This window comes from Chiloscyllium plagiosum, unplaced genomic scaffold, assembly GCF_037043375.1.
Source record: "Chiloscyllium plagiosum isolate Xiang-an unplaced genomic scaffold, Cpla_swu_hap1 HiC_scaffold_17, whole genome shotgun sequence".
In the NCBI taxonomy this organism is placed as follows: domain Eukaryota; kingdom Metazoa; phylum Chordata; class Chondrichthyes; order Orectolobiformes; family Hemiscylliidae; genus Chiloscyllium; species Chiloscyllium plagiosum.
Window position 1 is genome coordinate 80,451,014 of NW_028270155.1, and position 258,179 is coordinate 80,709,192.

At 47.6% G+C, this 258,179-nt stretch overlaps 7 protein-coding genes across 14 annotated transcripts in view; 3 read left to right on the plus strand and 4 right to left on the minus strand.

The window, feature by feature from the left end:
* Window positions 1–12,642, plus strand: part of ccdc102a (coiled-coil domain containing 102A) — a 287,030-nt gene extending 274,388 nt beyond the window's left edge. For both annotated transcript variants that reach the window (XM_043707419.2, XM_087996111.1), the window contains exon 9: window positions 12,217–12,642. In XM_043707419.2, coding sequence (XP_043563354.1) covers window positions 12,217–12,343 — 127 coding nt within the window. In that variant the 3' untranslated portion in view covers window positions 12,344–12,642. The remainder of the gene's footprint in view (window positions 1–12,216) is intronic.
* Window positions 12,643–35,656: 23,014 nt separating this feature from the next.
* Window positions 35,657–136,671, plus strand: LOC122558625 (docking protein 4). Of its 4 annotated transcripts, XM_043707415.2 has the most exons (10): window positions 35,658–36,099; window positions 65,200–65,311; window positions 80,469–80,658; window positions 94,895–95,002; window positions 102,219–102,333; window positions 107,338–107,457; window positions 113,930–114,119; window positions 122,684–122,822; window positions 131,695–131,818; window positions 134,538–136,671. In XM_043707415.2, exons 3-10 carry the CDS (start codon window positions 80,593–80,595, stop codon window positions 134,645–134,647), a joined length of 972 nt encoding a protein of 323 aa, XP_043563350.1. In that variant the 5' UTR covers window positions 35,658–36,099; window positions 65,200–65,311; window positions 80,469–80,592; the 3' UTR covers window positions 134,648–136,671. The 4 variants fall into 4 exon arrangements, with proteins under 4 accessions (XP_043563352.1, XP_043563353.1, XP_043563350.1 ...); XM_043707417.2 differs by lacking the exon at window positions 65,200–65,311 and having other exon boundaries at window positions 35,657–36,099; window positions 134,541–136,671; XM_043707414.2 differs by lacking the exon at window positions 65,200–65,311.
* Window positions 136,672–137,509: 838 nt separating this feature from the next.
* Window positions 137,510–151,022, minus strand: polr2c (RNA polymerase II subunit C). Its single transcript, XM_043707413.2, has 9 exons — window positions 150,878–151,022; window positions 146,330–146,379; window positions 145,704–145,772; window positions 143,515–143,567; window positions 142,741–142,869; window positions 142,272–142,323; window positions 139,767–139,935; window positions 139,426–139,500; window positions 137,510–137,868 (listed from the first exon to the last, which is right to left on the minus strand). The coding sequence occupies exons 1-9, from the start codon at window positions 150,961–150,963 to the stop codon at window positions 137,724–137,726; spliced, it is 828 nt and encodes a 275-aa protein (XP_043563348.1). The 5' UTR covers window positions 150,964–151,022; the 3' UTR covers window positions 137,510–137,723.
* Window positions 151,023–154,798: 3,776 nt separating this feature from the next.
* coq9 (coenzyme Q9 homolog (S. cerevisiae)) lies at window positions 154,799–188,470 on the minus strand. Of its 4 annotated transcripts, none has more exons than XM_087996115.1 (9): window positions 188,358–188,470; window positions 186,642–186,780; window positions 185,535–185,673; window positions 184,450–184,592; window positions 183,334–183,418; window positions 177,297–177,401; window positions 176,433–176,588; window positions 155,548–155,601; window positions 154,799–155,021 (listed from the first exon to the last, which is right to left on the minus strand). In XM_087996115.1, the coding sequence occupies exons 1-9, from the start codon at window positions 188,401–188,403 to the stop codon at window positions 154,986–154,988; spliced, it is 903 nt and encodes a 300-aa protein (XP_087852241.1). In that variant the 5' UTR covers window positions 188,404–188,470; the 3' UTR covers window positions 154,799–154,985. The 4 variants fall into 4 exon arrangements, with proteins under 4 accessions (XP_087852241.1, XP_087852240.1, XP_087852239.1 ...); XM_087996114.1 differs by lacking the exon at window positions 188,358–188,470 and adding an exon at window positions 188,038–188,314 and having other exon boundaries at window positions 185,535–185,670; XM_087996113.1 differs by lacking the exon at window positions 188,358–188,470 and adding an exon at window positions 188,038–188,310.
* Window positions 188,471–215,063: 26,593 nt separating this feature from the next.
* ciapin1 (cytokine induced apoptosis inhibitor 1) lies at window positions 215,064–231,703 on the plus strand. Its single transcript, XM_087996112.1, has 8 exons — window positions 215,064–215,280; window positions 216,710–216,859; window positions 220,532–220,605; window positions 221,487–221,658; window positions 224,140–224,213; window positions 229,297–229,415; window positions 230,089–230,170; window positions 231,266–231,703. Exons 1-8 carry the CDS (start codon window positions 215,124–215,126, stop codon window positions 231,374–231,376), a joined length of 939 nt encoding a protein of 312 aa, XP_087852238.1. The 5' UTR covers window positions 215,064–215,123; the 3' UTR covers window positions 231,377–231,703.
* Window positions 231,704–232,155: 452 nt separating this feature from the next.
* Window positions 232,156–237,654, minus strand: LOC122558623 (C-C motif chemokine 18-like). The gene is made up of 3 exons (XM_043707412.2): window positions 237,519–237,654; window positions 233,666–233,747; window positions 232,156–232,536 (listed from the first exon to the last, which is right to left on the minus strand). Exons 1-3 carry the CDS (start codon window positions 237,586–237,588, stop codon window positions 232,437–232,439), a joined length of 252 nt encoding a protein of 83 aa, XP_043563347.1. The 5' UTR covers window positions 237,589–237,654; the 3' UTR covers window positions 232,156–232,436.
* A 1,607-nt stretch (window positions 237,655–239,261) lies between these two features.
* LOC122558621 (C-C motif chemokine 7-like) lies at window positions 239,262–244,618 on the minus strand. The gene is made up of 3 exons (XM_043707410.2): window positions 244,027–244,618; window positions 242,093–242,201; window positions 239,262–241,990 (listed from the first exon to the last, which is right to left on the minus strand). Exons 1-3 carry the CDS (start codon window positions 244,109–244,111, stop codon window positions 241,894–241,896), a joined length of 291 nt encoding a protein of 96 aa, XP_043563345.2. The 5' UTR covers window positions 244,112–244,618; the 3' UTR covers window positions 239,262–241,893.
* Window positions 244,619–258,179: the final 13,561 nt, after the last annotated feature.

Below are 258,179 nucleotides of genomic sequence, written 5' to 3' on the forward strand. Positions count from 1 at the left end.
TGTGAATGAGGGCTGTTTTTGATTTTTTTTTTGTATTATTCGCTCATGGGATGTGGCCGTTTCTGGCTAAGCCAACATTTATTGCCGAGAGGGCAGTTAAGAGTCAAGCACTTTGCTGTGGGTCCAGAGGCACATGTAGTCCAGACCAGGTAAGAATGACATATTTGCTTCGTAAAAGAACATTAGTGACCAAGATGGATTTTTCCCAATGATTGACAGTGGTTTCATGGTCATCATTTGACATTTAATTCAAAATTCGTTTTATTAAATTCAAATTCCGCCCTCCTCCATAGGTCCCCAGAACATTAGCTGTACTTCTGGATTAATAGTCTGGCGATAATACCACCAGCCCATTGTCTTCCCTTGACTTCAGCAAGGTTTTTGATAAAACTGAGAGCAAAATTAAGAGCCCATGAAATCAAAGGAAATTTGGCAAATTAGATCCTCAATAGAAATCAATCTGGCTAAGTGTGAGGCAAGACAAAGAAGGCAAGGCAATACATAATGAATGATAAGAGCCTGGGAAGTATTGAGGATCTGATAGACCTTGGTACACTGTACACTTGTCCCTGAAGGATAGTTGAATAAGGTGGTTAGGAACGCACACTTGGCTTTATTAGCTGAGGCATCAGGTTTAAAAGCCGGGAAGTTATGCTGAAATTGTGTGAAACATTAGTTTGTCCTCATCTACAGTACTGTGTACTCTTCTGGAATCCACATTATTAGGAGGATGTGATAGCAGTGGAGAGGGTACAGAGGAGATGTACCAGGATGTCACCTCGACTGGCGAGTTTCAGTTATTGGACAGACTGGGATTGTTTATCTTAGAGGGGACAAGATCGAGATGCATAAAAGTTTGAGGGGCATGGATAGTGAAGACAAGAAGAGGTTTTACCTCTTGACTGAGAGATCGATGACTGGGGCCATGGAATTAAGGTAAGGGGTAATAGGTTTAAAGGAGAGATGAGGAAACTCTTTTTCACTCAGAGTGTAGTGCGAATCTGGAACTTTGCCTTATACGGATGGTAGCAGCCAAAACTATCTTAACATTTAAGTATTTTGATATGCATTTGTGATGCAGCAAATAATCAAGAAAACTAATGATGCTGGCCTTTATATCCAGACAACTGGAGGACAGGTTTGTAGAAGTTAAGACAATAGTTGAACCCAGTTGCAATACTGAGAGTAGATCTGGGCACCACACATGAGAAAGGATATACTGGCCTTGGAAGAAGAACAACATAGTTTTACAGGAATGATACCTGGACTTCAAGGGTTAAGTTATGAGGAGAGATTTTACAAATTAGCTCAGTTTTCTCTTGAATTTAAAAGGGTACTCTAACAAAGTCTTAAAGAAAAGACAGGTTAGATAAAGATAAACTATTACCACTGGTTTGGAATCCCAGAACTAGGGAGGCATAGTTTGAGAATTAGGGTCAGACTATGGAGAAAAGATAAAAAGAGAAACAGAAATTGCTGGAAAATCTCAGCAGGACTGGCAGCATCTGTGAAGAGAAATCAGAGTTAATGTTTTGGGTCCGGTGACCTCCTTCAGAAAGGTCTGATTTTGTTTATTCATACAGGAGAGATGTTAGGAAGTACTTCCACACAGAGACGGTGGTCAATGTTTTGAATTCTCTGCTAGAAATTGTAGTAGGTGCTAGATGCTGCTCCCAGGAGTGAGAACATAGACCATAGAACAGTACAGGCCATTCAGCCCTCGATGTTGTGCCGACATTTTATCCTACTCTAACAACAAACTAACAGACATATCCTTCATTTTACTATCATCTTTGTGCCTATCCAAGAGTCGCTTAAATGTCCCTAATATATCTGACTCTACTACCACTGCTGGCAGTGTATTCTATGCACCCACCACTCTCTGTAAAGAACCTATCTCTGGCATCTCCCCTAAACCTTCCTCCAATCACCATAAAATTATGTCCCCTCATGACAGCTATTTCCGCTCTGGAAAGAAGTCTCCGGTTATCCACTCTATCTATGCCTCTCATCATCTTGTACACCTCTATCAAGTCATCTCTCATTCTTCTTCACTCCAATGAGAAAAGCCCTAGCTCCCTCAACCTTCCTTCATAAGACATGCCCTCCAGTCCAGGTAGCAGCCTGGTAAATCTCCTCTGCACCTTCTCTAAAGCTTCCACATCCTTCCTATAATGAGGTGACTAGAACTGAACACAATATTCCAAGTGTGGTCTAACCAGGGCTTTATAGAGTTGCACCAAATATGCCATCTTAACAACTTTATCAACTTGGGTGGCAGCTTTGAGGGATCTATGGATGTAGACCCCAAGATCCCTCTGTTTCTACACACTGCCAAGAACCCTGCCTTAAACCTTTAATCCGCAAATTCTACCTTCCAAAATGAATCACTTCACAATTTTCTAGATTGAACTCCATTTGCCACTTATCAGCCCAACTCTGCATCCTGTCAATGTCCCGTTGAAACCTTCAACAGCTCTCCACACTGTCCACAACACCACCAACCTTCGTGTCATCGGCGAACTTACTAACCCGCCCTTCCACTTCCTCATCTAAGTAATTTCTAAAGATCACAAAGAGCAGAGATCCCAGAACAGATCTGTGTGGAACACCTTGTCATATAGGCCGAATACTGTCCATCTATTACCACCTTCTGTAGACCAGCCAATTCTGTATTCAGACAGTCAGATTTTCTTGTATCCCATGCCTGCTAACCTTCTGAATGAGCTTTATCAAATGCCTTGCTAAAATCCACGTACACCACAACCACTGCTCTACCTTCATCAATGTGTTTTGTCACATCCTCAAAGAATTCAAGAAGGTTTGTGAAGCATGACAATGCTCAAAACAATACTAACTACCTCTAATCAAACTATGCTTTTCCAAATAACCATAAATCCTGACTCTCTGAATCCTCCAATAATTTGCCAACCACTGACTTAAGACTGACTGCTCTGTAATTCCCAGGGTTATTCCTATTCCCTTTTTTTGAACAAAGGGAATAGGAATTTGCCACCCTCCGATTACTCCCGTGGACAGTGAGGATGCAAAGATCATCGCCAAAGGCACAGCAATTTCTTCCCTCGCTTCCTGCAGTAATGAGATGCAGTAATGGGCATCACGGTGGCTCAGTGGTTAGCACTGCTGCCTCACAGCACCAGGGTCCCAAGTTCAATACCAGCCTCGGGCGACTGTCTGTGGAGTTTGTACATTCTCCCTGTGTCTGCGTGGGTTTCCTCCGGGTGCTCTGGTTTCCTCCCACAGTCCAAAGATGTGCGGGTCAGGTGAATTGGCCATGCTAAATTGCCTGTAGTGTTAGGTGCATTAGTCGGAGGGAAAATGAGTCTGGGTAGGTTACTCTTCGGGAGGTCAGTGTGGACTGGTTAGGCCGAAGGGCCTGTTTCCACACTGAAGGGAATCTAATCTAATCTAAAAACCTTGGGTATATCCCATCTGGCCCAGGAGACTTATCCATCCTTATGTTTTTCAAAATTTCCAGCACATCCTCCGCCTCAACATCAACCTGTTTGAGTGTATCAGCCTATTTCACGCTGCTCTCACAAAAAACAAAGCCCCTCTTACTAATGAACAGTGAAACAGAGTATTCATTAAGGACCTCCCCTACTTCCTCCAACTCCAGCAAACGTTCCTGCCACTATCCCTGATCAACCCTACCCTCACTCTTGCCATAGTCTTCTTCCTCACATAAGTATAGAATGCCTTAGGGTTTTCCTTAATCCTACCTGCCAAGGCTTTGTCATGCCCCATTCCAGCTCTCCTAAGTCCATTCTTCAGTTCCTTCCTGGCTACCTGGTAACCCTCTGGACGCCTGTATGATTCTTGCTTCCTCAACCTTAAGTAAGCTTCCCCCTTCCTCTTCACTAGATGTTTCACATCTCTTGTCAGCTCGAGGTTCCTTCACCATCCATCTCTTGCCTTAGTAGGACAAACCTATTCAGCACTAACAGTAAGTGCTTCCTAAACAACCTCCACATTTCTGTTGTGCATTTCCCTGAGGACATCTGTTCCCAATCTAGGTGTCCCAGTTCCTCCTAATAGCATTGTAATTTCCCCTCCCCCAATTAAATTATTTTTGTACTGTCTGCTCCTATCCCTCTCCATGACTGTAGTAAAGGTCAGGGAATTGCAATCGCTATCACCGAAATACTCTCCCACCGAGAGATCTGCTCCATTCAAACTATTTGCACGAAGGAATTTCCGATCAATATTAGGGAAGTTGAAGTCACCCATGACAACAACCCTGTTACTTCTGCACCTTTCCAAAATCTGCCTACCAATCTGCCCCCGCCCCCCGTGTCTCTGTTGCTATTGGGGGTGGGTGTATGGAAACTCCTAATAAAGAGACTACACCTTTCCTGTTTCTGACTTCCACACATACTGATTCAGTTGACAAATCCTCCTTGATGACCTCCCTTTCTGCAGCTATGATATTATGCTTGATTAGCAATAACGCTCCCCCGTCTCTTTTATCTGCCTCCCTATTCCTTTTGAAACATTTTAACCATAGAACACCCAACAATCATCCCTGCCCCTGTGATATCCAAATCTCTGTATTGGCTACAACATCACAGCTCCAAGTACTCATGCATGCTCTAAGTTCATCACCCTTGTACCTGACACGTCCAGCTTTGAAATACACAGATTTCAACCCATCACACTGACTGCAACTTTGCCCTATCAACTGTCTATCCTTCCTCACAGACTCTCTGCACACTGCATCTGCCTGTTCACCAGCTACCCCATCCTCTGATTCATAGCTCCGGTTCCCATTCCCCTGCCAAGCTAGTTTAAACTCTCTCACAGAGCTCTAGCAAACCTCCCATCCAGGATATTGGTACCCCTCCAGTTCAGGCGCAACCTTGTACAGGTCCCACCTTCCCCATAAGGTATCCTAATGATCCATATATCTGAAGTCCTCCATCCTACACCAGCACTGCAACCACATATTCAGCTGCACTCACTCTATTCCTAGCCTCACTAGCACATGGTGCTGGTAGCAATCCTGACATTACTACTCTGCTCATCCTGCCTTTTTAGCTTCCAACCTAACTCCCTATAATCACTTTTCACATCCTCCTCCCATTTCCTAGCTATGTCATTGATACAAATGTATACCACGACTTCTGGCTGCTCCCCTTCCCCCTTAAGAATCCTGTAGACCTGATCCAAGACATTCCTGACCCTCACACCTGGGATACAGTATACCATCTGGGAGTCTTGTTCACAACCACAGAATCTCCTGTCTGTTCCTGTAACCATTGAATTTCCTATCACTGTCACTCTCCTATTCTCCCCCTTCCCCTATGAAGCTCAGAACCAGGCTCACTACAGAGAACTGGCCATCTTGGGGTTCCCCTGGAAGGTCGTACCCCCCCCCCCCCCGCCCAGCGATATCCAAAGCAGTATACTTTTCGAGGGGAATGACCACAGGGGATCCCTGCACTGTCTACCTATTCCCTGAGATAGATGCATTGTGCGTTGTTCAGCAAAGGTACATAGACATATGGGCCAGAGGCGGGGTATGCGGAATTCGGCCACAGATCAACCATGATCTCAGTGAATGGCAAAATAGGCTCAAGGAGTGAATCGTGTACACCCGCTCCTGTGTTCCCATGCTTTAGGCCAAGTGCAGGAAGGTGTGTTAGAATTGTTAGGTTCAGAATGCATATGGATATACTTGCCTCTATTAGCTGAGACATAGCGTTTCAGAGCAAGGAGGTTATACTGGAATTATGTGAAACATTAGTTCTGCCACAGCTAAAGAATTGTATGCAATCCACATTATTAGCAGGGATGTGGTAGCACTGGAGAGAGTGCAGAGGAGATTTCCCATGAGTGGCACAGGCATAGTGGGCCGAAGGGCCTTTATCTGTGCTGTAGATTCTTAAAACTGCCATGCAATTCCCTGCGCTTTGTCTCCATATCTGCTGTTCTGTTTCCCTCAGACTGTGAGGGGGCCTATCATACATTCCAAGCAATTGGATGGCTCCTTTTTGGTTTTTAGGTTCTACCCATATGTTTTCTTTTGAGGAGTCTTCTATGATCTCATCCTTACAGCTGTAACAGATTCCTTGACTACCAGCTCTTTTACTTCTTCCACATTCCCCTTCATCTGCAGCACGTGTTATTACTTCAAAGAACTCCAAAGAAATTAGTTAAACATGATTTCCCAAACATGTTGGCTCCACCTAATTACCTTGAACTTATCTAGTTGTCCTGTTAGAGTATCTTTAATGCCTCCTAATATTTTCCCTATGATAGATGTTAAGCTGACCCTTGCTTTCTGCCTCCCTCCATTTTTGAATTTAAGGGTTAGTTTAGTTATTTTCCAGTCTAGAGGAGCCTCAGACTACCCCTCCCCACTTAGACTACTGCCCCCAGCTCAGACAGCCTCCCTGCTCTGACTCTCCTTCCCTTGAGAGTGCCTCCTTTGAGCCACGGCTCAGTGCACTCCTGTTTCCCTCAGTAATCATTTCTGCACCATGTAATTTAAATCACCAGATTCTGGTCTTAATCTCAATAGCAGAGACTAATGTTCCCCAATAAAGATAACACAGCGGTTCTAGTCCATAGCTGGTTGAGTCACCTCCCTATACTATCTATTAAGTGAATCTGAAAATGTCCTCCTCAACCACAGGAAACTAATTGGGAAGGGAAATATACTGCCTATAACATTCCAACAACTTAACTACAAACATTCATCCTGCTGTGGGATTCTGAATTTTGGCCTCACGCCCAGGGTTGGTCCAGCTCCAGCCTTCCTTCCCATTCCTGGGAGCAACACGCATGATTGCACTTGAGAGAAAATGAAGCAAGTCCCATCAACTGCAGGACGTGCTGTTCACTTTAAATCAGAACTTAATGGACACTAGCTGGGGAAAGCGGACATGCAGGCTAACTGGAAACTAAATGGCCTTCTGTTATTCCTGATTGAGGTGGAAAGGGGAAGGAAGTTCAGTGTTCTCTGTAGTGCAGGGAAGATTAGGAGAGAAGTTGAGGTTTTCAAAATGATGAATAGTTTTGGTGGAGAGGATCACAAACACCAGATCACAGTGTGTGAGAGATCCAGAGTACACTGCCTGAGAAGACACTGAAGCCAATAGAAATATTCAAAAGGGAATTCAATAAGATCCAGAAGGTGAATTATGAGTAAGGGTCCTGAGGAACAGGTAGTAATATGGAATTCTGACTAACTGTTCCAAAAATTCAGAACAATGGCCAACTTGTCTATTTAGCTACTGTTTCAGGCTTTGAGCAGGATCTTCAGTGTTGATTGCAGGAATGGCATACTAATCCTGGAACAGCAGTTAAATCCAGTTGACCCTGCAATGATCAATGGCCTGGTTAGCTTGACAAAACTATGAGACATGGAATTCAGTCTGGAGAAGTCAGAGGAGCATTTGGAGAGAACCAACAAGCTGTAGTGAATGGTAGTAGAGTGAGAACTGTAGAGGAACAAAGTTTTGAGGGTGTCTGCAGATCCCTGAAGGAGGCAGGATGGGTGGGTAAGGTGGTCAAGAAATCATATCGGATAGTTTCCTTTATTAACTGAGGTCAAGAGCAAAGAGCAGGAAGTGATGCTGGAACTGTAAAAATATGAGCTGGACTTCAGCTGGACCACTGTGTCTAGTTCTTTGCATCACAGTACAGGAGAGAGAGCAGAGGAGATTGACAAAGATGCTGGCACAATAGGAGAATTTTAGCAATGAGAAAGGATTGAATAGAGTCATAGAGATCTACAGCACGGAAACAGACCCTTCGATCCAACTCATCCATGCCAACCAGATATCCCAACCCAATCTAGTCCCATCTGCCAGCACCCGGCCCATATCCCTCCAAACCCTTCCTATTCATATACCCATCCAAATGTTGTAATTGTACCAGCCTCCACCACTTACTCTGGCAGCTCATTCCATACACGTACCACCCTCTGTGTGAAAAGGTTGCCCCTTAGGTCTCTCTTATATCTTTCCCCTCTCACCCTGAACCTATACCCTCTAGTTCTGGACTCCCCGACCCCAGGGAAAAGACTTTGCCTGTTATTAATCTGTACTCTGTTCTATAGAACAGCGCGAAATAGTTCTTGTTTTTTTTAACCACAGCTTAAAACATGTCCTGCAACTCCAAGGTCTCTTTGTCCAGCGCTGGACAAGTGTATAAGTCCTGCTAAGATTTGGTTTCCTAAAATGCAGCACCTCACATTTATCTAAATTAAACTCCAACTGTCACTTCTCAGCCCATTGGTTCAGCTGATCAAGATCCTGTTGTGATCTGAGGTAACCTTTTTCACTGTCCACTACACCTCCAATTCTGGTGTCATCTGCAAACTTACTAACTGTATCTCTTATGCTCACATCCGAATAATTTATATAAATGATGAAAAATAGAGGGCCCAGCACCGATCCTTATGGCAGTCCACTGGTCACAGGCCTCCAGTCTGAAAAACAACCCTCCACCACCACCCTCTGTCTTCTACCTTTGAGCCAGTTCTGTATCCAAATGGCTAGTTCTCCCTGTATTCCATGAGATCTAACCTTGCTAATCAGTCTCCCATGGGGAACCTTGTCGAACGCCTTACTAAGTCCATATAGATCACGTCAACCGCTCTGCTCTCTTCAATCCTCTTTGTTACTTCTTCAAAAAACTCAATTAAGTTTGTGAGACATGATGTCCCATGCATGTTGACTATCCCTAATCAGTCCTTGCCTTTCCAAATAAATGTACATCCTGTCCCTCAGGATTCCCTCCAACAACTTGCCCACCACCGACGCCAGGCTCACCAGTCTATAGTTTCCTGCCTTGCCCTTACCACCTTTCTTAAACAGTGGCACTACGTTAACCAATATCCAGTCTTCCGGCACCTCACCTGTGACTATCGATGTTACAGGTATCTCATTAAGAGGCTGAAGTTATTTTCTTTGGAGGAAGGAGCTGACAGGAGATTGAACTGAGGTGAATCATATCGAGGGGCCTGAATTAAATGAGTAGGAAGCAGCTATTTCTATTAGCAGAGAGGTCAGTAATTAGAGGGCTTTGTCTTGAAGTGATTGAACATAGAACATTACAGTGCAGTACAGGCCCTTCGGCCCTTGACATTGCACCAACCTGTGAAACCATTCTAAAGCCCTTCTAAACTACACTATTCCATTCTCGTCCATATGCCTATCCAATGGCCATTTAAATGTCCTTAATTTGTTCACTGCAGTTGTAGGCAGTCCATTCCTCGCCCTTATTACTCTCTGAGTAAAGAACCTACCTCTGACATCTGTCCTCTATCTATTACCCCTCAATTTAAAGCTATGTCCCCTCGTGCTAGCCATCACCATCTGAGGAAAAAGACTCTCACTGTCCACCTTATCTAATCCTCTGACAATCTTATATGTCTCAAGTAAGTCACCTCTCAACCTTCTCCTCTCAAATGAAAACAGCCTCAAGTCCCTCAGCCTTTCCTCATAAGACCTTCCCTCCATACCAGGCAACATCCGAGTAAATCTCCTCTGCACCCTCTCCAAAGCTTCCACATCCTTCCTATAATGTGGCAACCAGAACTGTACGCAATACTTCAAGTGTGGCCGCACCAGCGTTTCGTACACTGCAGCATGACCTCATGGCTCTGAAACTCAGTCTCTCTATCAATAAAACCCTAAACACCATGCGCCTTCAGAACAACCCCATCAAACTGATTGGCAACTTTAAAGGATCTATGCACATGAATACCGAAATCGCTTTGCTCATTCACACTACCAAGAATCTTACCATTAGCTCCGTAATCTTTATTCCTATTACTCCTTCCAAAGTGAATCATCTCGCAGTCTTCTGCATTAAACTCCATTTCACACCTCTCGACCCAGCTCGGCAGCCTATCTGTGTCCCACTGTAACCTGCAACATCCTTCTGCACTATCCAGAACTCCACTGACCTTGGTCTCACCCGCAAATTTACTAACCCATCCTTCTACACCCTCATTTATAAAATGCCAAACAGCAGTGGCCCCAAAACAGATCCTTGTGGTACCCCACTAGTAACTGAACCCTAGGATGAATATTTCCCATCAACCACCACCCTCTGTCGTCTTAGAGCTAGCCAATTTCTGATCCAAACCGCTAAAACACCCTCAATCCCATGCATCCATATTTTCTGCAATGGCCTACCGTGGGAGAATCTGATCAAACACTTTACTGAAATTCATATACACCACATCAACGGCTTTACCCTCTCCACCTGTTTGGTCACCTTCTCAAAGAACTCAATAAGGTTTGTGAGGCATGACCTACACTTCACAAAGCCATGATGACTACCCTCAATCAAATTATTCCTCTCTGGACACTTATAAATCCTATCTCTTAAAATCCTTGACAAAACTTTGCCCACAACAGAAGTAAGGCTCACTGGTCTATAAGTACCAGGTTGTCTCTACTCCTCTTCTTCAACAGGGGAACAACATTTGCTATCTTCCAGTCTACTGGCACTACTCCTGTAGACAATGGTTACATAAAGATCAAAGCCAAAGGCTCTGCAATCTCCTCCCTAGCTTCCCAGAGAATCCGAGGATAAATCCCATTTGACCCAAGGAAGTTTATCTATTTTCACACTTTGCAGAATTGCTAACATCTCCTCCTTATGAAACTCAATCCTGTCTTGTCTAATAGCTTGTATCTCCGTATTCTCCTCAATAACATTATCTTTCTCCCGCATGAATACTGATGAAAACTATTCATTTAGCACCTCTCCTATCTCTTTGGACTTCACACACAACCTCCCACTACTGTCCTTGACTGGCCCTAATCTTACCCTAGTCATTTTTTTGTCCCTGACATACCTATACAAAGCTTTATGGTTTTCCTTGATCCTACCTGCCAAAGACTTTTCATGTGCCCACCTGGTCGTCTTAGCTGTCTCTTTAGGTCCTTCCTGGTTAACTTGTAACCTAACTGAGCCTTCACATCTCATCCTAACATAAGTCGTCTCCTTCCTCTTCACAAGAGATTAAATTCCTTTAGTAAATCACAGCTCCCTCGCTCAACCACTTCCTCACTGACTGACACGTATATACTTATCAAGACCCGCAGTAGCTGTTCCTTGAATAAGCTCCACATTTAAATTGTGCCCACCCCCTGCAGTTTCCTTCCCTATCCTTTGCATCCTAAATCTTGCCTTTCCCCCCAGCTTTGCCCTGTAGTATATACCTATCCCTTTTCATCACTGTAATAAACCTAACCGAATTGTGGTCACTATGGCCAAAGTGCTCACCTACCTCCAAACCTAACACCTGGCCTGTTCATTATCCAGTACCAAATCCAGTGTGGCTTCACCTCTTGTTGGTCTATCTACGTACTGTGTCAGGAAACTCTCCTGCACACGTAGGACAAAAACTGACCTGTTTAAAGTACTCTAACTATAGCGTTTCTAGTCAATGTTTGGAAAGTTAAAGCCCTCTATAACAACTACCCTGTTACTCTCACTCCTATCCAGAATTACCTTTGCAATCCTTTCCTCTACATCTCTGGAACTATTCGGAGGCCTATAGAAAACTCCCAACAGGGTGACCTCTCCTTTCTTGTTTCTAACCTCAGCCCATACTACCTCAGTAGATGACTCCTCAAATGTCCTTTCTGCCACTACAATAAAACTCCTTGACTAACAATGCCGCACCACCCCGTCTTTCACCACCTTCCTTGATCGTACTGATTGGAGGAATTTGAGGGACATTGAAGAGAAATCTTTGTCCCTGCATGGTCTTGAGGTGTATTCCAATAGGGTGGGAGATACAGAACCCATATCACATTCAAATGAACATCAGCATGTACTGATATGATAACCTAGAGAAGAGTCAACCAAGGACTGGAAAGTGAGACTATGCTGACTAGCTCTTTGGACTGAATTAACTCCTTCTGTTCTTTAATTCCATGCAAATTGTGGTGAAATTGGTGTTAATCTCAATCAAGATATTTAATTTTGAAATGTATTTCTTGGCTTTAGAAAGTCAAAGCGATATGAAAGCTTTTATTAAAGCTGCGATGCAGGCAAAGTCTCCATTTCCTTGGAGCTGTGTACTGATCACTGGTATTACTCATGTACTCTCATTGTTTCTTATACAGTCTGTTACCTGTTTCTTGTTGAAGGCTAATTTATTATTTACTTGTGGAATCTGTGATCATCTCCTGACACCTAAGAAATATCTTCTGTGCCACACAGAGTGAGGAGACAGCAGAACCCTCTGCTGTTTGGGAAAAGGAGTACTCGGTATGGCCCAGATGACCCCAATGAGGTCGGAAGTGATTTCGATGATGATTGTGAGGAGTTACAGCTGCAGGTTCCATAACAGCAATTGGACTGAAGAACAGCGCGCAGAGAGAGAGGGACATCTTGCTGGAACAGTCTCGCCCTGGACCAGAGTGATGGCTGGGACATGGCGATGAGAACTGCTTACAGAGGGAAAGCTTTAAATAGCAATTGAAAATCCAAAGTCTTCAGTGACTCCCATCTATTAGTTTCTGTTATAACAGTGAACACTAACAGATGATATATGCCTTATAAAATATTTGTACATTTTAACAAATCATTGTAAACTATATATTTAGACGAATTTTCTATTATAAACCTGTGCATTTAGAAAGTAAATGTGTGTGTTTGTGGGATTTTTGCCATCCATCCAGTGGATTGTGTAGTACATGCTCCAGATTCCATAGCAAGCTGTGACAGGCTTGGGAATATGTTACAATCCAAGACCATTTCCCCCAGAATCCTTGCAGTATGGTCAGGGATCAGGAACTTTGTTGGTTAAAGTAAGTAAAATAAGCCACTGGATTTTAAACTAAGAAAAATAACACCACAACATTCCACAGTTTTTAAATAAGCAAAATGATTCTTGCTACGTTGAACAGTATAACACTGTACAGTATAGGCCCTTCGGCCCACAATGCTGTGCTGAACATTTATCTCAATCTAAGATCAACCTAACCTACACTCCCCTCAATTTACTGCCGTCCATGTGTTTGTCCAGCAGTTGCTTAAATGTCCCTAATGTGTCTGACTCTACTACCACCACTGGCAGTATGTTCCACACACCCACCACTCTCTGCAGGAAGAACCTACCTCTGACATCTGCCCTGTACTTTCTTCCAATCATCTAAAAATTACAACTCCATGTGACAGCCATTTCTGCACTGGGAAAAAGTCTCTGGCTACCTACTCCATCTATGTCTCTCATTACCTTGTACACCTCTATCAAGTCACCTCTCTTCCTCCTTTTCTCCAGTGTGAACAGCCTGAGCTCACTCAACCTTTCTTCATAAGACAAGCCCTCCAGTCCAGGCAGCATTCTGGTAAATCTCCTCTGCACCCTTGCTAAAGCATCTTCATCCTTCCGATAATGAGGTGACCAGAACTGGACACAATATTCCAAGTATGGTCTAACCAGGGTTTTATAGAGCTGCAGCAAAATCTTGTGGCTCTTAAACTCAATCACCCTGTCAATGAAAGCCAAAACACCATATGCCGCCTTAACAACCCTATCAACTTGGGTGGCAAATTTGAGGGATCTATGTAAGTGGAACCAAGATCCTGCTGTTCCTCCCCACTGCCAAGAATTCTATCTTTAACTCTGTATTCAGCATTCAAATTCGACCTTCCAAAATGAATCACTTCACATTCATCCAGGTTGAACTCCATCTGCCACTTCTCAGCCCAGCTTTGCATCTTGTCAATGCCTTGTCATAGCCTGCAACAGACCTCGACATTATCTACAACGCCACTGACCTTTGTGTTATCATCAAACTTACTAACCCACCCTTCTACTACTTCATCCAAGTCACTTACATAAGGACATAAGAACTGGGAGCAGGAGTAGGCTATCTGGCCCTTCAATCCTGCTCTGCTATTCAATAATGGTCATGGCTAGTTTTTTCATGGACTCAGCTCCACTTACTCGTGCTCTCACCATTCCTTTATAAATTCCATTTATAAAAACTACAAAGAGCAGAGGCCCAAGAACCGGTCTCTGTGGGACACCACTGTCACCAACCTCCAGGCGAAATTCTTTCCAACCACTACCACTCACTATCTTTCTTTTGGCAAGCCAATTCTGTATCCCATGCCTCCTAACTTTCTGAATGAGCCTACTGTGGGGACCTTATCAGATGCCTTGCTGAAATCCATATACACTATATCCACTACTTGACCTTCATCAATTTGTCTCCTCACATCATCAAAGACCTCAATAAGGCTTAGACATGACCTTTTCCTGCTCCTCTGATGCTGCCTGAACTACTGTGCTTTTTCAGCACCACTCTAATCCTGACCCTCACATCTGACCATCTTTAATCAAAATGTTTTTTTTCCAAAATAGTCATATCTCAGAATCCTTTCCAGTACCTTGCTAACCACAGACGTTAGACTGATTTGCCTGTAGTTCCAGGGATTTCCCAATTCCTTTTCTTGAACAGACGAACAGCATTCACCTCCCTGCGATCAGCCAGTACCATATCCCGTGGAGAGTGAGGATGCAAAAATCATTGCCTGCTAGTTTCCTGCAGTAACCTTGGATATATCTGGTTTGGTCTTGGGCACTCATCTATCTTGATGCTTCCCAGGATTTCCAGCACATCCGCTTTCTCAATATCAATCTGTTCAAGCCTGTTAACCTGGTCCATGGTGTTCTCACTTTCAACAAGGTTCCTCTCTCTCATGAATACTGAATCAGAAAACTGATTTCAGGCCTCCCCTATCTCTTCAGACTCCAGGCACATGTTCCCTCCACTATCCCTGATCAGCCCTACCCTCTCTCTGATCATTCTCTTATTTCTCACAAGTGTAGAATGCCTTTCGGTTTTCCTTAATCCTTCCAACCAAAGCTTTCTCGTGCCCCCTCTTAACTCTCCTCAGTTCATTTTTGAGTTCTTTCCTAGCTACCCTGTAATCCTATAAAGCTGTGCCAGATCCTTGCTTCCACAACCTCAAGTAAGCTTCCTTCTTCCTCTTGATGAGAAGCTCCTCTACTCTTGTCTTCCAGGGCTCCTTCAACTTCCTTTCCTGTCGCAGTGTGACCAAGTTATCCAACTCTCACAAGTGCTCTTTAAACAGCCTCCAAATTTTGTTCATTTCCCATAGAACAATTGTTCCCAATTTATACTCCACAGCTTCTGTCTAATAACAGTGTAATTTCTCCTTCCTCAGTTAAATACCTTCCCATACTGCCTGTGCCTATCCCTCTCCATGGTTGTGGTAAAGGTGAGGCAGTTGTGGTCACTGTCAGCGAAATGCTCTCCCACCGAGAGATCTGACACCTGGCCTGGCTTGTTGCCCAGTGAGAAATCCAATATGGCCTCCCTCCAGTCAGTCTATTGACATTTTGAGTTTGGAATCCTTCCTGGACACACTTGACAAAATCTGCTGTATCCAGACCATCTGCATTAACCATTCAATTTTGGGGAAGTTGAAGTCACCCATCACAACAACTCTATTACATCTGCTGCTTTCCAAGATCTGCTTTCCGATCTGTTCTTCCATCTCTCTGCTGCTATAGGGGGCCTATAGAAAACTCCCAGTAAAGTGACTGCTCCTTTCCTGTTACTGACTTCCAACCACACTGACTCAGTAGACAAACCCTCCTCAACATTCTCCTTTGCAGCTGTGATGAACTAATTAACAATGCTAATCCCCCTCCTTTTATCCCCTCCCTATACTTTTTAAAAGATCTAAACCCTGGAACATCTAGCAACCATTTCTGCCCCTGTGAAATTGGGTTAGTATTTCCCAGCTTATTTCCGCATGTCTCCCCATGTGATAGTAATAACTCTTTCAGGTCATTTCGATTTTCCTCTGGAAGTTAAGTCAATAATTTAACCTGAATTTTGACAACATCCTCATTGTCTAATTTTGAGGCATGTCCAATTCTGAATCCTCGGAACTTGGTCCTTCACTCTGTGCTGTAATCAATAACACAGTCTCCTTCGGAGTTCCTTTCCTGTCCAAATAGCTTTTGAGCATATTCACATGACACACACTGAGATTTCTTTCAGTCTGGAGTCCTCATCGAATAGTTCACCTCACTCAATTTCCTTTCAACTTGATAAGGACCTTGCTTTTAAAGGTTCAGCTGTCACTTGACGTAATACTAACATCTTATCTCCTAAAGCAAATTGTGAATTTTTGATTTCTTGTCAGCTTCCTGTTTCATTGTATGCTGTGATACTTTTAAATGCTGTCTAGCCAACTCCCCCTCGCTGATTTAACCATTCCCTAAAATTTGACATATGATCATTTTTGAATTATGACTTACCAATTTCACCTCAATCAATGTTAATGGTCCTCACACTTCATGCCCAAAAACTAATACAAATGGACTGAGTTTGGTGCATCTCTGATTGCAAAAAGTGCAAACAGAATTCCCTTAGCGCAATCATCTGGATAGTCCTGACCATAAGCCCTCAATGTGGTCTTTAATGTCTGATGCTACCTGTCTCACCCTCCCTGCTCTCTGGACAGTATGCAGTAGATTTGAATTGTTTTATTCCTGCACTGTCCATAACTTCCTTGAATAAATTTGATGTCAGGTTTGACCCTTGATCTAATCGTATCTCTGTGGGTAGTCCGTATCTAGTGAGAAAAATTGAGTAATTCCTCTATAATACTTTTAGCTGTGATACTGCATAATGGAATGGCCTCTGCAAATCTAATGGACACATCTGTTATTGTTAACAAATACTGATTCTCACTTTTTATTTTAGGTAGGGATGCTACACAACCAATTAACTGTTGTAAAAGGTTCTTCAAATGCATGAGTAAGTATTAAAGGTGCTGGTTTTATTACTGCCAGTAGTTTTCCAATTACCTGGCACGTATTTCAGATAGTCAACATGGTTTTGTCAAGGGCAGGTCTTGTCTCACAAACCTCAGAGTTTTTGAGAAGGTGACCAAGCATGTGAGTGAGGGTAGGGCAGTTGACGTGGTGTACATGGAATTCAGTAAAGCCTTTGATAAGGTTCCACATGATAGGCTGTTGGAGAAAATGCAGAAGCATGGAGTTGAGAGTGATTTATCAGTTTGGATTAGAAACTGGCTTTCTGAAAGAAGGCAGTGAGTGGTGGTTGATGGAAAATATTCAGCCTGGAGTCTGGTTACTAGTGGTGTACCACTGCTGTTTATCATTTTTATAAATGACTTAGATGCAGGCATAGGTGGATGGATCAGTAAGTTTGCAGATGACACTAAAGTCGGTGGAGTTGTGGACAGTGTGGAAGAATGTTGCAGGTTGCAGGGGGACTTGGATAAACTGCAGAATTGGGCTGAGAGGTGGAGTTCAATGCAGCTGAATGTGAGGTGATGCACTTTGGGAAGAATAACAGGATGGCAGAGTACTGGGTCAATGGAAAATTTTTTGGTAGTGTGGATGTGCAGAGGGAACTTGGAGTCCATGTACATAGATCCCTGAAAGTTGCCACCCAGGTGAATAGTGCTGTTAAGAATGCACATGGTCTGTTAGGTTTCATTCATAGAGGTTTAGAGTTCCGGAGCTGCAATATCATGCTGTAACTATACAAAACACTAGTGCAGCTGCACTTGGAATATTGTGTACAGTTCTGGTCGCTCCATTACAGAAAGGATGTGTAAGCATTGGAAAAGGTGCAGAGGAGATTTACCAGGATGTTGCCTGTCTGGAGGGAAGGTCTTATGAGGAAAGGCTGAGAGACTTCGGTCTGTTCTCATTGGAAAGGCGGCGGCTAAGAGGGGATTTGATAGAGACATATAAGGTGGTCAGAGGATTAGATAGGGTAGACAGTGAAAGACTTTCCTAGGATGATGACGTCAGCTTGTACGAGGTGTCATAACAACAAATTGAGGGGAGATAGATTTAAGACAGATGTCAGAGGCAGATTCTTTAAACAGAGAGTGGTAAGGGCGTGGAATGCCCTACCTGCCAATGCAGTCAACTCAGCCACATTAGGGAGATTTAAACAATCCTTGGATAAGCACATGGATGATGATGGGAGAGGGTAGGGTGATGAGCTGAGAATAGTTCAAAGGTCAGCGCAACATCGAGGGCCGAAGGGCGTGTTCTGTGCTGTATTGTTTTATGTTCTGTGTCCTATGTATGCTATGTCTGGCAAAAGGGCACAGTGGTTAGCACTGCTGCCTCACAGCGCCAGAGACCCGGGTTCAATCCCCGCCTCAGGCGACTGACTGTGTGGAGTTTGCACGTTCTCCCCGTGTCTGCGTGAGTTTCCGCAGGGTACTCCGGTTTCCTCCCACAGTCCAAAGATGTGCAGGTCAGGTGAATTGGCCATGGGAAATTGCCCGTAGTGTTAGGTAAGGGGTAAATGTAGGGGTATGGGTGAGTTGCGCTTCGGCGGGGCGGTGTGGACTTGTTGGGCCGAAGGGCCTGTTTCCACACTGTAAGTAATCTAATCTAATCTAATCTAAATCCATGTGCAGTCCAGACAGGTAAAAATGTTTTTGTATTTTAGGTTGGGTATTCTTACCCCTAAATGACCGCTACTGGTAGTTCATATGTCACTCACAACAATTCCATTCTATAACCGACTAGCAATCCAACTTGATGAACTTCTGCCCATTTCTCATCTTGAATATGTGATGGTCTCCATTTCCTCATTAAGACATCATTTTTGAGATAGTAGCATTCAGGGATATATTTGGATTATTTTCCCGTGTATGCCTTTTGATATAATTGCTTTACATTTTCATCTTTCTGCTGTAACTCAGTTAATTTATCTGTGCTAATGATGTCTGGTTTGTCATCTATCTGTTCCTTATTTGTATTAATCATTTAATCAAACAGGGTCTCTGCTAATTCCACTTCAACTTTCTTATCTATACTCTTTGGTTTCTCCTGTTTCAAATGGTGTTTTTGTGACTTCGTTACCACACAGTTCAGAAAAATTCCAGGATATGTGCCCTGCCTGAGTTTCCACTAGCTGTTCAACTACAGCTAGCAGCACTCCTACCAGTGAACCAGCTATATCATTAGCAAGGACAAATTGTATTCCTGGAGCTGAGAGTCTGTCCTATACTCCTCCATGACTTCACCACTCTTCATTGGACACTCTAACCTCACTTTACATAATTGAGCACTTCTTGTCTCACTGTGAATTCCCATTACTAGCACCTTTTCTGACAATAGTCCTTCAGAGGTATGTATCTCCTCACCTTTCAGCATCACAGATTAAGAGGATCCTGTATCTCTTAATATTGTAACCTGTTTACCTGCTGCTCCTGGCCTATGTGAGTACCTTCTACCTTCACAGGTATATGTTGAAGAAGATCTGACACTTCTTCCTTAACCAACCTCCAATCAGGTTGTACATTCTGGTGCAGCTTTCTCGTCTCCACTGTGCTTTCCATTACCATTCCAACAAAATTCACTGGCTTATCCTGTTTTACTACATCTGGCTTCCCAGTGCTCTTCAAAACTCACCAACATTGTGATCTCATGTAGCCTACTTTGATTTTGGAAGCGAAACTTTGATTTATGGATCAACTCATAATCATCAGCCATTCCAGCCGCTAATCTTGCCATTTTAACTCTGCTCTCACATGAGTTCGCACTACTTTAGGAAGTGAATCTTTGAACTCCTCCAAAATAATTGTCTCTCCAAGAGCATCAAAGGTTTGCTCTATTTTTAATGCCCTTATCCACTTATCAAAATTACTTTGTTTGATCCTTTCAAACTCAATGTAGGTTTGACTGAAACACTGTCTGTAGGCGTATGACACAAGCTCAAATGCACTTAAGATGATTTCCTTCACCACCTCTAACAGTGATGCAAGTACCTCACTAGCTCCTACCTACAAGTTTTGTTTGAATCAACCAAACCCATATAGTCATTGGCCATTGCATTTGTTTAGCCACTTTTTCAAATGAGATGAAAAAGGCTTCCACATCCTTCTCATCAAATGTAGGCAATGCTTGAATATATTTAAACAGTTTCTCACCAGGCTTTTGGCGACCATGGGTTTGCTCATCCTTACTCTCTTCCTCACTAAGCTTACCTCCAGCCTATATCTCTTATCATTTTAGGCTAACTTTCCTGTACTTTAATTTTCCCAACATTGACTGGGATACACTTAGTGTCAGAGGTCTGGATGGGGTAGAAATTGTAAGAAGTGTCCAGGAGAGTTTTCTAGAGCAGTTTGTCAATAGTTTGACGAGGGAAGGGGCCATATTGGACCTGGTACTGGGGGACGAGCCAAGACAGGTGGTAGAAGTTGCGGTGGGGGATTTCTTTGGGAACAGTGACCACAATTCTGTAAGTTTGAGAATACTCGTAGTCAAAGATGAGAGTGGTCCTGAGGGAAGAGTACTAAACTGGGCCAAGGCCAATTATAACAAAATTAGGCAGGAGCTGGGAAATGTGGATTGGACACAGCTATTTGAAGGGAAGTCCACATTTGATATGTGGGAGGTTTTCAAAGGTAGGTTAAAGATTGTGCAGGATATGCATGTCCCTTTGAAAGCAAGGGATAGGAAAGGCAAGATTCGTGAACCGTGGAAGACAGGAGAAATTGTGCGACTAGCTAAGAGGAAAAGGGTCACGTAGATAAGGTCAGGGGAGATAAGAACAGAATAGGCCTTGGAAGAATATCGGGAGAGTAGGACCAGTCTTAATTGAGGAATCAAGCAGGCTAAAAGGGGTCATGAAATAGCTTTAGTGAGCAGAATTAAGGAGAATCCCAAAGCCTTTTATTCTTATATAAGAAGCAAACAGATAACTAGAAAAAGGGTTGGTCCACTAAAGGATAAGGAAAGAAGGTTGTGTGTCAAACCTGAGAGAATGGGTGAGATTCTGAATGATTACTTTGCATCAGTGTTCACTGAGGAGAGGAACATGATGCATGTTGAGACTAGAGATAGAAGTTTGATTAGTCTGGATCACGTTGATATAAGCAGGGAAGATGTGTTGGGTAGGCTAGAGGTTATTAAGGTGGACAAATCCCCAGGACCGGATGAGATCTATCCCAAATTGCTGAGGGAGGCGAGAGAGGGGTCCTGACAGAGATCTTTGTAGCATCCTTAAACACAGGTGAGGTGCCGGAGGACTGGAGGGTTGCTTATGTTGTCCCCCTGTACAAGAAGGGTAGTAGGGATATTCTGGGTAACTACAGACCAGTGAGTCTGATGTCAGTGGTGGGAAGTTGCTGGAGAAGGTACTGAGGGATAAAATCTATTTATATTTAGAAAAGAATTAGCTTATCAGTGATAGGCAACATGGTTTTGTGCGGGGGAGATCGTGTCTTACCAACTTAATAGGAGGAAGTGACCAAGTTGATAGATGAAGGAAGGGCTGTAGATGTCATATATATGGACTTTAATAAGGCAGTAGATAAGGTTTCCCACGGTAAACTAATGGAGAAAGTGCAGTCCCATGGTGTGCAGGGTGTTCTAGCTCAGTGGATAAAGAACTGTTGAGCAACAGGAGACAGAAGAGTAGTTGAAGGGAATTTCTCGAAATGGAGAAAGGTTCCACAGGGATCAGTGCTGGGGCCACTATTGTTTGTGATATACATAAATGATCTAGAAGACGGCACTGTTTGTATGATCAGCAAGTTTGCAGATGACACAAAGATTTGTGGAGTAGCAGAAAGCATGGGGACTGTCAGAGAATACAGGAGGATATAGATAGACTGGACAGATGGACGGAGAAGTGGCAGATGGAGTTCAATCCAGACAAACGTGAGGTGATGTCTTTTGGGAAGTTTAATTCTCGAGCAAATTATACAGTAAACGGAAGAGCCTTCGGAAAAGTTGATGAGCAGAGAGATCTGGGAGTACAGGTCCATTGTACCCTAAAGGTTGCCGCACAGGTGGATAGAGTGGTCAAGAAGGCATATAGTATGCTTGCCTTCATTGGACGAGGTATTGAGTATAAGAGTTGGCAGGTCATGTTAAAATTGTACAAGCAATTGGTTTGGCCACATTTAGAATATTGTGTACAGTCTGGTCGCCACATTACCAAAAGGATGTGGACACTTTGTGAGGGTGCAGAGAAGGTTTACGAGGATGTTGCCTGGTATGGAAGGTGCCAGCTATGAAGAGAGGTTGAGTAGGTTAGGATTGTTTTCATTAGAAAAAAGGAGATTGGGGGGGTGGGGGGACCTGATTGAGGTCTACAAAATCATGAAGGGTATAGACAGTGTGGATAGAGATAACTTTTTCCCAGGGTGAGGGATTCAATAACGAGAGGTGAAAAGTTTAAAGGGGATACACGCAGCAAGTACTGCACACAGAGGGTGGTGGGTGTCTGGAACGCATTGCCAGCAGGGGTAGTAGAGGTAGGCACGGTAGATTCATTTAAAATGTGTCTGGTGGGGAGCAGAAGGATACAGATGCTTAGGAATTGGGTGACAGGTTTAGACAGTGGATTTGAATTGGCTCAGGCTTGGAGTGCCGAAGGGCCTGCTCCTGGGCTATAAATTTTCTTTGTTCTTTGTTTAAGTGCAAATTTCTGAAGTTCAAATTCCCTCTCTTTTTTTCCTCTCTTCTCTCTCTTTTCTCTGTTTTTAATCGTAATTCGAACGGTTTAATTTCTGTTGCCCTTTCCTTGTATTTTGCCTCTAACTCGAGCTGCTTCATTTTCAATTGAACTTTAGCCATCTCCGAAGATTCTGATGATATTTCCAGCAAATTTAAATGCTGAGCTATTGGCGTAATTATCTCTCCCTTTCTCACAGAAGGTCGTACCTCCAACTCCAGATTGTCTGCTCATTCCAGCAGTTTGTCCTAATTCACCTTTTCCAAGGCCCTCATAATCACTTCTTCCACCCCAGAAAACTCTTGGTGACTGAAAGAGACCCTGCTATCCCACGCACTGTTTAAACTGACCAAAATCAACACCCAAAACAAAAGATACTAACACCACTCCCTGCCTTCGAGTCCAGCAACCCTAATCCTAAATCCTGGATGAGCCCCCCAGTCTGTTACGGATCAGGCCAGAACCCTCAAAACATTTCAAGAAAGTAGCCTGGACCCCAACTTTGCGAGTTGTTTTAAGCAGGTGTGAATTGGATATTCCAGGAGGGATGCAACTGGTCAAACTACTTAGTTTTAAACAAAACAAAATTTAGTTGCAAGATTACTGAATGAAACACAAACAAAAGTGAACCAAATGTAGAATAATGTAATCTATGTGAAAACCTAACAGATTCTCCCAACTTAATGATGCTGTTCCAAATACTGGCAACAATCCCCATAAACACTCCTTGGCACCAAAGGAAAAATCAAACACACAGTCTTCCAGGAGAGATGTCAGAGAGAGGGACGATCAGCATGGACCTGCTTCTTTGGGTCCAGCAGCTTCACAACTGACTGCTTGCTAAAATCAAACCCAAGCCAGAGGCAAGCTGAGCTGGGAGAACTGGCCACTCCCCTTTCATTGTACAAATGTTTTCTTTTAAACTTAAAAGCTTCTTCATGTAGATTAACTTCAGACATTTTGGAGCCTGTGTCTATGACCTGAAAATAAAACCAAGAGCAACATAACCTTGTTAAAGGAGCAGCACAATCACATCAGTTCTAATGAAAGGTTCTGAACTGAAACGTCAACTCCCCTTCTGCTTTGTTGCTACTTGACTTGCTGTGCTTTTTCCAGCTCCAGTCTTTATCCTCTCTGACTTCCCAGCATCTCACTATCTCCCAGTCTATTAGAGACAGATAGCTGAACCAAATCAGCCTTTCTACCACTGTATTCACAATACAGTAAAATTAAACTGTTGAAGATGCCCAATAATTACTCCACTGGTTCCTAACCAGACATTTGAATAACCATTTCCAAAGTTTGTGAATGATTAGTTCCAGACATTGGTTTTGTATCTCAAATAAAAGACTTAACCATTCATTCAGTACACAGTAATTTTCACAGAGGAAAAATTAAACCACAACGCAAATTGATTAATGCCTATGCTTTAATTCAGGCCCAATTCAGTCTTCAGCCCCTTATTCACACAAAAGATAGTCAGACAGTTAAAGGATAAATTGGAGGAAGCAACCGAACTAGCCAGATTCCTTAAATGGCTCCCACAATGTGTAGTTTCACAGGCATAATTGTGGACTCCTTTGTTGCTTTTCTGAAATGTTGATCAGGATCACCTCAGTTTACCCAGGCAAAGACAGAAATACTTTGAACTCAGCTTTCTACTCTTTGGGCTCCGAGGAGCTGGTGGAGCAGCTTAGCAGCTTTCAAATCTTCAGGCCGTCTCAGCAGCATCCCTGAATCATCTCCCAGAAAACATAGCTGTAAAACAACCTCAATTTTGTTTCCGCCCTGACAGACAGATCAACTCCACTCGGGAACTCAATTAGCGTTCAACAATTATCACTGCTTGAACATAGAATTCCTTCCAGACTTGTGGAAACCAATTCCCAGGCACTGACTGTATTAATCATCAACTTCTGCTATCTACTTAAACATAATGCTCTTTTGCAGGTCACTGTATCTGTTCGAACTTTTTAATCAAAACTCAGCCTGCAAATTGACTCCAGGCCTGGCCTCACAAACAAACAAGGCTCGTTTACAGTGTTCTTTTCATTTTACCCCAACTTGACAAAGTCCTAAAGTCGACAAGGGGACGGTGATGACCTTGTGGGTATTACCACTGAATGATCAATCCAGAAACTCAGGGAATTTTCTCGGGATCCAGGCTTGAATCTTGCCATGGCAGTTGGTGTCATTTAGAACATAGAACAATATAGCACAGAACAGGCCCTTCGGCCCACGATGTTGTGCCGAACATTTGTCCTAGCTTAAGCACCTATCCATGTACCTATCCAATTGCCGCTTAAAGGTCACCAATGATTCTGACTCTGCCACTCCCACAGGCAGCGCATTCCATGCCCCCACCACTCTCTGGGTAAAGAACCTACCCCTGACATCTCCCCTATACCTTCCACCCTTCACCTTAAATTTATGTCCCCTTGTAACAGTCTGCTGTACCCGTGGAAAAAGTCTCTGTCTATATCTATTCCCCTGATCATCTTATAAACCTCTATCAAGTCACCCCTCATCCTTCTCCGTTCCAATGAGAAAAGGCCTAGCACTCTCAACCTATCCTCGTATGACCTATTCTCCATTCCAGGCAACATCCTGATAAATCTCCTCTGCACCCTCTCCAAAGCTTCCACATCTTTCCTAAAGTGAGGCGACCAGAACTGCACACAGTACTCCAAATGTGGCCTAACCAAAGTCCTGTACAGCTGTAACATCACTTCACGACTCTTGAATTCAATCCCTCTGCTAATGAACGCTAATACACCCTAGGCCTTCTTACAAGCTCTATCCACCTGAGTGGCAACTTTCAAAGATCTATGAACATAGACCCCAAGATCCCTCTGCTCCTCCACCTTACTAAGAACCCTACCGTTAACCCTGTATTCCGCATTCTTATTTGTCTTTCCAAAATGACAGGGTTGAACTCCATCTGCCACTCCTCAGCCCAGCTCTGCATCATATCTAAGTCCCTTTGCAGCCGACAACAGCCCTCCTCACTACCCACAACTCCACCAACCTTCGTATCGTTTGCAAATTTACTGACCCACCCTTCAACTCCCTCTTCCAAGTCATTAATAAAAATTCAAAAAGAAATATCTGCCAAAAAAGAAATTATTGTCAATTGTTGGAAAAACCCATCTGATTCACTAATGTCCTGCAGAGAAGAAAATCTGCCATCAACTGGTCTGGTCTAATGTGACTTCAAACCCACAGTAATGTGGTTGACCCTCAACTGCCCTCTGAAATGGCCTAGCAAACCGCTCAGTTGTATCAGTACCTACAAAGTCTCATGTTACGAAGTTAGAGGCATGTACTATACCATTAAGAGAGTGAATACTGTTTTGCACTGAGAGAATACACCTGTCATGGTGGCTCAGTGGTTAGCACTGCTGCCTCATAGCACCAGGGTCCCAGGCTCAATTCCAGCCTCGGGCAACTATCTGTGTGGGTTTCCTCTGGGTGCTCCGGTTTCCTCCCACAGTCCAAAGATGTGCAGGTCAGGTGATTTGACCATGCTAAATTGCCCATAGTGTTAGGTGCATTAGTCAGAGGGAAATGGGTCTGGGTGGGTTACTCTTCAGAGGGTCGGTGTGGACTTGTTTGTCCGAAGGGTCTGTTTCAACACTTAGGGAATCTAATCTAAACTAGCTGGCAGTTTTAGAGTATACTGGAAAATTGAAAATTTTGGCATGAAACAGATATGTTGAGTTCAGGTTGCTATTTTGACAACAATCCAAATTTAACCAATCAGTTTAAATTATGCCGCAGGATACTAAAACCCAACTTCTTTTGAATTTATTGTTTTTACCAACCTCGAGCCAATGAGACGATTCGGTGTTAGGGGAAAGAAGAAGTAGGTATTTTGAAAGTTAGAGTAATTGTCATCTTGAGAGAGACTTTTGAGAAGATTTGTAGCTCAGGTTGAGGTTCTGGATGTAAGTTTGCTCACTGAGCTGGAAGTTTTCAGACTTTTCGTCACCAGACGAGGTAACATCAGTGAGCCTCCAGTGAAGACCTTCACCAACAGAACATCTGAAAACAAACCTTCCAGCTCAGCGAGCAAACGTACATCTAGAGAGAGACTGCCATTCAAAGCATTCTGTATCAAATGTACCTTTTTCATATAAAGCATTGTTGCAGCAAAAGACAGCAGATGACGTCGGGAAATCTTCAGCCAGAGGAAGACAGACACCAAACAACAACAGCTGCTGTGTGGTTTTGAACTTAAGTTGATGTAATTTTAATACTGGTTCTTATGGCAACAGTATGTTGTTATAAAGCTGGAGGCAGATAACAAGCAGTTCAGAGAAAGGAGGCTTAGAATTGTAAATCGTTGTTGTTTTATGTTCACTTTTAGAGTTAAAGAATAAATTGATGTTATTTTCTTTAAATAGTGGAATTTGGGAGTTATCTGTCAATCTAACAGATTATGAGGTGAGGTGAACTTTTCTGGATGTTTGGTTTAATTAGCAGAAGGGTTCACCGCTGTGATTGGGTCAGGGGCAGTTTGGGGGTTCGAGTCTGCGATTTGGACAGGCTTAGACAAAACCAGTCTGAGATTTGAACAGATTTGTGAGTTGAAAGATCCCAGCAGATTTAAACACTTGCCAAATAGTGTCCTGGATCGCTAAATAAAATATAGGTGAAACAATTTGTTTAATTTCAGTGCTGAAAATGTGTTGCTGGAAAAGCGCAGCAGGTCAGGCAGCATCCAAGGAACAGGAGAATCGACGTTTCGGGCATAAGCCCTTCTTCAGGAAGGCTTATGCCTGAAATGTCGATTCTCCTGCTCCTTGGATGCTGCCTGACCTGCTGCGCTTTTCCAGCAACACATTTTCAGCTCTGATCTCCAGCATCTGCAGTCCTCACTTTCTCCTGTTTAATTTTGGTTACTTGTGGCTGGTTAAATTAAAAGTGAGAGAAATGGCTCTTATGATTGCTAAAGAGATTCTGGGGTTTGAAGATGATACCCAAATTTGCCAAAAAAGTTTAGAAAGACAGAAAAAGGCCATACTTTTAGAATGAGCAAGAGGTTAGAATTGGGTTTAACTAAGGACAAAAGTAAAGCTGAAATTGTAAGGGAGTAACTCAAACACTTGGGTGGGTCAGAGAAACAGACAAGTGCAGTAGAATTAGAAAAAACTTAAATTACAATTGAGAAAAATGGAGTTAGAAGTTAAAGACAGGGAAAAAGAAAGAGAGAGTGGAAACAGAAAGGGACAGAAGGTTCTTGGCTGAGCAAAGAGAGAGAGAGAAGAAAGAGAAAAGGAGACAGAATTTGAACTTCAGAAGTCGCAACTTAGTTAGGAAAGTCAAGTTAACAGGATGGAGATGAAAAGAGAAGTTAGTGATATATACAAATATGTTAAAACACTGCCATATTTTGATGAGGAAGATGTTGAAGCCTTCTTTATTTCATTTGAAAAATTGGCTAGGCAGATGAAGTGGTCAGAGAACTTGTGGGTAATGCTGGTTCAGACTAAGCTGGTAGGCAGAGCTAGTGAGATAATTGCCGTGCTGTCGATGAGAGGTCAAGAGATTATGAAGAGGTCAAACAGGCTATTTTAAGTGTTTATGAATTGGTATTAGGAGTGTATAGACAGCGGTTCAGAAACATAAAGAAGGAACCAGGTCAGACTTATGCTGAGTTCAAAAGAATTAAACATAGTCATTTTGATAGATGGGTCCAGGCCTTAAAGATAGATCAGACCTATGAGGGTGTAAGAGAGGTTATTCTGCTGGATGAGTTTAAAAACTTACTTCCAGAGATGGTAAGAATTCATGTGGATGAACAGAAAGTTCAGAAAGTGAGAAGGGTGGCAGGGATGGCTGGTGCATAAGGCAAAGTTTAGCTTACGGCAAGCATTTCATCCTGTGAGGGATAGAAATTGGAAGAAGGGGAGATCCTACTCTACAAAACAAAGAGCAGTCACTGGTAAGATTTTACCACAGGATAAAAAAGAAGCCCAAGAGGGTGGACAGGAGGTGAAAGGCCTCAGGTGTTTTCACTGTAATGGGGTGGGACACAGACAATGACAGTGCCGGTGGTTTCAGAAGGGCACTGGGAAAAGGTGTTTTCACTGCCAGAAGGTGGGACACGTGGAGTCCCAGTGCTGGTTGTTAAAGAAAAGCACTGTGGGAAAAGATGTGGGAAAAGAAGGTAAGTCGGTGGCATTAGTGAAAGTAGTAAAGGAAACCCCAAGAAAAGTCAAGGAGCAGCAGGAGAGTGCACAGCCTAAGTAAGGGCTGGGTATGGATTTAATACCAAATCTCTATAAAGAATTTGCTTCCGTGGGTAAAGTTTACTCAGGAAGAACAGATGGAGAAGGGAAATTCGAGAGATACAGGACCTAATCAGCCTCTCATAGTAACAGATGAACGTATTTACACTCTATCTCATCTGTTACCTGACAGTGTGGTAATTTGTGGGATAGATGGACAGAAATTTAGCATTCCCCTGTGTAAGATCAGGTTGGAGTGCCAACTCAAGACTGGGGAAGGTACAGTGGAAGTAATTGACAGAGTGTCAGTTCCAGGGATACTATTTGTTCTTGGGAATGATTTAGCAGGATCCAAGGTGGGAGTGACACCCCTTGTTGTGGAGAAGCCCCCAAGGAAGACCAGGAAACTGAGGAGTTTAAAGACAAATGCCCTGGTATTTTCCCAGATTGTGTAGCAACAAAATCCAACTATCATAAGTCACAGAACAAAGCAACAACTAAAGAGAAAGATGAAGGAGTTGAGGTTCAGTTAGTGAACACCTTGTTTGGTGTAATGCTGCAGGAAAAACCTGAACAGGCAGAGGGTCATACCTGAAAGGCTAGTGGGCTTACAACAGAAAGATGAGACAATAAAAGATCTATATGTTGATGCATACTCAGAAGAGAAGGCTTATTATCTGAAAGGTAGAAACCATGGAGACCATGACAGGTTAGGGCAGAGGAGAAATGGGCTGAAGTGCACCAGATTGTGTTGCCAGTAGCATACAGACAGGAGGTGTTATGGGTAGCACATGAACTACCTGTAGGAGCACAGAAGACTCAAGCTAAGGTACAAAAACATTTCTATTGGCCTGGAATGCACAAGGATGTGGTTAACTTTTGCCGTACATGTCATACATGCCAAATGGTATGGGCGGCATGGTGGCACAGTGGTTAGCACTGCTGCCTCACAGCACCGGAGACCCGGGTTCAAGTCCCGCCTCAGGCAACTGTCTGTGTGGAGTTTGCACATTCTCCCCGTGTCTGCGTGGGTTTCCTCTGGGTGCTCCGGTTTCCTCCCACAGTCCAAAGATGTGCAGGTTAGGTGAATTAGCCAGGCTAAATTGCCCGTAGTGTTAGGTGAAGGGGTAAATGTGCGGGTCTGGGTGGGTTGCTCTTCAGAGGGTCAGTGTGGACTTGTTGGGCTGAAGGGCCTGTTTCCACACGGTAAGTAATCTAATCTGATCTAAGCCACAGGCACGAATAAAACCAGCACCTTTGTTGCCAATTCCCGCATTTGAAGAATCTTTCACGTGGGTTATAATTGATTGTGTCGATCCCCTCCCAAGAACTAAAAGTGAGACCAGTACCTGCTAACCATAATAGATGTGTCTCCCAGATTTCCAAAGACAATTCCATTGCAAAGTATTATGGCAAAGAGGGTGGTAGAGGACTTTGTAGCTTTTTTCACCCAGTATGGGCAACCCAGAGAGATTCAATCACACTAAGGGTCTAATTTTAGTGCTAGGCTGTTTAAGGAAGTCATAGGTAGCTGAGGCATACAGCACTTGAAGTCAAGTGCACATCATCCTGAATCCCAGGGAGCTTCAGAAAGGTGGCATCAGACCCTGAAGGCCATGTTGACAGCTCACTGTCAGGATTACCCGAATGATTGAGGTAAAGGTATCCCATTCATATTGTTTGCCATTAGAGAGGCCACAAATTAATCTACTCAGTTTACTCCCTTTGAGTTAATATTCGGACATGAGGTGAGAGGGCCTTTGAAATTAATTAAAGAGAAATTGACAGGACCAAAGTCACACTTGGATTATGTATCAGAGGTGAGGGAGAGATTAAATCAAGTGGGTGAGTTAGCCAAACAGCACCTGAAGAGGGCACAGCATAGAATGAAGCAGGTGGCAGAAAAAAATCCTGAAATTCAGATGTCCTCCCATGGGGATGATGTATTAGTACTGTAACCAGTGATAGAAGATCCCTTCAAAGCCAGGTTTAATGGTCCCTGTCAAATTGAGAAAAAGTTGAGTCAGGTGAACTATCTGATAAAGATGCCAGATAGGAAAAAAACTGTATCGGGTATGTCAGGTGAATATGCTCAAACCTTTTTGCAATAGAGAGAAGAAATTGGAGAAACAGGTGTTAGTTACTGCTCTTCAGAGTGAGGATGTCATGGAGTTTGATGTGCCTCAAAATATGTTTAACAATGAGGAAGTCCTTGAGGAGTAGGACAGCTTAGTAAACTATCTGTCTCAGGAACAATAAAAGCAGTTGAAAAGTTTGTTACTGCAGCATGAGGACATATGCAGGAATAAGATGGGGACGACTAATGCTTTGTGCATGAGGGTGAAGTAGGGAATGCTATTCCAGTAAAACAACACCCCTATAGGCTTAATCCTTTCAAAGCCACACAGGTCCAGAAGGAAGTGATACAATGCTCACCAAAGACATCATCGAACCAAGTCAGAGTGATTGGAATTCGCTGATCGTGTTAGTTCCGAAACCTGATGGGACTCAATGATTTTGTGTGGACTTTCAGAAGGTCAACGCTGTAAAAAAATTGGACTCATACTCAATAGCGAGATTGGACGACTGGACAGAGAAAGTTGGACAAGCCAATTACATCACAAAGTTAGACTCACTGTGTGGTTATTGGCAGGTACCTTCGTCAGAGAAAGAGAGAAAGTTTCTGTGTTTGTAACCTCAAATGGGCTATATAAATTCAAAATGATGCCCTTTGGAATGAAGAACGCACCCGCCACATTACAAAGACTCATGGACAGAGGTGCAGCTGGGTTAAGATTAGATTAGATTAGATTACTTTACAGTGTGGAAACAGGCCCTTCGGCCCAACAAGTCCACACCGACCCGCCAAAGCGCAACCCACCCATACCCCTACACATCTACCCCTTACCTACCACTACGGGCAATTTAGCATGGCCAATTCACCTGACCTGCACATCTTTGGACTGTGGGAGGAAACCGGAGCACCCGGAGGAAACCCACGCAGACACGGGGAGAATGTGCAAACTCCACACAGTCAGTCGCCTGAGGCGGGAATTGAACCCGGGTCTCTGGCGCTGCGAGGCAGCAGTGCTAACCACTGTGCCACCGTGCCGCCCACTGCCACCGTGCCGCCCACTGCCACCGTGCCGCCCACACTACAGTTAATAAACTGTACACTATCTGGAGAATGTAGTGATCTTTAGTGAGTCATGGAAAGATCACATGGTACAGTTTGGCAGTGCTCTTTGACTGATTAAGAGAAGCAAAACTGGTAATAAACTTAAAGGAAACAGAATTCGCAAGATGATGTTCTTGGGACATCGGTCATAGAAGGTTGACCCCAAGGAATGCAAAGATGAAGGCCATCGATGAATTTCCATGACCAACCTCGAAGGTAGAGATGCTTCGGTTTTTGGGACTAAGCAGATTCTACTGGAAGTTTGTTCCAAACTTCAGCAGCGTGGTGGCAATGAAGAAGAACACACAATTTCAGTGGATAGAACAATAATGCCAGGAGGCATTTAACAATTTACCAGTGCACCAGTTTTAGCTACACCACATTTTTTGGAACCCTTCAAAGTTGCAATCGATGCTAGTGATATAGGAATTAGAGCTGTACTGCTACAGGAAGATGAGGATGGAATTGAATGGCCAATTGTTTACTTTTCAGAGAAACGCAACACCGACCAATGAAAATACTGTACTATTGAAAAGGAATTATTGATTTTGATACTGGCCTTACAACATTCAAATTTTTGGGGGATGAACAATGTCTGTGAGACAGTTGTGTACATATCACAATTCTCTGACATTCTTGAAATGATTTAAAGACAAGAATATGAGACTATTTCATTGGAGTCAAATGTTACAGACTTTTAATTTACAAATTGTACATGTCACAAGTTATAAGAATGTGATAGCAGATGTGTTATCGCTGATGTAAAGATTAGTATAGATAACATTGAACAGATACCAATGTTTTATATATATGTATATATGTGTGCATACAGAAGTTAATATGAACTTAGGTTAATATCCTATGTATTTCATTGTCATGGGGTTAACAATTAGGAAAAAACAAATGAAAGCCATCTTTTCATTATGATAGTTCATTTTTTCTTAAGGGGGGAGGTGTTATGAAGTTGAAGGCTTGTACTGTACCTTAAGAGAGAGTGAATGCCATTTTACACTGAGAGATTACAAGCACTTGTCATAGAACTAGCTAGCAGCAAATTGAAAAAATGTAACATTTGGCATGAAACAGATACCTTGAGTTCAGGTTGCTATTTTGACAACAATCCAAATTTAACCAATCAGTTTAAATTATGCCCCAGGATACTAAAATCCAATTTATTTTGAATTTATTGTTTTTGCCAACGTTGAATCAATGAGACAATCTGATGTTGGGAGGGGAATGAAGAAGCAGGTATTTTGAAAATTAGACACAGACCAACTGCCACCTAGAGAGAAATTGCCTTCAAAACACTTTCTATCAAACGTACCTTTTTCATATGAAGCATTGTTGCAGCAAAAGACAGAAGATGCCATTGGGAAATCTTCAGCCAGAGGAAGACAGACACCAACAACAACAGCCGCTGTGAGGTTTTGAACTTGTGTGGTAAAGAATAAATTGATTCCTTTTCCTTTAAGTAGTGGAATTTGGGAGTTCTCTGTCTCACACTTTAACAGATTATGATGTGAGGTGAGCTTTTCTATGCGTTTGGTTTAATTAGCGGGAGGGTTCACCGCTGTGATGTAACACTCAACAAACACTCCCACAGCACCAAAGATATGCAGGTCAGGTGAATTGGCCATGCTAAATTGCCTGTAGTGTTAGGTAAGGGGTAAATGTAGGGGTATGGGTGGGTTGCGCTTCGGCGGGGCGGTGTGGACTTGTTGGGCCGAAGGGCCTGTTTCCACACTAAGTAATCTAATCTAATCTAAGATGTCTCACAAACTAGTCAAGCAACAGCTCGACATAGTCATACTCATATGTCCTAGACATCACCATCACCATCCCTGGATATTTCCTGTCGCACCAGCAGAACAGACCCAGCAGAAAAGACAGTACAGTTGAGAAGGAATTGCCCTGAGAGTCCTCAATGTTGACTCCGGACTTCATGATTTCTCAAGGCTTCAGTTTAAATGGACAAGAGAACCTGCTGCTGATTACTATGCACTGCCCTACCTCTGCCAATGAAGATCCTCCATGTTGAACAACAGGACACAAATTGCACTTTGGATGGGGGATTTCAATGTCTACCACTAAGAATGGTTTTGCAGCAGCACTATTGATGAAGCCAGTAGGGTCCTAAAGGACATAGGTGCTTGACTGTGTCTGCAGCAGATAGTGAGGTAACCAACAAAAGGTAAAATAGTTGTTAATGAACTCAGATTTCTCCAGTTTCCTCATTTCCCCTCCCCCCACCTTGTCTCAGTTAAATCGCTCGAACTCAGCACCGCCTTCCTAACCTGCAATCTTCTTCCTGACCTCTCCACCCACACCCCACTCTGGCCTATCACCCTCACCTTAACCTCCTTCCACCTTTCGCATTTCCAACGTCCCTCCCCCAAGTTCCTCCTCCCTACCTTTTATCTTAGCCTGCTGGACACACTTTCCTCATTCCTGAAGAAGGGCTTATGCCCAAAACATCGATTCTCCTGTTTCTTGGATGCTGCCTGACCTGCTGCGCTTTTCAGCTCTGATCTCCAGCATCTGCAGTCCTCACTTTCTCCTAAAAGGTAAAAACATACTTGGCTTCATCGTTACCAATCTGCCAACTGTAAATCAACAGTATCAGGAAGGGTGACCACCACACAGTCTTTGTAGAGAAGATATCCCATTTTCTCCAAATGTGAGTGTGTGATGCTATTTCTCTGAGTATGAGCAAGCAGTGCTGTCTCTCCCCGAGTGTAACTCTGATACTCTCTCAGTGTTAGTAACAATCCCAATCATCCCAGTGCAACATGTACTCGGTTGCTTTGCTCTGATTGTTGAAGGCAAGAGTGTCTTTTCTCATTCGTGATTCTCTCTGAAGAGTGTTTGATGGATGAAATTTCCTTCATGGCTTTCTTTCCTTGTGGCTTTTTATTCCCTCACACCCATCTTTGTGCCCAGCTCTCTTCCTCCTAATGGGAGGTGACAAAACTGTTGAGTAACTGTTAGAGACATCGTTAATAAATAACAGGACACTCGAACCTCAGAGGAACAGAGGGATCTTGGGGCGTTTGTTGTCAAACCCTTGTCAGTGGCAGGACTGGTGCATAGAGTCACTAAGAATATATATGAGATGCTTGCCTTTATCAGTTGAGATGTAAATTGTAAGAGCAGGGAGCCACACAGGACTTTGATCCAACCATAGCTGGAGTATTGTATATGGTTCTGGCCACCACACTATTGCCTGGGATGGAGCCTTTCAGCCCTGAAGAAGGGCTGGTCTAGGCTAGGTTTCTTTGGAACAGAGAAGATTGAGGGAGGTTGTGACAGAGTATGTAAGATTATGCGAGGCATGGGGCCATGTTGAATGGAAGGCAGCTGTTCCTCTTAGTCCAAGGTTCAATGACAAGGGGCGTAAGTTTTAGGTGAAAGGAAGGAGGATTAGAAATGGATTTGAGGAAAATACTTTCACCCAGAGGGTACTGGAGGTTTGGAATGATCTGCCTGGGAGGGGAGTTGAGGTGGGGAACCTGACAACCTTTAAAATAATTTGGATGAGCCACTTGAAATGTCATAACGCTCAAGGTTGGGGCCTAGTGCGGATAAGTGGGACTGGTGAAGATTGAGGGGGAGGTAGGTCGGTGCAGACTCGATGGGCCGAAGGGCCTCTGCTGTACTGGATGGAGAGATCCCTTTAATGGTTAAAGGGGGAGCCTGAGCCTGCAGTGTCTCCTCCCCCTGTCAGAGGTTGATTTGTTTGTGTGCTGCCGTGCCCTGGTCGGATTTCTGATCCTGTCTCCTGTCGGCTGCAGCCACATCTTCACCTCGGGACGGTGTCTCGCTGCTGATTCCAGGAGAATGAAGCCTTTCCAGTAAACCTTGTAGAAGGGGCTGATGTGAGTGCGCTGCTGTCGACTGGGCAGGGCCGGGCCGGGCCGGGCCGGGCTCATTATCCCCGGAGACAGGGAGGAGACTGTGCTGGCAGGATGACAGTCCAGCCGGGGAGCCGTGACTGACTGACTGACTGACTGACTGACTGAGTGAGTGAGTGAGTGAGAGCTTGCCTGGTGTTCACTCCTTCGCTGTCTGCAGACCCTGTGGAACATGGAGCCACTCCGTCCCCGGCTGCCCTGAATGGGGCTAGCAACACGGTCCTGATCCACGGCCCCGGCAGAATCACAGAACCGCCTACAGCCTGCAGGTGAGTGCTTGAGGAGCAGCTTTGTTTGAGCTGGAGGGAGAGAGCTGACCGACTGAAGCTGCCCGTTTAACCAAAAGATACTGGACACTGCAATTAGACTCAGTGGTGGGATTATACCTGAGCTCCCTCGCATACCCCTACACCATAGACATAGACACAGTGAGACTTTGACCACCGACACAGACTGACTGCACATGCACATAGGGACTGTAACACACACACTGACTGCACCGACACACACAGGGACATGACACACACAAACTGACACACTGACTGCACAGACAGACACACACAGGGACATGACACAAACACACAGACTGACACACACTGACTGCACAGATACACACAGGGACATGACACATACACACAGACTGACACACACTGACTGCACAGATACACACAGGGGCACATTGACATATACACAGGCTGACACACTGCACCGACACACACACGGACACATTGATACATATACACAGACTGACACACACTGACTGCACAGACAACACAGGGACACATTGACACATACACACTGACATACACAGACTGACACACTGCACAGAAACACACAGGGACACATTGACATACACACAGACTGACACACACTGCACAGACACACACAGGAGCACTGACATATACATGTACAGACTGACACATGTTCACTGACTGCACAGGCACACACTAACTGCAGAGAGAGACAGTGATGCATTCACACACCGACCGAGTCCACATATACACACACTCTAACATGCACAAAGTCTGACACACTGACACAGACGGACACATTTACACTCTGATATGCACAAAGATTGACACACAGACATGCACTGACACAGTGAATGCACACACTGACAGACTGACACACAGACTGACACTGATACACCAACTCAAACTGACACATTCCCTCTAACATTCTCAGACTGACACTGACATACACTCTGACACACACAGGCACATATATGCATACTTACATAGATGCTTACACTCAGACACATACAGAGACAGTCATATGCAGAGACTGGCTGGCACATACATACAGATACTGACTGACACACATCCACACTGACAGATACAAATTGACACTCAAATACACTGACTAATGCTGCTGTGTACGCTGACACACATCCGCTCATTCATCTTCACATACATACATGGATGTGCATATGCACACACACTCTCACAAGCACATATACATACCTTTGTATATACACACACGCATCCACCATACATGCATGCTTAGATGCACACACAGAAAATCATATACACACTCTCAGACATATACACACATGCCCATGCACATTCATGCACTCTTGTACACATTCACACAGACACACACAAATGCGCACATAAACACAAACGCAATCGCATACGCTTACATGTGTGTTAACATAGATGCATATAAACACATAGGCACCCATGCATGAGTTCACACATATGTGCACATACACAAAAGCTGGCAAACTGTGCAAGGGAATAAAATGTTACAGGCACACATTCAATGGGAGAAGATTCATGCCATGGATGCTGGACTTTGAAATTAAAAACAGAAAAATGTTGGAGGAATTCAGCAGAACTGGCAGCATCTGTGGAGAGAGAAACAGAGCTAACACTTCAAGAGTTCAGAACAGGCAGATTCATAAGTGTTGGTCTGATTCTGTTTAGGCTGGCAAAATTCAAGTTCAAATCCTAAGCTCTTATCTATTGTATAGTTTAAATTCTCAGTAATGTCTTGGTAACAATCAGAAACGTGTGACAAAAAGCACAGCTGAATCCAGATAGAGGTGGGTACTGCAGATGCTGGAGATTAGAGTCAACATTAGAGTGATGCTGGCTGGAAAAACACAGCAGGCCAGGCAGCATCCGAGGAACAGGAAAATCAATATTTTGGGCAAAAGCCCATCATCAGGAATGAGGCCTCATCGATTTTCCTGCTCCTCGGATGCTGCCTGACCTGCTGCAATTTTCCAGCACCACTCTCTTCACAGCAGTAGGCCATTCAGCTCATAAAACATAATGCACCATTTCATAGAAAATCATAAAGTTCACAATCACAGTGTGGAAACAGGCCGTTTGGCCCATCGAGCCCATATCGATCCTCCAAACAGCATCCCACCTAGACTCATCCCCTAATCTATCCCTGTAACCTTGCATTCCCCGTGGCTAACCCACTTATCGACTGTGGGAAGAAACCAAAGCACCCGCAGGAAACCTGAGCAGACACAGGGAGAATGTGCAAACTCCACGTGGCCAGTCACCCAAGGCTGGAATCAAACCCAGGTCCTTGGTGCTGTGAGGCAGTCGTGCTAACCACTGAGCTACTGTGCCACCTCACGACGATGCTAAATTTTCTATCTCAGTGTTGTATTCCTGCACTCTCCCCATACCCCTTGATAACGTTCACTTTGAGAACTCTGTTTCTTTCTTGAATATATTCGATGACCTGGCCTCCAGTGCCTTCTGTGGGAGAGAACCCCACAGGCTGACCACCCTCTGAGGAAAGAAATGAGGAATTGAGTTCCGGAGCCCTGAGGTCATGTTGCAGTTGTATAAGACTCTGGTGTGGCCGCATCTGGAGTATTGTGTGCAGTTTTGGTCGCCATACTATAGGAAGGATGTGGAGGCACAGGAATGGGTGCAGAGGAGGTTTACCAGGATGTTGCCTGGTATGGTAGGAAGACCGTATGAGGAAAGGCTGAGGCACTTGGGGTTGTTTTCATTGGAGAAAAGAAGGTTTAGGGGTGACTTGATAGAGGCATACAAGATGATTAGGGGTTTAGATAGGGTTGACCATGAGAACCTTTTTCCACGTATGGAGTCAGCTATTACGAGGGGGCATAGCTTTAAATTAAGGGGTGGTAGGTACAGGACAGATGTTAGGGGTAGGTTCTTTACTCAGCGAGTCGTGAGTTCATGGAATGCCCTGCCAGTAGCAGTGGTGGACTCTCCCTCTTTATGGGCATTTAAGCGGGCATTGGATAGGCATATGGAGGATAATGGGCTAGTGTAGGTTAGGTGGGCTTGGATCGGCGCAACATCGAGGACCGAAGGGCCTGTACTGCGCTGTATTTTTCTATGTTCTATCTCAGTCCTAAATGACCTGTGTTGGACCCTGAGACTGTGTCCTCTGATTCTAGATTTTCTAATCAGGAAAAATGTCCCACATCTAGTCTGTCCAGTCCTGTTTGAATTTTATACGTTTCAATGAGATCTCCTCTCTATTTTCTAAACTCCAGTGAATACAGGCCCAGATGAACCAATTCTCCTAGAACACTTGTTATCCCCAGTACCAGCCGAGTGAATGTCGGCTGCACTCCCTCTATGGCAAGTATGGCACTTCCTTTGGTGTGGCAATGAAAACTGCACACAATATTCCTGGTATGGTCTCACCAAGACCCTGTAATTCTGCACAAAGACATTCCTGCTCCTGTACTCAAATTCTTTTGCTGCACCTTCGTGTTTGCTTTCAGTGACTGTTATACAAGGACACCCAGGTTCCTTTTATACATTACATTTTCAGATCTTTCACAATTTAAATAATAGTCTGCAATTCTGTTTTTCCTACTGAAATGGATGCTTCACATTTAGCATAAATCCATAATGACTTTATATAATCTTGTTTGGATTCTTGAAGTGCCCTATTATCCTTTAATTATAAACTTCAGCATTTTCCAACTGCTAATGTCCGACTAACCAGTCTATAATTCCCAGCTTTTCTCTCTGCCTCCTTTTTTAAATTGTGAGGTGACATTTGCCATCCTCCAATCTGATAGGACTGTTTCATAATCTACAGACTTTTGAAAGGTGACAACCAAAGCATGCACTATTGCTAGGGTCACCTCCTTTATACCCTGGGATGTGGATTATCAGGCCCTCAGAATCTATCAGCTTCTGTCCCATTATCAGTCCCATTAATTTCTCCAACACTTTTTCTATTCAATTTCTTTTTCCGCATTGGACCGTTGGTCACACCACATTTCTGGCAGGTTATTTGTGCCTTTTTCCATGAAGACAGAATTAAAGTAATTGTTTAAATGCTCCCCATTTTCTGCTCTCCATTCTCTTCTGTTTTGGACTGTAAAGAACACACATTTGCCTTCACTAATCTTTTTCTTTTTACAATCTTTTTCTTTTCACATAAACTTTTATAGATAGAACATAGAACTGTACAGCACAGAACAGGCCCTTCGGCCCACGATGTTGTGCCGAACATTTGTCCGAGCTTAAGTACCCAACCATGTACCTATCCAATTGCCGCTTAAAGGTCACCAAAGATTCTGACTCTACCACTCCCACAGGCAGTGCATTCCATGCCACCACCACTCTCTGGGTAAAGAACCCACCCCTGACATCTCCCCTATACCTTCCACCCTTCACCTTAAATTTATATCCCCTTGTAACACTCTGTTGTACCTGGGGGAAAAGTTTCTGACTGTCTACTCTATCTATTCCTCTGATCATCTTATAAACCTCTATCAAGTCACCCCTCATCCTTCTCCGTTCCAACGAGAAAAGGCCAAGCACGCTCAACCTATCCTCGTATGACCTATTCTCCATTCCAGGCAACATCCTGGTAAATCTTCTCTGCACCCTCTCCAAAGCTTCCACATCTTTCCTAAAGTGAGGCAACCAGAACTGCACACAGTACTCCAAATGTGGCCTAACCAAAGTCCTGTACAGTTGCAACATCACTTCACGACTCTTGAATTCAATCCCTCTGCTAATGAACGCTAATACACCCTAGGCCTTCTTACAAGCTCTATCCACCTGAGTGGCAACTTTCAAAGATCTATGAACATAGACCCCAAGATCCCTCTGTTCCTCCACCTTACTAAGAACCCTACCGTTAACCCTGTATTCCGCCTTCTTATTTGTCTTTCCAAAATGGACAACCTCACACTTGGCAGGGTTGAACTCCATCTGTCACTCCTCAGCCCAGCTCTGCATCATATCTAAGTCCCTTTGCAGCCGACAACAGCCCTCCTCACTATCCACAACTCCACCAATCTTCGTATCATCTGCAAATTTACTGACCCACCCTTCGACTCCCTCATCCAAGTTATTAATAAAAATTACGAACAGCAGAGGACCCAGAACTGATCCCTGCGGAACTCCACTTGTAACTGGGCTCCAGGCTGAATATTTACCATCTACCACCACTCTCTGACTTCGACCAGTTAGCCAGTTTTCTATCCAATTGGCCAAATTTCTCTCTATCCCATGCCTCCTGACTTTCCGCATAAGCCTACCATGGGGAACCTTATCAAATGCCTTACTAAAATCCATGTATACTACATCCACTGCTCTACCCTCATCCACATGCTTGGTCACCTCCTCAAAGAATTCAATAAGACTTGTAAGGCAAGACCTACCCTTCACAAATCCGTGCTGGCTGTCCCTAATCAAGCAGTGCCTTTCCAGATACTCATAAATCCTATCCCTCAGTACCCTTTCCATTACTTTACCTACCACCGAAGTAAGACTAACTGGCCTGTAATTACCGGGGTTATCTCTATTCCCATTTTTGAACAGGGGCACAACATTCGCCACTCTCCAGTCCCCTGGTACCACCCCCGTTGACAGTGAAGATGAAAAGATCATTGCCAACAGTACTGCAATTTCCTCTCTTGCTTCCCACATAATCCTCGGATATATCCCATCAGGCCCGGGGGACTTGTCTATCCTCAAGTTGTTCAAAATGTCCAACACATCTTCCTTCCTAACAAGTATATCCTCTAGCTTACCAGTCCGTTTCACACTCTCCTCTTCAACAATACGGTCCCACTCATTCGTAAATACTGAAGAAAAGTACTCATTCAAGACCTCTCCTATCTCTTCCGACTCAATACACAGTCTCCCACTACTGTCCTTGATTGGACCTAACCCCGTTCTCGTCATTCTCATGTTTCTCACATACGCATAAAATGCCTTTGGGTTATCCTTGATCCTATCCGCCAAAGATTTTTCATGCCCTCTCTTAGCTCTCCTAATCCCTTTCTTCAGGTCCCTTCTGGCTATCCTGTATCCCTCCACTGCTCTGTCGCTTTTATAGTTCGCTTTTATTTTCCTTGCAAATTTACTCTCATGCTATGTTTTCCTCCTTTAAGTCTCTGTACTCCTTTGTTGAATTCTAAATTGCTCCCAGTCTCCAGGTTTGCTTTTTTTTCTGCAACTTTACATGACTTCTCTCTGGAGGTATGATGGCATTGTTACTGAAAGATGAAATCAGTGGCATTGTGAGAAAGGATGCAATCCTTAAGTTATTTTGTCAGCCATGGTTGAACCACTTTCCTATTGTATTTTTTTTTCACGAGAAATGAATGTGTAATTGTTGGAATTATTGCATTCTTTAAATATTACTCAATGTCTGTCCATCATCAGTCTTTTAATCAGGTCACCCAATCTGTCATAACCTCTCATATTTTTGGAGTTTCCTTTGTTTAGATTTGGGACCCCAGTTTCAAATTTGCCAAACTTTCAAATCAGTTTGCCAGCCAACTGAGTTAACTAATCCCTGTAAATATATATTAAAGGCACCCTTGATCATTGCAGCATGCTTTTTACATGCATCCCTAATTTCCTGTCCTTTGCAGTACTACTGTATGGAGGTCAATAAACAACCCCACATAATGTTTTTGACCACTTATTCTTAGCTCCACCCAACTGTTTCTACTGCCAGATTTTCTGAGCTAGTATCCTTTCTCACAATGCCATGGATTTCATCTTTCAGTAACAATGCCATCACACCTCCTTTTCCTTTTTGCCTGTCCTTCCTAAGGATTGAAAACACTTGGATATTCAGGTCTCAGCCTTGGTCACCTTGTAGTCATGTCTGCATAATCACAATCATATTGTACCCATATGTGCTGTTCATATATCTGTTTTATTGCAAATGTCCCATGCATCCAGAAGTAGCACCCTTTACTTTTCTAGTTTTTTTTTTCATATTTTTACACATTTTAGACCATTATATATAAGGAGTGAATTAGGCCATTCGGCACATCAAATCTTCTCGCCATTCTATCATGGCTGATATATATCTCAACTCCATTTGTCTGCCTTCTCCCTATTATCCTTGATCCTCTCACTAATCCAGAACCTAACTATCTCTGTTTTAAAAACTCTCAACGACTTGGCCTCCATAGCCTTTAGTGACAATGAGTTCCACAGATTCCCTACCCCCTGACGGAAGAAATTGCTCCTCATCTCAGTTCTAAAGGGTCATCCCTTCATTCTGAGGCTGTGCCGTCAGGTCCTAGTTTCTCCTATTAGGGAAAACATCTTCTCCATATCCACTCTTTCTAGTCCTCTTGTGTTCTAAGTTTCAAAAGGATTCCCCCCCGCCCCCCACCAATCCTTCTAAACTTCATTGAGTACAGATCCAGGACCCTCAACCAGTCTTCGCATAACAAGCCCATCATTCATGAAAATGTCCTCTGGACCCCCTACAAACACATCCTTCTTTAGATACGGCATGCCAAACTGCTCACAATATTCCAAATGCGTTCTGGTCAGAACCTTGTACATCTCTTGAATTCTGGCCCGTTTAAAATGAATGCTAATTTGCCTTCCAAACTGCCAACTGAACCTGCTTGTTAACCTTAAAACCCTGAACTAATACTCCCAAGTACCTTTACGCTTCAGATTTCCAGATTTCTCATTTAGAAAATAGTTTACGTCTCTATTCATCCTACCAAAATGCATAACCTCACACTTGCCCACATTATGGGGCAGCACAGTGGCTCAGTGGTTAGCACTGCAGCCTCATAGCACCAGGGTCCCAGGTTCGATTCCAGCCTTGGGCAACTGTCTGTGTGGAGTTTGCACGTTCTCCCCGTGTCTGTGTAGGTTTCCTCTGGGTGCTCCGGTTTCCTCCCATGGTCCAAAGACGTGCAGGTCAGGTGAATTGGCCATAGTGTTAGGTGCATTAGTCAGAGGCAAATGAGTTTAGGTGGGTTACTCTTCGGAGGGTCGGTGTGGACTTGTTGGGCCGAAGGGCCTGTTTCCACACTGTAGGGAATCTAATCTAATCTATATTCCACCTGCCACTTCTTTGTCCACTCTCCTAACCTGTCCAAGTCCTTTTGCAGCCTCCATTATTCCTGGCCCTCCACCTATCTTGGTGCCATATTCAAACTTAACAACAATGCCTCAGTTCATTCTTCCAGATCATTAATGTATAATGTGAATAGTTATGGTCTCTGAGGAACTCCAATAGTCACCAATTGCCATTCTGAAAAAGACTCCCTTTATCCCCACTCTCTGCCTTCTGCCAGTCAGCCAATCCTCTATCTGTGCCAGTACCTTGTCCCTAACAGCATGTACTCTATTCTTATCCAGCAGCCTCCTGTACGGCACCTTGTCAAAACCCATTTGGAAATCCAAATAGATCACATCCACTGGTTCTCCTTTGTCTAAGCTGCTGGTCGCCTCCTCAAAGAATTCTAACAGATTTGTCAGGCATGATCTCCCCTTGACGAAGCCATGCTGACTCAGTCCTATTTTACTCATGCACTTCCAAGTACTCTGCAAACTCATCCTTATTAATGGACTCTAAAATCTTACCAATGACCGAGGTCAGGCTAACCAGGCTAAGGCTTCCTGTCTTCTGCCTCCTCACTTCTTAAACAGAGGTGTTAAATTCACCATTTTCTAGTTCTCTGGGATCCTCCCTAATTCCAGTGATCCTTGAAAGATCACCACAAATGCCTTTACAATCTCCTGAACTATCTCTTTCAGAACCTGGCATGTAGTTCATTCAGTCTTGGTGATGTATTCAACTTCACACCTTTCAGCTTCCCCATCACCTTCTCCTTAGTGATGGCCACTATACTCACCTCTGCCCTGACTCTCCTGAAGTTCGGGTATGCTGTTGCTGTCTTCCAGTCTGAAAACTGATGCAAAGTACCTATATAGTTCCTCCTGTGTTCCAGTTTGCTGCTTCCCCAGACTCATTTTCCAGGGGTCCAATGTCCACTCTTGTCTATCTCTTTGGTATCTAAAAATACATTTGCAATCTTCTTTTATATTACTAGCTAACGTATTCTCATATTTCATAATCTTCTCCCTTATTGCTTTTTGTGTTAACCATTGCTTTTTTTTAAGGCCTCATGCTTGTCACTATTCTTTACCACATTGGATGCCTTTTCTTTTGCTTTCATGCAGTCCCTGACTTCCTGTGTCATCCGTGGTTGCCCCATCCTCCCCTTGTTTGGCTCTTCCTCCTCAGGATGAATTTCTATTGCACTTCCCGAATCACCTTCAGAAACTCCTGCCGTTGTTGCTCCACTATCCTCCCTGATAGGCTCTCCCTCGAAGTCAACTCTGGCCAGCTCCTCCCTCATGTCTTTCTACTTGCATTACTCAATTGTAATACCGACTAGGAGAAAGTGAGGACTGAAGATGTTGGAGATCAGAATCGAAAGTTGTGACGCTGGAAAAGTATAGTAGATCAGACAGTATCTGAGGAGTAGGACAATCGACTTTTCATACATTCCTGATGAAGGACTTATGCCTCAAACATCGATTCTCCTGCTCCTCGGATACTGCCTGATGTGCTGTGCTTTTCCGGGGCCACACTTTTCAACTCAGTTGTAATACCGTTAATTCTGCTTTCGCCTTCTCCCTCTCAAACTGCACAGTGAATTCTATCACATTATGGTCACTGATCCCAAGGGCTTTCTTTACCCAAGCTCCCTAATCAGATCTGCCTCATTACACATCACCAAATGCAGAATTCCCCAGATATTCCATAAATTCCTTTTCTTGAGATCTACTAATAAACTTTATATTTCCAGTCCACCTGCATATTGACGTCCCCCATGATTTTGTAATAGTGTATTTCTTTTCTATCACCTGATTTATTTTCTCTCCCACATCCAAATTACTGCTAGGAGGCCTGTACACCACTCCCAACACAGTTGTTTTTCCTTCGCAGTTCCTTAATTCTACCCACACAGAATCTCTGCCTTCTGACTCTGCATAACTTGCTATCAATTTAATGTAATTTCTTACTAACAAGGCAACCCTGCACCCCGTCCATCTGCCTGTCATCTCGATTAGACATAATTCTTGGATATTTAGTTCCCACCCCTAATTCCCTGCAGACATGTCTCTGTGATACCTTCAACATCATACCTGCTAATTTAGTTCAGCATTACAAGTTCATTTACCTTGTTTCTTGTACTGCGGGTATTTAAGTATAGCACCTTCAGTCCTGCGTTGACTGCTCCCCTTCCCCTGGTTGTCCCATTATCTGCTGTCCATTCCATCAGTGCAGCTCTCTTTGTTTCCCCAGTACTGGTGCCAATGTCCCTTGAATTCAAACCCATTTCTCCCACACCAGTCTTTGAGCTATGCGTTTGCCTCTTCAATTTTGTTGACCCTGTGCCAATTTGCTCGTGGCTTGGGCAGTAATCAGGAGATTATTACCTTTTTGGTTCTCCTTTTTAATTTAGCCCCTAGCTGCTCAGATTCCCTCAGCAGAATGTCTTTCCTCTTTCTACCTGTATCATTGATGGACCAGTGCAAGTGGATCTTTCGCCTCCATGTCCAAGATCCTCTGCAGCCCAGACGAGATATTCTGAAGCCAGGCACCAGGCATAGCCTTCAGGACTCTTGGTCCTGGCGACAGAGGACAGTGTCTATTCCCCTCATTATGCTTTCCCTGATTACAACTACATTTCTCTTTTTTTTCTCTCCTCTTGAAAGTTTTCCTGCACCATGTTCACCCTCTCTCTCCACTGAGGGATGTACTATGACACTAGTTGTTGCTTCCCCTATTTCTCCTGATTTTCTACTTTTGCTTTTTACTCTTTCTACCTTTCATTATCCATCTTTGTTTCCCTCGTTCCTGTATCCCTGCTCAGACTCCCATTCCCCCACTAGACTAAATCTGAAGTGAATGTGAAGATAATGGTCCCTGTCTTACTGAGTTGTGATATGGCCATCTTATTCAAAATCCGTCCCAGTATTTGAGGGATTGAAATTCCTCCCTCCTCCACCACTCCTCAAGGCGAGCATTCGACTGACCTATCCCATTGCTGCTCTCACTAACATGTGGGACTGGAGTAATCCTGAGATTACTGCCTTTTGAGGTCGGGCTTTTTAAATATTTCCTATCTTGCAATATTGTGAATTAAAACAATTAAAGGATGTTCATCTGATGAACTAGCTTGTAATAGAGGTCTACTTGGGTGACAGTATCTTTTGTTTTATGTCTGCTTTGAACTATCAAATATTAACTTTTCTCAATGAGTCAGTTGTGTTGAGAAGGCTCCTGAACATCTGGCTTAATGCCCAAAACACATCATGGGCCGCAACAATATAGAGAATGCAGGCAATATTAGCAGTGAAGGAAGTATGCTACAGTGGGAAAACATTGCTTACAATCTATTACAAATCAATTTAATTGGGGGCGGATGGGACTAGGAAAGTGAACAAGGTGGAAGATCTGTGATAGGTGGAGGCAGGAGAAATTAAATGGCCAGAAATTTCATAGTGCAAGAAGGGCTTATGCCCGAAACGTCGATTCTCCTGCTCCTTGGATGCTGCCTGACCTGCTGCGCTTTTCCAGCAACACATTTCCAGCTCTGATCTCCAGCATCTGCAGACCTCACTTTCTCCTCAAACATCTCTCCTCAGCTCAGTCATAAATGGCCTACCCCATATCCTTAGATTGTGACCCCTGGTTCTGGATTCCTTGACCATTGGGAATATCCTTCCTGTGTTTACCTGTGTCATCCTGTTAGAATTTTATAGATCTCTCTGAGATTCTCCTCATTCCTCGAAATCTAAGTGAATATAATCCTAACCTTTTCAGTCCCTCCTCAAACATCAGTCCTGCCACCCCAGGAATCAATCCAGTAAACCTTTGTTGCATTTCCTCCAAAGCCAAAATATCTTCCCCGGATAAAGAGATACTCCAGGTACAATCTCACCAAGGCCCGCACAAATCCAGTAAGACATCCTTACTCCTGTACTTGAATCCTCCCAATCCAACTAGTTATCTTGCCCTGCCTTCACCATATAACCCTGCACATTCTTTCTTTTAAGATGCTCATCCAATTCCTTCTTGGAAATCTTGATTGAAACTCTCTCCCTTACGCTCTAAGGCCACATACACCAAACTCCAACCACTTGCTGTATTTAAAAAAGTTTCTCCTGGTGAGTTCCTTGCTTTTTTCACAAATGCCTTTAAGTTCAAGTCCTCTAGTTCTTGATCCTTTCATCCGTGGGGACAGTTTCTCTTGATCTATATTATCTACCATGTTAATTATGTTGTTAAGGCACATAGATCGAAGGCGTTATTAAATTAAGTACTTAGAGCAATTATCTAGAGAGAGAGACTCAACCACGGCCAGTGGGTGAGTTGGAACCAGGGTGCGTCATCATCCCACAAAGCTTCACCAGCTGACTTAGGGTAGCAGAGAATGACAACCTGAAGGTGTATATTGGATACTAAGACCCTTAACCCAAATGCAAAATGTCAGGATCTGATTTCTCACTAATGTTCTCTGATGTCCAATGATCGTTGAATAAATTAAGTGGATCTGTGGATAGGAGTTACGCCCCCCCCCCCCCCCCTCCCCAAGAAAAATCAAGTTATAGATTTGGTACTGTCCCTTCTGACAAAAAGCAGATGCAAAATATGGACACTGAGGAAAATTTGGAACTTCTGCCAAGCTTTATAGATGGAATTTACCAGAAAGATGATTTATTAGATCCATGCCAGACATGGTCAGATTTTGAAAGACATACCTTAGAGAAATATAGAACATAGAACATAGAACATAGAAGAATACAGCGCAGTACAGGCCCTTTGGCCCTCGATGTTGCGCCGATCCAAGCCCACCTAACCTATACTAACCCACTATCCTCCATATACCTATCCAATGCCCGCTTAAATGCCCATAAAGAGGGAGAGTCCACGACTGCTACTGGCAGGGCATTCCATGAACTCACGACTCGCTGAGTGAAGAACCGACCCCTAACTTCAGTCCTATATCTACCCCCCCTTAATTTAAAGCTATGCCCCCTTGTAATACCCGACTCCATACACGGGAAAAGGTTCACACTGTCAACCCTATCTAACCCCCTAATCATCTTGTACACCTCAATCAAGTCACCCCTAAACCTTCTTTTCTCTAATGAAAACAGCCCCAAGTGTCTCAGTCTTTCCTCATACGATCTTTCTACCATACCAGGCAACATCCTGGTAAACCTCCTCTGCACCCGTTCCAGTGCCTCCACATCCTTCCTATAGTATGGCGACCAAAACTGCACACAATATTCCAGATGCGGCCGCACCAGAGTCTTATACAACTGCATCATGACCTCAGGACTCCGGAACTCAATTCCTCTACCAATAAAAGCCAGTACGCCATATGCCTTCCTCACCGCACTATTTACCTGGGTGGCAACTTTCAGAGATCTGTGTACATGGACACCAAGATCCCTCTGCTCATCCACACTACCAAGTATCCGACCATTAGCCCAGTAACCCATCTTTTTGTTATTCTTCCCAAAGTGAATCACCTCACACTTAGCTACATTGAATTCCATTTGCCACCTTTCTGCCCAGCTCTGCAGCTTCTCTATATCCTGCTGTAACCTGCCACATCCTTCCTCACTGTCAACAACTCCTCCGACTTTCGTATCATCCGCAAACTTGCTCACCCAACCTTCTAACCCCTCTTCCAGGTCATTTATAAAAATGACAAACAGCAATGGTCCCAAAACAGATCCTTGCGGAACACCGCTAGTGACGGCACTCCATGAAGAAACTTTGCCATCAACTACTACCCTCTGTCTTCTTCCATCCAGCCAATTCCTAATCCAAACCTCCAGCTCACCCTCAATGCCATATCTCCGTATTTTCTGCAGTAGCCTACCATGGGGAACCTTATCAAACGCCTTACTAAAATCCATATATACCACATCTACTGCTTTCCCCTCATCAACCTCCTTCGTCACCTTTTCAAAGAATTCAATAAGGTTTGTGAGGCACGACCTGCCCTTCACAAATCCATGCTGACTATCCTTGATCACATTATTCCTATCCAGATGTGCATAAATCCTATCCCTTACAATTCTCTCTAAGACTTTGCCCACAACAGAAGTGAGACTCACCGGCCTATAGTTACTAGGGTTATCCCTACTCCCCTTTTTGAACAAGGGAACCACATTTGCTATCCTCCAGTCTTCTGGCACTACTCCTGTAGACAAAGAGGACATAAAAATCAAGGCCAATGGCTCTGCAATCTCCTCCCTTGCTTCCCAGAGAATCCTAGGATAAATGCCATCAGGCCCAGGGGACTTATCTATTTTCACCTTTTCCAGGATTTCCAAAACCTCTTCTCTACATACCTCAAAGCCATCCATTCTACTTATTTGTGTCTCAGTATTCACATCGACGACAATGCCCTGTTCCTGAGTAAATACTGAAGAAAAGTATTCATTCAGTGTCTCCCCAATCTCTTCCGCCTCCACACGCAACTTCCCACTACTATCCTTGACTGGACCTATTCCTACCCTAGTCATTCTTTTATTCCTAACATACCTATAGAAAGCCTTAGGGTTTTCCCTAATCCTACCGACTAAGGACCTTTCATGTCCCCTCCTTGCTGCTCTTAGCTCTCTCTTGGAAGTTAACATTAATTAAGGAAGATAAAGTGGTGAAGGAGACCGATGGGACACTTGCATAGAGTTGAAGAACAGGGAATTGTATAAACACTTGATTTGGCCACACTGTATGCAGTCCTAGAATCCACATGAGAGGAGGGATGGGAGAGCGCTGAACAGGGTGCAGAGGAGATTTACCAGAATGTTGCCTGGAGAGTTTCAGTTATGAAAGAATATTGGACAGACTGGAGTTGTTTTCTTTAATGCAGAAAAGATTGAAATGGGACATGATTGAGATGTATGAAATTATGAGGAAGCAGAAACCCTTTATAATATTTAAGAAGTATTTAGATGTATGTTTGCAATGTAAAGATGTACAAGGCGATGCTGCAAGTGGGATTAGAATAGTTAGGTGGTTGTTTTTGACTAACACAGACTCAATGAGCCAAAGGGCTTTTTTTCTGTGCTATTGACCTTTGACTCTTTAACTGTGTACAAAGTTGTAGAAATTCAAACTGAAGATTTGTGATGCAGTATTCCCTTTTTAAATTACTGGGTTGTGCTAAATTACAACACATTGACAGGCTCCTGGTTTCAATGGATTTGGCGTGTCAGAATTGGATTCTCTGGATCAGATGTTGGATGGTTAAAAAATAAAGTCCTCAGAAAGCCACTAGTTCAATTATTGCCACTGCACGAACACGACCTTTGTGGCTTTTCAGAGGCAAGAAAAGAATGAGACACAAAAGGAGAGAGACTGAAGGTAATTCTGGGCAGTTGATAAACAGTTAAATGAACCCCAGGAATTCCCATGGAATGGTCAACAGGCAGTCAGATGTGAATCTGAATATCATTCCATTGTAAAAAGCGAAGCAGCACAGCCTTCCACGGAGCTTCGTGACATAGAAAGCTCGGGAAGTGAAAATGATGATATTGACAGTACAGTCTTGAATATAAGAAGCTCCAAACTGATATTGAGTGTACTCGCCACAGAGTGGTTTAGTAGAGCCCTATTGGGCAGTGGTTGCATATCAACCAACAGTGATGGGATTGAGTTGATTGAAATGGTATTTTGATTCATTCAGTCGCAATTGCAATAATTTCAAAGTATATGAAAGTTCCACTTGACGATGATGACAAAATGAGGTTACTGAACAGATTGGTTATTCCATGCAGAATGGATGGAGTTGCTCACTATATTATCAGTGCTGGCTCATGAGACACTGCTGCTCTCCTGTGTCATCAGGGGTAGTCAATCAAGCAGAATCAACGACAGGCTAAAGGTGTCTTCAGATGACTGACGAGCCCAATTTTGGATTCACAGGTTTTCTGCATTGGGAATGTAACATTGTGTGGGGAGATGGAAATTGAGCACTAGATTAGCTTCTTTCCTCTTCCTCTGCCGCTACTGTTTCAGCTCACACTGAGTGCCTTGTTCCTCCTGGATCTGGAAGTATCATGATGAGTTCTCAGTGGTGTCAGTGACCCCATTTTTGCGAGCCACCTTGAGTGTATCCCCATATTCCTTTTCTGTTGGGAATTGGCCACTGGTGAGCTTGGAGAAGGGAGCCCACAATGGCAGATGGTGGATTTTAAGTTCAGTGGAAGTCTGGAGTTGAGTCAGATGATGATGATGAAACTGTTGCTGATTGTTGGAAAACTCCATCTGGTTCACTCATCTTATCCCTGGGGTGGGGGAGTCCAGAACTAGAGGGCATAGGTTTAAGGTGAGAGGGGAAAGATATAAAATAGATCTAAGGGCAACATTCTCATTCAGAGGGTGGTGCGTGTATGGAATGTGCTGCCAGAGGAAGTGGTGGAGGCTGGTACAAATGTTGTCATTTAAAAGGCACCTGGATGGGTATATAAATAGGAAAGGTTTAGAGGGATATAGGCCAAGTGCTGACAAATGGGACTAGATTAGGTTGGGATGTCTGGTCGGGATGGACATGTTGGACCGAAGGGTCTGTTTCCATGCTGTACATCTCTGTCTCTGTGACTCTATGTCCTTTAGAGAAGGAAATCTGCCATCCTTACCTGGACTGGCCCTACATGTGATTCCAGCTGAAAATGTGTTGCTGGAAAAGCACAGCAGGTCAAGCAGCATCCAAGGAGCAGGAGAATCGACGTTTCGGGCATGAGCCCTTCTTCAGGAATGAGCCTTATTCCTGAAGAAGGGCTCATGCCCGAAACGTCGATTCTCCTGCTCCTTGGATGCTGCCTGACCTGCTGCGCTTTTCCAGCAACACATTTTCAGCTCTGATCTCTAGCATCTGCAGTCCTCACTTTCTCCTACATGTGATTCCAGACTTACAACAATGTGGTTTACTCTTACTGCCCTCTGGGCAATTAGGAATGAGCAATAAATGCTGGCCTGGCCAGTAACACCCACATTCCAAAGCAAACAACAAATAAATACGCCAGGACTTTGACATTACAGAGATGCCAGTGGTCAAAGGCATATTGTTGCAATATTGATGTGCTGCTAGACCTCTTCATTGATGCTATTCCCTTAGGGGAAGAGGCTGCTGTAACAGGGTAGTGCTGCTTGTGCGTGAGGGATACTCAGTTGTCCCAGGGAGGTTGGTGGAGGACCTTTTGTCATGGTGATGTTTAAGAAGAAACCAGATATCGTACACATGGTTTTGAAAGGTTCATGCATCCATTGAGCATCCCGTGCACAGTGGTCGTCTGCAGACTGAGGGAGGTGGGAGACCCTGCGGGTCAGTTTGTCTTTGCCCAGACGTGTCCAACATTGAAGAGCTTTCTGTCCCAGTGATACTGGATGCTGATGCTGGGTGGTCAGTCGTCTTGGATTGGGGATTGTTGAAGAAGATAGGAATGATTCACACAATGTGGTCTTACCACAGTTTGGATGCAAACCTTGTCAGTTTGAGAGCCTGCACTCAGATTAGCAACGAGTCTCAAACTTACAGATCAAAATGTTGAAGTCGGTTACCCCCACACAGGAAAAGTGAAAAATGATTCCCCGACCTCTCTTTCAGCTCTGGATTTGTGTTTCACTTTGTTTACAGAATGAGGATATCACCAACCTTTACTGTCCATTCTCAGATGGTAAAGTTACTTGTAAGCTGCCTTCTTGAACTACTGCAGTTCATGGCTGCAGGTCGACCTGCAATATTATTGGGCAGGCATTCTAGGAGTTTGATCCAGTGACTGAAGGAACAATAATATATTTCCAGATCAGGGTGGTGAATGACTTGGAGGGGAACTTGCAGGTTGTGGTGTTCCCATTTATTTGCTGCCCCTGTCCTAGGAGAGTGAGCAAATGAGTGGCAGATGCGCCCTTCTCTTACTCAGTAGCCTCCTGTGCGACAACTCGTCAAAGACCTTCTTGAAGTCCAGATAGATAACATCCATTGGCTTTCCTTGTTATTTTCCAGTGGCCCAATGTCCACTTTTGCCCCTTATATATCTAAAGAAACTCTTACAGTCTTCCTTTATATTTCTGGCTAGCTTACCCTCATATTTAACCTTCTCCCTCCTTTTTATTTGTTGCCCTGTGTTGGTCTGTGTAAGCTTCCCAATCCTCTGATTTCCCACTGCCCTTCACCACATTATAAGCTTTCCCTTTTGTTTCTATGCTATCCCTGACTTCCGTGGTCAGCCAGGATTACCTCATCCTCCCAGCACCAGGCTTCTTTTCCCTTGGGATGAATCAATGCTGTTTCTCCTGAAATACTCCCAGAAACCCCTGCCATTGCTGTTCCACTCGCCTCCTCTCCCAGACAATTCTACCAGCTCCTCCCTCATGCCTCTGGAGTTTTCTTTATTCAGCTGTAATACCATTACTCAGATTCTATCCTCTCCCTCTCAAATTGCAGAGTAAATTCAATCATATTATGATCACTGTCTCCTCAAGGTTCCTTCACCTTAAGCTCCCTTATCAAATCTGTCTCATTGTACAACATTAAATCCATTATTGCCTGTTTCCTGGTGGGATTCACCACATGCTGCTCCAAAAAGCCATTTCCAAAACATTCCACAAATTTATTCTCTTGCAATCCACTACCAACCTGATTTTCCCAGTTCACCTGCAGATTGAAATCCTCCATGATCACTGTCACTTTGCCTTTCCTATACAGCTTTTCTGTCTCCTGGTATATCTTGTGCCCCAGATCCTAGTTACTGTTTGGAGGCCTGTACATAACTCCAACTATGGTTATTTACCTTTGCGGTTCCTCAATTCTACCCACACTGATTCTACATCATCTGACCCTACTTTGTTTCTTACCATTGATTAAATTTCATTTTTTACTAATAAGGCAACCCCACTCCTTCTGCCCACCTGCCTATCTTTTTGATAGGATGTATATCTTTCAACACTGAGTTCTCCAATTTCAAGTAATCTTCCCACCCAGCCCCCGACTGCCTTTGTAGCCCTGCCTCCTCCCTTCTATCCCTCCTCCCGAGCCTTCCTTCCAGCAACCAACTGGATTCAATAATCCCATTGATCAACCAGGTCATACCCACCACCTGCATTTGTCTATCATGACCTTACAAATTCCACCTCCCTCTTTATCTGCAGCTCCCCCTACCCTCAACCCCCCCATTCCGGAAGAAGGGTTATACCTGAAACATTGACCCCTCCACCTCCTGATGCTGCCTGTCTTGCTGTGTTCTTCTAGCCTTCTGCTGTCCACTTTGGATTCCAGCATCTGCAGGTTTTTTTGTCTCTTGGTGATGGACATTGAAATCCCCCTCTGAGTACATTCTGCATCCTAACATTGACTGATTTTTGAAGTATTTTTAAAATAAAGCAGGAAATGATAGTGTTAAGGTTAGCTAAGGCTGGATTAAAGAATGAGTGGAGGGTAAGGTATTTCTTGATTGGGTGTGTCTTGCTGAAAAAAGGCTGAAAGCAAATCCGGGAACATCCTTCTCGAATTCCAAAGAGAAAGTCTTATGCGTTTTTGTGATGCGAGGGGAGGTTCGATGGAATTTGAGCAATTTATTATCGAGAAGGTTTGCGGACCTTTAAATATTTAATCTTAGACATTAATCAGAATATATTGGGAGAAACTTAGTTCAATGAGCTTACTTCAAAAGTGTAACTTGTATCTGAATGAGCTGAGTTAGGTCCTCACAGAAAGATGATTTCACATCCAGGGAAGAAACAGACTCATTGGGAAGTTTGATCAGTCAGTTAAGCTGGGTGTGCACTCAGACGGGACTGAGGCCAGTGATGATGTATTGAAAATGGTGAAACTGGTAACAATTGAGTAACAAAAACAGGCAATACTGCAGAAACTCAGCAGATCTGACAGCAACTGCAGAGAGAGAACATGAATATTTTGAGTCAAATATGACTACCTCAGAACAATTGAGGAAGTTTTGAGAATGAATAGCATATTTGGGAAATTAAAAGGAGAGAAATCTCCACCCACAATTCCATGGATTGGCCAGATGGGCACGTCAATGATAGATGGAATTTAACCCTGGTAAATGTGAATTGATTCATTTTGGAAGATGTAATAAGACAAGGGAATACTCAATGAATGGCAGGACACTACAAAGCTCAGAGAAACAGAATGTTTATCCACAGATCCCTGAAGGTGGGAAGATAGTTTGATAGGATAGTTTAGAAGGCGTACATAAGACTTGCTTTTATCAGTTGAGACTTTGTATTTGGAAAGGCAAGGGTTGATTAGAGACAGTTAACATGGCTTTATGCATGGGAAATCATACAACATAAAGCATAGAACAGTACAGCACAGTAAAGGCCCTTCGCCCTCAGTGCTGTGCTGGCCATCCATCCAACTCTAAGGTCAGACCAACCTACATCCCCTTATTGTACTAACTTCCATCCAAGAGTCTTTCCAAGAGTCGCTTAATGTCTCTGACTCTACTCCCACCGCTGGCAGTGCATTCCACACACCCACCACTCTCTGTGTAAAGAACCTACCTCTGACATCTCCCCTATACCTTCCTCCAATCACCTTAAAATGGACATTTCAAACCTGGGAAAAAGTCTCTGGCTATTCTGGCTATTCACTCTATCTATGCCTCTCATCATCTTGTCACTGTTATCAAGTCACCTCTCATCCTTCTTTGCTCCAATGAGAAAGCCCCAGCTCCCTCAATCTTTCTTCATAAGAAATGCCCTCCAGTCCAGACAGGATCCTGGTAAATGTCCTCTGCACCCTCTCCAAACCTTACACATCATTGCTATAATGAGGCAACTAGAACTGAACACAATATTCCAAGTGTGATCTAACCAGGACTCTATAGAGCTGCAGCATAACCTTGCGGCTCTTAAACTCAATCCCCCTGTTAATGAAAGCCAACAGACCATATGTCATCTTAACAACCCTATCAATGTGGATAACAACTTTGAGGGATCTATGTACGTGGACCCCCACGTCCCTCTGTTCCTCCACACTGCCAAGAATCCTGTCCTTAACCCTGCATTCTGCATTGATATTTGATCTTCCAAAGTAAATTACTTCACACTTTTCCAGGTTGAACTCCATCTACCACTTCTCAGCCCAGCTCTGCATCCTGTCAATGTCTCATTGCAACCTACAACACCTGTCCACATTATCCACAACTCCACAAACCTTCATGTCATCGGCAAACTTACTAACCCACCCTTTCACTTCCTCATCTAAGAAATTTCTAAAAATCACAAAACACATATCAATCTGTTTCTTGCTGTCCTCAGAAACATCAAGGTCCCCCTCAGTAGTGAACACGACTAGCAATGTATTTATTAAGGACCTCTGCCCTGTTTCCTCTGACTCCAGGCACAAGTTCCCTCCACTGTCTCTGATCAGCCCTACCCTCATGCTGTCCATCCTCTTGTTTGTCACATAAGTGCAGAAAGCCTTCGGGTTTTCCTTAATCCTATCCGCTAATGCTTTCTCCTACCCCCTTCTAGCTCTCCTAAGTCCATTCTTCAGTTCCTTTCTGGTTACCTTGTAACCCTCTGGGGCCCTGCCTGATCCTTGCTTCCTTAGTCTTAAGTAAATTTCCTTCTCCCTGTTGACTAGACATTCCATATCCCTTGTCACACAAGGTTCCTTCACCCGACCATCCCTTCCATGGACAAACCTATCCAGCACACACAAATACTCCCTAAACAACTCCCACATTTCTGTCATGCATTTCCCTAAGAACATCTGTTCCTAATCTAGGTGCCCCAGTTCCTGTCTCATAGCATTGTAATTCACCCTGCCCCAATTAAATACTTGCCCATATCATTTGCTCCTATCCCTCTCCATGAGTACAGTAAAGATCAGGGAATTGTGATCATTATCACCAAAATGCTCTCCCACCGAGAGATCTGACACCTGGCCTGGTTCATTGCCAAGCACCAAATCCAATATGGCCTCACCTCTAGTTGGTGTATCTACATATTGCATCAGGAACCCTTCCTGGACACACTTGACCAAAATTACTCCATTTCAAACTATTTGAACTGACTAGGTTCTAATCAATATTAGGGAAGTTGCAGACACCCATGGCAAAACCCTATTACTTCTACACATTTCCAAAATCTGCCTCCCAATCTGCTCCTCTGTGTCTCTGTTGCTATTGGGAGGCCTGTAGAAAACTCCCAAAAAGGTGGCTGCTCCTTTCCTGTTTCTGATCCCCACCCACACTGACTCTGTAGACAAACCCTCCTTGCCACCCTCCCTTTCTGCAGCTATGATACTATCCCTGATTAGCAAGGCCACTCTCCCACATCCTTTATCTTCCCCCTCTTCCTTTTGAAAGATCCAAACTCTGGAACATCCAGCTACCATTCCTCTCCGTGATATCCATATGGCCCAAACATCATAGTTCCAAATACTGATCCAGGCTCTAAGTTCGTCACCATTATTCCTTAATATTTCTTGCATTAAAATAGACAGACTTCAACCCATCACACTGACTGCATCTTTTCCTTATAAAGTGCCTATCCCTCCTCACAAACTCTCTGCATGCAGTATCTGGCTGTTCACTACTTGCTCCATCATCTGGTGTGCAGCTCACATCCCCCACCCCCGCTGCCAATCTTGTTTAAACCCTCCTGAAGAGCTTGAGTAAACGACCTGCTCAGGATATTGATACCCCTCTAGTTCAGATGCAACCTGTCTTCCTTGTACAAGTCCCACCTTCCCCAGAAGGCACCCCAATGATCCATGCATCTGAAGCCCTCCCTCCTACACCAGCTCTACAGCTGTACTCACTCTCTATTCCTCACCTCACTAACACGTGGCAGTGGTAGCAATCTTGAGATTACTCCTCTGCTTGTCCTGCTTTCTAGATTCCAACCTAACTCCCTTTATTCTCTTTTCGTGTTCCCCTCCCATTTGCTACCTATGTCACTAGTACCGATGTGTACCATGACTTCTGGCTGCTCTCTCTCCCCCTTAAGGTTCCTGTAGATGCAATCAGAGACATCCCTGACCCTAGCAGTCAGGAGGCAACACACTATCCGGGACTCCTGCTCGCGACCATTAATATCTCCTGTCTGTTCTCTCATGATTGAATCGCCTATCACTGTTGCTCTCCTGTTCTCCTCCATTCCACAGAGGCAGGCTCAATGCGAGAGACCTGGTTATCCCCCTCTCAACAGTATCCAAAATGGTATACATGTTATTGAGGGGAACAGCCACTGTCTGCCTATTCCCTTTCCCTCTCCTGAGGTCACCCAGCTACCTTTGTCCTGTAACTCGGGTGTGACTACCTCCCTATGATCCCTCTCTATCACCCCTTCAGCCTCCTGAATGATCCGAAGTTCATCCAGTTCCAATTCCCGAACACGGTCTGTGAGGAGCTGGAGTTTGGTGCACTTCTCACAGGCAAAGTTAGCAGGGCCACCAGTAGTGACCCTTAACTCCTATATACCTTCAGGAGGAGCATGCAACTGCACTGGCCTCCATCCCCTTTGCTTTAAATCATGTCTCACAAACTTGAGTTTTTGAAGAAGTAACAAAGAGGGTTGTAGAGGGCAGAGCGGTGGGCATGATCTACATTGACTTCAGTAAGGCATTTGACAAGAATCCTCATGGTAGGTTGGTTAGCAAGGTTAAATCACACAAAATACAGGGAAAACCTAGCCATATAAATACAGAACTGGCTCAAAGGTAGAAGACAGAGGGTGATGGTGGAGGGATTGTTTTTCAGACTGGAGGCCTGTGACTAAAGAATGTGCCACAAGGATCGGCGCTGGGTCCACTGCTTTTCGTCATTTTGGTCACAAAACCAGGAAGGCAGATTATTGTCTAAATGGTGGCAGTTTAGGAAAAGGTGAAATGCAACGAGATGGGAAAGCAAATCCTAGCGGGGTTTATACACTTGATTCCTGAAGAAGGGCTTATGCCTGAAATGTCGATTCTCTTTCTCCTTTGATGCTGCCTGACCTGCTGCGCTTTTCCAGCAACACATTTTTAAGCTTTATACACTTAATGGTAAATTCCTAGGGAGTGTTGCTGAACAAAGAGACCTTGGAGTGCAGGTTCATAGCTCCTTGAAAGTGGAGTCACAGGTAGATAGGATAGTGAAGAAGGCGTTTGGTATGCTTTCCTTTATTAGTCAGCGTATTGAGTACAGGAGTTGGGAGGTCATGGTTACAGCTGTACAGGACATTGGTTAGGCCACTGTTGGAATATTGTGTGCAATTCTGGTCTCCTTCCTATCGGAAAGATGTTGTGAAACTTGAAAGGGTTCAGAAAAGATTTACAAGGATGTTGTGAGGATTTGAGCTACAGGGAGAGGCTGAACAGGCTGGGGCTGTTTTCCCTGGAGCGTCGGAGGCTGAGGGGTGATCTTATAGAGGTTTATAAAATCATGAGGGGGCACGGATAGGGTAAATAGACAAGGCCTTTTCCCTGAGGTCGGGGAGTCCAGAACTAAAGGGCAAAGGTTCAGGGTGAGAGGGGAAAGATATAAAAGAGACCTAAAGGGCAACCTTTTCACACACAGGGTGGTACGTGTATGGAATGAGCTGCCAGAGGATGTGGTGGAGGCTGATACAATTGCAACATTTAAGAGGCATCTGGATGGGTATATGGATAGGAAGGGTTTGGAGGGATATGGGCCGGGTGCTGGCAGGTGGGACTAGATTGGGTTGGGATATCTGGTCGTCATGGACGGGTTGGACCGAAGGGTCTGTTTCTGTGCTGTACATCTCTGTGACTCTGTGACCTGAGTGTCAGTCGCTGAAGGTTGGCATGCAGGTGCAGTGCGGAAAGTTAATGACATGCTTCCTTCATAACGAGAGGATTTGTGTATCAGAGTAGGGATGTCTTGCTGCAGTTCTGCAGGGCCTTGGTGAGGCCACACCTTGAGTGTTTTATGCAGTTTTGGTCTCCTAGTCTGAGGAAGGACATTCCTTCTATTGAGGGGGTCCAGCAAATTCCCAGAATGGTGTATGAGAAAGTACTTGGTTGACTGGGCTTGTACTCACTAGAATTTAGAAGAATGAGGGGAATCTCCGAGAAACATATAAAATCCTGATGGGACTGGACAGGCTAGATGTGGGAAGAATGCTCCTGGTGTTGGGGAAATTCAGAACCAAGGTTCACAGTCTGAGCATAAGGGGTAAGCCATTCAGGATTGACATGAGGAAGAATTTCTTCTCGCAGAGAGTAGTGAAGCTGTGGAATTCTCTCCCACGAGAAGTTGTTGGGATCCGTTCATTAGATAGATTCAAGAGGGAGCTGGATGTGGCTCTTGCGGCTAAAGGGATCGAGGGGTACGGGGAACGGGCAAAATGGGATACTGAGATTGCATGATCAGCCACGATCCATATTGAATGATGGCTTAAAGAGCTGCCTCTATTTTCTATGTTTCTGACTTCAACTTTAACTGTGATTCTTTTATTCGCCAACATTACACAAGTACTGTAATCCTGACTGAGTTTAGAACGGCACCTGAAATCAAATTAAGATTGAGAGATTGGTTTGTAGTGTGATTAACTTGCATGTGCTAGAAACTGCATATATGAATGAACAAGACACTGTTCTGTTTGCCAAAACGAATTTGCCCACACACTACAGGAGCAAATTACTGCAGATGATGGAACCTATACTGGAAACAAAAACTGCTGGAGATCACAACGGGTCAGGCAGCATGCATGGGGAGAAATCAAACTAATGTTTCAACTTTAGACGACTCTTTATCAAAGCTGAAGTGAAGTGTGGAGGAGGCAACAATAGGAGGGTGGAGTGCTGGAGGAGAAAGGATGTTGATTGTTAAGATTAAGTGATTGGAATGTGAGAATGGCACAAAAATGGTGTGTCTACCTGCCAGACTAGAAAGAACAGATAGTCCCACTGAAGTGTGGGGGGAGGGGAGAGAGCTCTTGGTGACAGAGAATGTCCTGGGCCATCTCCATCACCAAACCCTAACCACCCGACATCTGGAGGAAGTCTCATCTTCTGCCTTGGATCCCTCCAACCACATGAGATCAATGTCGATTTCACCAGTTTTCTCATCTCCGCTCCCCCACCTTATCCTCGGTCCAATCCTCCAATTCAGCACCGCCCTCTTGAACTGTCTTTCCTGTCATTCTTCCTTCCCACCTATCTATCCCGTCCCAATCACCTTCACCCCCACCTTCATCTGCCTATCGCATTCCCAGCTACCATGCCCCTCCCATTTATCTCTCAGCCCCCTTGCCCATCCCCCTTCTTGATGAAGAGCTAATGTTCAAACCGTCAACTCTCCTGTTCCTCGAATGCTGCCTCTCTGTCTGGGCTTTTCCAGCGCCACACCTTTTGGCAGAGAATGTAACCAGCAAAGCTAAAAGGAAGGGAAGAAATGGATTCACAATCTGAAGGTGTTGAACTTGATATTGAGCCCAAAAGGCTGTAAAGTGCCTAGTTTGAAAATGAGATGTTGCCCCTCTAGGTTTCACTGTGATTCCCTGGAGCATTGCAGCACGCCGAGTACAGGGAAGTGAACATACAAACAGGACACCGTATTAAATCATCTGGAAGGTTGGGGTGTTCTGCAAACGGTCACCCAGTCTGTGTTTAGTTTCTAGGAGAAAGTGAGGACTGCAGATGCTGGAGATCAGGGCTGAAAATGTGTTGCTGGAAAAGCGCAGCAGGTCAGGCAGCATCCAAGGAGCAGGAGAATCGACGTTTCGGGCCTGAGCCCTTCTTCAGGAATGAGGAATGTGTGCCCAGCAGGATAAGATAAAAGGTAGGGAGGAGGGACTTGGGGGAGGGGCGTTGGAAATGCGAAAGGTGGAAGGAGGTTAAGGTGAGGGTGATAGGCCGGAGTGGGGGTGGGGGCGGAGAGGTCAGGAAGAAGATTGCAGGTTAGGAAGGTGGTGCTGAGTTCGAAGGTTGGGACTGAGACAAGGTGGGGGGAGGGGAAATGAGGAAACTGGAGAAATCTGAGTTCATCCCTTGTGGTTGGAGGGTTCCTAGGCGGAAGATGAGGCGCTCTTCCTCCGCTACATCGATGACTGTATCGGCGCTGCCTTGTGCTCCCACAAGGAGATTGAACAGTTCATCCACTTTACTAACACCTTCCACCCCGACCTCAAATTTACCTGGACTGTCTCAGACTCCTCCCTCCCCTTCCTCAACCCCTCCATTTCTATCTCGGGCGACCGAATCAACACGGACATTTACTATAAACTGACCGACTCCCACAGCTACCTAGACTACACCTCCTCCAACCCTGCCCCCTGTAAAAACACCATCCCATATTCCCAATTCCTTCGTCTCCGCCGCATCTGCCCCCAGAAGGACCAGTTCCAATACCTAACAACCCAGATGGCCTCCTTCTTCAAAGACCGCAATCTCCCCTCAGATGTGGTTGACGATGCCCTCCACCGCATCTCCTCCACTTCCCACTCCTCCGCCCTTGAACCCCGCCCCTCCAACCGCCACCAGGACAGAACCCCACTGGTCCTCACCTACCACCCCACCAACCTCCATATACATCGTATCATCCGTCGTCATTTCCGCCACCTCCAAATGGACCCCACCACCAAGGATATATTTCCCTCCCCTCCCCGATCAGCGTTCCAAAAAGACCACTCCCTCCGTGTCTCCCTCGTCAGGTCCACACCCCCCACTAACCCAACCTCCACTCCAGGCACCTTCCCCTGCATCTGCAAGAAATGCAAAACTTGCGCCCACACCTCCCCCCTCACTTCCCTCCAAGGCCCCAAGGGATCCTTCCATATCCGCCACAAATCCGTCCGGGTTCAATTCCCGCCTCAGGCGACTGACTGTGTGGAGTTTGCACATTCTCCCAGTGTCTACTTGGGTTTCCTCCGGGTGCTCCGGTTTCCTCCCACAATCCAAAAAATGTGCAGGTTAGGCAAATTGGCCATGCTAAATTGCCCCTAGTGTTAGGTGTAGGGGTAATGGGTCTGGGTGGGTTACGCTTCGGCGAGTTGGTGTGGACTTGTTGGGCCGAAGGGCCTGTTTCCACACTGTAACTAATCTAAAAAAAAATTCACCTGCACCTCCACACACATCATTTACTGCATCCGCTGCACCCGATGTGGCCTCCTCTATGTTGGGGAGACAGGCCGCCTACTTGCAGAACGTTTCAGAGAACACCTCTGGGACACCCGGACCAACCAACCCAACCACCCTGTGGCTCAACACTTCAACTCCCCCTCCCACTCCACCAAGGACATGCAGGTCCTTGGCCTCCTCCATCGCCAGACCATAGCATCACGACGGTTGGAGGAAGAGCGCCTCATCTTCCGCCTAGGAACCCTCCAACCACAAGGGATGAACTCAGATTTCTTCAGTTTCCTCATTTCCCCTCCCCCACCTTGTCTCAGTCCCAACCCTCGAACTCACCTTCCTAACCTGCAATCTTCTTCCTGACCTCTCCGCCCCCACCCCACTCCGGCCTATCACCCTCGCCTTAACCTCCTTCCACCTTTCGCATTTCCAACGCCCCTCCCCCAAGTCCCTCCTCCCTACCTTTTATCTTATCCTGCTGGACACACTTTCCTCATTCCTGAAGAAGGGCTCATGCCCGAAACGTCGATTCTCCTGCTCCTTGGATGCTGCCTGACCTGCTGCGCTTTTCCAGCAACACATTTTCGGCTGTGTTTAGTTCCTCCAAAGTAGAGTTTACTATGCCCTTTTCATTGTGGAAAGGGTCATGAGGTCTGCTAATCATTGCTGCGTTTGCCACAGCAATCTCCTGACTGATTAGAGTTGACCTGCCTGGTTTATATCTCGTCAGTTAATTTAGGCAGTTTATAGGTTCTGCTGCAACCCCATGAAAACAACTCAAATAAATAAAGTTGGTTTTCTTGCAAGTCCAGCAAGACAAAAAACATCAACTTCATGTCTGCTTTTAGCAATAGTTACATACTGGCCCACCGAGCAATAATTCATCAATATACGACTTTCATTGCTGCCTTACTGATGCCTGAGTATATCCCGTTCCTCTGGTGGAGTTACTAGTAGAGTATGACACAAAACAATCCAAAACTCTGAGTCACATCAGAACTGAGTGCTGCCGTTTCCCTTTTCTCCCCCACAGATTATCTGTTCTATGTCTGTCGCAGCCTGGGGCTGAGGAATGTGAGCCTGATAATTACAGCTTTCAAATTGCTGGATTCCACTCAAAGAGCATCAAACCTCCCAGATTGCTGGTCTCTGGTCAAACCTGGAATGTTCCTCAACCCAGTTTATTGCTACACAATTTGCATGGTTGCTGACGATATGGGTGTTGGCGATTTGATGCTGTTACTGTGTTTCAATTAGTTGTCACAGGGAGCTGCGGACAATTCCTCCAGGCACTGAAGGAAGATGACACTGAGGCTAACTATGGAACTTGGGTGGTGGGGAGAGCTTGATATTAATTATTTAGACTGGCAAAGGAGGGGGATGGGGTGAATGATCAGACACTAATTGCAGAGCCCTTCTCTCAGTTTCTGTCAGAAAATCTTGTGGAGCCTGTCTTGATGTTCCATGTCTAAATACCAAAGCTCATTCCCAGCCTCACTCTCTCTCTTATCCTGGAGACTGTGGCTGCTGGTTCTGCAAGGTCCCAGTGCCCAAGACACACTGAAGGATTGCTGAGCTGCCGCACTTCCCTCTCTGCAGATTAATGGCTCCAGCTTTCTCTGGTTGACAGCATTTCCCGCGCAGCCCTCTGTGTCACCTCCACTTGAATTTGCCACTTTCTTTCCAGAAGCAATCCAAGAAACAAAGCTAAAAAGGTAGAAGGTGTTGGAGACGCTCCGGGGGGTTTGGCCGTGGGGAGGCTCCGGAGGGGGGAGAGGGGGGGGTGGGGGGTTTGTGGCTGTGGGGACACTGGCGGGGGGTCTGGCCTTGGGGACACTGGCGGGGGGTCTGGCCGTGGGGACACTCCGGGGGGGTCTGGCCGTGGGGACACTCCAGGGGGGTCTGGCCGTGGGGACACTCCGGGGGGGGTCTGGCCGTGGGGACACTCCGGGGAGGTCTGGCCGTGGGGACACTCCGGGGGGGTCTGGCCGTGGGGACACTCTCTGGGGGGGTCTGGCCGTGGGGACACTCTCTGGGGGGGTCTGGCCGTGGGGACACGCCGTGGGGACACTCCCGGGAGTTTGGCCGTGGGGACACTCCGAGGGGCCTGGCCGTGGGGACACTCCGGGGGGGGGGTCTGGCTGTGGGAACACGCCGTCGGGACATTACGGGGTGGGGGGTCTGGCCATGGGGACACGCCGTGGGGACACTCCGGGGGTGGGGGGTCTGGCCATGGGGACATGCCGTGGGGACACTCTGGGGGAGGGTCTGGCCATGGTGACACTCCGTGAGTCTGGCCGTGGTGACACGCCGTGAGTCTGGCCGTGGGGACACTACGGTGGGGGTCTGGCCGTGGGAACACACCTTCGGGACACTCAGGGGGGGTCAGACCGTGGGGACACTCTGGGGGGGGTCTGGCCGTGGTGACACGCCGTGAGTCTGGCCATGGGGACACTCTGGGGTGTCTGGCCGTGGGGACTCTCCGGGGGGGGTGGCGGGGGGGTCTAGCCGTGGGGACACTCCGGGGGAGGTGTCTGGCCGTGGGGACTCTCCGGGGGGGGGTGGTGGGGGGGTCTAGCTGTGGGGACACTCCGGGGGGGGGGGTCTGGCCATGGGGACACTCCAGGGGAGGTCTGGCCATGGGGATACTCCCGGGGAGGGGTCTGGCCGTGCGGACACTTGGTGGCGGGGGGGGGGGGGTCTTGCCATGGAGACACTGCAGGGTGGGGGGTCTGGCCTTGGGGACACGCCGTGGGGGGGTCTGGCCGTGGGGACACGCCGTGGGCCGGATAAGGTGCTTGAAGGATTTTGAGCAAAGTGAGATCAAAATTTTGAAGGCACTTGCCATAACGTTTCAGTTTTCTATAGACTTGGAATTGGTGCCTGAAAATTTAAATAGAAACACAGAAACTGGGGGCCGGCCATCCAGCCCTTCAATCCTCCTCCACCAAATAATACGATCATGACTGACCATCACACTCTGTTTTCATTCCTCTTTTCTCTCCATTCATTTTTGTCGAGCAAAGAAACTGCTCGTCAACTCTTAATAATAAACAATAATATTCATTTGTTTGACACAATACTATAACAACAAAATACAATACAAACTAATGATTTACCCTACAAATCTAACTTCACTCTGGAGGACCATGTACCACCATACCAGATCTTGGCCTTGATCCAGGTGGTGATGGTTGTCTGATCTTCTCCCCATGGTCTCTCAGGGGTGTCTTCCCTTCTCAGTGGTTGGTCTCAAGTTACTGTTGCTCAGCATGGTATTGTGGCAATTCTTACACCTGAAAGTGTTTGTGCCTTTTTGGGAGGGTCCTTACTGGATTGAGCAGGTTCGTTCACCCTGATCGATCAGACCCAGCCAGGTGTTGGCATGTCGATGGTAGGGTGGTCCTTTGGCATACATTCCTGGAGCTGTTGGGCAGCATGTAGCCCCCTCCTTTGTCTGGTACACACCCCGATGTTTCCGGTCAACCCTATTCAAACCCAAATTTGGGTGTGTACTGTGTATTGTGTGGTCTGCAGCTACCAGTCACTTACATACTGTGTGTAGCTGCAGCCTGTCAGAATTCTGCAGCATGTTTATTAGCACAGCCACTTTGGTCAAGGTTTGCCTCCATCTCCCAGCATGCCTCAGTTGTTGCCCATTCTTGTTAAATAGATCATAAATCCATCATTTTGAGCGGCCTATCTGGCCACACTTTGATCTCTTTAGCCCTAAGAATCATATCTAACTCCTTGAAAACATTCAATGTTTTGGCCTCTACCTTTTTCTGTAGCAGAGAATTTCACAGGCTCGTCACTGTCTGCGTGTAGAAATTTCTCTTCATCTTAGTCCAAAACAGTGTGCTGCTTATCCTTAAACCCCTGGTGCTGGACTCCCTGCTCATCAGGAACATGCTTCCCTGGATGTTTACCCTGTCCAGTCCTGTTAGAATTTTATAAGTTTCTGTGAGATCTCCCCTCATTCTTCTAAATTGCATTGAATACAGTCGTAATCAATCCAAGCTCTCTTTATACCTCAATCCTGCCATTCCAGAAATCAGTCTGGTAAGCTTCCATTGTGCTCCCTGTATTGCCAGAACAGTTGGTTTATCCTGTATGGGTGCTGGGACTTTTAGAAATAATAAACTTGGGACAATATGGCCAATCACCTGGGCACCTGCAGGCAAACCATGAGAGCCAGCATGAATTTCTTGAGGATAAATCATGGTTAACTAAATTGCTAAAGTTTTGTTTTGAAGAGGTAATAGAGGGTTGATCAGGGTTATGCTGTGGCTGTGATGTGCATAGACTTCCAATAGACATTTGACACAGTGTCACACAACAAGCTTGTTACTTGTTGTGTATAGTTCTGGTCGTCACACTACCAGAAGGATGTAGCTGCTTTGGAGACGGTACAGAAAAGGTTTACCAGGACGTTGCCTGGTTTGAGGATTTTAGCTATGAAGGAAGGTTGGTAGATTGGATTCATTTTCACTGGAACTCAGGGGGGTCGAGGGACTACTTGGTAGAAGTCTGTAAGATTGTGAATAACATTCAGGAGGCAGAGGGGGTCATAGATCGGAGCTTTAGGGAAGTAGTAACTCCAAAGATGGCAGATAGATGGGTGACAGTGAGGGGGACTGGGAGGAAGCAGCCAGTGCAGGGACCCCCTGCGACCGTTCCCCTCAAGAACAAGTATACCGTTTTGGATACTTGTGGGGGGGGGGGGACTTACCAGGGGTAAGTAACGGGGCTCAGGCCTCTGGCACGGAGCCTGTCCCCGTTACTCAGAAGGGAAGGGTGGAGAAGAGCAGAGCAATAGTAATTGGGGACTCGATAGTTCGGGGCACAGATAGGCGGTTTTGTGGGAACAAGAGAGACTCACGTTTGGTATGTTGCCTCCCAGGTGCAAGGGTACGTGATGTCTCTGATCGTGTTTTCCGGGTCCTTAAGGGGGAGGGGGAGCAGCCCGAAGTCGTGGTCCACATTGGCACCAATGACATAGGTAGGAGGAGCGCTGAGGATGTTAGGCAGGCTTTCAGGGAGCTAGGCTGGAAGCTCAGAGTTAGAACGAACAGAGTTGTTGTCTCTGGTTTGTTACCCGTGCCACGTGATAGAGAGTCGAGGAACAGGGAGAGAGAACAGTTAAATGCGTGGCTACAGGGATGGTGCAGGAGGGAGGGATTCCGGTATTTGGATAACTGGGGTTCTTTCTGGGGAAGGTGGGACCTCTATAAACAGGATGGTCTACACCTGAACCTGAGGGGCACCAGTATCCTTGGTGGGAGGTTTGCTAGTGCTCTTGGAGGGGGTTTAAACTAACTCTGCAGGGGCATGGGAACCCAGACTGTAGCTTTAGGGTGCAGGACCTGGAGTGTAGGGAGGTTAGGAACATGGCATCAATTTCAAAGGAGGGTGCCTGTAAACAGGAAAGTGGTTTGAAGTGTGTATACTTCAATGCAAGAAGTATACGGAATAAGGTAGGTGAACTTGCAGCGTGGGTTGGTACCTGGGACTTCGATGTTGTGGCTATTACGGAGACATGGGTAGAACAGGGACAGGATTGGCTGTTGCAGGTTCCAGGGTTTAAATGTTTTAGTAGGGTCAGAGGTGGGGGTAAAAGAGGGGGAGGTGTGGCATTGCTTGTCAAAGATAGTATTACAGCTATGGAAAGGACGATGGATGAAGACTCGCCATCTGAGGTAGTTTGGGCTGAGGTTAGGAATAGGAAAGGTGAGCTCACCCTGTTAGGAGTTTTTTACAGGCCTCCTAATAGTCCTAGAAACGTAGAAGAAAGGATTGCGAGAATGATTCAAGAGAAGAGTGAAAGTAATAGGGTGGTTATTATGGGGGACTTTAACTTTCCTGATATTGATTGGGAAAGCTATAGCTCAAGTTCGTTAGATGGGTCAGTGTTTGTCCAATGTGTGCAGGAGGGTTTCCTGACACAATATGTAGATAGGCCAACAAGAGGTGAGGCCATACTGGATTTGGTTCTGGGTAATGAACCAGGCCAGGTGTTAGAATTAGAGGTAGGTGAGCACTTTGGGGACAGTGACCACAATTCGGTGACTTTTACTCTAGTGATGGAGAGGGATAAGTGTGCACTACAGGGCAAGAGTTATAGCTGGGGGCAGGGAAATTATGATGCTGTGAGGCATGACTTAGGATGTGTGGCCTGGAAAAGTAAGCTTCAAGGCAAGAGTGTAATTGATATGTGGAGCTTGTTCAAGGAGCAACTATTGAGTGTCCTTGATAAGTATGTACCCGTCAGGCAGGGAGGAAAGGGTCATGTGAGGGAGCCGTGGTTTAATAAGGAATTGGAATCCCTTGTTAAATGGAAGAGGGCGGCCTATGTAAAGATGAGGCGTGAAGGTTCAATTGGGGCGATTGAGAGTTATAAGGTAGCCAGGAAGGACCTGAAGAGAGAGCTAAGAGCAGCAAGGAGGGGACATGAAAGGTCCTTAGTTGGTAGGATTAGGGAAAACCCTAAGGCTTTCTATAGGTATGTCAGGAATAAAAGAATGACTAGGGTAGGAATAGGTCCAGTCAAGGATAGTAGTGGGAAGTTGCGTGTGGAGGCGGAAGAGATTGGGGAGACACTGAATGAATACTTTTCGTCAGTATTCAATCAGGAACAGGACATTGTTGTCAATGTGAGTACTGAGTCACAATTAAGTAGAATGGATGACTTTGAGGTATGTAGAGAAGAGGTGTTGGAAATTCTGGAAAGGGTGAAAATAGATAAGTCCCCTGGGCCTGATGGCATTTATCCTAGGATTCTCTGGGAAGCAAGGGAGGAGATTGCAGAGCCATTGGCCTTGATTTTTATCCTCGTTGTCTACAGGAGTAGTGCCAGAAGATAGGAGGCTAGCAAATGTGGTTCCCTTGTTCAAGAAGGGGAGTAGGGATAACCCTAGTAACTATAGGCCGGTGAGTCTCACTTCTGTTGTGGGCAAAATCTTAGAGACAATTGTAAGGGATAGGATTTATGAACATCTGGATAGGAATAATGTGATCAAGGATAGTCAGCATGGTTTTGTGAAGGGCAGGTCGTGCCTCACAAACCTTATTGAATTCTTTGAGAAGGTGACTAAGGAGGTGGACGAGGGGAAAGCAGTAGATGTGGTGTATATGGATTTTAGTAAGGCGTTTGATAAGGTTCCCCATGGTAGACTACTGCAAAAAATCCGGAGGTATGGCATTGAGGGTGAGTTGGAGGTTTGGATTAGGAGTTGGCTGGCTGGAAGAAGACAGAGGGTAGTAGTTGATGGCAAAGGTTCATCTTGGAGTGCCGTCACTAGCGGTGTTCCGCAAGGATCTGTTTTGGGACCATTGCTGTTTGTCATTTTTATAAATGACCTGGAGGAGGGGTTAGAAGGTTGGGTGAGCAAGTTTGCGGATGATACGAAAGTCGGAGGAGTTGTAGACAGTGAGGAAGGATGTGGCAGGTTACAGCAGGATATAGATAGGCTGCAGAACTGGGCAGAAAGGTGGCAAATGGAGTTCAATGTAGCTAAGTGTGAGGTGATTCACTTTGGTAAGAGTAATAAAAAGATGGGGTACTGGGCTAACGGTCGGATACTTGGTAGTGTGGATGAGCAGAGGGATCTTGGTGTCCATGTACACAAATCTTTGAAAGTTGCCACCCAGGTAAATAGTGCGGTGAAGAAGGCATATGGCGTACTGGCTTTTATTGGTAGAGGAATTGAGTTCCGGAGTCCTGGGGTCATGTTGCAGTTGTATAAGACTCTGGTGCGGCAGCATCTGGAGTATTGTGTGCAGTTTTGGTCGCCATACTATAGGAAGGATGTGGAGGCACTGGAACGGGTGCAGAGGAGGTTTACCAGGATGTTGCCTGGTATGGTAGAAAGATCGTATGAGGAAAGGCTGAGGCACTTGGGGTTGTTTTCATTGGAGAAAAGAAGGTTTAGGGGTGACTTGATAGAGGTGTACAAGATGATTAGGGGTTTAGATAGGGTCGACAGTGAGAATCTTTTTCCACGTATGGAGTCAGCTATTACAAGGGGGCATAGCTTTAAATTAAGCGGGGGTAGGTATAGGACAGATGTTAGGGGTAGGTTCTTTACTCAGCGAGTCGTGAGTTCATGGAATGCCCTGCCAGTAGCAGTGGTGGACTCTCCCTCATTATGGGCATTTAAGCGGGCATTGGATAGGCATATAGAGGATAGTGGGCTAGTGTAGGTTAGGTGGGCTTGGATCGGCGCAACATCGAGGGCCGAAGGGCCTGTACTGCGCTGTATTCTTCTATGTTCTATGTTCTAACATGGATAAAGTGGAAAGTATGAGGCTTTTTCCCAGCGGGGAGAGGATCAATTCCTAGAGGACATAGGTTCAAGGTGCCAGGGTGGGGGAGAGAGTTGGTTTAAAGGGATCTGCTCGGCAAGTTTTTCACACACAGGATGAGGTGGAGGAGGTGGTGGATACAAACTCGGGTAACATTCAAGATGCACTTGGATGAATACATGAATAGAAAAGGAAGGAAGGTTCTCGCTTGCCAGTGTCAGATTTTGGGAACTCCCTACTCTCATCCTCTTATGTACCTGTCCTACAATTTTGGTTCCCAGGGGCGGAATTTAATGTGGACAAGTGTGAGGTGATACACTTTGGACGGAGTAATCGGAATGCAAAGTACTGGGCTAATGGTAAGATTCTTGGTAGTGTAGATGAGCAGAGAGATCTCTGTGTTCATGTACACAGATCCCTGAAAGTTGCCATCCAGATTGACAGGGTTGTTAAGAAGGCATGCAGTGTCTTGGCCTTTATTAATAGAGGGATTGAGTTAGAACATAGAAGAATACAGCGCAGTACAGGCCCTTTGGCCCTCGATGTTGCGCCGATCCAAGCCCACCTAACCTATACTAACCCACTATCCTCCATATACCTATCCAATGCCCGCTTAAATGCCCATAAAGAGGGAGAGTCCACCACTGCTACTGGCAGGGCATTCCATGAACTTACGACTCGCTGAGTGAAGAACCTACCCCTAACTTCAGTCCTATATCTACCCCCCCTTAATTTAAAGCTATGCCCCCTTGTAATACCCGACTCCATACGCGGGAAAAGGTTCACACTGTCAACCCTATCTAACCCCCTAATCATCTTGTACACCTCAATCAAGTCACCCCTAAACCTTCTTTTCTCTAATGAAAACAGCCCCAAGTGTCTCAGTCTTTCCTCATACGATCTTCCTTCCATACCAGGCAACATCCTGGTAAACCTCCTCTGCACCCGTTCCAGTGCCTCCACATCCTTCCTATAGTATGGCGACCAAAACTGCACACAATACTCCAGATGCGGCCGCACCAGAGTCTTATACAACTGCATCATGACCTCAGGACTCCGGAACTCAAGTCCTCTACCAATAAAAGCCAGTACGCCATATGCCTTCCTCACCGCACTATTTACCTGGGTGGCAACTTTCAGAGATCTGTGTACATGGACACCAAGATCCCTCTGCTCTTCCACACTACCAAGTATCCGACCATTAGCCCAGTACCCCATCTTTTTGTTATTCTTCCCAAAGTGAATCACCTCACACTTAGCTACATTGAATTCCATTTGCCACCTTTCTGCCCAGCTCTGCAGCTTCTCTATATCCTGCTGTAACCTGCCACATCCTTCCTCACTGTCAACAACTCCTCCGACTTTTGTATCATCCGCAAACTTGCTCACCCAACCTTCTAACCCCTCTTCCAGGTCATTTATAAAAATGACAAACAGCAATGGTCCCAAAACAGATCCTTGCGGAACACCGCTAGTGACGGCACTCCATGAAGAAACTTTGCCATCAACTACTACCCTCTGTCTTCTTCCATCCAGCCAATTCCTAATCCAAACCTCCAACTCACCCTCAATGCCATATCTCCGTATTTTCTGCAGTAGCCTACCATGGGGAACCTTATCAAACGCCTTACTAAAATCCATATATACCACATCTACCGCTTTCCCCTCATCAACCTCCTTCGTCACCTTTTCAAAGAATTCAATAAGGTTTGTGAGGCACGACCTGCCCTTCACAAAACCATGCTGACTATCCTTGATCACATTATTCCTATCCAGATGTGCATAAATCCTATCCCTTACAATTCTCTCTAAGACTTTGCCCACAACAGAAGTGAGACTCACCGGCTTATAGTTACTAGGGTTATCCCTACTCCCCTTTTTGAACAAGGGAACCACATTTGCTATCCTCCAGTCTTCTGGCACTACTCCTGTAGACAAAGAGGACATAAAAATCAAGGCCAATGGCTCTGCAATCTCCTCCCTTGCTTCCCAGAGAATCCTAGGATAAATGCCATCAGGCCCAGGGGACTTATCTATTTTCACCTTTTCCAGGATTTCCAACACCTCTTCTCTACATACCTCAAAGCCATCCATTCTACTTATTTGTGACTCAGTTTTCACATCGACGACAATGCCCTGTTCCTGAGTAAATACTGAAGAAAAGTATTCATTCAGTGTCTCCCCAATCTCTTCCGCCTCCTAGTTCCGGAACTAGGAGGTTATGCTGCAGTTGTACAAAGCTCTGGTATGGCCACACTTGGAGTACTGTTTACAGTTCTGGTCACTGCATTATAAGAAGGATGTGGAAGCTTTGGAAAGGGTGCAGAGGAGATTTACTAGGATGTTGCCTGGTATGGAAGGAATGTCTTACGAGGAAAGGTTGAGGGTGTTGAGGCTGTTCTCGTTAGAGAGAAGGAGGTTGAGAGGTGACTTAATAGAGACATACAAGATAATCAGAGGGTTAGACAGGGTGGACAGGGAGAGCCTTTTTCCAAGTAGGGGGACGGCAAACACGAGGGGACACAACTTTAAAGTGAGGGGAGATAGGTATGAGGCAGGTGTCAGAGGTAGTTTCTTTACTCAGAGAGTAGTAAAGGTATGGAATGCTTTGCCTGCATCAGTAGTAGATTCGCCAAGTTTAAGTGCATTTAAGTCGAAAATTGGACAGGCAAATGGACGTACATGGAATAGTGTAGGTGGGATGGGCTTCAGATTAGTACGACAGGGCGGCACAACATCGAGGGCCGAAGGGCCTGTACTGCACTGTAATGTTCTATGAGACCTGATCAAGTGTTACATTAAAAACCAGCTGGCAGCTCAGAGTAACGTTTCAGGTTAGTTTCAGACTGGATCAAAAGCTAGGTTCAACCCAAACAGGGAGTCATGCTAAAGGGTGATTTTACTGACTGGAGGATGTTTTCTAAGGACCACTAGAACATAGCAATAACTCCGCCAGTGGTACTAAACATGGAGGAGTGTCGATCAGTGAGGATGGTGTTAATAGATTGCCTCATGAAATTAATAGGCTAACAGAACGGATGGAGACATGTCAGATGGAATTTAATGGGATGTGTGTTGGTAGAAGGGATAAGGAGAGGCAAATATAGGTTTAAAGACCCAGATTGAAAGCGTGAGCAGTGACAATGAAAGCTGGGGGTTCATTGCTAACTTCAAAGTTCATTGCAGGACATAAGAGAGAATCTATAGAAAAGCAATGGGAACTTGATAAATAGAGATTCAGAACAGAAACAGGGAGGTTACATCAAATGTTTATAGAACTCTGGTCAGGCCACAATGAGAGTTCTATGTCCATTTGTGTTCCTCACACTTTAGATAAAATGTGAGAGTTCTGGAGAGGGTGCAGAGGAGATTCACCAGAATGGGTCGGGAGGTGAGGGAATTTATACATAGAACATAGAAAAGTACAACACAGAACAGACCCTTTGGCCCACAATATTGTGCCAAGCTTTAATTGTAATGTAAACTATAATAACTTAACTGATGCACCCTTCATGTGCATGTCCAGCAGTTGCTTAAATGTCCCTAATGACTCTGCTTCCACCACCACTGCTGGCAATGCATTCCATGCATTCACAGCTCTCTGCATAAAGAAACTTTCTCTGACGTCCTCTCTGTACCTTATTCCTAATATCTTAAAACTATGACCCTTCGTACCAATCAATCCTGCCCTGGGGAAAAGTCTCTGGCTATTGACTCTATCCATTCCTCTCATTATCTTGTATACCTTGATCAGGTCACCTCTCTTCCTCCTTCTCTCCAGAGAGAAACGTCCGAGTTTGATTGGAGAAGCTGGGGCTGTTAACATTGCCCCTGAATGAGTTTGAGGGGAGATTTGATGAATATGGACAGGATTGTGACACATTTGGACACAGTCATCATGGGAAAGCTGTTCCCATTAGTGGATTATACAAGGAATATGCAGTGGGGGGATATGTGAGAAAGAATCTATTGCCTCAATGATTGATAATGACCTGGAACCCACTGTCCATGCAGTGGGGCTGGGGAAAGAGAGAAGAAATAATTTCAAAAGGAAATTGGATGAAGACTCGAGGGAAACAACCTCACATTGGGGATAAGGAGAGAAGTCGGACTGACTGGATTAATCTGGTGACAAAGTTGATTGATGAGGGAAGGGATGTAGATGTCATATCCATGGACTTTAGTAAGGCATTTGATAAGGTTCCCCATGGTAGGCTGATGACGAAGGTGAAGTCGCATGAGGTCCAGGGTGTACTAGCGAGATGGATAGAGAACTGTTTGGGCAACAGGAGGCAGAGTAGTAGTGGAAACGAGTTTCTCAAAATGGAGACCCGTGACCAGTGGTATCTCTCAGGGATCCGTGCTGGGATCACTGTTGCTTGTGATGATTTGGAGGAAGTTGTAGGTTGCCTCCTTAGCAAGTTTGCAGATGACACTAAAATCAGTGGAGTAGCAGTTAGTGAAGGGGACTGTCTGAGAATACAGCACTGTATAGATAAATTGGAGAGTTGGGCAGAGAAATGGCAGTTGGAATTCAATCTGGACAAATGCGAGGTGATGCATTTTGGAAGATGCAATTCCAGAGCAAATTGTACGGTAAATGGATAAATCCAGGGGAAAATTAATGTCTAGAGAGATCTGGGTATTCAGGTCCATTGTTCCCTGAAGGTGGCTTCATAGGTCAGTAGAGTGGTCAAGAAGGCATACAGCATGCTGGGTATTGAGTACAGAGTTGGCAGGTCATGCCACAGTTGTATAAGACTTTGGTTTGGCCACATTTGGAATACTGCATACAGTTCAGTTCGCCACATTACCAAAAGGATGTGAATGCTTTGGAGAGGATGCAGAGGAGGTTCACCAGGATGTTGCCTGGTATGGAGGGTGCTAGCTCTGAGGAGAGGTTGAGTAGGTTAGGAGTATTTTCATTGGAAAGAAGGTGGTTGAGGGGGGAACCTGATTGAGCTCTACAAAATCGTGACAGTGTAGACAGGGTGGATAGCAAGAAAGTTTAATTTTCTCCAGAGTGGAGGACTCAGTTACTAGGGGTCATGAGTTTAAAGTGGGAGAGGAAATGTTTAAGGGAGAGATGATGGAAAGTTCTTTACTCAGAAGGTGGTGGGTGCCTGGAACGTGTTGCCAGCAGAGGTGATGGGTGGGCACGATCGTGTCATTTAAGCTGTATCTGGACAGATACATGAATGGGCAGGGAGCAGAGGGATACAGATCCTTAGAAAATAGGCAACAGGTTTAGATGCAGGATATGGAGGCTTGGAGGGCCGAAGGGCCTGTTCCTGCGCTGTGATTTTCTTTGCTCTTTGTTCTAATCTACACAGTGAGCCAGCACAGACTTGGTGGGCTGAATGACCTCTTCTGTGCTGTAAATTATAGCAGGCTGTCAACACAGACATTGATCAGTGGTCCATCCTGCAGAGATATGAAGTCAGCTTTTCGTTGCATGGGGATTACACAGCGAGTGAAATAAATGGATTTGGCACAAAACCAAAAACATTTGTATGAATGCGACTGCTGTGTTATGTAGTGTGCTGTCACCCATTCCACCAAACTGCCCTCAAAGGCTTTCCCTCCCACTACATCTTACAGTTGTCCCTGATTCTGTAGCTGGGGTGAAGGAAGCCTGCTCCACAGCGTGACCCCAGGGCCCTTGTGTCCAGGCAGCCCAGATGTACTGAGGGGCAAGTGGCCAGCAGACTAGGACATTTCTCCCTTGGCGAGGTGCAGAGCTGTGGCAGTGAAGTGCTCTCCAGCTTGTGCTCCCGAATGCTCCAAACCTAACCTTCTCACTGCCATGTCAGTACCTGAACTAGTGGGTATGCAGGAGGACACTTGCTGTTGCCTGCTCTGAGGTTCCATCACCCTCAGGGGTCAAGGAGTTGGCTTCTGCTGGAGCACACCATTTCCCAGCAGAGGGGCAGCATGGTGGTTTAGTGATTAGCACTGATGTCTCACAACATCAGGGACCTGGGTTCTGTATCTGTGAGTTTTCTCTCTCAGTCCAATGATGCACAGGTTAGGTAGATTAGCCATGGAAAATTGCCCATAGTGCCCAGGAATGTGCAGGTTAGGTGCACGAGCTGTGGGAAATGCAGAGTTACAGGGATAGGGTAAGGAAGTGGGTCTTGGATGGGATGCTCTTCAGAGGGCGGTGTGGACTCAATGTGCCGAATGGCCCGCCTCCACACTGTAGAGATGCTACGATCCTAGGTCATGGACATCCCACTGTCACCTGCAGGACATAAAGGAGAGAAGCTGACGGGGTCATGGTTACAATTTGTATGAAATGAATAACATTGTCATTGACACTGACAGTAACCTCTTGTCAGGTGACTGTGAGAGCAGCAGTGAATGAAGAATGCTACATACTCTGTTAGTGGGACACTGCTCGTTTCTGCATTCCCACCAGTGATCCCGGTCTGGGCCTACAAGATACAGGATTCTGCCTCCTAATGGGAGTTAAGAGTTTAATGTTGGACACCCCTCCATCTGGCCCCTTTCTGAATTATTGTGGACAGTCTTCTCCTGTAATGAGACAAAGGGAGGGATTATGTGAAAAGAACATGGTTGGCACAGCTGTTTGTGCCGGTGCTCCTATTCAGAGGGAGTGAGTCGGCAGCACTGAGGCCATGCGAGTTTAATTATGTGGGAGATGGTTGGAGGCTGACAGCAACTGAGGTTGCAGGTAATACTGAGAGCAGTAAAGAACAAGGCTTGGTGGGTGCAGTCACAGAGATTGAGAGAATGTGAGGTACCAGTGAGATGGGTGTGGCACTTACTGTATCAGACCAGAGAAGGTCATTGATCATTCCTGGCACTGACCCTTGGACCAGGCTGGCGTGGTCTGGTGCCGTAGAATTACTACAGTGTGGAAGCAGCCCAGTTGGCCCATTGAGTCCACGTCGATCCTCCGGAGAACATCCCGCTCAGTCCCAACCCTATCCCTGTAACCCTGCGGTTAACTCACCTGGCATGCACATCCTTCCATCACACATGGCCAATCCACCTAACCTGCACATCTTCGAACTGTGGGAGGAAACCGGAGCACCCGGAGGAAACCCACGCAGACACGGGGAGAACATGCAAACTCGACACTGACAGTTGCCTGAGGGTAGAGTTGAGTATGGGTCCCTGGCGCTGCGGGGCACTCAGGCATCATGCCACGTAGTGTCAGGACCTCTTGTGCAAGTCCTCTGGGAGGAGGGTGCCAATTCTCTGCATCGCCCCCTAAACCAGGACCTCCAGGTCCTTGTTAGACACCATTGGCACCATTCTGGTGAGTGCCAAATTATTCTGGGAATGGTGACTGGGACCAGAGTCAGGCATTTAGGGGCAGGGTAGGTCATTAATGAGGTGGGTTTGGTAAAATACTCTGAGAGGTGTTGTTCAGCCTGGCAGAGAGAAGCCCTCAAAAAAAAACTTAACACAACTGAAATTTAGCCAAGACAATGTAAGATTCATCTCATTTGTGAGAGGCAGAGAGGGCCAAGAATTTTTAATACACTCTGGATTCCCACCCATTCTGTGCTCCACATTGTCTGTTTCTCCTCCCTCGCCTTCTCACCTTCTCTCCATTTTTTTTGAGCTCACTGTCTGTCCCTTGGACTTTCTCTCTCCTCACCCCATCATTTCGTCCTCTTCTCTCTGTCACCACCACCTCCTCTCAATTTCTCTCTCTCTCTCCCCCTCCCCCTCTCACTGACCTAGTCTTTTTCACACCCCTTTCTCTCTCCTCCCTTTATGCTCTCTCTTCTTACCTTTCTCTTCCCTCTTTCTCCTCTCTCTCTCCCCCCCTCAACCATTCTACCTCTTCCCACTCACTCTTCTTCCCCTTTTTATCTCCCCTCCTTTCCCCTTCCTTCTCTCAAAACCCTTCTTTATCTCTCACCCCTTTTCCCAGCTCTCTCTCTTCCCCCACACCCCTTCTGCTGTCAGAGGTGGAGTTTGAGATTCTGATCTTTTTGCTGTGTTCTGTTTTCTGATCAGGAGAGCTCCGGTCTCAATGGAGAGGCGGTGGCAGGGTTGAGCGGAAGCTTTGTGGAAGGGGCGTTTGAGGGTCCAAGCAGCAGTACTGACGAGCTGGCAGTAGCCCCCATCCCCCCACAACAAGATGGCTTCAAATTTCAATGACATTGTGAAACAGGGATACGTGAGGATGAGGAGCCGGAAACTGGGGGTAAGTGGACACTGGCTGGCACTGGTTGGCGCATTGTTCCACACAGCGAAAAAAATCCTTCAGGCCATCGAGTCAAAAACCAAACACCTGACTGTTCTAATGCCATTTTCCAGCACTTGGGCCTTGGCATCGCAAGTGTAAATCCAAATATTTCTTAAATATTACAAAGATTTCTGCCCCTGCCAACCTTGCAGACAGTGAGTTCCAGATTTCCAACACCCTCTGGATGATAAAATTATTCCTCACATCTCCTCTAAACTTTCTGCCCTTTACCTTAAATGTGCAGGCAGTTCTCCTGTAAGATGTATTTGGGCAGGGCGATTTGGGTATAATGTTGCTGAAGAATTAGGGAAAGGTATTTTCCAGAACATTTACCTCCGTTTGCAATAGCATGATTCCAGCGGCGATCGTTTCACGTGTTTCGTTCTGCACATGCGTTGATGTCAGCGCTGTCTCTGAGCCATTTTGCGCATGTCTCAATGTCAGTTGTTCTCGGAGTATGTGAGAGGTACGGAGCAATACATTGAGCAACTTCACCTGGGACTTGGATTTCTGAGACATGGATAGGGCAGGGTCAGGAATGGATGTTGCAGGTTCCAGGGTTTAGATCTTTCATTAAGATCAGGGAAGATGGTAAAAAAGGGGGGGTTGCGACTTTGTTAGTCAAGGACAGTATATCGGTGGCTGAAAGAACTTTTGACGAAGACTTCTCTACTGAGGTAGAGTGGGCTGAGGTTAGAAACAGGAGAGGAGAGGTCACATTGCTTGGAGTTTTTTATAGGCCTCCACAAAGTTCCAGGGAGGTGAAGGGCAGAATTGGCAAATCAATTCTGGTCAGGAGTGAAAGGAACAGACTGGTCATTATGGAGGCTTTAACTTCCCCAGCATTAACTGGGAATGCTATAACTCTAGTACGTCGGATGGATCAGTTTTTGTCCAATGTGAACAGGAGGGTTTCCTGACACACTGTGTCGAAGGGCTGACAAGAGGGGAGGCCACACTGGATCTGGTGCTTGGTAATGAACCAGGCCAGGTTTTTGATTTAGTGGTCGGTGAGCACTTTGGAGAGAGTAACCATTATTCGGTTACATTTAGTTTAACGATGGGAAGGGATAGGTACATGCCACAGGGCAAGAGCTATCGATGGGGCAAGGGCAATTATAATGCGATTAGGCAAGACTTAGGATGCATAGAATGGGGTAGAAAAATGCAGGGGATGGGGACAATGGAAATGTGGAGCTGGTTTAAGGAACAGATATTGCGTGTCCTTGATAGGTATGTCCCTGTCAGGCAGGGAGGAAGTGATAAGGTTAGGAAACCGTGGTTTACTAAAGAAATCACATCTCTTGTTAAGCAGAAGAGGGAGGCTTATGTGACATTGAGGCGAGTTGGTATAGATGAGGCGATGGAGAGTTACAGATTAGCTCGGAAGGATTTAAAGAGAGAGCTAAGAAGAACAAGGAGGGACATGAGCAGTCTTTAGCGGGTAGAATAAAGGAGAACCCTAAAGCTTTCTATAGGTATGTGAGGAATAAAAGGATGACTAGGGTAGGAATAGGACCAGTCAAAGACCGAAGAGGGAAGTTGTGTGTGGACCCTGTGGAGATTGGAGAGATGCTAAATGAACATTTCTCATTGGTTTTCATTCAGGAAAAGGAGAATAATGTAGAGGAGAAGAATGTGATATGGGCTATTAGACTTGAAAGGATTGAGGTTAGTAAGGAGGAGGTGTTATCAATTCCAGAAGATGTGAAAGTAGACAAGTCCCCTGGGCCAGATGGGATTTTTCTGAGGATTCTCTGGGAAGCTAGGGAGGAGATGGCTGAACCTTTGGCCTTGATCTTTGAGTCGTCATTGTCTACAGGTTTAGTACCAGAGGACTGGAGGATTGCAAATGTTGTGCCCTTGTTCAAGAAGGGCAGCAGAGATGACCCAGGTAATTATAGATCAGTGAGCCTTATTTCTGTTGTAGTAAAGGTTTTGGAAAGGATTATAAGAAATAGGATTCTTAATCATCTGGCAAGCAACAATTTGATCGGAAATAGTCAACATGGACTCGTCAAGGGCAGATCACGTCTCACAAACCTCATTGAGTTTTTTGAGAAGGTGATCATGTAGATGAGGATAGAGTAGTTGACATGGTATACATGAACTTCAGTAAAGTCTTTGATAAGGTTCCACATGGTAGGCTGTTGGAGAAAATGTGGAGGCATGGGATTGAGGGTGATTTAGCAGTTTGGATTAGAAACTGACTTTCTGAAAGAAGGCACCAATGGTGATTGATGGAAAATATTCAGCCTGGAGTCTGGTTACTAAGTGGTGTGCCACAAGGATCTGTTTTGGGACCACTGCAGTTTGTCATTTTTAAAAACGACTTGGCCGCAGGCATAGGTGGATGGATTAGTAAATTTGCATACGACTCTAAAGTCAGTGGAGTGGTGGACAGTGAGAAAGAATGTTGCAGGATGCAGGGGGACTTGGTTAAACTGCAGAATTGGGCTGAGAGGTGGCAAATGGAGTTCAATGCAACTAAATGTGACATGGTTCACTTTGGGAAGAATAACAGGAAGGCAGAGTACTGGGTCAATGGAGATTCTTGGTAGTGTGGATGTGCAGAGGGATCTTGGAGTCCATGTACATAGATCTCTGAAAGTTGCCACCGGTGGATAGTGCTGTTAAGAGGGCATACGGTGTGTTAGGTTTCATTGGTCAAGGGATTGAGTTCCAGAACCATGATGTCATATTCCTGTTAGGATGAAAGGAAAGGCTGGTAGGTGTAGGGAATGCTGGATGACTAAAAAAATTGAGGGCTTGGTTAAGAAAAAGAAGGAAGCATATGTCAGGTATAGACAGGATAGATCGAGTGAATCCTTAGAAGAGTATAAAGGCAGTAGGAATATACTTAAGAAGGAAATCAGGAGGGCAAAAAGAGGACATGAAATAGCTTTGGCAAATAGAGTGAAGAAGAATCCAAAGGGTTTTTACAAATATATTAAGGACAAAAGAGTAACTAGGGAGAGAATAGGGCCCCTCAAAGATCAGCAAGGCAGCCATTGTGTGGCGCCGCTGAAAATGGGGAGATAACAAACGAGTATTTTGCATCAGTATTTACTGTGGGAAAGGATATGGAAGATATAGAAAGTAGCGAAATAGATAGTGACACCTCGCAAAATGTTCATATTACAGAGGAGAAAGTGTTGGATGTCTTGAAATGCATAAAGATGGATAAATCCCAAGGACCTGATCAGGTGTACCCGAGAACTCTGTGGGAAGCTAGAGTAGTGATTGATGGGCCTCTTGCTGAGATATTTGTATCATTGATAGTCACAGGTGAGGTGCCAGAAGACTGGAGGTTGGCTAACGTGGTGCCACTGTTTAAGAAGGGTGGTATGGACAAGCCAGGGAACTATAGACTGGTGAGCCTGACCTCAGTGGTGGGCAAGTTGTTGGAGGGAATCTGAAGGACAGGATGTACATGTATTTGGAAAGGCAAGGACTGATTAGGGATAGTCAACATGGCTTTGTGCGTGGGAAATCATGTCTCACAAACTTGATTGGGTTTTTTGAAGAAGTAATAAAGAGGATTGATGAGGACAGAGTGGTAGATGTGATCTATGTGGACTTCTGTAAGGCGTTCAATAAAGTTCCCCATGGGAGACTGGTTAGCAAGGTTAGATCTCATGGAATACAGGGAGAACTAGCCACTTGGATACAGAACTGGCTCAAAGGTAGAAGACAGAGGGTTGTGGTGGAGGGTTGTTTTTCAGACTGGAGGCCTGTGATCAGTGGAGTGCCACAAGGATCGGCGCTGGGTCCTCTATTTTTCGTCATTTACATAAATGATTTGGATGCGAGCACAAGAGGTACAGTTAATAAGTTTGCAGATTACACCAAAAGGTGTAGTGGACAGCGAAGAAAGTTACCTCAGATTACAACAGGATCTGGACCAGATGGGCCAATGGGCTGAGAAGTGGCAGATGGAGTTTAATTCAGATAATTGCAAGGTGCTGCATTTTGGGAAAGCACATCTTAGCAGGACTTATACACTTAATGGTAAGATCCTAGGGAGTATTGCTGAACAAAGAGACCTTGGGGTGCAGGTTCATAGCTCCTTGAAAGTGGAGTCACAGGTAGATAGGATAGTGAAGAAGGCGTTTGGTATGCTTTCCTTTATTGATCAGAGTATTGAGTACAGCAGTTGGGAGGTCATGTTGCAGCTGTACAGGACATTGGTTAGGCCACTATTGGAATATTGTGTGCAATTCTGGTCTCCTTCCTATCGGAAAGATGTTGTGAAACTTGAAAGGGTTCAGAAAAGATTTACAAGGATGTTGCCAGGGTTGGAGGATCTGAGCTACAGGGAGAGGCTGAACAGGCTGGGGCTGTTTTCCCTGGAGCGTCGGAGGCTGTAAACCTTATAGAGGTTTACAAAATTATGAGGGGCATGGATAGGGTAAATAGGCAAAGTCTTTTCCCTGGGGTCAGGGACTCCAGAACTAAAGGGCATAGGTGTAGGGTGAGAGGGGAAAGATAGAAAAGAGACCTAAGGGGCAACTTTTTCACACAGAGGGTGGGACGTGTATGGGATGAGCTGCCAGAGGATGTGGTTGAGGCTGGTACAATTGCAACATTTAAGAGGCATTTGAATGTGTATATGAATAGGAAGGGTTTGGAGGGATGTGGGCCGGGTGCTGGCAGGTGGGACTAGGTTGGGTTGGGATATCTGGTTGGCATAGACGGGTTGGACCGAAGGGTCTGTTTCATGCTGTACATCTCTATGACTATATGATTAAATAGGATGGACAGTGAGAGTCGTTTTCCTAGGATAATGTCTGCTTGTATGAGGGGCCATAACTACAAATTGAGGGGTGATAGATTTAAGACAGATGTCAGAGGGAGGTTCTTTACTGACAGAGTGGTAAGGGCGTGGAATGTCCTACCTGCTAATGTAGTTAACTCTGCCACATTAGGGGAATTTAAACAGTTCTTGGATAAGCAGATGGATGATGATGGGATCGTGTAAGGTGCTGTGCTTAGATTAGTTCACAGCTCAGCGCAACATCGGGGGCTGAAGGGCCTGTTCAGCACTATATTATTCTATGTTCTATCTCAAAAATTAAGCTAATGAATGTTCGTTGCTCTCCCTGTGACACAAGGATATTCTTGTATAATTTCTGTATAAGCCCTGTATAAGTCCTGCAGGACTGCATTACTATTATACATATCATTTGCCTTTCTAACTTGTTCTTGTGCCTGCATTCCACACAATCTACTCCTAGATTGTCCCCCTCCATTTTTGTAAAAAAAAAGGTAGTGAAAAGAATGTTGGCAAGAAGCATCCTGGTGATGAAAGTGCAGGTGGCGAATGGAAAAGAAAGGTTATAACGCTGGAAGAGAAGCTAGATCAAGCAATTTGAGCATTAGGAGCGAACGTGAAAGAGTTTGCTTAACATGAATGAGGGAGTCTACCTTACACACCGTTAGAGGCAACACACTGAAAAGCTTAAAGCAAGCTGTATTGCTGGAACACGTCTGAGTGTCAGTAAACCTGTGAGGTCACAGCCAAAGGAACTTGAGGAGATGGAGAGGCCTCTAAGTGTTTGGATAAAAGATCAAACAAAAAAGCAATTGGGACAACCTTTCTCAGCATAAAAGGATAAGCCTTATCCATTTATGAAGATCTCAGAGCACAGCAGGGTAACTGCTCGTTCAGTAAGATAGCATCTGGCAACCTATGAACAGGTTCTTCAAGACAGAAGAAAAAGGGTAAAGCAGCAAAAACGGGATGTCTGTTTTAAATCAACGCCCAGTCAGCAGACAATCACCCACAGCCATCTATTTCAGAAATGTCAACTAAACTTGATAGTGGTGATGATGACCCTCTGTCCCTGTATTAACAATATTGTTTCAATGTAATGTGTTAAATTTACTTTTGTTTCGTTAATAAATATGACTTAAACCTTCATTCGGGCTGTCTTTGTGTTAGACGTTTTGGTGATTTTTGAGTGATATGTTTTGCTGGTCTGACCAAACTCCCTTTTTCCCGTGTGCTCCATTATTTCTATAAAGTGATTTTGTATTAAGCAAGGTTTAGCTGGAATGCAACTGGAGCGTTAAAGGAGAACTACCTGTATGTCCCCCGGTCAGTGGTTCCTCCATCAAGGGGAAAGGTCTACACCCCTTATAATCAATCGTGTCCCCTCTCAATCTCTTCTGCTGTAAGGAAAATAACCCCAGTTTGTCCAATCTCTCTTCGTAACTGAAACCCTTCAGCCCAGGCAACATACAGGTAAATCTCCTCTGCAGATTTAGAGACGTTGTCAGAGGTAAGTTCTTTACTCAGAGAGTGGTGGATGCATGGAAAGCACTGTCAGCAGTGGTAATAGAGTCAGATACATTAGGGACATATAAGTGACTCTTGGATAGGCACATGGATGATAGTAAAATGTAGGGTATGTAGATTAGTTTGATGTTAGAGTAGGATAAAAGGTCAGCACAACATTGAGGGCCGAAGGGCCTGTACTGTTCTATGTTGCACTTTGTCCTGTGTATCCCTCCTAAAATGTAGATCCCAGATCTGCACACAGTACTTGAGCTGTGGCCTAACCATCATGCAGTAAACTCAGAAAACCCAACTGGAAAAGAATATCATTTATTGTTGTACACCAAATTAGGGCCACTACTCGTCCCGTACATAGGCTAGTCCCAACCTGAGACAAATACTTCCTGATATTCTGGCTGTTCTATGGTCTAACCCATTATGCATCCTGGTGTTTTTTAATGTGTTTGGACAATAATGAGTCAGCCGCTCCCTCAGGATCGGACCCTCTCCTCATTATTGGCCCCTTCCCTCCAAGATCAGCCCCTCCTCTAAGTTAGCACCTCCCCTGTCAACCCATCTGCAAGTCAACCCCACCAGTCAACACCTCCCCTAGTGTCAGCTCCTCCCTAACAGGTCAGCCTCTCCCCCAACATCAGCCTTCTGGAGGATCAGTCCCTCCCCCCAGTCTCATTCCCCTACACCAGAGTCAGCCCCATTCCCCAGGGTTAGCCCCACCTCCATAGACCTCTTTCCCCCCTCCCTCCACACACACACACAGTGGGGGGCACTTCAATCACATTAGGGAATTTAGGGCTTGAGGTTTCATTTATTCTCTCATGGAACGTGGACATGGTTGACTATGCCAGTATTTATTGCCCGTCCCTAGTTGCCCTTGAGAAGGTGGTGGTGAACTGCCTTCTTGAACTGCTGCAGTCCATCTGCAGCGGGTTGACCCACAATGTCCTCAGGGAGAGAGTTACAGGACTTTCACCCAGCGATACTGGAGGAATGGCAATATGTTTCCAAGTCAGGATGGTGAGTGGCTTGAAGGGGGTGGCGTTTCTATGTATCTTCTGCCGTTTTCCTTCTAGATAGAAGTAGCTGTGCATTTGGAAAGTTCTGTCTGAGGATGGCATGAGTGGATGGTTTGTCCTGGATGGTGTCAAGCTTCTTGAGTTGGCTCTGCACTCACCGATGCAAGAGGGGATTATCCCACCACACTCCTGACTTGTGCCTTGTAGGTGTTGACAGGCTTTGGGGAGTCAGGAGGTGTGTTACTCACTGCAGTATTCCTAGCCTCTGATCTGCTCTTGTAGCCACTGTGTATTAATGTGGTGAGTCCAGTTGAGTTTCTGGTCAATGGGTAATCCCCAGGTTGTTGATGATGGGGATTCAGTGATGGGAATACCATTGAATGTCAAGGTGAGAATGAAGCAAGTGATAATGAGCTGGGGCATATTGTTCATGAGGGTGGGAAATGATGATTAATGTCAAAATGGCCACTTGAGGAAAATGTATTTGCTGGACCTTGGAGGTCACCCAAGGCAGTGAGACTGACTAAATTCTCCTTGGGGAGCCTAGTGTGGGCTCAAGGGTCAAATGCCTCCTTTCCCTAGCCCTAATAACCTGGATAAAGTTTGGATTATTGGGCTTGTCATGAGGTCAGTACCTTCCCCGTTGTCTGTTCACAAGGATCTTGCTGTCAGTATTACGATTACTACCCTCTGCTGCAGTGACATGAAGATTCAGGTTCAGCTTCTCTGCTATTTCTCCAGCTGGTGAAGTCAGGACATTTGCCTGGTTTGAACTGTTTTTGGCTGCTGTTTACATGGCCACAGCTCCACACTCCAACATTGTGCCACTTTCACTTTGAAAGTCTATACAGACCATCATGGGCAGCACAGTGGTTAGCACTGCCAACTCTCAACAGCAGGAACACAGGTTCAGAATTCAGCCATGGGTGACTGTGTGGAGTTGGCGCATTCTCCCCGTGTCTGCGTGGGTTTCCTCCCACACTTCAAAAACGTGCAGATTGGCGATGGTAAGAATAAAATCGGTGCACTTGCCGGGATAGGATGGGGGAATGGACTGGGTGGGGTGCACTTCAGAGGGCCAGTGCATACTCAATGGACCGAATGACCTTTTTCTGCACTTAGGGATTCTATGATCATCAGCTGCTTGCCCTGCAGCTTGGATCAATGCTGCCATCTGCTGGCCCTTGACACAGCTCTGTGTTTGAACCTCGGGCTATGGGAGTGATCAAAAGCATATTGTCCGTTCACAAGATGCCAATGTCATTGTGTCTGGTGAAATAAAGTGATGGGCACCCTGTCTGGGAGTGTTGGGTGAGGTGGTTATTGTGAGAGTGGAGAAATGTGTGGGGGAGACAAGCGGTGCTGAAGTTTTTGGAAACAACAAAATTAATTAATTAAAGATTCATTTGGTTTGTTCACGGCAAATCTGACATTTGATTGTTTTTAAGAAAGTGACAGAGAGCAGCAGGATGCCCTGGGACAGGATCCAGGACAAGGGCTATATCAGTGTCTAATATCCAGGGCTGTCGGCAGTGGGTCTTGGTGCTGTGATCAGTGGTGGCTAGGGCGGCCCAGTTCAGAGCCAGGAGCAGCACAAAGGCTGGAGATTTCGGGCTTTAACCGTGCCTGGGTGTATATTGACATAGATCATTGGAGGTGGCAGGACAGATTGAAAAAATAGTTAATAAAGCACACAGTATCCTAAACTTTACCAATCGGGTGTAGAGGAGAAGAGCAAGGAGTTGATGCTGAGCTTGTAAAAGGCACCAGTTATACCTGTTTTGGAATACTGTGTCCAGTTCCAATGGCCGTTGGAACCAATCCCGAACTCAAAACGACAGTGCAGGAGACTCAAGCTACTTGAGAGACTTGAGATTAGCAGATTTCATCCAATTCAAAGTGATTATGAAATTACACTGCACTTCTGTGGCACTTTAACATGTTTCAGTTTGACAGATAATTGGACGTTAAAATGCTGTATAATTTCAGACACCCAGGGATGGCCTGAGCCTACCAGAGGACCAAAGCCCTTCAACTGGTCTCTCCTTCTCCTCCTACATCCTGTCAGATCTTCACCTGGAATTAGAGACAGATAGCATCGATATTGCTGCACGTAGAGTCATAAAGTCATAGAGATATACAACCCGTCCATGCTGACCAGATATCCCAACCCAATCTAGTCCCACCTGCCAGCACCCGGCCCATATCCCTCCAATCCCTTCCTATTCATATACCCATCCAAATGCCTCTTAAATGTTGCAATTGTACCAGCCTCCACCACTTCCTCTGGCAGCTCATTCTATACATGTACCACCCTCTGCATGGAAACGTTGCCCCTTCTTTCCCCTCTCACCCTAAACCTATGCCCTCTAGTTCTGGACTCCCCCACCCCAGGGAAAAGATCCTATCCATGCCCCTCATGATTTTATAAACCTCTGTAAGTCACCCCTCAGCCTCCGATGCTCCAGGGAAAACAGCCCCCATCTATTCAACCTCTCTCTATAGCTCAAGTCCTCCAACCCTGGCAACATGTCCATCATTCACACCATCCTCTGGCCCTTTCCCAGTATTAATGGGCAAAGATGGATCTGGCAATACAATAATGTTTTACAGCAGCCTTTTACATATTAAGAAGATACTACTCATCATCGACAAAAGTTTGAGAGTTCTGGTCACACTGCCCATTCAAACCTACTTTGAACCTTACAGAAATTAAAACATTTTGTACTGATCAGCTGACTGGGCTTGTCAGTATTGCCTTATACTCTGATTCCACCATGTTCCAACATTTACAATTGCTGTGTGCAATGTCATGTTGCATTTTAACTTACTTTAACCGTGAAGCTACATCTCCCTTTCTTGTCTGTTGAAAATCCTTCAAGGTTTTTCATATACCAACGTCCACTTTGTGATCCCTGCTCTCTCTAATATTGTTGCTCAAGAATCTGCCGAATTGAAATATTAATTGGTTTGTTCACGGCAAATCTGACATTTGATTGTTTTTAAGAAAGTGACAGAGAGCAGCAGGATGCCCTGGGACAGGATCCAGGACAAGGGCTATATCAGTGTCTAATATCCAGGGCTGTCGGCAGTGGGTTTCACCTCACCACAAGGCTGCATAAGGCAATAGCTAGATGATTGTTTTTAACTGGCATGGATACAATAAGCCAAAGAAGCTTTTTTTCTGTGCTGTTGATCCCAATTATACTCTGAGAGAAAAGATAATGTGGACCTGCATCACTTCCTGCTGTAATATGTACCTCATTAGCCTATCACCCTGGAACACAATCCCTTCAAATATGTCTCAATCCGTTTGTAAGAGGGGGTTCCCTCCCAAATCTGGTAGGTTTTTTTCAAGGTTGTGACCAAATGTATAGATGAGGGTAGGGCAGTTTATATAGATTTCAGGGTCAAAAGGTGTGGCGCTATAAAAGCAGAGCAGGTCAGGCAGCATCCGAAGAGCAGGAGAATCGACATTTTGGGCATAAGCCCTTCATCAGGAATGTGGCAGGGTGGGGGGGAAGGGGGCTGAGAGATAATTAGGAGGGTGGGGGTGGGGCTGGGGCTGGGGGTAGGTAGCAAGGCCTTTGACAAGGGCCCATGTAGGAAACTGATGAAACTCGATGGGCTGAATGGCCTTACTTACACTCCTATGTCTTATGGTCTTATGGAAACTGAAAGCTCGTGGGATCCAGGGTAGCAAGTTGGATCCAAAGTTGGCTCCATGGTAGGAGACAGAGGGTAGTGGTAGAAGGTATGTGACTGGAATTAACCTGACTTGCACATCTTTGGACTGTGGGAGGAAACCGGAACATCTGGAGGAAACCCACACAGACACGGGGTGAATGTGCAAACTCCACACAGTGTTCAGTGGCATGCCACAGGGATCAGTGCTGGGCCTGTTATTGTTCATGATGTATATACGCTATGTAAATGAGAATATGGGGCTGTGATAAGTAAGTTGTGGATGACCAAGATTGTTCTTGTGATTGACAGTGAGGAGGAAGGTCTTACATTACAGCAGGATACAGATGGCTTGGTTAGATGGGCAATTCAGTAACAGATGGATTTCAACCTTGAGAAATGTGAGTGGATACATTTTGAGACAAGGAACAAGACAAGGGAGTACTCAGTGAATGTCAGGACATTTGGAAGCTTAGAAGGACAGTGAGACCTTGGAGTGCTTTTCTCCAGATTCTGAAGGTAGCAAGGCAGGTTAATAGGGTCGTTAAGAAGGCATACAAGGTGCTTGCCTTTATCAGTCATGGCATAGATTATAAGTACAGGAAGGTTTTGTTGGAGCTGTACAGTCTTTGGTTCGGTCCCAGGTGAAATAGTGTGTGCAGTTCTGGTCACCGCACTATTGGAAGGAGAGGATTACACTGGAGTGGGCACTGAGGAGTTGTCTAGGATGGAACATTTCAATGATGAAGAGTGGCTGGATAAGCTCAGGTTGCTTCTTTGGAGCAGAGCAGATTGAGAGAGGACCTGACAGAGGTGTATAAGATTATGAGGATCATAGACTGGATGAATAGAAAGTAGCAGTTCCCCTTAACTGAAGGGTCAGAAACAAGGGACATCATTTTAAAGTAAAAGGTAAGATGTTTACAGAGGATTTGAGGAAAATCTGTTTCACCCAGAAGGTGGTGGGGGTTTGGAATAGACTGTCTGGGAGTGCTGTTGAGGCAGAAACTTCACAATGTTTCAAAAGAACTTGAATGAATACTTGAAGTGTCATAATATTCAAGGCTATGGGGCACGTGCTGCAAAGTGGGACTAGTACAGACTGAAGGGCCTCTTCTGTTCTGTATGATCCTATGGCTCCAAATTTCTGTTAGTTTTGTTTTACAGGGATAACTGCTGGGGCAGTTTCCCTAACATGTTGTTAGCTCCTTCAGAGGTAAGATTGGCAATGTGAATCCTGTGAGCGCTCTCAGACTCTAATAGACTGAATTCTCTGAAAGGAGAATTGACGGACAATTCCAGTTGAAGAACCAGGCTGTCATCTGGATCTCTCGATGAACAAAATATCTCAGGCCTGTTTAACAGGGTCAGTTCCGACTGTCGAGAAGGTTACCTTTGAGAAGCTGTCCCCAAGCACTCTGCACTGTTTTCAACTTGAACAAGACTGGAATGTGGATCTGGTCTGTTTCACCTTTTGTCCGCAATGAGCTTGCTCTCCAATCCAAACTTTCTCCTGACTGGAAGCTTCTGGCAGGTTTGACGGGTAATTGAATATAAAAATTCTATTTAATTTGAGAGACACATTTAGGAGGATCAAACCCCTCAGCTGGTCTCTCCTTTTCCACCCAGCTCCTGTTAAAATCTCTATTAATCTCTATTCCCTCTTTTAGGTCATCAATAGTCCAGTAAGCTCACCAGGCAACACATCACTGGAATGTCTCTATCTTGTAAGGTCTTCTCTTTGACTTGTTCTGGATGTGCTTCATGCTGTGACACTCAGCTGGGAAGGAATCTTTCTCGCTAAAATGATTGGTTCACACTGTCTTCATGGTTCCTCTGTTTTTATGTGGCCTTGCTTCACTTTTAAAACTAATGTACTCGTTTTCGGTCCTGATTCTCATTGCACCAAGTCCCTGATCAATGTTTCTTCCTGAGCCCAACTGAATTGCCTTTCTTAGTGTTCAGTCATCCTTTGACTTTGAGTGGTCAGACAATGTTTCACCCAAGATATTCAAGACAAATGTCTAGTTCTGAAGAAATTCACTGGAACTTGAAACATTTCTCTGCATATACTGTCAGACCTGTTGAGTTTCTCCAGCAATTTTTCTCTTTGTTTTAGATTTCTAGCATCCACAATTCTTTGTTTTATCATTCAACCATCTGCTTGATTGAGACCCTACAACCTGATGTAATGGCAGAGGCTTCCATCTTGTTGCTGCCATTAATATCATTGCTCTTGTTATGCTGCTGAGGGCTGTTTCCAGAGTCAGAGAGTCAAATGAGACAGACAGGGGTTGCAAGGTCCAAAAAGCGGCTCACCTTTATCAATATTCGACAAATGTCATCCTGAGAAGAAACCAGATGGGCTTGAGAATTGGCGATTTGAAGGAACAATCTCATTTGGTTGGTCAGCTTGTGAGGACAATAGCCTCAAAACTCTGCCCTCAATCCCAAACTGTCTGGTCTTGCCTGGTAGTGGTGTTCTCTTCAACTAGGTGAACACAAACCTTCAGATCATCAGGTGAGCTGCCTTCATGTGAATGGAAGAAACATGTGCATTTAATGGTACCTGACACCACTGTGGAACCTTCCTACACACCTCATTCACAGAACAATTCATCCACTTCTGAAGCGGAGTAACTGCTGTAATGTTTGAAATATGGCAGCCAACTTGTGCACGGCTAGTTCCCAAAAAGATGACCCTGACCACCTAACCTGTAACTGCTTGAGTGTTAGATATTTACCAAGACAAAAGGGAGAACTTCCCTGTTCTAGAGCCATTAGAAAGAGGAACTTGGAATAGACATACTGCCTTTGTGCTTGATCTGCCTTTTAACACAATCTAATGTTCCATCACATATTGACTGCCAAACTGACCCTCATCCTGATCCCCACCTCCACCTAAACTCTGACTCTCACATTTATCCTTATCCTCAGTTTGACCCTCTTGCTAACCTTGTTCCTCAACCTGGCCTTCACCCAGACCCTTGCACTCTGTCCTATGGGATGGGGCTGATGTTTGGGGTCAGTGGGCTTGGATCTCTGAGGTGAGGTTTGTTTGCGTTCAGACTGGATCTCCGAGGTTCTGAGGATCCTGTGCCCAGATTGCAGGGAAACCTGTCGTTGGATTCCAGGGGATCCTGTGCCATGATTCTTAGAAGATCAGGAAAATGCTCAGTGCTCTTTCTCCTTTCAGATCTACCGACGGTGTTGGCTCATCTTCAAAACATCGTCCAGCAAAGGACCCCGAAGGTTAGAGAAATATCCCGATGAGAAAGCAGCCAATCTCAAAGCAAGTCCCAAGGTAAAAGCCAGGGTGACCTCATAATCCTTACCCTGTCTCATTCTCACTCTCTGTCTCTCGCTCTCATTCTCTCTCTCTCTCATTCCCTCTCAACTTCTGTCTCCCTTTGTCACTCTCTGTGTCTCTCTCTTTTGAGTATAAAAGTTGGCAAGTCATGATGCAGCTGTATAAGACTTTAGTTAGACCACATTTGGGGTATTGTGGGCAGTTCTGGTCACCACACTGCAGGAAAGATGTGGAGGCTTTGGACACAGTGCAAAATAGATTTACCAGGATGTCATCTTGGTGGAGCGTGTTAGCTATAAGGAAAAGTTGGGCAAACTTGCATTGTTTTTGCTAGCATGTCCTATTTTGCTGGAGGTATATAAAATTATGAGAGGTGCTGATAGTCGGAGTCTTTATCCCAGGGTAGAAATGTCAGGTACTGGGGAGCATAAGCTTAAGATGAGAGGGGAAAAGTTTAAGGGAGATGTGAGAGGAAAGTATTTTACACAGAGTGGGGAAGATACCTGGAAGACACTGCCAGAGGAGTTGGTAAAAGCAGAGATGATAGCAATGTTTAAGAGGCATTTAGATACATGAATAGGCAGGGAATAGAGGGATACATGTGCAATCAGATGGGATTAGTTCAGAATGGCCTCATGGTCGGCCTGTTCCTGTGCTGTACTGTTCTATGTTCTATGTACTATGTACCTCGTCTTCCTCTGTGACTCTCATCATGCCATTTAAGGTGACTGAATGTTTATTGCTATTCAGCCTGTTTTGATCGGACTGATTCTTCATATGTAAGTGTGCGTATGTGTCTAAATCTGTATGGGATTGTGTATGTGAGAGAGTACGTTGGTGGGTGAGAATGTGTGTGTGCATAGGGGTCTGAGTCAATAAAATGTAGAGCTGCAAAAATCATAGCTGGTCAAGCAGCATCAGACGAGCAGGAGAGTCAACGTGTGTGGGTGTGTGTGTGAGGGTGAATGTATCATTGTGTGTGGGGGATGGAAGGTATGTGAGGGTGAATTTGAGTGTACAAGAGAATGTTTGTGTGTCTGGCTCACTCCACAATCCCCTGAGAGTGGCAACACAAATGAATAAGGTGGGCAAGAAGGCGTTTGGCATGCTGCCTTCATTGGTCAGGGCATCGAGTATAAACGTTGGCAGGTCATGTTGCAGTTGTATCAAGCATTAGTTGGGTCACATTTGGAATATTGCATACAGTTCTGCTCACCACGTTATTAAAAGGATATGGAGACTTTGGAGAGGGTACAGAGTTTAGCAGGATGTTGCCTAGTTCAGAGGGTGTGAGTGAGTGTATATGAACATCAGAGACTGTGAAACAGAGTGATAGTGATTGTTTGAGTGTGTGTGAGAGAGCGTGAACGTATGAGAGAGAATGTGTTGTGTCAGCACATTTGAGTGCATGTGAGAACCCTAACTGAAGACAGCAGGGCAGTAAATGTTATCGACATGTACATTAGCAAGGTCTTTGGCGGGGTCCCTCACACAAAAGGTGAAGAGACATGTACTCCAGAACTTGTCACAGCCCAAGCCAAGCTCTTCCAGTACAGTTACAACACTGGCATCTACCCGACAATGTGGAGAAATTGCCCAGCAGGTATGTCCTGTATTCAAAAAGCAGGACAAATCTAACCTGGCCAATTACCACCCAATCAGTCTACTCTCCATCATCAGTAAAGTGATGGAAGGGATCAAGCAACACCTACTCAGCAACAGCCTGCTGAGTAACGCCTAGTTTGGGTTTCACCAGGGTCACTCAGCTCCTGATCTCATTACAGCCTTGGTTTAAACATCGGCAAAAGAGCTCAATTCCAGAGGGGAGGTGAGAGTGACAACCCTTGATATCAAGGCCACATTTGACTGAGTATGGCATCATGGAGCCCTGGCCAAACTGGAATCAATGGATATTGGGGGCAAACTCTCTGCTGGTCAAAGTCACACCTGGCACAAAGGATTTTGGTTGGGGAGGGTCAGTCATCTCAGCTCCAGGACATCACTGCTGGAGTCCCTCAGGGTAGTGTCCTAGGCCCAATAATCTTCAGCTGCTCAGATACTGAAGCACTCCATGCTCAAATGCAACAAGATCTGGACAGTATCCAGGCTTGGGCTGACAAGTGTAAGTAACATTCATGACACACAATGCCAGATAATGACCATCACCAATAAGAGACACGAACCACCACTTCTTGACATTCAATGGTATTACCATCACTGAATCCCTCACTGTCAACATCCTTGGGGTTGCCATTGGCCAGAAATTCCACTGGACTCACCACATAAACACTGTGGCTACAAGACCAGGTCTGTGACTAGGGACACGGTGGCGGGTAACTCACCTCCTGACACCCCAAAGTCTATCCACCATCTCCCAAGACACAAGTCAGGAGTCTGATGGAGTATTCCCCACTTGCCTGGATGGGGCCAGCTCCAACACTCAAGAAGTTTGACACCATCCAGGACAAAGCAACCTGCTTGATTATACAAACATTCAATCCCTCCACCACCGGCGCTTGGTAGCAGCAGTGTGCACTATCTACAAGATGTACTGCAGAAATTCACGCAAGATCCTTAGACAACACCTTCCAAACCCACGACCACTTCCACCTAGAAGGACAAGGGCAGCAGGTACTCGGGAACACCATCACTTGCAAGTTCCCCTTCAAACAACCCCACCCTGACTTGGAAATATACTGCCATTCTTTCACAGTCATTGGGTCAAAGTCCTGGAATTCCCTCCATACCAGCATTGTGGGTCAACCCAAGCAAGTGTACTGCGGCGATTCAAGAAGGCAGCTCACCACCAACTTCTCAAGGGCAAGGAGGGATGGGCTATCAATGCTGGCCAGCCAGCGAGGTCCAAATCCCACAAATGAATAAAGCAGCTGCTGAGATGGATACAGAACTGGCCAGAGAGTAATGGTGGAAGGGTGTTCTTCTAACCAGAGATCCATAACCAGAGGTGTTCTCCAGAGGATCAGTGCTGTGACCCTGGCTGAAACGATAGGAAAATAATGTGGATGACCTGATTAGTAAGTTTGCGGACGACACAAAGATTTGAGGAACTCTGGATAGTGAAGAGGAATGACAGAGGATATAGACAGAGTGCAGATAGGCTAGAAACTTGGACAGAGAAATGGCAGATGGATTTAAATCTGAGCAAATGTGGGGTGTTGCATTTTGGGAGATCTAATTCAGGTGGAAAGAATGGCAGAACCCTTGGCAGCATCAACATGCAGAGGGATCTCGACATACAGGTCCACAGTTCCCTGGAAGTGACAATGTAAGTGGATAAGGTGGTCAGGAAGCCAGATGGCATATTTTCTTTCTTTGGACAGGACATGGAGTTTAAAAATTGTCAAGTCATGTTACAGCTGACACAACTTTAGTTGGGCCACATTTGGAATGTAGTGTACAATTTTGATTGCCACATACCAGAAGGATATGGAGGCTTTGGAGAGGGTACAGGGTTTTCCAGGATGATTACTTGTATGGAGGATGTTGGCTATGAGGAGAGATTGGACAAACTTGGTTTGTTTTCACTTGAAAGTCTAAGGATAAGGTGCGACCTGATTGAAGTTTGCAAAATATTGAGAGGCATCAATGGAGTGGCTAGTTGGGGGCTTTTTTCCAAGATAGAAATGTCAATTATTAAGGGACATAGGTTTAAGGTAAAAGGGGGTAAGTTTAAAGGAAATGTGAGAGGCAGGTTTTTTTGCACAGAGCATGGGTGAATGCATTACCAGGGGAGATGGTTTTAAAAGCAATGTTTAAGCAGCATCTTGACAGATATATGAATAGACAGGGAGCAGAGGGATATGGGCCATGTACAGACAACAGGTTTTTAGTTTAGAAAGGGATGATGTGTCAGCACAGTCTTGGTGGGTTGAAGGGCCTGTTCCTGTACTGTACTGTCATTGTTTGTTCTTTCACAATCTTTCATACTCAGTATAACAGTCTCTCATATTTGGCACAGTGATTGAGTGGTTAGCACTGCTGCCTCACAGTGCCAGAGACCCGGGTTCGATTCCACCCTCAGGCAACTGTCTATGTGGAGTTTGTACATTCTCCCCTTGGCTGCCTGGGTTTTCTCTGGGTGCTCCAGTTTCCTCCCACAGTCCAAAGATATGCAGGTCAGGTGAATTGGCTGTGCTAAATTATCGATAGTGTTCAGGGATGTGTAGGTTAGGTGGATTAGCCATGGGAATTGCAGGGTTATGGGATAGAGGGGTGGATTTGGTGGGGATACTCTTTGGAGGATCAGTGCAGACTTGGTGGGCCGAATGGCCTACTTCCACAGTGTAGGGTTTCTATTATTCTCTCACATTGTCTCAAACTATCTTTCACGTACTTGCACACTCTCTCTCACATTCTCTTACACTTTCCTATAATCTTTCATATTCTCTCACTTCCACTTTCTCACCACCTCTCTCTCACTCTGTCTCTCACATTCACTCACAATCTCTCACACTCTCCTTCAAGCTCTCTCTTTCTCTGTCTCATTTTTTCTTTTACATTCACACACACTCTCAATTTCTCTCTCACACTCACACTTTTCAACATTCTCACCCTCTCACGTTCGCTCACTGTCTTACAATCTTTCACACACAATCTTTCAGACACTCTCTGTCTTTCACACACTTTCAGTCTTTCACATTCTCTTTTACACGTTTTCTCACTCGGTTTCTTTCATGCTCTCAAGCACTTTCTCACATTCTCTCACAAACTCTTTCGCACTCTCTTTTATGCTTTCACACACTCTTACTCTCTCTCACAATTGCTTCCATGCGCTCACGCGCACGCCTTCCACACTTTCACACTTTTTTTCACGCTTTCAACCACTCTCTCTCTCACTCTCACAATCTCTTTCACCCTTTCACAATGTCTCCACAATAAACTGCAATGAAGAAGTGGGATTGTAATTGGATAATGCAAAAATAAAGCAGCCCATTGAGGCACTGTAACTGAACAGAAAACTGGGGATCAAGTCAAAATATCATAGTGGAGAAGGTAATGCATCCCAGCTCCATCATTATGTAAACATCAGGCATGTCTTCATGGACTTTATACAATGAACCTATTAATCCCCAACACCTGCTGGCCTTGTTTCCTTTAATCCTTTGGTGTTTAGCTTGTGGATCCAGTCTCACATCAGTCGGGTCTCTCTGAAATGCCCTCTAAAAGCGATAGTGAATGTATTAGTAATGATGGTCTGATCTTTCTTTGGTTTCAGGAGTTTAAACTGCCTAATTCAGCCTTCCAAAAAATAGGGAGAGAGACAAAAGGGAGAGAAACTGCTGCCCAATTAACCTCTCAACTTTGGTTGAGGAATCTGTTTTGAGGCAGTCTCAATCATTACAAAGGCATCGCATGATTATAACAAGTCAACGTGGTCTTAAGATAGATAAATAAAATGTTGGCAGTATCTGTGGAGAGAGAAAAACACGGTTAATATTTTGAGTCCAATGACTCTTCTTCAGAGCTGTCATTTCCTGTCATTTATTGCAAAGAAAATGGAATGTAAAAGCAGGGATTTGAATTGCAGATTTACAACTGGAGTATTATGTACAGTACTGGCCTCCTCTTGTTTAAAAAAATAAATGATATATTTGCATTGGAAGGGACTCAGAAAAGGTTCACTTTCCTGATATTGATGATGATAGTTTGCATTATGGGAAACTGCTGAACAGGTTAGGCCTGCACCAGTTGAACAGATTAGGCCTGCACCTGTTGAACAGATTAGGCCTGCACCAGTTGAACAGGTTAGGCCTGCACCAGTTGAACAGGTTAGGCCTGCACCATTTGAACAGGTTAGGCCTGCACCAGTTGAACAGGTTAGGCCTGCACCAGTTGCAGTTTAGAAGAACGAGCGGAATCTCATTGAAACATTGGAAATCCTGAGGAAGTGAGGCTGGATACTGGGGAGATGTCTCCTCTTAGGAAGGACACAAGATCAAGAGAACAAAGTTTAAAATTTAGGCATCTTCCCATTTTAACCAGAGATGAGGAATTCCTTCTCTCTGAGGGTTGTGAATGTTTGGAATTCAATTCCCTCGGAGCATTGGGGTGTTGGGTCATTGAATTGGGTCACAGATTTTAGACTGATAAGGGAGTCAATGATTATAAGGGACAGACAGGAAAGCAGAGATGAGACAACAGCCAGACCATTGAGATCCTATTGAATAGCAGAACAGGCTTGAAGGGACGAATGGCCCACTCTTGCCGTAATCCCCTATGTTCCTCATTTAGCAGCGAACATGAAAGCAGCAGTCTCCACTGCCTGGGCATTGTTTTTGAATGGAATAGAATCAAATCCCTACAGCATGGAAACAGGCCCTTCAGCCCTACAAATTCACACCAACCCTCTGAAGAGTATCCCACCTAAATCCCACCCCTTTACTCTGCATTTACCTACACATCCTTGAACACTAAGGGCAATTTAGCATGGCCAACTCACCTAACCTGCACATCTTTGGACTGTGAGAGGAAACTGGAGCACCCAGAGGAAACCCACGCAGACACAAGGAGAATGTGCGAACTCCATGCAGTCACCCAAGGCTGGAATCGAACCTGGGACCCTGGTGGTGTGAGGCCGCAGTGTGAACCACTGAGCCACCGTGCTGCCGGTTTGATTGTTTGTTGATTTAATGCCAACACTACTACCTGATGCAGCTCGGTTCCTGGGTTACCACCTGAGCCCGGTGTCATGGTGCCTTGCACTGGGTTCCAGATACCAACCGTGAAGTAATAATTCACTTTTCCTGAGGTCATTATGAATTTCTTTCTGTACTATTCCAGTTGCTGACAATGCCAACTCTCTCTCTCTCTGTCTCTGTTGTTTTTCTTTTCCCTCTCGGTTTGTTCACACTCTGTCTGACTCTCACTCTGTCACTTCTCTGTCTTACACTCTGTCTGTTATTCTCTTCCTCTCACTCTGGATCTACCTTTGCATGACTTCCTTTGTCAGTTGATATCTGCTTCTCTCTAAGTCTGCCACACTCTGTTTCTCTTCGCCTCTCTCTCTTTCTCCCTACTCCATTTCGCTCTCTCTCTTTCTCACTGTGTCCTTCTCTCTCACTCATCTGTTATTCCCTGTCTTCCTCCTTCTCTCTCTATCTATCTTTCTGTCTAGCTGTGTGTGTCTCTCTCTCTCTCTCTCACTCTCACTCTCACTCACTGACTCTGTGTGATGTTCTCTCATGCCCAGGTGACTGAGATCAGTAATGTTAAAAACGTTACCCGCTTACCGAAGGACACTAAACGCCAGGCTGTAGCCCTCATATTCAGCGATGACACGTCCCGCACCTTTACCTGTGACTCAGGTATGACACAGGCACACTGTCAGTGCATCACACGTAAACTGTGAATGTGACACAAACACAGTGTGTGGGTATGACACGCGTATGCTGTGAGTATGATCCAGGTACACTGAGGACGACACAAGTTACTGCAACGTTATCTAGCAACGTTGTGCATGCAACATAGTTAAACTGTGACAATTGCACAGATATACTGTAAGTATGACAGAGGCACATTGATCCCGACACACAGCTCGGACAGGTCAGAGGAGCTAAGTCACAAAATATACAACCTTAACTGAGTTAAACAGAGTAAACATTAGGGCATTGTGTGTGTGGGGTCCCATACCCCAGTGAGAGTCACCGTGTGTGTGGGACACTATACCCCAGTGAGGGTCAGTGTGTGTGGGGGGCCTGTACTCCAGAGAGAGTCAGTGTATGTGTGGGATCCCGTACCCCAGAGAGAGTCACTGTGTGTGTGGGATCCCGTACCCCAGTGAGAGTCACCGTGTGTGTGGGACACTATACCCCAGTGTGAGTCACTGTGTGTGCGGGATCCTGTACCCCAGTGTGAGTCACTGTGTGTGTGGGATCCCGTACCCCAGTGAGAGTCACCGTGTGTGTGGGACACTATACCCCAGAGAGAGTCACTGTGTGTGCGGGATCCCGTACCCCAGTGTGAGTCACTGTGTGTGTGGGATCCCGTACCCCAGTGTGAGTCACTGTGTGTGTGGGATCCCGTACCCCAGAGAGAGTCACTGTGTGTGTGGGGCCCGTACCCCAGAGAGAGTCACTGTGTGTGTGGGATCCCGTACCCCAGAGAGAGTCACTGTGTGTGTGGGATCCCGTACCCCAGTGTGAGTCACTGTGTGTGTGGGATCCCGTACCCCAGAGAGAGTCACTGTGTGTGTGGGATCCCGTACCCCAGTGTGAGTCACTGTGTGTGTGGGATCCCGTACCCCAGTGTGAGTCACTGTGTGTGTGGGATCCCGTACCCCAGTGTGAGTCACTGTGTGTGTGGGATCCCGTACCCCAGTGAGAGTCACCGTGTGTGTGGGATCCCGTACCCCAGTGTGAGTCACTGTGTGTGTGGGACACTATACCCCAGTGAGGGTCAGTGTGTGTGGGGGGCCTGTACTCCAGAGAGAGTCAGTGTATGTGTGGGATCCCGTACCCCAGTGTGAGTCACTGTGTGTGTGGGACACTATACCCCAGAGAGAGTCACTGTGTGTGTGGGATCCCGTACCCCAGTGTGAGTCACCGTGTGTGTGGGATCCCGTACCCCAGTGTGAGTCACTGTGTGTGTGGGACACTATACCCCAGTGTGAGTCACTGTGTGTGTGGGATCCCGTACCCCAGTGAGAGTCACCGTGTGTGTGGGATCCCGTACCCCAGTGTGAGTCACTGTGTGTGTGGGACACTATACCCCAGTGAGAGTCACTGTGTGTGTGGGACACTATACCCCAGTGAGAGTCACTGTGTGTGTGGGATCCCGTACCCCAGTGAGAGTCACCGTGTGTGTGGGACACTATACCCCAGAGAGAGTCACTGTGTGTGTGGGATCCCGTACCCCAGTGAGAGTCACTGTGTGTGTGGGATCCCGTACCCCAGTGTGAGTCACTGTGTGTGTGGGACACTATACCCCAGAGAGAGTCACTGTGTGTGTGGGATCCCGTACCCCAGTGAGAGTCACCGTGTGTGTGGGACACTATACCCCAGAGAGAGTCACTGTGTGTGTGGGATCCCGTACCCCAGTGAGAGTCACTGTGTGTGTGGGATCCCGTACCCCAGTGAGAGTCACCGTGTGTGTGGGATCCCGTACCCCAGTGTGAGTCACTGTGTGTGTGGGACACTATACCCCAGTGTGAGTCACTGTGTGTGTGGGATCCCGTACCCCAGAGAGAGTCACTGTGTGTGTGGGATCCCGTACCCCAGTGTGAGTCACTGTGTGTGTGGGATCCCGTACCCCAGTGTGAGTCACTGTGTGTGTGGGATCCCGTACCCCAGTGTGAGTCACTGTGTGTGTGGGATCCCGTACCCCAGTGTGAGTCACTGTGTGTGTGGGATCCCGTACCCCAGTGAGAGTCACCGTGTGTGTGGGACACTATACCCCAGAGAGAGTCACTGTGTGTGCGGGATCCTGTACCCCAGTGTGAGTCACTGTGTGTGTGGGATCCCGTACCCCAGAGAGAGTCACTGTGTGTGTGGGGCCCGTACCCCAGAGAGAGTCACTGTGTGTGTGGGATCCCGTACCCCAGTGTGAGTCACTGTGTGTGTGGGATCCCATACCCCAGAGAGAGTCACTGTGTGTGTGGGACCCTGTACCCCAGTGAGAGTCAGTGTGTGTGTGGGATCCCGTACCCCAGAGAGAGTCACTGTGTGTGTGGGATCCCGTACCCCAGTGAGAGTCACTGTGTGTGTGGGATCCCGTACCCCAGTGTGAGTCACTGTGTGTGTGGGGCCCGTACCCCAGAGAGAGTCACTGTGTGTGTGGGGCCCGTACCCCAGAGAGAGTCACTGTGTGTGTGGGATCCCGTACCCCAGTGAGAGTCACTGTGTGTGTGGGATCCCGTACCCCAGAGAGAGTCACTGTGTGTGTGGGATCCCGTACCCCAGTGTGAGTCACTGTGTGTGTGGGGCCCGTACCCCAGAGAGAGTCACTGTGTGTGTGGGATCCCGTACCCCAGTGTGAGTCACTGTGTGTGCGGGATCCCGTACCCCAGTGTGAGTCACTGTGTGTGTGGGACACTATACCCCAGAGAGAGTCACTGTGTGTGCGGGATCCTGTACCCCAGTGTGAGTCACTGTGTGTGTGGGGCCCGTACCCCAGTGAGAGTCACTGTGTGTGTGGGATCCCGTACCCCAGTGAGAGTCACTGTGTGTGTGGGATCCCGTACCCCAGTGTGAGTCACTGTGTGTGTGGGATCCCGTACCCCAGTGTGAGTCACTGTGTGTGTGGGATCCCGTACCCCAGAGAGAGTCACTGTGTGTGTGGGATCCCGTACCCCAGTGTGAGTCACTGTGTGTGTGGGACACTATACCCCAGAGAGAGTCACTGTGTGTGTGGGGCCTGTACCCCAGAGAGAGTCACTGTGTGTGTGGGATCCCGTACCCCAGTGTGAGTCACTGTGTGTGTGGGGCCCGTACCCCAGAGAGAGTCACTGTGTGTGTGGGGCCTGTACCCCAGTGTGAGTCACTGTGTGTGTGGGATCCCGTACCCCAGTGTGAGTCACTGTGTGTGTGGGATCCCGTACCCCAGTGTGAGTCACTGTGTGTGTGGGATTCCGTACCCCAGAGAGAGTCACTGTGTGTGTGGGGCCTGTACCCCAGTGTGAGTCACTGTGTGTGTGGGGCCCGTACCCCAGAGAGAGTCACTGTGTGTGTGGGATCCCGTACCCCAGTGTGAGTCACTGTGTGTGTGGGATCCCGTACCCCAGTGTGAGTCACTGTGTGTGTGGGATCCCGTACCCCAGTGTGAGTCACTGTGTGTGTGGGATCCCGTACCCCAGTGTGAGTCACTGTTTGTGTGGGATCCCGTACCCCAGTGTGAGTCACTGTGTGTGTGGGATCCCGTACCCCAGTGTGAGTCACTGTTTGTGTGGGATCCCGTACCCCAGTGTGAGTCACTGTGTGTGTGGGATCCCGTACCCCAGTGTGAGTCACTGTGTGTGTGGGACACTATACCCCAGAGAGAGTCACTGTGTGTGTGGGACACTATACCCCCGTGTGAGTCACTGTGTGTGTGGGGCCTGTACCCCAGAGAGAGTCACTGTGTGTGTGGGGCCCGTACCCCAGTGTGAGTCACTGTGTGTGTGGGGCCCGTACCCCAGTGAGAGTCACTGTGTGTGTGGGATCCTGTACCCCAGCATGAGTCAGTGTATTTGTAGGACCCATTTTCTCAGTGAGAGTCAGTGTGTGTCTGGGACACCGTACCCCGATGAGAGTCAGTGAGGCTGTGGGACCGGTACCGCAGTAAGAGTCGAGTCTATATGTGGAACATCGTACCCCAGTGAGGAAGTATGTGTGTGTCAGACACAGTACCCCACTAAGAGTCCATGTGTGGGGGGGACACCATACCCCAGTGAGAGGCAGTGTTTGTGTGTAACTTGTAACCAAATGAGAGTCCGTTGTATGGGGGATCCCCAACCCCAGTGAGAGTGTGTGTGTGTGTAAGAGACACCGAACTCCAGTTTGACTCCCATACATTCACTGAGTCTATGTGTGTGCTTGGGACCCGTACCCCACTGAGAGTCAGTGTGTGGTTCGGACACCGTCCCCCAGTGAGAGTCAGTGAGTGTCTGGGATCCCTGTGCTCCAGTGAGAGTCAGTGTGTATGGGAACCCGTATCCCACTGAGTCTGTGTGGGACATTGTACCCCAGTGACAATCAGTGTATGTGTGGTGTCTACATCCCAGTGAGAGTCCGTATTTGTGTGGGACCGGTACCCCGTGAGAGTCAGTCTATATTTGGGACACTGTACCCCAGTGAGAATCTTTGTGTGTGTGAGAATGATAGGCTTTCTAGAAAATTGTTCACCTTCTGGTGTAAGGGTTCCTGAGGGAGGAATCCATGCTCATGTAATATAATTCTGAAAAATGTGGTGCTGGAAAAACACAGCAGGCCAGGCAGCATCCGAGGAGCAGGAGAATCGACGTTTCGGGCATAAGCCCTTCTTCAGGTTTTTCCAGCACCACATTTTTCAACTCTGGTCTCCAGCATCTGCAGTACTTTCTCCTCATGTAAAATTCTGCCCAGAAATGGAACATTTCAGTCGAGTGATTATTGCACCCAAGGTGGCTCGACATCACGAGTGCTGTTGGTGTGAGACATCTTTTTCTCAGGCTTTGGGTGATATTACCAGCAGCTAGATGTCAACACACAGCAATGAGTGTGTGTCAGTGCCTGTGGATTGTACCTCTATGACAATGTACCCTGCAAAGTGGCATTTGTCCTTCTCTTCTTTATGGAGATATGTTTTGTGATTTAATGTTTCGAGAATAGTATAACTGATCATACGATTGCTCACAGAGCTGGAAGCTGAGGAATGGTACAAAATTCTCTCCATCGAATGTCTCGGGGCGAGACTCAACGATATCACCCTGGGCGAGCCAGATCTGCTTGCTGCTGGTGTTATGTGTGAACAAAACGGTGAGAATCTCACCCTGTCAATCAGTCGAAGTGTTATTCGTGTGTGTGTGTGTGTGGGCGCGCGCGCATCTGTGCATGTGTTTGTGCTTGTCTTTATACGTGTACGCCTGTGTCTGTGTGTGTCTGTATGTATCTGTGTGTGTGTCTGTCTGTCTGTATCTGTGTGTGTTTGTGTGTGTGTGTGTGTGTCTGTCTGTATCTGTGTGTGTTTGTGTGTGTGTGTGTGTGTGTGTGTCTGTCTGTCTGTATCTGTGTGTGTGTGTGTGTGTCTGTGTGTGTCTGTATGTATCTGTGTGTGTGTCTGTCTGTCTGTATCTGTGTGTGTGTGTGTGTGTGTGTGTGTGGTTGAATGATCTCTTTATTTTTGGTTATTGGTTGTGGGTGTCACTACCTAAGCCAGCTTTTCATGCTCATTTCTATACAGGCCAAGCATTTATTGCCCATTCTTAATTACTGTTATGGACCAGATCAGACCCCCTCAAAGTACTTTAAGCAGGTAGTTAAGACCCAACCTTTCTCTTATTTTAAAGGGAGATGTGAAGTGCTGTGCGACTGGTCAAACTGCCATGTGTTAAGTTAAACCTCATTGAATGAAACAGTATAGTTAAAATACAAACAAAAGAAAGAGGAATTTAGCATAACGACTATTGGAAAACTAATCAGAGTAATAGATACAGTAGCTATCGCTAATACAATATACGTGCCATAACCACACCACTTAGCAAAAAGGCTAATTCAGACACAGATTCTTACATGCAATTCTCCAATCCAGGAGAAGAAAACATCGAGAGATTTCAGAGAAAGTAGCAGCTAGGAACCATTCACTGAACTTTCCAACTCTTCTAAGACCCCAAACGACTTCTGATACCACAACTAAATAAAAGGTCTGGTCTGTGAGAGCTGGCCACACTAATTCAGTCTGTTTCCATTGTTCAACTGTATAAAAAAACACATGAAGGTCTCACAGTAGTTTAGTTTATTGGTTCTGGTAAACTGCTAGGTGCCTATCTTTTATGACCTTTCTTCAAAAAAGAAACCAAGACAAAATAACCTTTTAAAGTGACAGCATCGTCACATTACCCTGGAGAGGGTGGCACAGTGGCTCAGTGGTTAGCACTACTACATCCCAGCACCAGGGTCCCAGGTTCAATTCCAGCCTCAGGCGACTGCCTGTGTGGAGTTCGCACATTCTCCCTGTGTCTGCATGAGTTTTCTCTAGATGCTCCAGTTTCCTGTCTCAGCCCAAAGATGTGCAGGATAAGTGAATTACCCGTGCTAAAATTGCCCACAGTGTTAGGTGCATTAATCAGAGGGAAGTGGGCATGGGTGGGTTACTCTTCAGAGGGTCAGTGTGGACTGGTTGGGACGAAAGGCCTGTTTTCATGCTGTAGGGAATCTAATCAGAAAGTGGCAGTGAAGTGACTTTTTAAATTGCTGCAGTATTTCAGTGTAGGAATGCTAGGAAAAGATCTGGTCTTGATTGTGAGAAGCTGGAGTGTGAAACAATGTCTTAAATGTCAGTAAAGACAAGTAGAGGTGTATAAAGACACAGTCAGCCAAAATGGAACAGGAAAATAGTTAAAAGTTAAGACACTACAGAAGAAGAAGTCATTTAAAGGATATTTTAAAATGAAACAAAAAACTGACTCCGTTGTGAAAGAAAGGCTCTGCAGGTCTTGAAGGAATTGGCATCCTTTCAAAGAAAAGATATATGATGCTGGAAGGATTAACGATAGGTCAGAAAGTTATGCAGAATTCAGAAAGCAGGAAAGAATCGCTGAGGAAATCAAAGGGAGAAGGTGAAGTAATTGAGGAAACTGGCAAAAAACACAAAGCACACAATAATAGCTTCGACCAGTATTGATGAAGGAAAAGAGTAACTTAAGTGATGTTGGTGCCTTAGAGGGTGACGTGGCAATGAATGCTGGGAAATGAGGAAATACTAGAGGCTTTGAACAAGTACTTGGTATCCATTTTCACAGTACAAGACACAAAAAGGTCCTGAGAATAGTAGAAAAGGAGGCTTCTCAAGGAAAAGAAAGGGGAGGAAAAGGACTTGCAACAATCGAGATCACTAGGGAAAAAGTACTGGGCAAGGTAATACGACTAGGCACGATGACTCAGTGGTTTGCACTGCTGCCTCACAGCGGCAGGGACCCAGGTTTGATTCCAGCCTTGGGTGACTGTCTGTGTGGAGTTTGCTCATTCTCCCTTTGTCTGCATGGGTTTCCTCCGAGTGCTCTGGTTTCCTCCCACATTCCAAAGATGTGCAGGTCAGGGGAATTAGCCATACTAAATTGCCACAATGTTCAGGGATGTGTAAGTTAAGTGCATTACTCAGGGGTAAATGTACAGTAATAGGGTTGGGGAATGGGTCTAGGTTGGTTACTGTTCGGAGGGAGTGTGTGAACTTGTTGGGCCTAATGGCCTTTTACCACACTGCAGGGATTCTATGACTGAAAATTGACAGGCCCCCTGTATCTGTGGCCTACATCCTAGGGACTTAAAAGAAGAGGTTTCAGGTTTGGTGGATGCAATGGGTGTAATTTTTCCAAAACACCAAAATACCAGAAAATTAGAAGCCTGTAAGTCTAACACCTCAGTTCAAGAAGTGAGGCAGTCAAAAAGCAGGAGACTAATTGGTCAATTGGGAAAAGGTCGTATCATTGAGAAAAGATTCAAATCCATAATCAAAGGTACAGTCGTCGGACACTGAGAATCAGGCAAGGTCAACAGAGTTTTGTGAAAAGGAATTAATTTTTGACAAATGTATTTGTGTGCTTTAAGAATATAATGAGCTGGTGGGGGACACTGTTGATGTACAAACTCAACCTGGATTTATTGATGTATTTGATACTGCATTGTCAAAAACCATAAGATGCCTTGTGAAAAAGGGAGATGATGGCATTGTGGGAATCTCACTGAATTGGTAATGCAGAACCCCAAGTTAATATTCAGGGGGCGTTGGCTCAATTCCCAACCTGACAGCTGGTGAAATTTCAATTCATTCATAAATCTGGAATGTAAACTTAGCTTTTAGGAACAGTTCGTGAATACTCCTCAAGTAAGGCAGTCTGCCGTCCTTGGAGCTGGGCACTCAGGCACACCATTGAGCTGAGCTTTCTGAGTTGCAAACTCCTATATATTGACAGCAGCTGCAAGTCATGTCTCACAAACTTGATTGAGTTTTTTGAAGAAGTAACAAAGAGGATTGATGAGGGCAGAGCAGTAGATGTGATCTATATGGACTTCAGTAAGGCGTTCGACAAGGTTCCCCATGGGAGACAGGTTAGCAAGGTTAGATCTCATGGAATACAGGGAGAACTAGCCATTTGGATACAGAACTGGCTCAAAGGTAGAAGACAGAGGGTGGTGGTGGAGGGTTGTTTTTCAGACTGGAGGCCTGTGACCAGTGGACTGCCACAAGGATTAGTGCTGGGTTCTCTACAGGTACAGTTAGTAAGTTTGCAGATGACACCAAAATTGGAGGTGTAGTGGACAGCGAAGAGGGTTACCTCAGATTACAACAGGATCTGGACCAGATGGGCCAATGGGCTGAGAAGTGGCAGATGGAGTTTAATTCAGACAAATGTGGGGAAAGCAAATCTTAGCAGGACTTATAAACTTAATGGTGAGGTCCTAGGGAGTGTTGCTGAACAAAGAGACCTTGGAGTGCAGGTTCCTTGAAAGTGGAGTCGCAGGTAGATAGGATAGTGAAGAAGGCGTTTGGTATGCTTTCCTTTATTGGTCAGAGTATTGAGTACAGGAGTTGGGAGGTTATGTTGCGGCTGTACAGGACATTGGTTAGGCCACTTGTGGAATATTGCGTGCAATTCTAGTCTCCTTCCTATCGGAAAGATGTTGTGAAACTTGAAAGGGTTCAGAAAAGATTTACAAGGATGTTGCCAGGGTTGGAGGATCTGAGCTACAGGGAGAGGCTGAACAGGCTGGGGCTGTTTTCCCTGGAGCTTCGGAGGCTGAGGGGTGACCTTATAGAGGTTTATAAAATCATGAGGGGCGTGGATAGGATAAATAGACAAAATCTTTTCCCTGGGGTCGGGGAGTCCAGAACTAGATTGGATTGGGATATCTGGTCGGCATGGACGGGTCTGTTTCCATCTCTATGACTCTACGACTCTATAACTGAGATTGAGATTTGTGACAATTCTCACAGATCCTCACAGATCATCCACAGGTCATCCACAGGTCATCCACAGGTCATCCACAGGTCATCCACAGATCATCCACAGGTCATCCACAGATCATCCACAGATCATCCACAGATCATCCACAGATCATCCACAGATCATCCACAGATCCTCACAGATCATCCACAGGTCCTCACAGATCATCCACAGATCCTCACAGATCATCTACAGATCCTCACAGGTTCTCACAGATCATCCACAGGTCATCCACAGATCCTCACAGGTCATCCACAGATCATCCACAGATCATCCACAGATCATCCACAGGTCCTCACAGATCATCCACAGATCATCCACAGGTCATCCACAGATCCTCACAGATCATCCACAGATCATCCACAGATCATCCACAGGTCCTCACAGGTCCTCACAGGTCATCCACAGGTCATCCACAGATCATCCACAGATCATCCACAGATCCTCACAGATCATCCACAGATCCTCACGTCATCCACAGATCATCCACAGGTCATCCACAGGTCATCCACAGATCATCCACAGATCATCCACAGATCATCCACAGATCATCCACAGATCATCCACAGGTCCTCACAGGTCCTCACAGGTCATCCACAGATCATCCACAGGTCATCCACAGGTCATTCACAGATACTCACAGGTCATCCACAGATCATCCACAGATCATCCACAGATCCTCACAGATCATCCACAGATCCTCACGTCATCCACAGATCATCCACAGGTCATCCACAGATCCTCACAGGTCATCCACAGATCATCCACAGATCATCCACAGATCCTCACAGGTCATCCACAGATCATCCACAGATCATCCACAGGTCATCCACAGATCCTCACAGGTCATCCACAGGTCATCCACAGATCATTCACAGGTCATCCACAGATCATCCACAGATCATCCACAGATCCTCACAGATCCTCACAGATCATCCACAGATCCTCACAGGTCATCCACAGATCATCCACAGGTCATCCACAGATCATCCACAGATCATCCACAGATCATCCACAGGTCATCCACAGATCCTCACAGGTCATCCACAGGTCATCCACAGATCATCCACAGATCATCCACAGATCATCCACAGATCATCCACAGATCATCCACAGGTCATCCACAGGTCATCCACAGATCATCCACAGATCATCCACAGGTCCTCACAGGTCATCCACAGATCATCCACAGGTCATCCACAGATCCTCACAGGTCATCCACAGATCCTCACAGGTCATCCACAGGTCATCCACAGGTCATCCACAGATCATCCACAGATCCTCACAGATCATCCACAGATCCTCACAGGTCATCCACAGATCATCCACAGATCATCCACAGGTCATCCACAGGTCATCCACAGATCATCCACAGATCATCCACAGGTCATCCACAGATCCTCACAGGTCATCCACAGATCATCCACAGGTCATCCACAGATCATCCACAGATCATCCACAGGTCATCCACAGATCCTCACAGGTCATCCACAGATCATCCACAGATCATCCACAGATCATCCACAGATCATCCACAGATCATCCACAGATCCTCACAGATCATCCACAGATCCTCACAGGTCATCACAGGTTCTCACAACTTCTCACAGATCTTCATGGATCATCACAGAATGGCAGATTCTCACACATCATCACAGATTCTCACACATCGTCACAGATTCTCACACATCGTCACAGAATCTCACACATCATCATAGAATCATGGCATTTTCTTACAAATACTCACAGATCGTCACAGATTCTCTCAGATTCTGAGATCCGCACAGATCACAGATTTCCAGAGATACTTTCAGATCCTCACAGCCTATCACAGATATTCTGACAGATCCTCACAGGCTTTCATAGATTCTTACAGATTCTCACAGATTCTTACAGATCATCAGATCATCGCAAATCATCCTAGATCACCGCTAATCCACACCGGCTCTCATGGATTATCATCAATCCTCATAGACCATTGTGAATCTTCACAGATCCTCACAAGTCTTCGCAATTCTCACAGATCTTCACAGATTCTCTCAGCTCATGACAGATCATCACAGATCTTTTCATAGATAATCACAGACCCTCACTGATTGTCAGATCCTGTTTTGCACAAACTGGCCTTTGTTATAAACTTTTCATATCGCTGTCCTGTCTGTATTCATTTGAGCTCTTGTGAAGTGGTGCGATGTGGCTGCCTCGATGTCAATGTAGCTGCCATTGTTATTGTTATTGAGGTGGCCAGCACTTTGTCCTGATTGGAGTCTTTGTCATCTTCCTGACAGAGCGTTTCAATGTTTACCTCATCCCTTCCCCAAACCTGGATGTCTATGGAGAGTGTATGATGCAGATCACGCATGAGAACATCTACCTCTGGGATATTCACAACACCCGCAACAAACTGCTCAGCTGGCCACTGTGCTCACTGCGTAGATACGGCCGTGACAACACACGCTTCACCTTTGAAGCTGGACGGTAGGAACATACTTCTGAGGAGTGGGAATGGGGAGACTGGGAGAGGGCGAAGGGAGAGGGGAGAAGACATGAGGATGGAGGACAAGGGAATAGGCTGAGAGGACGAAATGAAGCCAAAAGTATTGAGTGAAGGCATGGGAAGAAGAAAAGATAAAGACAACCTGCAAAGTTTGAACTTTGAACTTCCTTGCATCATACATAGCAAACATTTCTGACAAAGCATGTCATCAAGAGAACTCTCAAGGAAAGAAATCCTGTTTGTATGGCACCATCTAGATATGGTCTTAAACAAGCTTTGTCTGCAGTTTGCAAGGAGGGTGATAGAGATGGACCCAGGAAACTACACATCAGTGATATTTACATCCATGGTAGGGAAATTGTTGGAGAAGATTCTGAGGGAGAGAAATTTAGAGAAACAGGGTTTGATCAGAAATAGTTAGCATAGTTTTGTCAAAGGGAAATTATGCCAGACAAATCTGGTGGAATTCTTCAAGGAAATGATCGAGTGTTTGGATGAGGGTTGGGCAGTTGATGTAGTTTACGTGGATTTCAGCGAGGCTTTTGATAAGGTCCCTGATAAACAGATCATGGGAACCAGGATAATTTGGCAAACCGGATCCAAATCTGACAGAGAAGGAGGGTGGTGGTAGAAGGCCATTTGTGTGATTGGAAGCTGGTGTGTAGTGTCCAGGGATCTGTGCTGCATCCCTTATTGTTTGTGATATTCATAAATGATGTAGATAAGAACATGAGAGAAGTGCTAAGTAAGATTGCAGATAACACAAAGACTGGCTAGAGGGGTAGTCAGTGAGTCAGAAGGTGTTAGTTTACAGGAGGATATGAGTGGATTAGTCAGAAGGAATTTAAGACTGATAAATGTGAAGGTATGCACTTTGGAAAAGGAACAAGACAAGGGAGTAGCCAATGAATGTCAGGACAATAGGAAGCTCAGAGAACAGAGGGATCTTGGAGTGCTTGTGCACAGACCACTAAAGTTTGCAGGACATAAGACCATAAGACATAGGAGTGGAAGTAAGGCCATTCAGCCCATCGAGTCCACTCCGCCATTCAATCATGGCTGATGCGCATTTCAGCTCCACTTACCAGCGTTCTCCCCGTAGCCCTTAATTCCTCTAGACAACAAGAATCTATCAATCTCTGCCTTGAAGACATTTAGCGTCCCGGCTTCCACTGCACTCCCGGCAATGAATTCCACAGGCCCACCACTCTCTGGCTGAAGAAATGTCTCCGCATTTCTGTTCTGAAATGAGCTGGAAATGTGTTGCTGGAAAAGTGCAGCAGGTCAGGCAGCATCCAGGGAACAGGAGAATTGACGTTTCGGGCATAAGCCCTTCTTCAGGAATGAATGGATTTCATTCATTCCTGAAGAAGGGTTTATGCCCGAAACGTCGATTCTCCTGTTCCCTGGATGCTGCCTGACCTGCTGCGCTTTTCTAGCAACACATTTCCAGCTCTGATCTCCAGCATCTGCAGACCTCACTTTCTCCTGTTCTGAAATGACCCCCTCTAATTCTAAGGCTGTGTCCACGGGTCCTAGTCTCCTCTTCTAACGGAAACAATTTCCAGCATCCACCTTTTCCAAGCCATGTATTATTTTGTACATCTCTATTAAGTCTCCCCTTAATCTTCTAAACTCCAACGAATACAATCCCAGTATCCTCAGCCGTTCCTCATATGTTAGACCTGTCATTCTAGGGATCATCCGTGTGAATCTCCACTGGACACGTTCCAGTGCCAGTATGTCCTTCCTGAGGTGTGGGGACCAAAACTGGACACAGTACTCCAAATGCGGCCTAACCAGAGCTTTATAAAGTCTTAGTAGTACATCTCTGCTTTTATATTCCAACCCTCTTGAGATAAGAGAACATTGCATTCGCTTTCTTAATCACGGACTCAACCTGCATGTTTACCTTTAGAGAATCCTCGACTAGCACTCCCAGATCCCTTTGTGCTTTGGCTTTATTAATTTTCTCACCATTTAGGAAGTAGTCTATGCTTTTATTCTTTTTGCCAAAGTGCAAGACCTCGCACTTGCTCACGTTAAATTCCATCAGCCATTTCCTGGACCACTCTCCCAACCTGTCTAGATCCTTCTGTAGCCTCCCCACTTCCTCAGTACTACCTGCCTGTCCACCTAACTTCGTATCATCGGCAAACTTCGCTAGAATGCCCCCGGTTCCCTCATCCAAATCATTAATATATAATGCGAACAGCTGTGGCCCCAGCACCGAACCCTGCGGGACACCGCTCGTCACCGGCTGCCATTCTGAAAAAGAACCTTTTATCCCAACTCTCTGCCTTCTGTTAGACAGCCAATCCTCAATCCATCCCAGCAGCTCACCTCGAACACCATGGGCCCTCACCTTGCTCAGCAGCCTCCCGTGTGGCACCTTAACAAAGGCTTTTTGAAAGTCTAGATAGACCACATCCACTGGGTTTCCCTGGTCTAACCTATTTGTTACCTCTTCAAAAAATTCCAACAGGCTTGTCAGGCATTACTCAATCCATGTTGACTTGTTCTAATCAGACTCTGCTCTTCCAAGAATTTAGAAACCTCATCCTTAATGATGGATTCTAGAATTTTACCAACAACCGAGGTTAAGCTGATTGGCCTATAATTTTCCATCTTTTGCCTTGATCCTTTCTTGAACAAGGGGGTTACAACAGCCATCTTCCAATCATCCGGGACCTTTCCTGACTCCAGTGACTCTTGAAAGATCTCAACCAATGCCTCTGCTATTTCCTCAGCCACCTCTCTCAGAATTCTAGGGTGTATCCCATCGGGGCCAGGAGATTTATCAATTTTAAGACTTTTTAACTTTTCTAGCACTATCTCTTTCGTAATGGCAACCATACTCAACTCAGCCCCGTGACACCCTTTAATTTTTGGGATATTACTCATGTCTTCCACTGTGAAAACTGACGCAAAGTACTTGTTATGTTCTCCTGCTATTTCCTTATCTCCCATCACTAGGCTTCCTGCATCAGTTTGAAGTGGCCCAATGTCTACTTTTACCTGTCGTTTGTTTCTAATGTACTGAAAGAAACTTTTACTATTATTTCTAATATTACTGGCTAGCCTACCTTCATATTTGATCCTCTCCTTTCTTATTACACTCTTTGTTATCCTCTGTTTGCTTTTGTATCCTTCCCAATCTTCTGATTTCCCACTGTTCTTAGCCACTTTATAGGATCTCGCTTTTTCTTTAATACATTTCCTGACTTCCTTTGTCAGCCAAGGTTGTCTAATCCCTCCCCGGTTAATCTTTCTTTTCTTGGGAATGAACCTCTGTACAGTGTCCTCAATTATACCTACAAACTCCTGCCATTTTTGCTCTACTGTCTTCCCGGTTAGCCTCTGCTTCCAGTCTATTTTAGTCAGTTCCTCTCTCATGCCCTCATAATTACCTTTATTCAACTGTAACACCATTACATCCGATTTTGCCTTCTCCCTTTCAAACTCCAGACTGAACTCTACCATATTATGGTCGCTACTTCCTAAGGGTTCCCTTACTTTAAGATCTTTTATAGAGTCTGGTTCATTGCAAAGCACTAGGTCCAGAATAGCCTGCTCTCTTGTGGGCTCCATGACAAGCTGTTCCAAAAAGCCATCCTGTAAGCATTCCATGAATTCCCTTTCTTTAGATCCACTAGCAACATTATTTACCCAGTCCACCTGCATATTGAAGTCTCCCATGATCAATGTAACCTTGCCTTTCTGACATGCCTTCTCTATTTCCCGGTACATGTTGCGTCCCTGGTCCTGACCACCGTTAGGAGGTCTATACACAACTCCAATTATGTTTTTTTTGCCTTTGTGGTTCCTCAATTCCACCCACACAGACTCCACATCATCCGAAGCTATGTCATTCAATACCATAGATTTAATTTTGTTCTTAACTAACAAGGCAACCCCACCCCCTCTGCCCACCTCTCTGTCTTTTCGATAAGTTGAAAAACCATGGAGGTTTAACTGCCAGTCCTGACCCCCCTGTAACCAAGTCTCTGTGATGCTTACTACATCATAATCATTCACTATTATCTGTGCCATTAGTTCATCGGCTTTGTTATGAATGCTACGAGCATTCAGGTAAAGTGCCTTAATGCTAACTTCCTTATCATTAGAGATGTTGGAAGTCATATGTCCTAAGTTATCCTTGCTTTTTACTGCATTCTCAGTCTGCCTCAATTTTAAATCCACCTGGAAACATGCTATCTTGCTGCTTATCTTGTCATTTACCTCCATACTCCCTGTCGCTTTCACTTTCCCTTCCCCCCAACTCAGAAGTTTAAAGTCCTACTGACCACCCTATTTATCCTCTTCACTAGAACATTGGTACCTGATCGGTTCAGGTGGAGACCCCCTGTTCCAAAACTGATGCCAATGCCCCATGAAGTGGAATCCCTCTTTCCCACACCAATCCCTTAGCCACGTGTTTACTTGCCTAATTTTCTTGTCCCTATGCCAATTGGCACGTGGCTCGGGCAGTAATCCGGAGATTATGACCCTTGAGGACCTGTGCTTCAATTTCCTGTCTAGTGCTTCGTAATGCCCAAACAGGTCCTCCACCCTAGTCTTGCCTATGTTGTTGGTACCAACGTGGACCACAACAACTGGATCCTCCCCCTCCCGCTCCAATATCCTTTCAAGACGGTCGGAGATGTCTCGCACCCTGGCACCGGGCAGGCAACACACCATGCGAGACTCCCGATCCGGCTTGCAAAGGATACTATCTGTCCCCCTAATTATAGAATCCCCTATAACCACTACTTGTCTATTAGCTCCCCCCTCTTGAATGGCCCTCTGCACCATGGTGCCATCGTCAGTTGGCTCATCCTGTCCAGAGCCCTTTTCCTCATCCGAACAGGGAGCAAGAATCTCATATCTGTTGGACAAGGTCAAGGGCTGAGGCTCCTCCACTCCTGAACTCAGGTTCCCCCTACCTGCCTCACTTACAGTCACACTCTTTTGTGCCTGATCACTAACTGAATGTGAATTACTTAATCTCCCAGGTGTGACTGCCTCCTGAAACAAAGCGTCCAGGTAACTCTCCCCCTCCCGGATGTGCCGCAGTGTTTGAAGCTCAGATTCCAGATCATCAACTCTGATCCGGAGTTCTTCCAGCAACCAACACTTGCTGCAGATGTGGTCACTGCCGTTCACATGTTAGTACAATACTTAAGAAGGCATATAGGACACTTGCCTTTATCAGTTGAAGCATTTTGTATAAGAGTAGGGAGGTTATAATGGAGCTGTGTAAGACTTTGGGTCAAGAGTGTGGTGCTGGAAAAGCACAGCAGGTCAGGCAGCATCCGAGGAGCAGGAGAATCGATGTTCGGGCAAAAGGCCTTCATCAGGAATTCCTGCTGATTCCTGACCTGCTGTGCTTTTCCAGCTCCACACTCTCGACTCTAATCTCCAGCATCTGCAGTCCTCACTTTCGCCCTGTATAGGACTTTGGCTTGGCCACACCTGGAGTACTGTGTGCAGATCTGGTCACCACACTATAGGAAGGATGCCTCTCACTCCCGATGAAGTTTTGGCTTATGCCCAAAACGTCGATTATCCTGCTCCTCGGTTGCTGCCTGACCTGCTGTGCTTTTCCAGCACCACACTCTCGTCTGTAGGAAGGATGTGTTTGCACTGGAAAGAGTACAGACATGATTCACCAGGATGTTGCCTGGGATGAAGCATTTCAGCCATGAACAGAGGCTGAATAAGCTTGGGTTGTTTTCTTTGGAGCACAGAAGGTTGAAGGCAAATCTGATAGGGGGATATAAAATCATAAGGGACATGGCAAGGTGAATAGAAAAGAGCTGTTCCCCTTAATTGAGGGTCAAGAAAATGGGGAAATAATTTAAAAATGAAAGTCAGGAGGTTTCCAGGGGATTTGATGTTATACTTTTCACCCAGAGGGTGGACAGGGTCTGGAATGCACTGGGAAGGTAGCTGAGGCAGGAAACCCCACAATCTTTAAAACGTATTTGGATGAGAATTGAAATGTCATAACATTCAAGCCAATAGGGGCTAGTGTGGGAGAAGGGGATCAATGCAGGTCGTGGTATATCTTTGCTCATATTGTTTGATTTTATGATTCTGTGTGATACCTGTATCCTACTGTCAGAGAACAAAGAACACAGAAAATTACAGTATAGGAACAGGCCCTTCGGCCATCCTAGCCTGTGCTGATGCAGATCCTCTATCTAAATCTGTCACCTATTTTCTAAAGATCTGTATTCCTCTGCTCCCTGCCCATTCATCTATCTATCTAGGTACAGCTTAAATGATGCTATTGTGCCCACCTTTACCACCTCTGTCCAAGGCACCCACCACCTTCTGTGTAAAGAACGTTCCATGTATATCTCCCCTAAACCTTCCCCTCTCACCTTAAACTTGTGACCCCAGGTAATTGAGTCCCTCACTCTGGGAAAAAGGTTCTTGCTATCCACCCTGATTATACCTCTCATGATTTTGTAGACCTCAAGCAGGTCTCTCCTCAACCTCCTAATGAAAATAATCCTAATCTGCTCAACCTCTCCTCATAGCTAGCACCCTCTATACCAGGCAACATCCTGGTGAACCTCCTCTGCACCCTCTCCAAAGTAATGTGGCGACCAGAACTGTACGCAGTATTCCAAATGTGGCTGAATCAAAGTCTTATAAAACTGTAACATAGCCTGCCAACTATTGTGCCCTGACCGATGAAGGAAAGCATGCTGTATGCCTTCTTGACCACTCCATCGACCTGCATTGCCACCTTCAGGGTACAATGGACCTGAATACACAGATCAATTTTCTGTACATCGATTTTCCCCAGGGTTTTTCCATTTAATGTATAGTTTGCTCTTGAATTGGATTTTCCAAAATGCATCACCTCACATTTGCCCAGATTGAACTCCATCTGCCATTTTTTGCCCTATTCTCCAATTTCTGTCACTATGACCAATCAAGGAAGCAGACAATCCTGAGGTCAAGCCTGGAATCCATGTGGTGCTGCAGGCCATCAAAAGCAGCAGAATTGTACTCCAGCACAATCTGTAACCTCATGGTCTGGAATATCCCTGCCATTACCCTGGTTCAATGGAGAGTGCAGGAGGGCATGCTGGGAGTAGCACCAGGCATACCCGAGAATGAGATGTCAACCTGAAGTCACCAAAGAGGACTACTTGTGTGCCAAACAGCATAAGCAGCAAGTGATAGACTGAGCTAAGCGATCCCACAACCAACAGATCAGATTTAAGCACTGCAATCCAGTCAGGAATGTGAATGGTGGTGAACAATTTACAAAGCTCACTGAAGATGTAGGCTCCACAAATATCCCCAGCCTCAATGATGGAAGAGTTTAGGTATGTCCTCTACTCAAAAACAGGTCAGATCCAATCTGGCCAACCACTACCCTATCAGGATCAGGATCAGGAGAAAGTGAGGCACTGCAGATGCTGGAGGTCAGAGTCGAGAGTGTGGTGCTGGAAAAGCACAGCCGATCAGGCAGCATCCGAGGAGCAGGAGAATGAACAAGCCTTATTCCTGATGAAGGGCTTATGCCCGAATCGTTGATTCTCCTGCTCCTCAGATGCTGCCTGACCTGCTGTGCTTTTCCAGCACCACACTCTTGACCACTCACATTGATCAGTAAAGTGATGGAAGGTGTCACCAACAGTGCTATCAAGCAGCACCTACTCAGCCACAATCTGTTCAGTAATTTGGGTCTGTCAGGGCTACTGAGTTCGAATTTCATTACAGCCTTGGTTCAAACGTGGACAAGAGAGCTAAATTCCTGAGGTGAGGTGAGATTGACAGCCCTTAACATAAAAGCTGCATGTTACCAAATGTGTCATCAAAGAACCCAAGCAGAGATGGAATCCAGGGGCAAACACCCTAATGGCTGGAGTCATACCTGACACAAAGGAAGATGGTTGTGGTGTTGGAAGTCACTCATCTCATCTCCAGGACACCTTTGCAGGTGTTCCTCATGGTAGTGTCCTTGGCCCAACCCCTTCAGCTGCCTGCGCCTGGAGCTGGTTCTTGCGCAGAATGCCTGTTGCTCAGCTTTCCCAAAAGTGGTGTAGGTTATTTCCATCTTCAAATCAGTCCAGCCTTGTGGGCAGTTGGGGGAATTTGAACAAAGAAAGGTAACATTGAGAGAGCAATGGGGGCATGGGGAGGATGAGAAAAGAGGAGGAGACAGCACAGAGGGATTAGGGTCATAGAGGTAGGGATATGGAAGAAAGAAGAGTGGAGTGAGTGAGTGGAGGGGGTAGTCTGGCTGAGGAAGGAAGGAGGAATGCTGATGGATGAGGGGGAGGAGTGAGGTGATTATGGAGAGAAGAGGAGGTATTGGGGATAGGAGGAGGTGTCAGGAGCGGAATAGGGTTGGGAGACTCAGGGTGAGAGAGGGGATGGGGGCAGGGTGTGGACATGGGGTGAGGAGGGTGGATGTCTTTCTCTCTCTCTGTGGACATTGCTGTCTCTATGACAATGTCTCCTCCAGCACTGCCTTCAGTGCCTCTCCCTGACTGAATGGTGTCTTTGTGTTTTGCAGCTTGTGTGACACTGGGGAAGGACTGTTCACATTCCAGACGAGGCAGGGGGAAGAGATTTATCAACGGGTTCACACAGCCACTCTGTGTATCGCAGAGCAACATAAATACAAGGTCCTGGACATGGAGAAGAACATGACAGTCAGTATAAGTTCTTTCTAGAACACATAGAACTTAGAACAGAACAGCACAGGAACAGGTCCTTTGGCTCACAGTGGTGTACCGAACAAGATGCCAAGTTAAGCTAATCCCCTCTGGTTGCCCGTGGTCCATACTCAGCCATTTCTTGCTTATTCATGTGTGTGTCTAAAAGCCTTTAAATGCACCTCTCATGTCTGCGTCCACCACTACCCCTGGCAATACATTCCAGGCATTCCAGAGGGTAGTGAATGTTGTAGAAAGGCCACAAAGAAAACCCTGGGAACTATAGGCCAGTAAGCCTAAAAGCTGTGGTAACTTACTTGAGAAGATTCTGAGAGATCAGATTGGATAAGATAAGATGCATTTGGAATGGCAGGGTTTGCTTAGGAGGAGTCAGCATGGCTTTGTGAGTGGGAGATCATGCTTCACAAATTTGTTAGAGTTCTTCGATGAAGTGACCAGGAAAGTTGATGAGGACAGGGCGGTAGACATAATCTATATCGATTTCAATCACGCAGGTTAGGCTGCTCCGTAAGGTTAGATCACATGAAATCCAGGGCGAGCTGGCAAATTGGATGCATAATTGGCTTGATGGTAGGAAGGAGAGAGTAATAGTGGAAGGATGCTTGTCGGACTGGAGGCCTGTGACTAATGAAGTGCCTCAGGGTTAAGTGCTGGGCGCATTGCTGTTTGTTATCTACACCAATGATGTGGATGAGAATGTACAAGGCAAGATTAGAAAGTTTGCAGATAACACTAAAATAGACAGTATCATGGACAATGAAGAAGGTTATCAGGAATTGTCGCAGCACCTTGATCAGCTGGGGACGTGGGCAAATAGAGTTTAATGTAGATAGTGTGAGGTCTTTCATTTTGGAAAGTCAAATCAAGGCAGGTGTTTCATGGTGAGTGGTAGGGCCTTAAGGAATGTAGAGGAACAGAGGGACCTTGGAGTTGAGGTGCATGATTCTCTGAAAGCAGAGTCACAGTTAGACAGGGCAGTGAATAAGGCTTTTGACACACTGGCCTTCATCAGTCAGGGCACTGAGTATAGAAGTTGGGAAGTTATGTTGCGATTATACAGGAGGTTGGTGAGGGGTACTGTTTTGATCACCTTGCTAAACTGGAAAAAGTGCAGAAACATTTACAAGGATGTTGCCTAGACTCAATGGACTGAGTTAAAGGTTGGTCAAGCAAAGACTTTTTTCTTGAGAGTGTAGGAAACTGAGGGGGGACCTTATAGAAGTGTATAAGATCCTGAGAGGCATGGCTGGGGTGAAAGCGCTCAGTCTTTTTCTCAGGTTTAGGGAACAGCGGAGTAGAGGGCAACAGTTTAAGGTTAGAGGGGAAAGAATAAAAGGGAACCTGAGGGGCAATTGTTTTACACAGAGGGTGGGATGCATATGGGATGAGCTGCCGGAGGAGGTTGTTGAGGTGAGTACATTAGCAAAATTTAAAAGGCATTTGGACAATACATGGATAGGAAAGGCTTAGAAGGATACAGGCTAAGTGCAGGGAAATGGGGTTAGCGTATGTGGTCATTTTGGTCAGCATGGGCCACAGAGTCATAGAATCATAAAGATGTACAGCACAGAAACAGACCTCTTGGTCCAACTTGTCCATGCCGACCACATAACCTAACTTAATCTAGTCCCATTTGCCAGCACTTAGCCAATATCCCTCTAATCCCTTCCTATTCATATACCCATCCAGATGCCTTTTAAATGTTGCAATTGTACCAGCCTCCACCACTTCCTCTGCCAGCTCATTCACAACACATACCACCCTCTGCGTGAAACATTTGCCCCTTCGGTCCCTTTTAAATTTTTCCCCTCTCACCCTAAACCTATGCCCTCTAGTTCTGGACTCCCCCACCCCAGGGAAGAGACTTTGTCTATTTACCCTATCCATGCCCCTCATGATTTTATAAACCTCTATAAGGTCACCCCTCAGCTCTGACGCTCCAGAGAAAACAGCCCCAGCCTATTCAAGCTCTCCTCCAAATCCTCCTCCTCAAATCCTCCAACCCTGGCAAGATCCTTGTAAATCTTTTCTGAACCTTTTCAAGTTTCACAACATCCGTCCTATTCTGGAAGACCAGAATTGCACACAATATTCCAACAGTGGCCTAGTCCATTGATTAGGCCGCAACATGACCTCCCAACTCTGGTACTGAATACTCTGACAAATAAAGGAAAGCATACCAAACGCCGCCTTCACTACCCTATCTACCTGCGACTCCATTTTCAAGGAGCTATGAATCTGCACTCCAAGGTCTCTTTGTTCAGCAACACTCCCCAAGACTTTACCATTAAGTGTATAAGTCCTGCTCTGATTTGCCTTTCCAAAATGCAGCACCTTACATTTATCTAAATTAAACTCCATCTACCACTCCTCAGCCCATTGGCCCATTTGATCATTAGTAACTGTCCTCCTATGTTTACATCCATATCATTTATATAAATGTCGAAAAGCAGTGGACCCAACATCGATCCTTTTGACACACCACTGGTCACAGGCCTCTAGTCTGAAAAACAACCTTTCAATGCCACCTCTAGTTCTGGACTCCTCCACCCCTTCAAGCCAGTTCTGAATCCAAATGGCTAGTTCTTCCTGTATTCAATATGATCTAATCTTGCTATCCAGTCTACCATTAGGAGCTTTGTTGGACACCTTACTGAAGTCCATATAGATCACGTCCACTGTTCTATCCTCATCAATCCTCTTTGTTAAAACTTCAAAAAACTGAATCAAGTTTGTGAGACATGATTTCCCACGCACAAAGCCATGTTGACTATCCCTAATCAGTCCTTGCCTTTCCCAATACATGTACATCCTGTCCCTCAGGGTTCCCTCTAACAATTTGCCCACCACCGACGTTGGGCTCACTGGTCTATAGTTCCCTGGCTTGTCCTTACCGCCCTTCTTAAACAGTGGCACCACGTTTGCCAACCTCCAGTCTTCCAGCACCTCACCTGTGACTATTGATGATACAAATATCTCAGCAAGAGGCCCAGCAGTCACTTCTCTAGCTTCCCACAGAGTTCTAGGGTACACCCGATCAGGTCCTGGGGATCTAGCCACTTTTATGCAATTTAAGATATCCAGCACCACCTCCTCTGTAATATGGTCATTTTTCAAGGTGTCGCCATCTATTTTCCCACATTCTATACCTTCCATGTCTTTCTCCACAGTAAATACTGATGCAAAATACTCATTTAATATCTCCCCCATCGCATGCGGTTCCACAAAGGTTGTCTTGATGATCTTTAAGAGGCTTATTCTCTACCTGGTTACCACTTTTTCCTTAATATATTTATAGAATCCCTTTGGATTCTCCTTAACCCTATTTACCAAAGCTATCTCATGTCCCCTTTTTGCCCTCCTGATTTCCCTCTTAAGTATACTCCTACTACCTTTGAAGGATTCACTTGATCTCTGCTGTCTATACCTGACATATGCTTCCTTCTTTTTCTTAGCCAAAACCTCAATTTCTCTATAATTTGAAGGTGCCGGTGTTGGACTGGGATGTTCAAAGTTAAAAATCACACAACACCAGGTTATAGTCTAACGGGTTTATTTGGAAGCACTAGCTTTCAGAGAGCTACTTATTGTAAGTATAAGACTTACAATCTTATTCTCCACAACCACCTGATGAAGGAGCAGTGCTCCAAAGGCCAGTGCTTCCGAATAAACCTGTTGGACTATAACCTGGTGTTGTCATTTTTAATGCAATTTCTCTAGTCATCCAACATTCTTTACACCTACCAATCCTGCCATTCACCCTAACAGGGTCATACTGTCTCTGTAGTCTTGTTATCTCATTTTTGAAGGCTTTCCATTTTCCTTTATCTGCAAACATCTGCCCCAAATCAGCTTTTGAAAGTTCTTACCTAATACCATCAAACTTGGCCTTCCTACAATTTAGAACTTCAACTTTTAGATCTGGTCTATCCTTTTCCATCACTATTTTAAAACTAATAGAATTATGGTCACTGGCCCCAAAGTGCTCCTCCACTGACACCTCAGTCACCTGCCCTGCCTTATTTCCCAGGAGTAGGTGAAGTTTTGCACCTTCTGTAGTAGGTACATCCACATACTGAATCAGAAAATTGTCCTGTATGCACTTAACAAATTCCTCTCCATCTAAACCCTTAACACTATGGCAGTCCCAGTTTGGAAAGTTAAAATCTCCTACCATAACCACCCTATTATTCTTACAGATAACTGAGATCTCCTTAAAATTTTGTTTCTCAGTTTCCGACTGCTATACCCAGTTTGGACCAAAGGGCCTGTCTCCATGCTGTAGGACTCTATGGTTCTATCTGCCACTCTCTGTGGAAAAGACCTGCGCTTCACATCTCCTATTTTACGTTAAATACTTGCCTTCTCGAATTAGACATTTCAACTTTGGGAAAAAGCTTATGACTGTCAACCCCATCTGTGCATCTCATAAACTTTAATCAGGTCTTCACTCAGCCTCTGCTGCTCCAGAGAAAACAACCCGAGGTTTTCTAGACTCTCCTTATAGCTCACACCCTCTAATCCAGGCAGCATCCTGGTCAACCTCCCCTACATCCTTCCAAAGCCTTCACATTCTTCCTGTAAGACCAGAATTGACAGTGTGGCCTGACCAAAGTTTTATAAAGCTGCAACATGCCTTCCTGACTCTTATGTTCCATGTCCCCACCAATAAATGAAAGTATGCCATATGTCTTTGCCACTCTATCTACTTGTGTGGCCGCTTTCAGGGAGCTGTGGACTAGGATGCCAAGATCCTTGGTGCATCAATGTTGTTAAGAGTCCTGCTATTAACTGTATACACACAGCATCTCACACTTACCCGGATTAAACTCCATCTGCCACTACCCACCCATATCTGCAACTGATCTATATCCCTGCTATAGATTCCTTTGACAATCCTCTATAATATCCAGGCCTCCACAGATTTTTGTGAAATCTAGCATGCAGAGAGGGGAATGGTACACAACATGTTCCAGAACATTGTGGTGAGTGGATTGGAGCAGATTAACCACAGGCAACTTACTGGTCTTCATCAAGGAGGCCATCCAGTTCCTCAAACATAATCCACCAGTAAACAAGAGCCAAGCACTTTCCCAGTTGCACTTCCCTGCCCAATCCCCTTGCTTTGCTTCAATCTGCAATCCCCAGCTTTGAACCCAGCCTGCACAATGCTCTCTGGTAGGAAGGGTTCCAGCCTTCTGGGGGAGGAAGTTTCATACCCATCAGGATGCTGGGTCTACTGTCTTTGGTGAAAAGTAGGCATGGGGAGGTAATTGGGAGATGGGGCGGGGGGGGGGGGGGGGGGGGGGGGGTGAGAGGGTGACCATCGACTCAAAACCTTTCATCCAATTTTGAAGAGGGACAGACTCAAAGGGCTGAATGGTCACCTTCTGTAAGAGAATTGGAGGGTTTGAGCTATTGGGAGAGGCTGAATAAGTGGGGGCTGGTGCTCTGGAGCATCAGAGTGACCTTTTAAAGGTTCATAAAATCGTGAGGAGCATGGATAGGTGAATACCCTAGGATAGGAAACTAGAGGGCATGGGTTTAAGGTGAGAGGAGAAAGGTGTAAAAGGGATAACTTTATCACACAGGGAGTGGTGTGTGTATGGAATGGGTTGCCAGAGGAAGTTGTAGAGGCTGATACAATGACAATGTTTAAAAGGTATCTGGATTGGTACATGAATAGGAAGGGTTTAGAGAGATATGGGCCAAATGTTGGAAAAAGAAACTAGATTAATTTGATTATCTGATCGGCATGGATGAGTTGGACCAAAGGGTCTGCTTATGTGTTGTATAATTCTATGATTCTAAGACTCTATACAGAGAGAACATGGGGAAAAGCAAGGCTAGAGGTGACTAATCGGTGTGGACTTGTTGGGCTGAAGGCCTGTTTCCATGATTCTGTGAATAATCATCAAGAAATCCTGTGGGGAGTTCAGAGGCAAGTGAGTGGTGAGAATGTGGAACTCGCTGCTGTGGGGTGTTAGATAGCTTAAAGTGAAGTGGATAGGGATAAGATGGAGAAGGTAATCAAGGGATAAAAAGGTACATTTAGATGAGAAAAAATTTGGAAGAGGCTTGAGGGGATCATAAGCACTAGCATGGACTGGTTGGGTTGAATAACCTCTTTCTGTGCCATATTATCTAAGTATATGATCATCATTTCAGTGCTACCATGGCTGAAATCTTAGCATCTATGATGTAAAACACTCCCAGTATTTAACTAATTCCAATATGAATATCTTTCGTTCTTCCAATCTCCAGAGAGGAGAGGCCCTATTTACTCAATCTCTGCTCATAGCACAAAGCCTCTCAATCCCAAGAACTATTCGTTTACTTAAATTCTGACAAATGCTGAGACAGATTTACAGGAATGAAGGGTTAATGTCATGGAAAACCATAAACTTCTATCAGGATGTGACAGGGTAAATACAGACGAGATGTTCCTGATGACCAAGGGCCCAGAACCAGGTCCCACAGTCTAAAGATATGGAATGACAAGAAATGTCTTCACCAAGGGAGTGGTGAGCGTGTGGAATTCTCTGCCGCAGGAAGCAGTTGAGACCAAACTAATGAATGTTTTCAAGAAGGGATTAAAGGGTATAGGGAGAAAGCAGGAACAGGGGACTGAGTTGATGATAACTTTGATCATATTGAATGGCACAGCAGGCTTGACAGGCTGAATGGCCTACTCCAATTTCTAGTTTCTGTTTCCATGTTAACCTATTGATATCTGTTTGCAGGCTCCACCCTATTTGCTCTCCTATCTATCATTAGATTGTCAGCAAATTTGGTAACAATACAGTCAGTCCCTTCATCCAGTATAGATTGTAAATACTTGAGTGCCCAGTACTGAAGTCAATTTGTCATCCTGAAATTGACATCAGTAATCCAGACAGACATTCAACAATGGGTTCATGGTCACGATTGGACTGACTCTCAGTTCCTGGATGATTCTCATGGTGGCGCCACCTCCTGTTTTGACCCCAGTTTGTCACCAGATTTTTGCCATCTCATTTTTGTTTTGGTGATATTAATTATGAAGAAGGAATCATTTCACAGTCCCACCCTCTAAGAGACAAATATTTACTTTAGCTGCTTTCTTCCATTCTACATACTTTAGAAGCTCTTTTATAGCTGGTTTAACATTTTTTGCCAGTTTACGGTAGTCACCCACTGCTTGTTCCTAAAACTGCTCTAGCATTAAACTTTCACGATATTATTTATCTTTTATTTAACTTCCTTAGGTTCCAGACCCCACCACCAAGGATATATTTCCCTCCCCTCCTCTATCAGCTTTCCGTAGAGACCACTCCCTCCGCGACTCCCTTGTTAGATCCATACCCCCCACCAACCCAACCTCCACTCCCGGCACCTTCCCTTGCAACCGCAGGAGGTGCAACACTTGCGCCCACACCTCCCCCCTCACTTCTCTCCAAGGCCCCAAAGGAAACTTCCATATCCGCCACAGATTCACCTGCACCTCCACCCACATTATCTACTGCATCCGCTGCAGCCGGTGTGGCCTCCTCTATATTGGGGAGACAGGCCGCCTACTTGCGGAGCGATTCAGAGAGCACCTCTGGGCCACCCGGACGAACCAACCCAATCACCCTGTAGCACAGCATTTCAACTCCCCCTCCCACTCCACCGAGGATATGCAGGTCATTGGACTCATCCACCGCCAAACCACAACAACGCGACGGTCGGAGGAGGAGCGTCTTATCTTCCGACTGGGAACCCTCCAACCACAGGGGATGAACTTGGACTTCACCAGTTTCTTCATCCCCCCTCCCCCCACCTTGTCTCAGCCGGATCCCTCCAGCCCGGCACCGCCTTCCTGACCTGCAGTCTTCTTCTTGACCTCTCCGCCTCCACCCTACTCCGACCTATCACCCTCACCTTGACCTCTTTCCACCTATCACATTTCCAACGCCCCTCCTCCAAGTCCCTCCTCCCTACCTTTTATCTTCTCCTGCTGAACACTCTCTGCTCATTCCTGAAGAAGGGCATGTGCCCAAAACGTCGAATCTCCTGTTCCCTGGATGCTGCCTGACCTGCTGTGCTGTTCCAGCAATAAAGTTTCAGCTCCATATCTAGCCCAGATGATTTTCCTCCTCTCATGAAATCTTTCATTCTCAATTAAATTATGCTTTGTGGAGAATTTTGGAATATCTCTAAGTGTCTAACCCTTTATCCCCACCATCTTCACTTACTTCCCCAGTCCACTGCAGTCTATCAGATGTAAGTAAAGTTCTTTTTTTACCAAATATTGATGATCCAATTTAGTTTTTCAGATACTCTGGTGGTTTCTATCTTCTTACCTTTGAAATGCCTTTACTTACGTTTAAAGCACGGGTTTTAGAATCTAGTTTCTCACCCTTAAATTGAATGTGAATTCTGAAATATTATGCTTACTCTTGCTCCGAGAATCCTTTGCTATGATGTTCTTAAGTTTGACTCAGGACACAGGAAGTGTGCTGGGTTTCCCAAATGGCAAAAATTGTACATTTCATGAACCAACATGCCCTGGCAAGTCTTGATTGAATGCACAATGATCCAAATTGATGGAAATAAAATTCAGTCTGATCCCTGATCTGGTTAAGACATTAGATGCATCAAGCAATCATCAAGCTGACATCTCTTTGTTACTTTCCCTCTCCTTCTGATATTAACTATGGAATTTCTCTATATTGGAGGAACGATTAACAACTGTGAAATATATTATTAATGTTTAATGATAGCCCAGTTTATCCAGTGACATAATGTTTAATTTAGTTTCCCAGTCTGCGGCAACAGTCCCCATATGGAGCTGGCTTCATGTCATTGTGTTTGTTGTGTTTTGCAGATATTAAACAAGAGTGCAGAAGTGGAGCACTTCCCATCTCCAGCTAGTGCTGTGCTCCCCCGCAGTGCCTTCTGGCACCACATCACAAGCTCACAGCACACCAGGGAAATGGTCCGCAGTAATCGTAAGGAGTGCACATTGTAGTCAGCTCTCACTGTTCCAGTGCAGTCACATACTGAGCTCAGGTCACAGCAAATAGGAACAAGAAGAGGGTCAAGAATCCCTGTAGTCTGCTGAACCGTTCAGGAATGTCATGGCTGATTTGATTGTGGTCCTAACCCCACATCCTCATCTTTCCTTTGTAACCCTTGACCCTCTGACAAGACTGAGACATACTTTGCTCAGTATGAAAGTCATGAATGCTTCATAAATAGGGACATTGAGAACAAAAAGCAGGGAGTTCAGTTCTGGTCCCCACACTTTAGGAAGGATGTGAGGGTCTTCAGAAGGGTGCAGAGGTGAATCATCAGAATTGGTCCAAGGATGAAGGAATTTAGCTACAAAGTTCTTCTGAAGAAACTGGGCTGTTCTACTCAGTACTTGAGGGGGGATCTGATCGAGGTAGAAAGGATAATGACAGTTTTAGATATAGAACAGAGGAAAACCATTGCCATAAGCAGATCATGGCAACACAGTCTTAGTCAGGAGATCTGGAGGGAGTATTTTATACAGTGACTGGTAATTACCTGGAGTTGTCTGCCCATGAGTTGGGGTGTGGCGATAGTGAAGATTAGAGATGGGGAATAATTTCAAAAGGAAATTAGATGGAGACTGGAGGTCATTAGCCTCACAGGGATCGAGAGCAGAAGCAGACTGACTGGATTGACCTACAGAAAGCTCGAATTGAACTTGATGGGCTGAATGGCCTCCTCCTGTGCTGTAAGTGACTGTATGATTCCATGATCCATTGTTGTACGTTACTGAGAGTGTTTGGGGACAGTGTCCAGGATGCTTTACCCTGTACTGTGGCTCAGAGCCAAACCTGAAGTACACTATGGGAAGAAGTGAACTTGTCCATTTTGACAGGTAAAATAGAAAAACAGCATCATCTTCAGCAATAATTTGCTATGATTGTTCAGCTAGAACATTTGCGTTACAGGTTCTGTGGGTCTCGGATGGTTGATAAGACCAATCCTAGAGCCATATTCCCAAATATACATTTAAAAATAGCATATTATTTAAACAGAGAGAAATTGCAGAAATCTGAGGTGCAGAGGGATCTGAGTGTCTGAGTCTATGAATCACAAGAAGGTAGTGTACAGGTACCACAACTAAGTAGCATGTTGATGCTTATTTTATTTAGTGCAAGGGCAACAGCTGTTTGGCCACAGCTGTTGGATCTATATGTTGGACCAATGGCTGTTGGAGTTTAGTAGAATGAATCATAGAATCCCTGCAGTGTGGAAACACGCCATTTGGCCCAACAAGTCCACACTGACCTTCTGAAGAGTAACCCACCTAGACCCATTCCCCTACCCTATTCCTCTACATTTACCCCTGACTAATGCACCTAACCTACACATCCCTGAACACTGAAGGCAATGGCCAATTCACTTAACCTGTGCATTATTGGAATAAGAGATGATGTTGTAGAAACATCAGATTCTGAGTGATCCAGACAGAGTGAGTGCTGGAGGGTGTTGCCTCCTATTGTAGAGTGTCGACCTCAGAGCCGTAGTTTCTTAATTACAGTCAACAAAGGTGTCAAAGGTTATGTGGGACAGATAGGAAAGTGGAACTGGCCCCAAAATCAGATCAGCCATGGTCTCATCAAGACAGAGTAGCCTGGGAGGGCTGAATGATGTTCTCCTACTCCTAATGGTATGTTCATGTAGTTTTATGAAATGAGTTCCAATGACCTGAAAGTGTTGTGACACCAGTTTTGAACATATTGTCTAATTCCTTTTTGGAAATTATGTTGAAGATAAATTTGCAGGGCTGTGAGGAAAGCCTGCTGATTACCAGACTGATTCCTCAGTTAGGACTGCATTCACTGGAGTTTAGAAGAATGAGAGGTTATTCCAATAGAAACCTATAAAATCCTAATAGGGTAAATGCAAAAAGGGTGTTCCTGATCACAGGTGAATCCAGAACTAAGGGTCACAGTCTAAGGACATGGGGTAGGCTATTTTGGACTAAGGTCAGAAGTCATACAACACCAGGTTATAGTCCAAAATGTTTTCGAAATCACAAGCTTCCAAAGCGCTGTTCCCTTTGTCAGGTGGACTAAGGTAAGTCTACATTTTGGGTGAAGAAATTTCTTCTTAATCCAGAGAACAGTGAGCTTGTGGAATTCTCTCCCACAGAAAGCCAAAACATTGAATGTTTTCAAGAAGGATTTTGATATAGCTGTCAGAGGTAAAGGGAACCAAAGGGAGAAAGAGGGCCTGGATGTAGGTTTGGTCACTGAGCTGGAAGGTTCGGCGAGCAAACCTACATCCAGAACCCCAACCTGAGCTAAACATTTTCTCAAAACTCTGAGAAAGAAGGAACGGTTTTTCGTTGGGTGATCAGCCATGACCATATTGGATGGCAGAGCAGTCTACTGCTCCTTGTCCTATTTTCTACATTTTTAAAGTGGATGGAAGGAGGGACATTGATTTCATCTTTCACAGACATGATAGCTACCTTCTCTTCTGTATGATTGAATTATCCAGGGAAAGAGATCTAGAGATCCTGAAAGAGTGATGGGAAGAAGAGAGACGGAGTGAGAGGAGAGTTAAAGTCAAACTTCTTGTTTAATGTTCTCTTGGAGTGTAATGTTTATTTTTTGTTATTGAGTGTTGTGATCTTTATGTGACCTTGAATAGGAAGTGAATGAGTTTCCTCTCTTGGTTCTTCAGCAGAGTTATACTGCACAGGCCAGGCAGCAGGTGACATGGACTCCTTCCCTGGACAAGCAAGTCCTTTAAGCAGCGAGTGTACACTCTCGCCACACTTCCCCACTCAGTGAGTGATCTGGACAGAGCTTGCCTCAATCTGCAGAGAGGGCTGAGCCACACCTTTCAATAAGGACCAACAAGAAATTGGGACAAAGCACCCCCCGCAACCCCCCTCCCCCCACCCTGCTCCCTCATCTTACCCACTGTGTACAAATGTGGAACAAGATAAAGAAACACTGCACTTGACAGGATTGGGAGAGGAAGGCACTGGCAGAAGTCTTGGAGGTGGGTTTTATTTTGCACCTCTGACAGCATTGAAGATATCTGGAGTAAAGGCCAAAGCACAAGACCATTGAGACATAGCACAAGGAGCAGACCTGAGAGGGAAGGCCAGTATGCACAGTCACTCAATGACCTAACTCAGGACAGAGCTGGTTTTGTCTTCAGTAGCATCACTGGCAAAAACTCTTATTGTGAATACAATCCTGGTGCCTGTTCAGGGACTGGCCTGACGTGAGAGACCCTCTGATCCAAAATTTGAGAATATGCTGTCCTTCCAAATGCTGGAATCTAATCAGTCACTTTATAATAGGTACTCAGTTCATTTGTAGAAGGGCTTTCCGAGTTTTTATTGGACCTCAGCGTTCAACTTTGATGCAGTCCAAAATGAGACAAATGCTGCTGACCTTTTCCTCCTCAGTCTCTGATCTCTCAGCATCTGACATGTTGCTCTGCATGTGTTTGCAATGAATTTCTGTAAGTGTTTGACACTTGTTTTCACTGGACCAGCCTGAAGTCAGCAGGGTGCAGAGTCCCTGGAACACAGGCTGACTGGCCATCTCAGATTGAAATCATTCCATCAAGTAACTGTCACTCCAAACTCTCCCACTCCAGATTAACTTAACCACTCCATAGTAATGGAAAACGCAAGTTGCCCATTTCCTTGTTTCACACTCTGCTCATGTCATTAAACATTAATGTTTAAAGAAGACATTGCAAACCTAGGGAGTACCCTCCTTCCCTCTCCTCTCTTCTGCACACTGCAGTGCTAAGGTTTAATCTGGAGTGATGGGGAGGACACAGCAACAAGTTGGTGATGTGATCTGGCACAGGAAGAGGCCAGCTGTTGATTTCAAAGCCAAACCTGCAGGAATTTCCTTGCAAGTCAGCCCTTGTGAGAGTTGCTGCCTTACTTCCCTTCCTCCCAGCCTGTGGGTCACAGCTGACCATGGAAAATCATGGCGTGGAAATTCACGAGAGCAATGCAACCTTGACACTCAACTGAGAAGCACTATTTAAGGCTGGAATGGGGAAAGTAGGCTGACACTTGGGTTATGGCCAATGTGAGTGGTCTGTCCTAGCCCTCAGGCAGGCTTTTAGGAATGGTGGGAGGTGCTGACTCACCAGAACCAACCTGTTCTCTTTTTCTCGAGTGACCCTCAGCAACATGTCAGCAGAGACAAGTTTTACCCAACCACCTCCTCCAGGCCTCTTCTAGACACTTCTGGGAGCTGGGGGGGGGGGCAAAGAGTCTCACTGGGCCAGTCAGCAAACGGAGATTCAACAGCAGTTAAGAATTGATGCAATGCTATAACCGAGAAGGCCCTGTCACACCTGTGTGTTGACTGGCACACAGCCTGAAACACATCTGTGACAGGTCAATTCAAATGCACTGTCAAAACTCAGTGCAACCATGTAGTGAATTTTTCCCTGAGCCCAAAACTCTCTTACCAGGGCAGTTCCTGTCATATAGAACAAGATTAATGCTGCATCCTCTTGTTGCTGTGCCCATACTGCACTGACAGCAGCCTGAAAGAGAAGCAGCAACCACAGCAAACATTAACATGACTGAGCCCTGCACTAGTCACATTCATTAAAATGTGAACGTAATCTCTGCTCATGATTTGTGAATGGTCAGTTGTTCAGGGATGGGCTACAACACACATTGTGTCCCAAATCCCTGTGTCCCATCTCCACCTGATGCTGAGCTACTGTGTCTCTCATTAACAGCATGAATTGATCCACATGAAACATCTTCATGGTCTGACAGCATGTGACGTGAATCAGCAGCTTTTCAATAAAGTTGAAAAATGTTTTCCTTTGCGTTTAGTGATATTAATCAAAAACTATTTACACCATAAACTTGGTGCTGTCATTCCCATCTCCACTGTACAGCAACTCCCCTGTTTAAGCTCCATCTCTCAATTCCCTCACACCTCCTTGAAACATTCTGCCAATTGGACCTCTGCTCCTCATAATTTCATACATCTCAATCACAATGCCTCATCTCCTGCATTCCAAAGGAAAACAACCCTCTCTGGTGCTATCCCAAAAATGTGGATGCCAAAACTGCACACCGTTCGAGTTGTAGCCTAACAAACATTTTATGTATTATAGCATAATGCCTCGGCTCTTAAACTCTATCCCTCAGCTGATAAAGGGAAGTATACCACATGCCTTCTTTACCACTTTATCTAGCCGTCCTGATATCTTACAGGACGGCTAGATGCAGGGTCCTTCTGATCCTTGGTGCTTCCTACTGTCATCATGTATTCCCTTGTCCAGTTGTCATCATGTATTCCCTTGTCCAGTTGTCATCATGTATTCCCTTGTCCAGTTGTCCTGACCAAGTGCATCACCTAACGTTTATCCCGATTGAATTCCATTTGCCACCGACCAGCCCATCTATATCCACTTCGATATCATTCTTCAGGAATGATTCCTGAAGAAGGGCTTATGCCCGAAATGTCGATTCTCCTGCTCCTTGGATGCTGCCTGACCTGCTGCGCTTTTCCAGCAACACATTTTTCAGCTCTGATCTCCAGCATCTGCAGTTCTCACTTTCTCCTGAGAATTTCCAGCGTCCAGTTGTACTGTGTCCTCTTGATTTTAAATTTTAAAGAACTCTCTTGCCTTTAGGAAAGCAACAGACAGCACTTGACAAAACACATTTAATGATACTTACAAATGAGTAAAACGTAAACAGCCCCCAAGAGCTGGGCTGCTAATACACCTGAGGGTGCAGGATGTCAGATGGCCCCAAACTCTGGGGGCTAACACAGCTACATTTTTCTTCCCATTCTCTCCTCCGCCTTCCCCCAACCTCTGCGGGATTGGACAGAGCCCTTCCCATCAGATTGATTCTCGCTAGTTGATGGTGAGGACATCACTCTGGATTTCATGGCTCAGCATTGTTTGCAGGTCACTCAGCTTCTTCTTGAGGCCAGAGAGAGCAGACAGGACGATTGTCTCAGGATGTAGAGCTCCTGAAGACTCAACGTTGAAATAAAACCTGGTGGGAACAAGATGCAAAATCATCATCCATAGCACACCCTCGTTCAGGATCAAGAGGTCAAACTGTTTTAAAACAGTTAAGTTTCATTCATGAAACCCAGTTGGGGTGACCCTTCCTCAGAACTGGACACCAGACCCAAAGCATTAGCCCTCATTTCTCTTCACAGATGCTAGCAGACCTGCTGAGCTTTTCTGCTTTTGTTTCTGATTTAGAACATCTGCAGTTCTTTTGGTTTTTATTGAGAACCAGTTTTATGTTTTTTTTTCCCCTTCTTCATAGGATGTGGGCATTATTGATACCATTTTATTATCCACCCTTAGTCACCCATTGTATTGCTAGTCCATCTGAAAGGACAGTTAAGAGTCAACCCCATTGGTGGACCTGGAGTCACAATTAGACCAGAGCAGATATAAGAACAGCAGACTTCCTTCCTTGAAGGACATTAATAAACCGGTTTTTATAATTCTAGTTTCACAGTCACCATAATTGACACTGGCTTTTATATTCCAGACTCCTTTATTAATTTAATTTAAACCCCACCAGCTAGTTCACCCAATAGACCAGTGACATACCCAATAGACCAGTGACATTCCCATTGCACTCCCATCTCCCCCGTTAGTTACTCTGTCTACAAGAGAGGGTCTGAGATTAGGAATCCCACCTCTTGACTCTCCAAAGCCTGCTCACCATCTCCAAGGCGCAGGTCCCTGTGATGGAATACGTCCCATTTCCTGGATGAGCGGAGCTCCAACAACTCACGAAGCTTGACACCACCCACGAGAAAGCACCCGCTGCCACCACAACCTCAAGTTTTCACTTGCTTTACCACTGACCACTGCAGTAACCTACAGAATTGTTCACCAACAATTTTTAGACAGCTCCTTCCGAACCAATGACTACTTTTGTCTCGGACAAGTGCAGCAGATAGATGGGAACAGCACCACCTGCAAGTCCCCTTCTGAGCCACTCACCAATCCGGACTTACATCTCACCTTCAAAATAGTTTTAGACTCCCCTACCCTAGCAAAAAAAAACTATGCTGTACCTTATTATTGGCCCTCATGTTTTTATAAACCTCTACAAAGTCAATTTCCGTCAACTTCCTACACTTCAGGGAAAAGGGTTCCAGCTTATCCAGCCTCTACTTATAACACTCCAGGCGTGGTAACATTAATGTTAATCTTTTCTGCACCCTTTCCAATTTAATAAGAACCTTCTAAAAGCAGGGCAACCAGAACTGTACACAGGACGCCAAAAGTGGCTTCACCAATTACAACCACAACACGATGTCCTAACTCAATGTTCTGAGCAATGACGGCAAGTGTGCCAAATGCCTTCTTTACTACCCTGTTTACCTGTGACGCAATATATCGCTGCTCCTTCAGTGCCACTGGGTCAAAATCCTGAAAACCCCTAACAAAGAGCATTGTGGGTCACCCTACAGCACACGGACTGCAGCAATTCAAGGCTCACCACCACCTTTGCCAGGGGCAATTCGGGACGAGCCAGTGATGCTGACAATCCCCCATGACAGAAAGGGAAAAGTGTGTTTACCTCTCTGGTTTGCCATTTGGGTCGTAGGGAGCCTGGATCTCCTCTTCATCAAGTTCAGAGTACTCACTTTTTGGCCTTAAAATTTAATGGAAAAGATCAGTTAATTAGAAACAAGTACAACTCAAAGCTTATGCCTGTTCCCTTCACCCAGTATTTGCCCCTCTCATCCCAACACCCCCGACCCCAGTGACTACACCCCCCCAACACAGACTCCCCCCTCCTCATCAGATCAATTCCCCACCGCACATTAACCTAGATCCCTTCTCCCACCCCCTCACCCTCCACCCAAGATTGAGGGGTCTCTCCCTGCAGCCACTCCCTGGCGATGGGCCCCTCCTCACCATTCCTCAGGTTTGGGGTAGACAGTGTGCCTTAGTGCATTGTCAGGGTCGTATTCGAAGGACACTCCTGCAGTGGGATTCCACTTGGCATGTTCCTTTCCAAACCCCTTCTTGGCATAAGCTCGGAGCCTCAGCTCCTGGCCTTTGCGTAGTTTCACAATCAGAATATCTGGCAGGGAAGGAAACCATCATGAGACAGAATGAGCAATGTTACACAGCTGCTCAAATATGTTGTCAACACCCACTCTTGTTCACTACCACCCAGACTTGTGATTAACAACCTCTAGGTCTCCTCCTCAGCAACACACTGTCTTCCAGTACCATCCATTCATAATCAACATCCCTTCATCAGAAACCACTCCCCACCACCAATCCTCCAGTCTCCCAGACTCCACAGACTGTCCTGCACCAGTCTCAATTCCAAACAATCCTGGCTTTACAACATGCTTCCTGCTCAGAGCACACTTCTCTCACTGGTATTGAGTTCTGAGCTCTTATGTAATTCAGGTCTCATGTTCTCTAATAATGGCTAAGTGCTGAAACATTGTCAGCTTAACCCCAGAGCGGTCGTGGCCTCAGCCCTTTATAAGTCACAGTTGGCAGGACTGGGGACAACTCTGGGCCTCATCCACCAAGAAGGGAGGTATACAGGAATGTCTAATATCAGATATGGGAAGAGCTTGGAAACTTGAAGGTTAGAGATAAACAGCCACCTGCTAGTACAGATCTGATACTGCTGGATTATCACATATTGTTGAATCACTTCATCTTGAAGGCTGCACTCAGGACAGTTCAGCAAGTGTTACCTATGAACAAGGGAGGACATGAATTTTAGCACTAGCGTGATGCCAGACTGACCAGCGGATTGAATCAAGCAGCATGTTTCTTCATTTGTTGGGAAGAAACAGAGTACTGACCGTGATCAAGCAGACCTCACTTGAAAATCTCAAACCACGGTCATCCGATGTGACTTCTCAATTGGGCAGGCCTTGCTGAACACCTGAGTGCACGAAAGGCTACACTCACATTGACCTTGTTATGTGGCTCATTTATGCTCACTCGAAGTGACATACATTCACAGACAGGGATCTGTTCTCTGCAAACAAAGGGATTTGTTTGAGACTAGCACCTTTTTGAATTATGGGCCAAGATTAGAGTGGTGCTGGAAAAGCACAGCACGTCCGGATGAAGGGCTTTTGCCTGAAACGTCGATTTTCCTGCTCCTCGGATGCTGCCTGACCGGCTGTGCTTTTCCAGCACTACACTAATCTTGACTCTGACCTCCAGCATCTGCAGTCCTCACTTTCGCCTTTTTGAATTATCCCGATTTTGGAAACCTATAATTCCCCATTGCTGTTGCCGTGGCGACACGAGTTGCCAACGATCAGCTGCTCTGAGGAATAATTGTTGGAAATTTGGCATTCTTACATTTTTCCTGACAGTACTTCAACAGGTCCGGCAATGTCTTTGGAGTATGAAACAGAGTTAATCTAACAAATCTGATGTGACTTCTTCAGAATGGGATTGAGGGCTCAGGGGTTGGAATCAGGGCTCAGGATTTGGATTGTTTGATTTAGAAAGATGAAGGAAGCTGATTTCACAAATTATTTTAAAAGGGAGTTGGATACGTATTCAGGAGGAGGAACCCACAGGGTCCCAGGAAAAACAGAGGAAAGGATCCTTCCACGTCTGATAGAGATCTTCTTGCACTACTGTGCCATCTACTGTGTCCATTGCTCTCAATGTGGTGTCCTCTACATTGAGGAGACAGGACACCAACTTGCAGGATGTTTCAGAGAACATCTCTGGGACATGCACTAAACAGCCCCGCCACCCTGTGGCCGAATACTTCAACTCCCCCTCCCACTCCGCCAAGGGCATGCGAGTCCTGGGCCTCCTCCACCTCTACATTCAAGCCACCTGACGCCTGGAGGAAGAACGCCTCATCTTCCACCTTGAGACCCTCCAACCACACGGGATCAACGTCGGTTTCACCAGTTTCCTCATCTTCTCTTTCCCCACCTTATCCCAGATCCAACCTTCCAACTCAGCATCGCCCTCTTGAACTGTCCTACCTTCATTCCCACCTTTCTGCTCCACCCTCCACTTCAACCTATCACCATCACCCCCCCACCTCCATCTACCCATCACATTCCCAAGTACCTTGCCCCCAGACCCACCTCCCTCCCTTTATCTCTCAGCCCCCTTGACGGCTCTCCTGCATTCCTGATGAAGGGCTTATGTTGAAAATGTCGACTCTCCTGCTGCTCGGATGCTGCCTGACTGGCTGTGCTTTTCCAGCACCACCTTTTTATTAGCTTGGCACTGTACACGACTGCTCTTCCAAAGAGTCGGGCCAGGCTCAATGTTCCAAAAACCCCTGCCCCACATGTGCTAAGCCTCACAGTTAATTTCAAGCATTGAGTCAGGGTCGCTTGGGATTTTTTCAGGCGTACAATACCCACAGGTAACCCATAATGTCACCCTGCAATGTATTTCCCTCACCATCCTGTTCCACATAATCGTTTGGATCATTGTCCCTGCTCCGAGATGTGACCTATTGGAATAAAACGAAAAGGACGGAGTTACTGATATGACTAATGGCTTTAATCTGGTGGAGGCAGCAGTAAAGATGGGCTGATGATGTGGTGGCCTGACAACGACAGCTCCCGTTACGAGTTTGTAACAGTGTAAGACCCATTCATAGGCCTAGTTCAGTCAGATCCACTCCTAGAAAACACTGTCACAGGCTCTCGGTCCCATCAGGACATGTGTCCCAGGGCATGGTCCTTTACTGAATGAACCCACCTAAATACTCCTCTTTCCCAGTAGCTACTGTGACTGTGAGGAACTGCAAAATCCACCTGCCACTCACAGCCGACAGCAATATTATGTCACGCGGGAATTAGTCTTTCTGTGATGGGTTCTGGCGGATATCTGCCAGAAACAGGTGAGACATCAATACTGTACTCACAGGGATAACACGGGAATTATTGGAGAGGAGATCCCGTGAGGTGACATGTCGAGTTTGATCTTCATTACACTTCACATCGAGTGTCAGCTCCACTGAACATTCCGGGCAGAACTCGTCACACGTACAGTCCTGGAAAAGACAGCATTCAGCTGGGATAGCACTGCACACTTGGAGCTAAACAGCACAGGCTCTCAGCGGCACACACCATCAATAATGGGGCATGTGGTCATGGTGACCGACTGTCTCACGGACACAAACACAGTGACAGACTGTCTCACCGCCCCAAACACACACACACTGACAGACTGCCTTACTATCTCTCTCTCTGTCTCTCACACACACACACACAGACAGACAGACACACGGTGACAGACTACCTCACCGTCCTAAACACACACACAACGTCACCATGTACACACACTCCCCCCTGCCCCCACACCGTCACCCTGTACGCACACTCCTCCCTGCCCCCACACCGTCAGCCTGTACGCACACTCCTCCCTGCCCCCACACCGTCACCCTGTACGCACACTCCCCCCTGCCCCCACACCGTCACCCTGTACGCACACTCCCCCCTGCCCCTACACCGTCACCCTGTACGCACACTCCCCCCTGCCCCCACACCGTCACCCTGTACGCACACTCCCCCCTGCCCCACACCGTCACCCTGTACACACACTCTCTCCTCCCTGTCACCCCTGTACACACACTCCCCCCTCCCTGTCACCCTGTACACGCACCCCTCCTCCACCCTGTCGCTTTGTACAGACCTACCCTTGAATACTGCATCTTATCCACAATGTCATCACTCGTTAAGGGGATTAATCCTAAAATGGAAAGAAAAAAAAGCCATTGTTTGAAACTGCCTCAGCAACTGTTATCAACAAGTGCAAAGCTGCTATCAATGCTGATATGAAGAGACATGGAGGCTCCAGATAGAACACCTCCTGTATAATTAGCAAGGCCAGTGGAATACTGTCCTCCATATCCAAAAGACGATTATACAAGCATTAAGTGTAATGTTTCAGCTGCATGAAACTCTGTTTAGACCACACCTGTACACTGTGCGTTGATCTGGTCTGCACAGGTTTACCAGTATGTGAAATGTATGCTTGGTTTACTCCAATCTCAATGGGGCCTGCAAAGGGAGGGAAGAAGGTGCACAGGAGCATGGTTCCCATCAGGGATACCAGATCTGCACACCATGTGGGTGGGCTTGGAACTGCCGAGTGGGGGCAAGTAATGTGTGGCAAAAGGGCTGAAGGGCCCACAAAGCGTAGGTTGAGGGGAAAGAGCGTCTGCAAAGGAGAGAGGACCGTTTTAAACTTTTCAACAAAGGAATACTGGGGAACCAGGAGATCTCTAAAGTTACTGAAGTCATGAATCCCCTGAAATGAATCTGGTGCCATTTGTTAAGGTTGCAGAAGCTCCACTGCTATTATACAGACAAAGAGTTGGTCGATGCTACTGTTAGGGACACTGCCAATTTTTAAAAATGTTGAACAGCTTTACCATATAAAGGTTTGTACTCTATTAAATTTCAGAGTATCTTACCCATTAGGAACTTCTTGAATAGTTAAAGACAAACATACAACCATTCAGCTGTGTTCACACTTGCCTTGAGTGATGGCTTTAACTGTGCAGAAGTGTGTATCAATTATTTCTAAAAGATGTTTGTTGCTAATTCACGGCTATTGTCTGGTGCCAATTTAAATACCACGGCACTTACAAAATAAAAGTTTTCCTTATGTGTTGCAGCTTTAAGTTGAATAGTGGATTAACAAATGATTGTTGATGAATTCTAATTCCACTTCCATATGATCCAAATTTCACATCTGTCAACACAAATACAGAAGGTGTCTATTCCCTAGGGTGGGGAATTTCAAGTCTAGAGGACGTATTAAGGTGGAGGAGAAAGATTTTTAAAAAGACATGAGGGGCAACTTTTGTTTTAAAAGACAGAGAGTGGTTCGTGTGTGCAATGAACACCCAGAGGAAGTGGTGGATGCGGCTCCAGTTGGAACGTTTAGAAACCATTTGGATAAGAAATGTTTGGAGGGAAATGGACCAAGCGCAGGCAGGAGGGACTAGTTTAGTTTGGGATTATGGCCCGTTGGAGCAAAGGATCTATTTCCATGCTGGATGACTCGATCAATACGACTGTACATCCGCCAGTAAAGAAATCTGAATGTATGAAAATGTTGTCCCCTCACAATCAAATAGCAACCCTTCCGAAAATTTCAGAACCTTTGCATGTACTTTATGCCCCATTGTCAGTTCCTTTGGTCCTGCACCATCAACACTTGTCAACATTTCTTGTGTCCTGCCCTCCACTCTCTTTGCTTTCTCCATCCCCATCAACTCTGATTTGCAACAAACCCTCTCCTGACTTCTGATGAGCATCCACCGACCTGAAACATTACTCCTTCCCTTCCCAGCAATCCAGTGTCTGGTTTTCTGGATTTTGCTTTGAACAGAGCTGACCCAGATTCTGTGACGGTGGTCCATGCTGACAAAGCAGCCTGCTTGGCTGCCTTGAATGGTCACTCCTGTCACCACAGTCGCAATGCCGACAAGATTATAGCATTACAGCAACTCGTAAAGGCTCCTTACACAGCACCTTCCAAATCCATGACCATTTCCATCCAGAAGAACCAGGGGAGGAGATGTACGGGAACGTTGTACCAAGTACCACCCTGGAAATATATATCATGTTCCTTCAATGTCGGTGGGTCAGACTCCTGGAGTTCCCTCCCTAAGGGCATTGTGGGTAACCTACAGCAGGTGGACTGCAGTGGTTCAAAACAGCAACTCAACACCAACCTCTCAACGGTAACTAGGGATGGGCAGCAAACACAGGCCCAGCCAGTGACGTCCATGCCCGGCAAAAGGATAGCAACATTTCCATTCCCCATAATTCCCACACTTTCAGACACAGACGGAATGGTTTGGACTCCACTTACCAATTCTGTGTGCAATGAATTCATCATGTAGTACAGAGGAATTAGCATCGATCTGAACCCAGTCAATTGCTGCAACACAAAATAAAACATCAGAAAGCAGCCTGGACATCTGTCACTGATCAACCAAGACAATATGCAGAAAGAGAGACGCAGACTGGTCGGGAGGCAGGGGGCGGAGGGGAGAGGGAGAAAGAGAGAGAGAGATGGACAGAAAAAGAGAGATAGACATACGGTGGTGGGGGGGGAGAGGAATGGAGAGACGGGGGACAGAAAAAAAGGCAGACCAACAGAAAAAGAGATAAGAGAATGAGGTGCAGACAGAGAGTGAGAGAAACAAACATAGATAGTTCACAGTCATAGACACAGACACTTTCTCAACGGGGAGGGGGAGGGGGAGGGGACAGGGGAAGGGAGGGGGGATGAGGCGGGAAAAGGAGAGGGGACGGGAGCGGGAAGAGGAGGGGGGGTGAGGGGACCGGAAGTGGAGAGGGGATGGGGTGGGGAGGACGTGAGAAGTGAGGGGGTACGGGGGGAGTGAGGAGGGTAAGGGGGTGTGAGGGGAAGGGGAATGAGTGGGAGCATTTGAGAGACAGCTAGCAGACATGTTTGTGAGGATATATAATCACCCAATGTTGCCACTTCTGCCATGAGAACTCGTCGCAATGCATTTGCAACTCTGAAACGAGAAGGAGAGATCAATGAGGGCGCTCCTTTGGAACAGCAGAATGGCATTCACCCTCAGAGTTAACGCATCAGCTCCATGTGTCATCACTCCAACTGTCTCTGAAATCCCACGCCAAGCATAACGAGCACAGATAACAAGAAACTTGATCACCTTTACAGAGACATAGCTGCAAGCAATGGGTCCTAAATTAAGTAAATTGTACATTTTCAGAAGGTGGGAAAACGTGGTGGTGGTGGTGGGGGGGACCTCATACATCAATGAGAAGACCTTAGTGAAGTTTCCATATTGGAAAGATAAGTCACTTGGGGGAGTAGTTTGTCGGCTTCCAAACAGTAATTACATTGCAGGACAATCTATGTGTCGTTTGAGAGGAGGAGATAATCAAAGCCTGGATACAGTAAGTACATTGCACGAACAAATAAATGTAACCTGCAAGAAAAAACTATAAAGATCGGAAGTAATCTGCATGTAGTTTGAGAGAACAGATGATCAAAACCTGGAAAATTCCTTCATAGACTGTACTAAGGACATCTCCTCAGAGCAGAATGTTCAAGAGCTGACCAAAAGCAGGTTATTTTAGACTTCTGGATCAGTGGTGCTGGAAGAGCACAACAGTTCAGGCAGCATCCAAGGAGCGTCAAAATCGATGTTTCGGGCAAAAGCCCTTCATCAGGAATAAAGGCAGTGAGCCTGAAGCGTGGAGAGATAAGCTAGAGGAGGGTGGGGTGGGGAGAAAGTAGCATAGAGTACAATAGGTGAGTGGGGGAGGGGATGAAGGTGATAGGTCAGGGAGGAGAGGGTGGAGTGGATAGGTGGAAAAGGAGATAGGCAGGTAGGACAAGTCCGGACAAGTCATGGGGACAGTGCTGAGCTGGAAGTTTAGAACTAGGGTGAGGTGGGGGAAGGAGAAATGAGGAAACTGTTGTTGAGGATGCCAGGCAGCATCCAAGGAGCAGGAAAAATCAACATTTCGGGCCAGAGCCCTTCATCAGGGCGGCATGGTGACTCAGTGGTTAGCACTGTGCCTCATAGCACCAGGGTCCCAGGTTCAATTCCAGCCTTGGCCAAATGCCTGTGTGGAGTTTGCACATTTCCCAGTGTCCGTGTGGGTTTCCTCCGGGTGCTCCAGTTTCCTCCCACACTCCAAAGATGTGCAGGTCAGGTGAATTGGCCATGCTAAATTGCCCACAGTGTTAGGTCCATTAGTCAGAGGGAAATGGGTCTGGGTGGGTTACTCTTCGGCGGGTCGGTGTGGACCAGTTGGGCCGAAGGGCCTGTTTCCACACTGTAGGGAATCTAAACTAATCTAGTCTAATCAGAAACCTATGGGCCAAGTGCTGGAAAATGGGATGAGAACGGTTAAGTGTTTGTGTTTGGTGCAGGAGACTCCTTTTCTGTGATGTAGATCTCTGTGACTATATAATCACATGAGAAAGGAGACTCTAGGTGATAAGCAATCACAGAATTACACATTCACATTCGCGATTGGGAGTCTAAAATTAAATAGAGGGAATTGCCTGACGAAAAACACAGAGCTGGCCAAAGTGAGACTAGCTTAAAACACAGTAGTAGACTATTAAAGAAACATTTCATGACAATCAACAAAAATTTATTCCAGGTGAGAACAAAAGACTCTTTGAGAAGGATGCATTATCTGTGGGTGAATAGGAAAATTAAGGTCAGTATTGAACTGAAAGAAATACTACACAATTCTCAAACAAGTGATAAGTCAGAGGACTGGACAGATATTGAAGAACCAGCAATGAACTTAAAAAATTAGATAAAGACCGAAGTGGCCGAAAACAGGGGATAAGAGATAGGTACAAAACTAGCTAGGTACAAAAACAGATAGTAAGAGTTTTTGTCTTGGTCTTCTTTTAACAGTAAGTCTGGAAAATCGAAAATGGAAATTAAGGAAATCGCTGAGGCCTTCACCATGCATTGTGCATCTGCTTTCAGTGTATTGCAGGCTTAGAAAACTTTCTAAACCAAGAGGTGGTAGACAGTGATGGACTTCAAATAATCACTGTCACTAGGGAAAAGCTGCTGAGAAAATTATTCAACCTAAAGTCTGAAGGCCCCCAGGAACTCTATGACTCGATGAGGTGTACATCATGTAAACCGACCCTTCGGTTCAACTTGTCCATACTGACCAGATATCCCAATCTAATCTAGTACCATTTGCCAGCACTTGACCCATACCCCTCTAAACCCTTCCTAATTCATATACCCATCCAGATGCCTTTTAAATGTTGCAATTGTACCAGCTTCCACCACTTCCTCTGGCAGCTCATTCCATACATGTACCACGTGAAAAAGCTGCCTCTTAGGCCTCTTTTATATCTTTCCCCTCTCACCCTAAACCTATGCCCTCTAGTTCTGGACAGGCCGACCCCAGGGAAGTGATTCGGAGATGCCGGTGTTGGACTGGGGTGTACAAAGTTAAAAATTACACAACACCAGGTTATAGTCCAACAGGTTTATTTCTGTTTACTTCTGTTACCTCACTTTTTTAGATTAGAATCAATCTAAACATCATGGCATAGACAGAGAACACAGGGGGCTAACACCTTCAACACATTGACTAGCTATCACCATTGTTAACAGCTAACCTGAGAATGCAACTTTTAAAAAAAAAGAGTTTTGTGATTTACACATGAAAGAAGTAAAACTATCACTGTATTCAAACAGATGAAAGGCTTAACAGACAATCAATGTTTCAGTATATAATTTCAGTTACATCACACTGTAATTTTTGCTATAGATTCTGTGTTAGGGTTGAGCCCTCCACTACAACCTGATGAAGGAGTGACACTCCGAAAGCTAGTGCTTCCAATAAAACCTGTTGGACTATAACCTGGTGTTGTGTGATTTTTAACTAGGTTTATATGGAAGCACTAGCTTACGGAGCGCCGCTCGTTCAACCACCTGAAGGAGCAGCGCTCCAAAAGCTAGTGCTTCTAATTAAACCTGTTGGACTGTGTGGTGAAACGGTTAAAAATTATGTCCCAATACATGTGTGAATCTAACCGGAATGGAGGTGTTGCTTAGTCCCGTGTGAATCTTATTACACACCTCCCCGTGTGAATCTTCTTATCTGTATGTAACCAGAATGGAATGTGTTTTTTAGCCTTGCTCTGCTGTTCACATGAATGTTTATATCTGGAAAAGAGTATATCAGCTGGAAAAGTCTCCAGTTCGGTGAGTCTGCTCCGGGGTTACGTTTAACCGCCGAGCGTGGGTTGTTGGCAACCGCTCTACGAGAACTGACGGCTCCCAGTTCCGGTAACATGTAGAGTGAGTATAAGCCAGACCCGTTGGTTGTGGCGACGCTGCGGGGAATAAAATGCCCATATTCTAGCAGACTCGCCTCTTGGTCGTTTGTTCTGTGTCAGACTACTCTCCTACGAACCTGACCTTGAGAATTTTTTAAAACAGACTGTAACCTGGTGTTGTGAGATTTTTAACTTTGTCCCCGCCAGGCAACAAATTTATCCTATCCATGCCCCTCATGATTTTATAAATCTCTATAAGTCCTCCAACCCTGGCAACATCCTTGTAAAATCTTTTCTGAACCCTTTCAAGTTTCACAACATCTTTCCGAGAGGAAGGAGACCAGAATTGCACACACTATTCCAACAGAGGATTAGGAAAATTAGTTGAACGGCAATATTTACTGCAAAGGGGTTTGAATATAAAAGTGGGGAGGTACTGTGGGGCCACGGAGAGACCACATCTGGAGGAGTGGTTTACTTCTTTTACAAAGATAGGGGAAGCCCAGAAGGTACTGACTCCCATCCCTCACTGATCACACAGAGAGTATGGGACAGTGCAGGTCACGCCATCAATACACGGCCCCCAGCACGGGAGACAAGGGTCACCCCCCCCCAAACACGGGAGACAAGGGTCACCCCCCCCAAACACGGGAGACAAGGGTCACCCCCCCCCCCCCCAAACACGGGAGACAAGGGTCACCCCCCCCCCCAAACACGGGAGACACGGGAGACAAGGGTCACCCCCCCCCAAACACGGGAGACAAGGGTCACCCCCCCCCAAACACGGGAGACAAGGGTCACCCCCCCCCAAACACGGGAGACAAGGGTCACCCCCCCCCCAAACACGGGAGACAAGGGTCACCCCCCCCCCAAACACGGGAGACAAGGGTCACCCCCCCCCCCCAAACACGGGAGACAAGGGTCACCCCCCCCCCCCAAACACGGGAGACAAGGGTCACCCCCCCCCCAAACACGGGAGACAAGGGTCACCCCCCCCCCCCAAACACGGGAGACAAGGGTCACCCCCCCCCCCCAAACACGGGAGACAAGGGTCACCCCCCCCCCCCAAACACGGGAGACAAGGGTCACCCCCCCCCCAAACACGGGAGACAAGGGTCACCCCCCCCCCCCAAACACGGGAGACAAGGGTCACCCCCCCCCCCCAAACACGGGAGACAAGGGTCACCCCCCGGCCCCCGACCCCCGGCACTAACGACAGCTCGGTGTTCTCCACGATGAACTTCACATTCTCGTCAGACAGCTCCGTGATCCGCACTGTCGGCTGGTTCGCATACGGCATTGCCTTCGTACCAGGAGTCCTCCGGAGGACTGCTCCGCTATCCCAGCCAGCCCCGCGGCACCCGGGCCTCCACTATCCCAGCCAGCCCCGCGGCACCCGGGCCTCCACTATCCCGGCCAGCCCCGCGGCACCCGGGCCTCCACTATCCCGGCCAGCCCCGCGGCTCCCGGGCCTCCACTATCCCGGCCAGCCCCGCGGCACCCGGGCCTCCACTATCCCGGCCAGCCCCGCGGCAGCCGGGCCTCCACTATCCCGGCCAGCCCCGCGGCAGCCGGGCCTCCGCTAGACATGTTTGGGTTAAATGTAGTGCGCTCACCTTCTAGCCTTTCACAAGAGGTCAATGGGAGATTTTCTGTCTTGCTCTCCGGAAGCTTTATTAAGGCTGCCCTCAGTCTCTGCCCAAGCTCTTGAATCGATTCCCAACCGAAGTCTCCCATTCCTGGGAGTCACTTCTGCGCTGACTAACGCACCCGCAGGTTCCCACGATACTGTAGCTGCTGTTTAACAAGTTTCTTGTACAAGTTCACTTCCTTGATCTTGTACTGCATGCCCCCCAATTGTTCACAAAGAGTGAACAGTGTTTTATTAAGTGCTGTTTGCACGTATTCTGCCATCTTTTGTGCAACCACTATTTTATATTGTCTTTTAATGTTCTTCTGATCAAGCCTCACTTTTCTGTATTGAACTTCATTTGCTGACTCTCCCAAATCGTTCACAATTGGAGTAGGAGGAAGTTATTCATGCCCTCAAGGTGCTCCATCGTTCTGGTCTTTATACATTTTTCTGTCTTAACCAATATCGTTCTTTTAGGTTAGATTACTTAGTGTGGAAACAGGCCCTTCGGCCCAACAAGTCCACACTGACCCGCTGAAGCACAACCTACCCAGACCCACTCCCCTACAATTTTGGAGAATGTGCAAACTCCACACAGAGTGACATGAGGTGGGAATTGAACCCAGGTCTCTGGTGCTGCGAGGCAGTAGTGCTAACCACTGAGCCACCGTGCTACCCATTCAGAAATCTGTCTGATATAGTTGAGGATAGTCAATGATTGAGTTTACACAGCTCGTTGTGGTAGGAACTTGCAAAGATTTCCTCTGTGTGAAGCAACTCCTGAACCCTTAATGTCCAGCTCCTTATTCTGAGACAGTTCCTCTCTGTGCACTCACCAACAGAAGCGAGGGGAAACATCGATCCTGTATTGAGCTATGTAAACATTTAGTTTGTTCCAATGAGGTGATCTCTTATCCTTCAAAACTCTAGAGAACACCAGTCCAATTCCTCCATATCTCCTCATATGATCACCTCAACATCATGGGGATCCTCTGCTGCAACCCTTACCTAATCCTCCTTAGGTAAGGAGACTAAACTGGACACAGGTATGGTCCTGGTATGGTCTCACCAGCGATTATACAACAGAAACACGATATCTTTACTCCTGTACTCAAATTTGCCTACATTGAAGACTGAGACACTATTTGCTTTCCACACCTGCATGCTAGCTTTTAATGATTCATAATCGAGGACATCATGTCACTTTGGAAATCAACACTTTTCAATCTCTCACTATTGATGAAATACTTTGCCTTTCTGTTTTTATTTAGCAATTCACACATTCAGTTTATATTCTGTCTGGAATGTAGTTGCCTATTTGCTTAGCCTATCCAAGACCACTTGAAGGTTCCTTGCATCCTCATCATAATTCTCATTCCCATCCAGTTATGTGTCGTCAGCAACCTTGGAAGTTCTACATTTGATTCCCCACATTAAAATGCTGTGGACTAGCATTGTGTTTTATTCACTCATGGAATAAGGATGTTGCTGGTTAAGCCTGCATTTATTGCTCATTCCTATTTGCCGTTGATGAGCTGCCTTCTTAAACCCATGCAGTCCATGTCTGAAAATAGACCCACAATGCCATTAGGGAGGGAATTCCAGGGTTTTGACCAAGCAACAGTGAAGGAACAGTTATATATTTCCAAGTCAGGCTTGGAGGGAAACTTATAGATGGTGGTGTTGCTATGTATCTGTTGCACTTGGTTGTGCGTTTGGAAGGTGATGTTGAAGGAACCTTGGTGAATTTCTGTAGTGCATCTTGTAGATAGTACAGAGGAAGTGAACATTTGTGGATGTGGTACCAAACAGGCAGGATGCTTTGTCCTGGATGATGTCAAACTTATTGATTGTTGTTGGTGTTGCACCTGTCCATGAATGTAGGGTCAGTCAGTGAGTTACACGTTGCAGGATTTGTAGACTCTGACCTGCTCTTGGAGCCACTATATATAGTATGTAGAACAGTATGGCACAGGAACAGGCTCCTCGGCCTGTCATGTCTGTATTAACCGTGATGCCATTCTTATGTAATCCTGTCTGCCTGCACATGGTCCACATTCCTCTGTTCTCTTAAAAATTGCTATTGTGTCCACTTCTACCAGCGCATTCTAGGCAACTACCACCCTCTGAGTAAACAAAAACCTTTCTCCACCAACCCCGCAATCCCTGCTCCCTAGTATCTGACATTTCCACCATGGGGAAGGAAAAAAACACTCTACTCATGCCTCTCTAAATTTTATGCACTTCTATCAGTTCCCCCCTCAGTTTCTCAAGCTCGAGTGAAAACAATCCAAGTTTGTCCAACCTCTCTTCATAGCTAATACACTCCAATCCAGGCAACATCCTAGTAAACTTTTCACACCCTGTCCTAATGCCTCCACATCCTTCCTATACTGCAGTGCCCAGAAATGCACACAATATTCCAAATTTGACCTCACTAAAGTCTTATGCAGGTACATGACTTGCTAAGCCTGTTTTGCTAAGTCAAAACAACAGCAGTTTTAAAAGGGAGAAGAACAGAGGAAGCACAGGACAGTGCAGGAGAGAGAGAGAGAACCTGCACAGTTACTGCCTTTGCTGTTTTTGAATTCATGTATTGCTGGACATCGGAGTGTGTCTGGGAAAATTAACAAACAGTGAATTTCACAACTAATCTTGGAGGAACCGGTTTGAGCGAAGTTCACATCACAGAATCAGATAAGTTAATCATTGTTTTAAGATTGTCCAATAGAAAGGCTGCAGTAGTGAGTACAGTGGGTTCTTTCTTGATTATATGTTTTTGGAGATAAGTCTCTTGATTAAACTTAAAATATAAACCATAATTATTAATTTAACCTGGGGCAGTGTTTTGTAGAGGAATAAGACAGTGTTATTTTCTGGGTCTGTAGATTGTAAAGGAGCAAAAATGGCCTTTGCAGTGAGATGTGCTTCTCGTCAGATGTGGGAGTTTAAGGATTACTGCGGATTATATCTGCCATAAATGCTGTTGGATGCAAATCTTATCAGATCGAATGGATCGGTTGGAGAGACTGATAGAAGCACTGAGGAATTTGCAACAGCAACAGTATGTGATGGATGGCAGTTATAGAAAGGGGGTAAAGTCTCAGATACAGTCACATAGATGGGTTAATTCCAGGAAGGGTAAGAGAGGTAGGCACCTAGGGCAGAGGTCTTTTGTGGATATACCCATTTCAAACAGGTATGATGTTTTGGAAAATGTAGGGGGCGATGGATTCTCAGGGGAACGTAGCACGAACAGCCAAGTTTCTGGTATTGAGACTGTAATGCAACAAGGGGTACGTCGGCTTCCAACAGATCAATTGTGTTAGGGGATTTTGTAGTCAGAGATACAGACAGATGTTTCTGTGGCCAGCAGAGAAAAAGCAGAATGGTGTATTTCCATGCTGTACATCTCTATGACTCCATATGCACTCCTCCGCTATACTCATGTACACTGCTTCCAGTATCTGACAGCAGGTCACGTGGGACGATACAGGATCAGTTATTTTCTCATTGATTGCTCTTTATTTGAACACACACTCATTGCACACCCACTCACACGTATACACTGTGTTCACACACACACACAGACAGACAGACAGACATATACACAGTGTGCAGCCTCTCCTCAAACAAGGTCTGCATGGTGCCAGGTCTAGACGTTGTTTGTCATGATACCCGCATGCTGCTCATCGGTGCTGGCCAATGCCGCTCAGGTTCTTTAACTGCAAACAGAAAAAGGAGTTATCGTCAGCAGTGGCAGTGTGTGGGTCCAAAGAGGAGGAGGTGGGGAAAGGAGCCTGGCCCAAGGGGGCACACTGGAGCTCAAAGGGGAGAGGATCCTTGGAGCAAGGAGGGTCCTAGGGCAGGACTGATGGGGAGTGGCCGAAACTGCAGAGGGATCAGGTTAATGGGACACAGGGCATGGGGTCAGGAAGGTTTGCCGTCCTGCCCACATCAGGTCTCCTGAAGATTATGGCTATCGCTGAGAAAGAGGCACAGACAATACGTAGCCTTCAACAGTGGCACCAAAGTGTCTTTTCTATTGCACAGAGATTAATGCTCCCCTTTTCCATCACCTAGATCAGGAGTACCCGCCCTGGCCAGGACCCACCTTGCTGGGGTGGGGGGAGAGACAGGGACCTCAGTCTCTCCACATGACTCAGTATCAGAGCCGACCCTCAGTGAAGTTTCCAGCCTGCCCTTCCTGCAGGTAACTTAGATGGTAAATCCTCAAAAGTTTACACTTACTGTCACTGCAGCTCCCATCAGCCCCTGGAAAACAGCTCTGCTAGTCGACTCAACCTGTAGGAGAAAACAGTCAATAGATAATAGGTGCAGGAGTAGGCCATTCTGCCATCGAGCCTGCACCACCATTCAATATGATCATGGCTGATCATCCTTAATCAGTATCCTGTTCCTGCCTTATCTCCATAACCCTTGATTCCACAATCCTTGAGAGCTCGATCCAACTATTTCTTAAATGAATCCAGAGACTGGGCCGCCACTGCCCTCTGGGGCAGAGCATTCCATACAGCCACCACTCTCTGGGTGAAGACGTTTCTCCTCATCTCTGTCCTAAATGGTCTACCCCATATTTTTAAGCTGTGTCCTCTGGTTCAGCACTCACCCATCAGCGGAAACATGTTTCCTGCCTCCAGAGTGTCCAATCCTTGAATAATCTTATATGTCTCAATCAGATCCCCTCTCAGTCTTCTAAACTCAAGGGTATACAAGCCCAGTCGCTCCAGTCTTTCAGTGTAAGGTAATCCCACCATTCCGGAATTGACCTCGTGAACCTACGCTGCACTCCCTCAATAGCCAGAATGTCTTTCCTCAAATTTGGAGACCAGAACTGCACACAGTACTCCAGGTGTGGTCTCACCAGGGCTCTGTACAGCTGCAAAAGCACCTCTTTGCTTCGATACTCAATCCCTCTTGTTATGAAGGCCAGCATGCTATTAGCCTTCTTCACTACCTGCTGTACCTGCATGCTTACCTTCATTGATTGGTGTACAAGAACCCCCAGATCTCTCTGTACTGTCCCTTTACCTAAATTGATTCCATTGAGGTAGTAATCTGCCTTCCTGTTCTTGTCACCAAAGTGGATAACCATACATTTATCCACATTAAACTGCATCTGCCATGCATCTGACCACTCACTTAACTTGTCCAGGTCAACCTGTAATCTCCTAACATCCTCCTCACATTTCACCCTGCCACCCAGCTTTGTATCATTAGCAAATTTGCTAATGTTATTGCTAATACCATTTTCTATATCATTAACATATATTGTAAAAAGCTGCGGTCCCAGTACTGATCCCTGCAGTACCCCGCTGGTCACTGCCTGCCATTCCGAAATGGAGCCGTTTATCACTACTCTTTGTTTCCTATCAGCCAACCAACTTTCAATCCAAGTTAGTACTTTGCCCCCAATACCATGCGCCCTAATTTTGCTCACTAACCTCCTATGTGGGACTTTAGCAAAAGCTTTCTCAAAGTCCAGGTACACTACATCTACTGGATCTCCCTCGTCCATCTTCAGAGTTACATCCTCAAAAAATTCCAGAAGATTAGTCAAGCATGATTTCCTCTTCATAAATCCATGCTGACTCTGACCTATCCTGTTACTACTATCCAGATGTGTCGTAATTTCATCCTTTATAATGGACTCCAGCATCTTTCCCACTACTGAGGTCAGACTAACTGGTCTATAATTTCCTGTTTTCTCTCTCCCACCTTTCTTAAAAGCCACTCTCCAATCCGCAGGAACTGATCCCGAATCTATCGAACTCTGGAAAATAATCACCAACGCATCCACGATTTCTCGAGCCACTTCCTTCAGTACCCTGGGATGTAGACCATCAGGCCCCGGGGACTTATCAACCTTCAGACCTAACAGTCTCTCCAACACCAATTCCTGACAAATATAAATTCCCTTCAGTTCAGGTCCTTCAGCCACTGTTACCTCAGGGTGATTGCTTGTGTCTTCCCCAGTGAACACAGATCTGAAGTATCAATTCAATTTTTCTGCCATTTCTTTGTTCCCCGTAATATAGTCCCCTGTTTCTGTCTTCAAGGGCCCAATCTTAGTCTTAACCATTTTTATGCCTTTCACATACCTAAAAAAGCTTTTACTATCCTCCTTTATGTTATTGGCCAATTTACCTTCGTATCTCATTTTTTCTCTGCGTATTTCCTTCTTAGTAATCCTCTGTTGTTCTTTAAAAGCTTCCCAGTCTTCCGTTTCCCCACTTATCTTTGCGATGTTAAACTTTTTCTTTTTTAACTTTATATGTTTCTTAACTTCCCTCGTCAGCCACAGCCGCCCATGCCTCCTCCTAGGATCTTTCTTCCTTTTAGGAATGAACTGATCCTGCATCTTCTGCATTATACACAGAAATATCTGCCATTGTTCCTCTACTGTCATCCCTGCTAAGGTATTGCACCATTGAACTTTGGCCAGCTCCTCCCTCATAGCTCCATAGTTCCCTTTATTCAACAGAAATATTGTCACTTCCGATTGTACCCTCTCCCACTCAAATTGCAGATTGAAGCTTATTGTATTATGGTCACTACTTCCCAATGGCTCCTTCACTTTGAGGTCCCTGACCAATTCTGGTTCGTTACACAATACCAGATCCAGAATTGCCTTCTCCCTGGTCGGTTCCAGCACCAGCTGTTCTAAGAATCCATCTCTGAGGCACTCTACACAGTCTCTTTCTTGAGGTCCAATACCATCCAGTCTACCTGCATGTTGAAATCCCCCATAACAACTGTAGTAACATCTTTGCGACAGACCAATTTCAGCTCCTGATTCAACTTACATCCGACATCCAGACTACTGTTTGGGGGCCTGTAGATAACTCCCAAGAGGGTCTTTTTACCCTTGGTGTTTCTCAGCTCTATCCACACTGACTGTACATCCCCTGATTCTAGGTCCCCCCGCGCAAGGGACTGAATATCATCCCTTACCAACATGGCCACCCCACCCCCTCTGCCTGTCAGTCTGTCCTTACGATAGCACGTGTAGCCTTGAATATTCATTTCCCAGGTCCTGTCCACTTGAAGCCACGTCTCAGTTATCTCCACAATATCGTATCTGCCAATTTCCAAAAGAGCCTCAAGCTCATCCATCTTATGTCTAATGCTTCGTGCATTCGTGTATAGTATTTTTAATTTGTTACTGCCCTCACCCTTCCCATCAACCCTTATTTCACTCAACCTTACAGCATGATCCCTTTCTGAGTTTTCTGCCTCATTGATACAGTTGTCTTTCTTGACTTCCCTTGGTCTAACTTTCTCTTCAATTTCCTTCTTAAACATCCAGTTTGTCCCATCCCCCCGCTACTTAGTTTAAACGTAGCTGTGTTGCAGTAGCAAACCTGCTTGCCAGAATGCTCGTCCCTAACCTTTTAAGGTGGAACCCATCTCTCTTGTAGAATTTATGCTTCCACAAAACACACCCCAGTGATCCAAGAATTTAAATCCTTGCTTCCTGCACCAGTTCCCCAGCCACATGTTCAAGTCCATTATCTCCCTGTTTCTGGCTTCACCAGCCCGAGGAACTGGAAGCAAACCGGAGATAACCACCTTGGACGTCCTGCTTTTCAGCCTTCTTCCTAGTTCTCCGAAGTCCCGCTGTAGTATGTTCCTCCTCTTCTTCCCAAAATCATTTGTGCCGACATGTACCACCACCTCTGGCTCTTCACCTTCGTCCTTGAGGATTTCCTGCACTCTGTCTGTGATGTCTTTAACCCTGGCACCAGGAAGGCAACACACCATCCTTAAATCCCGTCTGCTACCACAAAAACCCCGGTCAGTTCCTCTCACGATGGAGTCCCCTATTACCACGGCTCTGTGCGATGTCCGATTCTTCTGCTCTGCATCTGCGCCAACGTTTGATTGACAGACCTGGCCGCCTCGCGGACTGGCAGTGTCATCTGTCTCTACTGTTTCCAAAAGATTCAACTTGTTCCTGATAGGAATTTCCCCCGGGGTCTCTTGCACCTGTCTCCTCTCTGCTTCCTCATCGTCTGCTCTCTTCTGGCACAATTGGTGTAATAACCTCGCTGAAGGTCTTGTCCAGAAAGATCTCGTTCTCTCAGATGAGCCTAAGGTCCTCGAGTTCTTTCATCAGTGCTGCAATATGCTCTGTCAGTAGCTGAACGTGCACACACTTTCCACACTTATACGAGCCAGACACACCAGAGTCATTGACCTCCCACATTAAACACGTAGCACACTGAACCAACTTGGCAGTCATGTCTTCACCCTCTTCAACTGTGGCGTAATCACTTCACTCAACCTCCTTGTCAAAGACTCCTGAGCTAAAGCCTCAATCTTCAATCCACAGGAAGTCATGAGTGATGGAGTTCAGTGATCCTACCCCATTGTGAGTAACTCACCACCGAGTGAGTGATCCCAGAGTGAGCGAGCGATCGACCCCCAAAATGACTGAGCTAAGTCAGTGCTTAGTCATATAGACACATGAATTAAGCGTGGGCCCCTTGAGCCTGTTCAGTCTTTCAGTCAGAGCATGGCTCCAACATTACCACTCACCCTAAATAAACTTTCATTCCCTTGCTCATCAATCTTCCTCTGCCACAAAATCTCTCTCACAGTCATCGGCTTCACTCACAAGCCACTCACTCACACATACACAGAGTCATCGGCTTCAATTACACTCCCTGCAATCACACACACAGGCATTGGCTTCAATCACAGTCGTCAGCTTCAATCACCGTCCCCTCAATCACACAATCATCGGCTTCAATCACAGTCCCCTCAATCACACACACAGTCATCGGTTTCAATCACAGTCTCAATCACACACACAGTCATCAGCTTCAATCGCAGTCCCCTCAATCACACACACAGATATCAGCTTCAATCACAGTCCCCTCAATCACACACACAGACATCAGCTTCAATCACAGTCCCCCTCAATCACACACACAGTCATCAGTTTCAATCACAGTCTCAATCACACACACAGACATCAGCTTCAATCACAGTCCCCCTCAATCACACACACAGTCATAGGTTTCAATCACAGTCCCCCTCAATCACACACACAGTCATCGGTTTCAATCACAGTCCCCCTCAATCACACACACAGTCATCGGCTTCAATCACAGTCCCCTCAATCACACAGTCATCGGCTTCAATCACAGTCCCCTCAATCACACAATCATTGGTTTCAATCACAGTCTCAATCACACAGTCATCGGCTTCAATCACAGTCCCCCTCAATCACACACACAGACATCAGCTTCAATCATAGTCCCCCTCAATCACACACACAGACATCAGCTTCAATCACAGTCCCCCTCAATCACACACACAGTCATCGGTTTCAATCACAGTCCCCCTCAATCACACACACAGTCATCGGCTTCAATCACAGTCCCCTCAATCACACAGTCATCGGCTTCAATCACAGTCCCCTCAATCACACAATCATTGGTTTCAATCACAGTCTCAATCACACACACAGTCATCGGCTTCAATCACAGTCCCCCTCAATCACACACACAGACATCAGCTTCAATCATAGTCCCCCTCAATCACACACACAGACATCAGCTTCAATCACAGTCCCCCTCAATCACACACACAGACATCAGCTTCAATCACAGTCCCCCTCAATCACACACACAGACATCGGTTTTAATCACAGTCCCCTCAATCTCACACACAGTCATCAGCTTCAATCACAGTCCCCTCAATCACACACACAGTCATCGGCTTCAATCACAGTCCCCCTCAATCACACACAGTCATCAGCTTCAATCACAGTCCCCCTCAATCACACACACAGTCATCGGTTTCAATCACAGTCCCCTCAATCACACAGTCATCAGCTTCAATCACAGTCCCCCTCAATCACACACACAGTCATCAGCTTCAATCACAGTCTCAATCACACACACAGACATCAGCTTCAATCACAGTCCCCCTCAATCACACACACAGTCATAGGTTTCAATCACAGTCCCCCTCAATCACACACACAGTCATCGGTTTCAATCACAGTCCCCCTCAATCACACACACAGTCATCGGCTTCAATCACAGTCCCCTCAATCACACAGTCATCGGCTTCAATCACAGTCCCCTCAATCACACAATCATTGGTTTCAATCACAGTCTCAATCACACACACAGACATCAGCTTCAATCACAGTCTCAATCACACACACAGACATCAGCTTCAATCACAGTCCCCCTCAATCACACACACAGACATCAGCATCAATCACAGTCCCCCTCAATCTCACACACAGTCATCGGCTTCAATCGCAGTCCCCCTCAATCACACACACAGACATCAGCTTCAATCACAGTCCCCCTCAATCACACACACAGACATCGGTTTCAATCACAGTCTCAATCACACACACAGTCATCAGCTTCAATCACAGTCCCCCTCAATCACACACAAAGTCATCGGTTTCAATCACAGTCTCAATCACACACACAGTCATCGGCTTCAATCACAGTCCCCTCAATCTCACACACACAGTCATCGGCTTCAATCACAGTCCCCTCAATCACACACTCACAGTCATCGGCTTCAATCACAGTCCCCACAATCACACACACACAGTCATCGGCTTTAATCACAGTCCCCTCAATCACACACACAGTCATCGGCTTCAATCACAGTCCCCTCAATCACACACACAGTCATCGGCTTCAATCACAGTCCCCTCAATCACGCACTCATAGTCATCGGCTTGAATCACAGTCCCCTCAATCACACACACAGTCATCGGTTTCAATCACAGTCCCCTCAATCACACACACAGTCATCTGCTTCAATCACAGTCTCAATCACACACACAGTCATCTGCTTCAATCACAGTCCCCTCAATCTCACACACAGTCATCAGCTTCAATCACAATCCCCTCAATCACACACACACAGTCATCAGCTTCAATCACAGTCCCCCTCAATCACACACACACAGTCATCAGCTTCAATCACAGTCCCCTCAATCACACACACAGGCATCAGCTTCAATCACAGTCCCCTCAATCACACACACAGTCATCGGCTTCAATCACAGTCCCCTCAATCACACACACAGTCATCGGTTTCAATCACAGTCCCCTCAATCACACACACAGTCATCGGTTTCAATCACAGTCCCCTCAATCACACACACAGTCATCAGCTTCAATCACAGTCCCCTCAATCACACACACAGTCATCGGCTTCAATCACAGTCCCCTCAATCACACACACAGTCATCGGTTTCAATCACAGTCCCCTCAATCACACACACAGTCATCGGTTTCAATCACAGTCCCCTCAATCACACACACAGTCATCGGTTTCAATCACAGTCTCAATCACACACACAGTCATCTGCTTCAATCACAGTCCCCTCAATCACACACACAGTCATCGGTTTCAATCACAGTCCCCTCAATCACACACACAGTCATCAGCTTCAATCACAGTCCCCCTCAATCACACACACACAGTCATCAGCTTCAATCACAGTCCCCTCAATCACACACACAGTCATCGGCTTCAATCACAGTCCCCTCAATCACACACACAGTCATCGGTTTCAATCACAGTCCCCTCAATCACACACTCAGTCATCGGTTTCAATCACAGTCTCAATCACACACACAGTCATCTGCTTCAATCACAGTCCCCTCAATCACACACACAGTCATCGGTTTCAATCACAGTCTCAATCACACACACAGTCATCTGCTTCAATCACAGTCCCCTCAATCACACACACAGTCATCAGCTTCAATCACAGTCCCCTCAATCACACACACACAGACATCAGCTTCAATCGCAGTCCCCTCAATCACACACACAGACATCAGCTTCAATCACAGTCCCCCTCAATCACACACACAGTCATAGGTTTCAATCACAGTCCCCCTCAATCACACACACAGTCATCGGTTTCAATCACAGTCCCCCTCAATCACACACACAGTCATCGGCTTCAATCACAGTCCCCTCAATCACACAGTCATCGGCTTCAATCACAGTCCCCTCAATCACACAATCATTGGTTTCAATCACAGTCTCAATCACACACACAGACATCAGCTTCAATCACAGTCTCAATCACACACACAGACATCAGCTTCAATCACACACACAGACATCAGCATCAATCACAGTCCCCCTCAATCTCACACACAGTCATCGGCTTCAATCACAGTCCCCCTCAATCACACACACAGACATCAGCTTCAATCACAGTCCCCCTCAATCACACACACAGACATCAGCTTCAATCACAGTCCCCCTCAATCACACACACAGACATCGGTTTCAATCACAGTCTCAATCACACACACAGTCATCAGCTTCAATCACAGTCCCCTCAATCTCACACACAGTCATCAGCTTCAATCACAGTCCCACTCAATCACACACACAGTCATCAGCTTCAATCACAATCCCCCTCAATCACACACAAAGTCATCGGTTTCAATCACAGTCTCAATCACACACACAGTCATCGGCTTCAATCACAGTCCCCTCAATCTCACACACACAGTCATCGGCTTCAATCACAGTCCCCACAATCACACACTCACAGTCATCGGCTTTAATCACAGTCCCCTCAATCACACACACAGTCATCGGCTTCAATCACAGTCCCCTCAATCACACAGTCATCGGCTTCAATCACAGTCCCCTCAATCACACACTCATAGTCATCGGCTTCAATCACAGTCCCCTCAATCACACACACAGTCATCGGTTTCAATCACAGTCCCCTCAATCACACACACAGTCATCGGTTTCAATCACAGTCTCAATCACACACACAGTCATCTGCTTCAATCACAGTGCCCTCAATCTCACACACAGTCATCAGCTTCAATCACAATCCCCTCAATCACACACACAGTCATCAGCTTCAATCACAGTCCCCTCAATCACACACACAGTCATCAGCTTCAATCACAGTCCCCTCAATCACACACACAGTCATCGGTTTCAATCACAGTCCCCTCAATCACACACACAGTCATCGGTTTCAATCACAGTCTCAATCACACACACACAGTCATCTGCTTCAATCACAGTCCCCTCAATCTCACACACAGTCATCAGCTTCAATCACAATCCCCTCAATCACACACACAGTCATCAGCTTCAATCACAATCCCCTCAATCACACACACAGTCATCAGCTTCAATCACAATCCCCTCAATCACACACACAGTCATCAGCTTCAATCACAGTCCCCTCAATCACACACACAGTCATCAGCTTCAATCACAGTCCCCTCAATCACACACAGGCATCAGGTTCAATCACAGTCCCCTCAATCACACACACAATCAGCTTCAATCACAGTCCCCCTCAATCACACAGTCATCAGCTTCAATCACAGTCCCCCTCAATCACACACACAGACATCAGCTTCAATCACAGTCCCCTCAATCACACAGTCATCAGCTTTAATCACAGTCCCCTCAATCACACACACATCAGCTTCAATCACAGACCCCTCAATCACACAGTCATCAGCTTTAATCACAGTCCCCTCAATCACACACACAGTCATCAGCTTTAATCACAGTCCCCTCAGTCACACACACAGTCATCAGCTTCAATCACAGTCCCCTCAATCACAGTCATCAGCTTCAATCACAGTCTCCTCAATCACACACACAGACATCAGCTTCAATCACAGTCCCCTCAATCACACACACAGACATCAGCTTCAATCACAGTCCCCCTCAATCACACACACAGTCATCAGCTTCAATCACAGTCCCCTCAATCACACACACATTCATCAGCTTCAATCACAGTCCCCTCAATCACACACACACAGTCATCAGCTTCAATCACAGTCCCCTCAATCACACTCACATTCATCAGCTTCAATCACAGTCCCCTCAATCACACACACAGTCATCAGCTTCAATCACAGTCCCCCTCAATCACACACAGTCATCAGCTTTAATCACAGTCCCCTCAATCACACACACAGTCATCTGCTTCAATCACAGTCCCCCTCAATCACACAGTCATCAGCTTCAATCACAGTCCCCTCAATCACACACACAGTCATCGGCTTCAATCACAGTCCCCTCAATCACACACACAGTCATCAGCTTCAATCACAGTCCCCTCCATCACACACACAGACATCAGCACACAGACATCAGCTTCAATCACAGTCCCCTCAATCACACACACAGTCATCAGCTTCAATCACAGTCCCCCTCAATCACACACACAGTCATCAGCTTCAATCACAGTCCCCCTCAATCACACACACAGTCATCAGCTTCAATCACAGTCCCCCTCAATCACACACACAGTCATCAGCTTCAATCACAGTCCCCCTCAATCACAGTCATCAGCTTCAATCACAGTCCCCCTCAATCACACACACAGACATCAGCTTCAATCACAGTCCCCTCCATCACACACACAGACATCAGCACACAGACATCAGCTTCAATCACAGTCCCCTCAATCACACACACACAGTCATCAGCTTAAATCACAGTCCCCTCAATCACACAGTCATCAGCTTTAATCACAGTCCCCTCAATCACACACACAGACATCAGCTTCAATCACAGTCCCCTCAATCACACACACAATCATCAGCTTCAATCACAGTCCCCTCAATCACACAGTCATCAGCTTCAATCACAGTCCCCTCAATCACACACACACAGTCATCAGCTTAAATCACAGTCCCCTCAATCACACAATCATCAGCTTCAATCACAGTCCCCCTCAATCACACACACAGACATCAGCTTGAATCACAGTCCCCTCAATCACACAGTCATCAGCTTTAATCACAGTCCCCTCAATCACACACACAGGCATCAGCTTCAATCACAGTCCCCTCAATCACACAGTCATCAGCTTTAATCACAGTCCCCTCAATCACACACACAGACATCAGCTTCAATCACAGTCCCCTCAATCACACAGTCATCAGCTTTAATCACAGTCCCCTCAATCACACACAGTCATCAGCTTCAATCACAGTCCCCTCAATCACACAGTCATCAGCTTCAATCACAGTCCCCCTCAATCACACACACAGATATCAGCTTCAATCACAGTCCCCTCAATCACACACACAGTCATCAGCTTCAATCACAGTCCCCCTCAATCACACACACAGTCATCAGCTTCAATCACAGTCCCCTCAATCACACACACAGTCATCGGCTTCAATCACAGTCCCCTCAATCACACACACAGTCATCGGTTTCAATCACAGTCCCCTCAATCACACACACAGTCATCGGTTTCAATCACAGTCTCAATCACACACACAGTCATCTGCTTCAATCACAGTCCCCTCAATCACACACACACAGTCATCGGCTTCAATCACAGTCCCCCTCAATCACACACACACAGTCATCAGCTTCAATCACAGTCCCCTCAATCACACACACAGTCATCGGCTTCAATCACAGTCCCCTCAATCACACACACAGTCATCGGCTTCAATCACAGTCCCCTCAATCACACACACAGTCATCGGTTTCAATCACAGTCCCCTCAATCACACACACAGTCATCGGTTTCAATCACAGTCCCCTCAATCACACACACAGTCATCGGTTTCAATCACAGTCTCAATCACACACACAGTCATCTGCTTCAATCACAGTCCCCTCAATCACACACACAGTCATCGGTTTCAATCACAGTCCCCTCAATCACACACACAGTCATCGGTTTCAATCACAGTCTCAATCACACACACAGTCATCTGCTTCAATCACAGTCCCCTCAATCACACACACAGTCATCAGCTTCAATCACAGTCCCCTCAATCACACACACAGTCATCAGCTTCAATCACAGTCCCCTCAATCACACACACACAGACATCAGCTTCAATCGCAGTCCCCTCAATCACACACACAGACATCAGCTTCAATCACAGTCCCCCTCAATCACACACAGTCATAGGTTTCAATCACAGTCCCCCTCAATCACACACACAGTCATCGGTTTCAATCACAGTCCCCCTCAATCACACACACAGTCATCGGCTTCAATCACAGTCCCCTCAATCACACAGTCATCGGCTTCAATCACAGTCCCCTCAATCACACAATCATTGGTTTCAATCACAGTCTCAATCACACACACAGACATCAGCTTCAATCACAGTCCCCCTCAATCACACACACAGACATCAGCATCAATCACAGTCCCCCTCAATCTCACACACAGTCATCGGCTTCAATCACAGTCCCCCTCAATCACACACACAGACATCAGCTTCAATCACAGTCCCCCTCAATCACACACACAGACATCAGCTTCAATCACAGTCCCCCTCAATCACACACACAGACATCGGTTTCAATCACAGTCTCAATCACACACACAGTCATCAGCTTCAATCACAGTCCCCTCAATCTCACACACAGTCATCAGCTTCAATCACAGTCCCACTCAATCACACACACAGTCATCAGCTTCAATCACAGTCCCCCTCAATCACACACAAAGTCATCGGTTTCAATCACAGTCTCAATCACACACACAGTCATCGGCTTCAATCACAGTCCCCTCAATCTCACACACACAGTCATCGGCTTCAATCACAGTCCCCTCAATCACACACTCACAGTCATCGGCTTTAATCACAGTCCCCTCAATCACACACACAGTCATCGGCTTCAATCACAGTCCCCTCAATCACACAGTCATCGGCTTCAATCACAGTCCCCTCAATCACACACTCATAGTCATCGGCTTCAATCACAGTCCCCTCAATCACACACACAGTCATCGGTTTCAATCACAGTCCCCTCAATCACACACACAGTCATCGGTTTCAATCACAGTCTCAATCACACACACAGTCATCAGCTTCAATCACAGTGCCCTCAATCTCACACACAGTCATCAGCTTCAATCACAATCCCCTCAATCACACACACAGTCATCAGCTTCAATCACAGTCCCCTCAATCACACACACAGTCATCAGCTTCAATCACAGTCCCCTCAATCACACACACAGTCATCGGTTTCAATCACAGTCCCCTCAATCACACACACAGTCATCGGTTTCAATCACAGTCTCAATCACACACACACAGTCATCTGCTTCAATCACAGTCCCCTCAATCTCACACACAGTCATCAGCTTCAATCACAATCCCCTCAATCACACACACAGTCATCAGCTTCAATCACAGTCCCCTCAATCACACACACAGTCATCAGCTTCAATCACAGTCCCCTCAATCACACACAGGCATCAGGTTCAATCACAGTCCCCTCAATCACACACACAGTCATCAGCTTCAATCACAGTCCCCCTCAATCACACAGTCATCAGCTTCAATCACAGTCCCCCTCAATCACACACACAGACATCAGCTTCAATCACAGTCCCCTCAATCACACACACACAGTCATCAGCTTAAATCACAGTCCCCTCAATCACACAGTCATCAGCTTTAATCACAGTCCCCTCAATCACACACACATCAGCTTCAATCACAGACCCCTCAATCACACAGTCATCAGCTTTAATCACAGTCCCCTCAATCACACACACAGTCATCAGCTTTAATCACAGTCCCCTCAGTCACACACACAGTCATCAGCTTTAATCACAGTCCCCTCAATCACACACAGTCATCAGCTTCAATCACAGTCCCCTCAATCACAGTCATCAGCTTCAATCACAGTCTCCTCAATCACACACACAGACATCAGCTTCAATCACAGTCCCCTCAATCACACACACAGACATCAGCTTCAATCACAGTCCCCCTCAATCACACACACAGTCATCAGCTTCAATCACAGTCCCCTCAATCACACACACATTCATCAGCTTCAATCACAGTCCCCTCAATCACACACACACAGTCATCAGCTTCAATCACAGTCCCCTCAATCACACTCACATTCATCAGCTTCAATCACAGTCCCCTCAATCACACACACAGTCATCAGCTTCAATCACAGTCCCCCTCAATCACACACAGTCATCAGCTTTAATCACAGTCCCCTCAATCACACACACACAGTCATCAGCTTCAATCACAGTCCCCTCAATCACACTCACATTCATCAGCTTCAATCACAGTCCCCTCAATCACACACACAGTCATCAGCTTCAATCACAGTCCCCCTCAATCACACAGTCATCAGCTTCAATCACAGTCCCCTCAATCACACACACAGTCATCAGCTTCAATCACAGTCCCCTCCATCACACACACAGACATCAGCACACAGACATCAGCACACAGACATCAGCTTCAATCACAGTCCCCTCAATCACACACACAGTCATCAGCTTCAATCACAGTCCCCCTCAATCACACACACAGTCATCAGCTTCAATCACAGTCCCCCTCAATCACACACACAGTCATCAGCTTCAATCACAGTCCCCCTCAATCACACACACACACATCAGCTTCAATCACAGTCCCCCTCAATCACAGTCATCAGCTTCAATCACAGTCCCCCTCAATCACACACACAGACATCAGCTTCAATCACAGTCCCCTCCATCACACACACAGACATCAGCACACAGACATCAGCTTCAATCACAGTCCCCTCAATCACACACACACAGTCATCAGCTTAAATCACAGTCCCCTCAATCACACAGTCATCAGCTTTAATCACAGTCCCCTCAATCACACACACAGACATCAGCTTCAATCACACACACAATCATCAGCTTCAATCACAGTCCCCTCAATCACACAGTCATCAGCTTCAATCACAGTCCCCTCAATCACACACACACAGTCATCAGCTTAAATCACAGTCCCCTCAATCACACAGTCATCAGCTTTAATCACAGTCCCCTCAATCACACACACAATCATCAGCTTCAATCACAGTCCCCCTCAATCACACACACAGACATCAGCTTGAATCACAGTCCCCTCAATCACACAGTCATCAGCTTTAATCACAGTCCCCTCAATCACACACACAGGCATCAGCTTCAATCACAGTCCCCTCAATCACACAGTCATCAGCTTTAATCACAGTCCCCTCAATCACACACACAGACATCAGCTTCAATCACAGTCCCCTCAATCACACAGTCATCAGCTTTAATCACAGTCCCCTCAATCACACACAGTCATCAGCTTCAATCACAGTCCCCTCAATCACACAGTCATCAGCTTCAATCACAGTCCCCCTCAATCACACACACAGATATCAGCTTCAATCACAGTCCCCTCAATCACACACACAGTCATCAGCTTCAATCACAGTCCCCCTCAATCACACACACAGTCATCAGCTTCAATCACAGTCCCCTCAATCACACAGTCATCAGCTTCATTCACAGTCCCCTCAATCACACACACAGACATCAGCTTCAATCACAGTCCCCTCAATCACACAGTCATCAGCTTCAATCACAGTCCCCCTCAATCACACACACAGACATCAGCTTCAATCACAGTCCCCTCAATCACACAGTCATCAGCTTCAATCACAGTCCCCTCAATCACACAGTCATCAGCTTCAATCACAGTCCCCTCAATCACACAGACATCAGCTTCAATCACAGTCCCCTCAATCACACACACAGTCATCAGCTTCAATCACAGTCCCCCTCAATCACACAGTCATCAGCTTCAATCACCGTCCCCTCAATCACACACACAGACATCAGCTTCACAGTCCCCTCAATCACACACACACAGTCATCAGCTTAAATCACAGTCCCCTCAATCACACAGTCATCAGCTTTAATCACAGTCCCCTCAATCACACACACATCAGCTTCAATCACAGTCCCCTCAATCACACACACAGGCATCAGCTTTAATCACAGTCCCCTCAATCACACAGTCATCAGCTTCAATCACAGTCCCCTCAATCACACACACAGATATCAGCTTCAATCACCGTCCCCTCAATCACACACACAGACATCAGCTTCAATCACCGTCCCCTCAATCACACACACAGTCATCAGCTTCAATCACAGTCCCCTCAATCACACACACACAGTCATCGGCTTCAATCACCGTCCCCTCAATCACACACACAGGCATCAGCTTCAATCACCGTCCCCTCAATCACACACACAGACATCAGCTTCAATCACAGTCCCCCTCAATCACACACACAGACATCAGCTTCAATCACAGTCCCCCTCAATCACACACACAGACATCAGCTTCAATCACAGTCCCCTCAATCACACACACAGTCATCAGCTTCAATCACAGTCCCCTCAATCACACACACACAGTCATCGGCTTCAATCACCGTCCCCCTCAATCACACACACAGACATCAGCTTCAATCACAGTCCCCTCAATCACACACACAATCATCAGCTTCAATCACAGTCCCCTCAATCACACACACACAGTCATCGGCTTCAATCACCGTCCCCCTCAATCACACACACAGTCATCAGCTTCAATCACAGTCCCCACTATTCTCACACACAGTCAATTATCTCTTATCCCAGTGGAGGTTGGAGAACAGCTCTGGATCTTGAAGGAGATAAACCATCTAGAACTCCCTCATAATCTCAGCAACATAATCCCAAGTAATTTATACCTGACTGCTATCATGTAATCCATCAAACTACATTTATACATATTGTTTTTGACCAGCGCTTTTTCAGCATGATTTTATAGCAAACGGAGTTCGTGTACCACGTGGGAACTGGTCAGATACTCGAGATGCCACCCTAAAAAGAGGAAACGAGCAGCGAATTTACCTGATTAATGTATCAGCACAGTACCTGTGGTGACAATCCATCACACAACATGGTGGGGAATGCTGCAGTTTTGATTTGATTGCTCAGCACACAACATGGTTACACAGAGAGTGGTTTATTTGTGGAACAAACTGCGATGGGAAGTGGTGGATGTGGGTACAGTTGCAACATTTGAAATATCTTTGGATAAGTTCCTGAATAGGGAAGGTTTGGAGAGCTATGGGCCAAATGCAGGCAAGTGGGACGAGTTTAGTTTGGGAACGTGGCCAGCATGGACCTGTTGTTTCTGTGCTGTCTGACTCTATGAATGTGCTGCCACCCCCTTTTAAAGAAAAGAATCCTCACAGAAAAATAACTCATCTCTGTCATAAAAGAGTAGATCCATTACTTTTAAACAATGAGCCTATTCCCCGAATTTCCAACAACAGAACCACCCTCTCCTCATCTAACAGGAAACTCTCTGATTCTCGTTAGCCAGCCAATCTTCTATCCGCACCAACATGCTATCCCCTACACCAGGAGCCTTATTTCTGCAATAACTTTTGGTATGGCACCTCATTAAATGTCTTCTGGAAATCTATTATAAAATCTATTCCCCTTTCTCCACAGTTCAGGTTTCTTTCTCAAACAATTCCAATAAATTGGTTAAACATGATTTCCCTTTGACAAAACCATTTTGATTCTGCCTAATTACTGTGAACTTACCTTTCTGCCCTTCCTATTGTCTTTCATAATACCTCCTAACAATTTCCCTGATGTTAAGCTGAAAGATCTGTAGTTTCCTGCTTTCTGTCTCCCTCATTTTTTTTTGAATAAAGGAATTACATTCACTATTTTCCAGTATAACGGAACCTTCACCAAATCAAGGGAATTTTCAAAAATTAGAACCAACATATTAACTATCTCTCTAGCCATTTCTTTTCAGACCCATCGAATAAAGGTCATCAGCTCCAACAATTTACTCAGCGACACTTCTCTGGTGACTGTAGTTTACCTTAAGTCCCTCCCTCCCTTCCATTTCCTGATTTACAGCTACCTCTGGGATGTTGCTTGTACCCTCTATAATGGAACTGATGCAAAATAATTTTCTAGACTCAGTACAAATCTTTGTACTGTTTCATATATCTATCGAAACTCATGCTGCGATAATATTTCTAGCTAGCTTTCTTTCTTATTCAAATATTTCCCCTCCTTATTAATTTCAGGCTTTTTTTTATTATGTCCCAATGACCTGTCACATATCTTAGTACAATGTTATGCTTTTTCTTTGACTTTGATAACTTTATTAGTCAACCATGCATGCTGCGTCCTCTCCTTGCAATGTCTCTTAATTGTTAAAATACATCTATTCAATCATTTCTGAAACATTGCTTCTATTGCCTGTCACTACATTTCCAATTATCTCTCGCCTAACCTAATTCGCCAGTTAAGTTTAGCTTTCATTCCCCCATAATGGCTCTTCTATTAGTTTAAAGTACCAGTGTTTATTCCAGGTGACTGACCACAGAAGGAGGGAGTGACTAATTCCAAAGGGAATGCAACTAATGAGCGAACACATCATGGGAGTCACAGTGTTTGCACAGTGTGATAGGAGCATGATTGGGAAGGGTGACTGGGTATGATGAGTGTGAATAGTGAGTAACAACAAACAAATTTCCATTTAACCAGCTTTTCAATGTCTCATGACCTTATTGTCTCATTGAAACATTTAAGATTCTTAAAAGGTTTGACAGGGTAAATGCTGAGAGGATGTTTCCCCATATAGGAGAATGGAGGACCAGAGGGTATAGTCTCAGAATAAAGGAGTGCCAATTTAAGACTGAGCGTTGTGTGTCTTTGGAACTCCTTGCCACAGAGCAACGGCTGCAGAGTCGGTATATACATTTAAGGCCGAGATGAATAGTTCCTTGATCAGTAGGGGAATCAGGAGTTATGGGGAAAAGGCAGAAAAGTAGTCAGGAGTGTTCAGGCAGGCTCGAAGGGCCAAGTGACCTCTAATCATAGATTCATAAAAAGGAAAGAAGAGGGTCTTCAGCCTATCCAGTTTGTACTGACAGAAATATACTTTTACTTACTATTAAGGATGGCATGGTGGCTCAGTGGTTAGCACTGTTGCCTCACAGCGCCAGGGACACAGGGTTCGATTCCAGCCTCAGGTGACTGTCTGTTTGGAGTTTGCTCATTCTCCCTGTGTCTGTGTGGGTTTCCTCCAGGTGCTCCGGTTTCCTCCCTCAATCCAAAGGTGTGCAGGTTAGGTGAATTGGCCATGCTAAATGCACAGTGTTCAGGGATGTGCAGGTTAGATGCATTAGTCAGGGGTAAATGCAGAGTAGTAGGGGAATGGGTCTGCGTGAGTTACTCTTCGGAGGGTCGATGTGGACTAATTGAGCAAAAGGGCCTGTTCCAGACTGTAGGGATTCTATAATTCTACAAATAAATTTCTACTCTAGTCCCATTTTCCTGGACTAGGCCTTGAATTGTGAGGTTTCCTATCTCAACTCCCTCTGTGGCAGCGCATTCCAGATCTCTACCACCCACTGGATGAAAACATTTTCTTCCCCAAATCTCTATACTTATTGCCCTTCACTTTAAAATTATGCTTTGATTTTCAGCTTTGATCTCCAGCATCTGCAGACCTCACTTTCTCCTTAAAATTATGCTGCCTTGCTTGTGACCCTTTGACTAAGGAACAATCTTAAACACTTCTACCAAGTCCCCCTCAATCTTCTTTGACAGAAAGAAAATAAAGTAAGCTTATTCAGCCTCTCTTCATAGCTGAAGTGTTCCATCCCAGCCAAATCCCGGTGAATCTCCTTTGTATCCCCTCCAATACAATCACATTCTTCCTACCGTGAGGTGACCAGAACTACACACAGGCCTAACCAAAGTCCTGTACAGCCCAATACAACCTCCCTGTTCTTATAATTTATGCCTCAACTGATAAAGACAAGTGTCCTATATGCCTCATAAACTAACCTATTAACCTATTTGAGGGGTGGCACGGTGGCTCAGTGCCACTGGTGCCTCACAGCGGCAGGGAGCTGGGTTCGATTCCTGCCTCGGGCGACTGTCTGTGTGGAGTTTGCACATTCTCCCAGTGTCCGCGCAGGTTTCCTCCACGTGCTCCGGTTTCCTCTCACAATCCAAAAATGTGCTGGTCAGTTGAATTGGCCACGCTAAATTGCCCGTTGTGTTAGGTGCATTAGTCAGGGGTGAATATAGTGTTGGGGAATAGGTCTCGGCGGGTTACTCTTTGGAAGGTCAGTGTGGACTCGTTGGGCTGAAGGGCCTGTTTCCATACTGTAGGGAATCTAATCTAACCTGTTCTGACACCTTCAGGGCTCTGTGGACAAGGCCACCATCCTTCTGTTCCTCTCAGCTGCCTAGTGTTCTGACAATCATTGAGTATTCCCTTCTTCCACAGTGCATCACCTCACAGTTATCAGAGTTAAGTTCCACCTGACAAATCTGTTGATATGCTCCTGTACCCCCAACATCGTCCTCCTCACTGACAACTATCATCTAATCTTTGTGTTATCTGCAAACTTACCATTTCCCCCTCACAGCCCCACATTCTCATCTCCATCGTTTCTGAATATCACAAACAATAAAGGACCCAGCACTGATCTCTGTGGTATGCCTATGCACACTGGGTTCCAGTCACACAGCCTTCTACCACCACCCTCTGTTTCCTACTAGTAAGCCATTTTGGGTCCATCCAACCTGCCAAATTACCCTGGATACCATGAGCTTTATCTTCTTTCTCAGTTTCCATGTGGGACTTTGTCAAAGGTCTTGCAGAACTCCACATAGACGACATCAACTGCCCTACACTCACCTTGTCAACTCCTTGAAAAATTCGACTAGATTTGCTAGGCATGACTTCCCTCAGTTGACCATTCTTGATCAATCCTTGCTTCTCCAACTGGAAGTTAATGTTTCCTTAACTATTTTCTCCAACTGATTCCCTCCCACTGGCCTGTCGTTCCCTGGAGTCTCTCTACGCCCTTCTTTATCAGTCCTCTGGCACCTCTGCTGTGCCAGAAAGGGTTTGAAATTTGAATAGGGGCCCCCTCATCTCCCACAGCAGCCTGGGGTATAACTCATCCTGACCTGTGGATTTGTACACTTTTAAATCCACCGAAAACCTCCTTGCTTGTTATATCATTCCTGCTCTTGTTCCTATTTCTTACGATCCTATGTGGGATGGCGGGAATATCGTGGGAATACTGTTAATGCATGGCGGCAGTACATCTGTAACAAACAGCCACCCTGTGGCTTTAGGGGAACACGGAGTATGAGGATTGAGCAAAACACGTGTAGACCCAAACGTAGCTGTTGACCCTGACAGATCGAGCTGTCTCTCAGGCAATGTGGATGCTGACTGGGTCCTCACCTGTTTGGCAGAATGGGCCATGTTGGTAGCATCATGAACACGGTTTTCCAGGAAGTTCCAGGTATCTTCATAATCCGGGGAAGAATCCTGAAGCAGCACCAGCTCTGTCGTGTTGTAGATTCCAGCCAAGATAGCTCGCTTGGTGTACCAGCTCGACTGCTCCCAGGTAAACAACGCACAATGTCACAGTTACTGGATGTTCACTGGTCCTCACCCTGCTTCCTGCAGACAATCCCCCGTGCAAATCTCATCCCTGTGTAAACCACACCTCCATGCAAGCCCACCCCATGTAAATCCCAACCCCATCTGCAAAAGCCACCTCCATGCTGAGCCTACTCCTAGGCATATCCTACCCTGTTCCTCCTCCCTCCCCATGCAAATGTAATCCCTGTGCAAATCCCAACCTGTTCCTCCTCCCTCCCCATGCAAATGTAATCCCTGTGCAAATCCCACCCTGTTCCTCCTCCCTCCCCATGCACATGTAATCCCTGTGCAAATCCCACCCTGTTCCTCCTCCCTCCCCATGCACATGTAATCCCTGTGCAAATCCCACCCCGTGCCTACTCTCTCCGCATGCACATGTAATCCCTGTGCAAATCCCAGCAAAACCTACTAGACCGCCCCCTGTGCCAACTCCAACCCTATGCAAACACCACCCCATTTACACACCCTCCCTACCTGTAACCCCTTGCTACACACACTGTCCCCGTGTGTACCCCCATCCCATGCAAACCCACACTCTTCAAGACGCCATTCTTGACCCACCTCCCCCCAGCCCATGTCCCATACCCAAACAGGTTTACCTACAGATTCCACACCCTGCAAATTTGTTCCCCTTTTGGAATGCTGTGATTTGTTACTCACGTCTATGGACCTGTCTCCTGCATAGTACCAGATCTCATCCACCATCTCCGTTAAGCTCCTCAAACTCTCCGCAATGTTTTGGGGCAGCAGTAAAATACTCATTGCCTGTCAGAAAGTAATAAGATTGTGAGATCAGTATGTGTTTGGTAACAGTGCTGCATGGATTATTCCAATGAAAGCAGCTCAGGATAGCTGGCAGTGACTAGATGCCATGACACAAACTCCTCTCAGTCAGAATGCTGTCTATTCATGCCTCACTCGAGAGACTTGAGCAAGTATTCTCAGCTAGTTCTACAATGCAGGACTGAGGGAACACTGCACCGTCCGAGGGTCAGGACTGAGGGAGCACTGCACTGTCCGAGGGTCAGGACTGAGAGAGCACTGCACTGTCCGAGGGTCAGGACTGAGGGAACACTGCACTGTCCGAGGATTCAGGACTGAGGGAACACTGCACTGTCCGAAGGTCAGTACTGAGGGAACACTGCACTGTCCGAGGGTCAGGACTGAGGGAACACTGCACTGTCCGAGGGTCAGGACTGAGGGAACACTGCACTGTCCGAGGGTCAGGACTGAGGGAACACTGCACTGTCCGAGGGTCAGGACTGAGGGAACACTGCACTGTCCGAGGGTCAGGACTGAGGGAACACTGCACTGTCCGAGGGTCAGGACTGAGGGAACACTGCACTGTCCGAGGGTCAGGACTGAGGGAACACTGCACTGTCCGAGGGTCAGGACTGAGGGAGCACTGCACTGTCCGAGGATTCAGGACTGAGGGAACACTGCACTGTCCGAAGGTCAGTACTGAGTGAACACTGCACTGTCCGAGGGTCAGGACTGAGGGAACACTGCACTATCCGAGGGTCAGGACTGAGGGAGCACTGCACTGTCCGAGGGTCAGGACTGAGGGAACACTGCACTGTCCGAGGGTCAGGACTGAGGGAGCACTGCACTATCCGAGGGTCAGGACTGAGGGAACACTGCACTGTCCGAGGGTCAGGACTGAGGGAACACTGCACTATCCAAGAGTCAGGACTGAGGGAGCACTGCACTGTCCGAGGGTCAGGACTGAGGGAACACTGCACTGTCCGAGGGTCAGGACTGAGTGAACACTGCACTCTCCGAAGGTCAGGACTGAGGGAACACTGCACTGTCCGAGGGTCAGAACTGAGGGAGCACTGCACTGTCCGAGGATTCAGGACTGAGGGAACACTGCACTGTCCGAGGGTCAGGACTGAGAGAGCACTGCACTGTCCGAGGGTCAGGACTGAGGGAGCACTGCACTGTCCGAGGGTCAGGACTGAGGGAGCACTGCACTCTCCGAGGATTCAGGGCTGAGGGAGCACTGCACTGTCCGAGGGTCATGACTGTGGGAGCACTGCACTGTCCGAGGGTCTGGACTGAGGGAGCACTGCACTGTCCGAGGGTCAGGACTGAGGGAGCACTGCACTGTCCGAGGGTCAGGACTGAGGGAGCACTGCACTGTCCGAGGGTCAGGACTGAGGGAGAACTGCACTGTCCGAGGATTCAGGGCTGAGGGAACACTGCTCCATCTGGGGGTCAGGACTGAGGGAACACTGCACTGTGCGAGCGTCTGGACTGAGGTAACACTGCACTGCCCGAGGGTCAGGACTGAGGGAGCACTGCACTATCCGAGGGTCGGGACTGAGGGAACACTGCACTGTGCGAGGGTCAGGACTGAGGGAACACTGCACTGCCCGAGGGTCAGGACTGAGGGAACACTGAACTGTCCGAGGGTCAGGACTGAGGGAACACTGCACTGCCCGAGGGTCAGGACTGAGGGAACACTGCACTGTCCGAGGGTCAGGACTGAGGGAACACTGCACTGCCCGAGGGTCAGGACTGAGGGAACACTGCACTCTCCGAGGATTTAGGACTCAGGGAACACTGCACTCTCCTAAGATTCAGGACTGAGGGAACACTGCACTGTCCGAGGGTCAGGACTGAGGGAGCACTGCACTTTTCGAGGGTCAGGACTGAGGGAGCACTGCGCTGTCCGAGGGTCTGGACTGAGGGAACACTGCACTGTGCGAGGGTCTGGACTGAGGGAGCACTGCACTGTCCGAGGGTCAGGACTGAGGGAGCACTGCACTGTCCGAGGGTCAGGACTGAGGGAGCACTGCACTGTCCGAGGGTCAGGACTGAGGGAGCACTGCGCTGTCCGAGGGTCTGGACTGAGGGAACACTGCACTGTCCGAGGGTCTGGACTGAGGGAGCACTGCACTGTCCGAGGGTCAGGACTGAGGGAGAACTGCTCCATCTGAGGGTCAGTACTGTGGGAACACTGCACTGTCCGAAGGTACAAATCGGGGGAATTTTGTTCTGATGGTCAGATCTGAGGGAACGCTGGTCTATTTGAGGGTCAAGACAGAGTGTATGCTGCCCCCATCCTAGGATCAGGACTGAGAGAGCGCTGTTCCACCGGAGGGTTAGGCCTGAGGAAATGCTATTCCACCTGAGGGTCAGGACTGAGGATCGCTGTTCCATTGAGGGTCAGGCCTGAGGATATGCTGTTCCATCAGAGGGTCAGAACTGAGGGATCGCTGTTCCATCAGAGGTCAGGCCTGAGGGAACGCTGTTCCATCTGAGGGTCAGGCCTGAGGGAACGGTGCACTATCTAAGGGCCAGGCCTGAGGGAATGCTGTTCCATCAGAGGGTCAGGACTGAGGGATCGCTGTTCCATCTTAGGGTCAGGCCTGAGGGAACGGTGCACTAAGGGCCAGGCCTGAGGGAACGCTGTTCCATCTGAGGGTCAGGCCTGAGGGAACGGTGCACTAAGGGCCAGGCCTGAGGGAATGCTGTTCCATCAGAGGGTCAGGACTGAGGGTTCGCTGTTCCATCTGAGGGTCAGGCCTGAGGGAACACTGTTCCTTCTGAGGGTCAGGCACGAGGGAACGGTGCACTATCCAAGGGCCAGGCCTGAGGAAATGCTGTTCCATCAGAGAGTCAGGACTGAGAGAGCGCTGCTCAATCTGAGGGTCAGGAGTGAGGAAATGCTGCACTGTCCAAGGGTCAAGACTGAGCGAACGCCGCTCTATCAGAGGCTCTGAGGGATCAATGTGATGTCCGAGGTCAGGACTTGGAAATACAGTCAAAGCCAAGGGATTGCTTTATCATCTGAGGTGAAACTTTATTGCTGGAACAGCACAGCAGGTCAGGCAGCATCTAGGGAACAGAAGACTCGACGTTTCGGGCACATGCCCTTCTTCAGGAATGAGCAGAGAGTGTTCAGCAGGAGAAGATAAAAGGTAGGGAGGAGGGACTTGGAGGAGGGGCGTTGGAAATGTGATAGGTGGAAAGAGGTCAAGGTGAGGGTGATAGGTCGGAGTAGGGTGGAGGCGGAGAGGTCAAGAAGAAGACTGCAGGTCAGGAAGGCGGTGCCGGGCTGGAGGGATTCGGCTGAGACAAGGTGGGGGGAGGGGGGATGAAGAAACTGGTGAAGTCCAAGTTCATCCCCTGTGGTTGGAGGGTTCCCAGTCGGAAGATAAGACGCTCCTCCTCCGACCGTCGCGTTGTTGTGGTTTGGCGGTGGATGAGTCCAATGACCTGCATATCCTCGGTGGAGTGGGAGGGGGAGTTGAAATGCTGTGCTACAGGGTGATTGGGTTGGTTCGTCCGGGTGGCCCAGAGGTGCTCTCTGAATCGCTCCGCAAGTAGGCGGCCTGTCTCCCCAATATAGAGGAGGCCACACCGGCTGCAGCGGATGCAGTAGATAATGTGGGTGGAGGTGCAGGTGAATCTGTGGCGGATATGGAAGTTTCCTTTGGGGCCTTGGAGAGAAGTGAGGGGGGAGGTGTGGGCGCAAGTGTTGCACCTCCTGCGGTTGCAAGGGAAGGTGCCGGGAGTGGAGGTTGGGTCAGTGGGGGATGTGGATCTGACAAGGGAGTCGCGGAGGGAGTGGTCTCTACGGAAAGCTGATAGGGGAGGGGAGGGAAATATATCCTTGGTGGTGGGGTCTGTTTGGAGGTGGCGGAAGTGACGGCGGATGATGCGCTGTACATGGAGATTGGTGGGGTGGTAGGTGAGGACCAGTGGGGTTCTGTCCTGGTGGCGGTTGGAGGGGCGGGGCTCAAGGGCGGAGGAGCGGGAAGTGGAGGAGATGCGGTGGAGGGCATCGTCGATCACGTCGGGGGGGAAATTGCGGTCCTTGAAGAAGGAGGCCGTCTGTGTTGTGCGTATTTTGAACTGGTCCTCCTGGGAGCAGATGCGGCGGAGACGAAGGAATTGGGAGAATGGGATGGCGTTTTTACAGGGGGCGGGGTGGGAGGAGGTGTAGTCCAGGTAGCTGTGGGAGTCGGTCGGTTTGTATCATCTGAGGGTCAGGAATGATGGTCAAGCTTGAGGGAACACTGCACTGTTTGAGGATCAGGACTGAGGGAACATTGCTCCGTCTGAGGGTCAGAAATTTGATACAGATACAGAGTCGTACAACATGGAAACAGCCCCTTCGGTCCAACCAATCCAGGCTGACCATAATCCCAAACTAAACTAGTCCCATCTGCCTGCACTTGGCCCATAGCGCTCTAAACATTTCTTATTCATGATACAGACCAGCTATTGTGCAGACTTTCAATCCTCAAGAGGTAGGAGGCCATCGAATACCTCAAAACATAGAAATAGTAGCAGCAGTAGGTCATTTGGCCCTTCACGCCCACTGTGCGATTCAATATGATCATGGTTGTTCATCCAACTCAGTACCCTGTTCCTGCTTTCTCTTCATACCCTTTTGATGAAGGAACGCTGCACAGATTCAGCACCTGGAGAGCACTATCTCATAGAAGCATACACGCAAGGCTGATACGGAGTTCTGGGAACTGACATGAAAGTTGGGGCAAACCATTTTTTTTTAAATTAAAATTAATTTATGACAATTTTTTTGTCCATCTTTAATCGTGCTGTGGAAAGTGATTGTGAGCTGCATTCTTCAACCGCTACAGTCCAGGGTCAGAGAGCATAATCTCAGAATAAAGAGTGATCCGTTTGTGACAGTGATGAGGAGTAATTTCTTCTCACAGAGGTTCGTAAATCTGAGGAATTCTTTACTGCAGGGAGCTGTCAAGGATGGATCCTCAATATCTTCAAGATGAAGAATCACTGATTTTTAATCAAAGATTATAGGGAAAAGGCAGGAAAGTAGAATTGGGGATTATCAGATAGGCCATGATCTCATTGATCGGCTGAATGGACTCAATGGACCATATGGTCTACTTCCACTTTATGTCTCATGGTCTTATAGTTTATGGACTTGTTGCCCATTCCTAATCACTCTTGAACTGGATGGACTTGCTGGAAACATTTCTGGGCAGTTAAGAGTCAACCACATTGCTTAGGATTTGGAGTCTTATGCAGGCCAGACCTGTCCTTCCCCAATGGGCTTTTGTGAATCAGATGGGACTTTACAAAAATTGATGATGACAGTGTTCTGGGAGAATTGAGTTGAATCTCTTCAGAACAAAATGTAATTTACTGGATCAGAATAGAGTCCAAAGACATCAGTTGGTTATGACACTGAATTCAATGGGGGAGGGAAATGATATCCCAATTATATAGGCCCTAGCTGATTATTGTCACCTGGCAGTTCGAGACTGGAGATAGTTGACTGGACATGTTACTGAGACTAGATTTTACTTCAGATTTATTCACTCAGTTTATGTTGGCATTTGAACCTGGTGGGCTCTGAATTACCAGTCCAGTAACATTACCACTGACCCACTATGTGGCAAGATTTTGATAAGATCCATTTGTCATGGGTTCACTTAGCTCTGTGTGGCCCCTCCTTGCATGGTCCTCCTGCACTCTCCGCTGTGAGCCCTGGTGGGGGGCAGTGTACTGGGAGAATCGCGTTGAATCTCTTCAGAACAAAATGTAATTTATTGGATCAGAATAGAGTCCAAAGACATCAGTTGGTTATGACGCTGAATTCAATGGGGGAGCGGAATGATATCCCGATTATATAGGCCCTAGCTGATTATTGTCATCTGGCAGTTCGAGACAGGAGATAGGTGACTACACGTGTTACCTGTGGCCAGCTGTCAATATAGGGGATCAGCATGCGTAACCTTGCCTCCACTGCATCCTTGAGAAACCTGTCCGTCTGCTTGGCTCTGTGTAAAAACAGAAAGACATATCAGTAGAGAACTGGATGCTGAGAACTGCTTTTCTGATTTCTCCGAGCATTTTCTGGGGTTCCCACAGGGAGCCATCTCACTTCAGTTTTCAACCGGGCTGGGGATCAGGGATGAGCAATGTGGATACGAGAGTGAGAGGGGCGAGAGCAGATGAAGTGATGGTGTGAGGTGGAAATGGCAAGGTTTTGAGGGGTATGGAACAAGAGGTTGGTGGGCTGAAAGGATCAGGGGATGAGGGTACAAGGGTGGGTGGGGGTTGAGAACGGGGTGGGGGGGGGGGAAGGCAAGAGAAGGTGAGGGGCTGGATGGAATAAGTAGGTGCATGGGGTGAGGAGTGAAATTAGGTGAGAGGTGACTGAATAAGGGGACAATGGGGGGAGAATGTGGGGCTGTGAGGCAGTGATGAGGTGAGTACATGAGGGGGTGACAGAGGAGGATGTGACTGGGTGACGGGGTGGGTGTGACAAGGGAGGGTCTGAGAGGGGTGAGGGGAGATGGGAGGACGGGGTGATGGGAATGATGGGGGAAGGGAATAATGGGGGAAGAAAGTTGAGGGAGAGGGTGTGAAGGGGTAGTGGTGATCGGGGCGGGTGGGGGGAGGGGAGAAAGGGATAGTGGAGAGCATGACTGTAGCATTGCTGTGAGCTCTGGAAGGGGGGCTTCTCCTATGACCATTGGTCAATGGCAGACACGGAGGGTCTTGTTGAAAGTCAGTTCCCCATTCACTGTGTTGGTGTGGATTTGTCCTGTGGGGATGTCACGCTTTTCTAACCCAAAGCACATGAAAGAACCAACTAGATTTTATATATCATCCGCACAGTTTTTCCCATCACTTTACCATTTAATTTCCTGATGCTTTAAACTGTCCGTAAAAAGCTGCAGTGGTTTTGAACTCTGCGGTATTAGCCAATAATAGAGGTACGCTGTTTCACATGCGTATTACATCACAATCCCAGTTGATAGAACAGCATGGAACCTGAAGCCAATGCTTCTTCTGCAATACTTACTCCTGGTCTCCCAGCTGCACCTTTTGGTATTGATCACTCAATTGTTCAGAGAGTTGCTTGTTACACTGAGACACAAAGTGTAGAACCAACTCCCCAGGACCATGACGGAACATCCCAGTCAGTGCCGGTGACAGATCCAACACCTTGAGGCAAGACAACAGGCAGAAAACACAGGGCTGGTTACACTGCAGCAGATTAGAATCTTAAACCCCACTCACTGGGACACTTGGTGGATTTGTGGATAGTGAGGAAGGTTATCAAAAGATACAGCAGGATATAGATCAGTTGAAAGGTTGGGCATAGAAATGGCAGATGGATCCGGACAAGTGTGAGGTGATGCATTTTGCTAGGCCAAGTGCATGAAGAAAGTGTAAATGGTTGGACCCTTAGGAACAGACGTACAGGAGAATCTTGGGTTGCAAGCCCACAGTTCCCGAAAAGTGGCAAACGAACAGATAAGGTGGTAAACAAGGTGTATGGCATGCTTGCCTTCATCGTTCAGGTCATTTAATAGAAACGTTGCCAAATCATGTTGCAACTGATTTAGTCAGGCCACATTTCGAGTGTTGTGTGCAGTTCTGGTCACCACACCACAGGAAGAATGTGGAAGCTTTGGAGAGAGTGCAAAAGGATGCTTACTGGGTTGTTGTCCTAACTGGAGCATATCAGCTGTAAGGAGAGGTTGGACAAACTTGGATTGTTGTCATTAGAGAGTTGAGGCTGAGGGGTGACCTGATAGAAGTATATAAAATTATGAGAGGCATAGATAGGGTGGATAGTTGGAGTCTTTTTCCCCAGGATGGATATGTCAAACACTGGTTGCAAAGGTTTAAGGTGAGAGGGGAAGAATTTAAAGATGTCAGAGGACTTTTTTTTTTACTCTACAGGCATCCTCAAAACAACATTGAGACAAAGGAGAAACAAGAGCTGTTTTAACATTAGCAGGTCATAATAAGAGTGACCCTTTTATACATGCAGTTTTCACTGAAAAACTGCCAGAACAGGAGGTCAAACCAAGTGGTTTGAAAGAATGTGCAGACACATATTTTTCATATTTTACAGCAAGATCAGATTTTGGTTCCTACCTTGGCCCCTTCTGCAATGGCCTCCACCGACCAGCCATACACGGGGACAAATTCCAGAGCTGCAGATAGGAGCTGCTGCCTCAGCTGTTCCTCAGATTCAAAGCCCTCTGCCTTCTCCCCGTTCTGATCAGATTGGCTGCTGAGAGAAGGGGACTGCAACAGTTATAAAATTCTCTCAGTTCCTGTATCATTTCCTTTCACACCAGCGAGAGAAGAGTCACATCATGTCCAACCTGGAAAATACTGAAGCAGTAGATGTATCCTATTGATTCACTGCAGCAGATCCACAAGGACAGTGCTGGAACATGATTCAACGTGATCCAGGATGGTTGGAAGAGCACTGATCCAGTCTCACTGGTGACAGTCCCAATTCAAATAGATACAGGGTGTAAGAACTAGAGTCTTCATCTAATTACAAGTGTGTATTCACACTGACACCTGACAATGTGGATCATCAGGAGCAACAGAATTGTATTTGATCACAATTTGTAACCCCATGACCAGCATATGCCTCACTCTAATTCACTCCCTAAAGTCTGTCCATCATCTACAAAGTACAAGTGTTATGGAGTATTCCCCATGCACCTGGACGAATGGAACTCCAACAAAATTCAAGAAGCATGACACCATTCAGGACAAGCAGCCTGCTTGGTTGGCATCACATCCACAAACATTCAGTCTCTCCGCCACAAGATCAGTAGCAGTCTACAAGATGTACTACAGAAATTCACTGAAGATTCTTCACTTTCCAAACCCATGCCGGCTACAAAGGCATCAGACAGGTGGGAACATGATCTGCAAATTCTCCTCCAAGCCACTCACCATCCTGACTTGGAAATACATCGCTGTTCCTTTAGTGTCACTGGGTCAAAATCCTGGAATTCCCTGCCTCACAGCTTTGTTACCTACAACCCAAAGACTTCATAGTTTCACAACCACCTTCTCAAAAGGCTGGACCAGCCAGCGATGCAGAAATCCCATGAACAAATTTCTTAAAAAGTTTATTTAAACACTGTTTTAATGTGCTGTAGAAGGTAAAGTCTATGATATCCTGAACAATGTAGAATTATAGCTGATCTACTCTAGGGTGTGAGCAGCTGACTGTACCTGGAGTAGGATTCTTGGGTCGCTGTGTACATCTGAGAGCTCTGAGGGCGCTGTTTGGTCTCCTGCTCCTCACCAGACACCCGTAAATACAGTGATGATCGCAGACCCCTACGCACCACATCACGTGAGTACAGACCAACTGTTGGCAGAGAAAAAGGCCTTCAGTTCTCTGATTCATTCATGACAAAGAACATTAAACCAATCACTCATATGAAATACTCCAGCACAGGTATAGCATGGGATTAGATAGAGTAAGGCTCTCTCTATGAATCCTAAGCCATGTCTGACCCATTTCTGACATTCTGCCCTCACGCCTGCCCTCCCCCCCCGACACCAGTACTGTTGTCTCATCCTCACTTTCCACCCCACTGGCTTCCACATCCAAAGGATCAGAAGTCACCATTTCCACCACTGCAAGTGGGATGAAATCTCAAACACCTATTCCCCTCCTCTCTCTTGTCAGCATTCTGCAGAGACCATTCCCTTTTGTTTACACTGGTTCACTCTTCTGCAATCCTTAACATCTCCCCACAGCACCTTGTCTTGCAATCGCCTTCTCACTATCTCCCCAGAAAGACCACCCAGATGAAGCAACAATTAACCGACATTTCATTCAATCTAGTTTGCTATATTTGCTGCTCAAAATACAACTTCCTCTACACTGGGGAGAATAAATATAGACAGTCTTTAATCTGCCTGCAAAAATTGCCCTGAGCTTCCAGTTGCCTGCATTTCCCTGGCCAACATTTCTGTCTCAGAAACAAAAACAGATGTTGCTTGAAAAGCTCACAGGTCTGGCAACATCTATGAAGAGAAATCAGAGTAAACGTTTTGGGTCCGGTGACCCTTCCTCAGAACTGATGCTGCCAGACCTGCTGAGCTTTTTCCAGCACTTTCTGCTTTTGGTTCTCATTTACAACATCTGCTGTTCTTCTGGTTTTCATTTCTGCCTTGGGCCTGCTGTAGTGCTTCAACGAAGTTCAACGCAGACTGGAAGAACTAACTGCACCTCATTTTCTACATTGTGATCCTGCAGCCTCCTGGACCCCATCAACTTTAACAATTTCAGAGCATGACCAAACCTTTTGTTGTGTATTACCTAACCCCACACCCCAGTTCTGTCATGAAATGGATTCGCTGTTAGTACAGAAAATCCACTTTTACCTATTCACAGTCCCAGTTATCACTTCCAAAATGTCATTCTATCAAAAACCACTATCTTGTCTATCCTTTTGATTCTCTCCCTCTGGGCACAGTCTCCATTGATCTGCTCACTCCTTTCGCTCCCCCTACACGCCGACCCCCAAACTGGTCATCGGCGTGAAGGACACTTTTTTTAATAAACCCCAGGTTGCTTCTAATTCACAAAAGAAGTCACTGGACTCGAAATGTTAACTCCGTTTCTTTCTCCGGATGTCGTCCTCCAGGGATGGTTGTTCCCTCTCCATTTTCAAAAACGCCACTGTAGCTGTCCCGGGGGCAGGCCCCGCACGGCGGGAGCTCTGGGGTAAGGGCCCCTGTTGTGTCTGTGAAGGGACTCAATGTCACAGGGGGCAGGGCAGGGCGGGGGTCACAGCACGGAGCCGTGGGGCCGAACGGCCTGTTTCGGTCCAGGAGATGGCGGGGACGGCTCACCGCCGCAGCCGGGTCCCAGCAAGGCCCCGGTGGGCAGGGGCAGGGGCAGGCCCCGATCCCCGGGGGCGGTGGGGCAATTACCGATGCGCAGTCCTCCCTGAAGTCCGCGCCGCCACAGCGCCGCCATCGCCCCGCGGGTCCTTCCACAGAGGGCGGCGCAGGGTGATGACGTCAGGGACAGGGGGCGGGGCAGGGCATCCGACGGAGAGCCAGCGCGAGAGAGGGTGAGTGTGGGGGAAGGAGGAGGGATAAAGGGTAAGGGGAGGGAGAGAGAGAGAGAGAGAGAGAGAGTGTGGGGGTAAGGGGAGGAAGAGAGAGGGAGTAAGGGGAGGAAGAGAGGGAGTGGGGGTAAGGGGAGGAAGAGAGAGGGAGTGGGGGTAAGGGGAGGAAGAGAGAGGGAGTGGGGGTAAGGGGAGGAAGAGAGGGAGTGGGGGTAAGGGGAGGGGGAGAGAGAGAGAGAGTGTGGGGGTAAGGGGAGGAAGAGAGAGAGAGGGAGTGGGGGTAAGGGGAGGAAGAGAGAGAGAGGGAGTGGGGGTAAGGGGAGGAAGAGAGAGGGAGTGGGGGTAAGGGGAGGAAGAGAGAGGGAGTGGGGGTAAGGGGAGGAAGAGAGAGGGAGTGGGGGTAAGGGGAGGAAGAGAGAGGGAGTGGGGGTAAGGGGAGGAAGAGAGGGAGTGGGGGTAAGGGGAGGAAGAGAGGGAGTGGGGGTAAGGGGAGGGGGAGAGAGAGAGAGAGTGTGGGGGTAAGGGGAGGAAGAGAGAGAGAGGGAGTGGGGGTAAGGGGAGGAAGAGAGAGGGAGTGGGGGTAAGGGGAGGAAGAGAGGGAGTGGGGGTAAGGGGAGGAAGAGAGGGAGTGGGGGTAAGGGGAGGAAGAGAGAGGGAGTGGGGGTAAGGGGAGGGGGAGAGAGAGAGAGAGTGTGGGGGTAAGGGGAGGAAGAGAGAGGGAGTAAGGGGAGGAAGAGAGGGAGTGGGGGTAAGGGGAGGAAGAGAGAGGGAGTGGGGGTAAGGGGAGGAAGAGAGAGGGAGTGGGGGTAAGGGGAGGGGGAGAGAGAGAGAGAGTGTGGGGGTAAGGGGAGGAAGAGAGAGAGAGGGAGTGGGGGTAAGGGGAGGAAGAGAGAGAGTGGGGGTAAGGGGAGGAAGAGAGAGAGAGGGAGTGGGGGTAAGGGGAGGAAGAGAGAGAGAGAGGGAGCGGGGGTAAGGGGAGGAAGAGAGAGAGAGAGGGAGCGGGGGTAAGGGGAGGAAGAGAGAGAGAGAGGGAGCGGGGGTAAGGGGAGGAAGAGAGAGGGAGTGGGGGTAAGGGGAGGAAGAGAGGGAGTGGGGGTAAGGGGAGGAAGAGAGAGGGAGTGGGGGTAAGGGGAGGAAGAGAGGGAGTGGGGGTAAGGGGAGGGGGAGAGAGAGAGAGAGTGTGGGGGTAAGGGGAGGAAGAGAGAGAGAGGGAGTGGGGGTAAGGGGAGGAAGAGAGAGAGAGGGAGTGGGGGTAAGGGGAGGAAGAGAGAGAGAGGGAGTGGGGGTAAGGGGAGGAAGAGAGAGAGAGGGAGTGGGGGTAAGGGGAGGAAGAGAGAGAGAGGGAGTGGGGGTAAGGGGAGGAAGAGAGAGAGAGAGGGAGCGGGGGTAAGGGGAGGAAGAGAGAGAGAGAGGGAGCGGGGGTAAGGGGAGGAAGAGAGAGAGAGAGGGAGCGGGGGTAAGGGGAGGAAGAGAGAGGGAGTGGGGGTAAGGGGAGGAAGAGAGGGAGTGGGGGTAAGGGGAGGGGGAGAGAGAGAGAGAGTGTGGGGGTAAGGGGAGGAAGAGAGAGAGAGGGAGTGGGGGTAAGGGGAGGAAGAGAGAGAGAGGGAGTGGGGGTAAGGGGAGGAAGAGAGAGAGAGGGAGTGGGGGTAAGGGGAGGAAGAGAGAGAGAGAGGGAGCGGGGGTAAGGGGAGGAAGAGAGAGAGAGGGAGTGGGGGTAAGGGGAGGAAGAGAGAGAGAGGGAGTGGGGGTAAGGGGAGGAAGAGAGAGAGAGGGAGTGGGGGTAAGGGGAGGAAGAGAGAGAGAGAGGGAGCGGGGGTAAGGGGAGGAAGAGAGAGAGAGAGGGAGCGGGGGTAAGGGGAGGAAGAGAGAGAGAGAGGGAGCGGGGGTAAGGGGAGGAAGAGAGAGGGAGTGGGGGTAAGGGGAGGAAGAGAGGGAGTGGGGGTAAGGGGAGGGGGATGGAGAGAGAGAGTGTGGGGGTAAGGGGAGGAAGAGAGAGAGAGGGAGTGGGGGTAAGGGGAGGAAGAGAGAGAGAGGGAGTGGGGGTAAGGGGAGGAAGAGAGAGAGAGGGAGTGGGGGTAAGGGGAGGAAGAGAGAGAGAGAGGGAGCGGGGGTAAGGGGAGGAAGAGAGAGGGAGTGGGGGTAAGGGGAGGAAGAGAGGGAGTGGGGGTAAGGGGAGGGGGAGAGAGAGAGAGAGTGTGGGGGTAAGGGGAGGAAGAGAGAGAGAGGGAGTGGGGGTAAGGGGAGGAAGAGAGAGAGAGGGAGTGGGGGTAAGGGGAGGAAGAGAGAGAGAGGGAGTGGGGGTAAGGGGAGGAAGAGAGAGAGAGAGGGAGCGGGGGTAAGGGGAGGAAGAGAGAGAGAGAGGGAGCGGGGGTAAGGGGAGGAAGAGAGAGAGAGAGGGAGCGGGGGTAAGGGGAGGAAGAGAGAGAGAGAGGGAGCGGGGGTAAGGGGAGGAAGAGAGAGAGAGAGGGAGCGGGGGTAAGGGGAGGAAGAGAGAGAGAGAGGGAGCGGGGGTAAGGGGAGGAAGAGAGAGAGAGAGGGAGCGGGGGTAAGGGGAGGAAGAGAGAGAGAGAGGGAGCGGGGGTAAGGGGAGGAAGAGAGAGAGAGAGGGAGCGGGGGTAAGGGGAGGAAGAGAGAGAGAGAGGGAGCGGGGGTAAGGGGAGGAAGAGAGAGAGAGAGGGAGCGGGGGTAAGGGGAGGAAGAGAGAGAGAGAGGGAGCGGGGGTAAGGGGAGGAAGAGAGAGAGAGAGGGAGCGGGGGTAAGGGGAGGAAGAGAGAGAGAGAGGGAGCGGGGGTAAGGGGAGGAAGAGAGAGAGAGAGGGAGCGGGGGTAAGGGGAGGAAGAGAGAGAGAGAGGGAGCGGGGGTAAGGGGAGGAAGAGAGAGAGAGAGGGAGCGGGGGTAAGGGGAGGAAGAGAGAGAGAGAGGGAGCGGGGGTAAGGGGAGGAAGAGAGAGAGAGAGGGAGCGGGGGTAAGGGGAGGAAGAGAGAGAGAGAGGGAGCGGGGGTAAGGGGAGGAAGAGAGAGAGAGAGGGAGCGGGGGTAAGGGGAGGAAGAGAGAGAGAGAGGGAGCGGGGGTAAGGGGAGGAAGAGAGAGAGAGAGGGAGCGGGGGTAAGGGGAGGAAGAGAGAGAGAGAGGGAGCGGGGGTAAGGGGAGGAAGAGAGAGAGAGAGGGAGCGGGGGTAAGGGGAGGAAGAGAGAGAGAGGGAGCGGGGGTAAGGGGAGGAAGAGAGAGAGAGAGGGAGCGGGGGTAAGGGGAGGAAGAGAGAGAGAGAGGGAGCGGGGGTAAGGGGAGGAAGAGAGAGAGAGAGGGAGTGGGGGTAAGGGGAGGAAGAGAGAGGGAGTGGGGGTAAGGGGAGGAAGAGAGGGAGTGGGGGTAAGGGGAGGGGGAGAGAGAGAGAGAGTGTGGGGGTAAGGGGAGGAAGAGAGAGAGAGGGAGTGGGGGTAAGGGGAGGAAGAGAGAGGGAGTGGGGGTAAGGGGAGGAAGAGAGGGAGTGGGGGTAAGGGGAGGAAGAGAGAGGGAGTGGGGGTAAGGGGAGGGGGAGAGAGAGAGAGAGTGTGGGGGTAAGGGGAGGAAGAGAGAGGGAGTAAGGGGAGGAAGAGAGGGAGTGGGGGTAAGGGGAGGAAGAGAGAGGGAGTGGGGGTAAGGGGAGGAAGAGAGGGAGTGGGGGTAAGGGGAGGGGGAGAGAGAGAGAGAGTGTGGGGGTAAGGGGAGGAAGAGAGAGAGAGGGAGTGGGGGTAAGGGGAGGAAGAGAGAGAGTGGGGGTAAGGGGAGGAAGAGAGAGAGAGGGAGTGGGGGTAAGGGGAGGAAGAGAGAGAGAGAGGGAGCGGGGGTAAGGGGAGGAAGAGAGAGAGAGAGGGAGCGGGGGTAAGGGGAGGAAGAGAGAGAGAGAGGGAGCGGGGGTAAGGGGAGGAAGAGAGAGGGAGTGGGGGTAAGGGGAGGAAGAGAGGGAGTGGGGGTAAGGGGAGGAAGAGAGAGGGAGTGGGGGTAAGGGGAGGAAGAGAGGGAGTGGGGGTAAGGGGAGGGGGAGAGAGAGAGAGAGTGTGGGGGTAAGGGGAGGGAGAGAGAGGGAGTGGGGGTAAGGGGAGGAAGAGAGAGAGAGGGAGTGGGGGTAAGGGGAGGAAGAGAGAGAGAGGGAGTGGGGGTAAGGGGAGGAAGAGAGAGAGAGGGAGTGGGGGTAAGGGGAGGAAGAGAGAGAGAGGGAGTGGGGGTAAGGGGAGGAAGAGAGAGAGAGGGAGTGGGGGTAAGGGGAGGAAGAGAGAGAGAGAGGGAGCGGGGGTAAGGGGAGGAAGAGAGAGAGAGAGGGAGCGGGGGTAAGGGGAGGAAGAGAGAGAGAGAGGGAGCGGGGGTAAGGGGAGGAAGAGAGAGGGAGTGGGGGTAAGGGGAGGAAGAGAGGGAGTGGGGGTAAGGGGAGGAAGAGAGAGGGAGTGGGGGTAAGGGGAGGAAGAGAGGGAGTGGGGGTAAGGGGAGGGGGAGAGAGAGGGAGTGGGGGTAAGGGGAGGGGGGGAGAGAGAGGGAGTGGGGGTAAGGGGAGGAAGAGAGAGGGAGTGGGGGTAAGGGGAGGAAGAGAGAGGGAGTGGGGGTAAGGGGAGGAAGAGAGAGGGAGTGGGGGTAAGGGGAGGAAGAGAGGGAGTGGGGGTAAGGGGAGGAAGAGAGAGGGAGTGGGGGTAAGGGGAGGAAGAGAGGGAGCGGGGGTAAGGGGAGGAAGAGAGAGAGAGGGAGCGGGGGTAAGGGGAGGGAGAGAGAGAGAGAGGGAGCGGGGGTAAGGGGAGGGAGAGAGAGTTGGTGCGGGGGTAAGGGGAGGGAGAGAGAGAGGGAGCGGGGGTAAGGGGAGGGAGAGAGAGGGAGTGGGGGTAAGGGGAGGAAGAGAGAGGGAGTGGGGGTAAGGGGAGGGGGAGAGAGAGAGAGAGTGTGGGGGTAAGGGGAGGAAGAGAGAGAGAGGGAGTGGGGGTAAGGGGAGGAAGAGAGGGAGTGGGGGTAAGGGGAGGAAGAGAGAGGGAGTGGGGGTAAGGGGAGGAAGAGAGAGGGAGTGGGGGTAAGGGGAGGGGGAGAGAGAGAGAGAGTGTGGGGGTAAGGGGAGGAAGAGAGAGAGAGGGAGTGGGGGTAAGGGGAGGAAGAGAGAGAGTGGGGGTAAGGGGAGGAAGAGAGAGAGAGGGAGTGGGGGTAAGGGGAGGAAGAGAGAGAGAGAGGGAGCGGGGGTAAGGGGAGGAAGAGAGAGAGAGAGGGAGCGGGGGTAAGGGGAGGAAGAGAGAGAGAGAGGGAGCGGGGGTAAGGGGAGGAAGAGAGAGGGAGTGGGGGTAAGGGGAGGAAGAGAGGGAGTGGGGGTAAGGGGAGGAAGAGAGAGGGAGTGGGGGTAAGGGGAGGAAGAGAGGGAGTGGGGGTAAGGGGAGGGGGAGAGAGAGAGAGAGTGTGGGGGTAAGGGGAGGAAGAGAGAGAGAGGGAGTGGGGGTAAGGGGAGGAAGAGAGAGAGAGGGAGTGGGGGTAAGGGGAGGAAGAGAGAGAGAGGGAGTGGGGGTAAGGGGAGGAAGAGAGAGAGAGGGAGTGGGGGTAAGGGGAGGAAGAGAGAGAGAGGGAGTGGGGGTAAGGGGAGGAAGAGAGAGAGAGAGGGAGCGGGGGTAAGGGGAGGAAGAGAGAGAGAGAGGGAGCGGGGGTAAGGGGAGGAAGAGAGAGAGAGAGGGAGCGGGGGTAAGGGGAGGAAGAGAGAGGGAGTGGGGGTAAGGGGAGGAAGAGAGGGAGTGGGGGTAAGGGGAGGGGGAGAGAGAGAGAGAGTGTGGGGGTAAGGGGAGGAAGAGAGAGAGAGGGAGTGGGGGTAAGGGGAGGAAGAGAGAGAGAGGGAGTGGGGGTAAGGGGAGGAAGAGAGAGAGAGGGAGTGGGGGTAAGGGGAGGAAGAGAGAGAGAGAGGGAGCGGGGGTAAGGGGAGGAAGAGAGAGAGAGGGAGTGGGGGTAAGGGGAGGAAGAGAGAGAGAGGGAGTGGGGGTAAGGGGAGGAAGAGAGAGAGAGGGAGTGGGGGTAAGGGGAGGAAGAGAGAGAGAGAGGGAGCGGGGGTAAGGGGAGGAAGAGAGAGAGAGAGGGAGCGGGGGTAAGGGGAGGAAGAGAGAGAGAGAGGGAGCGGGGGTAAGGGGAGGAAGAGAGAGGGAGTGGGGGTAAGGGGAGGAAGAGAGGGAGTGGGGGTAAGGGGAGGGGGATGGAGAGAGAGAGTGTGGGGGTAAGGGGAGGAAGAGAGAGAGAGGGAGTGGGGGTAAGGGGAGGAAGAGAGAGAGAGGGAGTGGGGGTAAGGGGAGGAAGAGAGAGAGAGGGAGTGGGGGTAAGGGGAGGAAGAGAGAGAGAGAGGGAGCGGGGGTAAGGGGAGGAAGAGAGAGGGAGTGGGGGTAAGGGGAGGAAGAGAGGGAGTGGGGGTAAGGGGAGGGGGAGAGAGAGAGAGAGTGTGGGGGTAAGGGGAGGAAGAGAGAGAGAGGGAGTGGGGGTAAGGGGAGGAAGAGAGAGAGAGGGAGTGGGGGTAAGGGGAGGAAGAGAGAGAGAGGGAGTGGGGGTAAGGGGAGGAAGAGAGAGAGAGAGGGAGCGGGGGTAAGGGGAGGAAGAGAGAGAGAGAGGGAGCGGGGGTAAGGGGAGGAAGAGAGAGAGAGAGGGAGCGGGGGTAAGGGGAGGAAGAGAGAGAGAGAGGGAGCGGGGGTAAGGGGAGGAAGAGAGAGAGAGAGGGAGCGGGGGTAAGGGGAGGAAGAGAGAGAGAGAGGGAGCGGGGGTAAGGGGAGGAAGAGAGAGAGAGAGGGAGCGGGGGTAAGGGGAGGAAGAGAGAGAGAGAGGGAGCGGGGGTAAGGGGAGGAAGAGAGAGAGAGAGGGAGCGGGGGTAAGGGGAGGAAGAGAGAGAGAGAGGGAGCGGGGGTAAGGGGAGGAAGAGAGAGAGAGAGGGAGCGGGGGTAAGGGGAGGAAGAGAGAGAGAGAGGGAGCGGGGGTAAGGGGAGGAAGAGAGAGAGAGAGGGAGCGGGGGTAAGGGGAGGAAGAGAGAGAGAGAGGGAGCGGGGGTAAGGGGAGGAAGAGAGAGAGAGAGGGAGCGGGGGTAAGGGGAGGAAGAGAGAGAGAGAGGGAGCGGGGGTAAGGGGAGGAAGAGAGAGAGAGAGGGAGCGGGGGTAAGGGGAGGAAGAGAGAGAGAGAGGGAGCGGGGGTAAGGGGAGGAAGAGAGAGAGAGAGGGAGCGGGGGTAAGGGGAGGAAGAGAGAGAGAGAGGGAGCGGGGGTAAGGGGAGGAAGAGAGAGAGAGAGGGAGCGGGGGTAAGGGGAGGAAGAGAGAGAGAGAGGGAGCGGGGGTAAGGGGAGGAAGAGAGAGAGAGAGGGAGCGGGGGTAAGGGGAGGAAGAGAGAGAGAGAGGGAGCGGGGGTAAGGGGAGGAAGAGAGAGAGAGGGAGCGGGGGTAAGGGGAGGAAGAGAGAGAGAGAGGGAGCGGGGGTAAGGGGAGGAAGAGAGAGAGAGAGGGAGCGGGGGTAAGGGGAGGAAGAGAGAGAGAGAGGGAGCGGGGGTAAGGGGAGGAAGAGAGAGGGAGTGGGGGTAAGGGGAGGAAGAGAGGGAGTGGGGGTAAGGGGAGGGGGAGAGAGAGAGAGAGTGTGGGGGTAAGGGGAGGAAGAGAGAGAGAGGGAGTGGGGGTAAGGGGAGGAAGAGAGAGGGAGTGGGGGTAAGGGGAGGAAGAGAGGGAGTGGGGGTAAGGGGAGGAAGAGAGAGGGAGTGGGGGTAAGGGGAGGGGGAGAGAGAGAGAGAGTGTGGGGGTAAGGGGAGGAAGAGAGAGGGAGTAAGGGGAGGAAGAGAGGGAGTGGGGGTAAGGGGAGGAAGAGAGAGAGAGGGAGTGGGGGTAAGGGGAGGAAGAGAGAGAGAGGGAGTGGGGGTAAGGGGAGGAAGAGAGAGAGAGGGAGCGGGGGTAAGGGGAGGGAGAGAGAGAGAGAGGGAGCGGGGGTAAGGGGAGGGAGAGAGAGTTGGTGCGGGGGTAAGGGGAGGAGAGAGAGAGAGGGAGCGGGGGTAAGGGGAGGGAGAGAGAGTTGGTGCGGGGGTAAGGGGAGGGAGAGAGAGTTGGTGCGGGGGTAAGGGGAGGGAGAGAGAGTTGGTGCGGGGGTAAGGGGAGGGAGAGAGAGTTGGTGCGGGGGTAAGGGGAGGGAGAGAGAGTTGGTGCGGGGGTAAGGGGAGGGAGAGAGGGTTGGTGCGGGGGTAAGGGGAGGGAGAGAGGGTTGGTGCGGGGGTAAGGGGAGGGAGAGAGGGTTGGTGCGGGGGTAAGGGGAGGGAGAGAGGGTTGGTGCGGGGGTAAGGGGAGGGAGAGAGGGTTGGTGCGGGGGTAAGGGGAGGGAGAGAGGGTTGGTGCGGGGGTAAGGGGAGGGAGAGAGGGTTGGTGCGGGGGTAAGGGGAGGGAGAGAGGGTTGGTGCGGGGGTAAGGGGAGGGAGAGAGGGTTGGTGCGGGGGTAAGGGGAGGGAGAGAGGGTTGGTGCGGGGGTAAGGGGGGGGAGAGAGGGTTGGTGCTGGGGTAAGGGGGGGGAGAGAGGGTTGGTGCGGGGGGGAGAGAGGGAGTGGGGGGGGAGAAGGCGAAAGAAGGCGAGAGAGGGAGTGGGGGGGGGAGAAGGCGAAAGAAGGCGAGAGAGGGAGTGGGGGGGGGAGAAGGCGAAAGAAGGCGAGAGAGGGAGTGGGGGGGGGAGAAGGCGAAAGAAGGCGAGAGAGGGAGTGGGGGGGGGGAGAAGGCGAAAGAAGGCGAGAGAGGGAGTGGGGGGGGGAGAAGGCGAAAGAAGGCGAGAGAGGGAGTGGGGGGGGGAGAAGGCGAAAGAAGGCGAGAGAGGGAGTGCGGGGGGGGAGAAGGCGAAAGAAGGCGAGAGAGGGAGTGGGGGGGGGAGAAGGCGACAGAAGGCGAGAGAGGGAGTGGGGGGGGGAGAAGGCGAAAGAAGGCGAGAGAGGGAGTGGGGGGGGGGGAGAAGGCGAAAGAAGGCGAGAGAGGGAGTGGGGGGGGGAGAAGGCGAAAGAAGGCGAGAGCGGGAGTGGGGGGGGGAGAAGGCGAAAGAAGGCGAGAGAGGGAGTGGGGGGGGGAGAAGGCGAAAGAAGGCGAGAGAGGGAGTGGGGGGGGGAGAAGGCGAAAGAAGGCGAGAGAGGGAGTGGGGGGGGGAGAAGGCGAAAGAAGGCGAGAGAGGGAGTGGGGGGGGGAGAAGGCGAAAGAAGGCGAGAGAGGGAGTGGGGGGGGGAGAAGGCGAAAGAAGGCGAGAGAGGGAGTGGGGGGGGGAGAAGGCGAAAGAAGGCGAGAGAGGGAGTGGGGGGGTGAGAAGGCGAAAGAAGGCGAGAGAGGGAGTGGGGGGGGGAGAAGGCGAAAGAAGGCGAGAGAGGGAGTGGGGGGGGGGGAGAAGGCGAGAGAGGGAGTGGGGGGGGGAGAAGGCGAGAGAGGGAGTGGGGGGGGGAGAAGGCGAGAGAGGGAGTGGGGGGGGAGAAGGCGAGAGAGGGAGTGGGGGGGGGAGAAGGCGAGAGGGAGTGGGGGGGGGAGAAGGCGAGAGAGGGAGTGGGGGGGGGAGAAGGCGAGAGAGGGAGTGGGGGGGGGAGAAGGCGAAAGAAGGCGAGAGAGGGAGTGGGGGGGGGAGAAGGCGAGAGAGGGAGTGGGGGGGGAGAAGGCGAGAGAGGGAGTGGGGGGGGAGAAGGCGAGAGAGGGAGTGGGGGGGGAGAAGGCGAGAGAGGGAGTGGGGGGGGGAGAAGGCGAAAGAAGGCGAGAGAGGGAGTGGGGGGGGGAGAAGGCGAGAGAGGGAGTGGGGGGGGAGAAGGCGAGAGAGGGAGTGGGGGGGGGAGAAGGCGAGAGAGGGAGTGGGGGGGGGGAGAAGGCGAGAGAGGGAGTGGGGGGGGGGAGAAGGCGAGAGAGGGAGTGGGGGGGGGGAGAAGGCGAGAGAGGGAGTGGGGGGGGGAGAAGGCGAGAGAGGGAGTGGGGGGGGGGAGAAGGCGAGAGAGGGAGTGGGGGGGGGAGAAGGCGAGAGAGGGAGTGGGGGGGGGAGAAGGCGAGAGAGGGAGTGGGGGGGGGAGAAGGCGAGAGAGGGAGTGGAGGGGGGGAGAAGGCGAGAGAGGGAGTGGAGGGGGGGAGAAGGCGAGAGAGGGAGTGGGGGGGGGAGAAGGCGAGAGAGGGAGTGGGGGGGGGAGAAGGCGAGAGAGGGAGTGGGGGGGGGAGAAGGCGAGAGAGGGAGTGGGGGGGGAGAAGGCGAGAGCGGGAGTGGGGGGGGAGAAGGCGAAAGAAGGCGAGAGAGGGAGTGGGGGGGGGAGAAGGCGAAAGAAGGCGAGAGAGGGAGTGGGGGGGGAGAAGGCGAAAGAAGGCGAGAGAGGGAGTGGGGGGTGGAGAAGGCGAAAGAAGGCGAGAGAGGGAGTGGGGGGGGGAGAAGGCGAGAGAGGGAGTGGGGGGGGGAGAAGGCGAGAGAGGGAGTGGGGGGGGAGAAGGCGAAAGAAGGCGAGAGAGGGAGTGGGGGGGGAGAAGGCGAAAGAAGGCGAGAGAGGGAGTGGGGGGGGAGAAGGCGAAAGAAGGCGAGAGAGGGAGTGGGGGGGGAGAAGGCGAAAGAAGGCGAGAGAGGGAGTGGGGGGGGGAGAAGGCGAGAGAGGGAGTGGGGGGGAGAAGGCGAGAGAGGGAGTGGGGGGGAGAAGGCGAGAGAGGGAGTGGGGGGGGGAGAAGGCGAGAGAGGGAGTGGGGGGGGAGAAGGCGAGAGAGGGAGTGGGGGGGGGAGAAGGCGAGAGAGGGAGTGGGGGGGGAGAAGGCGAGAGAGGGAGTGGGGGGGGGAGAAGGCGAAAGAAGGCGAGAGAGGGAGTGGGGGGGGGAGAAGGCGAAAGAAGGAGTGGGGGGGGGAGAAGGCGAGAGAGGGAGTGGGGGGGGGAGAAGGCGAGAGAGGGAGTGGGGGGGGAGAAGGCGAGAGAGGGAGTGGGGGGGGAGAAGGCGAGAGAGGGAGTGGGGGGGGGGAGAAGGCGAAAGAAGGCGAGAGAGGGAGTGGGGGGGGGAGAAGGCGAGAGAGGGAGTGGGGGGGGGAGAAGGCGAGAGAGGGAGTGGGGGGGGGAAGGCGAGAGAGGGAGTGGGGGGGGGAAGGCGAGAGAGGGAGTGGGGGGGGGGAGAAGGCGAGAGAGGGAGTGGGGGGGGAGAAGGCGAGAGAGGGAGTGGGGGGGGAGAAGGCGAGAGAGGGAGTGGGGGGGGGAGAAGGCGAGAGAGGGAGTTGGGGGGGGAGAAGGCGAGAGAGGGAGTGGGGGGGGGAGAAGGCGAGAGAGGGAGTGGGGGGGGCAGAAGGCGAGAGAGGGAGTGGGGGGGGGAGAAGGCGAGAGAGGGAGTGGGGGGGGGGAGAAGGCGAGAGAGGGAGTGGGGGGGGAGAAGGCGAGAGAGGGAGTGGGGGGGGGAGAAGGCGAGAGAGGGAGTGGGGGGGGGAGAAGGCGAAAGAAGGCGAGAGAGGGAGTGGGGGGGGGAGAAGGCGAGAGAGGGAGTGGGGGGGGGGAAGGCGAGAGAGGGAGTGGGGGGGGGAGAAGGCGAGAGAGGGAGTGGGGGGGGAGAAGGCGAGAGAGGGAGTGGGGGGGGAGAAGGCGAGAGAGGGAGTGGGGGGGGGAGAAGGCGAGAGAGGGAGTGGGGGGGGAGAAGGCGAGAGAGGGAGTGGGGGGGGAGAAGGCGAGAGAGGGAGTGGGGGGGGGGAGAAGGCGAGAGAGGGAGTTGGGGGGGGAGAAGGCGAGAGAGGGAGTGGGGGGGGGAGAAGGCGAGAGAGGGAGTGGGGGGGGCAGAAGGCGAGAGAGGGAGTGGGGGGGGCAGAAGGCGAGAGAGGGAGTGGGGGGGGGAGAAGGCGAGAGAGGGAGTGGGGGGGGGGGAGAAGGCGAGAGAGGGAGTGGGGGGGGGGAGAAGGAGAGAGAGGGAGTGGGGGGGGGAGAAGGCGAGAGAGGGAGTGGGGGGGGAGAAGGCGAAAGAAGGCGAGAGAGGGAGTGGGGGGGGAGAAGGCGAAAGAAGGCGAGAGAGGGAGTGGGGGGGGGAGAAGGCGAAAGAAGGCGAGAGAGGGAGTGGGGGGGGGAGAAGGCGAAAGAAGGCGAGAAGGCGAGAGAGGGAGTGTGGGGGGGAGAAGGCGAAAGAAGGCGAGAGAGGGAGTGGGGGGGGGAGAAGGCGAGAGAGGGAGTGGGGGGGGAGAAGGCGAGAGAGGGAGTGGGGGGGGAGAAGGCGAGAGAGGGAGTGGGGGGGGAGAAGGCGAGAGAGGGAGTGGGGGGGGAGAAGGCGAGAGAGGGAGTGGGGGGGGGAGAAGGCGAGAGAGGGAGTGGGGGGGGGAGAAGGCGAGAGAGGGAGTGGGGGGGGGAGAAGGCGAGAGAGGGAGTGGGGGGGGGAGAAGGCGAGAGAGGGAGTGGGGGGGGAGAAGGCGAAAGAAGGCGAGAGAGGGAGTGGGGGGGGAGAAGGCGAGAGAGGGAGTTGGGGGGGAGAAGGCGAGAGAGGGAGTGGGGGGGGGAGAAGGCGAGAGAGGGAGTGGGGGGGGAGAAGGCGAAAGAAGGCGAGAGAGGGAGTGGGGGGGGGAGAAGGCGAGAGAGGGAGTGGGGGGGGAGAAGGCGAAAGAAGGCGAGAGAGGGAGTGGGGGGGGGAGAAGGCGAGAGAGGGAGTGGGGGGGGAGAAGGCGAAAGAAGGCGAGAGAGGGAGTGGGGGGGGGAGAAGGCGAGAGAGGGAGTGGGGGGGGGAGAAGGCGAGAGAGGGAGTGGGGGGGGGAGAAGGCGAGAGAGGGAGTGCGGGGGGGAGAAGGCGAGAGAGGGAGTGGGGGGGGGAGAAGGCGAGAGAGGGAGTGGGGGGGGGAGAAGGCGAGAGAGGGAGTGGGGGGGGGAAGGCGAGAGAGGGAGTGGGGGGGGGAAGGCGAGAGAGGGAGTGGGGGGGGGAAGGCGAGAGAGGGAGTGGGGGGAAGGCGAGAGAGGGAGGGAGGGGGGGGGAAGGCGAGGTGGGGGGGGGAAGGCGAGAGAGGGAGGGGGAGTAAGGGGAAAGCGAGAGCGAGAGTGGGAGTAAGGGGAAAGTGAGAGAGAGTGAGGGTGTACGGGGAAAGACAGAGAGAGTGGGGTAAGGGCTGAAGTGAGAGAGAGTAGAGAGTGGGGGTACAGGGAATGCAAGATAGAGAGTGGCTGCACGGAAAGCGAGAGAGAGAGTGGGGATACGGGGAAAGCGCGAGAGAGAGAGAGAGTGGGGATACGGGGAAAGCGAGAGAGAGAGAGTGGGGATACGGGGAAAGCGAGAGAGAGAGAGTGGGGATACGGGAAAGAGAGAGAGGGGGGTAAGGGAAAAGTGAGAGAGAGAGAGAGAGAGTGGGGTAAGGGGTGAAGTGAGAGAGTAGAGAGTCGGCGTATGGGGAAAGTGAGAGAGAAGGGGTAAGGGGAAAGCGAGAGAGAAGGGGTAAGGGGAAAGCAAGGGGGGTAAGGGGAAAGCGAGAGAGAGGGAGTGGGGGTAAGGGGAAAGCGACAAAGAGAGAGTGGGAGTAAGGGGAAAGCGAGAGAGAGAGAGTGGGAGTAAGGGGAAAGCGAGAGAGAGAGAGTGGGAGTAAGGGGAAAGCGAGAGAGAGGGAGTGGTCGTAAGGGGAGAGCGAGAGAGAGAGTGGGGGCAAGGGGAAAGAGAGAGAGGGGGAGTGGGGGTAACGGGAATGAGAGAGAGGGAGTGGGGGTAAGGGAAAGCGAGAGAGAGGGAGTGGGGGTAAGGGGAAAGTGAGAGAGGGGGGAGTGGGGGTAAGGGGAAAGTGAGAGAGAGAGAGTGGGAGTAAGGGGAAAGCGAGAGAGAGAGTGGGGGCAAGGGGAAAGACAGAGGGGTAGTGTGGGTAAGGGGAAAGCGAGAGAGAGGGAGTGGGGGTAACGGGAATGAGAGAGAGGGAGTGGGGGTAAGGGGAAAGTGAGAGAGGGGGGAGTGGGGTAAGGGGAAAGTGAGAGAGGGGGGAGTGGGGGTAAGGGGAAAGTGAGAGAGGGGGAGTGGTGGTAAGGGGAAAGCGAGAGAGAGGGAGTGGTCGTAAGGGGAGAGCGAGAGAGAGAGTGGGGGCAAGGGGAAAGAGAGAGAGGGGGAGTGGGGGTAACGGGAATGAGAGAGAGGGAGTGGGGGTAAGGGAAAGTGAGAGAGAGGGTGGTGGTAGGGGGAAAGCGGAGAGAGGGAGTGCGGGTAAGGGGAAAGCGAGAGAGAGTGAGGGTACGGGGAAAGTGAAAGAGAGAGTGTGGGTGGGGGGAAAGCGAGAGAAAGAGTGGGGGGTACGGGGAAAACGAGGGAGAGAGTGGGGTAAGAGGTGAAGTGAGAGAGTGTGTGGGGGTAAGTGGAAAGCGAGAGTGGGGGTACGGGGAAAGTGAGAGAGAGTGGGGGTATGGGGAGAGTGAGTGAGAGAGAGTGGGAGTAAGGGGAAAGCGAGAGAGAGAGAGAGAGTGAGAGTACGGGGAAAGTGAGGGAGAGAGTGGGAGTACGGGGAAAGCGAGAGAGAGAGAGAATGGGGTAAGGGCTGAAGTGAGAGAGAGTAGAGAGTGGGGGTACAGGGAATGCAAGATAGAGAGTGGCTGCACGGAAAGCGAGAGAGAGAGTGGGGATACGGGGAAAGCGCGAGAGAGAGAGAGTGGGGATACGGGGAAAGCGAGAGAGAGAGTGGGGATACGGGGAAAGCGAGAGAGAGAGAGTGGGCATAAGGGGGAAAGCGAGAGAGAGGGAGTGGGGGTAAGGGGAAAGTGAAAGAGAGTAGGGGGTAAGGGGAAAGAGAGAGAGTTGGGGGTAAGGGGAAAGCGAGAGAGAGTTGGGGTTAAAGCGAAAGCGAGAGAGAGGGGGTTGGGGGTAAGGCGAAAGCGAGAGAGGGGGTTGGGGGTAAGGGGAAAGCAAAAGAGACGGGGTGTGTAAAGGGAAAGCGAGATAGAGAGAGTGGGGGCAAGGGAAAGCGAGAGAGAGTGGTGGTAGGGGGAAAGCGGAGAGAGGGAGTGGGTGTAAGGGGAAAGTGAGAGAGTGAATGAGTTGGGGCTAAGAGGAGAGAGAGAGAGAGAGTGGGGGGTACGGGGAAAACGAGGGAGAGAGTGGGGTAAGAGGTGAAGTGAGAGAGTGTGTGGGGATAAGTGGAAAGCGAGAGTGGGGGTACGGGGAAAGTGAGAGAGAGAGAGTGGGGGTATGGGGAGAGTGAGTGAGAGAGAGTGGGAGTAAGGGGAAAGCGAGAGAGGGAGAGAGAGAGAGAGTGAGAGTACGGGGAAAGTGAGGGAGAGAGTGGGAGTACGGGGAAAGCGAGAGAGAGTGGGGTTAAGGGGAAAGTGAGAGAGAGTGAGGGTGTACGGGGAAAGACAGAGAGAGTGGGGTAAGGGCTGAAGTGAGAGAGAGTAGAGAGTGGGGGTACAGGGAATGCAAGATAGAGAGTGGCTGCACGGAAAGCGAGAGAGAGAGTGGGGATACGGGGAAAGCGCGAGAGAGAGAGGGTGGGGATACGGGGAAAGCGAGAGAGAGAGAGTGGGGATACGGGAAAGAGAGAGAGGGGGGTAAGGGAAAAGTGAGAGAGAGAGTGTGGGGTAAGGGGTGAAGTGAGAGAGTAGAGAGTCGGCGTATGGGGAAAGTGAGAGAAGGGGTAAGGGGAAAGCAAGGGGGGTACGGGGAAAGCGAGAGAGAGAGAGTGGGGGTAAGGGGAAAGTGAGAGAGGGGGGAGTGGGGGTAAGGGGAAAGTGTGAGAGGGGGGAGTGGGGGTAAGGGGAAAGTGAGAGAGGGGGGAGTGGGGGTAAGGGGAAAGTGAGAGGGGGGGAGTGGGGGTAAGGGGAAAGTGTGAGAGGGGGAGTGGGGGTAAGGGGAAAGTGAGAGAGGAGGAGTGGGGGTAAGGGGAAAGTGAGAGAGGGGTAGTGGGGGTAAGGGGAATGAGAGAGAGGGAGTGGGGGTAAGGGGGAAGCGAGAGAGAGTGGGGGTAAGGGGAAAGCGAGAGAGAGTTGGGGGTAAGGGGAAAGCGAGAAAGAGTGGGGGTAAGGAGAGAGCGAGTGAGAGTTGGGGGTAAGGGAAAAGAGAGAGAGTTGGGGGTAAGGGAAAAGAGAGAGAGAGTTGGGGGTAAGGGGAAAGAGAGAGAGAGAGTTGGGGGTAAGGGGAAAGAGAGAGAGAGTTGGGGGTAAGTGGAAAGAGAGAGAGAGTTGGGGGTAAGGGGAAAGAGAGAGAGAGTTGGGGGTAAGGGGAAAGAGAGAGAGAGTTGGGGGTAAGGGGAAAGAGAGAGAGAGGGAGTTGGGGGTAAGGGGAAAGAGAGAGGGAGTTGGGGGTAAGGGGAAAGAGAGAGGGAGTTGGGGGTAAGGCGAAAGAGAGAGAGAGTTGGGGGTAAGGGGAAAGAGAGAGAGAGTTGGGAGTAAGGGGAAAGAGAGAGAGAGAGGGGGTTGGGGTAAGGGGAAAGAGAGAGAGCGTGAGGGCAAGGGAAAGCGAGAGAGAGTGGTGGTAGGGGGAAAGCGGAGAGAGGGAGTGGGTGTAAGGGGAAAGTGAGAGAGTGAATGAGTTGGGGCTAAGAGGAAAGCGAGAGAGAGAGAGAGAGTGGGGGGTACGGGGAAAACGAGGGAGAGAGTGGGGTAAGAGGTGAAGTGAGAGAGTGTGTGGGGATAAGTGGAAAGCGAGAGTGGGGGTACGGGGAAAGTGAGAGAGAGAGAGTGGGGGTATGGAGAGAGTGAGTGAGAGAGAGTGGGAGTACGGGGAAAGCGAGAGAGTGGGGTTAAGGGGAAAGTGAGAGAGAGTGAGGGTGTACGGGGAAAGACAGAGAGAGTGGGGTAAGGGCTGAAGTGAGAGAGAGTAGAGAGTGGGGGTACAGGGAATGCAAGATAGAGAGTGGCTGCACGGAAAGCGAGAGAGAGAGTGGGGATACGGGGAAAGCGCGAGAGAGAGAGAGAGTGGGGATACGGGGAAAGCGCGAGAGAGAGAGAGTGGGGATACGGGGAAAGCGCGAGAGAGAGAGAGTGGGGATACGGGGAAAGCGAGAGAGAGAGTGGGGATACGGGGAAAGCGAGAGAGAGAGAGTGGGGATACGGGGAAAGAGAGAGAGGGGGGTAAGGGAAAAGTGAGAGAGAGAGTGTGGGGTAAGGGGTGAAGTGAGAGAGTAGAGAGTCGGCGTATGGGGAAAGTGAGAGAAGGGGTAAGGGGAAAGCAAGGGGGGTACGGGGAAAGCGAGAGAGAGAGAGTGGGGGTAAGGGGAAAGTGTGAGAGGGGGGAGTGGGGGTAAGGGGAAAGTGTGAGAGGGGGAGTGGGGGTAAGGGGAAAGTGAGAGAGGGGGAGTGGGGGTAAGGGGAAAGTGAGAGAGGGGTAGTTGGGGTAAGGGGAATGAGAGAGAGGGAGTGGGGGTAAGGGGGAAGCGAGAGAGAGTGGGGGTAAGGGGAAAGCGAGAGAGAGTTGGGGGTAAGGGGAAAGCGAGAGAGTTGGGGGTAAGGGAAAAGAGAGAGAGTTGGGGGTAAGGGGAAAGCGAGAGAGTTGGGGGTAAGGGAAAAGAGAGAGAGTTGGGGGTAAGGGGAAAGAGAGAGAGTTGGGGGTAAGGGGAAAGAGAGAGAGAGTTGGGGGTAAGGGGAAAGCGAGAGAGAGAGAGAGAGTTGGGGGTAAGGGGAAAGAGAGAGAGAGGGAGTTGGGGGTAAGGGGAAAGAGAGAGAGAGTTGGGGGTAAGGGGAAAGAGAGAGGGGGTTGGGGGTAAGGGGAAAGAGAGAGAGAGAGGGGGTTGGGGGTAAGGGGAAAGAGAGAGAGAGGGGGTTGGGGGTAAGGGGAAAGAGAGAGAGGGGGGGTTGGGGGTAAGGGGAAAGAGAGAGAGAGGGAGTTGGGGGTAAGGGGAAAGAGAGAGAGAGGGAGTTGGGGGTAAGGGGAAAGAGAGAGGGAGTTGGGGGTAAGGGGAAAGAGAGAGAGAGTTGGGGGTAAGGGGAAAGAGAGAGGGGGTTGGGGGTAAGGGGAAAGAGAGAGGGGGTTGGGGGTAAGGGGAAAGAGAGAGAGAGAGGGGGTTGGGGGTAAGGGGAAAGAGAGAGAGAGGGGGGGTTGGGGGTAAGGGGAAAGAGAGAGGGGGTTGGGGGTAAGGGGAAAGAGAGAGAGAGAGGGGGTTGGGGGTAAGGGGAAAGAGAGAGAGAGGGGGTTGGGGGTAAGGGGAAAGAGAGAGAGAGGGGGTTGGGGGTAAGGGGAAAGAGAGAGAGAGGGGGTTGGGGGTAAGGGGAAAGCGAGAGGGAGTGGGGGTAAGGGGAAAGCGAGAGGGAGTGGGGGTAAGGGGAAAGCGAGAGGGAGTGGGGGTAAGGGGAAAGCGAGAGGGAGTGGGGGTAAGGGGAAAGCGAGAGGGAGTGGGGGTAAGGGGAAAGCGAGAGGGAGTGGGGGTAAGGGGAAAGCGAGAGGGAGTTGGGGGTAAGGGGAAAGAGAGAGAGAGTGGGGGTAAGGGGAAAGCGAGAGAGAGTTGGGGGTAAGGGGAAAGCGAGAAAGAGTGGGGGTAAGGAGAGAGCGAGAGAGAGTTGGGGGTAAGGGAAAAGAGAGAGAGTTGGGGGTAAGGGAAAAGAGAGAGAGAGTTGGGGGTAAGGGGAAAGAGAGAGAGAGAGTTGGGGGTAAGGGGAAAGAGAGAGAGAGTTGGGGGTAAGTGGAAAGAGAGAGAGAGTTGGGGGTAAGGGGAAAGAGAGAGAGAGTTGGGGGTAAGGGGAAAGAGAGAGAGAGTTGGGGGTAAGGGGAAAGAGAGAGAGAGGGAGTTGGGGGTAAGGGGAAAGAGAGAGGGAGTTGGGGGTAAGGGGAAAGAGAGAGGGAGTTGGGGGTAAGGGGAAAGAGAGAGAGAGTTGGGGGTAAGGGGAAAGAGAGAGAGAGTTGGGGGTAAGGGGAAAGAGAGAGAGAGTTGGGGGTAAGGGGAAGAGAGAGAGGGTGTTGGGAGTAAGAGGAAAGAGAGAGAGCGTGGGGGCAAGGGAAAGCGAGAGAGAGTGGTGGTAGGGGGAAAGCGGAGAGAGGGAGTGGGTGTAAGGGGAAAGTGAGAGAGTGAATGAGTTGGGGCTAAGAGGAAAGCGAGAGAGAGAGAGAGAGTGGGGGGTACGGGGAAAACGAGGGAGAGAGTGGGGTAAGAGGTGAAGTGAGAGAGTGTGTGGGGATAAGTGGAAAGCGAGAGTGGGGGTACGGGGAAAGTGAGAGAGAGAGAGTGGGGGTATGGGGAGAGTGAGTGAGAGAGAGTGGGAGTAAGGGGAAAGCGAGAGAGGGAGAGAGAGAGAGAGAGTGAGAGTACGGGGAAAGTGAGGGAGAGAGTGGGAGTACGGGGAAAGCGAGAGAGTGGGGTTAAGGGGAAAGTGAGAGAGAGTGAGGGTGTACGGGGAAAGACAGAGAGAGTGGGGTAAGGGCTGAAGTGAGAGAGAGTAGAGAGTGGGGGTACAGGGAATGCAAGATAGAGAGTGGCTGCACGGAAAGCGAGAGAGAGAGTGGGGATACGGGGAAAGCGCGAGAGAGAGAGAGTGGGGATACGGGGAAAGCGCGAGAGAGAGAGAGTGGGGATACGGGGAAAGCGCGAGAGAGAGAGAGTGGGGATACGGGGAAAGCGAGAGAGAGAGTGGGGATACGGGGAAAGCGAGAGAGAGAGAGTGGGGATACGGGGAAAGAGAGAGGGGGGGGTAAGGGAAAAGTGAGAGAGAGAGTGTGGGGTAAGGGGTGAAGTGAGAGAGTAGAGAGTCGGCGTATGGGGAAAGTGAGAGAAGGGGTAAGGGGAAAGCAAGGGGGGTACGGGGAAAGCGAGAGAGAGAGAGTGGGGGTAAGGGGAAAGTGTGAGAGGGGGGAGTGGGGGTAAGGGGAAAGTGTGAGAGGGGGAGTGGGGGTAAGGGGAAAGTGAGAGAGGGGGAGTGGGGGTAAGGGGAAAGTGAGAGAGGGGTAGTTGGGGTAAGGGGAATGAGAGAGAGGGAGTGGGGGTAAGGGGGAAGCGAGAGAGAGTGGGGGTAAGGGGAAAGCGAGAGAGAGTTGGGGGTAAGGGGAAAGCGAGAGAGTTGGGGGTAAGGGAAAAGAGAGAGAGTTGGGGGTAAGGGGAAAGCGAGAGAGTTGGGGGTAAGGGAAAAGAGAGAGAGTTGGGGGTAAGGGGAAAGAGAGAGAGTTGGGGGTAAGGGGAAAGAGAGAGAGAGTTGGGGGTAAGGGGAAAGAGAGAGAGAGTTGGGGGTAAGGGGAAAGCGAGAGAGAGAGAGTTGGGGGTAAGGGGAAAGAGAGAGAGAGGGAGTTGGGGGTAAGGGGAAAGAGAGAGAGAGTTGGGGGTAAGGGGAAAGAGAGAGGGGGTTGGGGGTAAGGGGAAAGAGAGAGAGAGAGGGGGTTGGGGGTAAGGGGAAAGAGAGAGAGAGGGGGTTGGGGGTAAGGGGAAAGAGAGAGAGAGGGGGTTGGGGGTAAGGGGAAAGAGAGAGAGAGGGAGTTGGGGGTAAGGGGAAAGAGAGAGAGAGGGAGTTGGGGGTAAGGGGAAAGAGGGAGGGAGTTGGGGGTAAGGGGAAAGAGAGAGGGGGTTGGGGGTAAGGGGAAAGAGAGAGAGAGAGGGGGTTGGGGGTAAGGGGAAAGAGAGAGAGAGAGGGGGTTGGGGGTAAGGGGAAAGAGAGAGGGGGTTGGGGGTAAGGGGAAAGAGAGAGAGAGAGGGGGTTGGGGGTAAGGGGAAAGAGAGAGAGAGGGGGTTGGGGGTAAGGGGAAAGAGAGAGAGAGGGGGTTGGGGGTAAGGGGAAAGAGAGAGAACGGGGGTTGGGGGTAAGGGGAAAGAGAGAGAGAGGGGGTTGGGGGTAAGGGGAAAGCGAGAGAGAGTGGGGGTAAGGGGAAAGCGAGAGGGAGTGGGGGTAAGGGGAAAGCGAGAGGGAGTGGGGGTAAGGGGAAAGCGAGAGGGAGTGGGGGTAAGGGGAAAGCGAGAGGGAGTGGGGGTAAGGGGAAAGCGAGAGGGAGTGGGGGTAAGGGGAAAGCGAGAGGGAGTGGGGGTAAGGGGAAAGCGAGAGGGAGTGGGGGTAAGGGGAAAGCGAGAGAGAGGGAGTGGGGGTAAGGGGAAAGCGAGAGAGAGGGAGTGGGGGTAAGGGGAAAGCGAGAGAGAGGGAGTGGGGGTAAGGGGAAAGCGAGAGAGAGGGAGTGGGGGTAAGGGGAAAGCGAGAGAGAGGGAGTGGGGGTAAGGGGAAAGCGAGAGAGAGGGAGTGGGGGTAAGGGGAAAGCGAGAGAGAGGGAGTGGGGGTAAGGGGAAAGCGAGAGAGAGGGAGTGGGGGTAAGGGGAAAGCGAGAGAGAGGGAGTGGGGGTAAGGGGAAAGCGAGAGAGAGGGAGTGGGCGTAAGGGGAAAGCGAGAGAGAGGGAGTGGGCATAAGGGGAAAGCGAGAGAGAGAGAGTGGGGGTAAGGGGAAAGTGAAAGAGAGTAGGGGGTAAGGGGAAAGAGAGAGAGTTGGGGGTAAGGGGAAAGCGAGAGAGAGTTGGGGTTAAAGCGAAAGCGAGAGAGAGGGGGTTGGGGGTAAGGCGAAAGCGAGAGAGGGGGTTGGGGGTAAGGGGAAAGCAAAAGAGACGGGGTGTGTAAAGGGAAAGCGAGATAGAGAGAGTGGGGGCAAGGGAAAGCGAGAGAGAGTGGTGGTAGGGGGAAAGCGGAGAGAGGGAGTGGGTGTAAGGGGAAAGTGAGAGAGTGAGTGAGTTGGGGCTAAGAGGAAAGCGAGAGAGAGAGAGAGAGAGTGGGGGGTACGGGGAAAACGAGGGAGAGAGTGGGGTAAGAGGTGAAGTGAGAGAGTGTGTGGGGATAAGTGGAAAGCGAGAGTGGGGGTACGGGGAAAGTGAGAGAGAGAGAGAGTGGGGGTATGGGGAGAGTGAGTGAGAGAGAGTGGGAGTAAGGGGAAAGCGAGAGAGAGTGGGAGTAAGGGGAAAGCGAGAGAGAGTGGGAGTAAGGGGAAAGCGAGAGAGAGTGGGAGTAAGGGGAAAGCGAGAGAGAGTGGGGCTAAGGGGAAAGCGAGAGAGAGTGGGGCTAAGGGGAAAGCGAGAGAGAGTGGGGCTAAGGGGAAAGCGAGAGAGAGTGGGGCTAAGGGGAAAGCGAGAGAGAGTGGGGCTAAGGGGAAAGCGAGAGAGAGTGGGGCTAAGGGGAAAGCGAGAGAGAGTGGGGCTAAGGGGAAAGCGAGAGAGAGTGGGGCTAAGGGGAAAGCGAGAGAGAGTGGGGCTAAGGGGAAAGCGAGAGAGAGTGGGGCTAAGGGGAAAGCGAGAGAGAAGGTGTGAGTGTGGGGTAAGGGGAAAGAGAGAGAGAGAGAGAGTGGGGTGAAGTGAGAGAGAGTGGGGATACGGGGAATGCAAGAGAGAGAAGAGAGTGGGGGTACGGGGAAAGCGAGAGAGATAGAGTTGGGGGTAAGTGGAAAGAGAGAGAGCGTTGGGGGTAAGGGGAAAGCGAGAGAGAGAGTGTGGGGTAAGGGGTGAAGTGAGAGAGAGTGGGGATACGGGGAATAAGAGAGAGTGAGTGGGGTACGGGGAAAGCGAGAGAGTGAGTGGGGTTATGGGGAGAGAGAGAGAGTGGGGGTAAGGGGAAAGCGAGAGAGTGAGTGGGGTTATGGGGAGAGAGAGAGTGGGGGTAAGGGGAAAGCGAGAGAGAGAGTGGGGTAAGGGGAAAGCGAGAGAGAGTGGGGGTAAGGGGAAAGCGAGAGAGAGAGTGGGGTAAGGGGAAAGCGAGAGAGAGAGTGGGGGTAAGGGGAAAGTGAGTGAGATAAGGGGTCAAGTGACAGAGTAGAGAGTCGGGGTACGGGGAAAGCGAGAGAGAGAGCTCTGGGGGTATGGGGAAAGAGAGCGAGGGGTATGGGGAAAGAGAGAGCGAGGGGTATGGGGAAAGAGAGAGCGAGGGGTATGGGGAAAGAGGGAGCGAGGGGTATGGGGAAAGAGGGAGCGAGGGGTATGGGGAAAGAGGGAGGGAGAGGTATGGGGAAAGAGGGAGCGAGGGGTATGGGGAAAGAGGGAGCGAGGGGTATGGGGAAAGAGAGAGAGAGGGGTATGGGGAAAGAGAGAGAGAGAGGGGTATGGGGAAAGAGAGAGAGAGAGAGGGGTATGGGGAAAGAGAGAGAGAGAGAGGGGTATGGGGAAAGAGAGAGAGAGAGAGGGGTATGGGGAAAGAGAGAGAGAGGGGTATGGGGAAAGAGAGAGAGAGAGAGGGGTATGGGGAAAGAGAGAGAGAGAGAGGGGTATGGGGAAAGAGAGAGAGAGAGGGGTATGGGGAAAGAGAGAGAGAGAGAGGGGTATGGGGAAAGAGAGAGAGAGAGAGGGGTATGGGGAAAGAGAGAGAGAGGGGTATGGGGAAAGAGAGAGAGGGGGGGGTATGGGGAAAGAGAGAGAGGGGGGTATGGGGAAAGTGAGAGAGAGAGGGGTATGGGGAAAGTGAGAGAGAGAGGGGTATGGGGAAAGTGAGAGAGAGAGGGGTATGGGGAAAGAGAGAGAGGGGTATGGGGAAAGAGAGAGAGAGAGAGGGGTATGGGGAAAGAGAGAGAGAGAGGGGTATGGGGAAAGAGAGAGAGAGGGGTATGGGGAAAGAGAGAGAGAGAGAGAGAGAGAGAGAGGGGTATGGGGAAAGAGAGAGATAGTGGGGGTAAGGGGAAAGAGAGAGAGACAGTGGGGGTAAGGGGAAAGAGAGAGAGACAGTGGGGGTAAGGGGAAAGAGAGAGAGACAGTGGGGGTAAGGGGAAAGAGAGAGAGACAGTGGGGGTAAGGGGAAAGAGAGAGAGACAGTGGGGGTAAGGGGAAAGAGAGAGAGACAGTGGGGGTAAGGGGAAAGAGAGAGAGACAGTGGGGGTAAGGGGAAAGAGAGAGAGACAGTGGGGGTAAGGGGAAAGAGAGAGAGAGTTGGGGGTATGGGGAAAGAGAGCGAGGGGTATGGGGAAAGAGGGAGCGAGGGGTATGGGGAAAGAGGGAGCGAGAGGTATGGGGAAAGAGGGAGCGAGAGGTATGGGGAAAGAGGGAGCGAGGGGTATGGGGAAAGAGGGAGCGAGGGGTATGGGGAAAGAGGGAGCGAGGGGTATGGGGAAAGAGGGAGCGAGGGGTATGGGGAAAGAGAGAGAGAGAGGGGTATGGGGAAAGAGAGAGAGAGAGAGGGGTATGGGGAAAGAGAGAGAGAGGGGTATGGGGAAAGAGAGAGAGAGGGGTATGGGGAAAGAGAGAGAGAGAGAGGGGTATGGGGAAAGAGAGAGAGAGGGGTATGGGGAAAGAGAGAGAGAGAGAGGGGTATGGGGAAAGAGAGAGAGAGGGGTATGGGGAAAGTGAGAGAGAGAGGGGTATGGGGAAAGTGAGAGAGAGGGGGGTATGGGGAAAGTGAGAGAGAGAGGGGTATGGGGAAAGTGAGAGAGAGGGGTATGGGGAAAGTGAGAGAGAGAGGGGTATGGGGAAAGAGAGAGAGAGAGAGGGGTATGGGGAAAGAGAGAGAGAGAGAGAGGGGTATGGGGAAAGAGAGAGAGAGAGAGGGGTATGGGGAAAGAGAGAGAGACAGTGGGGGTAAGGGGAAAGAGAGAGAGACAGTGGGGGTAAGGGGAAAGAGAGAGAGACAGTGGGGGTAAGGGGAAAGAGAGAGAGACAGTGGGGGTAAGGGGAAAGAGAGAGAGACAGTGGGGGTAAGGGGAAAGAGAGAGACAGTGGGGGTAAGGGGAAAGAGAGAGAGACAGTGGGGGTAAGGGGAAAGAGAGAGAGACAGTGGGGGTAAGGGGAAAGAGAGAGAGACAGTGGGGGTAAGGGGAAAGAGAGAGAGACAGTGGGGGTAAGGGGAAAGAGAGAGAGACAGTGGGGGTAAGGGGAAAGAGAGAGAGACAGTGGGGGTAAGGGGAAAGAGAGAGAGACAGTGGGGGTAAGGGGAAAGAGAGAGAGACAGTGGGGGTAAGGGGAAAGAGAGAGAGACAGTGGGGGTAAGGGGAAAGAGAGAGAGACAGTGGGGGTAAGGGGAAAGAGAGAGAGACAGTGGGGGTAAGGGGAAAGAGAGAGAGACAGTGGGGGTAAGGGGAAAGAGAGAGAGACAGTGGGGGTATGGGGAAAGAGAGCGAGGGGTATGGGGAAAGAGGGAGCGAGGGGTATGGGGAAAGAGGGAGCGAGGGGTATGGGGAAAGAGGGAGCGAGGGGTATGGGGAAAGAGGGAGCGAGAGGTATGGGGAAAGAGGGAGCGAGAGGTATGGGGAAAGAGGGAGCGAGGGGTATGGGGAAAGAGGGAGCGAGGGGTATGGGGAAAGAGGGAGCGAGGGGTATGGGGAAAGAGGGAGCGAGGGGTATGGGGAAAGAGAGAGAGAGGGGTATGGGGAAAGAGAGAGAGAGAGAGGGGTATGGGGAAAGAGAGAGAGAGAGAGGGGTATGGGGAAAGAGAGAGAGAGGGGTATGGGGAAAGAGAGAGAGAGGGGTATGGGGAAAGAGAGAGAGAGAGAGGGGTATGGGGAAAGAGAGAGAGAGAGGGGTATGGGGAAAGAGAGAGAGAGGGGTATGGGGAAAGAGAGAGAGAGGGGGGTATGGGGAAAGTGAGAGAGAGAGGGGTATGGGGAAAGTGAGAGAGAGGGGGGTATGGGGAAAGTGAGAGAGAGAGGGGTATGGGGAAAGTGAGAGAGAGGGGTATGGGGAAAGTGAGAGAGAGAGGGGTATGGGGAAAGAGAGAGAGAGAGAGGGGTATGGGGAAAGAGAGAGAGAGAGAGGGGTATGGGGAAAGAGAGAGAGAGAGAGGGGTATGGGGAAAGAGAGAGAGACAGTGGGGGTAAGGGGAAAGAGAGAGAGACAGTGGGGGTAAGGGGAAAGAGAGAGAGACAGTGGGGGTAAGGGGAAAGAGAGAGAGACAGTGGGGGTAAGGGGAAAGAGAGAGAGACAGTGGGGGTAAGGGGAAAGAGAGAGAGACAGTGGGGGTAAGGGGAAAGAGAGAGAGAGACAGTGGGGGTAAGGGGAAAGAGAGAGAGACAGTGGGGGTAAGGGGAAAGAGAGAGAGAGGGGTATGGGGAAAGAGAGAGAGAGAGAGGGGTATGGGGAAAGAGAGAGAGAGGGGTATGGGGAAAGAGAGAGAGGGGGGTATGGGGAAAGTGAGAGAGAGAGGGGTATGGGGAAAGTGAGAGAGAGGGGGGTATGGGGAAAGTGAGAGAGAGAGGGGTATGGGGAAAGTGAGAGAGAGAGACAGTGGGGGTAAGGGGAAAGAGAGAGAGAGACAGTGGGGGTAAGGGGAAAGAGAGAGAGAGACAGTGGGGGTAAGGGGAAAGAGAGAGAGAGACAGTGGGGGTAAGGGGAAAGAGAGAGAGAGACAGTGGGGGTAAGGGGAAAGAGAGAGAGAGAGACAGTGGGGGTAAGGGGAAAGAGAGAGAGAGACAGTGGGGGTAAGGGGAAAGCGAGAGAGAGAGAGAGAGTGAGGGTAAGGGGAAAGCGAGAGAGAGAGAGTGAGGGTAAGGGGAAAGCGAGAGAGAGAGAGTGAGGGTAAGGGGAAAGCGAGAGAGTGTGGGGGTAAGGGGAAAGCGAGAGAGAGAGAGTGAGGGTAAGGGGAAAGCGAGAGAGAGAGAGTGAGGGTAAGGGGAAAGCGAGAGAGAGAGAGTGAGGTAAGGGAAACGCGTGAGAGAGAGTAGGGGTAAGGGGAACGCGGGAGAGAGAGGGGGTTAGGGGAAAGCGAGAGGGAGGGAGAGTGGGGGTAAGGGAAAAGCGAAAGGGAGGGAGAGTTAGGGTAAGGGGTGAAGTGAGAGAGTGAATGGGGTGAGGGGAGTGGAAGTTGGTTGGTTGTTAAATTATTTGATTTCTCGTAGGACGGGCTCGGGGTCTGTGCTCCCAATAATTGAAAGTGTGTGTGTGATTCTCCGAGAGTGATGGATCAGTTTGACATCCGGAAAGGCCACAATGTGGCTGTGATCTGGGACTACTCAACTTCTGCGGAATCACAGACCAAGCTAGTGCAGGATATTCGAGCAGTCACTGGCCAATCAGGCTATGTGGCAATGGAAAACATCGATAGACTACAGATTTGTAAGTTCCACAGCTTTTGTGACTTGTTGCATCAGCCCAGCCTGAGGGCCCCCTTCCCATTAGCCTAACACACCCTCCCCCACCACCGCCTCCGCACAATCCAGACCCGACTGTCCCACTCCCACTTCAATACAAGCACACTGACCCCACTTCACCCACTCCCTCAGCCAATCACACACCCCATCCCTGACACTGCCTTCCTTCCCAGCAAACCCCACATTGCTCCCCACAATCCTGCGTTGCTTCACTCCCTGCTTCCCCCCCCCCCCCCAGTGCACATTCACTTCACCCTCCCTTCTGCCTTCTCCCACAACCCATACCCCTTTCCTCCCTATCTCCCCATTATATCCCCTCTCCTTCCTTTATATCTTCCCTCCCCCTTCTTCTCTCCATTCTTCCCCCACTCCTACCCATCCTCCTTGCCCCCACATGCACCCTCCACCCTGGGCTCCCACTCTTCCCGTGCTCCCTCGCTCACCCTCCCACCGACTCCGGCTCAGGCTCCCCCCACCCCCCAAAATAAGCCAGGAGAGGAAACGCGGCATGGTGATCGGAGTTCCCGAAATGAGGGCAGGGGATGGAGCGGTAGGTATCCTTCACAGTGGTGTAGCATGGGTCTAAATGTTCGCGCCCCTGGTGGGGCAGGTAATGTTCTGGTGGTACTTGGGCAACACCTTCCTTAGATTGGCTTGGTTGAAGTCACCAAATGACCTCTGGTTGCTCCGTCTCTAGGGTGGTAGTGGTGTTGTAGAGCACACCCAGAGCTCCCTAAATCTTTGCTTGTGGCGGTATGTACACAGCAGTTAGTGTAGCAGCGGGAAATCCCCGTGGTAGATAGAAATGGCGGCATTTGATGGTGAGGAATTCAAAGTTTGGGGAGCAATGGCTGCCCAGGGTTGCAATGTCTGGGCACCACAAGTTGATTAAAAAGCAAACCCATCCACCCTTTGCCTTAGAATTCCTGAAGAAGGGCTCATGCCCGAAATGTCGATTCTCCTGCTCCTTGGATGCTGCCTGACCTGCTGCGCTTTTCCAGCAATACATTTTCAGCACCCTTTGTCTTACCCAAGGACACTGTATTGTCTGTACGATGGATAGAAAAACCATCAGTCTGAAGTGCGCAGTTGGGAATGGATGGGTTGAGCCTGGTTTCTGTGAAGCAGAGTGCGCAGCAGTCGCTCAGTTCACGCTGAAAGCTGAGCCGTGATCTCAGTCCGTCCATCCTGTTCTCCAGAGATTGTACATTTGCTCGGAGTAAGCTAGGAAGGGCGGGGGGGGTGGTCTTGAACCCGTGTAGTCTCAGTCTGAAGAGCAGGCCAGCATGTTTACCCCGCTTCCTCGCATGTTTCTTACATGTTTGTTCCTGCTGTGCTACAGGCTTTTACTGTGTTGCTTCACGTGTTTCAACAACTGTTCTGCCTACTTACAGCTGCCCATAGACAATCCACCTTTGACCTTGTGCTGTCAGGCATCGTGCGAAGCTCTGCCACTGTGCACAGTTTTGAAATCTTTGCTGAAGTCGCTCGAATCCTGAAGCCTGGAGGGAAATTTTACTTCACAGAACCCGTATGCAGATCAGGTGATCTTCCCGTTTGACCTTTGGCTGGGTAGTACCAGATCTGATGTCTCTGTCGGTTATTGTAAGTATGCTGGAGTTACTGAGGATCAATGAGCAGAGCATTTGAGTTGATGTTTCAGTTCAGTGCTGAGTATGTGGTGGGAAAGGAAGAAAGCTGAGAGACAGAAGATGTGTCTACAGGCACTGTCGTCCAAAAGAAAATAGGGTTGGTGAATATAGTTTGAAAATGTCACGCTCAGTGTTAAGTCCAGAAGACGATAAGGTGTTACAAATAAGGGGAATGCAAGTTACTCTCTCAGCTTGCAAGGTTGTCTCAGAAGCAAATCACATCAAATCTATCCTGCAGCACAGTGACTGCCTTAATCAGATCTTTGTTCACTGTGAATCGTGCAAACTCACAAATGGGCCAGCCTTCATTCCTGGAAAGTACCAGTGTCCCTCAAATTACCCTGGAATCACGCAGCGTCTCCATTTGAACTGTTTAACAAGCATTTTCACGTTGCTGCAATGCAACAGTGGCACAAGTGATAGTTCTCACTAATAGGTACTGTTAAAAAGATTCAGTTCAAAAAGATGTTGTGCAATGTGGGATAAGAGTTTCAGTGCCAGTGCACTGCCAGGTTGTACATGCCAATGATTGGGACATGGTATTCCCTTGGTTGTTTGTAATAGACAGATTAGTAGACATATTCAACAGCCCAGGCTTGCAAAAGCCAACACAAAATGGTTGTCCAGACATTACATGACTGAAGCTAATGACTGGGCAAGATACCTAGCGTGCTCATTATCCTGCAATTAACAGTTTGCTAAGTGTTAATCGATTGTAACTTATATAATCACACAACTCTCTGTATTTCGTCGGAGTGACTAGTGGCCATTCGATGGAGCTGTCCGCCTTGGATCTCCCCGTGAGCTTTCGAATAAACCAGTCAACATTCAAGGCTTGTGTGGCACGGTGTTTCTAAATTGGACTGCTACGAGCGAGTTACCCACTGCATAATTTACTTCTTTCCCCAACACCCAGTTTGGGTTTTGCCAGGGTCACTCAGCTCCTGATCTCATTACAGCCTCGGTTCAAACATGGAGAAAAGAGCTGGATTCCAGAGGGGAGGGGAGAGTGACAGCCCTTGATATCAAGGCTGCATTTGACTGAGTATGGAATTAAGGAGCCCCGGACAAACTGGAATCAATGGGTATTGGGGGCAAACTCTCTGCTGGTTAGAATCATACCTGGCACAAAGTAAGATGATTGTGGTTGTGGAGGGTCAGTCATCTCAGCTCCAAGACATCTCCGCAGGAGACCCTCAGGGTAGTGTCCCAGGCCCAACAATCTTCAGCTGCTTTATCAATGACCTTCCCTCTGTCATAACGTCAGAAGTGGGGATGTTCGCCGATGATAGCACAATGTTCAGCACCATTCGCGATTCCTCAGATACTGAAGCAGTCCATGCTTAAACGTAACAAGCTCTGGACAATATCCAAACTTGTTCCAGCAAATGGCAAGTAACATTGGTGCCACACAAACGCCAGACAATGCCCCTTGACATTGAGAGACACTCTAATCACCGCCCCTTGATATTCACGATATTACCATCACTGAATTACCCCACTGTCAACATCCTTGGGGTTACCATTGGCCAGAAACTCAATTGGCACACCACATAAACACCGTGGCTACAAGAGTAGGTCTGCGACTAGGGATACTGTGGTGGGTAACTCACCTCCTGACACCCCAAAGTCTATCCACCATCTCCAAGGCACAAGTCAGGAGTCTGATGGAGTATTCCCCACTTGCCTGGATGGGGGCAGCTCCAACACTCAAGAAGCTTGACATCATCCAGGACAAAGCAACCTGCTTGATTGACACCACAGCTACAAACATTCAATCCCTCCCCACCAGCGCTCGGTAGCAGCAGTGTGCACTATCTACAAGATGTACTGCAGAAGTTCACCAAAGATCCTTAGACAACACCTTCCAAACCCACAACCACTTCCAACTAGAAGGGCAAGGGCAGCAGGTACTCGGGAACACCATCACCTGCAAGTTCCCCTCCAAGCCACTGACCTCCCTGACGTGGAAATATACTGCCATTCTTTCACAGTCACTGGGTCAAAGTCCTGGAATTCCCTCCCTACCAGCATTGTGGGTCAACCCACAGCAAGTGTGCTGCAGCGATTCAAGAAGGCAGCTCACCACCACCTTCTCAAGGGATGGGCTATCAATGCTGGCCAGCCAGCGAGGTCCAAATCCCACAAATGATTTTTTAAAAAACTGTGTTAGAGTAATAGAACTGCACAGCATCAAAACAGACCCTTCAATCCAACTCATCCGTGCTGACCAGATATCCTCAATTAATCTAGTCTCATTTGCCAGCATTTGGTTTATATCCCTCTGAACATTCCTTGTCATAAACTCACCCAGATGCCTTTTAAATGTTTTAAATTTAAATATTTGTACCAGCCTCCACAATTTCCTCTGGGTGCTCTTTCCAATTGCAGCACCACCCTCTGCATGAAAAGGTTGACCCTTACATCCCTTTTAAATCCCTGCTAATAGGTAGCAGTCATCTCTGCACGGTGGCTCAGTGGTTAGCACTGCTGCCTCACAGCGCCAGGGACCTGGGTTCGATTCCCACCTCGGGCGACTGTCTGTGTGGAGTTTGCGATTCTCCCCGTGGTTTTCCTCTGGGTGCTCTGGTTTCCTCCCACACTCCAAAAATGTGCAGGTTAGGTGAATTGGCCATGCTAAATTGCCCATAGTGTTAGGTGAAGGGGTAAATGTAGGAGTATGGGTCTGGGTGGTATACGCTTCGGCAGGTCAGTGTGGACTTGTTGGGCCGAAGGGCCTGTTTCCATACTGTAAGTAATCTAATCTAATCTAAAAAAAAGGGTCAAGTTACCTTGGTCCGGTTCTGGAGGCTGTGATATTAGCTGTCAGTACAGAGCAGGTTAATGAAGAGAAGCAATGGCCAAGTGGTATTATCACCAGACTATTAATCCAAAGACCCAGGCAATACTCCCATATGGGTGGCACGGTGGCTCAGTGATTAACCGTGCTGTCTCACAGCACCAGGGTCCCGGGTTTGATTCCAGCCTTGGGCAGCTGCCTGTGTGGAGTTTGCACATTCTCCCCGTGTCTGCGTGGGTTTCCTCCACAGTCCAAAGCTGTGAACTTAGGTGAATTGGCCATGCTAAATTACCCCATAGTGCTCCGGGATGTTTAGGTCAGGTGCATTAGTCAGGGGTAAATATAGAGTAATAGGGTGGGGGAATGGGTCTGGATGGGTTACTCTTCAGGGGGTTGGTGTGGACTTCTTGGGTTGAAGGGCCTGTTTTCACACTGTAGGGATTCTATAATGTCTATCATTTCTATTCTGGGGAACCGGCTTCAAATGCCGCCATGGTTGAACTTGAATTCAATGATTAAAAAAAAAAATGAGTCTAATGACAATGAAACTTGTCGATTGTAGAAAAATGTCCTTTAGGAAAGAAAATCTGCCATTCTTACCTGGTCTGACCTACGTGTGATTCCAGATCCACAAATCTCAGCTGCCCTCTGGGCAAATTAGGGATGGGCTATAAATATTGGTGATGCCAGTGATGTACATGTCCCATGATTGCATAATAATAATGAAAAACCTCTGATCTACTGTTTTCTCGTGTCTACCGTAGGTAACTCCAGACTGAAGACGGGCTCACAGCTCACCTCCAATCTAAAACTTGCTGGCTTTACAGAGATCACTGAGGTAGATAAGTCCACTTCATGCGTTACCTTAGGTCACCCCAGAGGAGGGTTGGAGCGAGGGGTTTCGGGGACCAAACAACCACAGTGAAGAGTGCTGGGAGTCCAGGTCTGGAGGAGAGGGGGTGGGATTGTGGAGTCTAAAAGACCAGATGTGGGTAGGGAGTGGGTGGAGAATGATGGGCTGGGGTGGAGGGTGAGGGAGCCGGTGGTGGATGAGGAGAGACCAAGGGGTGGAGGTGTTGGTGGGTAGTGTGGGGCCAATATGATCTTTCTTCAGATCGGGGCAGTGAAGAACACTTAAAACATTAACTCTATCTCTCCCACAGATGTTTCCAGACCTGCTGAGTTTCTCCAGGATTCTGTATTTGTTCCAGATTTACAGCATCTGCAGTATTTGGTTATTGTGGGAGTCCTCACTCTGGACTGACTGCAGTCACCTTCTAGAGCAGTTTCCAATGACATTTTTTCAATGTCTCTCTTTGTCCTAAAGGCTCAGGGTGTTCCTGGTGTTGGACCCAGTGCCAGTGGCACCTCAGGCTAGTCCGGCCTAATGCTAACACAAGTGGAAACTTAGGATCCAAGCCTGGGTACGTTACAGCTTCGGCCCTCAATGTTCAGCTGAAAGGTCCTTGAGCTGAGGCTCCTAGACCTCGGAGATTGTCCAAGCATTCTTGTTCTTTTCACTTTCACTTGGCAGCAAGGGGCAAGTGTTGCGCAAGGCCATCTCTTGCTGTAATTCTCACCTTATCCAGTTGGCTGCTCTGTGTTGAGGGTGGATGTACCCCCAGAGGTCCTGGAGTCCCTCTGCCTCAGGTCAGGTTCATTCATTTGGGAGTCCTCCTAGTGGCAGTAACAGAATCCATGGGCTTTGCTTCTTCACAGATACAGTCTGACCCTTTAACAGACGAAGAACTGAATTCAATAAAACAATTTGTTGGCTACAAAGGTAATGATTTGACTAAGATGCACTTGGGTGCGAAGAAACCAAACTTTGAAATTGGATCATCCGCTCAACTGAAACTATCATTCGTAAAGAAGCCAAAAGCAGTAGATGGTAAGTATTGTCTGGTGAGAACTCTTGTTGAAGTGTGATTATTTGCTGCTCTGTGCTGGAGGCAGGGTTAGATACAGCCTGGTCATTGATGCAGACATCCCTGGAATAAATAGAAAAACAATATTTTCTATTCCTTGTCAGTCTAACTGTTGACCTGTAGAATCCAGCACCATTCCAGTTCTCCCGTCAGGACCTGCTGCTGCATTAGCATCTCATCACACTGTGCAGGACAGCAGAGAATACTCCCCATACTTTCAAAAACGCAGGCAGCTCAAACAGTTTGAAATGCAGACCACCACCATCTGGTACTCCCAGGATAGGTACAGCATAGGCACTAAATATAGAGTAAAGCTGCCTCTACACTGTCTGCATCAAAGACTTCCAGGACAGGGATAGCATGGATTTAGATCAAGTAAAGTTCCCTCAACTCTTAAACTGAACGTAATGCAACCTTGACACTGTCCCATCAAACACTCCAAAGGCAGGTACAGTATGGGGTTAGATGCAGTGTAACGCATCCTGTACTATTTTAAACTGACAGTAAAGTTAGATTTAATCTTTTAAACTGAAGTAAAACTTCTATCTTTGTAACTAAAAATAATGCTGCTTTTACACTGTTCCCATCAAACAGTCAGAAGGCAGGTATTATACGAGGTTAGTAACTGAATAATATTCCTTCTGCTCTTTTCTTTAAACTGAAAAATAGAGCTCCATCTTCCCTTTTGACCTGAAAATAAGACCATAAGACATAGGAGTGGAAGTAAAACCCATCGAGTCCACTCTGCCATTCAATCATGGCTGATGGGCATTTCAACTCCACTTACCCGCATTCTTCCCGTAGCCCTTAATTCCTTGTGACATCAAGAATTTATCAATCTCTGCCTTGAAGACATTTAGCGTCCCGGCCTCCACTGCACTCTGCGGCAATGAATTCCACAGGCCCACCACTGTCTGGCTGAAGAAATGTCTCCGCATTTCTGTTCTAAATTTACCCCCTCTAATTCTAAGGCTGGGTCCACGGGTCCTAGTCTCCTCGCCTAACGGAAACAATTTCCTAGCGTACTTTTTAAAATTGAAAGTAAAGCTCTCTCAACGCTGTTCCCATCAAACACTTCTGGGCCAGTGTCAGTAAGGAGTTAGATACAGAGTAAAGCTCCATCTACTCTTTTAAACTGAAAGTAAAGCTGCATTTTGCATTATGCCCATCAAGCCCAGAGCAGAGCAGGAATAGTGTGATTTTAGATACAGAGTAAAACGACCTGTACAGTGTCTTTAAGCACTCCTCTCTCTCTGTCTGAGTCTCTAAACACTCCTTCCAGGTGTTACACTGATTTACTTGTGCATCTTTTAATCTAGTTTCCTGTGTTCACAATGTTGTCTCCGCTATACTGGGGAGACTTAATCGCAGACTGGGTGGTTGCTTTCAGAGACCTACACCCAGTCTGTGAGCATCTTGACCTTCCAGTCACTTGTGAATGTAATTCTGCAGCTTGCTCTCAGACTCACATTTCTGATCACAGTCAACTGCACAGTTTGAGTGAAGCCCAACACCAGGCCCAGGAACAACACCTCATTGCACTTCTTGGACTCAAAATTGGGTTCAGCAACCTTCAGACTGTAATTTCTGCCTGGCTGCAGGTTAGCTACCTTGTTGTGTTAGAGCTTTTGGTTTTAATCCTGTTCTTCTCATTTTGCTGTCAGACAGCAGCTGTTTATCGTTCTGTCATTTGCACGTCCTCCGAGTAGAAGCTTTTATTCCTTTAATTATTCCTTTGCCACCCACTTAAGTTCAGTCCTTTCTTTGTCAGGTAGATTACATTAGATTACATTAGATTAGATTACATTACAGTGTAGAAACAGGCCCTTCGGCCCAACAAGTCCACACCGACCCGCCGAAGCGAAACCCACCCATACCCCTACATTTACCCCTTACCTAATACTACGGGCAATTTAGCATGGCCAATTCACCTGACCCTGCACATCTTTTGGACTGTGGGAGGAAACCGGAGCACCCGGAGGAAACCCACGCAGACACGGGGAGAACGTGCAAACTCCACACAGTCAGTCGCCTGAGGCGGGAATTGAACCCGGGTCTCAGGCGCTGTGAGGCAGCAGTGCTAACCACTGTGCCACCGTGCCGCCCACTTGGCTGTCTCCCCACTACCTCAGAACCTCCCTCTTCCACCCTCCCCCCATTTCACTAGCAGTAAAACTAAGCTACCTCTAACTTAGTGTTGATGAAGGCTTCCGACCTGAAAGCTTAATTCTGTTTCTCTCCTTGTGGGTACTGCCAGACCTGCTAATTATTTTCAGCATTTTGCTCTCTCGGCAAGGTTCTCCATTGAGTTAATGCAGCTAGGGTGTGTAGGAACTGATACTGTGACTGTCTACTGCTGCTTGGTCACTGCAGTTGGTCAGCCACTGAGAATAAGTGAGGTGTGAGAGAATGTTCAGGCTCATCCTTGAAATTTGATGTTGCAGAGAAACCGCAGCTGGACCCCAGCACGAGGAAGGCTTGGACCCTGTCAGCCACTGACATGAATGATGATGATGTGGTGAGCTTATCTTTTCTAACCCATGCCTATTGTCCTGTGCTTCAGCCTTCTCAGGAGGGCAGGGGAAATGAAGGCGGAGCAGAAATACCTGACCCACACGCCTATCCCTTGAGGTTTATGTCGAGATGCCTAGCAATGGTGATGCCCCTCTCTGACGTTTATGGCCACTCTCAGTGGTGTGCTATTGGATGGTTTGCAGCATTCGGTGTGATGCAGTGAGCTTGTGTTCATCATCCCTTCCTCTCCACCAAAAGGTAGTTGGGAGGGTTCCGTACTCGACACTGAGAAGGAGCTGGATCCAGTGCAGACTTGAACTCTCCGTCTTTTGATTCAGAGGGAAGAGGGCTCTGAGTCAAGCCAAACTTGATATCGTTCCTTAAAGAAGAGGCGCAAAGCTGTTCACAGTATTCCAACTGTGGCCTGACAAGTGCCTTGTATAGTTTTAGCAAGACCTCCCTACTGACATATTCCATTCCCTTTGAAATAACTTGAGCAGTGTTTAACTAGCTTGGATTCTATTTGCATAAAGTGAATGGAGAAGCTGGGATTGTTCCTGAAGAAGAAGTTTAATAGTGCTGCTTCCTGTTACCAGGCATATTGGTAGGAGGTTTAGGAAACAAATGAGACATTTTTGGGATAATTGGCAGGGAACCATGAACCATGAGAGCAGATTGATTCAGAGCTTGCAAAAGAGAACTTGAGAAATAACGGAACGTTCCATTCTATCCAGTTTGGCATAGACCTACATGGGTCTGAGTTCCTCAGTATCAAACTGCATTGCAACAGCTTGCAGTAGCTAAGAAATGCTCCTCTTACCAGAAATGCCGACACCTCGATAAGAAATAAATAATCCCACGGTAAAGGGGCAGCACGGTGGCACAGTGGTTAGCACTGTTGCCTCACAGCGCCAGAGACCCGGGTTCAATTCCTGCCTCGGGCAACTGTCTGTGTGGAATTTACACATTCTCCACGTTTCCTCCGGGTGCTCCGGTTTCCTCCCACAATGCAAAGCTGTGCATGTTGGGTGAATTGGCCATGCTAAATTGCCTGTAGTGTTAGGTGAAGGGATAAATGTAGGGGGATGGGTTGCTCTTCAGTGGGTTGGTGTGGACTTGTTGGGCTGAAGGGCCTGTTTCCACACTGTCAGTCATCTAATCTAAAAAAAAATTGCACCAAATGTGGTAGACTCAAGGATCATGGCAGAGCTGCCTGGGAAGGAAGGGAGCTAATACCTGAGCTGGCACCAGCCCACAAAATAACTGTTGCAAAGAGTATATTTAATTGAAGTATCAGAGAGACTGGAGATACTCAGTTCAAATTCATAGAACATTACAGCGCAGTACAGGCCCTCCGGCCCTCGATATTGTGCTAACGTGTGAAATCAGTCAGTAGCCCATATAACCTACAATATTCCATTATCATCCATATGTTTATCCAATGACAATTTAAATACCCTTAATGTTGGCGAGTCAGCTACTGTAGCAGGCGGGGCATTCTCTGAGTAAAGAACCTATCTTTGACGTCTGTCCTATATCTATCACTTAGGCAAAAATGGGGACTGCAGATGCTGGAGATTAGAATCGGAAGTGTGGTGCTGGAAAAGCACAGCAGGTCGGGCAGCATCTGAAAAGCTGAAAAATCAACATTTCGGGCAAAAGCCCTTCATCGTTCCTGACGAAGGGCTTTTGCCCGAAATTTCGATTTTCTTGCTCCTTGGATGCTGGCTGACCTGCTGTGCTTTTCCAGCACCATATTCTTGGCTCTATCTTTCACCCCTCAGTTTAAAGCTATGTCCCCTTATGCTAGCCATCGCTATCCTAGGAAAAAGGCTCTCACTGACCACTCTATCTAACCCTCTGATCATCTTGTATGTCTCTATTAAGTCACCTCTGAACTTTTTCCTCTCTCACAAAAACAGCCTCTCAAGCCCCACAGCCTTTCCACATGAGAGCCTCCCTCCATACCAGCAACATCCTGGTAAATCTCTTCTGAACCCTATCCAATGCTTCCACAACCTTCCTATAATGCGGTGACCAGAACTGTATGCAATACTCCAACTGCGGCCGCATCAGAGTTTTGTACAGCTGCAACATGACCTCATGGCTCTGAAACTCAATCCCACTACCAATAAAAGCAACCACACCATATGGCTTCTGAACAACCCTGTCAACCTGGGTGGCACCCTTCAGAGATCTATGTATATGGGCACCAAGATCTGTCTGCTTATCCATACTACTAAGAATCTTACCATTAGCCCAGTACTCTGTATATCTGCTATTCATTCCAAAGTGAATCACCTCACACATTTCCACATTAAACTCCATTTGCCATCTCTCAACCCAGCTCTGCAGCTTATCTATGTCCTTCTGTAACCTGCAACATCCTTCTGCACTGTCCACAACTCCACTGTCCTTAGTGTCATCCACAAATTTACTAACCCATCCTTCTGCACCCTCATCCAAGTCATTTATAAAATTGCAATCAACTGTACACCACCAGTAACTGAACTCCAGGATGAACATTTCCTATCAACTGCCACCCTCTGTCTTTTTACAACTAGCCAATTTCTGATCCAATAGTCTACCGTGGTGAATCTTATCAAATGCCTTACTGAAATCCATATACACCACATCATTCGCTTTACCCTCATCTACCTGTTTGGTCACCTTTCAAAGAACTCAATCAGGTTTGTGAGGCACAACCTATGTTTCACAAAATCGTGTTGACTATCACTAATCAAATTATTCCTTTCTAGATGATTATAAATCCTGTCTCTTATAATCTTTTCCAACACCATACACAATCAAAGTCAGGCTCACTGGTCTATAATTACCAGGGTTGTCTCTACTCCCCTTCTTGAACAAGGGGACAACATTTGCTATCCTCCAGTCATCTGGCACTATTCCTGTCGACAACGATGACATAAAGATCAAAACCAATGGCTTTGCAATCTCCTCCCTTGTTTCCCAGAGAATCTGAGGATAAATCCCATCTGGCCCACATTTTCCAGAATTGCTAACATCTCCTCCTTATTAACCTCAATTCCGTCTCATCTAAAAGCCTGTATCTCAGTATTCTCCTCGACAACATTTGCCTTTACCTGTGTGAATACTGATGAAAAGTATTCCTGACATACCAAAAGAAAGCTTTATAGTTTTCCTTGATCCTACCTGCCAAAGACTTTTCATGTCCCCTCCTGAATCATCTTAGCTCTCTCCTTAGGTCCTTCCTGGCTAACTTGTAACTCTCAAGCACCCTAACTGAACCCTCATGTCTCATCTTTACATAATAAAAAAAATCACACAACACCAGGCTATAGTCCAACAGATTTATTTGGAAGCACTAGCTTTCAGAGCACTGCTCCTTCATCAGGTGGTTATGGAGTGTAAGATTGTGAGACACAAAATTTACAGCAAAAGTGTACAGTGTGATATAAGACCATAGGACATAGGAGAGGAAGTAAGGCCATTCGGCCCATCGAGTCCACTCCGCTGACTTTCAGAAAGAACTGAAACCAACATGGTCATTCTAAAAGATGAGAGACTTAACAATCCAGGTATTTTTCAATATATATTTTCAGTTACATCACACTGTATACATTTGCTGTAAATTCTGTGTCTCACAATCTTATACTCCACAACCACCTGATGAAGGAGCAGCGCTCCGAAAGCTAGTGCTTCCAGTTAAACCTGTTCAACTGTCACCTGGTGTTGTGGATTTTTAGCTTTATACACCCCAGTCCAACACCAGCACCTCCAAATCATCTTTACATGAGCCGCCTCCTACCTCTTGACAAGAGATTCAACTTCTTTAGTAAACGATGGTTCTCTCACTCGACCACTTCCTCCCTGCCTGACAGGTACATAGTTATCAAGGATGCACAGTAGCTGTTCCTTGAACAGCTCCACATTTCAATTGTACCCGTCCCCTGCAGTTTCCTTCCCCGTCCTATGCATCATAAATCTTGCTGAATCACATCATAATTGCCTTTCCCCCAGCTATAACTCTTGCCCTGTGGTATATACCTAACCCTTTCCATTGCTTAAGTAAATGTAACCGAATTATGGTCACTATCACCAAATTACTCACCTCCCTCCAAGTCTAACACTTGGCCTGATTCATTACTCAGTACCAAATCCAATGTGGCCTCGCCTCTCGTTGTCCTATCTACATACTGTCAGTAAACCCTCCTGCACACATTGTGAAAGGAAGAGTAAAACTTTGGTAGGATTGTCCACAGACTGTTATAACTACAGCTAAGAATATATAATGATAGGAATAGCAGAAAAATGGACTATTATTTAAATGGTTAAAAATTGTAGCATGCTGCCTCTGCAGGGGAGGGGGGGGGGGGGGGACCTGGGTGTCCTGATGCATGAATCACAAAATGTCCGTTTGCAGGTGGATCGCGAGTAGAATATTGTCCTTCATTGCTAGAGGGGTGCAGTTTAAACATAGGGAGGATGTGTTGCAGCTGTATAGGGTGCTGGTGAGGCAGTTTTGGTCTCCTTATGTGAGAAAGGATGTACTGGCACTGGAGTAGTTGCAGAGAAGGCCCACTAGTTTGATTCTAGAATTGAGAGAGTTGGCTTATTTGGAGAGATTGAGTAGCCTGGGACTGTGCGTATTGGAATTTAGAAGACTGAGGGGTGATCTTATAGAAGCATATAAAATTATGATGGGAATAGATAAGGTAGAAGCAGGGATGTTGTTTCCATTGGTGGGTGAAACTAGAACTAGGGGCATAGCCTGAAAATAAGGGGGAGCAGACTGAGTTGAGGTGGAACTTGTTCAACCAAAGGGTTGTGAATCTGTAGAATTCCCTGCCCAATGAAGCAGTTGAGGCTGTCCCATTGAAGTTTTTAAGGCAGAGATAGATTTTTGAACAGTAAAGGAATTAAGGGTTATGGTGAGTGGGTAAGTGGAGTTGAGTCCACGGAAAGATCAGCCATGATGGTCTGATTGTCTACTGCTGCTCCTGTTTTTTTATGTTCTTATGTATAAGTAAACGCTGCCTGTGGCGCGCACAGCCTGCACAATAGGCAGAGTGACAATTCAGCCATCTCTCCCTGCCTTTTCCTAGGATCTTATTGATTCTGATGAACTGCTGGATGAAGACGATTTGAAGAAACCAGATCCTGCCTCGCTCAGAGCTATGGACTGTGGAGATGGCAAGAAAAAGAAACGGGCCTGTAAGAACTGGTCAGTGTCTCACACTTTGTCAGGTTACTCTAACAAGAAGTAGTCAGTGTCACACACTGAACATTAAAGTCCAGTCAGACAATTAGCCTGTTTCTCCATCTTCCTCCCGCCCTCCAATCCATTGACACTCAGCATTGACATTCTCTGGTAAGAACTGGTCAATGTCACACACTCACAGTCACATTGCATGAGTAAAAACAGTCAGAACCCTGCAGTTTTTCAGGTTACACTAAGAAAAACTGATCCATACCTCTCACTCATGTCAGAATGGGAACAGGGCATGTTGAATGTGAATCTGTAGATGTATAAAGGCATGTTAAGTTTGATCATACATATGTAACAGAGCACGTTGAGTGTGGTTATAGAATTGTATCATGGAATGTTGAGTGTAGTTACAGAAGTACAGAGAGCATGTTAAATGTGGTCATAGAGGTGTATAAGGGCAGGCTGAGTGTGGTCATGGAGGTGTATAAAGTCATGTTGATACACTGGAGGTGTATCAGGGCTTTTAAGAGTCTGATTAAAGAGGTGCCTCAATACATGTTGGCAGTGATTCTGGAGATTTCTCAGGGCATGTTGAGTGAAGTTACTGAAATGTGCTTGAGGTTTTAATTCTTTACATTTGGTGAGCCTAGTTGAAATGTGACTGGCTGTCTCTGTCTCTGTGTTTCAGTACGTGTGGACTGGCTGAAGAACTGGATGGCAAAGGATCCACAGATGTCAAGAAACTGCAGGTGAAATCGTCATGTGGAAGTGTGAGTATTGGCAGGAACTTGAGCACAGCAGCAGTCATCCTGTTAATGTGAAGAGATTGTCTGAGATCTGTTTAAAATATTGCCAGTGCTTTTTCATCCAACACACTGTCTGACTTTACTTGAGGATCGCTGATTCCACTTCACAGTTTAAAGTACTCACGAGATACTGCTTATCTATTCAGAACATGCTTGTGCTTCAGTGATCAGCAAAAACTGCTACAAACTGCCAAAACTCATATTTAAATTTGTAATGTCATCTTCATAATGAAAGGGACCATGTGTTCACCAGATCAACTTGTCTTTGGGAAGCTTTCCAGTCTAACCGGTGTTAAGCCCTCAATATCTCTTTTTTTTATTATTGAGCTTTGCACCCATGCTGTATGTATTCTGATAGCAAAGATAAAGTCCCAGGGTGTCAACTGTGTTGACGACAGTGTTAACCCCTCCACAGCTAATGAGGAAGTAGTCAACAAAATTCATTCTCAACACAGTGCTTCCCAGCATTCTCACTTGAATATTCCCCTTAATTGTTGGCTGTCATGAAGTGCTGCTGTGTGTGGATTGCAGCTGACCAGTTTTAAGGTGGAGTTTTGCCGTGCAGGGGAGACAATTACAAAAGCTAATTACATCTGCTTTGCAACTGCGGATACTGGAAATCTGAAATAACGATAAAGTTTTTATGATAGAGAATTTTTTACGTACGTAATTGTTTTGAGCAGAAAAGTGTCAAATAAACATAAGGTGATGCATTTCTTGATAATAAGATAAGTACATACAAAATCCTATTAGAACAAATGTATTCATTATTTGTGGGCATTGCTAGCTAGGCCACAGTTTCCTACAGGTAAAGCTTGCTAGTTAGTGAGTTTGGCGAAAGATTTGTAGCTCAGGTTGAGGTTGCCAGTGTCTAATTTCACATGTCTTTCTCTGTCTCTCCCTCTCATGTTCTCTGTCTCTTGTGCGCTCTCTCTCTCTGCGTGCACCCCACTCCACCCCCAAAGTTATTACATATTCACCCGGTGTTGTTATGTTTGTTGTCTATCATGTGGTTTGGATTTGCGATAATGATAACCTTGCTTCCTTTGACTGTTGTAGTGCTACCTCGGTGATGCGTTCCGTTGTGCCAGCTGCCCTTACATGGGGATGCCTGCCTTCAAACCCGGTGAAAAGATCTTGTTAGCTGACCAGACTCTCACCGATGCCTGACTTGTTTTGAATGGGATTTGACGTGGTGATGCAGTGTGTTTCACCGGCACTACAACCACGCGGTAGATATTCTCTCTGAACTGAACTCTGGGCTGTTTGTTCTTCTGTTTCCAGCAGAGTGATTGAGCTCTGCTTGAATTGGGTATCTCAGATGGATGCAGCAGTCACATTCTGACCAACACGAGGTTTATTTGTAATCTGCGTGGTGTTTTCTGACACCAAATGTGACAAGTTTTACTGTTCTCTCACCGCGGCTGTGTATATTGAATGATTTTGGTGCTGATTTTTTTTTCTGTCATATAGTACAATTAAATGAGTGTCAACTTATGTTGCTGTCCTCTAACTTCATGGAGCTGGCTTTCGTTATTCTCAAAGGTGTCCTTTACCTGTCACGACCCAGCAATTGGTACTGAAAAGGCTGCCATTTTTTGTTCATTCAAGGGATGTGGGCATCACTGGCTGAGCCAGTATTGCCATGATAATTGCCATGATGATGAACTACCTTCTTGAACCACTACAGCTCATGTGGTGGAAGGAGAACTACAACGTTGTTAGAGAGAAAGTTCAAGAATTTTGACCCAGTGACACTCAAAGGATGGTGATGTATTTCGAGGTCTAGTTGATGAATAACTTGTACCTTGTAGATAGGTTTCAGGAAGGCAGGAGGTGAGCTACTTGTTGCAGGATTCCTAGCCTCTGACCTTTAGCTGCAGTATTTATGTGCCTGGGAGTTGGTTTGGAACAATTTGGGTGATAATGAGTCACAACTGCCTGCAAAAGATGGTGCAGCTGCCTTTATTGTTTACTGACAGAGAACCATTCCAGATTAAGATAGCTCAGTTATTGGTTGTTAAACAAGAAACAAGACAAATACAACAAATAATCACTAAGGCCAACAGTGAACTAGTTTACCAAAACTGCAAGTGGCAAAGGGACGGTGGCCAGCGTGAGTGGGTGTGCGGTAGTTCCCCAGTGTTATTGTTACTGTGTGAGCCATGACCTTCTGGGTTATGACAAGGCACCCATTCACTGCTCTGAGCACTTTTCACAACCCCTGCGTCTAACGCTGTCGAAACCGTTTCTTCAGAATGTCCAGCGCTTTTTGCATCCACAGTTCCTTCGGGTCAACACAGATCTCCAAACCCCCTGTTGTCTTGAAGCTGAGCAGAGAACAGAGAGGTTACAATGTGACAGGAGGTCAGTTTAACACACATGGTAATATCGCCCGTGTGAACCGGGGTCAGTTACTCTGGATTCTCCATCCATTTCCTGAACATTACTGCAAAGTGCTATTGGAAGTGTTTGAAGGGGCCAGTGTAGAAGGATCTTCACTTTCAGTTTATAAGTGTAAAGGGAGATTTATTCTGTATCTGATCCCAAGCTGTACCTATCCTGGGAGTGTTTGATGGGGACAGTGCAGAGGCAGCTTTACTCTGTATCTAACCCCATGATGACATTTGTTACCCATTCCTAATTACCAGGAGGGCAGTTGAGAGTCAACCCTGTTACTGTGGGTCTGGAATCCCATGTAGGCCAGACCAGGTAAGGATGGCAGTTTCTTTCCCTAAAGGACATTAGTGTTGCAGCTTTTGTACTCTGACTGACTCGCTGTAAAGGCCAACATTCCATTCACCTTCATAATTAATACTGGGCAGTGCGTTGGCTCAGTGGTTAGCACTGCTGCCTCACAGAGCCAGGGACCTGGGTTCGATTCTAGCCTTGGGTGACTGTCCGTGTCTCCTTGGGTTTCCTCCGGGTACTCCAGTTTCCTCCCATAATCCAAAGATTGCCCATAGTGTTAGGTGCATTAGTCAGAGGGAAATGGGTCTGGGTGGGTTACTGTTGCCCCAAAGGGTTTGTTTCCACACTGTAGGGAATCTAATCTAATCTTAATATGATTTGTGACTGATCCAATTGTAGCCTCCTCCCCAAACTTTTGACTCTCTCATTGATCAATGCTCTCTGACCTGTATGTCATTTACATCATGCCTCAGGAGCCACCTTGCACTGTGCTGACTGTGTACTGGTGTTTAATGCCTGGGCTATCACTGTTGTCACATTGTCAAGCTTGTCACAGTATCACATTCCCAAATAGTGTGTCCAGACCCCTGAAATCCTAAAAGGAGTGTCAGATGCACCTTAGTGAACTATTTATAATAGATCGATACCTGTGATTGGTTCACACAGCCTGTCAATATGTTATGCCAGTTTGTTCAGTACATTTCTCCTTTGTTCAGGACCTATAACATGAGCCCAGAGTTCATCAATCCCCTGCTGCTGATAACTTACAGGACACCAGGGGGTGAGCAATCTGGCATTGCTTTGGAGCTATCAGTGTGTCCTTCTTCAGGGAGAAGAGTGCTGTGAATCACTGCAGATAAAGAGAATATTTCAGATATTAAAATTGGTCAATGATTGTTGAGAGCAGTTACTTTCCTTCATTATAAGCAAATGAGCTCTGTAATGAAACAACGCTGGCTCTGAACTTCCAAAATACTTTATGCACTTATTGATACATCAGTCACTGCGTCATTCAGTGTTGGGCTAGGGTGAGGTCACTCATTGTGTCTGCCATTAGTTAAACTTGTCCTTGCAATCTGCAACTCAGGAAAGTCAAACAGATTACAGTGTGTGTGAGATTGTGAAGGAGAAAATGATCAGAAGACCAGTCATGTGGCTGGAAAAGTGTGACATAGAGTTCAGTTTGGAAAAGTGAGTGATAAATTTCGGAGAATGAACCAGGTTACAAGACACGTACATGAGACAATCACAAATCCACATGCAACACTTGCCCCTTTTAGCAGAGGGCTCAAATATAACAATCAGTTTCACTTTGTCAAGCTTGTCACAGTATCACATTCTGGAATAGTGTGTCCAGACCCCTGAAATCCTAAAAGGAGTGTCAGATGCACCTTAGTGAACTATTTATAACGGGTCAACACCTGTGATTGAGAGGCTGTGTGAACCAATGTGTTGTGCCAGTTCAGTACATTTCTTCTTTGTTCAGGACCTATAACAAGAGCCCAGAGTTCATCAATCCCCTGCTGCTGATAACTTACAGTAATGAACACCAGTTAGATCATACATGGAGCTCTGGATGCGGTTCTGGGCACAGCAGCACAGTTTAGAGCTACATAGAACAATAGGATAGGTTAAGATTAACAACTGGACAGTGGGGAATGACTGGATGGGCCACGATTAAGGAAATGATTGGACAGGGCTGGGAATGTTTCCTTTGGGACTAGTAATACTGAGAGGTGATCTACCAAATGTGGATTAAATAGAGATCCCTAAACAGACTGGGTTGGACAGAGCTATTCCTCTTGGTTGAGAGATTTATAATTGTGGAGTGGATGGACAGCACATATATTTAGAATAAGATGCTGAAGGGTTGTGGGTATTGAAGGTAGAGACAGAAACCACAGAACGTTTAATCAATATTTAGATGCACACGATGATTCCAAGGCATAGAAGGCTTTGGGCTAAAGTACTAGAAGATGGAATTAGAATAGTTAGGTGGCTTTTGACTGGTGTAGACGTTATAGACTGAATGACTTTTTTTCCCTGTGCTGTAGACCTCTGATATCAGTGCTGATGGAAGCTGGAGACTATACATCCTGGCACATCACCTTGGTCTTCCTGGCACTGATTGTCAATCCAAGGAAGCTGATGCTACAACTGAGTTCCGTATGGGGTGCCACCATGGCATCACTGGCAAACAGCAATTTCTGGACTGGGATTTAACACACTTCGACCTTGGTGCAAACTCCTGCCAAGTTGTACAGCTTGCTGTCAGCTCTGGTATGGCGATAGCAAGCTGTACAACTGAGGGCCTCTATCGCCATACCAGAGCTGACAGCAAGCTGTACAACTGAGGGCCTCTATCGCCATACCAGAGCTGACAGCAAGCTGTACAACTGAGGGCCTCTATCGCCATACCAGAGCTGACAGCAAGCTGTACAACTGAGGGCCTCTATCGCCATACCAGAGCTGACAGCAAGCTGTACAACTGAGGGCCTCTATCGCCATACCAGAGCTGACAGCAAGCTGTACAACTGAGGGCCTCTATCGCCATACCAGAGCTGACAGCAAGCTGTACAACTGAGGGCCTCTATCGCCATACCAGAGCTGACAGCAAGCTGTACAACTGAGGGCCTCTATCGCCATACCAGAGCTGACAGCAAGCTGTACAACTGAGGGCCTCTATCGCCATACCAGAGCTGACAGCAAGCTGTACAACTGAGGGCCTCTATCGCCATACCAGAGCTGACAGCAAGCTGTACAACTGAGGGCCTCTATCGCCATACCAGAGCTGACAGCAAGCTGTACAACTGAGGGCCTCTATCGCCATACCAGAGCTGACAGCAAGCTGTACAACTGAGGGCCTCTGTCAGCTCTGGTATGGCGATAGAGGCCCTCTGTTGTACAGCTTGCTGTCAGCTCTGGTATGGCGATAGAGGCCCTCTGTTGTACAGCTTGCTGTCAGCTCTGGTATGGCGATAGAGGCCCTCAGTTGTACAGCTTGCTGTCAGCTCTGGTATGGCGATAGAGGCCCTCTGTTGAGTATCTGACCACATACAATAGCAGCATTGAACAAAATATAGTAGAGTGTCAATCCTGGGAACCAACCTCCACCCAACTTGGGTTCCTCCAATGTTCCTCAGTTGTTGATGGAGTTAGCACACAGAATCCTGATAGCAAGGGCAAGATTGTGGAGACATCATCCATGCATCTTGTTAGATTGAAGGCTTAAGAGAGAAATGGTAAGGAGAAAGAGGCAGCACATTCCATACACTCATCATGATCTGCATGAAAAAGTTGCCCCTTAAGTTCCTTTTTAACTTTTCCCCTTTCACCTTCAACCTATGCCCTATAGTTCTGGACTCCCCCATCCCAGAGAAAAGACCTTGTCCATTGACCCTATCCATGCCCCTCATGATTTTCTAAACCTCAATGAGGTTCCCTCAGCCTCTGATGCTCCAGGGAAAATAGCCTCAGCCTATTCAGCCTCTCCCTATAGTTCGAACCCTCCAACCCTGGCAACATCCTTATGTTTAAAAAGCATCTGTATGGTCATACGAATAGGATGGGTTTACAGGGATGTTGGCCTAGTGCTGGCATATGGGACTAGATTGGCATAGACGAGTTGGACTGTTGGGTCTGTTTCTGTGCTGTACGTCTCTATGACTCTACAACTAAAATGAAACCAGGTACTGAAAAAGAAATAGAAAAGAAAAGGAAAAAAATTGAATAAGGCAGAGGGAAAAGAAGACAGAAGAACTAAAAGAATCAAAAATGCAACATTTCTAAATCTGCAACAGCTATTGCACACACTCAAACATGAGAGAAAACTGTTGACAGTACTGCAGAGATAACGACCAATAGTTCATACATATGACAATCCTAATTAAAATTCAAAAGGTGTTTACATTCCTAATGATCTGATTTGGGTTTTCTTAAAAGCAGGGTGGCGTGGTGGTTCAGTGGTTAACACTGCTGTCTTACAGCACCAGGGTCACAGGTTCAATTCCAAACTCAGGAAAAGGTCTGCGTGGAGTTTGTGCATTCTCCCCGTGTCTGTGTGGGTTTCCTCTGAGTTATCCAGTTTCCTCCACACTCCAAGGATGTGTAGGTTAGGTGGATTAGCCATGCCATCGAGTCCAAGGATGTGTCTGTTAGGTGCATTCCTGCATACCCCTGATAACCTTTCATCCCCTTAGTAGTCGGTTTCCTCAACAATGATTAAGTGTGGGGCTGTTCTTACTCTGTGTCAAGCTCAATCTCTTACCAAGAAAGATGTTTGTTCATACAATAGGGGCAAAAACAAAAACCGGAAAAGGAATGCTAATACGCATCAGAATGTTGAGAGTCGTCTGAGCTGGAGTTGTGTGTTCTGTCCTTGTTTGCTATGATCTGCCTATATTGCCTGCAAAACAAAACTTTTCACCGTACGTAGGTACATGTGACAATAATCAATCCAATTAAATCAAATCAAGGAAGGGAAGGCATTTGTTCTTGTCATTTCCAAGTTTTACTGGCTTTTCCTTTTGATCTCAAACTGCAGACTGGAGGAAAACTCCACTAAAAGAAACTCATATAAAAACAAAACCATTCCCTTGCTACCAAACCCTGTGACATTTACCTGCAGCGTGACTGGCCCTGATCCAGACCATGGCCAGGAGAAGGAGTCCAACAAGAAGGTAAGCTTTCATAGCTCAATCTGTGAATAGCAGCAGTGAGCAAGGCAATAGTGAGCAGTGTTCTGGGGATGGCTCCACTCAGCCGTGACTAGAACGGGAATGTGTGATCCTGCTCTTAATGACAACTGGAAAACTTTCAAATCAGGCTACAATGCAGGAAAGATTTACATTCCAGCAATGATTATTCTACGTGCCAGTCTTCCTAATTTAGCTGAATGAGAAGCAATGAGACGTGGAGCTGCCAAATGGGTGTTTGAAGTACAATGTGAAACTGCTGGGAGTTTGTACTGAACAGTTTATCCTCAGACCTTTGTGTGTATGGAGCCTGTAAATCTAAACTCCAAACACGTAGCCAGATGAGTCACCAAGGATAATACAGGCATTGGGCTGTAGGGCAGACAGAAAAGGAGAGAAACTCTGAAACAACAATGCTCATTTCTTAGAATATATAACTAATATCAACCATACTTTGTTAGATAATTGCTTTTTGTGGCAGTGGGCTCCCCACTGTCTCATGAAGAAATTTCTCTTCATCTCAGTCTTCAGTGGCCTACCCTGTGTCTTTAAACTGTGGCCCCTGGTTCTGGCAGGTGTCCCATTGCCTCTACAGACTGTAGACCTGAGGAAGATCTCATGTAGGAGTACCCCCGTCTTGCAGATTCAGGTGCCCAAAGTGGGGGACTCTCCCAGCTCAATGTATTTATTAAATATGTACATATTTCTAGAGGGTGAAGGTGTTGAGGAGATAGGGAGAGAGTAAGAGTATGGTGTGGAGACAGAGGTCAGCCATGTTAAAGATGAATAAGAAATTGGGAGAACATCAGGAGGTGGAGAAGTTGACATTTCGGTGTCCTGTAGGGGGATTACACCCAAAACATCAACTTCTCCACCTCCTGATGCTGCCTGGCTTGCTGTGGTCTCCCAGCCTCCTGCTTGTGTACCTTGGATTCCAGCATCTGCAGTTTTTCGGTCTCTAATTATGTTAAAGATGAAAGGCTGATTGAGTTTGATGGTCTGATGGCCGTCCTTGCTCCTGTCTCCTCTGTTTCTACAAGCAATGGTAATGTGGCAAGAATCTGAGAACATACCAGCAAGTTAACTGACTTGCTCTTCACAACACCATTGCCCATAAAATGGTTCGGCAATGTTGCAATCCATTTCAACCCTGAGATTTCACCGTCTCATGAGTTAGTATTTGCAGTAGGTGCTTAGAGCATATGCTAATTACCATGGGCCACTGGCTGGGTTTCAGGTGCCATGTGACTCACCCCTGGGAAAACATGTCTGGAACTGGTCCCAGCCCAAAACATTATCATCAACTAATTGCCCCCACCAAATGATAGCAGCATTTCAACAAAGCAAGGGGCCACCATGTCTTCTAGAGCAATTGGGAATGGGCAATTCAACAACCTGAACATAAATTTGACTATTTAGATTTGTTCCATGTCACTACTAATCTTTTCTCAAACCAGTGATTCATGAGGGATTATGATTTTATTCAACATTGTGCTGCCTGAGGAGGTGGGTAGAAGCAAATACAATAGCAAAATTAAAGAGGCATTTAGATAGACAGTTGAACAGGCAAGCAACAGGGGATACCGATGAGATTAGTTTAGAATGGCATTGTGGTCCACATAGACTTGGTGGACTGAAGTGAAATAACTGCACAGAGGCCAGTATCCCATCACAATGTCATTATTTATTTACACCGTAAGAGTCCTTTTACACTGATCTAACTCCCTTAGAGCCAGCTCTAAGAGTGAACAGAATCTCTGACACTCTTTTTTGTTTAAACCCCCATGTTACTGCAATACAGAGGTAATGCTTAATTTCCTCACGTCGTCCTTGTGTATGTGTAAGTGCAGGGATTCAGTAAAAACATCATGTGCAAAATAATTTTATTCAACATTTTCACCACCTGGAAAAATACCCATGCAGCCAGGGAACCAGTAACATATGTTGTGGGGAAAATCTCGGAGCCAGAGTCAGGGTTCAATGACAGAGTTTATTGCACAAGGAAATACCGGAGCTCTGGGGAGAGAAAGTCACCAACAGCACAGGGGTCAGCTGCGAATCTTCTCTCAACCCGGAGCACATGTCAAGATATTTTTATACATTTTTGTAATAATGTATAAGGTCAGTGATGAGGTTATTGTCTTTGTAACATGGTTGTTTATGGTAAACATTGCAGAATCATTAATAGTTTCGGTGCAGTCATTGTCAGTTCCAATGTAGCCTTTCTTAGTTTGTGTGGTCATTGTCAGTTTCAATGTCTGCGCGGAAGTCCATTGCTGTAGTAATGGGTGTTAATTGCTCTTCCTGAGAAGGACGATTACTGCAGCCCTGGCTATTAGCACACTGTATTGAGTCCGTATCAAAAAGTTAGCATTTCTATTAAAGGTGTTGGCTAGACCCAGACATTTTGGCGGGCAGTGTATCCCCACAACACATGTTACTCGTGTATTAGATTAGATTACTTACAGTGTGGAAACATGCCCTTCGGTCCAACAAGTCCACACCGACCCTCCGAAGACGAACCCACCTAGACCCATTCCCCTACATTTACCCCTTCACCTGATACTATGGGCAATTTAGCATGGCCAATTCACCTAACCTGCACATCTTTGGACTGTGGGAGGAAACCGGAGCACCCGGAGAAACCCACACAGACACGGGGAGAATGTGCAAACTCCACACAGTCAGTTGCCCGAGTTGGGAATTGAACCCGGGTCTCTGGCGCTGTGAGGCAACAGTGCTAACCACTGTGCTGCCATATTCTCTCGCCCACCCACCTTAAACTAATCAACTAGGTCATGAGTGCATTGTGCTGGCATTCAGGTGGCCCCAGGCAGTGTCTGTGTTTGCTCTGTTGTCTCTCTCTCTCCATATTGTGGTCCGGTGGTCATCTTGTGTGTAAAGTGGCCAACTTATGGCTCAGTGGCCATCTTTTGTGTCCGTGTGCCTAGTGTCACCCTGCCCTGTGCCATCTGCCACTTCACATGCAAAGTCTGGTTGGGGCAATGTTTATGTAAAAAACAAAGTGAAGGGTAAGGATTCAAATCAAAATTGAGTTGGAGGAGGAAATAAAGCACTTACCTCCACCCCCCAACATGGTGCCAACCTGTCCCAGACAGCAATGATTTCTATTAATATCAACCAAGTTCACAACCCCAGTCAGGCAATCATGTTCTGTGCGGCTGATCTCATTACAATCACAACACAAAGGGCTGTTCCTATGCTGTACTGTTCTGTGTCCTATATGAGGGAATGATGTTCGTGGTTCTGCTCATACCTTACCAGAGAGCTTCCACATGTGCTTTGTAGCACAGTTTAACTCCCATCTGACTCTCCCTCCTAATTCTCACCCAATCACCTGACAGTGTTTTACTCTCAGAATGGAAAGTGACCAATGGCAAGTGAAGGTGAAAAATGGCAAGAAATGCAAAGCGGTTACTCCTGTGCAGAAAACTGAAAGGTGAAGAATGAATTTGCTCAGAGACAGGAAAAGCAGAGGGAAACTTTCTTCAGAAACAACCTTTATTTCATTGTCCTGATGAAGGAGCACCGCTCCGAAAGCTGGTATTTCCAAATAAATCTTTTAGACTATGATCTGGCGTTGTGTGATTTTTTAACTCAATGGCTAAAGGTCAGGAGCTGGGATTCAGTGAGGCGATGAGGGAGGAGAAAGGGAAAAAAAAATCACAACCATTCCGAGGATACCAATGGAGTTAGAGTGGGCCCTTCAGGGAGTGCGACAGATGCCAAGAGGCTGGCCCACACTCTGATCTATTTCCCCAACCCCAGACGCTGACCCCCACCCCTCAAAGGGGTCCCTCACATCCCACCCCCAGTGGGGAGAGAGTGGGGTTGTAGTTGTGCCCATCTACCCCTTGGCCCAGTGTGGTTGAAGGGGATAGTCAAATACACTCCAATAAGGGTGGGGACTGAATGTCTGTGCTGCACTCCAGTCTCTGGGAAGATCCTGGGATCAGCTGGACAGTTGCTGGATTCTTGTCCAGTGTCAGACCTACTGTTCCCTCAGTCTGTCTCATTGTTATTCAGTCACATTTCCACTATTCCATGAATGGTCTTCACTCATTTTGACGATTGGAGTACACATGGGGAACGTTAATTAATTACTGCCCACAGTCTTTCATGTGAATGAGCACAGCAACTGGAATATTGCAAGTGATCAGGGAATCAGTTTGTGGATCCACCTTCTCCATTCTGCCTGTCCCCCAGTGTAACACCAGTCAGTCCAACACTCCATGTGTTTCCAGTGGATTGAAAGATTGTGCTTTCAGAGGGTTCTTCTCTTTAAACCTCCAGTTTCTTCTCCAGAAATGCCACTGCATCTTGAACCCATTTCTCACTCGCTCTCGTACAAATTCTCATCTTCCTTCTATTTGTGAAGCTGAAAGAGTGAGATGAGATTATGATTATCAGAGAATCACAGGCACCAGCTCCAACCCTTTCATTTCCTCAGACTGTGATAAAAACACCTTGAAACACTCACATGATGGAGGGGGTGGAGCAGCCAACTGCCCTGGTGAAGCTTACGAGCCGTTTATGAGGAATGCGAGTGGTCTTAAAGTTCTCACAGCAATTGATAATCACAGAGCCAGCTGCAATGTGGAGGAGGAGGAATGGAGACAGTGAAACCTTGAGCACATTCACAGCACATTCTCACACAGTCACCGTATCCTACACGTCTTCACCTAGAAACACTTTGAGTGCAAACAGACCATTCAGCCCATCTGCTCCCTGCTGCAGTTTCCAGCCCTCTTTGCACAGGCCTTGTTCACCCCATCCACATATCCTACTATTCCTCTCTCCCTTGTGTGTATATTAAGCTTTTCTTTAAAACATCTCAATGTTATTCAGGTTGACCACTCCTTCTGGTCTCAGAATCCACTGTTGAATCTGCCTCTGAGTGAAGGATATTCTGCTCAGTTCCCAATGGGATTGATTAGAGACTGTTTAAATGGATCATTCCAAGTTCTGCTCTCTGTCGCAAGTGGAAACATATTCCTCAAATCCAGCCTATCAAACCGCATGGGCATCTCCAAACCCTCATCAGGTCTCCTCTTAGACTTCAGTGTGCTTGGGGAAAATCTCACAGCCATTTTCACACTAGAAATGGAAGGTGTTGCATTTTGTAAGGCAAGCCAGGGTAAGACTTATACAGTTAATGGTAAGATCTTGGGGAGTGTTGCCAAACAAAAAGACCTTGGGCTGCAGTTCCTTGAAAGTAGAGTCTCAGGTGGATAGAGTAGTGAAAAAGCTGTTTGGTACCCTTACCTTTATTGATCACTACCTTGAGTATAGGAAAGATGCTCTGAAACTTGAAAGGGTTCAGTAAAAATTTACAAGGATGTTGACACGGTTTAGAAGTATGGTGCTGGAAAAGCACAGACAGCTTTTCCAGTGCCATACTTTTTGACTCTGATCTCCAGCGTCTGCAGTCCTCACTTTCTCCCTGTTGCCACAGTTGGAAGGTTTGAGTAATAGGGAGAGGCTGAATAAGCTAGGGATATTTTCCCTGAGCATTGGAAGCCGAGGGTGACCTTATAGAAGTTTATGAAATCATCAGGGGCATGTATAGTGTGAACAGTCAAGTTGTTTTCAAGAGAAAGTGAGGGCTGCAGATGCTGGAGATTAGAGCTGAAAATGTGTTGCTGGAAAAGCACAGCAGGTCAGGCAGCATCCAAGGAACAGGAGAATCGACGTTTCGGGCATAAGCCCTTCTTCAAGAATCCTGAAGAAGGGCTTATGCCCGAAACGTCGATTCTCCTGTTCCTTGAATGCTGCCTGACCTGCTGCGCTTTTCCAGCAACACATTTTCAGTCAAGTTGTTTTCCTCAGGATAGGGAGCCTAAAACTAGACAACATAGATTTATGGTGAGAAGGGAAAGATTTAAAAGTGACCTAATGGGCAACATTTTCATGCAGAAGGTGGTGTGTGTGTGGAATGATCTGCCAGAGGAGGTGGGGGACGCTGGTACAATTACAACTTTAAAAGTATTCTGGTTAGGTATATGAATGGGAAGAGTTTAGAGGGATATGGACCAAATGCTGGCAAATGAGACTAGATTTGTTTGGAATATTTGGTCAACATAGACAAGTTGCTGTAAATCTCTATGACTAGAAAGTGAAAATTGACAGGATTGGAGAGAGGGAGCAGGAGAGATTAATGAATTACATGACACTAGTGAAGAGCCATCACCAGTTTGATGGGCTGAGTGATCTCTCTCTCTCTCTCTCTGTTATGTTTCTATTTGGAAACATTGGCCCACAGTCTCTGAATGGAGTCAGGAGGAATCATTACATTAACTCTAATAAGTAACACAAACAGTCGATGGAAACCAGCATGAGCTCTGGAAACTGTTCCTGTTTTCCTCATTCTCAGGTTCTGAGCAAAGATTGGGAAGAAGGAAGCCTCTCTCTTACCTGGAGCTGCAGCCACACCATCCTGGATCAAGCAGATTGCCAGTGCTCCTACCACAACGGCAGCTACACACAGTGCTGTCCTCATCCTGGCTTGGTTCACCTTGGGAGTGTTCAGTGTTGAAGAGGGAGTGTGGCTGATGAGGGAGCTGTCACCTCCTGCTTTATATCCTGGAGTAACTGCACCCAGTCAGCAATATGGACACTCCCTGAAACTTCCCCAGTGCCCCAGCAATGACAGCTCTCCCTGGAATTGGTCCTCCATGGCTGTTCTCCCTGAAATGGGAAGTTCATGTTGTTCTGTGAATGGGATTCTTGGAGACAGGAGCACGAGCAGCTGGATCCTCTGAGGTCAGTGTTTCTCAGCAAACTGTCATCTCGATTCCCTCAGCCCAACCCCAACTTCCCTCTCCGGGTGAGAGAGAGACAATGAGAGCAATCGAGCTTCCTGATTGACTGAATCCCCCTCGGGGAAGCAGCTCAGAGCAGGAAGTGAGATTAACATCAACATAACTCACTGCAGGAGGAAAAGGCAGAGACAGCTGCATTTACATAGCACCTTTCCCCAAATCAGTACCTCACAAAATGCTGCGTAGTCTATCAGGATTTCCTGCAATCATTGTCTGTACGACAGGACAAGATTGGAAGTCACATCTCAGCAGGATATGGTCCTACAGGTTTATTTAAAATCACAAGCTTTCGGAGTGCTACGCTTTCATCAGGTGAAGGAGCCCTTTCAGGACTTTACCTGAAGAAGGAGTGGTGATTAGATTAGATTACTTACAGTGTGGAAACAGGCCCTTCGGCCCAACAAGTCCACACCGACCCGCCGAAGCGCACCCACCCAGACCCATTCCCCTACATTTACCCCTGCACCTAACACTACAGGCAATTTAGCGTGGCCAATTCACCTAACCTGCACATTTTTGGAGTGTGGGAGGAAACCGGAGCACCCGGAGGAAACCCACGCAGACACGGGGAGAATGTGCAAACTCCACACAGTCGGTCGCCTGAGGCGGGAATTGAACCCGGGTCTCTAGCGCTGTGAGGCAGCAGTGCTAACCACTGTGCCACCGTGCTCCTAAAGCTTGTGATTTCAAATCGACCTGTTGGACAAGGACTTGTTTCATGTATCTTCTGACTTTGTCAACCCCAGTCCAACACCAGCACCGCAAGGGACAGCAGGAACTGTGTGCACAGTGAGATCCCACAAACTGCACTGTAATGGTCACCTCCAAACAGACCCCACCACCAGGGATATATTTCCCTCCCCACCCCTTTCCGCCTTACGCAAAGACCGTTCCCTCCGTGACTACCTGGTCAGGTCCACGCCCCCCTACAACCCACCCTCCCATCCTGGCACCTTCCCCTGCCACCGCAGGAACTGTAAAACCTGCGACCACACCTCCTCCCTCACCCCTATCCAAGGCCTTAAGGAGCCTTCTACATCCATCAAAGTTTTACCTGCACGTCCACCAATATCATTTATTGTATCCGTTGATCCCGATGCGGTCTCCTCTACATTGGGGAGACTGGGCGCCGCCCAGCAGAGCGCTTTAGGGAACATCTCTGGGACACCTGCACCAATCAACCACATCGCCCCGTGGCCCAACATTTCAACTCCCCCTCCCACTCTGCCGAGGACATGGAGGTCCTAGGACTCCTTCACCGCCGCTCCCTCACCACCAGACGCCTGGAGGAAGAACGCCTCATCTTCCGCCTCGGAACACTTCAACCCCAGGGCATCAATGTGGACTTCAACAGTTTCCTCATTTCCCCTTCCCCCACCTCACCCTAGTTCCAAACTTCCAGCTCAGCCTTGTCCCCATGACTTGTCCGGACTTGTCCTACCTGCCTATCTCCTTTTCCACCTATCCACTCCACCCTCTCCTCCCTGACCTATCACCTTCATCCCCTCCCCCACTCACCCATTGTACTCTATGCTATTTTCTTCCCACCCCCACCCTCCTCTAGCTTATCTCTCCACGCTTCAGGCTCACTGCCTTTATTCCTGATGAAGGGCTTTTGCCCGAAACGTCGATTTCGCTGCTCCTTGGATGCTGCCTGAACCGCTGTGCTTTTCCAGCACTACTAATCCAGAATCTGGTTTCCAGCATCTGCAGTCATTGTTTTTACCTCTGTAATGATCACCTGACAATCAACCATTGACTTTATGAGTCGAAGCCCAGGGAACAAAAGCATGGAGCTAATGCTGAAGCTGTACAGGACTTTGGTTAAGGCCACAGCTGCAGTACTGTGTGTGGTTTTGGTCTCCGCACACTATTGAAAGGATATGATAGCACTGGAGGGGAATGCAGTGCTTTAGCGATGAAGAGGGTTTAGATTAGTCCTGTTTTCATTACAGAAGAGAGGTTTGAGGGGAGGACGTAATAGAGGTGTATCAGATTATGAGTGGTATGGACAGTGTGGCTAGAATCCAACTGTTTCGCTTTAGTTGAAGAGTCACTACAAAGGTGAATACAAGAAGGTTCAGAGGGAATTGGAGGAAATAGCTCTCATCCAGAGGGTAGTGGGGGTCTGCAATGCCCTGCCATGGATGGTAGTTGAGTCATAAAACCTTACAATCCTTAAAAAGCACTTGGATGGGCACTTCAAATGTCATAGCATTTAAGGCAGTGGGCCTAATGCGAGAATATGGGATAATGTAGGTGGTAGTATATTTCTGGCAGCACAGATTGATGGGCTGAATGGCTTCTTCTGTACAGTAGGATACTCTGAATCAGTTTTAATGATGTGGATTGAGGGATAAATGTTGTCCAGGAAATCAGGGAGAGCTGCCTTGCTCTTCGTCATCCACCCAAAGGCTGACTTCCCTCCAGGGGAGATGACAGACAGAAGCTCGCTGGGCTATACTTACTGTCTGACCAGCATTGTCTCTGGTGAAGGTGGTGGTGAGCTGCCTTCTTAAACCCACAATGTCCTTAGGGAGGGAAGTCCAGGATTTTGACTCAGCGACTTTGAAGGAACAGTTTCCATGTCAGAATGGTGAGAGCCTTGGAGGGAACTTGCAGTTGGTGGTGCTCCCATGTATCTGTTGCTCTTGTCCTTCCAGATGGAAGTGGTCATGGTTTTGGAAAGTGCTGTCTAAGGATCCTTGGTGAATTTCTGTAGTGCATCTTGTAGATAGTACACAGTGCTGCTGCTGAGCATCAGAGGAAAATAGGGAATACTCCATCTTACTATGACCTGTACCCTGTAGATGTTGCACATGAGTCAGGAGTAACATTCCCTAGAAATTGCGCAGTTCATGTGCAGCCACCCGAAGGTTCTAAGCATGATGATCAGCATTTGGTACACTGATCGCAGCACTGACTGCCAGTTCTGGAAGTCACTGCCTCATACCTGATTCACAGGACTGCGTCACTGGAAAGGAAGTGAGAGAGAATGCTGGTCAGGAGGGGAGTTACTTGCTGTAGTATTCCAAACCTCTGACCTGGTTTTGTAACCATATGGCGAGTTGCGTTTCTGGTCAATGCTAACCACCAGCGTGTTGATAGTGGGGATTCAGTGATGATAATACCATTGAATGTCAAGGAGTGGTGTTTAGATTGTCTTTTATTGGAGATGATGATTGCCTGATATTTGTGTGGCATGCAAATCAATTGCCACTTATCAGTCCAAGCCTGGATATTAGCCAGATCTTGTTGCATTTGCAAATGGCTGGCATCGGTTATCTGAGGAATCATCTTGATACTCAACATTACAATCATCCACAAACATCCCCACTTTTGATCTTATGGAGGATGAAAGGTCATTGATGAAGCAGCTGAAGATGGTTGGGACTCACACGACCCTGAGGAACTCCTGCAGAGATAAGCTGGAGTTCAGATGACTGACCCCCAACAACCACAACCATCTCCTACATGCCAAGTAATACTCTAAACAGTGGAGAGTTTGTCCCCTTACATCCATTGATTCCAGTTTTGCTGGGGGCTCCTTGATGCCAAGCTTCATCGAATGTAGCTTCAATGTCAAGGGCTGTCACTCTCATCTCACCTCTGACATTCAGCTCTTTTACCCATATGTGAATGAAGGTTGCAATGAGCTTAGTAGCCCGGAGATCTTGACAGAACCCAAATGGTCTGTGATAACAAGATACAGTTTATTCCACCGTCATGGGTGTATGAATAGGAAGGGTTTGGAGGGATATGGGCCAGATGTTGGCAGGTGGGACTAGATTGGGTTGGGATATCTGGTCGGCATGGACGAGTTGGAGCGAAGGTCTGTGTCTGTGCTGTACATCTCTATGACTCTATAACGATTGTACAGTTAATATTGTACTTACTGTAAACTCCGCCAGCTCAACAGTGCAACTTGACTTATTCCATTTAAGAGTTTTGCAGAGTTGAGTACAGTAACTGTAGCTTGGGAAACAGGAAGTTAGAATTTAATGATTTTAAAATTGTAAAATGGAGAAAATATTGTATGGTCCTTTTAAAAGATGGTGTTGTTTTGTTGCTTAAAGTTAAAATGGACGTCTGGCAGAACCTTGAGTTTGCCAGTACCTGGAGAGCCTGAACTGAAACATTTGTATCGAAAGTACAGTTAGCAGACCAAGCAGCATATTTATCAAGACAACAAGTTTTGAATTTAGTTAATCAATTTAAACCAGGCTCTTAGATACTAAAAATCTATCAAATTTAAATATGATGGTTTTGACAACCCAGGATCAGTATGATTGTAAAAATATTGATAAGTCATCAAGGGTATAAAAGAAGGGGACAGTTGAAAAATCAGCAGAGCTAACTGCCATCCTGCCAGCATGAACAGCTCTCAGTTCCTGAGAGAGAAATTGATTCTCACAGTCATCTATGTATTAGAGAAAGCATCATCATAATAATAATGGTACCAATGACAGAGAGGATATTCCTGACCAATGGAAAAGATGTTCCTGGCAGAAGACACAGGATATTCTGGAAGATACATAACCTAGCTGTAACTTTAGAGAGACTAAATTCTATTTAGATTAGATTCCCAACAGTGTGGAAACCAGTTTGGCCAACCAGTCCACACCCACCCTCCGAAGAGTAACCCACCCCCTCTGACTAATGCACCTAGCACTATGGGCAATTTAACATGACCAGTTCACCTGACTTGCACATCTTTGGACTGTGGGAGGAAACCAAAGCACCCAGAGGAAACCCACACAGACAGTCACCCAAGGCTGGAATTGAACCTGGAACCCTGGTGCTGTGAGGCAGCAGTGCTAACCGCTGGGCCACCGTGCCACTTTGGTGTATTTAACTAAGAGGGACTTATATTTATTGGAAGAGCATGCCATGAGAATCTTACTCTATTTGGGAATATTTAGTAGTTAGAAAATATTTATTCTGTTGTTGATAGTTTAGTTAATTTGTTCACTGTTAGAGTTAGATTTGCTGATTTTAAAGTAGGTGTCAGGGATTTATTTTATTTAACCATGAGAAGTTGTTGAAAGGCAGGGTATGCTGATTTTCATATTCCTTTTAACCAATTATGTGGTGAGGTGCTGTTTTACGATTAGTTCAATTTTAGTTCTGAGAGAGAGGTCAATCTCCACTTTATAACAGGAGGGAAGATCTAACTGAGGGCTGGAGGTGATTATTCCCATTGTGGGCAGATCCTTTCGAATAATAGTTTTGAAAGTAATGTGTTGTATTTCCAATTCCTCATTTTGCAGAAGAATACAGTTTACATTTCTTCAAGGCAGAGATTGATAAATTCTTGATGTCACAAGGAATTAAGGGCTACGGGGAGAATGCGGGTAAGTGGAGTTGAAATGCCCATCAGCCATGATTGAATGGCGGAGTGGACTCGATGGGCCGAATGGCCTTACTTCTGCTCCTATGTCTTATGGTCTTATGGTCTTACATCATATGACTAGAAGACCACATCATTCACAGGCTAATTGTGAAAAATAGAGAACAATGGAAACTCTCAAAGAGCTGCTGCCAGAAACCAGGACTTAGCAACAGCCTGAATGAACAGGAGAACAGCACTGCTAAACAGTGGTCTGTTACCAGCAATCTGACTAAAAACTAAAATCTAAGATGCATCATTATAACAAATGCAGTAGAAGACTGACTAATGACTTAGAGTCACAGAGTCATAGAGATGTACAGCACAGAAACAGACCCTTCAGTCCAAACAGATATCCCAACCCAATCTTCACCCACCTTCCAGCACCCAGCCCATATCCCTCCAAAGACTTCCTATTCATATACCCATCCAGATGCCTTTTAAATGTTGCAACTGTACTAGCCTCTACCACTTCCTCTGGTAGCTCATTCCATACACACACTGTGTGAAAAAGTTACCCCAAAGATCCCTTTTATATCTTTCCCCTCTCACCCTAAACCTATGCCCTCTAGTTCTGGACTCCTCAACCCCAGGGAAAAGACTTTGTCTATTTATCCTATCCATGCCCCTCATGATTTTATAAAGCTCTATAAGGTCAACCCTCAGCCTCTGACGTTCCAGAGAAAACAGCCCGAGCCTGTTCAGCCTCTCCCTGTAGCTCAAATCCTCCAACCCTGGCAACATCCTTGTAAATTTTTTCTGAACCCTTTCAAGTTGTACAACATCCTTCCAATAGGAAGGAGATCAGATTTACACGCAATATTCCAAAAGTGGCCTAACCAATGTCCTGTACAGCCGCAACATGACCTCCCAACTCCTGTACTCGATACTCTGCCCAATAAAGGAAAGCATACCAAATGCCTTCTTCACTACCCTATCTACCTGCAACTCCACTTTCAAGGAGCTATGAACCTGCACTCCAAGGTCTCTTTGTTCAGCAACAATCCCGAGGACCTTACCATTAAGTGTACAAGTCCTGCTAAGATTTGCTTTCCCAAAATGCAGCACCTTGCAATTATCTGAATTAAACTCCATCTGCCACTTCTCAGCCCATTGGCCCATCTGGTCAAGATCCTGTTGTAATCTGAGGTAAACTTCTTCGCTGTCCATTAAACCTCCAATTTTAGTGTCATCTGCAAACTTATTAACTATACCTCTTATGCTCACATCCAAATCATTTATGTAAATGACAAAAACTAGTGGATCCAGCACTGATCCTTGTGGCACTCCACTGGTCACAGGCCTCCAGTCTGAAAAACAACCCTCCACCACCACCTTTGAGCCAGTTCTGTATCCAGATGGCTAGTTCTCCCTGCATTCCATGAGATTTAACCTTGCTAACCAGTCTCCCGTGGGGAACCTTGTCGAACGCCTTACAGAAGTCCATATAGATCACATCTACCGCTCTGCCCTCTTCAATCCTCTTTGTTACTTCCTCAAAGAACTCAATCAAGTTTGTGAGACATCATTTCCCACGCACAAAGCCATGTTGACTATCCCTAATCAGTCCTTGCCTTTCAAAATACATGTACATCCTGTCCCTCAGGATTCCCTCCAACAACTTGCCCACCACCGAGGTCAGGCTCACCAGTCTATAGATCCCTGGCTTGTCTTTACCACCCTTCTTAAACAGTGGCACCACATTAGCCAACGTCCAGTCTTCCGGCACCTCACCTGTGACTATCGATAATACAAATACCTCAGTAAGAGGCCCAGTAGTCACTTCCCTAGCTTCCCACAGAGTTCTAGGATACACCTGATCAGGTCCTGAGGACTTATCCACTTTTATGTGTTTCAATACATCCAGCACTTTCTCCTCTGTAATATGGACATTTTTCAAGATGTCACCATCTATTTCCCCACATTCTATATCTTCCATGTCCTTTTCCACAGTAAATACTGATGCAAAATACTTGTTTAGCATCTTCCCCCATCTCCTGTGGCTCCACACAAAGGCCGCCTGGCTGATCTTTGAAGGGCCCTATTCTCTCCCTAGTTACCCTTTTGTCCTTAATGTATTTGTAAAAACACTTTCGATCCGCCTTAACTCTATTTGCCAAAGCTATCTCATGTCCCCTTTTTGCCCTCCTGGTTTTCCTCTTAAGTAAACTCCTACTGCCTTTATACTCTTCTAAGGATTCACTCCTTTAGATTAGATTCCCTACAGTGTGGAAACAGGCCCTTCGGCCCAACAAGTCCACACTGACCCTCCGAAGAGGGCTCACCCAGAACCATTCCCCTCTGACTAATGCACCTAACACTACGGGCAATTTAGCATGGCCAATTCACCTGGCCTGCACATCTTTGGACTGTGGGAGGAAACCAGGGCACCCAGAGGAAACCCATGCAGACACGGGGAGAACGTGCAAACTCCACATAGACAGTCACCCAAGGCTGGAATCAAACCTGGCACGCTGGTGCTGTGAGGCAACAGTGCTAACCACTGAGCCACTCAATCTATCCTGTCTATACCTGACATATTCTTCCTTCTTTTTCTTAACCAAACCCTCAATTTCTTTAGTCATCCAGCATTCCCTACACGTACCACCCTTTCCTTTCACCCTGAAAGGAATATACTTTCTCTGGATTCTTGTTATCTCATTTCTGAAGGCTTCCCATTTTCCAGCCGTCCCTTTACCTGTGAACATCTGCCCCCAATCAGCTTTTGAAAGTACTTGCCTAATACCATCAAAATTGGCCTTTCTCCAATTTAGAACTTCAATTTAAATCTGGTCTATCCTTTTCCATTACTATTTGAAAACTAATAAAATTATGGTCGCTGGCCCCAAAGTGCTCCCCCACTGACACCTCAGTCACCTGCCCTGCCTTATTTCCCAAGAGTAGGTCAAGTTTTGCACCTTTTCTAGTAGGTATATCCACATACTGAATCAGGAAATTGTCCTGTACGCACTTAAGAAGTTCCTCTCCATCTAAACCTTTAACACTATGGCAGCCCCAGTTGATGTTTGGAAATTAAAATCCCCTACCATAACCACCCTAGTATTCTTGTAGATAACGGAGATCTCCTTAAAACTTTGTTTCCCAATTTCCCTCTGACTATTGGGGGGGTCTATAATACAATCCCAATAAGGTGATCATCCCTTTCTTATTTCTCAGTTCCACCCAAATAACTTGCCTGGATGTATTTCCGGGAATATGCTGAGGGAGGATAGCTGTAATGCTATCCCTTATCAAAAATGCCACTCCCCCTTGTCTCTTGCCTCCCTTTCTATCCTTCCTGTAGCGTTTGTATCCTGGAACATTTAGCTGCCAGTCCTGCCCATCCCTGAGCCATGTTTCTGTAATTGCTATGATATCCCAGTCCCATGTTCCTAACCATGCCCTGAGTTCATCTGGCTTCCCTGTTAGGCCCCTTGCATTGAAATAAATGCAGTTTAATTTATCAGTCCTACCTTGTTCTCTGCTTATCCCTGTCTGCCCTGACTGTATGTCTTATTTCTGTTCTCAACTATACCAATCTCAGATTGATCTCTTTCCTCACTATTCCCCCCCCCCCCCAAACTTACTAGTTTAAATCCTCCCAAGCAGCTCGAGCAAATTTCCCTGCCAGTATATTAGTCCCCTTCCAATTTAGGTGCAATCCGTCCTCCTTGTACAGGTCTCTTCTACCCCAAAAGAGATTCCAATGATCCAAAAATGTGAATTTTTCACCCATACACCAGCTCCTCAGCCATGCATTCATCTGCTCTATCCTCCTATTCCTGCCCTCACTAGCTCGTAGCACTGGGAGTAATCCAGATATTACTACCCTTGAGGACCTCCTTTTGAAATTCCTGCCTAACTCTCTGTAATCTTCCTTCAGAATCTCAACCTTTTCCCTTCCTATTAATTGGTTCCAATGTGTACAATGACCTCTTGCTGGCCCCTCTCCCCCTTGAGAACATCCTGCACCCTCTCTGAGACATCCTTGATCCTGGCACCAGGGAAGCAACATAATTCCTGACTGAATAAAACTCCATGAAAAGAGCAAAAGAAGTAAGCAATCAAATTGTGAGAACCACAGAGATTGAGCACAATCCACTCCACTTCCCTATAGCCAGGGGTTGAGAGACCAACAAGCAGAAGGTACGTTTGGCAAACCATTGAAATCATTGTCATCATATCCTGTTACATCAAGAGATGAGATTTTCAGGAGAAATGGGAGAGCTGTGATAAGGTTAGTAGAGTACACACATTCAGTAATTCATGCAAATAGCTTTGAGACTGCAAAGATCTACCTCAAATTCCTCAACCATCCAGCATCTGAAAGTGAACCGTATCCATAGAATGACAACAATACAAACAAGGTCAGGGAGGGAGGGGAGAAATCCCCAGACAGACCCAACCTGTGAAGAGAAGACCCTGAGAAGAGACCATAGAAATGTGGTTAATTTAATTACTTTGCGATTTACAAACAAGACAGTGATCTAACGAATAATTTAATCATGATATAGGCCACTTGTATAGAGAACTAGAGAGCAGTGCCTGCAAGAGGGAGTGAGTGAGAAACAGCTTAGTACAGACTCTCTTCCTGTGTACGGTGAGAGGAGGGAGCTAGAATGACTGCTCCATCCTTAACTCCATTTTACCTCCGGAGTTACAACAAAGCAGGTTTACTAATTGAGTTAACACGAAAGGAAACTGGGACACAGCAAGACCCAATCTGAGAGCAGCACAGACCATGTGGGAGTCCATTCTTCTCCAATGTGAGATGTATAGAGGGAGAGAGATTACAGGGTTCAGGGGGGTGAGGGTGAAGAGGAGAGGGAGTTTAGGGAGAACCAAAGATAGTCCATTCTATGAGAGTTTCACTTTCCAAATGTTAAGTACCAGTGGGCATAGCTTTAAGGTGAGAGCAGAAAGGTTTAAGGGAGATGTGGGAGGCAAGGTTTTTACACAGAGGCGACAGGTACCTGGAATGTGCTGCCGGGGGAGGTGGTGGAAGCAGATACGATAGCAACAATGAAGAGGCATTTGGACAGACACATGAACAGGCAGAAAATAGAGCGATATGGACCAGGTGCAGTGAAATGGGATTAGTTTAGAATGGCATCACAGCAGGCCCAGATATGGTGGGCCAAAGGGCTTGGTCCTGTGCTGTACTGTTCTATATTCTATGTTCTATGTCGCCACCATATCTCTTGGTGAGGGTGACCTGGACTCCAAGGGAGTAAGGGCTGGCAAGATATTGAACTGCGGGAGCTATTGGTGGCATGTCCTCGAGCTGAACATGTCTACGGAGGCAGCAGATTGCAGGGACAGGAGAGCCTCTACTGCCCCAGCCACTGACCTGAAGCCAGTTTAAACAGCTCACCATCTCTCTGAGGGAGAGTGGAGTCAGTGCTCACAACCAGCTGCTTCAACCTCTTAAAGCCAGTTTGTGTGTCTGAACAGTTCAGAGACACACACACAGAGAGAGAGAGAGAGAGAGTTCCTGTGATTTCAGAGCAAATGGAAATCTCCCTACATCTAGATTTAATGTCCCTCTCACTCACTGATTAACAGGAACAATGCTTCAGAGAAACACATCAGTAAAGCAGAAAGAGGAAAGGGAATCACTACAGACTGTGCCTGAAGATCACAAGCTGCAGCTTTCACTTCCCCACCTGAGGCAGTCAGAGTTTCGGACCCAGGAATTCCGAGAGTTCAGAAGCAGAGCAGCTCCATGTCAGAAACTTGTGTGAGATTTTTCAGACGAGCACAGCTCTCTCCCACCCAACCTCTCCAGAGGTCCCCAACCTGGAATCCTGGAAGCTCCTTCCAAACAGCTCAGTGGGTGCCATTACTCCCCCAGAGATTGCTGAGGTACAAGAAGGCAACTCATCACCACCATCTCCAGCAAGGGAGAATCTAACTACTGCCCTTTGCTATTCATTATCATCACTGAATACCCCGCTCTCAGCATCCTGGGGTTAGCTCACAAACACAGTACCTACACAAGTAGGTCAGAGGTCAGGAATACTGCGGTGAGTAATTCACCTCCTGACCCACCAATCTCTTTCCATCATTTACATGGCAGAAGTAAGGTGTTTGATGGACTATGCCCATGTTCCCTGAACAAGTGCAGTTGCAACCAACATTCAACGAGTTTGACACCATCCTGGACAATGGGTGATTGAAACCACATCCACAACCAGTAGCTAACACGGCCTGAAGGAATACTTGGACCCAATGGATGAGGGAACAGCAGCTGGATATATTAATGAAGAGTTAACTGGGTATGAATTGGTTGTATAAATATTGGGAGTTAGTAATCAATGGGTGTGAGTTTTATGGGTAAAGGCAAACTGAAATCTTCGAGGAGAAAGTGAGGTCTGCAGATGCTGGAGATCAAAGTTGAAACTTTATTGCTGGAACAGCACAGCAGGTCAGGCAGCATCCAGGGAACAGGAGATTCGACGTTTTGGGCACATGCCCTTCTTCAGGAATGAGCAGAGAGTGTTCAGCAGGAGAAGATAAAAGGTAGGGAGGAGGGACTTGGAGGAGGGGCGTTGGAAATGTGATAGGTGGAAAGAGGTCAAGGTGAGGGTGATAGGTCGGAGTAGGATGGAGGCGGAGAGATCAAGAAGAAGACTGCAGGTCAGGAAGACGGTGCCGGGCTGGAGGGATCCGGCTGAGACAAGGTGGGGGGAGGGGGGATGAAGAAACTGGTGAAGTCCAAGTTCATCCCCTGTGGTTGGAGGGTTCCCAGTCGGAAGATAAGACGCTCCTCCTCCGACCGCCGCGTTGTTGTGGTTTGGCGGTGGATGAGTCCAATGACCTGCATATCCTCGGTGGAGTGGGAGGGGGAGTTGAAATGCTGTGCTACAGGGTGATTGGGTTGGTTCGTCCGGGTGGCCCAGAGGTGCTCTCTGAATCGCTCCCTGGATGCTGCCTGGCAAACTGAAATCTCCCTCATATACAAAACTGGGAACTTGAATTCTGTTCATAAACCATTATCTTTTAGTCTGTAATTCCAGAATCTTCCAAGGTACTCCCTTGCCTTGTTAGTCTTGCCAAACTCCATCACCTCACACTTATCAGGATTAACTCTTTTACCTCGACACGGTCCTGTCCCCCTTAGTCCAAGAACTCCCCACCTACGTTCGGGACACCACCCACGCCCTCCACCTCCTCCATGATTTTCGCTTCCCCGGCCCCCAACACCTTATCTTCATCATGGACATCCAGTCCCTATACACCTCCATCCCCCATCATGAAGGCCTCCGCTTCTTCCTTTCCCGCCGACCCAACCAGTACCCTTCCACTGACACCCTCCTTCAACTGACTGAACGAGTCCTCACTCTGAACAACTTCTCTTTCCCAATCCTCCCACTTCCTCCAAACCAAAGGAGTAGCCATCGGCACCCGCATGGGCCCCAGCTATGCCTGCCTCTTTGTAGGATATGTGGAACAGTCCATCTTCCGCAGCTACACTGGCCCCACCCCCCATCTTTTCCTCCGCTACATCGATGACTGTATCGGCGCTACCTCGTGCTCCCACGAGGAGGTTGAACGGTTCATCCACTTAACTAACACCTTCCACCCCGACCTCAAATTTACCTGGACTGTCTCAGACTCCTCCCTCCCCTTCCTAGACCTCTCCATTTCTATCTCGGGCAAACGACTCAACACGGACATTCACTATAAACTGACCGACTCCCACAGCTACCTAGATTACACCTCCTCCCACCCTGCCCCATGTAAAAACGTCATCCCATTCTCCCAATTCCTTCGTCTCCACCGCATCTGCTCCCAGGAGGACCAATTCCAATACCGAACAACCCAGATGGCCTCCTTCTTCAAAGACTGCAATTTCCCCTCAGATGTGGTTGACGATGCCCTCCACCGCATCTCCTCCACTTCCCGCTCCTCCGCCCTTGAACCCCGCCCCCCCCAATCGCCATCAGGACAGAACCCCACTGGCCCTCACCTACCACCCCACCAACCTCCAGATACATCTTTTCATCTTTCGTCATTTCCGCCACCTCCAAACAGACCCCACCACCAAGGACATATTTCCCTCCCCTCCCCATCAGCATTCCAGAAAGACCACTCCCTCCGCGACTCCCTCGTCAGGTCCACACCCTCCACCAACCCAACCTCCAATCCCGGCACCTTCCCCTGCAACCGCAAGAAATGCAAAACTTGCGCCCACACCTCCCCCCTCACTTCCCTCCAAGGCCCCAAGGGATCCTTCCATATCCGCCACAAATTCACCTGCACCTCCACACACATCATTTACTGCATCCGCTGCACCCGATGTGGTCTCCTCTATATTGGGGAGTCAGGCCACCTACTTGCGGAACGTTTCAGAG

Excerpts from the sequence above, each read along its gene's own strand:
- LOC122558625 (XM_043707415.2), top strand. The coding sequence starts at position 80,593 with ATGGCTTCAAATTTCAATGACATTGTGAAACAGGGATACGTGAGGATG. Across the intron at positions 95,003-102,218 it reads ATCTCAAAGCAAGTCCCAAG|GTGACTGAGATCAGTAATGT; the intron begins GTAAAAGCCAGG and ends TCTCATGCCCAG. Across the intron at positions 122,823-131,694 it reads ACATGGAGAAGAACATGACA|ATATTAAACAAGAGTGCAGA; the intron begins GTCAGTATAAGT and ends TGTGTTTTGCAG.
- polr2c (XM_043707413.2), bottom strand. The coding sequence starts at position 150,963 with ATGCCGTATGCGAACCAGCCGACAGTGCGGATCACGGAGCTGTCTGAC. Across the intron at positions 146,380-150,877 it reads GTGGAGAACACCGAGCTGTC|AGTTGCAAATGCATTGCGAC; the intron begins GTTAGTGCCGGG and ends TTCTCGTTTCAG. Across the intron at positions 145,773-146,329 it reads GGCAGAAGTGGCAACATTGG|CAATTGACTGGGTTCAGATC; the intron begins GTGATTATATAT and ends TTTGTGTTGCAG.
- coq9 (XM_087996113.1), bottom strand. The coding sequence starts at position 188,089 with ATGGAGAGGGAACAACCATCCCTGGAGGACGACATCCGGAGAAAGAAA. Across the intron at positions 177,402-183,333 it reads ATATTGACAGCTGGCCACAG|GCAATGAGTATTTTACTGCT; the intron begins GTAACACGTGTA and ends ACTTTCTGACAG. Across the intron at positions 176,589-177,296 it reads CAGGAGACAGGTCCATAGAC|TCGAGCTGGTACACCAAGCG; the intron begins GTGAGTAACAAA and ends ACCTGGGAGCAG.
- ciapin1 (XM_087996112.1), top strand. The coding sequence starts at position 215,124 with ATGGATCAGTTTGACATCCGGAAAGGCCACAATGTGGCTGTGATCTGG. Across the intron at positions 215,281-216,709 it reads CATCGATAGACTACAGATTT|CTGCCCATAGACAATCCACC; the intron begins GTAAGTTCCACA and ends GCCTACTTACAG. Across the intron at positions 229,416-230,088 it reads AAACGGGCCTGTAAGAACTG|TACGTGTGGACTGGCTGAAG; the intron begins GTCAGTGTCTCA and ends TCTGTGTTTCAG.
- LOC122558623 (XM_043707412.2), bottom strand. The coding sequence starts at position 237,588 with ATGAAAGCTTACCTTCTTGTTGGACTCCTTCTCCTGGCCATGGTCTGG. Across the intron at positions 233,748-237,518 it reads CAGGGCCAGTCACGCTGCAG|TGATTCACAGCACTCTTCTC; the intron begins GTAAATGTCACA and ends CTTTATCTGCAG. Across the intron at positions 232,537-233,665 it reads TGCTCACCCCCTGGTGTCCT|CTTCAAGACAACAGGGGGTT; the intron begins GTAAGTTATCAG and ends TTCTCTGCTCAG.
- LOC122558621 (XM_043707410.2), bottom strand. The coding sequence starts at position 244,111 with ATGAGGACAGCACTGTGTGTAGCTGCCGTTGTGGTAGGAGCACTGGCA. Across the intron at positions 242,202-244,026 it reads TGGTGTGGCTGCAGCTCCAG|CTGGCTCTGTGATTATCAAT; the intron begins GTAAGAGAGAGG and ends TCCACATTGCAG. Across the intron at positions 241,991-242,092 it reads TGCTCCACCCCCTCCATCAT|CTTCACAAATAGAAGGAAGA; the intron begins GTGAGTGTTTCA and ends TCACTCTTTCAG.